General features: G+C 46.9%; 1 protein-coding gene across 5 annotated transcripts; it reads left to right on the top strand.

Moving 5' to 3' along the window:
• The first annotated feature begins 47,300 nt into the window (after positions 1–47,300).
• On the top strand, positions 47,301–285,335 carry PPM1H (protein phosphatase, Mg2+/Mn2+ dependent 1H). 5 transcript variants are annotated; one of them, XR_009048495.1, is made up of 12 exons: positions 47,301–47,533; positions 133,409–133,574; positions 153,803–154,147; positions 162,882–162,994; positions 204,748–204,832; positions 221,098–221,216; positions 245,411–245,474; positions 249,232–249,339; positions 266,680–266,831; positions 266,935–267,034; positions 268,523–268,553; positions 280,731–280,787. XR_009048495.1 is itself a non-coding variant. In XM_057703289.1 (11 exons), the coding sequence occupies exons 1-11, from the start codon at positions 47,301–47,303 to the stop codon at positions 280,827–280,829; spliced, it is 1,515 nt and encodes a 504-aa protein (XP_057559272.1). In that variant the 3' UTR covers positions 280,830–285,335. The 5 variants fall into 5 exon arrangements, 4 of the variants coding, with proteins under 4 accessions (XP_057559272.1, XP_057559274.1, XP_057559271.1 ...); XM_057703289.1 differs by lacking the exon at positions 266,935–267,034 and having other exon boundaries at positions 280,731–285,335; XM_057703291.1 differs by lacking the exons at positions 268,523–268,553; positions 280,731–280,787 and adding an exon at positions 272,279–272,388.
• The last annotated feature ends 3,023 nt before the right edge of the window (positions 285,336–288,358 follow it).

Here is a 288,358-nt window from a genome sequence, read left to right as displayed (position 1 = left end):
TTGAACCTGGTGTACCCCCCAAAAAAATAAAATAAAATTATAAAAAAAAAAAAAAATTACTAAAGTAAACATAAACCTAGTATTAAAAAAGAAACTAAAACATTATAGAAATTATGAAAAGACAGAGTTCTGTGTAAACTCAGCTCCTCCCCCCACTGCTGCTAATCACTGTTAACACCAGCAACTCACTTCAAACCATCTCAGTTATCATTAACGCACTTAAAACACAAGTCCTAAGCCTTCAGCAACACAGAGCTTCTGTGTTCAGCTAACTGCACCCACCGAAGGCTTTAACGGCAATGACAGTAAGTAGGCAGCACCCAATGCATTTAGTCAGTGCAATGAGTATTGCATCAAAGGCTATATCTCCATCCCTCAGCCTGTCCCAGGGTACCTTCAGCAGAGTCCAGGCCAGCATCAGTGCAGCTGTTCCAGGTAACTTCCAGTGGTTGCTTCAATTGCACTAAGAGGAAAGGGAAAAGATGCCAACTGAGAGGAACTAACTGGAGCAAAGAAAGAGAAAGGCAACAGCAGGCAGAACAAGATGCTCTGATGTTCTTCAGAGAAAATCAAGACAGCCATTCTCTTGTTGCTGGGAAGCTATCTCTGAAGATAATTCCAAAGGAGAAACTTCAGAGTATTTGGGTGAGGTTAAATCCATTCAGCACATATTAATTATCACCTACTATACACCAGGCATTGTGCCAGGTGCTGCGAATATAAAGGTGAGCCATCTAGACATGCTTCCTGACGCAAGATGCTCACAATATAAAAGCAAAAACATATGAATTAAACTATCACACAAACATAAGGTAAAATTAGAACGGCGATAACTGTTAAGAAGGAAAGTTATACAGCGAAATTTTGAACAGATCTCAAATAGATGACGAAATTTCTGTGTGCTGTGAGTAGGCGGGAAAGTTACTCATTCTTTTAAAGATAAAGTTCATATTCAGTCATTTACATTACTCAGTAACCCAGGGAAAAGTGGTGCCCTTGTGAGGTAGGTAGTCTGGTTAGAGAAAACATGCCAGGCGTGTGACTGACTTGACTCTATGGATCCAGGGCTAAAAGCAATGCTGGGCACCTTTGAGTCTGCCCACCCTTCAGCTACAGATTTTTGAAACTGATAGGCAGCAGTGCAGCCAGGGATCAAAGCACTGGAAACACCCAGGGCAAGTGAGGTTTGGCATCAGGCCAGCTACGAGGCAGGTACGTGTTGCGTGATATCAGAGAACAAGAAGAAGCCGCTGGTACTTAAACGACAGTTGAAGAAAGCAGTCCACTGCTATCAAAAACAAGACTAACAATTTGATTTCCAGGGCTTTGATCTGATCCAAGGAAACTTATGGAAAAGACATCGGCAAAACAGTCAGCAATAAATCAACTTGGCAAAATCCCATCAAGTGGTATTACCTCTCCCCAAAAAAGAAGTCTTTCCGACAATAACTGTAATAGTCCATTAACGACTGCTCATCTGATTTGCTACAGGAAAAAATAAGATTTACGTGTACTGATTTATAAAAGTTGATAATGATATTTAAATATACCTGTGAATGATTAATTCCTTGGGCTGTCTACACTTATTTGAATTAGCCACAGAGAACTTTAAACTTGCAGGGTTTAGGTGTTCCATGTGAATTCTAATAGGAATCTGTGGACATTTTAATTTTAAAATGCTGGCATCAAGCTACTGAACAGGACAATACCTTGCAACTTCAAAATCTTCTACAGAAAACTGCTCTTGCCTCTGTCTGAGGGTCCCAACCCAGAGCACAAACATGGACTTCAGGGATCCACCAACCTTCTAAAATTTCACATTATTGGATACTTTCTTAGGAGAGGTTCCATAGCTTTCACCAGATTCGCAAGGAAGTCATGATCCAAAATATATAGAATCATAAATGACATTTATAACGCTCAGAACTTTTCTCAGCAATGTAATCTCTCATAAGCATGGAGTTTTTTTTTTTTGTGCAGTAGGCAGAATTGTGTTTGTAAATGTACACAAACATTTTTCTCCGTGCTGGTGCATATTTACACTGGGATTTGATGAATGTATGCGTAGATGTCTGTGTGGCTGTGTGTGTGTGTATATATGCATGAAGCATGAAGAAATTTTAAAGAAACGTAGATATGAATGTCATGTAAAATGTTAAACATAGCACTCCTGTTTTTGTGACTAAGAATAGGTACTCCCAGTGATTATAAACACCTTGAGAGTAAAACTATGTTTCATTCATCAGTTATATAAACCTTTTGTCCAGCAGATAGTAGGTGCTCAGTAAAATAAATGCTGAAATAAAGTGAATTGCCCTGTAGACCCAGTCGAAAATAAATAAGAAAAAAATGGAGTTTGTTCATGATCTTTGATTATAATACCAGAAATGTATGAGAACCTGGGAGAAACTGTTATTTGTTTTGGAAGGTTTTAACATTGAGCCTTATTAAAATTTATTTATAAAGATATACTCTGGGTTTCTTTTTTTCAAATTGATTTTACTCCACCATATGAGAAACATATTGAGAGATTTAGGAAGTCAGTCATACAATTCCCATTCCACAAGCCAGCCATTGCTTTTCAATATATGAATTTTATACCAAGGGTTAACAACAAATACAGCTTGTGCACAAAGTTTGACATGGGGAGGAGGAAGAAAGAAGCCCTGAAAAGGGGAAATTCTCTGCCAAAAAAAGGTCTTTGCCCTTATTTCAGTGTTTCCAACCCTCTTCCTGATGGAGCCTTTTCTGCTTCTCCTATTCTTCTTCATCCCCTTCCTTCTCCTCCTGGGCCCCCATCCCCTGCCTCCAGATACCCATGAGCATTAGAAATGAAATGTACAAAAATTCAATCTATTTTATTAAACCCATACCCGAGTTTTAGATTTAAAGATATGTCTACAGGAAATTCCCTGGCAGTCTAGTGGTTAGGACTTGGCACTCTCACTGCCAGGGCCCAGGTTCGATCCCTGCTCAGGAAACTAAGATCCCGCAAGCCATGCAGTACGGCCAAAAATAAAACAAAATAAAAGTAAATAAATAAAGACATCCGTAATTGCATACTTGGAAGGGAACACATTTCTAGTTCATTATACTTATTTAACAGACAAGAAGACTGCCAACCATCATCCACCTGAAGGAATAAGAGCAGCATTTTAAAATAATCGAAAATTTTTACTTCCACATGATATTTGCATTTTCTATTACTATGGCTAAATTAACGAGCCAGAAAATACTGATTGATCCCATGTGACAGACAATAAGTTTACTGGAGCTCAAGAAGAAAGAGATCACCAAGGCAGGGCTCAGTGGTCAGGGAAGGGGGTTTACAGGGAGCAGGAGGGGTTGGGAAGGGTGACACTGACACTTCACAAGGGTAAGGCCGTGCCTCTCGTTCACGTATCGACCACGCATAGCGCACACATTCTGGCATGCAGTACACATCCAATCCATGTTGGTTAAATGAATAAACAGAAGGTGAAGAGAAGGAGCATGAAAAAAACCACAGTTATCATCAGAGTTAGAGAGGTGGGGAGGTGCATGGTATTTAAGAGAACAGAGCTTGGATACAGACGTCGTGGGAGGTAAACTGGGAAAGCTGGTGCCTTTCCTCTGAACGTCTCACACTATCCAAGGCTGACTTCTATTACATCTTCACACGGCACTGTGAGTGATGCTTTGCTTACCTGTCTCCCCCTCCAAAAAGTAAGCACTTTGCTTTGAGGGCAGGGACCATGATCTCCAACTACATGTCTAACATTGAGCACAGGGAATGGGCCAGAAAGATGTCAATAAACCTATAATGAGTGAATTAAAGAATCCATTTATACTGCAATAATGTTGTACCTCAATGTCAGACTAAGCAGTTTGCATTTCACCTGGAGGGCAGCGGGAAACCAGTATGTGTGTGTGGAGGTGTACCAGAACCTAAATGGTGAGGATCCAGAGGCTAACGTCATTGCCTAGGTGAGAGCTGGGGGGCTAGCGTGACAGCAGTGGGCGTGGACGGGAACAGCCTGTGAACGTGAGAACTGCTGCATACAACTCCAGAACACACCTTGATATGAACACCAGGCTCCCAAAGCCTCCAACGTTCCTGTTCTATTGATCTGTTTCCAGCTACTACCTACACTATAAAAAATCCCTATCCATTCTGAATTCAAAACACTCTTGGCCCTTACCATTTGTTGTCTAAGCCTTTTATTTTCCATAATACAATTATCTAGGGCACATTTACACCATGTTCCATCACGTATTTGAAGTCTGACAAGTACACCGCAATTTTATTTAGAGGAAAAAGGGAAGAGTTCTACTACATAACCTGATAATTTTCATTGATTCTGTCAACAAAAGCATCATCAGACGATGGGAAAACAGATTAAATCAGGTCCACAGACATAGATGTAGAATTAGAAAACAGAATGTTCTAGCATTAAATCATATAACATTTTTATATGGAAATAAAACAACGCTATTTTAAGACAGACAGATCACTAACATCTAAATTCTTTTAAAAGAGCCTCAATCGGAGTGTTTTTAAGGGCCTACAATAAAATTTTTTGTCCTGGATAATAAGTACTTTCATGACACAACAATTATCTAGTTCTAAAGCTAACCAAATCTAAAATCAAATTAGTCTCAAGGTTTAAAGAACAGAAATTACATAAAATCATCAATTTTGTTTTATACATTGTACTTCCCAAAGTTAACATGCTCTTGGTAAATCTAGTCTTATCAAGTACTGAGAATAAAAAACTTTTCTTGGGAATTTATTAGTAAGACAATATTTATTGAGCATTTATTATATGCCACAGAGTAAGTTAAACATTTTATGTAATTAATTTTATTCAATCCTCAGAACACCTTTGTGAAATAAGCATTATTATCCCTATTTTAGGGTGGAAAATGAGGCTCGACAAAATCAAGTGATTTGCCTGTAGTTACACCTTGTAAGTGATGGAAGAAGCATGGAATAGTGAGGAGGGATGTGAACCTTAGAATCCAAAAACCTGAGCTAGGATAGTGGTTCCGCTCACTAACAGCGATGCGTTCCTGGGCAATGCACTTAATTCTTGAGTCTGGGCTTCATGAAACTTGCAGGCAGTATAATGGTTAGAGCGGGAACTGTGGACCCAGACTGCCTGGGTCTGAATCCAAGTGCTGCCACTTAACAGCTATATGACCTTAGACAATCTGTTTAATTCCATACGTAGACTTCCTCACCTGTGAAGTGCAGATGGTGATATTGATAAGAACAGCCTCAGGTGAGGGTTACACGGAGTAACTGAGTTAATAAAACGCTTATAACGGTGCCCAGCATACAGTAAGTATTAGCTATTAATTATGACCAATATCTCCCAGGATTGTTACAAAATACATAAACAAGTGAAAGCATCAAGTCCATAGCAACACAGATTCATTGAACATGAATCACAGAAGTTCACATTAGTTGAAAATTCAGTGACAGTGAGATCAAGAGGTTATAATAGGCATGGTAAAAGCCATACTGCTATCAACCCTTTATAGAAATCGTCAAATGCCTGTAGATGATGCCCAAATAAGCTAGCCAGGTTTCTCAAGGCCACGTTAAGAATTCTATTTTTATTTGTGGTACTGGTTTTTTGACTCTGAAGGCAGAGGGTGGCACTTCCTGACACTGGGCAAGTTTGCACACAGTGCACAGATGCTCAAAGTTCCACATGGGTATGGTAAACTATTACAGAGCACCTGGTTCCTTCTGAGCCTTTAGGATCCAAAAGTTGTTCAATTGCCATGATATTTCTCCCACATGGGAGAATTCAGCTCAAGAATGCCCTTATAAGAGAATTAAGAATAGGATCCCAGAGGCATGCATCGTGTGCGTGGATTTGTGTGCAGCTGCTAGTCATAAAGGTTCAGAAAACAGTGGCTTAGGTCAGCTCCTGGTAAGAAGTCCAGAGGTAGCCTTCTGGGGCTGCTCCTTGCAGTGTCATCAAGTCCTCAGGAACCAACCTGCTCACCTGTGCAAAGTGTGGGAAGAAATACTATGCTTATGGCTGAGATATGTTGACGAGAGGACCTCAGACCCCAGATCAGCCACATTCAATCCTTAGACTCTGGTTTATTAGCTCAGATGAGGTCCTGAGTGTTCATGTCAAAATGGGGCTTTGAGCCCTTCCTGGATTTATCCCAGTAGGGCAGTCCCCTCTAGTCCAGACCCCGAACATTCAACAAGAACAAACAGGCACAATCAGGAGACCTGCTGCAACTGATAACTGACAACATCCTCCTGCTGGAGCTCTTCGGAGTCTGCTTAAATTAAGTAATGAAGTTTCGGTAGTTGGCAAGCGAGGAAGAAAGCCCTAGAATTTAATAGTTCAATAAGAGCTTCGATTTATTTATCACAAACTACTGTGTGCCTGGCACTTTAGTTTCTTTTATTCTAATATCTAATTTTTTTTATTTTTATTGAAATATAGTTGATTTACAATGTTGTATGGGTTTATGCTGTACAGCAAAGTGAATCAGGTAGATATAGACAGATATAGATAGATTTATATATATAATGTGTGTGTGTGTGTGTGTGTGTATATATACATACACACCCTTCCACTCTTTTTTAGATTCTTTTCCCATATAGGTCATTACAGAGTATTGAGTAGAGTTCCCTGTGATATACAGTAGGTCCTTATTCGTTATCTGTTTTATATTCTAATATCTAATGGTTACGACAACCCTGAAAGGGAAGAATTATTCGTTTTATAGATGAAAAAACTGAGACCCAGAAAAGTTAAATGATGTGTCCAAAATCACAATGCTAGAATTGTGATTCAAATCCAGTCATCAGTCGAGTTTGAACAGAATGTCTGTGAGGAAGGTCCAAATGACACAGCAGGATGGGAAGCTGTCACGCCTTGCTTTCCCAGGCGGACTCTGCTATGAGAAGGCTACGCCCACCCCTGAATTCTCATGCACATCCTAACGGAAAGGGTGGGTCCAGGGCCAGACCCAGTATCACCCCACGTATTTTGTTTGTTTTTTGTTTATTTGTTTGTGTTACCACCACAGTAAAAATGCTGTCTGTTGGCACCAAATTCATAGGCTCCCCTCAGTTCCATATATTCCTCAAATCAATCTACTTAATTCATACTCAAGTGTAGAAGAACTACTGAGGTGAGAGGAAGTCTGCTAACGACAGAAAAATTCATTAAAGCCACCAGGGTCTCCGTGTCAGAGCAGCTGGCGCACTCCCTGGGGAGCGTAAAGGGACCGTGGGCTCCCCAGAAACGGAAGGCGCAGGGCCAGGCACGGCTGTGGGAGGAACTGGGGTTTAGCCAGGAACCTGGCCTGGCAAGAGTCTTGGGCATCCCAAGCCTATTTAGGTCCAGAATAAATAATTAGGAGCAATGGGAGTGAATCAGCCTTGGGCCAACATAATAATCACTGCTGAACAATTCGACGGAAAGAAAAAGAGGCCATCAGAGGCAAGCCTTCACAACCCAACCCAACCCAACGGCAAGGAAGAAACAGTGTGACAAGCAGGGTCAGGAGCCTCTTTGTGGTAGGATCTGCTTAAAAACCCAGAGGCAGGAGCTACGGAGAAAGTATTAACCTGACGCGGCAGCCTGGATTGCTCTCTCACGGGTGAGCTGGGCCAGCTGTACCTTGGACCTGGATGCTAGGTGCTGCCTTTCAATGCATGGCTCGTGGTTTGCCTTGGTATCAAAGTAAAGCAAGTTCCTCGGCTGTAGCAGTTCTCAGAGTCCTTAACATGCTCATCTCCAAGTCTGCAGCACTTGCCAAGCTCATTTCAGGTCACGGGGGACGTCACAGGACTATTGCCCCCAAGGAACAAACTATAGGAACGTCAGCTAGAGGAGGCACCAGAGAAAAAAGCCAGACACGCGTCAGGTCTGCAGAGTCCAGGGCAGGACCACCCTACAGGGGGAATGCAGCAGCAGGGGACCTGGGGCTACTCACGCTGGTGAGGGTGACACCAGCTGAACCACTGTCTGCAGTGAGAGGCCAGAGGCAGAATTCTGAGTGATCCCTGAGCAGGGACAGAGTGGGATTATTCACTTAAAAATTCCCTCTGAGGTTAAACTCCATTGGCAGAAGATAAAGTCTGGTCTCAGGTCTTATGAATCCCACCCTCTAAAGCTGTGCTGTCCTATACAATGACCACCAGCCACTCAAGGCTACTGAGCACTTGTAATGGAGCTAGTGCAGACTGAGAAACTGGATTTTTTTTTCTTTTACTTAATTTTAATTCATTTAAATTTAAATGAAAAAAGTGAAGCAATGTAAAATATGTGTCCATTAAACACAAATTTATTGTTTTGGTAGGACGACATTTCTCTTTAATCATTGAAAAATTAGCATCTGAACTGAAACATGCTGTAAGTATAAAACACACGGAATTTCAAAGACTACTAAGAAGTGTAAAGTCTCTCATTAATTTTTATTTGACTGCATGTTGAAGTAAAAATATTTTGGATATATCTATTTAAATAAATTACTAAAATTAATCATTAATTTCCTTTTACTTTTTTCAATATGACTATTAGAAACTTTAAAGTTTCATGTGTGGCTCAGATTACATTTCTATTGGATGCTACTGCTTTAACTAACGATCAGTCCCCTAAACCAAGTCTTATTGACCCAGGTCAGTGATTATATCAGATGCCCTCCAGAGTCTTTCAACAAAGCAATCCTAACTAATCAGCAGACTTTGGCAAAAGTTAAAAAAAAAAAGTAAACCAATTAGAAAATCCATTAGTGAGCATACTTCTGAACTTAAGCCCTTTGTTGGAACTCATTTTTCCTTTGCCTTCCTCGTACTAATTAGTAGCTATCAACAAAAGGTAATGTGTTTGAACTTTACAAGAATGCGTAAAATCTGCATGCTGTGACTTTTCTAATGTAAGACAGGATCAAACAAATTTTCACCCAGAGAAAGACAGCTTAAATCAAGATCTAAAATACTCATTAAGTTAAAAAGTGATTGCCCTTCAGGCTGAATCGCTGAATAGCAGTTCAGTTATTTTGTTCATTTCTCTATTTAGACATCAGCCACATCTTAGCTGTAGTGATTACAATAACAATTCGAGAGAGAAATCAAGGAGGCTGGAGAGGCCTCTTTTGCACAAACTTTACTGTGAGCCTGACATATTAAATCCGGCAAGTATGTAACTAGTAAAGCAAGCCTGTATTCTGGGCCAGCATTTCTGGGACCTTCTGGGGTGCAGCCCATATTTGTAGCCATGTTTGCAGGACATGGCTTAGACCCTCCTTCACCTCTGCTAATTAGACAAGGAATTTGTATCAGACTAGAGCTGGGCCAATCAGAATCTCTTCCTGGAATTTAGACTTGGAATGCAGAAACTAGACTTTATTTGGTTTCTGATGAATGCCAGAGCTTAGAAGTCAGGATAAGCGGAGGCTGGGACCAACAGGTGCAGGCCACAGCATAGTAAAACAATCTACAATAAGAATGAGGAAAAGTAAAGTAAATGTGCTGAAAGAAGCAGAGCCAAGAGATCAAACATTCTGGGAAAGATGGAGTAAATAACTTTGGCTTTGAATTTTCTAGTTTCTGGTTCCAGTGCTTTACAACATATCTCTGCAATTATTACTCTACAGTTACTAGGAGTACCTTCGGATATTCAATAAATTCCTCTTTTCATTTGTTTCTAACCTAATCTAGTTTATGTGAGTTTCAGTTCTGACAAGATGATTGATCCTTGCTTTCATCAGCCAGGCACTGGGACCTATTGTGAAATTATTTAATAGGAAATTAATGAATAAAATTAATATAGGAAATTGATAAGATATAAATAAAACAATAAAAATACAGTACCCTGAAAGAAAAAACAGTGATTATCTAGAAAAGATAGTTTTCATTGAATTCAAACAAATATATTGGTAGTCATAATATACAACTTCTACCTCTATATTAAAAGTGGGAAGAGGAGAAAATAAAAACAGCAGGGAGAAAATAAAAGAGGGAGAAACAAGTCACCTCTTGACTTTTCTTTCCTTCAGCAAGGTCTACTCTTCCCCCTTTTGTTTTTGTTTAAGATCCTCCAATCAAAAGTAAGCTAGGTGAGGATCTGAGAGGTAAGAGTGTATGAATTAGCAAATAGTAAGCTTCTAATAAGAGCTCAACATAATATAAGGTTGTTGAGGGAAATCAGTAGAAAAAAAGCACTGATCCTGGTGTGCAGGGAACTGCAATCTGGTTGTCAAGATAACACCATACACCAGAGTCATTACTTGGACTTAGAAAATTGGGGTGATTTTTCTTGGCTCTGAGTCTCAGAAAAAGGGTAGGTCTTATGGTAGTCAGGTTCAATAGAGAAGGAATAAAAGTGCACTCAGGACACAATCAGATCCATGGCCAGATGGAATATCTAAATTATCATCAAGGTGGAAACATACTCACAGCCAGGACTATAATACTGAGTGTTGAGTCTAAAGAGAGAGAGACAGGAAAACAAGAAAGAAAAGTAGGGACTTCCCTGGCGGCGCAGTGGTTAAGAATCTGCCTGCCACTGCAGGGGACACAGGTTCCATCCCTGGGCCAGGAAGACCCCACATGCTGCAGAGCAACTAAGCCCGTGCACCACAACTACTGAGCCTGCGCTCTAGAGCCCATGAGCCACAACTACTGAGCCTGCGCTCTAGAGCCTGCATGCCACAACTACTGGAGCCCGCACTGGAGCCCATGCTCTGCAACAGCAGAAGCCACTGCAGTGAGAACACAGCACATCACCACGAAGAGTAGCCCCCCACTCGCTGTGTCGAAATAAATTAATTAAAAAAAAAATTTTAAAACAAACTTTAAAAAAAAAGAAAGAAAAGTAGGTATAAAGCTGAGAGGATGTAGATCATAATAAATATAAAGGAGGAGCAGACCGAGGTAAGGAGATCAGAGCAAGACCATGACAAGCAAGAGCTAGCAAGGGCGCTGTCGCGTGGGGCTGGGTAAGAGGCCCAGAGAGCGGACGGTCGCTCACAGTGAAAGTGAGTGGTTCTGACAATAGACAGTATCTGAGCGACACGAAGTCCAGGTCAACCCAGAATCCCAAAATCCTCACCAAGGCAAAATCTGCCCCAACCAACACTCTCTCTACCTTGAAAGCACAGCTGATTGCTCGCAATTTAGTCTTGTGTTGGATCCTCTAGTCCAACCCATTAATTTTAAAGACAAAGCCATTAAGGACCAGAGAAGTTATGTAACTTTATCAAAGTCATACAGCTAGTGGCAGAGTCAGGACTAAAATCCAAATTTCCTGATTCTTACTCCAACTCTGCCATGTTGAAAACGTTCATTTTCCCTCTAAGCTGCTCTATCAAAAATTCATTTTTAACTTTTAGTCACTCAGTAGGGAGTTTTCCATATCAAATTCTCCCCAGTTCTGCATACCTTAATACCCTTTCATTATCCCCAAGAATAAACCTGGGTCTTTTATCTCTCCAGGTACAGAGAGAACTAAAGAAAAAGAGAAGAAAATAACTGAGGACTGGACCGGTCAAAGAAGTTTTATCAAGACACGTGAGTTTGATCTGAATTTTGAAAAATAAGTATGATTTAAAGAAGAAGAGGGAACAAGGGAAGAAATCCAGATGCTTCAGTCACAGCCCTCAAATCACAAAAGGATGCTAAGACCTGCCCTCCCCAGCACCTCCACCCACAGAGCTGAATAAATATTTATTTGAGAGACAGAAATGCCAGTGGTTAACACGGCTTGACCACTGAAATATATTTGGAATTGTAAGAAATGGAATCCTTCCCCATAGGGGTCCTATTGAAATGCAAGAATGTTTTATACGTTTCATATTTCTTCATGTTTTAAGAGCCTCTGAAAATCTTGCTCACACCAGTGGCTCATTCTCATGTTAGCATCTTCTAGAACCACTTGTGCCCTGGTCTTTCCTTCCCTCTCTGGCTGCTCGGCCCCCCATCCTCTCAAGGGTGGCTGCAAGCATTTCCCCCCATAAGTAAACCAGCCATTCTCCTCTCTTCCTTTTTAAAAATATTTATGTTTTACCAAATTAATATGTGTATATTATTTCAATTCATAAGCAGTAACATGGGGACCATAACAATAAAAAGCAGTTCCCTGCCTCACATCTGCCCACCCAAGTCCTGCTTCACAGAACTTCAGAAGAAGCGGTACACACACACACACACACACACACACACACACACACACACACACGGGAACAGTATTCAGCCATGAGAAAGAAGGAAATCCTGCCACTGTGACGACACGAATGGCCAGGTGAAGTAAGACAGAGAGATAAACACTATGTGGCATCACTAATATGTGTGATCTAAAAAAAAGTCAAACTCATAGAAACAGAGAATAAAAAGTTGTTGCCAGGGGCTGAGGTGTGGTGGGTGGAGGAAATTAGGGAGAGGCTGGTAAAAGAGTTCAAACTTTCAGCCATAGATGAATAAAGTCGGAGGATCAAATGCAAAACAAGACTATAGTTGATAACACTGTACTGTATAACTGAAATTGTCTAAGAGAGTAGAACTTAAATGTTTTTTTGAAAACAAAAAAAACCAAAAAACCCAGAACTTCCACAAGTTCCCACATCTCCACCCCCCATGGTTTCTCCTATTACTCTGGATGAGCTCAGATGAGGCCAGGCCCCAGTCTGGGCACTAGACCCTATCCCCTTGGATCTACTCCATGACAAAAAGCCTCCCCTCTCTCTCCTGCAGCATCCGTTTGTTCCCTCTCTACTAAATGTTCCCATTAACACTTCAGCACGCCACTAACCCTTCCATCTAAAAAAATTAAAACGTATCTTGACCCCCTCTGCTCCCTCCAAGTTCCACTGCTTTTCTCTTTTTTCATCACACACACCCACAAAAACTACCTGAAACAGTGGTCAGCACTAACTGTCTCCCATCCTCTCCTCCCACCTCTCTTCAACCCAGCTGCAGCCAGCCTTCCCCCTCCCCACCCCTCACTGCTGAAACTGTTCTAATCAGGCTAATAAGGCCCATCGGATGCCCAGTCCCCCTCCTGACTTGATCTGGCAGGAGCGCGGTGCACAGTCACTCTCCTCCTGGAAATATCTTCACGTGGCTTCCAGGACATCACACTCTCCTAGTTTTTCTCCTCCCTCTGGGTTCCTTCTGAATCTCTTTTGCTGTTTCCTCTGAAATTTCACTGTTGGAATTCCTTCAGGTTCAATCCTAAAACCTTTCATTTTACCTGCAAGCACACCCTACACAATCCTATCCCCAGGCTTTAAATCCATCTACGCAGGACTTCCCTGGTGGCACAGTGGTTAAGAATCCGCCTGCCAGTGCAGGGGACACGGGTTCGATCCCTAGTCCGGGAAGATCCCACATGCCGCGGAGCAACTAAGCCTGTGTGCCACAACCACTGAGGCCGCGTGCTATAGCTACTGAAGCCCACGTGCCTAGAGCCCATGCTCTGCAACAAGAGAAGCCACTGCAATGCGAAGCCCCATGCACCACAACAAAAAGCAGCTCCTGCTATCCGCAACTAGACAAAGCCTATGCACAGCAACAGACCCGACACAGCCAAAAATAAATTTTAAAAAAATAATAATAAGCTTTAAATCCATCTACGCATTGATGACTACCAAATTTTTATCTCCAACCTAAACCTATTCCATTAAACTGCAGACTCATTTCTATCCAACTGTCTACTCGATATCTTCACAAGGATGCCTAGTAGACATCTGAAACTCAATTCACCCAAACCCAAGGTCCTGATTTCCCCTCACCTGGTCTTCCAGCATCTGCTCCCCATCTCACTTGATGGCCCTCCATTCTTCCAGTTGCTCAGACAAACCACAGAGTTGTTATTAAATTCTCTTTTTTACATCCCATATCAAAATCAGTAACTTAGATTTACCTTCGAATCGCATCCAGAACCGTCATGTCTTACCACTCTTACTGTCACCGCCTGGATTAGCTCCATAGCCTCCCACCTAGAGTATCCCTATCAATAGCCTCCCATACTTCTGCCCTTGCCCCCTTTCGGTATAGTCTTAACACACAGAGGCCCTTTTAAGGCACCAGCCAGGTCACATTCCTCTTGTGTACGCAATCCTTCAAGGGCTTCCTCTCTCACACACATTGCAAGTCTTCACTGAATCCTTTAAAGCTCTTTTGTCTGGCCCTCTGGTGCCTCTCCGCGCTCACCTGCTTCTGCTCTGATCCCCATCTTGCTAAGCCCTCTTCAAGCACGCTGGCCTTCTTGAACATCTGAACCTTGCAGGCATAATCCCACTTCAGCATCTTTGCATTCGTTGCTTCCTCTGCTTCGACTGCTCTGTGCAGATATTTTCTGTGAAGTTTTCCCTGGCTACGCTGTCTAAAATTTCAATCTCCCTTCCTGACATGTCCTATTAACCTCTTGCTGCTTTATTAATTTTTTTCCTTACTACTTATCACTGTCTAACATACTAAATACTTTACCTTGCTATAATGTTTGTTGTTGGTCTTTCTCATTAAAATGTACACGCGTGATAGCAGGGAGTCTCTGTTTTCGATTCCTGGTGTTTCTAAGGCACTCTGAACAGTGCCTGTACGTAGGAACTCAACCTTGGTTGAAGTCATATATTACTCTATTTTATAGACCGAGAAACTGCCACACACACACGGAAAAGTGACACTGCCCATGTTAACTGGTGAGGCTTGAACTGGAACTTGGGAGTCCTGACTCCCAAGGCTGAGCTCTTTCCACTCTTCCAGGAGATTTACCACCATCAGATTCAAAATTTTCTACGCAAATATCTTTCAACAACAGAAGAAATCTGTTGCAGCTAGAAAATGAGCAACATTTTCCCTTAAATTGGCTCTGTTCATACACTTAAATTATTACTTCATATTTGTACATTTACATGAAAACACACACACGAGCATGATCGCTGCAACATTCTACGTAACAGCAGAAATTAGAAAATCCCAAACATCCATCAATAGAAAACTGCTGAAATAAATTACGTTGCATTCGTGCAGTGGAATACTTCTGCAGACATGAAAAAGATTCAGGTAAGTCCAGAAGTACTATTTAGAAATCATATCTGCAAAATATATTACCTGTGTCACAATTTCTTACCCACAATTCCAAAATCCAAAACACTCTAGAAACTATAAGGTTTTTGGAACTTAACTGGTGTTGAAACCTGACCCGTCCTAAACTCACTTGACAGCAAGTATTTACCTGTCTTGACAGGAAAATATGTAAAGTCTTAATTGATCTCACTTGGTGTGGATAGAATATTCATACTTTCCAGTGCAAGACAACCGAATGTGTTTAATTAGGGGGTGCTGCCTCAGACCACACCAACTGTGTTACAGGGTCTTTGGTGTATATGCTGTAACACTACTCTAAAATCCAAAAGATTGTGAACTCCTAAACTCAACTCGCCCCAAAGGCTCCCAACAAGAAATCACAGCTTACACTAAGGGAACAAACAAGATGCAGAAGAGGGACTTCTCTGGTGGTCCAGTGGTAAAGAAGCCACCTTACAATGCGGGGGACTAAGATCCCACATGTCTCGGGGTGACTAAGCCCGCTCGCCGTAACTACTGAGCTCTCGCGCCTCAACTGGAGTCCACGTGCCGCAAGTGACAGAGCCCACACTCTCTGAAACCCACGCGACACAACTGGAGAGAAAACCCGCACACCGCAACAAAAGATCCCGCATGCCTCAGCGGAGGTCCCGAGCGCCACAACTAAGACCTGATGCAGCCACAAATAAATAAGATAAATAAATAATAAATAAATCTTTAAAAACAAGATGCAGAAGAATGTCTATGAGATTAATCAATTTGTATAATTTTTTTTTTTGGGGGGTACACCAGGTTCAATCAACTGTCAATTTGTATAATTTTAAAAAGTACATATACAGGTTTTTGCCTGGAAATTCTGAAAAGACTATGTCTTTTTATAAAGAAAGAATGTACACTGATTATCTCTAAGGAGCGGAACATAAGGCAGTGACGAACACCTATCGTCACAAGGACCGGCTCGTCTCCTGGGGCAGCAGGAGGGAAGTCCTGGGTCTCTCTGCAGGGCTGCTACCACATGATTCAGTCTCAAGCACCTTGCATCCCTGTGTGGCTCAACTAAAGATTGCAGGTTCTAGCAACAGAAGTTGATTGACCCATCTTAAGTCACATCCCCTGTGGCTGGGGGCAGGGTGGAGAGGTGTAAGGACGCCTCCTTTGCTGGGTGACACAGATGGTACCTCCTCGAAGAAGGCAGTGCTGAGACCCTTGCAGAAGGGAGGGGAATGCCCTGCTGCGCAGACAACGAACCAGATGTCAGCAGCGCACGGGCTGTGTATCTACCACGAGCTACTCGCCTTTTAGTAACCAGGTAAACTTCTTGATTCCTCTGGGCCTTGTTTTCTACCTAGGGAGAGAGAGAGAGACCTCTACCCTCTTACAGCTCTAACAGTTTGCTGAGGGACTAGACACAATGTCTTTCGAACTTAAAGGTGCATACAAACCACCTAGTTTTTGTTTTTAAACAAAACATCTTGTTAAAAATACAGATTCTGATTCAGCAGGTCTGGGGTGGCTTGCATAAGCTCTCAGGAGATGCTGAAGTTACAAAGCCCCAGAGGTGTTGCTGTGCCTTGCAGGTGATGAGATTCTAAGCCAAAGTAACCAAAATTTGAGCTTTGAATGATCTGCTTTACAGTTGCAAGACACAGCTCAAACTTCCTTTGTGGCCCAGTTTATTGCAAACATTGATAACAGAGACAGGACTTCCCTGGCGGTGCTGTGGTTAAGAATCCACCTGCCAATGCAGGGGCCACAGGTTCAATCCCTGGTCTGGGATCCCTCATCACTAAGCCCGAGAGCCACAACTGCTGAGTCCACGTGCTGCAACAACTAAAGCCCATGCACCTAGAGCCCGTGCTCCACAACAAGAGAAGCCACTGCAATGAGAAGCCCGCGTACGGCAACAAAGGGTAGCCCCCGCACGCCACAACTAGAGAAAGCCCGTGCACAGCAACAAAGACCCAATGCAGCCAAAACATAAATAAAATAAAATAAAATAATAAAATGAAAACGTAGAGAGAGAGAGCCACTAAAGGGGCTGATCCTTTGTGAAAGCAAGCAACTTTCATTTCATCACTAATCTAATCATTAATCAATAAACCAAGAGTTTCCCCATATATTAATATTCTGAAGTATAACCTAAGAGCTTTACCATCAACCATTTAGGTACTTAAGAAACAAATGATTCCAACTTTGGCTTAGAGCTTATAAAAAAAAATCACTTTTCAAGGTTTTCATAATTAATGCACACTTCAGAGAATTTTTTTGAGCTATAGACCAATCTATTGTCCAATAATACCAGGATATTAACCAACAGAATTTAGCTTGGGAGGCCTCTGGGGAAGGCCTAGGTTTTCATTAAGGGCTGTTCAGAGTCAAGTACACAGATGGGTTTCAATAAATAATTAAATATAATGGAACTGGGGGACTCTAAAGAGAGTCGAGTACAGCACTAAAGGTACGGCAATGAGTCTGTTCACCCGGCTGTGCCTGCATCAGGAAGTCAAATCCCCCTCTGATAGGTTGGGTGGCGTTTTGTCTACATTAGGTATAATTTTAGAAGTCAAGTACTCTCATGTCAGACATTTTCCAGATTACACTTTCAGGCTAGAAACCACACCAGAAACCTGAACTGTTTGCAACATTAATTACCCCCAATCAGATATCCCCTCCTCTGCCGGGTTCCTTCCATCCCGTGTCTTCTCCCTGGCATTGCGCTGGCATGGCTTGGGAACACAGCGGGCTGCAAGAGCCAAGCAAGATAATTACCTGCGAATGACTGAACAGGACGCAGTTCTGGATGTTTCCAGTTCTCACCTGCCTGAAAGACACGAAGCCGTTGACATTTCTTCTTAATCTTTAAAGGGCAACAATTTATCCCAAGTGGACAGCTGAACATCGCAGGTGCCACGGGACACTAGAAAGGGACGGCTGAACACGGCAAGGGCTTCTAAGTGATAAGAAACAGAAAGAAAGAAATGAATACATATTTAGTATGACACGCGGTAACAAGCACTGTCTGGAAACAGCCCAGAAGACAAGCTTTTCCCACTTAAGGCAGGCAAACCCTCGGTCACTGGTTACAGCAGGCGTTTCCAGAAGACGACCAAGGTACCCAGAGCAAGGCGGTGGAGTCCTCTGGAGACGTGGTGCCCCTCCAGCAGGTGCAGCGTGCAGAGGTGTTTAAGATCTACTCACAGTTTTTGAGTACACAATTTTTGTTAACTCCGGCAGCACTGCTGTGTATTAGATCCCCAAACTTATTCCTCTTCCATCTGGAAGTTTGCACCCTTCGACTAACACCTCCCCACTTCACCTACCCCCCAGCCCCGGGTGAGCACCATTCCACACTCTGTTTCCACGACTTCGGCTTTTATAGATGCCACATATAAGGACTACCATACGGAACCCGTGCCCCATACTGGTAAAGAACACATCACTCACAAATTCTTAAGCTTACTGTACAGGACAGCAGATCAGAAAGCAGGCTGGTAGACGCTTCTCTGCGTCCTAGACGACAAAATTGGCTGAAACCGGCTGGAAGCAGTATGGCTGGCTGGAGTCTGCACAGAGTAGACTTGCTTGTGTGATGGGTGACCTTCTGACGTCACAGGCCGAGTTTCCGTTGCACGGTTCGTGTTAACTCCCCCGGACTTGCATCTGGGACCCACGAAGACGTAAAAGCCCTGCTTGCGCGGGCGCATAAGAACCCATCACTCCCTCAAACTCCCCAACCAGCTGCTTTTTTCCGGTTTCTTCACCACCCCAAAACCCTGCCCCTTAATGGGAAGTGCCTAGAGAGAATTTCAAATTAAACATATAAACAAATACATGTTCTCTAGCCCATAATTTCCATCTGTAGATAGATTCTTTTCTATAAACTGGAGGAAACCTAACAGCTACATAAGGGAATGTGTACAGGGACGTTAACTGAGCTTTCTTTATAACAGCAAAATATTGACATTCACCTCACTGCCTATAACAGAAGATGGATGAAAAATCTAAGGCATATTCGTGTAGCAGGAGGCTGTTTAGTAGGTAGAATTAGAATGAAATACAGTCACATGAATATGTGTAGAGAAATCTTTAAAACAATGTGAGTGGAAGAAAAGCCTTCTGCTGCGGGGAACACCGAGCCATCCAAATCCGCACCGAGCGTTGATGAAGACGGGTGGGTGCGGCGGAGCGCTGAAAGCCTGGGCGCAGAGAGGCCTCAGCAGCCCAGGCGGCGCTTACCTCTGGGAAGGGAAGGGGGGATTTTCAGTGTGGCCGCAAGTGTAGTTACCGCCACACAGTAAACGTTTTTAATTTCAAAGATCTGAAACAAATGTGTCCAAAAACCATTTACCTTTTCGGGCTAGGACTGCTAGCTGCCACCCAATTTCTGTGCTTCCCTTTCTTTCAGTCTTTCAGATCGGTTGCAATGACAAGGGAAACTGCGCAGCTGTTGGTCCTGCTGGTGCCTTAAGTAACTGTGGTTCTTTTGTTTTTGTTTTTCGTATGGTTATGAAAACTGCAAGTCACAGTGGGGAAAACAAAGTAGGAGAAAAGGACTGTGCAGAAGTCAACAAACGCAAACATCTGAGAAAACCCCAAGTAAGAGGCACATTCCATACCATCAGGTCAGATGCTATTCATTTGCCTCTAGAGAAATTTCCAGGTCACACTGAGAGTGCCCAAAACTACTGGAACCTTAGATAAGGACCAGGAAAAGCATCACCAATATGACATACTTCATTTAGTAACCTGGATATAAAATGTATATGAAAGAGAGATAAGAATTAAAGTACTTTGAAAGACAGAAGTGTCGTTTAAATGCCGAAGAGTTATGAGGGGGGGAGGGGGTGTAGTTTTGGTAGCTTCTAGCTTAATTGTGAATAAACACAGTACTATTTTACATCTTCTTTGTTCCATGTTCATTCCAAAACACAGAGAATTTACCTTTTGGTTTCACAATAGTTAGCAATGTTATTAAGTCCATGGTACTCCTGCAAGGACAATCCTAGAGGCTGTGGGCTACAAAGGTAGAAAACTGTGCTTTGAAGTCAAAATTGTATTTAAATCTTGCTTCTGCTACTTACTGGCTGCATGAAACTGGTTGAATTATTAACGTCTCTGAGTCTTAGTTTCTCACTTATTGAAGAGGAATGCCTAATAAGCTAATTATTTCCCACACTGTTGCTATAGGATTAAATAAGGTAACTCTATATAGTACCTGGTGTATGAGGTATTATCTGTGCTTAATAAATGGTAAATACTTTGGTTATTATCAACAAGAAGGAGGTGAAAATTCTTCCTGAATGTCACAAAATATCACAATTAGTGGGAAAACAAAAGTCAGACAGATGTTTAGCTTGCGTGATGCAAAACGAGTCTAACTACACTTTTTACTAAATTGCTTAATTTTTATAGAATTTGCTGGATTTCATTTTGTTTTTAAATAGGAAAAAACTGTGTCCCTGGATATGTCAAAATCAGCCTAATTATAAACTCATCAAAAGCACCTCTCATATTTTGTTGATTCAACAGAGAAGTTTAATACACGTTAGTTGTTAACCCATTGAACTATTCTCAGTGTCAGGAAAATATCTAAATTTCATGGTCCTAGGGAAACTCCTAACTATTACTGGGTCAAAAAAAATTAGCAGTAAACATTTACTTAATCCTCAGAGGGTATGTGGACTTTTACCAGGCATTTCAGAGAGCTATTAAAGAAAGGTCACAATTTCAGGCTTCAAGGCGCTTGAAATTCTTTTAATCAGCTTTCTGAGGTATAACTGTCATACAGTAAATTACAGGTGTTTAAAGTGTACTGTTTGATCAATTTTGACACAGATGCAGACCTCTGAAACCATCTCCAGAATCAAGACAGCAAACATATGCTTCTCCACCAAGAGCTCTTCCTCCTGCCCCTTCGTAATTTCTCTGTACTCCCCCTGGTTCTGTGGCAACCATTGCTCTGTTTTCTGTCACTGTAGATTAGTTTGCATCTCCTGAAATTTTATATAAATGGAATGATACAAAATGTATTCTTTTACACCTGGCTTATTTCATCAGCAGAATTATTTTGAGATCCATTCTTGTGGTTGCAAGTATCAAGAGTTCATTTTTTATTGCTGGGTCGTAAGTAGTCCATTATCTGGATAGAGCATAATTTGCTTATTTATTCACCACTGGTGACATTTGGGTTGAATTCACTTATGGACTATTATGAGAAAGGTTGCTATGAAGATCTGTACACAAGTCTCTACACAGACATATACTCTCATTTATCTTGAGAAAGTACTAAGAGTGGATGGCTGTATCAGAAAATGTATCCTTAACCTTTAAAGAAACTGTCATCTGTTTTTCAACGTGGTTGCATCATTTTGCATTCCCAGGAACAGTACAGAAGAATTCCAGCACCTCCCTCTCTTCATCAATACTCGATATGGTCAGTTGTCTTAATTCTGATAGAAATACAGTGGTATCTCATTTTGATTTTACTTTTTATTTCAAGGGGCTTAAATTTGAATGATCAGATACAAATTTGTCATAAACACAAATGTATGAACACACAGAGACTAATTATGAGCGACCATTAAGGAGAGTGAGTCAAACTTGCTTTAGAGCAGAGGACGCCAAGGGAGGAAGACCACCTCCTGTGGAAGACTAGCATAAGTTTGTTATTTTAAAAATTCAAGAAATCTGTTTTCTAGAAGCTTGCACAGGGAGCTCCGCTCAGTGCTCTGTGATGACCTGGATGGGTGGGATGGGGGTGGGAGGGAGGTCCAAGAGGGAGAGGATGTGTGTATACACACAGCTGATTCACTTCACTGGACAGCAGAAACTCGCACAGCATCGTAAAGCAATTACACTCCAGTAAAAAAAAGTGGGGCTCATAGGCAACAGATGTGAGAAAGTTCACTTCATGCTCGAATAATCAAGGTTTCCAGAAGGATGGGGTTTGTGCTGAGCAAGATTTCAATACGTAGAAATGTTGGAACTGGAGTATTTTCAGGCAGAGGAAATGAAATTAATGTAAGTGTAATTGGAGTAATATAAATGAAAGAAGATTAAATTCATTTCTGGTATGACAAATAACAGAAAACTCCCTGCCTCTGAGACCTAGGTGAATTGCCTTGAATGCCCTTATTTCAAGACCAGTGGTACCCAAATCTCTCTCCTGCCTTCTCTGCCTCTTGGTTCTGTCTTCTTCACACTATGCCTCTGTCCTACATCATAAAAACCCTTAACCTAAAACTGAGCCTCTTTTTTAGATGCATAAAAAAACCAAATACACGTCAAGCCTTCTGGGGACAAGCTGATTTTGGAGGTGGCTGTAGACGGCGGTGGTGAAGTGTGGAGAGAGTCAGACTGTGCCCTGAATAGGCTTCTTCTAATTTGGTGGCTTTATCTTTCCTGTCCTTTGTTCATCTCTGTTCCTCTCTGCTGCTCCCCTTCTCTTCCTCCACCATGGACCAGGGGCGCCGCTTTCTCTCCACTGTGCTTGGCAGCTTCACCCTCCCCTGAGACCTGGAGGCCAGCTGACGCCCCAGCCGCCGGGGAGCTCATCTTCTGCCCTAAGCACACACCAGACATTTTCCCCAGTGTTGACAGTTTACTCTGCAGGAGGAACGTCAGTGCTGGTTCTTAAGGTCATACCATTAGCCCATTACAAGTCTGCTTGAAGCTACGAAGGGAGATATAAAGAGACACTAAGTTGCTCGGGTTGAAGAAGGAAAAGCATGGGGAGAATTTCCTGGAAGCCAGAGGTCACTAGCCGACAGATCAGAATTTGTCCTGCCTGGAGGCCTCCAAGCTAGTTGCTGTTGCCACACCTTTCTCTCCTACAACAAAGGGGGAAGATGCAGTGATCTCAAGAATGTCACTGTCAGCACAGCTCCCCCTACCACACACTCCTCTCCTCTTCATGGGAAATCATATCATTTTCACTTTTGTAAGTGGTCAGTAGTCAGTCTAAAGTGGGGTCTAAGAGGACAAATAGATTAGAAAATAGCTCTAGAATGTGAAGATTTGCCAATGGGGAAACATTTTGGCAGAAGTCCAAATTAAGTCCAACATCGTGGAGCAAATCAAGCCAGTTACGGATGCTCTGATGGTCAGGGAGATTAAGAGAGTCGAGCAACAGGCTTCGGAAGTGGGAGACTAAGAAACGAAGATGCTGGGGGACAGGAATATAATAAACCAGGGTTTAAGGCATGGAGACGTGTTAATAGAAACTGGTGTTCAAGGTCAGTAACTAAGTCACCAGGAAACACACCTGTGATCAGTTTCTTGGAGGTCTAAGGTCAGTTCACAGTCATGGCTCAAGGCCTCTAGTGGAGTATTATGGTTAAGAAGCCCAGCCTTTAGACTCAGACGACACTGGGTTCAAATCCCAGCTCTGCTACTTAGCGGCTGTATAATCTAAAGTTACTACCTCTCTCAGCTCCAGTTTCCACGTCTGTAAGCTAGAGATAATACAACCTACCTGGCTGTAAAGATTAATTGAGGCTGGTAAGTCTTAGAGTCGTCTTTGACTTCCCTCTTTCCAACACGGCCCTTCCCGACAACGCGGTTGCTCTGTGTTCGGAACAGATACCCAGGATCTGATCGACTCCCACTGCCTCGGTCGCTGCAGTTTGGTCTGAGCCCCAGTCTTTCTCACCTGCGTTGTTCTGTGGGAGCAACCACTTCCTCACTCATCAGCCCGATTCCACTCTCGTTCTCCTTTCCAGAGTGATCCTTTTAAACACAAGTCATACATGACACCCTTTGGCTCACATCCTCCAATTGCTCCCTATTTCATTCCAAGTCAAAGTCCTTATCATGGTCCAAAGGCCCTAGACGATCAGCCCTCAAGTCCAGCCACCCTGACCTCTTTGCTGTTTCTAGAACCCAACAAACACATTCATCTTTTTTTTTTTTTTTTGTAATATTTATTTATTTGTGGCTGTGTCAGGTCTCAGTCGTGGCACACAGGACCTTTCATTGCTGTGCGGGCTTCGTTGCCCCACGGCATGTGGGATCTTAGTTCCCAGACCAGGGATCGTTCCCTGCATTGGAAGGCGGATTCTTAACCACTGCACCACCAGGGAAGTCCCCCAACAAACACATTCTTGACCTTAGAGCCTCTACGTCGCGTGTTCCTTCTGCTCCACGTGTTCTTTGTCCAGGTATCCACATGGGTGACTTGCTCATAGGCTGCCAGTCTTTGCTCACATGTCACCTTCTAGTAAAGTCCATCCTGACCCATCCATGTAACATTACAACCCACCTCCCCTTATACAAAGACGCTCTTCCTTTTCCCTGCTCTGTATTTTTCATAACATTTATCACCTTCCTACGTACTATATAACCTGCTTAGTGACTATGTTTACTGTCTCTGCTCACGAGTCCTTAAGTTCCACAAGGCAAGATCTTCTGTCTGTGTTATTCACTGAGGTATCCCAAACGCCAAGGGCAGGCCTGCCTGGCACACAGGGAGCACTTGAAAAATACTTGCTGAATGAACGAATAATGACACATGAAATGCACTCGGCACATTGCCTGATACACAGTAAGCATTTATTTAATGAGAGTCTCTAAAAGGGGTGCGTTTAGCTTTGATATTGACATAGAGGCAGGGAATGGCTGCTGGCGTAAGTTCTGGAATCAGAGATAACGCTGGACTTGAAGGAAAACATTAGACAGGAGCAGCCTCTGGGCTTACAAGCACGTGGTGATGAAAGCCACACAGCCTACACGCAGACCTACTTCACGTAGCATGCTGCATTGTATTTCATTAGGTCTGCCCTTCCTTAGTATTTCTATGTCTTCTTTCTTTCTCTAAATAAAATTACTTCAACTCATGTAACCTTTCTTCAAAGACATAGCTTCCAATCTTTCATCCTTATTATGACTCTGTGAGCCCTATGAAATTAGTTCTCCCGCAGTTCTTTTGAATAAGTGCAGAGCTCATAGCTGAATACTGGAGACAGACAAAATAATCCCCCATCAGGCAGGCTATTTTGAAGCCTTCGGTTGTCACACACAGAGGAATAAGAGCACAGAGCAGCCCTCTTTGTGTAGATGACAAGGCTACTTCAGCAAGGTATCATCCTGGTTTCCATCTTTTCGAATTCATAGTCCCTTTGGCTGGAAAAGGACCAAGAAGAGAGCACACTTCTTGGAACCTACAGTGATAAGAGCATTGCATGACAAATGCTGCATCCAGAACCCTGCAAAATGTCTTTCCTAAGAGTGTCTGCTCGATAGCGATTTCACAGAGTATTAACAGACGTTCTCGGGGAAAGAGGGGGAGGGGTGGCTCTTCACAGTCGACTTAATTTAAGAAATTACATAATCAACTTTAAGCAGATTTCTTTACTGCAAGATTCCTGGAGATTTCATTTATTGATATGCAGCTGTGAACATCCAAGGGGACGGCATAGTATACAAGTCTTCCTAAATTCATTAGGTGAGGGCCCTTTTAGAAAGAGTTTCTTGAGGGGCCTGTTGCATTCATTCAACAAATATTAATGGAACACCTAGTAGGTGCACATGTTGTGAGCACCCAGGATTCAGAAGCAGACGGGACACATACAGTCCTTGTCTTCAGGGGCTTTGCAGTCTACTACAGAAGACACACAAGAAACTCTTATTTGAAAGTTGATGAATGTGGTAAAATATAGGCTGCCATAAGAACAATTAAGAGAGAATGGTATTTAGTAAATGCAGTTTGAGAAAAATCTGATTTTGTTGTTTTCATGAAGCAATTTTATCTTTATGTGGTAAACACAAATTGCTGGTTATTTACTGTGTCCGCAACACTGTGCTAAGTGATACTGGAAAACGGAAATGCATAAGACATGAAACTTGTTTTTTTGTTTGTTTGTTTGTTTGTTTGTTTAAAATTATTTATTTATTTAGCTGCACCAGGTCTTCATTGCAGCACACAGGATCTTCTTTGCGGCAGGCAGGATCTCTCGTTGCGGCACACAGGCTCTTAGTTGTGGCATGCGGGATCTAGTTCCCTGACCGGGGATCAAACCCAGGCTCCCTGCATTGGGAGTGCCGCGTCTTAACCACTGGACCACCAGGCAAGTCCCGAACCTTGTTTTAAAAGAACTTCTCTAACTGAAGTGCAGACTGATAAAAATGAAATGAAATGATGAAAGCCAGAATAAAATTACACATAAGTTTGAATGGCTCAAACACCCGTTAAAATGGTATCTTTCAAGGACTAAAGTATCATAGCTTCCGGGAAGCCCTCTCCCAACTCTGCATCCTTAAGCTAGTTTTTTTCAGGACTTTTCATACACTGCCTTATAGGATAGTGATTCGTGATCCACCAAGCTAAACAGTCAACTCTGTGGCACAGACACTGAGTCTTTTACATCCTTGCTTTCTTCACAGTACTGTTGTTTGTGGGAACCAGCAAGATACAATGGTTAAGATCAAAAGCTTTGGAGTCCTACCGACTGGTTGGATCCTGGTGTTGGTTAGAAACTTTGGGAGTTTCCAGGGTGAAATCTGAATCCGGCCTCGTCCTCCGAGGGCAAGGACAGACGTGAGTAAGAGGCACTCCAGGTTGGTAGGCAGCCCGTTTAACAAGCAAGGGAACTTAATTACTAGGTTTGTCTTGCGCAGAGCAAGACTGTATCTCCACACTCACCCACCAGAACCTTAACGTTCCTGTAGAGGCCTTAACTGGGCTCTGTCACATCCCCTGGGCTCAACAACACATTACTCTCTCAAGGCTGTGCCCTTGATGCAGCTTCCAGTGCAGGGAAGGCAGGTGGAGCCCACCTTCCCAGGACTGGGCGGGGGGAGACGGGCCTCCGTTAGCCACCATCCAGCTCGTGGGTCAACCAGCCGTCACATCCTCTCCACCACCTCCTCCAGCACCTGGCTCTGGCATTCACTGGTTCTATGACTGTGCAAATCTCCTAATTCTCTGAGCCTTGATTTTCTTGTTGTTAAAATGGAAAAAAAATACCTATATCTACCTAATTGTGTCATTGTTTGAGCAGAGATCTGTTTAGCAGAGCTGACACATATCTAGGAATTTAGTGCCTGACAGAGTAAGTAATCCATAATGGAAGATACTGTTATTTTGTCTGTTATTGCACAATGCCCTGTGATAAGTGCTTAGATAACACAGATGTCAGGAGAAAGGGAGAAGGCGGTCCGGCACTAGAGGACATGGCCCGTCACCTCACTGTCTCTCACAAAGTTCCAGCATAAATAAAGATGGAAAAGGTTGGAAAAGTTTCCCTTGGCCCGACTAACTAGCGACTATAGACTGGGGTCAAGGGGCTGCAAGATGAGATAAGTGCTGTTGAACAGACATGCAGAAGCCTGCTGAGAGCGGTAAACAGGACTTTGAAATATGGGCTGAAAAGTTCAGATTCGATCTCCAGACAATGGACAAAACTAAAGACTGATGAAGAAGAAATAGTTTTCGAGAAAGATTAACCTGCCAACTGTGATCAACAGGAATCGATGGAAAGAATAGCATCTAAGACCGGTAAATGACAGCCGTGAGAAATAATAAAGTTGCCAGATCTGACACAGAGCCTTGCACTCTTGTTTGTTAATCAGTGAAAATTCATTAAGTGGGCAAAAATAAAAGGGAGTTAGGGGAGAAATTGCAACGCACGTTCAAGGTTGGGTCATTGCCATCAACTGGGAATTGTCTAGATCATGATTCTGAAAAATGAATTCCAGGATGGCATGGGGCCTATTGTAAACCAGCAAATAATTCCTTGTGAAGCTATACTTTTCCTTAAGAAAATAACAGCTTCATGGCGTGGTTAATTTAGTCACCAGACACAGACATCATTCACCTAGGGATTTTCCGGGGCTTTTTAACAGTGACACTTGAATTAAATACATCATGAGAAAAGCAGGTAAGGAGAGAGTTACATCATTTCCAGGAGTCTCTTGGAAGATTACTGGTATTTCTCTAAAGAATTTTCAATGAGCCATTTTCTGTCTTGCATTTGTTTTACAGAAGAGAAAGTAAATACTGAAAATAGCTAGATGAGAACATAATGATATAATTGGTTATCTTAAAAGATCTGTTTTATCTTCTTGAAATAATAAAATACTCAACTTGACCTTGTTATATGTTAATGACTTTCTGAATCAAGACAGAAATTTGAAGGTGCAGTGTTTGACTTTTTTCAAGGACCGCAGTTAAAGTCATGGGAACTTAATATCCCTTTTTATTCTCCTTCTTCTCCACGTCCTAACCTGGGGAGCTTTGTTCTTGACGATCCTCATTAGAATTATGAATGCATTTTCCCATAAAAATAATGCTATAAATGAATATGCATATTTGGAATATTATTAGTTCTATATACTAGGTGTTTAATTTCTAGGCTAGACCATAGAAGCTAGTTCAACCATAATATACTTAGTATATTGCAAATTAATTTTTAACACAAAACCTGTTCATAATTTCAGGACTCTCTGAACACAAACATTGGGCCATCAACTACAATTAGGCAATTCCTGTTAGAATGACAAGCAGATTCAGGGCAGCAAAATTTATACTTGACCTTCTATATAACTCTTGCATCTCGGGTTTCAAAATTCATAGATTCTCAGGATGCTAGAGCTGTAGTTATCTTTAGAATCGCTCAAGCCATCTCCTCATTGTGCATATAAAGGAACTGAGGCCAAAGAGGGGAAATGATTCATGCTAGGTCACTCAGCTAGATTGGTAGGCAAGTTAGGGCTTAAAAACTGCTACCAAATTTTATAAACTCTGTTTTCAACTGAGATAATACCATTCATTCATTCATTCATTCATTCTTTATTCATCTATTGAAGAAGCATTTGCTGCATGTCTCCAATGTGCAGAATTTTATGCTAGCTGCTGAGAGAATTCAAAGAAGAATACAAATGGGCTTTTGCTCTTAACTAACAAAATCTAATTGCGCATAGAGACAGAACATCGGAAAGTTAAATTACTGCACAAGAGTTGCGTGAACATAAAAGTTATGTTGGCATAAATGGTTAAATGTGAACTGAGTTATTTAGACGATGTGTTGTGAATTCAGAGGATGTAGAAATCAAGGTGCATTTGAGGCGTCAGGAAAATATTCACAAAAGACAAAATTTAGACCCACCCACCCATCTGTCCATTGAATAGACACTACTGAGTACCCATTATTCGCACGCACTAAACCAAACCCCAGGAACATAAGGATGAGAGACATTGTCTTTGATCTCCAAGAGTCACAGTCTAATGGGGAAGACAAAGAAAAGAGGGCAAGAGCCAGGAGGCAGCAGGCGCACACAGCGTGACATGTACGTAGAGGCAGGACGGGGATCAGGAAGGCAAACAAGGCAGCTAGAGCACGCATGCTGCCTGGAAACACAACATGAGCGGGCAGTGGAAAACACAAGGTAATTTTTAAAACTTACATAATTGAAAACATGAACAGAGCAAATTTTAAAAATAAAGGTAGTGATGGGTAGCAACATTTTACTTAACCAATCCAGGAAGGGTTGCTGTGTTATAGAACAGAAAAAAAAATCTTTAAAATTTTGCCAGTAAAAAAATGCATTTGACGGAGACTGTATGGATCTAAATGGAAACCTCTATAGACAAAACACTCAATGAAGTGTATTCCTCACCTCCAAAATAAAGAAAGAAAGGAAGAGAAAACTAGGGCACAAAATTTAAGGAAGCATTCCCTCTCAAGGCACTGCAAGTGCACAGTCAGCACTTGCACAGACCCAAAAGGTAGAGCCTCCTTAAATTTTGCACCCTAGCCATCTTACTTGCCTCACCCAAGTTCTGGCCTAGCAGCGTTACTTAGCAGGCACGAAAAGTGGCAGAATGGTATAAATCGCAACAATACAAAACCCAGAACATCCTTAACAGGGTTTGAATAAAATCTGTCACTAATCACTATTTGATCTTGAGTACGTTTTCCCTTATCTCCGGGCCTCAGTTTCCTCTTCCGCAAGATGAAGAGCTTGACCTAGATGCGCGTTATTCAGACAAGGACCTGCATGGCGTGTGGCATCTTCAGAAACAGCCCAGGTAAGGAGGGACTGAGTGGGAAGAGTGCTGGGTCCCTCACCCTTGCGCTAACCGGAGTGGCCGTCTTTTACCGGTTTTATTTGAGGTGATTCTTACACATTCACTTTTTTTGTTTCAATTATTATTTTTTTTTAATCAGTTAGAAAAGCCAAACATCAGGTTGACCCTAGATAATCTCTAATGCCTTTGACAGCCGTCCATTTGCCTTTCTATGACAGATCTGGTTTCCGCCAATGGTCAGTGAAGAGTTATAATTATAGTTTCAATGACTGGTGGTACTGAGTAGTATCCAAGAGCATCAGTCTGTCAGCCCTGTGGTGAGCACAGGAATTTGGTTCTTCCCATGTGAAGTGCTAAATGAGTCTTGGTGAGTTGGGTGGTGAATAACAAATGAGAGAGAGCCCTAAAAACTAGATCAATTTTATGTTCATCTAGGGGTGTGGTGAAAGTTAACAACCTATGAGTCTGAAGTTGGAGCTGAAACTAAGAAGTGCTGATGCAATCAAGCTTCATGCCTTCAAATGAAGCTCTATGACTCTCATAATCCTTTTTCTCTCCCCTTCAGAAATACCTCTCAGTCAGTGATTGGTCACAAAGGATCACACATGAGGTGCTTGTTGAACAAATCCTGGACTAACTGTGATGAGCAGCTGAGTATATGATTTGCGCCATTCTAAGAAGCAAGTTAATGATCTCTAAAGATCTGTGCGCCTTCACCAGCATGCGAAATAAATCAGGAGAAGGGGTACTTCTCCTGACTAGGAGGATGGATGAGAAAAAGCACAGTAGCCGGGTCTGCGTGTATGAGGTGGCACAGTGATTTAAGCAGTTATTTAGAATGTGAGTAAAAAGCGTAGCCCTTGTGTTCCTGTGTGAAACCAGACCGCATGACCTCATGCTCTAAATGGTAAACACGAAGAAGGACTTTTAGTTTGAAGAACAGAGGGTACAAAATTCTAAACCTCAGTCCCGTACCCAAATTGGGAGAGGTGCCCCAGAAACAGGATAAAGAGAAAGGAAGATCCTAGGAGAATTTCCTTAGGGAACACCTACTTCACGTTAGCACTGGGAAGACATTATCCCAGTTAATACAGCAACTTAGGCTGGACAGTGTTCATCCAGCATGTGGATAAAGAAGCCAAGTTTCAGAGAGATTAACTAAGTTTCCTGGGTCACAAAGCTAACAATAAATGGCAGAGTTGGTCTCTAAATCCAGCCTAATTCCAAAGGGAGTGTTTTTTAGGACGATCCCAAGGATGTGAAGGAATATAAAAATATAATCATTTTCAGGGTGAGTCCAGTGTATGAGAGCAGTGGTTCCAAAATACAACAGAAGGAGAGGCAAGGGTGAGTTGGGGAAAAAGTCAGAAACTTGTAAACACCTATTCAGTCCCTTAAGAGTTCTCCAAGTGAAAGGTGAGTGGGGAGGAGGAGAAGATGAGAATGTGATCACATCTGACACACACTCAGTTTCCCACAGCTTCTAGAAAGTTGGGGCACGATTGTTTGGTTCACCACTGTACGCCCCGGCACTTAGCGCAATACCTGACTTGTTGAATCAGTAAACAAATATCTAATGCAAGTTGAGGAGACGGAGGTGGGGTTGCAGGTACCATCCCACGCCCATGCCAAATATAGGTTTTTAATGTACACATACACTCTCCACATGTGTGTGAAGAGGAAATGTATGCTTTTGTTGAATAATGGCCATATTCTTGAAGCTTGTGCCTTTATTTCAAACTCACCTTTACTCCTAGATTGAATCAATCTCAACACCTCTCCCGACAGGGTGGAAACTTCCCTCCTGTGTTTGCTTATTGCCAGTAAATTTAAATGTAAATGAAACAGGAAATTAGAGTGAGATTCTTTCTAACTTAGTTTGAGTGAGGCCACAACCTGAGTACCAAAGAGAGACCGAGACACCCCCCCACCACACACACACCATGTGCAGATTTACAAAAGAAATGGACTGAGAAATCCTCCTCGACCCTGGATCCCCTCGGTCACCGGACACCGTATGAAGAATTGAGGAGGGAGCAGGCGCGGAGCTGGTGAAGAGGCCACGGCAGAGACCTGACCTACTCTCTCACCTCAGGCGGGAAGTGTAACCGTCTCACCACGAGCTTAGAGGCGACCCCTCAGCAAACTCTGCTCTCTCAATTTGGAGACGGAGTACCAGTGCCTGATTCACAGGGGAGGAAACAACGTGGTTCTTGACAGGGCCTGAGTCCCCCCTGGGAAACCTAGACAGTGAGACAAGGCACTGACCACTTAGTGCGGGAGGCAGGAGAGGACTGCTCTGCAGGGTCACCCACATGCCTAGAGTCGTGTGAGCAGAGACGTGCATTCTCAGGACCAACGGCTTGGGTTGCCCTGGGTCTTGGTCAGTAGAGCCGTCTGGCACAGACTGAGATTTTTGCAGAAAGAAGCTGAGGTGCATCTGTTACCAAAGCAAGCTTGGGTCACCCGCGTGCAGTGAAGCCAATCCACGGACACTGGGCTGCAGTGAAGGGAAGTGCAGCATTTATTGCAGGCACCACACATGGAGTCCAGGGCAGCTGGTGCTCAAAATACCCCAACTCTCTGATGGGTTTCAGCAAAGCATTTTTTTTAACTTTTTATTTTATATTGGAGTATAGTTGATTAACAATGTTGTGCTGGTTTCCGGTGTACAGCAAAGTGAGTCAGTTATACATCTACATGCATCTATTCTTTTTCAAACTCTTTTCCCATTTAGGTTGTTACGTAATACTGAGCAGAGCATTTTAAGCATCATGTGAGAGAGGGGAGCCACAGGGTGTGTGACCGGCTGGTGCACAAGTCTCTGATTGGTTGATGCTGAGATACCAGGATGGTGTCACAAGGGTACCAGCATCCGTCCTCAGGCTCCAGTGGGTCTGGGGCTCTGTGCTCATGGTCGCCACGTAGTTACTTTCTTCCATTTGGTGGAGGTTTGAGCATCTGTAAAACAAGGCAGGAAGTAGGATCAGATACTGTTATCTAGATACTTCAGAGAGGAGCTAAAGCAAAGGGGGGGGGGGGGGTCTATCCCAGGAAGGCCTCATAGGGTCCTGCCTGGTTACAAAAGCCCTGGTTGCTCAGGGGCTGATAAAGGAATCCAACAAATTTTCATCTGCCCTTTCAAGGGACCTGCTTGAGAGAAGGACTTAGCAGAGATGTTGTCAGCATGAACTATCAGCCTCAGGTAAAGAGGACGAAGACATGGAGCCAAGCAGGCCCTGGCAGGTTGATTGCCTTTCTTCTGTCCACGTACCGCACTCACCTTTGGCCCCTGTGGGATCCGAAACTGCAACTCCCCTGGTGAGTAGAAAGACAATGGAGCAAAAGAATCATATTCCCCCTCCCCCTGCAGACCTCTGTCCTGTGACTAACCTGGACTAGACTGGAGGAGAAGGAGTCCAGAGTTTTGATAATGAATCATGGTGGGACATTCTAGTTACTGAATTAAAACTGTTTTTTACCAAAAATGACTATAGGACTTTTTATTTTCTGGAGCGACGAGAAAAGATACTCCTGCCTAAACTTCATTTAGGATGGTCAAGTATCATTTTCAGAAGATAAAAATGTGACTCTCATGTAAGCATAGAATAAGCATGTCAACATTTATTGAACTCATTGGTGAGAGCCAGAAGGATGTTTATGCTGGTTCAATGAGCATTTGAGAAACTGAATATTTGTGGGAACTGAATAAAGAGAGAATATTGGGAGACTGTGAGATTAGAAACTAAAATGGCTAAACGCCTACAAGGCTATACAACCATAACCTTTGAGTAATTTTTTTTCTATCAGAAATCATTTGGATCTCTACAAAAATCTAAAAGTTAACCAAATGTAGGTCCTAGTCAACAGTAACAAATCATGATATATTCCCCTAGAAAACGAAGTAATCCTGGGGTGGGCCTGTGAGATGACACTCCAGTATGACACGGAAGGGACATGGGCTGGGCCTGTGAGATGACACTCCAGTATGACACAGAAGGGACATGGGCTGGGCCTGTGAGATGACACTCCAGTACGACACGGAAGGGACATGGGCTGGGCCTGTGAGATGACACTCCAGTATGACACATAAGGAACATGTAGCCGTCCTCTTGCCTTGGTTCCAAGTTTTTAATAATTTTTAATAAAGGTCAGGGAACGTTAGCTCTCCTCTGTCCCTCATCAATTGCAGAGAACTGTGGGAGACAGAAACAAGGTTCATCTGGTGATGATCTGGGAGACGTGGTTGATCCGCTGCACACTATTGTCCACATATACGCTGGATGTATAGTTTCAGGCCTGAGAAGGCGGCTCACGACGCTCTCTCCTGACCGGAAGAGAAGAGATTTGGCAATCGCGCTCATCATCAGGGCACAAGACTCAGAGGGCTGGACTTGAGGAAAGAGGAAGGAAGACTTGAGACAAACGTCTGAATAATCACGGAACCACGAGACGGCAAATGCCTGGGAAAGGCTGATATCCAAACACAGTCAATCGGATGGTCTCTGGGGATAGAAGTGGTGCCATTAGGAAGAAGGCATAGAAGGTAAACCTGGCTTCTCGCACAGCTTTTGTTTCTGGCCTTCTCCAAAGCAAAGATAAGATCTGTTTCTTTTCAACTATAGCCTCCATTAGGGTTCTACATTTTTCCAAGTAACAACATTTTTTCCTTAAAAAGAAAAATAGGCACAACTGTCTACTTGATCGAAGCATGGATGCATATTTAGTTTAATCTAGTTACTGACAGGAAACTTCAGTAAGACAACCCAGTGTTCTGTAGGCATTGCTTTTTGTAACTGAAGATAGCCAAATGTTCTACGATTCAAAATTATGTTTTGTTCCTTGTTACCAATAGAATACACATACCAGTGATTCCTCTACAGAGTGTTCTTACATTACGAATGTTTGTGGTAGCCAATGCAAAAGAACACAGCGGTTGTTTAAGAGGGTGACACTATCTCCTTTGGTCAAACATAGTATTTTTTTTTTCTTCTAACAAGCAAAATAGCATATCAGAGCCAGAAGTGCCTTTGTTTTGTTTCTGTAGGAAAACTAATCTGCCACGCAGAGCTTTTGCCAGGCTGTTGCGGTTCAAGCTCTTTCTCTGAACATGGCCGTGAAGAGTTCACTGCTGCCTTTAACGGCCTGCCATCCTCCTGTAATCTAACCCTGGAGCTGGGCAGCTGACTAAGCAGTGGAGTCTTTCTTACAGACCCCCAAGCTAAAACAAAGAAAGAAGCAGATAATGTATTTCCAAAGAAAAATGCTTCTCCTATGCAAGCGGTGGGACGGCAAATGGAGTAACAGCGCACGGAAAGGAGGGGAAATCCCTGCACTCCCCCACAGGACCACAGAGGATGGCCAAAACAGCGCCAGGAAGGAGGGCACTGAGAAAACAGTATTGGAACGGCGATCCTTTCCAACACAGAGGAGGATCAGAACATAATTTTTGAAGAATGGACCGTCATCCTTTTTTTTTTCTAAAATCATGGGGAAAAAAAACAGTCTTGCTTGATAAATGAAAAATTAAAAAGAATTTGTAAAAGGAAGAGTGATGGGCCTAGCACTACATGTAGACTTTTCAGAAGAATTCCTTAAAATTATAGCTAAAAGGGTCCCTAAAAGATCCAGTTCTTATTGTTTATTTGAAAAATCAGTAATGTTGGCAAAAACTTATTTGTTTTTCTCAGAATCCCTCTGTCTTTCTGCACTGTGTATGATGAGCAGTAATGACTTGATCTTGCACTAAAAACCTTTTTTTTTTAAAAAAAAAAAGGTTAAAAACAAATGTTTTGATTCCCAATAACATATACTAAGAGATAAAAATCAGAGATCTCTGGTTACACATAACCCCAAATTACTTACATATGCCTTTGGAATGAATAAATTTATACTTCTACTTGAATCTAGTTCAAGTAGGGAATTACAATCTTTCAAAGAAACAAGTGGAGTACACTGAAGCCTCAAAAGGGAATTGCGGGCCACTTCTCCCATTGCTTCATAGACTTAACTCAGACCTGAAAGCCTGCCTTGTCTAAGCTCCTTTCTATAAAACACCTTTCATGGAGTGAGGTGAAGAAGAAAGACGGGGGTAATTAACTACTTTGTTTAAAAGGCTTCTCAAGGTAGTTGAGCCAAGGGTACAAAGAAAAGATAACGTGAGGTGCTGAATCGAAATGTGGAACTGGGACATACTAAAATGAACTCCTTCACTTTCAAATTTTTAACGTCCAGCTCTTGCTACGATGCAGAATGTGTTCAGAATGAAAAGCAAAACAAACAAACAAAAAGCCAGAAAGGTAGTGAGAACATCAACAGAGGATTTAAAAGTTTTTTTACTTTATGGGAAAAAAAAAAGAGTGATATTTTTATGCTCTGTGGAAAGCTAACTGTAAACTCTTTTTGGCAGAAAGAATGAGAAAACAGTATCCATCTTTGATTGCATAATTGAGGTTCAAGTTTTATTCTCCTTTTAAGGGGGAGAGGGTGGTTTCTTGGTATGTTTCGAGGCTAGAAACGAACTCTAAATTGCGTTTCACACAGGGACCTCTTAGTGAAAATAATAGCTACCATCTATTAAATGCCTACTACGTGCCAGGCACACTGTAGGCACTTTAAGTATGCTATTCTAGAACAGCTCAATGATACAAAGTTCCAAATTATTCTACAAAGTTCCAGTAGCTGACACTGATCAGCCTCATTGCCAAAAAAAAGCACAGCATTGCATGTCCTCGGACACACGCAGGCACTAATCGCTGATAAGCTTCTTCAGATTTGTCATCCAGCTACATTTTCGAATAACCCAAGTTAATTGTTTAAAAAACTAAGTTGAGGGACTTCCTAGGTGGTACAGTGGGTAAGAATCCACCTGCCAATGCACAGGACACGGGTTCGATCCCTGCTCCAGGAAGATCCCACAAGCCGCGGAGCAACGAAGCCCATGCACCACAACTATTGAGCCTAAGCTCTAGAGCCCGTGAGCCACAACTATTGAGCCCATGTGCCACAACTACTGAAGCCCACGTGCCTGGAGTCTGTGCTCTGCAACAAGAGAGGCCACCGCAATGAGAAGCCCGCACACCACAAGGAAGAGTAGCCCCCACTCGCCGCAACTAGAGAAAGCCCATGTGCAGCAACAGAGACCCAACACAGCCAATAAAATAAATTAATTAACTAATTAAAAAAAAAGAAAAGAAAACTAAGTTGATTTTTAACTGTCGTGTTTTACAAACTTTGGTAATTTCTGAAAATGTTTTTCTATTGTTTTCATGAACAATAGCAAAACAATGAAAAAGAAGTACGTACTAGGAAAGAAAGCACGGGTGGATAAGACAGAAACCGTTGATGGGTAGTAGTCATGAAAAACCAAGATTAATTAAAATTGATTCTGAATATTAATTTGAAAATTCAGTAACAGACATTTCTCATGTTGGCCTAAAATAGACTGCCAGTTATTTTTTCAGCCAAAAAAAAAAAAGTTTTATTCAAGATCAGCAAAGAATTGCAATTCCAGGTCTGCAACCACGGCAAGTCACCTGCAAATGTCGTGGCCACCGCCTTCTCTGCCTCCTCCACCCAACGAAAGACAGAACTCTTTTAAAGAGGGAGAAAGGAAGTTGGAAAGGCTATAGTAAACAAAGAGTCCACTGGAGGAAATGAGAGTTCTGAAGTACAGTGGCTTTTCATTGGCTGAGCTGTGACAGTCTCTCGTTGGCTGAGCTCTTGCCAGGCAAGAAGAGGAAGCCCCCGTTCCGCTGGCCTCAGCTATCATCATAGGGTGTGAGAGCTTCCCCTTCTGCCCTCCCAACTCTACTTTAATTGGGATTTTTATTTATTAATTTTTACACACTTTTTTAAAATCGCTTAATAGAAATGCCAAAGGTGTTAAGTATAGAGGCATTCAAAATACGTTTATATTCAAATTTAGGGCACAGTTTTGTTTTCCAGATGTATTAAATAAAGTGCTTTCAACATAGGGAATCATCTGACTTGTATACTGAGGATATTTATATTAAATCTGGTAACCCCTGGACACCAAAATTAGGATGTTATAGATACTGGCCTGGGTTTTTACTGAACCTTTTACCTCCATCTTCTTTTATTCTAGAAAGAACTACCAAAACCCTCTAATTTAATCTTTAAAGTGAGACACTTATTGTTGCCATTCCCTCTTTACCATAGTTGTTTATGTACTTGTTTATTTATTCAACCTGTATTTAATACCTATAATGTATGGTAAATATTATAAATTCAAAGAAAAAAAAAGAAACAGCCCCTTTTTTTCAATTATCTTACATTGCAGGAATCAGATAATTTGAACACAATGTGGTGTGCTGTAATTATCGATAGAGTTATGTAAAGGTGCTTTAGGAATACAGAGAAGGAAGCTCTCAGCTGCTGAAAGGATGTGAGGGATATAAAAAAGTGTAGGAGTTAGCCACAGGGTGTGGGGCAGGGACAGAGGAAAGGCTTGCAGAATTTCAGGCAGAAGGAAACAGCCTGTTCAGACAAGAGCATGGGGAAAAGCACATCACATTCTAAAAGTGACAAGTAATGAGCAAGGCTGTAGCACAGAGTTGTTGGGATGGAGGAAAGGTTAACCTGTGTCTAGAAAGGTAATCAGAACGAGATCATGAAGGCTCATGGTGAGGTTTTTAAGCAAATAGCCAACTGAAGAGTTTAAAAGGGAAGTAAGTAGCATCACCAGGACTTCTGTTTAGAAAGCTCCTTTTCCCTGTTGTGTGGAAGATAGCTCCACCTGAAGAGTGGAGCTCTCACTTTCTCAGCAAGAAACTGCTGAGAAGTCTGAGTATAAAATAATGAAGATCTGAGCAAGAGAAGTAGCTGTGAAACAGTCAGGGGGAGACAGGCTTGGGAGGTATTTGGTTGACCGACTAATATGGGAAGATGACAAAGGGGAAGAAACAGAGGATCCCTCCCAGAATTCGAGATTGGCTAGGTGGATACCAAGGTCATTAACTGAGACCATAGTCTTAGGAGAAGGAGAAGCAGAGTCGTGGTCATGAATTCTATCTGTGATTTATTTTGAGGTACCTGGCAGATACACAAATGGAGAATTCTGAGCCAGATTAAAACCCTACAAGGCCTCAGGCATTGAAAAATTATATCTAGTGCCCTCGTCCCAGCAATCAAACTAAAAACAGTATAACGTCATACAAAAAATATAAGGAAGGCCAATAATGTTTTGCTTTTTCTGATAATGACCACTTTGGTACTTTTAAAAAAACATTATCAAAAATGAAGATTTTTTTAAATATATATTACACATATTTATTTATATAAAAATCTACATTTATATAAATGTACTTATTTATACAAATATATTTATATATTACTTTTTTTTTTCTGCCCTTGCTTGGCAGGTGACAGAAACATGTGCGTAGGCAGACTGCGTATTGGCTGATGCAGCCTGGGAGGTGATCAGGAGGCAGTGGGCAATCCCACGTCTTTCTCTACAGCATCCCACCTGCTGAAGAATTTACAGATCTTCCCATGGCAAATATACTCAGGGTTTTGCACTAACGCAAGCCCAGGGAAATCACGCAGAAGAAAGGGGCAGTTCACATGTACCTGAAGAGAAGCAGTCTATGAGTCTCATTCATGGCTGGTTCTTGTTCTGTATCCATTTAGAGTCAAAGCACTTGGGCCACTGCTTGTTTTCTCGCTTGATATATTCCCTCACTTCCATGTCTGCCTGTCCATTAAGTAAATAGTACGTGTTTCTCATATGCCAGTGTTTCTCAAATAGTTTCTATCAGAATCTCCTGGACGACTTGTTAAACTAGATTGTTGGGTGCCACCTCCATGGGTTCTGATTCAATAGCTCTGGGATGGAGCCAGAGAATTTACTTTTCTAACAAGTTTATAGGGGATCCTGCAGTTGCTGGTCCAGGAAGTGCAATCTAATATGCCAATTTTCCACAGCCAAAGCAATTAGAAGAGAATTGAGACAATAAATTAATTCTTAAACTCATTGAAGTAGACATAAGGAAGAATTGTGCACAAGTAGGATGTGTTCACTGTGAAGGGACGACCAGGGTCATTGGGGCGGGTGGTCTTGCTTTTGAATAAAATCTGGGACTATTTGCCATGACAGTCCACTCTGTGTTGGTTTTGGAAAGCTGACCCAAAAAACATTTACAGGCAAGCATAAAAAGTCTCTCTACTTTGACTGAAAATGCAACTGATGACAAAAAGGACAAAGCAACTAATTCTGCATTTCAAGACATTCTAAATAGCAGTCACATGTACTGGCATAGAACAAGACTGATCCTTTGAGGGAATAAAAAGTAACTTAAGAGAGAGTTTATAGTTCTTTGTTAAGAAGCTGTCTTTAGTTGCTTGATTTCTGAATTATTGTGAACCACATGCCCTTCTCTGAGCAAAAACTAACTTTCCATTGAGTAAACAATCTTCACTGGCTACTTGACTGAGACCACTATTGCCTTGGAAAAATGATCCTGATAGCAGGAATTCTAAAATGGCAGTAGAATGGCGAGCTAGATCATATTTAAAAGGAGATGTTAACATGGCAAGGCTTGAAAACAAGTTGGTAATATTATAATTTTTTAAAAGATATTTCAGTATAATAGAATTAAGAATTTCATACAACTGTAGTATGACCTCGGCAGCTCCCAATTTAGAAACAACTTCTATCTAAAAACTGGAAAGTACTTTGTTTGGAATTTGGAACAGTTTCCAAATGACATTATTGTACTTATAATATTCTGAGGTTTCTAAGAAATTTTGAAATTTCCAGATCCAAAGAAACTTTACAAAATCCTTAAGATAACCAAAATACTACGTCTTTACTTGGAAAAGTTTAAAAAAAAAAACCTTTTGTAATGTAAACTTTCTATTTGATGGAATGTGAAAGTACACAATGGGACTGGGTCCTATTTCATTATTAGCTGTCTGGGCTTGGACATGTTATTCACCTTCCCCAACTTCAGTTTCCTCAACAGTAAACAGGTAGTGTTGATTAACAGCATTGGAAACAATGTTTAACTTATAGCCTTAAAGAGCATTGGAAGCAACAAACTCTCCTTCCTCCCCAGGGCAGGGAGAGGTCACTCTTGTTACCTAGATTATTCATTTGTTCACCATCCACTCCCTATCAGAAAGAATACTAGGAATTTCCATGTTTTCCATTTAATCATCAAAATAATCCTATGTGATAGGTGTTTCTATTTTCCTTTTTGTAAATAACAGTCAAAAAAAGGAAATGGTTTAAAATTTTAATATCAAAAATCAGTCCCTAAGGAAACAATACATTTAAATAAAAAAGGGTGATAACTCTGGGCCAACATTAGTTATATCGTATCTATACCTGTGTCCTCACTGATCCTTGCAGCTACCCTATGAGATTGGAATGATTATTTTTTTTCCATTTTATATGTAAGTACTTTGATAATTGGCCCATTCCAGAGTCTAATCTATAGTAAGTATAATGGGACCAGGAATTATGTGAGAGGGATTCAGGTTTATACAATTCCCGCATCAGTGACAAAGCAGTGGTTTCAGTAGGACAACGTGGGCATGGGATAGAATAGTCTACAGAAAGTGGCCAGTGCGAAAGTAAGAGAAAAATTCAGATATAATCCGTTGGTTGACGGTACCAGATATTCTGAACTTAGGTGTTTGTAATCTAGAAAACATGTGTGCTTGGTGGATGTAAAATTTTCTGAGACTCTATAACTCTGTACTCAAAAATTAGTTATAAATCCCTTGGTTCATAAGGCAATTTTTATTTATACATAAAAGATTTTGTTTACTATAGAGAAACAAATAAATCCCTCTTATTGAGTCAAAGATTTTCAGCCAGTACATGGCTACATATGAAACCGGAATCTAAACTGTTTCTGAAGCAAAAGCAAGTCAATGTTAACTATTTTAATATTATATTCTGTTGATACACATCAGGTTACCAGTTTTGTGTGAAGAAGCAGAGACCCACATGACTTGATGTTATTATTGTTATTATTACTGTTATTGTCGTTATTATTTTGGCCGTGCCGCGGGGCATGTGGACCTTAGTTCCCTGACCAGGGATCATACCTGTGCTGCCCGCGGTGGAAGTGTGCAGTCCTAACCACTGGACCACCAGGGAAGCCCCATCTGTATCCTTACCAACCTGGATGGTGACTGAAGTTAGCTAAGCCTTATCTTATCAGATATCAGAGGTTAAGGAAGTTCTGCTTACAGGTAAGACTGATCTTAAGGGATAACTTGAGAAAGATCTTTAAGAAAACAGAGGTTATAAATGTAATAGATTTATTCATTGAAACAAGTTACATTCTTCACGGAATGGATTTTTTTTTTTTTTTTAAAGAATTTATTTACCAGGATTTAGGCTTCCCTGGTGGCGCAGTGGTTACAAATCCGCTTGCCAATGCAGGGGACACAGGTTCAAGCCCTGGGCCCGGAAGATCCCACATGCTGCGGAGCAACTAAGCCCGTGAGCCACAGCTAATGAGCCTGTGCTCTAGAGCCCGTGAGCCACAACTGTTGAGCCCATGTGCCACAACTACTGAAGCTCGTGCGCCTAGAGCCAGTGCTCTGCAACGAGAATCCACGGCACTGAGAAGCCCGTGCACCACAATGAACAGTAGCCCCCACTCACTGCAACTAGAGAAAGCTCGGGTAGCATCAACGAAGGCCCGATGCAGCCAATAAATAAATAAATAAGTAAATAAATAAATAAATTAACTAATTAAAAAAATGATTAATTTACCGGGACTTCCCTGGTGGTCCAGTGGTTGGGACTCCACACTTCCACTGCAGGGGGCTCAGGTATGATTCCTGGTCAGGGAACTAAGATCCACATGTCCTGCTGCACAGCCAAAAAATGAAAACAAAAAAAGAATTAATTTACCAAGTCCTATTACTTGCTAGGCATTCGCCTACGTGCTGGAAACACAAAGATCAGTAAGCATGCTCTTGCCCTATAGGGTTTCACTGACTGAAGAGAAGACACAGATGCACTGCTAGACACGATACAAGGGTCACGAACCTACAGCTGTGCGAAGGCTCCGTCCCGGAATGGTATTCCTCACCCTTCTCCTGGCCTGACGTCCCCATGAGCGTTCACTCTCTGCTTGAAACCCAAATCTCCTTGATTATTTTTAAATTTTTGTTCCTGGGAACCTTTACCCAGTCTTCCCCTAACATTGACATCAAAACTAAGAAATCAACGTCCATACAGTGTTTTAGTAGGCTGTGCCCCTTTTGTCCCGAATCTGACCGTTCCTCAGGGGTGGGAAACCAGGGAGGACGCAGAGGACAGTAACTTGGAAACACCTGCGGAGGGCACGTGAAGGCCGAGTGACTGTAAACATGTTCTGAAAACAGAACCAATCTCAAAGGAAAACCGACTGAGATACGTCAGTCACGAAGCCCGATGGTGCCAGCTCTGGGCTGAAGCTTAGCTATCCTCCCTAGTAGTGATAATATACACAAGGCGTTCTGTGTTGGCTCTCCTGAAGTCTCATGCCTTGTGTTTTTCATGATTTTGTTTTATAATTTGGTCTCTGCTGGAATGCTTTTGATCGTTCTCAATAAATATGCCATGGGAATCAGAGCTCGGGGCTCTTGACTGACTTGGTCTTGAGTCCCCGGACCCCATGCTTTCCTATACTCTTGTGTGAATTTTCTTAATTCCGCCGTGCCACTCACATTCAGGTTCGTTCGTGTGGAGGTTACCTCCACACTCAGGCTTGCCTTAACTTGTAGAAGCTGGACACTTAAAAATTTTCTTATACAATTTTTAAAGGTTACACTCCATTTATGTATATTACAAAATATTGACTCATATATTACAAAATATCAACTTTATTCCCCATGTTTTAAAATACATCCTTGTAGCCTATCTTATACCCAACAGTTTGTACTTTCCACCTTGACGCTTTTCAAGATACCTCGTCAGGGATTTTGGAGAATATCTTTGGTTTGGGTTTGACTCCATGTGTTCTCATGATTATACTGAGGTTAAGGATTTGGGGAGGAATACCACGAAGTAATGTGTTCTTTTCATCATGTAATGTCAGCAGGTACAGGATGTTAATATATCATTGCTGGTGACGCTAACCTTGATCACTTGTTTTAGGTGATGACTGCCAGATTTTTTTCACTGTAAGTTATTGCTTTTCCTTTTGTAATTAATTAATATCTGGGGGGATTCCTTGATATTTTTACTGAAGAAATTATCCAGACCTTTTTTTTCCACCTTGAAAATAGTCTTACTGATGGCAAAGAGTCATTGAATAGTCAAAACCATAGGGTTATATCATAGGCCTAGAAATGACATTATGTTTCTACAAAGAATATCCAAGTATAAGCTCTATGTATCTATCCTGTAAATGAATGTTCTATTAAAAAGTCTTCAAACTCACATTTTCCAGGAGAAAAGAGAACACAAGAGAGACAAATGAAGGGTATCTTTTGATGACGGGAGCATATACACAGGGTATAGCAAACACATTGATTACTACACCATTTGAATTTAGGGAATAAATAACTAATTCTAAAGCTAGCAGCACAGATAGTACCAGATGTGCATCTGTAAGAGGTATGAAAGGTGCTTTTTAGGGCTCCCCTAAAAGCAATGACTACCCACCCCATTTTAATGAGAATTTACCTCCTAGCTGAAGCGCTGATCTTTGTGAATGACATAATTAAGAAGTAAATATATGAGAAACATTTCTCTGTAAAATCCTGGGATGGGTATAAAGGTGGGTGGGTATAAAGATAAGACAGTACATTTATTAGTTAGCTGTGAACACATACTAAAGAAATATTCACAGTAGAACAGGCATGGAATTCCTGTTTTGCCTGTTGTTAGCAGAACAAAGTTTGCTGTGCAGAGTTAGAGGTGTGCCAGCACTTCCCCATGACAGATCACAATGAGGCCACAGAGAAACAGTAGAATAACTTCTTACAAAAAGTTGGTTCACAAATATGGCTCATATTACCAAATTTAATTATGCTAAGTATCCTATTTGAGGAAAGATTTGGAAGCCTACAGAAAATATTAACAGTGGTGATCTCCTGGGGAAATGTTTTGGAGTCTTCTACTTTTTCCATTTATAGTTCTGTACTATTGGACTTTACTTATTTACTGACCATGATGGGGTACTACTTTTAAATTGAAAAATAAATCCTTTTTCTGGTAAATACTAAAGCCTTGCCCTAAGGCGAAACGAAGGGAAGAACACAGTAAATTCACCTCAATTAGAGGTTTGTTATTAACGTATTCATAGGATGTTGTTAAAAGATAATTGTTCTAGGACAAAAGCTTGAGAAGGGGATTCCAAGTTTATATGTCACTCAGCAGATGCCAGCTTGTGGTTGGCTGGAGGCTTAACCACTACATTGGTATTTCCCATTCGGAAGCAGTTTATAATGAACAAAGGGAAAGCTGAGAAGACTTTTGGGGGGCTTATTTGGATTTCACATCTTTTAGAATCTTGCCCCCAATTTTAAAATTAGGGAAAGGGGGCCAAGATAAAAATTACATTTCTATATGTGTATAAAAACAGATGATTGAACTTGGTGTACCCCCAAAAAAATAATTAAAAAAAATAATAAAAAAATGACATTTCTGTTTTGTGAAAAGAACTCATTGACAGGGACGGTATTTCACTGAAAAGTTGAATGTTGTTTTTTTACATAATCATTTGGCATGTAGTAAAGTAGAGAACCTATTCATGAAATAAGCCAAAGGGGAAAATGCCTGAAAAAAATCTCATCGATACTGAACAAAGGGGGATCCGTGAAGTTTACCCAGGCCTCTCCTAAGAGCCAGGATTCTAATTCCTCTTCAAAGAATGATCTTTCCATCCGAAACCTGGGCTGCTCCTCCCCTCCCCACTCACGGAGAAGGGGGCCTGCCTTCCCTCCCGAGTTCCCAGTGAGCCACTCAGCGCCTAACCCACAAGCGACACAGAATCCTGGCACACACAGGGACAGGATACAGAGGGAGGAAACACGAACAGGATACAGCTCTCTCGCAAGACAAAACAGAACAAAACAAACAAGCGAATATTGAACACATGTTACCTCCTGGCGAAGCACAGGTATCATTTTTTTCACAAGCATTTTGCTTTGTTTTAGTACAACGTCACCGCAAGACTTTATCATTGCACACATGTATTTATTTTTACTTTAGCATTTGAGTTGCTCTATTCAAATTCCTTCAGTGTTCAAGTGTCCTTAGGTAATTCTATACCCATGTTTCGAATTAAGCAAAGGCTGTGAAGCAGTGCAGGAAGCAGCGGAGCACCAGGTACAGCAGGGCGGGCTTCTGACGTCTCAGCGCCCTTCCCTCTCCCTCGCCAGGGAGCTAGTTCTGGGTTCCAAGCGGGGTCTGCTCCGCAGACAAGGATGCGTGTGGCGGTCACGGAAGGAAAAGAAAAGTCATTCTGGAAACGCCGAGGGAAACACTTTTCATGATTTCTGCGCCCCCATCGGGGGTGGCTGCCTTTTGTCTCCGGAACGCTCCGAAGTCTCCCACAGCGGGCGCCCCCCCTTCCACCCCGGGGCCGGGGCCGTCCCGCCGGGGTCGCACCTGTCCTCCCGGCCCCGCGGACACCCCCCACCCCCATCCCCCCACCCCCATCCTCCCCCCGCAACGGGGGCCGCCCGGGCCCGGCTCCCTCCCCCGGGGGGCACGGACCCACCCCCCACCGCGGGACCGGGGCCGTCCCGCCGGGGTCGCACCTGTCCTCCCGCGCCCGGGCCCCCACCCCTCCATCCCCCCACCCCCATCCCCCCCCCCGCGCCGGGGGCCGCCCGGGCCCGGCTCCGGCTCCCTCCCCCGGGCGGCACGGCCTCGCTCGGGCCTCGCTCGGCCGGCAGGGGAGGGGCGGGCCGCGGCCCCGCAGCCGCCGGGCCCCCGCGGCCGGGCTGTCACGTGACTGGACGGCGCCGGCTCCGCGCGCTCGCCGGGGGGGGGGAGGGCCCGGTTCCGCTCCCGCAGCCCAGGCGCGCGGCGGGCGGGGAGGGCACCTGCGGCCGCCCAGCCGCTCCCGCGCGCGCGGCGTCTCCCCCGGCCCGGCCGGCCCGCTCCGTGCCGCTCGGGCGCGGGCGCGCGAGGCCGTGCGCCCCGGGGGAGGCAGCGGGGCCCGGCCCCCGGCGGCGCTGGGCTCGGCGCGGCGCCCTGCGGCCCGCCCGCCCCCCGCCGCCGCCGCCGGGCGCCCGGGGACGATGCTCACGCGGGTCAAGTCCGCCGTGGCCAGCTTCATGGGCGGCATCATGGCCGGCGGCGCGGGCGCCGAGCGCGGCGGGGGCCCCGAGCTGCCGCTGCGCTTCCCCTACGGGCGCCCCGAGTTCCTGGAGCTGTCTCAGGACGAGGTGGAGTGCAGCGCCGACCACATCGCCCGCCCCATCCTCATCCTCAAGGAGACGCGGCGGCTGCCCTGGGCCACGGGCTACGCAGAGTGAGTGCCGCCGCGCCGCCCCGCCGCCTTCCCCGCGCCCTTCCCCGCGCGCCGCGGGCCTCGGCGCCGGGGCCAGGCCTCGGCGGGCGCCGCGGGGCCCGCGCGGGCCGTGTCCCTCCGCTCCCGCTGCCCCGGCGCCCGGCCCCGAGGGCGCGGCGTCTCCGGGCCGCGTCCGGGCGGTGGGTGGGTAGGTAGGTGGGCGGCCGCGCGGGACGCGGCTGGGAACCCGGGGGCTGGGACGCGTGGAGGACGCGCGTGGAGCCGCTCTGCTCGAGTCTGAACCACGGCAGGGAGACCTGGGGTCTGTGCGCCCCCCCGCCCCCCCATCTTTGTGTCTCCGCGTGCAGTGCGCGGGGGTCGAGCTTGCAGGCACGGCCGCTGCGCCGGGGGTCGCGGGGAGGGGGCTGCCCACCGGGCCCTGGAGGCGCCGGCGCGGTCGCACGGTTTCCGAGGTCTCGCTCTGACGTGAGCCAGCCCGCGAGCCCACTCGCTTCTGCTTTAGCGGGTGGCCGAGCCCTGGTCTCCCCCAGCCCGTGGGGAGGGGGACGTCTTCCGGTGTCTGGTGATGGCTTTTTGGTAATCCTCTTTGGCGGTTAAGCGAGAGTTGGAGTGATTTACTGTTTCAGGAACCGACCGAGTTAGGGAAGGGAGAGAGGAAGGAGGCTCCCCTTCCATGGACCGTGCACGACCGTCTCGTGAGTGACAGGGTCAGCTTTCTTCCCCTATTCAGCGTCCTGAAACGGGAAACTCGGAAGGTGCAGTTGACGAGACCGGAGTTCCGGGATTCAGAGGGACCCGGAGGCTGCAAAAGTGCAGGCAACACCTTGGTGCGGGCACACCTGCCCATTTTCCTTTAACCCCGGCCGCTCTGTTATCTCGCCCCCCGCCCCCCACTGCCCAGCCTCGCCCGCTGATTGGTTCATCGGGGAACCAATCCACTCTCCCGACGCCTGAGCGCTCCGATGCTGACCCTGTTCAGGTGGCCCGGATACCCCCAAGCAGGCACTTTCCGGTGCTCAGGGTTCCGGGGCGAGGGATGGCTTGGAAGACGCTCTTCCTAGAATCTCGAATTCTCTTTTCCTCTCATCATACAATTGTTTCTGCACGGGCTGAAGTAGAAAATATGTATAAATGGGGATAGATGACGAGTGTGAAAAAATAGTGCGGGAACAGAAGGGAGAGTGATGGGTGCTAAAAACAATAAAAATTAACACATAAAGCATGGCATAGAACGTTGGGGTTGGGGAGGTATAAAATATCATTATAGGGTTCAGGAGAAAGCTAAAGCAAAAACACCCGTGTGAGGGCAAGGTGGCTGCCAAAACGCCAAGTATTATTTCTCGACTGAAATTAAAAAAATAAAAAGTTTAAAAGACCATGTGGACCTTTGCAAGGCGAAAAGCAACTTGGAGGCACACTTTGTCCTACGATTCTGTAGGCGGGGGACCTCGTGCCTGTCGAAAACCTAAATGTGCCGGGCCCATTGTCACTCCACTGGGTTCCCCAGGGCAAGGGCTCCTATCTGAAGGGCAGAGATAAACAGGCAAGTGGAGATAAAGTTATGAGAGGTAGGAAGAAATGTTTTTAAAAATCATTAACTTATTGTATTGGGTGTGTTGGGTCTTCGTTGCTGCACAAGGGCTTTGTCTAGTTGCTGCGAGCAGGGGGGCTCCTCATTGCCAGGGCTGGAGCACAGGCTCTAGGCCTGTGGGCTTCAGTAGTTGCAGCACATGGGCTCAATAGTTGTGGCTCAAGGGCTGTAAAGCACAGGATCAGTAGTTGTTGCGCACGGGCTTAGCTGCTCCACTGCACTTGGGATCTACCTGGAGCAGGGATCCAACCCGTGTCCCCTGCATGGGCAGGCGGATTCTTAACCACTGCGCCACCAGGGAAGTCCCAGGAAGAAAGATGTTAAAACACAGAATCTGGAAGCTACTTGGACACAGTCAAAGGAGTACCTCAGGTAGCAGGAAGGAAAGGGGAGAAAACAACCAGTTTGAAAATGTTTGGGTTCTGACACCCACAGGGCTTGCCAAGGGCTGTAAAGGATATAAGGGAACCTGAAAGGGGGCCTGTGGGAGGGGTAGTCAGTTCCCTTAGCTCTAAGAAGCTTATCTTTCCCTAGACTAGGGCATGAGGGAGGTTCAATTTGTAGGTTACAAAGGCCTCTGTAAAATGTTTAATTCTTAAAGCTAGTTCTAAAAGTAGTACATACTTGTTAATTCAACCAAAGACCTGTATACAAATGTAACCACCCCCTCCCAACAGTTCAGCATTTGAGTGGTCCTATCTGCCTTCCTAGACTTACTTGGATGCACCTATAAATATGTCATGCCTTTTTCCTTCCTCAAATAGACCCAGACTAAGCATGCTATTCTGTAGCATTTTCACAAAACACTACCTGAGGGACTTCATTCCAAGTCAGTAATGATAGAATTACCTCCTTCTTTAAAAAATGTAGACATAGTACTAATAATAGGTAACATAGTGCTCACTGTTTAGGGCTTGCACTGTTTGCAAGTTTGTATTACATCCTTTGATTCTCACAGCAATCCTGTGAGGCAGGCGCTAACATTTCTGTTTGATAGATGAGCATACAGAGGAAGCGAATGGGTGAGCAGCTTGTCCAGAGGCATACCACCTTAGCAGAGCCTGTATTTGAACTTGAGCGGTCTGACGCCACAGCCCGTAACACCGAACACCTCCCTACAGTGTGTTAAACGGTACCCAGGATTAATCACTGACGTTGTTGTGCCACTTCCCTCTGTCAGATGGTGTCCTGTACCACTTCCTCAAACCTTGAACTATAGTTTATCTTCCTGCAAAAATATATCCTGAATGATCAAGATGGCTGAAATAGGGAAGGTGAGAGAAGGACACTAGGAACCGTAGTTATGGTCAGAGGGTGCTACCAGTAATACTGCCCAGGATCTGCTAGGAGGGGGAATTCTCTTTGTTCTAGAAGGTGCCTGTGAGAGAGAGTATTGGCTCACAGTGGGGGTGGGTGGGTGCTCGAGAGAGTCACAGCCTAACTCAGAAGTGGTTTGCTTACCTTTCCAGAAAGTGAGCTGCTTTTAAGCCTTCCTGGAGAGGAAGAATTGGCATCACTTGGTGACTGAGGAGTTAGAGGCGAGTTGAACTCTAGGGTTGTTGAACTTTTGGATGGTAGGGAAAAAAAGGAGAAACGGTCTATGTTTTGCAACTTATTGTTAATCCATTTCAAAAGAGATACTCTAGGTTATAGAACTGGAGAATTAGCTTAAGCTATCCCTGTAAGATTTGGGGATCAGAAACAGAAGACCCTCATTTATTAATTCAGTATTTATTGGCGTTGTGCTAGGTGGAACTTCCTGGCTTCTCAGAAAGCCTCCTGCTGAAGCTGAAAAGTTTAGCCATTTGGTTCAAGGCTGTGTGCTACGTTGTGAAGCATTGTGGTTACAGGTAACATCCACAGAGCTAAAATCTTTCCAAAAACATGGATTAGTAAGTTTTGTTTTTTAGTTTATCATTGAATCACTAACTTAGCCTGTTAGACCAGCTCAGAGAGCGCCCATGGGAAGCAATGTCTGGCCCAGAGACCTCGCAGGGTAGCTGATTCCTTTCTTTTCCACAAGTTTAAGTGCCACCCAAGTACTTCAAGGACCGGGAATTCAGTTCAGTTTTTAATGGGTTAGGAGCACATTTTGACTTTTCTTCCTCTTGACCTGTTTGCCCAGTCTTTCTCACAGATGGTCAGTTGGACGTAGAGATACGAGTGGATGTGGAGTTTCTGCCTGAAACTATGATGGTAGAGAATGCCAGAGAATGGGCAGTGCTCTGCTTGTGAAAGCATCATTTTCAAGTTTTATCAGTGATAAATTTCTTTGTACAGAAAGAATAAATAATAATTATAGCATTATTTTACTTAGGTTATAGCTGTAACTATGCAGTTTTTTCCTATTACCTTTCTAATAAAGATGCCCTAAACATGGGTATTTAAAGGAGCTACTTTGAGAGTTTCTGTTAAATGTACATTGTATGAGTTCTTTCTGTCTCATGAAGTTCAAGATTGTGGAAATTTTGATGAAATAACCTTATTTAAATCCAGCAAACAGCCTACAAGTATTTGGACTTATTTTGGAATCTGTATGCTCTTCCATCTCCCCAGTCATGGGCACTGAGTAGCAGTTACGAGTAAATCGCATTAGTTGGCTGTGTGGTGCTGATGACAGAGAAACCACTGTTTCTCTCGGGCCCCAAAGCTCAGAAATCCCCTGGCCTTGTTTTCCCTTCTGACCTCCTCTAGCACACCCATCCCGCTTATACCTGGTAGCAGAGCTCCTCCCTGGGAACTTCCTCTTTGACTTTCGCAACTAAAGAACCTTGAGTTCTCCACTTCTTGTTGGATAAGGAGGAAAAGATATGAATGGGGTCTGGTGTTGGGGGTCTCACGTCACAGAGCTCCCCATAGCACTTCTCTGCACAGTAGCCTAAAATATTTCATCTACCTTTTTACTAACCTGCGGAAGGTATGACTTTCCTATTTTAAAGCAGGTGGCTAAGCTCTCCTCCAGTTTTCAGATTAAAATGAAGTCATCTCCTCTGGGGTGGAGCTCCTGGGCTGTCCCTTTTCTTAGGAAAATGCATCAGCTTCCTTCCAAGACCAGTGGTGCTTCAGGCAGAGGGTTTAGTGACCGTCAGGGGTTGTGCTTATCCTGTGGTTTTTGCCCCACCACACAGTGCTTCTTTATGACGGTTATATCAGTACTGATTGATTACTTAAAACTGACTGCGTAATAGAATTGTTTTCTAAAAATGTATTATTGAAGACCGTTTAAAATATTGCGATATAATTGACATATGCTAATTTCAAATGTAAAACATAATGATTCAGTATATGGTGAAGTAATCACCACAATAAGTGTCGTTAACACCCATCATCACACACACATAAAATTTTTTTTCCTGAGATGAGAACTTTTATTCTTAGCAACTCAAATATATAATAGTGTGTGGTTAAGGGTAGTCACCATGCTATACATTACATCCCAGGACTTACTTATTTTATAACTGGACGTTTGTACCGTTTGACCACCTTCCCCCATTTCAGCACCCACCCCCACCCCCAGCCCCTGGCAACCGTCAGTCTGTTCTCTGTATCTATGAGTTTGTTTTCTCTCTTTCTCTTTTAATATTCCAGATGTAAGTGAGGTCATATGTATTTGTCTTTCTCTGAGTTATTTCACTTAGCATAATGCCCTCAGTGTCCATCCATGTTGTTGCAAAAGGCAGGATTTCCTTCTTTTTTATGGCGGAGTAATAGTCCATTGAGAAAAAGATCTCTCTCTCTCTCACATTTTCTTCATTCATTTATGTGTTGGTGGACACTTAGGTTGTTTCCTTGTCTTGGCTGCTATAAATAATGGTGTGATGAACTTGGAAATGCAGACATCTTTTTTGAGTTGTTGTTTTGTTTCAGATAAATACCTAGAAGTGGAATTGCTAGATCATATAATATTTCTTTTTTGTTTTTAAAGTTATTAAGACACTCATTTATTTATTTATTTATTTATTTTATTGGTTGCGTTGGGTCTTTGTTGAGGTGCGGGGGCTTCTCATTGCGGTGGCTTCTCTTGTTGCAGAGCACAGGCTCTGGGTGCATGGGCTATAGTAGTTGTGGCACTCGGGCTCAGTAGTTGTGGCTTGCAGGCTCTAGTTCACAGGCTCAGGAATTATGGCTCACGGGCTTAGTTGCTCTGCCGCATGTGGGATCTTCCTGGACCAGGGATTGAACCCGTGTCTCCTGCATTGGCAGGCGAATTCTTAACCACTGCGCCACCAGGGAAGCCCTGACAGTTCTATTTTTAATTTTCCAAGAGACCTCCATACTGTTTTCCATATTGGCTGCACTAATTTACCTTCCCACCAATAGTGCACAAAGGTTCCCTTTTTCCCACAACTTTATCAACACTTTCTATTTCTTATTTTCTTGATAATAGCCATTCTCAGAGGTGTGAGGTGATATGTTATTGTGGTTTTGATTTGCACTTCACTCATGATTAGTGATATTGAACATCTTGTCATGTACCTGTTGGCCACCTGTATATCTTTGGCAAAATGTCTATTCATATCCTCTGCTTATTTTAAAAATCAGATTTTTTTTTGCTGTTGAGTTGTATGAGTTCTTTATATATTTTGGATATAAACCCATTACCAGATATATAATTTGCAAATATTTTCTTACATTTGATAAATTGTCTTTTCATTTTATTAATGGCTTCCTTTGCTGTGCAGAAGCTCTTGATTTTGATGTTGTCCCACTTGTTTATTTTTACTCTTGTAGCCTTTGCTTTTGGTGTCAAATCCAAAAAAATCATCAACAAGATCAATGTCAAGGAGCTTGCTGCATATGTTTTCTTCTAGGTGTTTTATGGGTTCAGGTCTTACATTCAAGCCTTTACTACATCTTCAGTTAATGCCACATATGATATAAGGCAGTAAGCCAGTTTCTCTTCTACATGTGCTGTCCATTTTCCCCAGCACCACTCATTGAAGAGACTGACTTTTCCCCATTTTGTGTTCTTAGCTGCTTTGTCATAAATTAATTTACCGTATAGGTATAAGTTTATTTCTGGACTCTCCATTCTGTTCCATTGATTTATGTGTCTGTTTTCATGCTAATACCATACTTTTGGATTGCTATCACTTTGGTTTTAAATCAGGAAGTGTGATGCCTGTTCTCGTTTAAGATTGCTTTGGCTATATGAGGTCTTTTGTGGTTCCATACAAATGTTGTTTGTTCTATTTCTGTGAAAGATGTCATTGTAATTTTGATAGGGGTTTTATTGAACCTTTAGATTGCTTTGGGTAATATGGACATTTGAACAATATTCTTTAAACTCATGATCATAGAATACCTTTTCATTTATTTATGTCTTCAACTTAATTTATCAGTGTCTTACAGTTTTCAGTATATAGGTCTTTCACCTCCTTGGTTAAATTTACTTCTAGGTATTTTATTTTTTTTGATGCAATTGTAAATGGAATTGTTTTCTTAAAACATTTAAAAGATAAGTTAATTTAAAAATCGTCTTTATAATTTTCTTTGATTTGCCTGCTTTGAACAGAGGATTGATATTTTTCCCTTGAATTTATGAGATTCTCCCTCAGGAAACAGACAACATTCTTCTGCTTCCATTACGTCTCTCATGCAGTTAATGAAATCACTGCATTCGTGTGCTGGGTCCACAATGTAAGACAGAGTCATCCTCCTCGGGAAACCCTTAGGCATCATCTTTCCCCTTTAGCGTTATTCTTTGCAATTAAATTGAAGTGAAGTCATGGACTATTCAGGTTACAAGAGACCAAAACTGGGGGTGAGGGAAGTTGTTTGTTTTGTTTTTAAATGTCTTAATGCTTCTGGGCAATTTCAAACCTCAGTATTTGGAACCTTTAAATTACACTAGGGAAGCAAATTGTTCTTTTCAACAAGCATTATGACTAGCTGCCAAGTTCTCTGTATCCAAAGGTCCCAAGACCTTTATACATACCTGTACAAAGGTATGAGTAAGGAAAAGATTATCCTGACACCTGTTACGATGGTAGGAAAGACTTTTTTCAAGACTGTTGCAGTAGGGGTATTGTTATAAGGGAGAGATCAGACTTAACTCCAAGTACAGCAAAGGCAGCTGGAAATGTATAACCAAAGTGCGGAGTGGTAAGGCCAATGGATGGAAAATTACTAAGAGGAAAAGTCAAGGGAGGGGGATTCCTGCTGAAGGCAGGTCAAGGTAGGAGATGAGGACATGGATCAGAAATCAGTGGTGATCAGATTTGACTGCTAAGTGGGGACATAAAAAATCAAATAAGGATATTTTGAACCAGAAGTGTAGAGACATATAATCTCAGCAAAACAAAACAAAAAAAACACAACCCCCGGAAAAAAAACAGTTTTTAATTTTTTGAAAATGCTATGCTCCTAATTTTCTTATCTTTCACAGACTCAAAACCATGTATTTTACTTGCCCTGGAGGATTCCCAAGACCCTTTCCAGTTTTAAACTCTGTGAGTTCCTGGGGTTAGGCTGAGAACCAGTGTCTTCCCTTCCGGGTTGAGGTTTTTCCCAGTGGGGCCAACGGTCTCCTTTATTGTGATTACAATTTGGAATTATTTTTCCCCAGCATTTTGTTATGAAAATTTTCAAACATCCAGAAAATCTGAAACCATTATATGCTTAGTACCTGTATGCCCACTGTCTAGATTCTAAAATTCCCATTTTGCTGTATTTGCTTAATCATTTGCCTATCCATCAATCCATTCTTTTTATTTTTAAGTGTATATTTCCTTTAGTCCAATGGCTTTGATTTATGCTATTAAGTTATTTTTCACAATCAATTAGAAGTTAGATTTGAGTAGCTTTGATTTTCTCAGTTGAGAAAACCACCAAACCATGAGGTCCTCATCCATGTGAGCTGGGGAGACCCCAGGTTTAACTTCTACAACACTGGCGCCCTGCAAATGCTTACTCCGTCTGTACCCTCTCCTTAACACTCATATAACTGAGAGCTTTACATGGCATCAGATTGAAAAGTAGAAATAGATGACACATCTCTGCTGTGCTCTTATTCAATTAAATCAGTAGGAAACTGGTTTAAAACTCTTGTCACTCCTCTTTTCAGCTGGTAGCCAGTCAGGTGAATATTACCTGAGGAGCACTGTGTTTAGAAGAGACTTCAGAATGTGTTGCCTGGGACGTGCTCGTGAATAATAAAGACCCCACTGCACTGTGTTTACCTTACTTCTGAAGGAGATGTAATCCACTAGGAGACGCAGGGAAATTAAAGTACCTGTTTCATCGCTCTTTTTCCAGTGTGGAATGTGAATCTATTGTGCTTTCTTTGTTATACTGTTTCGGGCTTAGTTTTTCTCTAAATGACTGTAAAATTTAAATGCTTACCTGTACTTCCTTTCTATTCTTATTTATGAGAAAAAATAATGATACTACCAAGTTACATCTGTAGAGCTCTGTATATCCCTGCCGTGTATACTTACATATAAGCATCTGTTATCCATGTTTAATAAAAGGAAAATGAGGCCCAGAGAGAACTTAAGTGCTTTAGAATCTCACACAGTCCCATAATCCTAGTGACCATGGCTGAATCATTGAACCTGACCATTCGTTGTGTGAAATTATTCATTAACAAAAAGGCATCATATCCTCAAAAACAAAACGCCACAGAAGAGAGTGTATGTGTTTACTTGCTCAACAGAAACTAACAAATCCTAATCTCTATGTATTTTTAAATTCCATAAGGGCAAATTAGCATATCGTTTTGTATGAGAGGCTGCTTTTCAAAGCTTTTAAAATAGTTCTGTTGAGTATAATAGATTTTTAAAAAATTACTGTCTTAATATATGTGCATGTCCTATGTTTAACAGTCCAGGTATTTTCAAAATTACCATTTTTTCCTAACTTCAAATTGCTTTTCCCCGCCGTTTTAATGTTTTTGGAAACCCTGTAAGTCTTAAAACCAATCTGTACATTTTATGTAGTGATATTTTTCCTAAAGTTAGTAAACAGATCATGTGTTTTACTATTAACAGCTACTTAGACATGACGAAATAGACCGAGGAGTTTTGAATAACGGGGCTCAAGTCCTGAGTCAGGTTTTATGAGTCAGTCCTTTTTAACATCTGTTGTGGGAGTTCTGTGACCTGAGTTCTTCTCCGTGAAGTACAACCAAGCCTGAATGGGAATGATTCACATTAGTGAGCCCTGGGGGCCGCGGCGCTCAGAGGGGCCTTCACTTGCCGGGCCTCAGCCTTGCGGGCTCCTGCAGAGCTGTCTTGGGGAGCGTGTGCCTTGGGTCTTGGACTAGTCGGGTCCAGTGGAGCCTTGCTGGCCGGCTGGGCTGGGTGATGAATCCTTGCACGGCTGTGCGGCCGGCAGGGAGCTCAGTTATTTGCCAAGCCCAGAGGACTGGAGTGACCCGTGCACTCTGCTGTCCTTTCAGGGAGTTGACGGGTAGATGTGGAAGCTGTTGAAGAGGGGTGCTCCTCTATCAGATAACCTTTTTCATATACACATAGGAGGGGGAAAATCTCAAGTGATAAACTGATTTTTTAAATAAAAGTGCTGTGCATTATTGAATGATACTATATTTCACTGGTTGGCCATAGTGTACTAATAGGCGTTCTTTACCTTTTTAAAAAGCTGAACGTTGACAGGTTATGATTAGAACATACAACTGGCAAAAATAAGAGAGAGAAAATAAATGCTTAGTAGGAAGCAGATTTTAAGGTGCGCTGATTATGGGTAGCTCATGAGAGGATGTCAGGGGATGGAGGGAACCAAACCGATGTTACTCTAGAAAGAACTATTACGTGTTTTTTCATTGTTGTTGTCGTTTGTTTTGTTTTTGTTTTCATGTAGAAGAGGAATTAGCCACAGTATTTTGTTGCAAATAGGTAGCCTGTGAAGATATTATAGCCTAAAATATCTGTTTGGGAAAAACCGAGCCATGTTTCCAGCCTTTTAGGACAGCTTTTACCAGGTAAAGCAGGGTTTCGGGTTGAGCCGAAGAGCCAGGTGAGGTGGCCTGGTGGCCCCCTGCCCTGTGATGGTTAACAGTGGGGCCGTGCTGCCTGCTTGTGAGAACCAGGCGTCCAGAGTCGGACTGGTGATTCAGTGCAGCAGCAAATGGGAAGAAAAGAAGAACTGGCAACTCAGGCTGTAGCAGCTGGTGTCGGTCGGGAATTGCAGGGGCCTATCGTTGAGTGAAGGCCTGCCTCTCCTCCTTTCTGCGTGCCCTTGGTCATCAGGCCAGTGCTGACAGCGGCCACCTGGCCACGCTGGCCCTCTCCCACCTCGCGTACCATCTGAAGCCCTGCCCGCTGTCTCGCCAGCCGCAGGGGCACCGTGGGGGTCACTGGCCTTGGGTGGTGCTGTGGATTCCCTCCAGTCCTGGTTCCCAGCCTTCTTGCTATCATGGACCCTTTTATTTATTTATTTTCTTGGATAGATCCCTCGGGAAAGATTTTGTCCAGCAAGCTGTATGAAATAAGTACTGCTGCCCCTTGAAGTTTTTTTAACCAGGCACAATATTGTCTAATCAGTAGGAAGGGTGGGTGTGGTGATAATTGCATTGAATTGATAACCTTTAAGCCAAACACAAAAGATTACCCTTTGTTTCAGCTACTGTAGGAGTCCTTACTGCCCACAACCTGTTTTTCATTCGCCTCTTCCCCTTCAGTATTTAAAACAGCTTAGGTCTCCGACTGCTCCCTTCCCTGCTTCGTGAGGAGCCTGGACCACAGTGGGGCTGCTGACAGGCCTGGCTTTTGTATCACCCCTGGGTTTTCAGCTCAGATTCATGTCAAGATTATTTTGTTTGGGACTCGAATGTGTCACACCTTCCTAGAGTGCATTACTTCAAAGTCCCTGATGTCCTTTTCCTTGTTGAAAAACTATGTTTTAATAGTTTTATTTTCTTGGCTGGCAAAGTGCTGCAAGTTGCCTGAGAAGGCTGATGCTTGTCAGCTGTAAGTTTAATTAAACTCCTGCAGGAAATTTTTTTTTCTAGCAGAGTTTCAACCTTGGGCAAAAGTTTATCTTGTAACCACTTCTATGGTCCACTGACTCTGAGTGAGAAGAACTTAGAAACATCTTTAGATGTCTTCTAACCTGCCAAGGTAGAGGAAGGCATTGAGCAGTCAGGAACATAATTAGTTTTTTAAAATGACATACTTTTTTTTTCATTGTAGGCACTTTCAAATTCTCCTAAGTACTATAAAGAACATAAAAATTATCCATAAATTCCATCACTCATAATCAGCTTCAACAGATAATTTGTATCTCTAACTACATTTGTATTTGTTTACAAAATGGGAAAATTCTACATTCTGATTAGTTTTTTCACTTAGAGTGACTGGAGTGACTGTCTCGCCATGTAAATAAATATTGTACTCTGTCATTTTTTAATAGCTGCATTGTATTCCATTTATGATTTTAACATACTTCTTTTTTTTTTTTTGGTGGTAACCAATTTTTTTACTATTAAAAAATTTTACTATTTAATGAAGCTAAATCTTCATTAAACCATAATTTGAAAAGTGACATTTTTTTCTGGGAAAAATGTTCAAACTGGACTTCTCCAGTATTTTTAGTGACATTTATTAAATAGTTTGAAAAGATCAACATTCAGGGTGAACATTGTTTTGAGAAATGTCAGTTATGTACTTTATTTTAAAGTACTTTACCAAGGTAATGTTTTTGGTGAGCCAGGCTTCTTTTTTATATTTAGGATTAAATAATTTGGGTTAGAAAAATGACCCTTAAGGTCTAGTTTAAGACCCTACTCTGAAGAATTGCCCAATAATTCTGTCCTGTCTTAAGAGCCAAAGGCACTCATTGGCTGTCATGCATTTGAGAGATAATTGATGACATCTTTTGTTTTTATTTAATTGTTTGAACTTTTAATGAATAATCTCGAGGGTGTGGGTATTGTCATATACATTTTAATTCCTCTAATACTTAATATAGAGCTATATACATTAATGCTCAAATATATATACCTGAAATCGTGGGGACATAATCAATGTAGTTCTTATAATTTCAAATGAAGCAAAGTTCACCTTTGTTCTATAGGCTGATTTCAAATTATGAGTTCAACACCTGGGAATACAACAGTTATCACAATATTTACAAATTCCAGACAAATGTCTGAATGTCAGTAAGTGTCTGTTGGAGGCATTGCATGGTGTTCTCTGCATCTGGACTGCCCTGTGGGGAAACAGGGAAAAAATACATTTGCTTTCTGACTCTTAGCTGGAGGTCAGCAGTGAGAACGGAAAAAGTAGAGTTCTTGGTATATATTAATGAGCGGCTGGGAATGGAAGTCTGCCTGTGTGGATACTGAGTTCAGAAATCCACTGAGGTTTCTGAGCACCATCAGTCCATTCTCTGCCCTCTCACCTGCTCAGCTTCTTCTTTTTTTTTCCTCTCTCCTTCATTTTCTTTCCATCGTAGGTTTTTTTGGGGGGTGGGGGTTTGGTTATGTTCATAAGATGCCTGCTCATTAACCCTTTCTCAGTGCACGAGCTAAAGCATTACTGAATTAAGCACAATCTGTGATTTAGTTCACCTGTGGATTAGATTATTTGTGCTGAAGCTTGCACTTTTGGTTTGGTGTGAAAACTCAGTCATACAAGTTGATTGGTCCATTTCCCTCTCTGGCCAACCCCAACCCAATGTGTCTGTAGATCTGTACCAGTTAGAATAAAATTGTGTACTAAAATTTAATTTCATCACATTCTGCTCAATTGGTGTTGGTTCCCAGGTTGACCCTGAAGAATTTTTGTTTTTGTCAGCTATACAGGCACATCTCAGAGATACTGTGGTTTCAGTTCCAGGCCACCACAATAAAGTGAACATCGCCAGTAAAGTGAGTCATGTAAATTTTTTGGTTTTCCCAGTGCATATAAAATTTATGTTCACACTAATCTGTAGTCCAGCGAGTATACAATAGTATTATGTCTGAGAAAAATGAACATTCCTTAGGTAGAAATATACTTTATTGCTAAAAAATGCTAACAATCATCTGAGTCTTCTGTGAGCTGTAACTTTTGCAGTAGTAACATCAAAGATCACTCATCACAGATCACCATAACAAATATGACAATAATGAAAAAAAATTGAAATATTGCGAGAATTACCAAAATGTGATACAGAGACATGAAGTGAGCAAATGCTATTGGAAAAATGGTGCCGATAGGTTTGCTTGATGCAGGGTTGCCACAAACCTTCAATTTGTAAAAAAAGAAAAACATATTTGTGAAGCACAATAAAATGAGGTGCACACACGTATATGTCATATTTACTGTATTGGAAATTAAAACTGAGAAATTAAAAAAAATTTATAAATTTATTTAAAAATAAACATGGAAACATTATTAAATAAAAATACCCATGTTTTCCAGAACAAAAACCAATTTAGTAAGAAGAGTGGCATCATTATATGCTCGCAAGTCCGTTAGTGTCTGCCTTCATAGAAGACAGCTTGATTCTTATCTGCTTCTGCATTTAATTGGTTGTACTGTCACACTCATGAGTAAACTCCACACACACTCATGAAAAGGAAAATAACATCATAGTATTATGATGAAAATAATTTTGACCTCATGTACCCCTCAGAAGAGTCTTGGAGATCCCCAGGGATTCCCAGACCATACGCTGAGAACTGCCAGTGTGGAGAATAGAGAGCAAAACTTTCTGTCTTATTTTTTGAACTGTATTTTACAGATAGAAAAGCTTAGGCCAATTTAAGAAAGTTCCGGTGGAATGCAGCTCTTCCACTTCCAATATGAATGTTTGTACTGCTTCAGGAATACACTTTTCCATGCTCTTTGTGGTCTTTATTCCAGATGGTAGAGTACTTTGCTCCGAAGTGCCCATGTGTCGTTATGTTTAGACTACTTCGGACTATCACACGATTGAGAGGGGCTAGTGTTGTCCATCTTTAATAGATAATAAAAACAATAGGGGCCAGAATTTTCTAGAGTTCGGGCTAAAAGTACAAATCTTTGAGCACTTTAGGTTTATGGAAGTTCTGGGATTATTTGGTAGTGTATTGTACTGGTTTTCTGTGTATCATTTATCATAGATTTGCTGTATACTTTGCATGAGCCAAGGGGCAAAAGGTACAGAGATTCTGAGGGGCTTCCATTCTTGTTGGGAAGATAAATTCACAAAAAAGAGTGAAACCTAAGCCTGCTGGGTCGAAGGAGTAGCATGGTGCTGGGGGAGGATGGTACCTCAGAGAGGCAGCTTGAGTCATCCTGGCTGGTCCACTTTATTAGCTCTCAGTCAAGTCATCGACTGAGTCCTTCTAGCTAAGAGGTGCTGAGGGAGTAAGTAGCATAACAGAGGTTATGCAGTGATTAATTTCTTCTGACTTGTAAGGTACTTGTATATCATTTATAAAAGTTAATGCTTTTTCGTTTGCCTTGTTTTCTCATAAATAAAATCTCTGGAGGATCTGTTGGCTGATTTGCATGTTAGCAAAGGTGGTCGTGAATTCAAAATCTACTTATGTGTGATTTAATGATACAAACTTCTAAATCTAACAGCCTGGGAAACCTAGGATGGTGGGGAGGAGACTAAGCCTCTTTGCCTGGAGGATGGCCTTCCATCCACACACCCTGTGCAGCACTGAGGACTGAGCACCCAGCACAGACTGTAACGTTGTTTCTAGAGCAAACAAAATAAAAAATTCTAAACAAATGGCTTATCCTGGATGACAAGGGACTAAATTTATAGGCTTCTCCCCCTCCCTAATTCTGTGAGAGTGATGATGCAGTTACTGTTTTGATATGCAGTATTTGTCTAGAAAGACACATTTTTATCAGCGAGGCAGGTGAAATTATGGTGGTGATGATTCCAGCATAGTTGGTTCCTGTTGGTTCCACTCTGGGATGTCCTTTTTTAAGGCATGATTCAGTTAGAGCTGAACCATAATTTGTAAATTATGTAGATGTCTGCATAGAGTATATGAAAAGTTGAAACACATGTGAAATTGGTTGAAACCTACTGATCCTTCCAGAAAACAGGGAATGCAGATCACAGCCAGTGTTGGGTTTGGTCCCTCTAGTCAGCCCCAGGTGGCCTGAGGACATCTCCAGTGCTCTCAGAATTGTGCTGTCACTTGGTACAGAGCTGATGTCCTCTACTTTGGCATTGAAATTGCTGTGGAAAGCAGCTGTACTTGATGTAATTTAAATCAATATCTTGTATGTGGGCCTGCAGCCACGGTATCACCCTAGTCTCGTCAGCATCTCTGACCTGAGAGTAAAAGATGCGGCATCTTGCTTAAGATTTGGTTTTGAAAACTGTAAGTCAAATTACATTTTAAAAGCACTGGGAAGCTGGCTACTTAAAGTGTGTCGCTGTGGGACGTATTTTCACGATGTTGAGACTAGTTCTGTTAATCAGTATTGGTTCTTTGTGAGTTGAACTTGAATATGCTATATTTTTCTATAGTGGAGGATAAATATAGCAGTAGGTTCATTTCAGATGTCAAATGACCAGCTGCCAGCATCTATAGCTCTTTGAAGGTCATCAGGGTAAGTGGCTAGAGATGAGTGGTTGGGTCATTACCTGCTTCAGCTTCCTCCCTATTGTGCTTTTGGATCGTCTAAGAGGATTGATTTATTTTTGATATTTTGTTCATACCAAAATTGCTTGAGCGTTCATTTTTATAGTCGGGTTATTCCAGTTTAAATAGGAACTGTTCAAAACAGTATGCTCCACTCATTTTTCTCACAAGAAACACATACTCTTAGTAGTTTGAACTTAAATTACATGTCCTTTCCTGGGATATATTTATTTTTACCATATCTCAAACCAGGGTTTTACCTCATCTGTAAAGCTAATTTTGCAGTATTATTAGGAAAGTAAGTAATTGAGTTGTTTTGTTCCTTAACTATAATGGGTTAAGTATTTACACATTGAAGAGTGAGTTATCTCCATTTTGTACCATATGGCATTCAAGCTTTTTAGAATATGTTATGGGACACACACCAGAAACAAAGCAAAAAATGTTTAGATTGTGTTATGTTAGTAAAATAAAGTTTGATTATTTTCTTTAATAAACATAATTTTTACAATCTATGATCAGTAATGTCCACTTTTAATGTCATACTAGGTTAGCAGGAAGCATTGTCAGTTCAGTTTTCAGTCAGTTAACGTTTATTAAACCCCCACTGAATATAAAACTCTAAAGTCTGAAGAAAATGCATTCCCTGTCTTCAAGAAGTTCACAGGTTAGCAAGGGAAATAGTGTGTGTCCGACTGTATAGTACAGCGAGCTGCTGCGATAGAGGAACTGAACACATGCAGCGGGAGCTCGGGGGTTGGGGAAAATGGGAAGGGGTTCTCAGAGCTGACGCTGGTCCAGCTCTCGAGGAGTGGGTATTGGGTGGAGGAGGCATGTGAGGGAGACGACGTCGTGAGTAAAAGCATGATGGTATGAAAGTGGCTCTTTCTGGGAATTAGAACTGTCTTTTGCGACAGTTTGTTAGGTATACATTTGCCGAAGCTCCTCAGAGAAAATCTCCACCTGGAGCCTGAACCCCCTGGCACTAGACATGAGATGATCCTTTCTTCTTATGGAAAGAGTGGGTGCTGATAAAATTTTGCTCTTTATGTTTGCCAGGCACGGCCTCTGGAACCTGTTGTGAGATCTGTGCTTCCCTTCATTACAGTAAAAACCACATCTGAATGATGCTTCTGTACTCAGAAATCCTGCTGGGCTGCTCAGGGATGTCCACCTCCACGTTGTGTACTGAGGAGTGGAGGGGAGATGGGAGGTGAGACCTGGAGGGACTTGCCATGGATGGAGGTCTGTGGTGGATTCACTGGGGGCCACAGCGCTTGCTACGGGAAAGGTGGTAATGATGAAGGGCCTCCTCCTTCATCTGCGGGACACCTGGGTGTGTCCTGCAGAAGCTCTGCTACAGCGTGTGCCAGACGCCCCCGGCCTATCTGATTGAATCACCGAGGAAGCAGAGCACATTCTAGAAAACAGGACCATGGAACTTGAAGGCCCCACCTAAGGTACAGGGCTTCAGACACTGCTGGTACTGCCTGCATTTGACAAGACATTAGAGGGCCACTGAAACCCTAAGCCAGTTTTTCTTTTGCCCTGAGATTTCTGACTCATTGCAATTAAAGTAAGACCTAGTCCAGAAGTACCAGACCTTAAAAAAAAAAAACGTGCACAGAGGCCAGGGACAGGGCTGAAAAGGTAGACTGAGATGAAGAGAGTGAAGGCCTTTGTATATCATGATAAGGAATTTTATACCATAAATAGTAAGTAGCCACAGAGGATTTTTTTTTTTTTTGATAAGCAGATGTTGGGAATAACATGATGAGATATTTTGGAAAAATAACTGGTAGGCATAGGAGGTATGATGGTGAGATGAAAGAAGAGGGAACTGTTGGAGGGCTTCTAGATGTAAAACTAGCAGACTGCAGGGGCTGACTGGGAATGAGGAGGTATGCAATAGGGACATTGAGCACTTACCCTTCTCTGATTCTCTTTTTTTCAGGGCACATGGAAGGCTTAGACTTTTCTGCTCCCTTTTAAGCTAGGTGAGCCCATGTGACTAGTGCTGGCCAGTGTGTTGTGAGCTGAAGTCAAATGTCACTTCCAGGCTGAAGCGCTTAACTGTAGTTGGAAGACCTTCCAACATCATCTTCCTCTCATACAATAGTGAGAAGGCTGTTTGTTTCAGATGGGTCAGCTACAGGTTGGTGGAGCCTCAGTCCACTGAGTCCCTATAGCGGGGACATTTCCCTGTAGGGTTGTTCAGGTCTACAGTGTTCCAATATCTGTTGTGTGAAGCTACTAAGATTTGGGGGATGTTTGTTACATAGCATATCCTGACTAATGCATGGTGGTAGCTTGTCGCCTACATTTGTAGATGGAACCTGCAGTGGAAAATCAAGTTTTCCTTATTGTATTTCATTATAGGTGCCACCTGAGAAAGAATCTGCCCCCATGCTGGGTTAGAATTAGGTAGATTTCTTTGTAGGATTTCTTAGAGCTTGTAATTCATTGTGGAGAATTTTCAGACTCCAAGTTGAGGGAGAGTATGTGTTGCTTCCTAACATATCGGAGCATGAAATGCATTTACTCACCTTTTTTGGTAAGTGCACTTATTAGCATTTTGAGGAACACAATTAGGGAAATACTGAATTACACAGTTGTAATGGTCTAGGCCTGACAATAATCGCCTAAACCAAGAAGAGTCCTCAACTGGAAAGGAAGGATAGATTTGAGGGAAAAGTTCAAAGAAGGACTGACGGGAGTGTAACCAACTGGATGTTTAAAGGAAGAGTAAAGAGGTGTTATTGTTTCAGTTACCGTCTCGTTTGCGTAGTGCCTTTCCAGACCTTTTCCCTGCAGCCCTCCGTTCCGTCCCTGCGTGCCTTAGTGTTGGCAGAGGGTCTTACCTTCCCACCTTACTGGATGTTTGTTTAGCACAGACTCCTCTTTCCAGCCACCTTGGGACCTCTTCAACACCATCCTTCTTATCCCTGGCTGTTTTCGATGGGGAAATGTTCTGCTGGAAGTGTTAATACCCCCTGTCCCTGCCACGTATGCTCATATGTGCCCTGACTGCATTTCCTCCATCTGTAATCCCAGCATCTTGAGTCTTCTTGTTGCCTGCCCCTTTGCCCAGAGGTGTGCTAAGTCATTGCTCTTGGATCAGAAGGCACATCCCCTTTTCTAGTCCCCTCACCCCTTCAAGTTACTAGAAACACCGTTGCTCTCTTTTTGTATCCCCTTTATTTCCTTCCTTACAGAAACACACATGGAATGCCTATGTGTACCTAGAACTCTTCTGGGTGCCAGAGACACAAGGAGAAATTAGCCACTTCCTCCAAGGTGTCTAGTGGGAAACCCACCCCGCTGAACAGCGCAGGGCGTGGTGGGGAGACAGAGCCCAGGGCGGGGTCATGAGAGAAGGCTTTCTGCAGGAGGTGAGGCAGTAGAGGTGAGAGGCGTGGGTGCACAGAGGGGTGAGGGCAGGACTTACATCAGCAGCTGTGGGTGGTCTCCACACGCCGCGTCTCCTCCGGACCTCCTCAGGAAGACGCTGGCCTGAGGTCACCAGTGACTTTTTAGGGTCAAGGTTTTTAGGTTAAATTTGTTCCTCTTTCACATCCTCACTGGAGCAGTCATCGCTGCTGCTCTAGTCCATGAACTCTTACCTCTTAACTTCTGGAGATGCTTTCCTTCTGGTCCTTTTTCAAACTTTCTAACTCTGCTCCCTTTTCTTTTCAGAAATCTCCTTTCAGTAGTGCTGTTCCCAGGCTCTCCAGACCTCTCCCCCCTCTCTTCACCCTCTCTGTTAGCCATTTTATCCATGTGACCTTCTTCGGGATTTGGATTTATCTTTAGCCTTGCCTCTCTCCTGAACCCTTCCCGTGGTGCCCTCTGCTGTGATCATCTCTTCACTGTGCCTGCCTATATTGTATGCTTTGCATGAGTCCGAATTTAGATGTGTTTGAATTGTGAGTGCAGATTACAGGGGTTGTAAAGGACATTGCAGGTATTCCTTGCTCATGCATCGCTCACAAGCTGATGGTATTTGACAGTGCCAGGTGGAGGCAGCTGGGTGACGCTGAGACCTCACTGTGCCAGTACCTGTGAACAGCTGGGGGAAAATCTGCCTTTAGTTTCCAGAGCTGCACGGGTCTGTTGATAAAATTCTGTTGTGCAGGTTTTCTGGGAACATAGCTTGTTCTCTTCTTGTTCAATTACATTATACATTATGGTGGATCCTTTTTTTTTTTGGTGACTTGCAATATAATCTGGAATAACCTGGTTTGTCTTGTTAGTTTTATTTTTATTTTATTTTTTATTTTGGGGCATGGTGTGCAGCCTGCGGGACCTTAGTTCCCCAACCAGGGATTGAACCTGTGCCCCCTGCATTGGGAGCACAGAGTCTAAGCACTGGACCACCCGGGACGTCCCTGTCTTCTTGGTTTTATTAAAGCAAAAGAAAAATCAATTGAGTTTGCATACGGATTCAGAGTTACTTTTGGGGATGCCATAGGTAGAAAGTTAATTAACTGTTCTTGTAGGATGTTTACATGTCTGCCAAATGCTCACTAATGGTGTTCACCAGTTATTTCCAGTTCTCCTGTTGGGGACATGACTATTCACCATCTTCCCTTCCTCGCCAACCTGGGGATCCTCTAGACGGTGGAGGCTCTGTCCTCTCTGATGAGGAAGCATAGAGCCAACCTGAAATGGGCGTGTAGTGTGTGACAAAGAAACCGTTGTGTTTCATGGCATAATACAGCCCGTCCTTCCTGATGAACCTTTTCACATTGTGTCAATATTTGGCAAATTAGTCAATGGTTGCCTGAAAGTGATTCTAGATTTTCTTTTTCTTTCTTTGTTAATTTTATTTATTTCATTGAAATATAGTTGACATACGAACTCTAGATTTTCTTACTATCTCAGGCAGTAAATTGGAACCATGAAGTAGTTCTCTGATAAATGAATGAGCTGTGCAGCTTACGAAGTGGATTTCACTACTTACCTGAGTATTATTATTCACTACTTTCCTTTAATACAATCGGCATTTTGTGTCATTAAGGCTCACAGAAGTATTGTGAAATAGATTTTTCCTTTTTTATTGAAAAAGAGAAACAGGTGAGTTACTCAAAGGTTTAATAAGGTTACTCAACAAATATTGCCAGGTGCTGTGGAAAACTTTGGGATTGAATAGTAACCAAGATAAGACCTGGGCCTTCAAGAATTTAATCCAGCAGAGGAGAAAAACAGCAATTGAAGTATCAAATGATAAGTGCTGGTAAAGGGGGATGCTTAGGGTGTTGGGGGGCAGGAAGGGAGGGCCACCTGACCCTGAGTTGTGGCGCTGAGGGGGTGAATTGGTTCAGCTGATTCGTTAAGACACTTGCTCTGTGCCTGGTAATGGGTTGGGGTTGGGGATACGCCGGAGAAGGGCATGGTGCCTGTCCTCACAGAGCTTGGAGTCGAAGCTGAGACTGAAGGGTGAGTGGTCGTTAGCGGCAATCAGCCAGCGGACCCCCTGAAAGTTGAAACCTATGTGCACAGGCCTGAAAATATGTACATGCTCGGATCGCAAGACGAGCTGCAGAGGAGCCAGGGACCAGAGGCCGAGTGGCCTCTCACGCAGCGAGGACTGCAAGCACACCTGTGAAGTAATCCTGAAGAGCAAACTTACGTAATTAAGGTCAGGAAGTGAATTGTACAAGATCACATATACACTTCCTGAAAATATAATATCTTATGCAAAAAACAAAAAAAACCCCTCAAAACCAGCAGATTTTGAATGCTACATTTGATTAAGAAACTTGTTCCATTGAAAGTTCCCTTTGGGAGAATAAGGAGAATTTTTACATAGTAGGCTTTAAAAGGTGGGCAAATGAGTGTCGTTTACAGCTTGTAATATTGTTGGGGAGAAAAAGAAGAGTCAAGGACGACTGCAGCGTTTGGGGCCTGAGAAACTGGGTGTGTCCGGGAGGCCCGGCGAGGGGCCGGTGTGGTGCTGTCCTGTAAGCAGGGGGCTGCACGGGCCCTTGGCCCAAGTTCCAACCCCAGATCAGCTCCTTCCCGCTGACACTGAATGGCAGTTCCCACCTCTGCGAGCCAGGGATGAGTCCTGACTCACAGGATTAAACAAATGTGGGAGCGGAAACCTAGTCAATAGTTACTTGTAGTTATTTGTTTAATACATACTCCACTCCCACTGGAAGCTCCTTCAGGGCAAGGTCTGCTCTGTTTCGTGGACTGCTCCGTTCCCAGCGCGGAACCCATAAGGGAGGCAGAACTCCCAGTAACAACATGAGGGGGTCCTGTCGGGGAGGGAAAATAATTTTCCCTCTACCCTTCTGGGTTCTGGCTGAGGCACTGCCCCCGCTCCCTGACTCCGGCCATGTAGACATTGGCAGGAGTAAAACAGACGTTGAATCACGTGTAAACCTCCCGTGCACGTAGGAGAGACCCAGGGAAGCTGGTTCACTTCCTGAAAGGCCCCAAGCTACTCCCCCCCTCCTTTTTTTGGCTGCACCTGGCAGTGAAAAGCACGGAGTCCAAACCCCTGGACCGCCAGGGAATTCCCCTGAGCTATCGCCTTCAATACCTTCAGCTAAAGACAGAAGATGACGTGGAGAGCCCGCTCCGGGAGGTTCCTCGGAAAAGCACAGGACACAAGGGTAGGGTGGTTGTGCAGGTTTACACGGCGGCTTTTCCACTGAAAATAGTTTCTAGCGATTCACACATCCTCTTCTTTCTGGTACTGAGAGGGAGACATCCTTACAAATGGAGATTTCCCTCATACACTTAAATGTCTCTTACAAAGGGTGACTTCTGCTAGGTTTTCAGAGTCTCTCTGGTGTTTGCTGATCCTTAAAAATAACCAGCTCAAGATCATCCTTGTGCCAGAGGGGCATATTTAGGGTGGCACATGTCGTTCCCCTTCCGTTCCAAAGAAAGTTAATTGCCTAAAATCAAGGAGGCATCATTGTAAAGGTCAAAAGGTAGCTGGAGCAGCTCCGGAAGCCAGCCGGCTGGGAGCGCCTGCGTCGGGCTGCAGATCCACACCCCTCCTGGCCGCAGCGCTGGCCTGCTGGTTGTCCACGCCAGTGTCACCATCAGGTGGGCCCGCCTCGTGTCCTCCGCCAGCCGGAGACGTTTGAGCCACAGGAGCGACGTCTTGCAGCTTTATTGTACGTGGAATGTATCTGTTAAGGAACGCCTAATGTATTCGTTTTCTATGGCTGCAGTTAAAAAAACACTACTGCCAAACGCGTGGCTTAAAGCAACAGAAATTCCTTTTCCTACCGTTCTGGAACCAGAAGCCTGAAATCTAGATGTCCGCAGGGCCGTCCTCTCTCCGAAGGCTCTAGGGGAGAATCCATCCTTTGCCTCTTCTGGCTTCTTCAGGTGGCTGCTGGCATTCCTGGCGCGTGGTCACATCCCTCCAGTTTCTGTCTCCGCTGGCACAGTGCCTCCTCTTGTGTCTGCGTCAGATCTCTCGTCTTACCCTCGTAAGGACGCTGGTCATGGTTGGCCGTACTCTTTGTAGTATCTAGGAAGTCTGCAAGGTGTGGTGTTAATGTTGCCTTGGTTTCCATTAGCACTCACAGCTTTCAGTCTTGGGGCTTTTAAATTCTGAGACATTTTCTTATGCTGTACTTTTTATTGTCAGTTTTGCTCTATTGGCTCTGCTGTCTCATGTATGGTTAAGACACGTTTATGCATCCCTGCAAAATGCGATGTTATTATAACATCTGTCATTTACGGAGAGCCTCTATTCTAGGGGTGGATCGCCAGGGTGCTCTCTCATTGGTTATGTGAGTCTTTATCTTTTTAGTTTATTCATTTTTCCTATGTTCAGGAATAGTTTCTCAAGGTTATCTATCCCCTGTGGTACCGTAGGGGTGGAAGGAATTTTCTTCTGCCCTTCTAGGTTCTTCTGGCTGGTCTAAGAATGAAGTTGGCATGAGACAGATTAACAGGAGAAGTTTGAACAAAAGTTTAATCGCTTGTACACATGAGGGAGACTGAGGAAAACTGAAAAACTCACCGAAAGAGCTGAAACCTCACTCTGAACACCATCTTCCGCTAAAGACAAAAGCGGATGTTGGGGGCAGGGACTCGGGGCTTCCAAGTGGAGGAAGGCAATTTCCATGAAGATGGAGAAGCAGATGTTTGGTACATGTTTGCCGGGCCTTGCAGAGACAGCGGGACACAGAGTGGACTCTGATTTCTAGGACGCCTCCCCCCCAACACAGCTAGCCCGTGTCTGAGGAGATCTGGTGATATTCTGGGCACAGACCTGTCTGGTTAGGGGAAGTTAGGGAGAAGATCAGAGTTTCTTCCTGCCTCTTTTGGGTCTTGGTTATTTTCAGCTCAGAAATAATCTGCATGCCGGAGGTATTTTGGGGTGGCCACTTTTGCTCCCCTAGAGTACTCATTTAGTTTCTTTGTGGTATTTACGTTTCACTACTGAACAAGAAGATTTTTATTTCAGCAATTACATTAAATGTTTTGTTCTTTTCTCGTGTCATACAATGTTTTTTGCTTAAGAACAAGATTCAAAAAATTTTTTTCAAAGCGGCCTGTTTCATGAGGTTCACTTCTTTTGGGAGTGTGCGCGTAAAGGAGGATGTTTCTCACAGGGTTGCTTGTACTCATCTTTGTTCAGTAAAAGTAGAAGCAACACAGACCCATCTGGTGGCTCTTCTTCTGTGTTGTGTGTTGTGATCCAGGGTATCGCCAGCCCAGATGAGCGACACTCGCACGGAGGAGAGTCCTGTGCTTGGCTAAACGCTCGGCCACTGTCTTCTCAAAATTCTTACACATGTTGAACAGGGGACCCCACATTTTCATTTTGCAAATGGGCCCCGTGAGTGACCCAGCTGTTCGTGGCTGGATGGAACCTCTGTGTGAATTTTAAACAGGACTCTGTTCCTCCAGGAGGATGCAGCCCCTGCAGCCATGCACACCTTGGCCCCTCAGAATATCTGTGCAGTGGACATCCCACCCAACCGTACACAGCATTCTTAGTGGTTTTCCCCTCCTCGCATGTTTTCGGAATGCAGATAATAAATAACTTTTGGTTGGTAGAAATATGCTTTTCTTGCCTTTTCAGATCGGCTTTTTTTTTGGCTGCGTTGGGTCTTTGTTGCTTTCTCTAGTTGTGGTGAGCAGGAGCTACTCTTCGTTGTGTTACATGGGCTTCTCATTGTGATGGCTTCTCTTATTGTGGAGCACAGGCTCTAGGTGCACGGGCTTCAGTAGTTATGGCTTGAGGGCTCTAGAGTGCAGGCTTAGTATTTGTGGCTCGTGGGCTCAGTAGTTGTGGTGCATGGGCTTAGTTACTTCTCAGCATGTGGGATCTTCCCAGCCCAGGGATCAAACCCGTGTCCCCTGCATTGGCAGGAGGATTCTTAACCACTGCACCACCAGGGAAGTCCCTAGATAGGCTTTTAAAGATGAAATAAAAATTAGCACAACTCAATTCCTGATGACCTGTTAGGTATGCATGATGGTGGTTGTAAGCAACTCAGCGAGCAGGTTGTCCTCTACTTGTCCTCAGCACTTACTTTTCTCTTGTGGACTGTATTTTAAAATAAGTAGAATGTTAATTTCTCTTCTGCCTCAGGCTTTAAAACATGATCTTAATTAATGTTGCCCTAATAGCTTCAGAGGCTGGTTTTAAAGTCACTGCACTCTGTCCTGGCTGAATGTAGAGAGAGCATCGCAAGGACAGTCTCGAAGAGGAGGGAGTAGGTCTCTGTCAGCTGCTGGGAGCCGGGTGTTGCTAGGCAGCCTTTCTCAGACCGGAAGCTGAAGGGCAGGCTGGCAGGGAGAGCTCACTGCACGGTGTCCGGGTGTGGAAAGCTTAGGATGAGTATTCCTGCCCTTTCTTGATACAGGCATGCATCCTGACTTTCCGGGTCACACCGGGAGTTACTGAGATCCATGCTGTTATGATAACAGCCCTCTATTTGAGAAATATTCATCCGATAAACAAAGGAGAATTAGACCAGGGGCTTATTTATAGTGCTTTTATTTTAGTTTCAGAGTCAAGGCTTTTGATTTTGCAGTTCGTCTGAGAAAGAACTGTTGACAGGCAGCCCCAGTATAAAGAGTGGGGCAGAGAACCCAAAGGACTCTGGACAGTGAGAGAGCGTGCAGGCTTCGGCAGCAGGCCTGGACGCTCGGTTCCTCCGAAGACGTGCAATTTGCTCATTTCCTCGGAACTCCGGTTTCTCCATCTATAAACCTGGGGAGATGATATCTAGTTCCGAAGGTTCACGGTGATGAAATGAGATGATGAACATTTCCCCATGCGGTGGCTGGCGCACGCCGCAGCTTTCAGCCTTTCTCCCCTGGTTGAGCGTCTAGAGTGCATACCTTAGGTGGGGGCAGGGGCAGGAGAGAGCTGCAAAAGGAATACTGTCCAGCCTTTCAAAAGGAAGACAGTAAAGAGAGGAGTGGCCAGGGATGAGCAGACCCAAGGGTTAGCAGGTGATCTGTTTTGGTTTAACCCCTTCTTCAGAGGGAAACGGGTCAGTAGAATCTTTTGAAACTTTCTCAGCTCCAACTCACCCTCTTCCACGTCTAAAACTTCATTTAGCATTTAATTGCTTTAGGCCTATCAGCATTCCTGATCATTTCAGACTCATTTTATTGCAAAGCTGAAAGAGAAGGAATTTGTTGTTATGCTGTACATGTCTGATTACATTTATACAACGAATGGACGCTGCAGTCTGTTGTGGTTAATTTCCAATTATTCCCATGTCCTACTTTTGAGAGACAAACTATGGAGGAAGAACTCTTATCCACTGTGTAGCATTTCTTTCTCCTGTTTTCACCTACTGTTGCCTTACTGTTTGTTTCCCTCGGGCAGTGATGGAAGAAGGAGACTGCTGTATTTCTGAATAGTCTTTCCTGTGGAGAGAGACAGTCAACACCCTCTGGACCGTCTGTTTGGTGACCTACTTTAATGCCCAAGGGCCTTTGTTCACAGAGAGAAGCACCTTCTACTGTGTGTATTTATTGCTCAAACTAGTACATTTATATCCATAATCAAACTTTAAAAATCAGTTTCTTAAACAGTTCTTCAGTCTACTTAAACATGATTATAGACAAATTTTTTAAGCAATTTAAACTACAGTGATGATTCTTCTGAATACTCCAAACACTGTAAATAGCACACAAAGATCCAGTGATTACAAAACACATACCACACTTAAATACCCATTCTAAAATACTAATGCCATGGGTGTTCATTTATTGTTCTTAAACTTAACTTTCCAAGGTTTGAGCAACATATATTTTGATAACTTCTAGTATTAGAGCAAAGTCCATTTTGATACTTTCCTGGGGATATAATAATACAGTTGTACAATTCCCCAGTTACAGAAACCTTATTGGAGCCAAAGAAATAGTCTGACCAGCTGAGACAACAGGATCTAGTTATCAGCTGACTGATTTTTTAAAAATTTATTTATGTATTTATTTATTGGCTGTGTTGAGTCTGTTGCAGTGCGCGGGCTTCTCATTGCAGTGGCTTCTCTTGTTGGAGAGCTCAGGGTCTAGGCGTGTGGGCTTCAGTAGTTGTGACATGTGGGCTCAATAGTTGTGTCTCGTGGGCTGTAGAGCACAGGCTCAGTAGTTGCAGCACACGGGCTTCGTTTCTCCTCGGTGTGTGGGATCTTCCCGGACCAGGGCTCGAACCCGTGTCCCCTGCATTGGCAGGCGGATTCTCAACCACTGCGCCACCAGGGAAGCCCAGCTGATTGACTTTTGTTTGTCTGTATTTATCAACTCCAAGCCACCGGCCATCTGGCCAGGCCCCTTGCTGTGCCTGTCCTCTGTTTGTCACATCAGTGAGCCTGTGGACCCACACTTCCCACGCAGGTCCTAGTCTTTGCAGCATGGTGCTCACCCTAGGATGTCTTACTCTCTCAGCTTTGCTTGGCTGGTGTTTCATGGACCACTGATGTCTGCCAGGTCTCTGTGCATCACTGGACGCTTACGTGTGCTTTATTACCACCCGACTCCAATCAGCAAGGCCATCGAAGGGCATCACCCCCTAGGGTGTGAGGGATGACGTCTCCCGTCAGTGCACTTCTTAAAACACGTAGCTAATTCATCGTCTCGACACTCCTCTCAGTTTTCCTCCCCCTAGTTGTAAAGTGCAGCGATGCTTTTCTGTTCCTGGTCTACTCTACCGTTGCCAGGACTAGTGTTAGGACGTTTCCTGCGTTTACGCTTCTCTACTTAAATACAGGCACGCCTCAGAGATACTGCAGGTTCCGTTCGAGACCGCCACAAAAATATTGCAGTAAAATGAGTCACACGAACTTTTTGGTTCCCCAACGCATATAAAAGTTATGTTTACACTCTACTGTAGTCTGAGTGTGCAGTATATATATACATATGTACCTTAATTAAAAAATGATGCTGTTGGACAAAGGGCGCCCATAGTCTTGCTCAGTGTGAGGTTGCCGCAAACCTTCCGTGTGTAACAAATGCAGTATCTGTGACGCACAAAATGCCAAGTGCAGTAAGACAAGGTTTGCCTGTATTTAATAGAGGAAACAAAACACCTAGCACTCTTCTGTTATTAAAATCACCAAAACACTGAACTGATAATCTCTTCCCTTCTCTAGCGTAATAACGTCTTGTTGTATACTTTAGATGACCTTTTCTGGTTTGGGTATCATTACGAAGTCATGCCTTTCACCTTTGCGTTGCGTTACTACCTTTGATGCCCATGTTGTCCCATCTTGGCCGGGGATGTGTCCTTTCAGTACGACTCCTAAGCTCTTTGAATGTCTTCTGCCTTTCTTGCGTCACTGGTTGGGCCTTGCCCATCCTAAATTTTCCCTGTCCCAAGATACGTTGTTGTTTACCCTCTGAGAATCCTTGGTTCCTTCCTCTGGAGAATAGTTTGAAACCAAACTCTGGGTGCTCGTTTTATGTAACAGACACTTATACGATGTTAACTGTGTGCCAGGTATTGTTCCAAACTCTTTATAAATATTGTCTCATTCATCTCTTGTAACAATCTTATGAACTGGGCCCTATTTTCTCCTATTTAATAGATGAGGAAACTGAAGCCCAGAAAAGGTAAGTAACTTGTCCAGGGTCACACAACGAGTAAGTGGCCAAGCCAGCATTTGAACCCAGGAAGTTGGGCTCTGACGTCGTCTCCGCTGCTTGGGGAGTGATGTGAACGTGGCTGGCGTGGCAGAAAGTTGTTGCAGCTGTTGGGCTGGATCTAGGTTATAGCTGGAATTTTTCTTTGTAAATTTTACAGGTTTGATTGGTTTTTCCAAGAAATTACCGTTTCATATGTTAAAACACCATCGATTTTAGACACACTTTTATAAACTAGTAAGAAAACAAACAAACAAACACACACACACTGCAGACTTAACTAGGACACAGTGCTCACACTGATCATCCTGGGTGACTCCTGAATAGAACACACTGGCTTCCGTGGCTTTGATATTTCTCTACTCTGTTGCCAAGGGAGGCAGTTTCATTGCCTGCACTTTCATTGCTTCGCACGTGACAGCAATCCTTTCGTTCGTCTATCATGACAAAATGTGCAAAGCTTTGTGTGCTGGTGAGTTTCTTCCTTTCTTAGGTCGCATAAAGCAGTTGGTTGTGGCATGGCAAGAAAATAGGACACAAGAAATGTTTGCTTTACTTGGAATCAATTTTATACCCCCCAGCGCTCTTTGTGGGCCTCAGTGTGCACATGACTACTTTCTCTTTCAATACTGAGTGGAGGGTAGCCTTGAAGGCTTTTTCTTTTTTCTTTTTCTTTTTAAATTTATTTTATTTTATTATTATTTAAAAAAATTTTATTTTTTGGCTGCATTGTGTCTTCGTTGCTGCGCGCAGGCTTTCTCTAGTTGCGGTGAGTCGGGGCTACTCTTCATTGTGGTGCACGGGCTTCTCATTGCGGTGGCTCCTCTTGTTGTGGAGCACGGGCTCTAGGCCCACAGGCTTCAGTAGTGGCAGAAAGCAGGCTCCGTAGTTGTGGCTCATGGGCTCTAGAGCGCAGGCTCAGTAGTTGTGGCACACGGGCTTAGTTGCTCCGCGGCATGTGGGATCTTCCCAGCCCAGGGATAGAACCCGTGTCCCCTGCATTGGCAGGCGGATTCTTAACCACTGCACCACCAGGGAAGTCACTGAAGGCTTTTTCAATAGTATCTTAGAGCCACAGGAGAAATACCAACAGTGCACATAATTCAGTTGAAGTGGTGATAGTAAGGAAAGTTTTAACCAGTTCAAGTTTGTATTATGTTTCAGTGCCTGATTTGTCTTATGATATCAGGTTTCATCAATCACTAAGACTTTCTGTTACAGCGTGACTCTAACAGAAGTTTATTACCCAGTAATTAGGTTGGATGTGAACATGTTAAGTGCACCCCAAATTTTAGAGTCGCCCTTACATTTCTCAGTTCTCTTCTAGAAACTCATGGCTAGCTTACAAATCTGTTTCGACTAACATTCATACATTACCTAGTTCCTAAGTAATATTTTTGAGTGTTCAATTCTTTTAGGGTCTGCACCTCTCCGTTCTCCCTGCTCCCTGCAGTGACAGCTAGTCACGATGCTGGAAGTTTGGTACTTATCAAATTGGCAGATCTTAAGTGACGTTGATAGTGTTTCATTTTTTTCTGCCACTGGAAAGGTTGGGATGGGTGGATATTCTCAATCATTTTCTATCTTGCTGGATCTAAAAGCGTGGGCAGAGTTCTTATCCTCAGTGATGAACACCTGGCTCTCAGGCCTAGCTGCTACTTAACCAGAATTTTACCTACCATTATTATTTTCCCGCCCCTCCCTTCAGATGTCACAGAAGCACTGAAATATGGAGGGTGAGATTACATCAAGGATGGAGGTATTAAAATAATAATTCAGGGTATTTCTGGCCCAAGCGTGTACTTGACGTCCGTTGCTTTGTCTTGCGTCAAGCTCTGTGCTCTCCTTTTAGCATATTTGCACTGACATGCTTCCACCCCTTCACCAGCTGTTTTTAATCTTAATTTTAAAGCATTAAAGAGGCTTTCAGATCTGCGGTTGCTTGGTGGAGGCATCTCCAAAGGAATGAATCATGTTGGTTACTTTAAATGGGAAGACCTAGGGTTCTGGCGGGGTGTAAAATGCAGTGGCCGTAAAGCTTGACTCTCACCGGTATATTTAGTCTGTCCATGTGCCTTTAGAATTGACGCGCAAAGTGAAATATCCACGATGGGCAGTGTGGTCATGTTTCCCCACAACCCACCAATGTGGTAGCTCCTTAAGTACCCATGAAAGATCGGTGCTCAAACGTGTAGTCTCATTGGGTTAGTTTGCCCCCCTTAATAGGGAGGTGCTCCTCGCTCCACAGGAGATAGACCTGTTCCTGGACGGTTGTCTCCACACTGGGGCTGGCATTTCCCATTGTGAGTGGGTCTTCCGTCTAGAGTAGATCCTCACCGATTCTGTTTCCACCATCATGCTGTCATCCTGAGGGGTAACGATGTTTACTACAGTCACGAGAGCCTCAGGTTTTAAGCCCTTGCTCTGTTCTGGGCACCGGGCTAAGGATTGTACACGTGTTATCTTAACCCTCACAGTCGCTCTGTGCTGTCGGGAGTGTTCCCCTGTAGATGAAGAATGATTCTTAGAGGGTAAGTGACGCGTCCAGAGCCGCAGCCATCGAGGGGGAGTCAGGGTTCTGACCCAGGTGGACTGCCTTCAGCATGGGGGTGAGGATGCCCCGCGAGCTTTGCTCCTCTCCAGGCTGTGCCCACGAGGGCCGGGAAGGAGGCCCGAGGCCGTGCACTCAGTCTGGAAGTGTTCGAGTGTCGGGCAGTCAGACAGGGCCGCAGTGTCTCTGCTTTGTAAATATTTACAACACCTTATCCTTTTTAAAAAGCATTTTGTACGTGGTTATTCAGCACTCTGAATTGGTTTCAGAGGAACCCTCTAAAGTAAACAAACCAAGGATAAGATATTATTTCTCATTTGTTTTCCATTTTATGATCCCCTTTTATCCTAATCTTGGGAGCTTATGTCAGAATTAGTAGCTCGCAGAACGCACACCCCGCCCCGACCCCGGCTTCCATGTGGGACCAAAAGCTCCTTCCACTTGCTGGTCCAGCTTCACCTCCGGGAGGAATGACATTCAAGAGGGTCCGGGACGCCCAGAGCAGAGGCTCCGTCTCCTCAGACCGCGTTGGCAGGGGCGGGCGTCCCCGGCACCGCAGCGCGTGTGAGCGCACGTGCGGCGAGCGTGGTGGGCGGGGCCTCCGTGCCCCGTGAGGGAGGCCCGCGCTGCGCTCGTCCGTCTGCGCCACGGCCCTCGTGGCAGGTGTCAGTGTGCTGCGGCGGCTGCCCTTCGGTCAGGCAGCTTCTACAAAGATGCGTATCGTTTTGGAGCAGGCGCCACGGGCAGTCCCCGTCGGCACAGAAGCAGTTTCCCCCACACGCCTGTGTTGCCTGAGGGCACAGACTCGCTGGGCTCCTCTCTGGCTTGCTGCAGAGCGCGTCTGTGAGGGGGCCGGCTTTGCATGACGCCCGGCAGTGAGTTCCATTATTCATGATCCTCCGTCCTTTCCTCCAGTTTGAGTCATTTAACAATAGAAACATGAGAACTAATTGGGTTCAGTTGCTGATAAGTGTCGTTCCTGCACGGTACATGGAAACGCACCTCCTAAGGGCTTGGAGACTTAGGGACGTGGTGCCGGGGAAAACGAATACTCGCTGTGTGGCAGGATCTCTCCCCTGCGAGTAGAAGGCACCAAACGTGCAGGACTGGAATCTCCCCGCTGTTCTGTTCTGAGCACACTACCTGTCACAAAAACAGGACAGGTGACGTGCAAAGAGGTGACCCCGACATTTTGTAGCCTCCACGTCGTCTCTGTTTTGTGGATGTGGGATTTTTATTAGTCCTGAGTAAACCAAGGAGCATATCTTGGTTTGTGGTGGTGGGGGTGGTGGTGGTGAGGGGCAAAGTCTGAGAGTTTGCTGGAGAGGATGGGATCTGAGATGTGACTTGGAAACGATATCGCAGCACAAGGAGATAGAGATATGTGGGAGCACTGAGAAAGGGGACTCTCAAATTTTGTCCTCACGTTGGAAATAATTTGTGAGGTGATAAGCACGGCAGTTGGGCAGGAATACTTTGAAGCCAGAGTTCAGAGTTTACATCCCATCTGTGCTATTTCCCTTGGCCTCTCTTCCCTCTTTGTAAAATAAAAAACTGGTGTGAGGGTTAGATGAGATGATGTAAGGATAATGTCAGCCATGAGGAGATGCTCAGAGGACATAAGCTCCCTCCCCTCCCCGCACACCCTCCACATGTGTCTTTCCTCTCTTAACCAGATGAGGAATCAGTGTTCAGAGACATTTAAACGGCTTGCCTGAGTGACACAATTGGGACTGCACTTAGATCTTTTTAGTCCTGTTACCTCTTCCTCTTCAAGACCGTTGTGTGTACTTTACAAACATAAGGCCTACTTTACAAACGTAAGTTGCTGGGCTGGTTGGGGTGCCGGCTGTTTGAGCTTGTCTTCTTCATAGTTGCATCTAGCTGTGTTTTTTTACATGCGAGTAAAGACGGTTGATTTGTCTCAGTGAAGCCGGCCTGTCCCTTTGGTTCCCTAGGGTTAGCGGTTGGTACCCCCTCCAAAAGTTCTCCTAATACCTAAGTACTTGGATGTTTAAAAACATTACCAAAATGTGTCCTCCAAGGTACATCTGTCAGCTTCTTGTAAATGTAACCATTTCTCCATTGCTTTACATTCTACTATGTTATGTTGGGTTTTTTTGATCTTCAGTTGTCAGGGGCGCCTGTTACCTTTTTGTTTCTTTCCCCAGGCTATCTGTCAGGTAGTTAATAAACAGTAAACAAACGTGAGTACACCCAGGAGTTTTAAGGGAAAGAATGAAGTCTTTCGCAATTCCACAGTCCTATAATTTATGTTTAAAGATGTGATACACTGTATGCCCTGGTTTCTAAGTGAAGGAGCAGAGTGTTACTGTTACAGCACGTAAACTGTTGGTACCTATCCTTCCCAGCGCCATATGTTGATGCTTCGGTTGCAGTTTATCCCTAATTGTGGGGCAGCATGTCGTGAACGCTTGTCAGAAATCGTGATGTTCACAGAGCCTTCCAGTGGCTTTCTAGTTGTCTTAAAGCCAGTATTGAAGGCTGTTTCTGTTTCAATTGAAGGTTGACTTTCCTGTCTCCCGTTCAGTAAGGAGTAAAGTGATATCACAAATTTTAATGGGTATAAACTAAGAAAGCCACACAACTGGAAATGATAAATACTGAAATTAGCGTGAGCTATCCAAGCACTTGATAATGTATTTCAGGAAGCTGTTTGGAGAAATGTGGGTTGGTCATTACCAAATTCATTTTTACCTCTGCCTGCCTTTTTGAAGCCTCTTTGCAAGTCTGCCTGTTTTCTAAATTTGGAAAAATCTGTGTATTTGAGTCTTGAAAAAGATAGTCTCTTAGCAACACGGAAGGACGAAGAGGAACAAGTTAAGTAAGAAGTGTGCTGGTATTTGTCTATGTTCCCACAATTTTGAAAACCACCCTAAAAGTAGGCATTTTTAAAGCTGTTTATAACATTTGATCAATTCAAACAGTAACAGAAAGAGGAATGGTGTGTTTTCCCTCCTCTGTGCCTTTTTCCCTTTTTTCCTTTGTTTCCCCACACTGTATATTTTTGCCCACTTGGAGGACATACGTGGGCATTCTTCATTAAGAATTAATTAAAAGTGTCTGCATGGAGGGCTTTCTGCTCCATACTTAATTAACTTAGAAAACATTGCCTTGATAAGCAGATGGATAAGCTGTAAAGAGAAAACAGAGTTCCCCCTCATTTTAGACGTCTGCAATAATCCATTTAAGTAACCTTGGCAGCACTTTGCATCCATTATGAACCCATACACAGGGGAAGGCCGAAGTGAGTGCTGCCCCCACGTGAGGCGGGTTCTGTGCCGCGGCTCGGCTCCTTGGCTTGTGTAGAGCAGGGGTGGGGGCAGGAGCTGAGGTTTTACAGTGACGTTGTTCCCTGGGCTGAGCTGGGAAGTCCAGCGGGGGACCCTGGCCTCGCTGCCATGTTCCATCGCTGAAAGCAAGCCGCAGGGCCAACCCAGATGGGAGAAAGGGAAGTGAATTTAGGTCCTGCTGGAGGGAGCGGCAGATATACATCAGGCGCAGGAGGAATTTCTGGTGTCCATTTTGGAGATGATTATTTACATCAATTAAAGGAGGGTTCATTTATGCCTCAGTGACTAGGTTCCATTGATTCTGAGATGTACATTCCCTCCATCCCTACACACACTTTTTAATCTCTCTGAAATCAGGCTGTGTCTTACAGTGATGGCATCGTGTCACCACTGGCTAGACAGCACAGATACCTTTTTGTCATTACCTCTGATCACGCAGATGTGGATGTAGCAGTTGTGTTTCTGTATATTGTTGGTAATATAGAGGATGAGATTAATTGCATATGAAAGGTCTTCCAAATATTACATCATGATTCCACACTGAAATAAAAGGTTTTCCTGTACATAGAAAGTTATAGAACCAGAGAAACAGGATATAAATTTCGTATCAGTGAAGCAAATTTTTGTTAGAGAAATGACCACAGTTACTATTTTTTGCAAAAAGAAAAAAACAGAAAACAAACAAAAAGCAAGAGCTTTGGGGGTACCTGAGATAGAAGATAAGTAGCTGAAGTTGTGTTGCAGAGTTATGGCAAAATTATTGCCTTCCAGATAATGAATTACGCAACTTGAAAACAGGAGAGCTTGGTAGGCCCCTTTAAAGAGATGAAAGGAACTTCAAAGCAATAAGTAGCCGGTGTGTCCAATTCATAAGCTTTATAGGACTGTTGCTGAGGTGACTAGAACATCAGCTTATGAAACTTTCTGCCAACTTAGAGCTATAGCTGCTTATTCTCTAGTGGTTTGTGATTTGGAGAAAAATTGAGTTTAGACAGATAGCAAATGCTGATAAAAATCCTAGTGTTCTTTAAAAGGCTCTGCAGTTTTTCTGTAGTGTTAAAAGTGCTGGAGAGATCAAAGTCATGAGCGTGGGCTCTGAGAAGCAGTCATTGCTACAATGCTTTGCACAATTGCTGATGGCTGAAAGTTGCCGCTTTCATTTAATCATGAACGAAACGCATTTCCCAGGAACGAGTTCTTCCCCCAAAATGTTATTGTGTGTGCACGCTACACTGTGTGTGCGGCACTTTTAGTCGCCAGAGATGAGAGTCCTAGTTATCTGAAAAGCCTCTGTCATGACACCTGGTAAGAACAAGAGAATGTTCCAGAGACAACAGTGGGGCGTCGGGTGGGGAACGGACATCAGCAACTGAATTAAGTTATCTAGAAGAGTCAAGAAGGTGTGTTAGGAACATCTTAACTCGTTTGTTTGTTTGTTTGTTTACTTACTGTAGGTACCTGAGTGATACATGATAAATTTATCTAAAAGCTTTTTCAATCATCATAAAATAGCTCTAAGTGACAGGGCAGTATTATGTTATAGTTTACTTGGCAGCATTTTTCTCAGTGGTGTGCAAACTGAGGGTTCATCTTAAAATTGATTACATCTTAGACTCAATAAATATGTGCCAGGCACTGAGCCTAAATTGCTGCTTTCATGGAGTTTCCAGTTTAAGGGGTGATGAGAGTATTTCTACTCAAGCCCCAACACGCATTTCGAAATGCACTTGCATAGAGTATATAAGAACAAAATTATTAAGCACTTATGTCATTTTTATGGAAAAATAAGCTCCAAATTCCAAACAGCCAGATCTTAAAGGTATTAAGTGTTAGACTTATTTTCTTTCTGTTTTATATACGTATGTTGTATATTCCCAGCTAATTAATAAGTTCTGAGTGTATTGTATAGATTCTATGCATAACTATTGAAAGATTTCAAAGATCAAAGTAAGGTGTGCGAGGACATCCCTGTGGTCCAGTGGTTGAGACTCCCTGCTCCCACTGCAGGGGGCATGGGCTCAATCCCTGGTCCGGGAAGTTCTGCATGCCGCATGGTGCAACTAAAACATAAAAAATAAGGTGGTAGACCTTCAGTTGTTAATGGCTGTTTATCTTCCAGGGGCTCCTAACACTCTTCCACGTTGTTCTCGAGGCAGTGTCTGCAGGTGGTAGATGTTCCACAACCTTTTGGTTTTTTAAAAAGTGGACCTTACTTTTTAGAGCAGTTTTAGGTTCACAGCAAAGCAGAGAGGAAGGTAGAGAGATTTCCCATATACTCCCTGCTCCAACACACACAGCCTCTCCCGTTATCAGCATCCCCACCAGTGGCACATATGCTCTCATCCACGCACCTACGCTAACACGTCACCATCACCCAGAGTCCACAGTCCACGTTAGGGTTCCACTCTTGGTGCTGTGCATTCTGTGACTTTTCACAGATGTGTGATGACAGGCAGTATCATAATGGATAGTTTCACTGCCGTGGAAATCCTCTGACTCTGCTGATTCATCAGACAGGAAGCTTCCCCCAGCCCCTGGCAGCCACTGACCTTTTTACTGTCTCCATAGTTTTGCCCCTTTCAGAATTGTCATATAGTTGGAGTCATTCAATATGTAGCCTTTTCAGATTGGCTTCTTTCACTTAACTGCCTTTAAGGTTCCTCCCTGTCTTTTGAGAGCTTGATACTTCGTTTCTTTTTAGCACCAAACAACAGTACATGTTTCAGATATAGCAGTTGTATCCACTCACCTTCTGAAGGGCTTCTCCAGGTTTAGTGAAGACCAGCGAGGCTGCTGCACGCATCAGTCCGCAGGTGCCTGTGTGGCCGAGACTTTCAGCTGCGCCAGATCCCAGAGGTTGTGAGTGCTGGATCCTGTGGTGAGAGCAGGTTCAGTTTCGCAGGAAAGCACCCAGTGGTCTTCCGAAGTGATGGCACCATTTTGCATTCCCGCCGGCAGTGAATTAGAGTTCCTGTCGCTCCCCATCTTCTCCAGAATTCCGTGTTGGCAGTGCTCCGGATTTTGGCCATTCTAATAAGTGTGTGGTGCTGTATTGTTGTCTTAATCTGCATATTTCTGATGACATATGATGTGAAGTACCTTTCATATGCTTATTTGCCATCTGTATGTCTTCTTTTGGTGAGGCGATTTAAGGTCTTCAGCCTGTTTTTTAACCAGGTTGTTTGTTTTCTTATTGATTTGTGTTCTTTGTATATTTTGGGTAGCAGTCCTATATCAGATATGTATTTTGCAAATATTTCTGAACTTTTAAAACACAAGTGACATCAGACTCGTATTTCTAAAAATCAAGCATTTTTTTCTGTTGTAAAAATATCAGCATAGAAAACTATAAAGAAGAACTACTTGCCCCATATTTGGGGCACGCTGTCTCCCATAGTACCCTGCGGTGTCCTGGGGCTCAGCCCTGGTGTCCCCACTCCAGCTCTGGCACCTGTTACGCCCCTCACCGCACAGGGTTGACGGTGCACTATTGCTTAAAGATGTAAAGCCCTCCTACAGTGGCAGGAACTAGGACTGTCCAGTTTACTCCAGAATCTAGTGGACCACCTGGTACATAGTAGGCATTGAATGAAATGTAGTCTCAATACACGGATAATTGCTATAGATTATTATTTTATAGCAATATTTAATTTTATTTATTAGATTTAAACATTTTCCAATATTTGACTCGTTTTGTTTTGAGAAATGTCTATTTGTCATGTTTGCAGTTTTTAGAACAGTAGCCCTATTTATCTAGACCTGTATTTTTAAACACAGTAGCCACTAGCCACGTGTCCCTATCTAAATTTAAGAGCAAATTAATGTGTATTAAAATGTCAGTTCCTGTGTCTCACTAGCTGTATTTCAAGGGCTCAGTAGCCATGTGTGGCTGCTATCGGCTTGGCCCAAAAGTTTGTTCAGGTTTTTCCATAAGACATGACGGAAATACCCAAGTGAACTTTTGGGCCAACCCAATATATCGGACAGTGCAGGTCTAGAACTTTTCTATCATTTGAGAAATTTCTATTGGACAGAGCTGACCTAGAGGGTGAACTGCTGGGGAGAGAAACCAGAGGCAGGGAGACCGGTTAGGTGGTGTTTGCACACTGTCAGGGAAGAGATGACAGCTTGAACTAGGCAGTGACAGGGTTCAAGGAAAAGAGGGCATCGCATCAGAGCTGAAGAGAGGATCAGCTTGATCTGGGTTGAGGTGTACAGCAGAGGAAGAGGTTAGGTTGATGTCAGGGTTCAACCGGAGCAGCCTAAAGGATAGGCGGGTAGTAGGTAGACATCTGTCTTTGTGTGTGTGGAAGGGATTCATGACAAGGAATTGGCTTTGTGCTTGAGGGCAGGCTAGGCAAGCGGGCACCCCGCAGGCTCAAGCTGCAGCTTGTTGCTAACAGGTGGGGTGTGTTCTGCCTCCCTCTTTTCTTCCCCCTCTCCCTCTGCAGTCCTCCTCCCTCCATCCCGCCCTTCCCCCCACTCTCTCCCCTCCCCCGTCTGCCTCCTTCCCCCCCCTTCCTGCTCGCACTGTCTCCCCATCTCTCCATCCCCTCCCCTTCCGCCCCCTCCTTTCTTCCCTCTCCTCCTCTCCCTCCCCCCCCTTCCTCTGTCTCACCATCTCCCCACCCCCATGCCTTCTGCTGATTACGTCAGCCCACCAAGGATAACCTCCTTCAGGATCGACCGATTAGGGACGTTAGTTGTGTCTGCAGCATCTCTTCACAGCAGCAGGAAGATCCGTGCTGAAGAGTTGGGAGTGTGCCTGTGTACAGGCTGTGTCTCCCCTCAGCATCCTCCAGCCCCCCCAAGGGGCTCTTCCGCGTAGCCCGTGTTACCCAGAAACACATTAGAAAGGGAATTCTGGGGAATAACGTTTAGCCTGGCCACGTGGGCACCACAGAACCATCACAGATTACTCCCAGTTTTCTGTTAGGCAACTGTGAAAACTGAGTTAGATGAACTGAGATGAGGGTCACGAGAGGAAGACGTTGGAGGTGGAGGGGAACAGCTGGTGGGTTCGGGTGTGGTTTGCTGAGGTTTGAAGCACTGCCAGCCGTCCCGCATCCTGCTCATACGTCTGGGTCCTGGAACGAGGAGGGGTCTGCGCTGAAGACACCAATGGTGGGTCCTGAACGCAGGCATGGTCGTGAGAACCAGGTGCTGCACGAGTCACCTGGGGACAGCAGGGAGAGACCCTGGCACAGGAAATGTCCATGCCTAAGGGGCTGAGGATGGAAGTGGGGCCAACACAGGAGCTGAGCTAGCGTTGTCCCAGGGCGGGGGTGAGCATAGACTGGTGGCATGCAGAGCAGCACGCTGTGCTATCCCCAGCCTGGGTGGGGGCGCAGAGGAGGCTGTCTTCCTGGCTGACCCGCTGTCCTAGGGGGATGTGGGGGGAGTGGGATTGAGGGTGCTGACCTGTGATCACGGAGAGCTCCCGGGGAAGCCAGAGTGGGTCACTCAAGAGTACTAAGTGTGCCTTTCTCATGCTGCCTCCAGGCCAGGGCGTGCCAACCCAGATGCCTGCCGGACTCTGGCAGGGAGCAGGCGCCCTTAATCTAAACGTGGGGCCCAGGCGTCACAAAAGCAGTCATGAAAGTTAGGATCTCTGGGACGGGTGGGAATTAGCCAAGTAAAAAGCGAACCTGATACCCTGCCTCCCTCCCCAGTAACTCTGGCTAAACCTGATCTCTGCACATTTTTTTATTTTATTTTACTTCTTTAGAGCAGTGTTTCATGGCTTAGTCTGCTCTCTATGGCAGAGATGTCTGTTTTCTACTAAATTATTTCTTCTGAATGCTATCACAGGAGTATATTATGTATACAGAATTTTGTGTGTGTGTGTAAAATTGTTCCATTTTTACCATTTTTTTCTCTTTTCTCCTTTTATCAAGGAACATGCTTAAATTAGGGTAGAATTCATCTTACTCTCCAAACGTCTGTTTTTAAAGTTGGTAGATTTTGAAAATTAAAGCGCTTCAGTGATAGAAGTTTTACAGCTCTGTGGACATTTGCCTCTAGCAGAGACGGTTTAAGAATAGATCTCTCATCCAGGCTGTCCTCCCTAGCTGCTCATCATGGTCACCTGAGGCGTTCTTCACACATGCCCGTGAAGGGAACACTCTCCCGAGAGATTCCAACTTAACTGTCTGCAGAGGAGCCGGGCCAGCAGTACAGTTTTTAAGTATCATGGAATATTCTCGGGTGCAGCCAGGGTTGAACCCCTGGTTTAATCATAGCATTTCTGTCTGTTTTGGATAGAGGGCAAGAAGAGCCTCCTGAGGAGGGCAGGGAAAGAAAACAGTAGAACATTCCTCCCAAGTGGCTCATTGGAACAGTCCGTTTTCCCTCCATGCCCCCCTCCAAGAGGGCAGGACATGGGTACCGATGGACAAGATCAAGCTTATAGGAGGAAAATCGACTTGGGTCTGCAAGATTCGCCTCCAACAGAACAGAACTCATTTGCCATCACAAGTGATACGAATAAGAAAATATTCTTAGCAGATACCTTTAAAGTAATGGTTTTCAGGTTTTTGTTTTGTTTTAAACAGCAGAACCGTTACTTCACAACAAATCTTTCTTGAAATGCGGTCCTCCACCCACCAGCCACTACCTTCCCCTGAGACCCTCTTAGGAACCCTTGGGTTCCTCAAAAACAGTTCAGAAACCAAAGCATCAAGTGTTCAAGCTACTTCAGTTTTGAGTTGAAGCTAAAATAAGCAAAAAGCATCAGATTGAAACCAGCTGTTCCATAACGAGCCGTCTATTGTTTCCTCTTGAGGTTCCCCTCTGATGGAGCCCTGAGATCATCTTTCCCTGATGTGACACCTGACGGAGCTCAAGAACAGTTTTCTCCTTTCAACATAGATGATATTTCTAAGAAGGAAATAGGTACTGAAAAGTAAATGAAATGTAGTTTTTGACATTGAAATTGAATGCCTCAGACCTACTCTTTCCTTCCTCATTCTTTATTTAAAATATCTGAGCTAGCATCCCTGCAAAGACAAGACGATAGGAATCAATGTATGGTCTCGACTGGGAACTTACCATCTAATAGTGCAAACCTCTCTTAACCGTTCTCATGCGTCCTGTGTGGTTTCGCTCCGTGAGTGTGTGGGTGCGTCACCCCTCCCTCAGGGTGGCTGTACAAGGTGCAGGGGCAGACAGAGGGCTTTACGATCTCAGGTAGTCTGGGGTCCGGGACTGGACCTCAGCTGCGCTGCTAACCAGCAGCAGGACCTTGGGCAAACTCCTTAACCTCCCCGAGACTCCATTGCTTCATCTAAACATGGGAATAATCATACCTGTCTGTCTATCTAGATGGACAGATAGGTATCTCGAGTAGTTGGGAGAAATCAAGGAGGGACAGCCCATTTAAGGGTATAGCGGAGTGCTGTGCACGTGGGAAGCAGAACTGATGTGCCTCTTACGTGTGGTACTTTGAGACAAAATGCTTCCGTCCTCAGGGAGCTCATCGTCTAGGGGAGATACGTAGTTGGAACATATTTTTTCTGTGCAGTCAATGTTTATGATCGCTTGCTCTGGTCCAGGTCTGGTTGAGGGGCTGGAAATGCAGCTGTGGCACAAGACAGAACAGAGCTCTGCCAGAGAAGCCTTGGTTCTACTGGAACACGAGCAAGGGGAGAACGGAAGCAGATGGGGTGCGTTCATAGGGGGAGATAGCGTGGGAGCCTGGCTGCTCAACAGGATGAAGGGAAAGGGGCATTTCAGACTGTCAGGCGTGACCAAAGTTGGCAGAGGGAGGCTGTCAGTTCATGAAAGAAATCTAAGAACAGGTCAGACGTGCGGGATGAGGCTGAGTGGTAGCCTGGGCAGTGACAGAAGCCAAGGCTGAGAGCATTGGCCGCTTCCCTGGCGAGGGGCAACCGTTCTCTAAAAAACACTTCATGCCTCATTGCATAAAGATGTGCTAATGGTATCTCCTGGTCTGTGTTCAATAACCGGGAAGCCCGGTGTATTCACGGACACAACAGGCACAAGAATAGCCTCTAATAGCAGGCTGCTCACACAGGATGTTAAGTTCCCGGAGGAAGACACTGCCAAGATTTAAAAAGATGTGGCTAAGAATACGCCTCCAGAATGGTTATCTCAGGCTGTGCATAGACTGTATTTCTAATTAGAGCAAAATATACATAGTCTAGGTCAGGGGACACCATACGCCTGTTTCTGAGATAAGAGGCTGGAAGAAATTAACTGGGCAACAGCATGTTTGTAGAAGCAGAAGGAACTTAAACTCGAACTCAAGTTGGCATAAGGACTGACTCCAGCTTGACCTGATACTGTGCAGAAGGAAAGCCACAGCATGGGAGAGTGTGCTAAGACATGGTAGGTGGTGGTCACACCATCAGACTCAGTGCCTATGGGCAACTGGGCACGACGTAGGAACTAGTCGTTGAACTTCTGTAACAGAACGTCGGGGTTGCAAGGGACTGCTAAGGGTGTCCACATCTAGCCAGGCTTTGTATGTTATTTCTGTTCAGTGGCACGCAGCCTCCATTAAACCCTCCAATAAGGGTGAACTCAGACATTGGGGCAACCCCACTGCATCTTTTTTTTTTTAAGAACGTTTATTTTATTATTCATTTATTTTATTTTTTGCGGCATTGGGTCTTCGTTGCTGCACGTGGGCTTTCTCTAGTTGTGGTGAGTGGGGGCTGCTCTTCGTTGTGGTGCACAGGCTTCTCATTGCGGTGGCTTCTCTTATTACAGAGCACGTGCTCTAGGCTTGTGGGCTTCAGTAGTTGCGGCATGTGGGCTCAGTAGCTGTGGCGCACAGGCTGTAGTTGCTCTGCGGTTTGTGGGATCTTCCCGGCCCAGGGATCGAACCCGTGCCCCCTGCCTTGGCAGGCAGATTCTTAACCACGGCACCACCAGGGAAGTCCAACCCCACTGCATCTTGGATAGGTGATTCTGCTCTTGGGGCCAGCTACCTGTTGGAGACATTCAGGTGAGGTGTTATACATTCCTCCCATGTGACAGCTCTCCTGCCTGCTTGTATTTTCATTTTCCTGAGTTGAACACCCTCGTGGAATGCGGATTTCAGTCTTTTTGCCATCTTGATTACTTGTCTCCATACTTGAGTTTTTTTTCCTTTGTTTTTTTCACTCCTTTCATGGGTGGCTGTTTTATGGGTGGGCTGCTGTAACAAAAATACCATAAACGGGGTGGCTTACGTATCAAACATTTATTTCTCACAGTTCAGGAGACTGGGAAGTCCAAGGTCAAGGCTCCAGCATATTAAGTGTCTGGAAAGGTCCCACTTCCTGGTTCATAAATGACCATCTTTTGCTCTGTCCTCATGAGGAGGAAGGGACAAGAGAACTCTTGGGATCCCTTTTACAAGGGCGCTAATTCCATTCATGAGGGCTCCACCCCAGTGACTTAATCACATCCCACAGGCCCTACCTCCAAATCCCATCGTCTTGGGGGTTGGGATTTCCACATATGAATTGGGTGTTGGGGGGACACAGATCTTCAGCCTGTGGCCGTGGCTTAAGGCACGGAATGCATCATTCAACAAATGGCCTGATTTGCCTTGAATAGAGCAAGACCATGGATAGCCATCCATTTTGAACCAGCTGATTGCTCTTTTACAATCTTTTTATTCATCTTGGACTTTCATTCTACCTCCCTGATGTTCGTTTACTTTTTTCTGTCTAAACAAAATTGTCTTTAAAGAAGCCAAGTATAATTCCATTAACACCAAGCACCAGAAATACCCCTTTATACACCCCGTGCTATGTAAAAGTAGTCATGGTCTTTTAACGAAAGAGCCCACTCCTAGAACCCTGATTTTGTTGTCTGTGAGATTTCTGCAATCCCCAGCACATTCTGGCCTTTGGAGTTCCCCATGCCATCCTCCTGTACTCACCCTGAGTGCTTTTCCTTTAGGGTGTTTACTTTTGGTTCTGTGCCGTCCTAACTTCTAGCGTGATCTCTTAAAATCTGAGCAGCCTTCTTGGTTTCCTGTAACAACACTCACTTTTCTTCTCATTAGGATTTTTTGGAGATTGCCTGATCAGAGTTTCTGGACTTCAGGAACTCTCTTCCATTTTAGCATCTCATGCTCTAGAGTTACATCTGTGTTGTCTGAGTGCTTCCAGCCTAAGCGTTGCCTCTCACTGGATGTGTGCCCCCAAATTGTGCCTCCAAGCAAGAAACAATAAGATACCTTACAGGTTCGAATCTGTGTGTAACTAAAAGGTGGTCCCAACAATGCCTGGGTGCTGAACGGCCACCCCAGCCCTGAGGGCAGTGCCTGCAGGAACTGGGCCGCGGCAGGAGGGCCCTTGCCGTTTTGCAGCAGACAGGTGTGAGGATGGCTGGGGCTTGGCTGTGAGTTTCGTGATCCTCCCCATGCTCCTTCCTACATGTTCTTTCCCCTCCTCAGTTCTCGTGATGCAGAAATCCAAGGGTGAGTGTTCACGTGTTATACAATTCAGTGTTGGGAGTGAACATGGCAAGAGAGTTTATTTTTCATTCTTAAATTAACATAAAGCACAGAAGCTATATAACTGTATTCGTGCTGTTCTTAAGATAATGCCATCTGAACTTTCTTTGAAAGAAAAAGACATTTGAAAGCATGCCTATGTGGATAAGAATGTTTTGCAATTTGGTTTTGGACTTTCCTAAATAGGGAGTAATCTCTGACCTTAAGAAAGGGTTCTCAGCAGTCTGGAGTCAGCTGTGTCCCAGTTTCTCAGGTCCCAAGTCTTGGTAATAGCTTAGAAAGTCTGTCGTAGCAGTGTTTGGGGAGCGCCTTCTATATCTGGCTCAGAGTAACGTGGAGACAGCCCACTATATTAAAGGTAGCCGGCTGCCACAGCCAGCTGGAGAGCTTGACTGTCTCTTCACTTCAGATGCATGCCCTGTTTTTACTGTTTATTTGAGGTTAAGATGTTAAAAGTGCATGCTTGGACTTTTAGACACCTGGTTCCCTGGTTCTTTGGATTTGCCTAATCAGACTTCTCTACCTTTTCACAGTCACTCCTCTCTGTCTGTGTTGCCACTGCTCTGCACCAGCCACTGTGCTGCCACGGTCTACACGGCCACCTCCCTGTCATTCTTGTCTCCCTCCAGTTCATTGTCTAGACTGGACAGCAGCCAGAATGATCTAAAAATGCACGTCAGATCACAGCATTAAAACCCTTTAGTTGAGTGCCTCTTACATTTGGATAAAACCCTACATATTTTATAGTCTACATTGAGGCCACGATCTGCCTCTGAAATATCTTTTCAGCTCTGTCTCCTGGCCCATGGTCCCTCTTCCGAGGTGTCCTCTGCCTCAGGGCCTTTGCACCTGTCTCCCTCGGCCTGCTTCGCTCTGCAGGAACCACTCTTCTCTCTCCCTCCTCACTTGGCTGACTTCACGTCTCAGCCTGACATTCCCATCTAAGTATGGGCTCCTTGTTGTATTCGCTCAGAGCTCTTGATTCCTCTCCTCCCAAGCCATCATCACGATTTGTAATTATGTCCTTAAATCTGTGTCCTCACAAGCTGTCAGGTTCATGGGGCTAGAGACTGTGTTTGTTTTGTCTTCTACTCTATCCCCTACAACCTCTTGCACGTACCGTGCACTTACATACTTGTTGAATCCATCTGTAGGTAAGTGGGTTAGTGCTGTGCGGTCCTAGCACACGTGGTAGAATGGAAGGTGCTGTGGTACTGCGATAGAGAGGTGTGGGTTCTGGACCCCATTCTGTCCCGTCTCTGGCCTCCTCGTGGCCCAGTTGCCTCTTATTTCAGTTGGAGTAATGGTGTTGAGCCACCTGCCTTGGGGAGGTGTTGTGAAGATCAGATGAGTCGTTTTGTGGGGGAACCTTCTTGAGAACCGCATGGCAACGTAGCTTTTCATCCTTTGTCGTCGCCTTGCCAGTGATTAACAGGGGATAGAGAGAACGGAAGGACTTGGAGCTGGGCCAGTGTGAAAACCTGGGGACAGAGCAGACGCCGGGCACCGGAGGTGTGTGTGTTCGCGGGTAGTTGAGGACGATGCGGTGAGCTGCCTGGGCTCATCCAGCCAGGAGCCTGTGCTGAGGGCTCCTTTGGTAGAGCACATGTTGCGTGTAAGAAGGGTGCTAATGCTTAGTCTTACCAGTTTGCATGTCATTTCCACTTGGAGGCCATAATGAAAAGGTACTCAGCTCAGAGAGAAATGTCTTGAAATATATTCGTAACGCTGCCACTGACCAGGTCTGTGACCTTAGAAACATATTTAACCTCTGTTTCTTTGTCTCCTTACTATAAAATAGATTGGCAAGAAAAATGTTACTTGTATTTCCTAGAAGGTTGTTATCAGGAAAGACTGAATGAAATAATGTACGTAAACGTGCTTTGGAAATGCATAAGGTATCACATGCAGAAAGTAGTGTTTAAGTTCAAAACTGTGGAAGAATTCATTCAATAAGTGCCTTAAAGTACCTCCTTTGCCTATGCTTCATACGTAGATTTCTTGGTAATACATGTTCCTTGAATAATTTCCCTGGCAGTCAGGGTACTCGGGAATGCAGTAAGTACTACATGCGAATTTGTAGACCCCTTTGGGAGGAGCGTTTCCGTACATTCTGATCCATCTACAGGCAGTGTATTTTGATCAGTATTTGCTAGCAAGAGATCAGCTTTCACTATTTTTGCATGGTGACTGCTAAAATATATGCAAACGTAATTAATTTTTTTCCAGCCAGAAAAGTCGTGCATCAAATGTCTGAGAGAGAGGTTGAGCTGGGAAGTGTGCCTCTAGCCAGCACTGTTTGAGTAGACTGCCTGTGGACATTGATTGATTTTGAACTGTATCAAAAATTCAATGATGGTGTTTTAACATCAAAGATACCATCACATTCAGTCTATGTCATCTGTAAAATTCATCTTGGTTTCAGAAGAATTAAAATATTAAAATCACATCTTAGAATCCAGAGCGTGCCCCATTCTGCTGCCTCTCTGGCTGGTGTTGTATCTTAAAGACTCAGGAATTAAGGACAGGGGCATTTCTTACTTCTCTCAGAACGCTTCTGTTGATGGTACCACACCCTAACGTTGTTTTTGACATTATAGCACTTCTGTCTCTTATTATGAATTAAAATAGCTTTCTTAGGTGTATGAATTTTTAGGCTAGAGCAGAAAATCATTGAAATTGTGTTCTTCCAGTTAACGTGTTTATACTTCATCTCAGAAATTCTGATGAGATTGCAAAAACTGTGTGTAAGTTTATGGAGAAACATTTGGCAAGAAACTAAATGCTTCATTTATTTCCGTAGATCTAAGTCTAAAAGTTTAGTAACAGCTTATAGCATGATTTTGCAAATCCTGGAGATTAATATGAAATTCTCTGCCCCACAGGTCTGCCCTGTGTCATCCTTAAGTTCTTTTGTTGTTGTTAAATTGACATATAATTCACATACCATACAGTTCATCCCTTTAAAATATACAATTCATTGGTTTTCAGTATATTCATATGGTTGTGCAACCATTACAGTTGTTTATCCAGTAACTTTTCATCACCCTCAAAAGAAGCCCTATTCCAGCAGGACGATTCCTCACTCGCTCTTCCCCAGCCCCTGGCAGCCACTGATCCGTATGCTGCTTCTGTGGATGTGCCTGTTCTAGACATTTCATGTAAATGGCGTCATACAACACATGGTCTTTTGTGTCTGACTTCCTTCACTCAGCATAATGTTGTCAAGGTTCATCCATGATGTAGTGTATATCAGTTCTTCCTTTTCACGGCTGAGTGATGTTCTGTGGTATGGATATACCGCATGTTGTTATCCATTCGTCAGTTGATAGACATTTGGGTTGTTTCTATTTTGGGGCTATTGTGAATAATTCTGTTACAAACATTTGTGCACAAGTTTTTTCATGCACATGTATTCTCAGTTCTCTTGGATGCATACTTAGGAGTGGAATTGCTGGGTCTCATGGTAACTCTGTTTAACTTTTTTGGGAACCGCCAAATTGTTTTGCAAACTGACTGCACCATTTTACATTCCTGTCACCCGTTATGATGGTTCTAGTTTCTCCACATTCTTGCCAGCACTTGGGATTTTCCGTCTTTTCGATTATAGCCATCCTAGTTGGAATGAAGTGGTATTTCATTGTGGGTTTGATTTGCATTTCCTGAATGATTAAATGTTGAGCACCTTTTCATGTGCTTATTGGCTATTTGTGTACTTATTTGGAGGAGTGTCTGTTCAGATCTTTTGCCCGTATGTTCTTTAAGAACATGACACTGACATTTAGCTCCTGAGTGTTCCCCAGCCTAGGAAACACCCTGTCATGCTCTCATGTTTCCACCCCCAACCTTAACAGAATCATGCTGTCCAGTTGCCAAAGCCAGGAACCTGGAAATCTTTTCACCCATTCAGCACATCTAACCTGTTAGTATGTCCTGTAGATTCTTCCTCTGTAGTATCAAATCCACCCTTTTTCCATTCCCGTTGTCACCACCTTGCTTTAAGCTTGTTGCTGAGCAAAGGGCTAACTTCCTGATGCTCAGATAAGTTGATGATACTACGCACTGGCTTTTGAGAAAAGAAAAGGCTTCACTGTGAGGTCAGCTGGCAAGGAGACAGGAGACGGGGCTCTCAAATTGTTACTGAACTGAACCTGGGTATGCTTGTCCACCACGCAGCAGAGCCAATTTACTGACAGTGGGTTGTGGTGAAGGAAAGTACGGTGTTTACTGCAGGCGCCAAGCGAGGAGAACTGGGGCTTGTGCTCCAAAGGCCCAGACTCCCTGGGAAGGGACGGGCTTTTAAAGGCAACATCTGGGGTGAGGGCTGCAGGCTGCATGGCGTCTGATGGGTTGGTGGTGAGGTCACGGGGTGTTTCCGGAATCGCAATCATCAGCCTGCTGGTTCCAGCCAGTCTGGAGGCCTCCACCTGGCTGAGGTCTTAGTTCCTGCAGGAAACTCGATGGTATGTGTTAGATTGGTGGGCACATCCCTTGAAGAGAAATGAGGGCTCTGTTTTATAGCTTAACGATTGTTTCTTGACTCCTTTTCCTTCATTTCTGCATCCCCTCACTTCCCTAGTCAGCAACTGCTTGAGTCTGCTCTTTGAAACTCAGGGAAGGTCTAGGAAACTGAAGCCGTTTTCTACAAACAAGAAACGGGGGACATGGAGGGCCTTTTGTACCCAGGAAGGCCCCGGGGTCCTGCTCGGTTTCAGTCCCCTCAAGACAATAAAGTTGTGAACAGAGAAGTTCATCATAAACTGGACAGGGGAACTTGATTTTAGGGGGCTTGATTTCAAAATCTGCCTCCCTGATTTGGGATTCAGTCAAGCTTTTAAGAGTTAGGGAAGGAGGGTTGGCCTGCGGCAGTGCAGGCAGGGCTCTGGAGCTTGACCCTTCGTGGGGAGGTGCGGTACCAGGTCTTCCTGGACAGCGGACTTTTTCCCGGATTCAGGTTCTGGTCATATACTGGTCTTTTGGTTCATGAGTGGAGAAACTTTGGTTCCAGGTGTCATTTGAGGCCAAAATCTTCTCCTCTATGCATGTTTTGGCTGCATGACTTGAGGTTTTGTTCTTTTGTCTCTGGAAAACAACTCAGTATCTTGTTGGAAACAGGATAGGGCCAGTTTGGGGCTGGTTCTATGGTTACAGGCTCTCCTACCGTCTCTCCTGAAAAACTGAAATGACCTCTTCATTGGTCTCCCTACCTGCAACCTGCCTCTAGTCTCTCTCTCTCTCTTTTTTTTTTTTTAAGATTGATTGATCGATTGATTGATGGCTGCGTTGGGTCTTTGTTGCTGAGCACAGGCTTTCTCTAGTTGCGGAGAGCGGGGGCTACTCTTCATTGCAGTGTGCAGGCTTCTTATTATGGTGGCTTCTCTTGTTGCGGAGCACGGGCTCTAGGCGCGCGGGCTTCAGTAGTTGCTGCATGTGGGTTGTGGCTTGTGGGCTCTAGAGCGCAGGCTCAGTAGTTGTGGCGTTTGGGCTTAGTTGCTCTGTGGCATGTGGGATCCTCCCCACCCAGGGATCGAACCCATGTCCCCTGCATTGGCAGGCGGATTCTTAAGCATTGCACCACCTGGGAAGTCCCTCGTCTCTCTTCTACATTGTCTGCAGCGAATCTGCTGAAAATCCTTCCAGGGCTCCCCAAATCCTAGGTCAATGGCCAGACCCCTGAAGGTGGCCTGCAAGGCCTTGGTTCCTTTCTTTTCACGAGTCCAAGATTCTTCAGAACAGAGCTCAAGATTGGCTGCATCTCTGGATGTCCTCCTGATTCAGGGTGTCTCCAATCTTGGTGTTGTTTCCTTTTCGTCTTCCTTCACAGTACCTGCCCCTGTTTTGTCGTAGCGTTTCTCTCACAGCACGATGTAATCATCATGGCCTCTTCTTTCGTTTGTTCCACCCCCCCCCCCCCCCCCAGCTTTCTCAATGCTTTTATAGTTTCTGGTAGAAAGTAACCCCTCAAGTACATATTGACTGCATACTTGCTGGGCCCCGAGCTGGGTGTTCAGGGCATCCGTCACGGTCCTGCCTCTCCATGAAGGGTTGGGAAGGCCTCTCACTCTGAGGCAGTAAAAGGAGACTTGTGAAGACAGAGCAGAAGTCAGTCCAGAGAAGAATCAGGCCAAGAGTGGTCCAGGAATCTGCACAAATGGTGTGGAGTGTTTAAAGGCCTGAAGGTCTCGGTATGTTTGGAGAACTGAAAAAAAGACCAGAGACTAGAGGCAGAGGGACACTCTTGAAGCTGGCAGGAGAAGCAGGGGTCAGCTCATACAGGGGATTTAGGCCAGGTGAAGGGACTTTAGATTTTATCTCAAGTACACTGAGAGGTCATTGAAAGGATTTAGAGCAGGAGACTGGATTCTGTCACATTTCTGTGTTAAGTTAGAATATCCTCAGGGAGATTTTTCACGTGTTGGTTGTTTTGGAGGGTGGGCGTTTAGACTCTGCTGTGTAAACATGCAGCGGAGAGGAGTGTGGTATAGTGGTGAAGATGTGGACCCTGGAGTCGCAGCACCGACATTCACATCCTGCCTCTGTTGCTCTGTGACCTTGAGGGAGTTACTCAGCTTCTCTGTGCCTCAGATTGCACATGTATGGAATGGGACCAGACATTGACATTACATGTCCCTTTGAGTTATGAGGATTAAATGAGTTAATATGTGTAAAGCATTCAGAACAAATTTTGGCATGAATCTCCAAATAAATGTCTTACTGCCACCACTGAAAGTAAAATATTTTAAAAGCATCACTGTCAGTAACACTGCCAAAACGTTATTTGTGATGAACTACAAACAGGTAGTAAGATGTAAATACTGTGGAAACAGAGGTACAGGAGAAAGAAACACTAGGGAGATGGTTATTTTCATTTCACTATGCTTTATACCCTTATTTTCAACATCTACAGCCAAATATGATGTGGTGGTGAAGGCGTGGACAGAATTGGTGTGCTTCGAGGTGGAGCTGGGGACATGGGTCACATTGTTCTCTGTGACTGTGTGGACTTTGCAGCTGGTGTAGGTGATTAAGATACAGTGAGTGGTTAAGACTGGGGCTGACACACGTGAATTTCCTAAATGTCCCAATCTAGAAACTCCTCTGTAAAGGCATTGTGTCTGAGCTGTATGGTGTTTCAAGCTGCTAACAAAGTCAGCTACCTCATGCTCTTTGATGTTCCTTTAATTCAGAAGTCTGACGTGTTCAATAATGGTTGATTGCTTAAAAAAAAAAAAGAGACAGACTGGGGCTGGGAGACGTTCACGTCTGGCTTGATCCAGGCCTTGCTGTTTTCCCCTGTGTGACCCAGAGCAAGTTTTACAGGCTCAGGGAGCCTCGGTCCTGCACGTGAGAAGTGGGGTATCCTCAGGAGCTCAGCGGGCGCTGAGGGCGGTCCGAGAGGATGCCCGGAAAGCCCGCTCTGCGTAGGGTTTGCCCAGCGTGAAGCTCCTGCGTGTGGAAGTGGCTGCTGCTGTGATTTTGTATCTTCTCTGGAGCCATTCTTTTCCCCTTTTTCCTTCCTGTAGCTCCAGTGTCACATCTTTTCCTGCTAATATTTGCACTGTTTATGGTAATGTTTTTTTAATGGCAGTGTTTTTTAATGTTTTTTTTAATAGTGTTTAAAAGTAAAAATTAAATTGCAAGTTCATTATCTGCTGAGATTAGTCACTACAGAACAGTAAACGTTTGACAACAGTCATTAAGTTGGTGTTGAGTAGATGTCAACTGAGTTTTTAAAATTCAGCTGTGGATTTTTCATTTGGGGGGCGGGGGTGGTGGAGGTGTGGCAGTCCCCTGTCACACCCATTCATTAGCCTGGGCTCCCCCCACTGCTAGAGCGGTGGGAGGTCAGCCTGGCTGATGAGGCAGGAAGAGCCATGGTGCCAAGAGATGGGCACCAGCTTGGGACCCCTGTGTTCTGCAAGGTCAGATGTCATGTGGACCTTAGAGGGAATAAACTGTGAAGGCGTTCATTTCCAGATTCTGTTAAGGGGTATGTAAATTGAGCAGAGTGACCCATGGTCTCATATTTCTGGGCTTACAAGAAATTTGATGGACTTTGGGCTGTTCTTGGTACTAAGGTATTAGCATGACAGGTTTAGGTCAGGCCAGAGTTTAGTGGGTGATCATGCATTTGGCACTTTTGGTCGCCTAAGCTGCTCTTTTTAAAAATACTTATTATTTATTTATTTATTTATTTATGGCTGCATTGGGTCTTCGTTGCTGCACGTGGGCTTTCTGGAGTTGCGGTGAGCGGGGACTACTCTTCATTGTGGTGCACCAGCTTCTGATTGTGGTGGCTTCTCTTGTTGTGGAGCACGGGCTCTAGGCGCATGGGCTTCAGTAGTCGCGGCTTGTGGGCTCAGTAGTTGTGGCACACGGGCTTAGTTGCTCCGTGGCATATGGGATCTTCCCTGACCAGGGCTCAAACTCGCGTCCCCTGCATTGGCAGGCAGATTCTTAACCATTGCACCACTAGGGAAGTCCATAATATTTTATTTATTTATTTGGTTGCACCAGGTGTTGTGGCAGGAGGGCTCCTTAGTTGTGGCATGCAAACTCTTAGTTGTGGCATGCACGTGGGATCTAGTTCCCTGACCAGGGATCGAACCCCGGCCCCTGCATTGGGAGTGTGGAATCTTATCCTCTGCGCCACCAGGGACGTCCCTGCCTAAGCTGCTCTTGATCTTGTCTGAGTCCCACCGTCCTTTTATTCCTCGTTAGAAGTGGTGAGAAACTGAAACCTTATGGCAAAATGAAAACAGAACCAGCCCCCTGGAATGCGCCTGGAGTGTAATACGGGCACATCACACCAGCTTGTCGGAGCCCAGGGAGGAGCAGTGCGTTTCATTTTGCTTCTGACACCGCCCTTTGGACATCACAGGCAAATTCCAAGAGAATGCTCTCCCTGCTGGATAAATGCACTCTGAAGACGTTTCTGAAAGAGGAAGCTGGTTTAAAGTAATTGTATCAGCTCTGAAGACGTCACAGAATGTTTTGTTTCCCTGGAGTTATATTCAGCGCCCATGTGGGTCTGTGGGAAGAGGCAGGAAGGTAACCTCAGGAGCAAGGTAGATAAGAGGGCAAAAGAGTCAAGGGGGAAAGTTTGGGGATAAAAGTTTGAAGGGCCCTCGATCTGCTGTAAAGCAGAGTTTTCGGCGCTCGTAATGTGTAATACATGACTCGATGCTCTGCTGTGAGCACCGAGGAGGATGAAGGCCTGCGAGCTAGGACGTAGCATCACGTGAGCACAGACAGATCACACGTCTGAGCCGGATGTGATGCTCCAAGGCCAGAGCCTGTGTTAACAGGAACCCCCTCACGATCGGGGGGCAGGTCACAGGCCACCAGGTGCTCCTTACGTCCTGTGAGCACTGGAGGGTCCACTCAGCTTCTTGGCGCATTTTTCTGGGCTGTGAATGAGCAGCGGGCAAGGCTGACACTGGAGGCATTCCTTGAATAAACATGTGTGGAATGTGGACAGTCTGGCAAGCCTGGGGGGGGAGGGGGGGTGGGGTGGCGTGGAGAGCTGGGGGAGCAGAACAGGGAAGTACTAGCAAAGACTGGCCCTGCGGGGTGAGCGACTCGGACTCAGTTCTAAGGGACGGAATAGAGAAAGGAGAAGAGTGCTGTGTTCTTTATCTCTGGGCAACAAGTGACACCAATCTTAGTGGCTTAAAACAAACATGTATTATCTCTCACAGTTTCTGTGGGTCAGGAATCTGGGAGCGGCTTATCTGCGTGGTCCTGGCTGAGTCTTCCATGAGATGGTCGTGCAGATATTAGCTGATACCGAAGTTATCGGGCTTGGCTGGGGCTGGAGGATCCATTTCTAAGATGCTCACTCCCATGGCTGGCAAATTAGTGCAGGTTTTTAGCAGGGATCTTCAGTTCTTTGCCACATGGCCTCAGTACTTGGCGGGTGGCTTCCCCAGAATGTATGACCTGAAAGAAAGGGCAAGGAGTTAGCTTTGATCCCTTTTATTATAAATTCACATGCCATCATTTCCACCGTAGTCTTTAGTTGAGAAGAAAGCCATTAAGTCTTGCTCCTACTCAGGAGGGAGAGAATTAGGCACCCACTTCCCAGGGAGAGGGGTATCGAGGAATTTGTGGTCAAATTTAAAAACTGTTAGAGATGTTAAGTGCACAAGTCAGGAAATACCAACGTCAGTGCTACAGACTAGGGTGCTGGGGGGAGGAGGCCGGTCGTTTATATCCCGGTGGGATAGTGGGGCATCAGGAGGACTGGGCCAGGGAGCCTTGCTGAGATCAAGGGACGCAAGAAGAGAGCAGAGAAAAGGCTTTCCTTGGGTTTCTTGTGACTTTTCCTCTGGGCAGTTCCGTATTTCAGTGACACCCCCCCCTCCCATCTGATATGATAACTAGACAGCTTGGAAGGGAACTCGCCACAGACTTTGGCCTGTTTTAATACTTAATGAAAAAAGTTCTTGTGCTGAGTAGGACGTTTAGGAGATTTGTAAAATCAGCTGAGGCCCAGTAGTTACTGTGACTACCCTAACCCAACCCTCCTCCATGCCTTATGTGTGACACAGTTACTCCTGGTCAAGACAATTTGGGTTTTCCACTGCTTTCTAGGGAGTCTGAAAAATATGTTTTTTCATTTTTATGTCTAACTGGAGAGAGATGCCTATTAGAAGAGAGGTCTTTAACAACCAGAAAGGAAAGAAATGATAACGTTCCAGATTAAGTGACCCAGAAGGATGCAGTAGGGAATCAGATGAGGGTGAGATGCACGTGGAAAGGTTTGGGAGGAGGGAGATGAAAACAGAAGCTGAACCCTAAGGGGGTTGTAAGTGGGGAAGGGGCCGCGTGAGTAGGGGGTCTCAGGCCGGCCGCTTGCGGGCCCGTTGGCCTGGCAGAGGAGTTCCTCCGGGGGCACCACTTAGATTGGGTGACGTCCTGGTGAGGGCTGGGACCAGACCCTGGTCAGGCTCCTGAGTAAACTGAGCCGATGTCACCTTGTCAGAGGGGCGTCTTCAGAGGCCCTCCCGAGGGACAGGCAGCCTTAACCAGAGGAGAGGAACAAAAGTAACAGTGCAGCCTTGAGGTCTGGCTGATGCGCTGGCCGTTCTCGCCCTCTGCGGAGAGGCCCGCCTTTCGCCTGGATGAGGAGCGGGCGTTTTTCTGAGAGCTGATCCCCGTGTGGCCAAATACTCTGTACTGTGGGGTTTGTGACTTCCTGTCAGGAGTGTTCACATGATCATCTTAAAGCGTAGCCTTTTAAAAAATCATCTTAAAATGTCTTATTGAGGCTTTCTAGACTTAGAAGTTATTTTCAGAGGTCGTGTAGGGAAGACAGTTTACCCCAGTATGTGCCTTTTCGTGTTAGCTTAACTTCCTTGAGTTGCACATTCAAAGCCTATTTCTCAGTACAACACAAAATTATTTTACCTGTATTGCACAATTCTCAATAGGAAAAGAAGAGTGCCAAGGGCTAAAGAGAGGTTTCAACCTTCAAAATTAATTTTCCTACATGAATTTCAATAAGAAAAAAGTTTTCATATAATTCTAAGTATATTTTGTTATTGCAAAATAAAAATAAATTGGTTGACCTAAACTGACAAGAAGAATGCTACTCAGTATCACTGAACATGTTCTGAGGGACAGGTACCACCAGACAAAACCAGGTGTTTATAGCAAACCCTCGCTGTGCGCGTGAGACTGTTAGTTGGCTGGTCGGCCACTCTAGGTTTGCATTATCTTATTTCTTCAAGTGTGATGTACCTGATTTCAAACAAAACAAAACAACAAAATACTGGTCCTTGTCCTACAAATCATATACCGTGCTTCAGCAGGAATGCTGTATCCAGCTTTCCTGATGCACACTTGCCCTGTAGAAGTGCCCCCCTCTTACTGCATCTATACCAGGGTTTATGAACCTTGACACTGCTGACGTTTCGAGTGGTACAGTTGCTTGTTTAGGGAGCTGTCCTGAGCACGAGAGGATGTCTAGCAGCATCTCAGGCCTCTCTCTCCCCGTTAGATACCAGCTGTGTTCCTTTCCCTGGTCGTTACAAACCAGAACGTCTCCAGACCTTGCGCGGTGTCCCCCGGCAGACGAGTGTGGGACGTGAGCGTACGATGTTGATGTGTGTGAGTGGGACGAGGAAGCACCCTGTGTCCCACAGTTAGGGGTGCTGTTTTGTCAGTTTTTATCAGGGGCCTCAGTAGGGAGAAGAGCTTTGGGAATGTATTCAGTATTTTAGGGCCCGTGAATCCTGTTGGCTAATTAGGCAATGACCTTTGTCATCATCTATTGCCTCTTTCCTTTCTCTGTCCAGAGAAGACATATCCCTAAACCCTTTTCCAGCTTTAGAATTACAGCTGTTTCTTTCCCCAAATCTCGGTTCTCAGTTCTCCTTTTTCATTCTTTCTTTTTTTTTGTAAGTAGAATTTATTTATTTTTACTTTTATTTATTTATTTATTTTTGGCTGCATTGGGCCTTCATTGCCGTGCGTGTCTTTGTTGCGGTGCGCAGGCTTCTCATTGCCATGGCTTCTCTTGTTGTGCAGCAGGGGCTCTAGGCTCACGGGCTTCAGTAGTTGTGGCACATGGGCTCAGTAGTTGTGGCACATGGGCTCAGTAGTTGTGGCTCACAGGCTCTAGAGCACAGGCTCAATAGTCGTGGTGCGTGGGCTTAGTTGCTCCAGGGCATGTGGCATCTTCCTGGACCAGGGCTCGAACCCGTGTCCCCTGCACTGGCAGGTGGATTCTTAACCACTGTGCCACCAGGGAAGCCCCCTTCTTCCTTCATTTTGACTGCAGCTCTGGCTCAGAACAGCTGTACGGAGAGCAGCAGTAATCCTCCAGGGCCAGATTAACTTTTCCTTAACAAGCGAATCTACACATTTCCATAGTCAGGTTTATAGAGAATGACAATATCATTTACACGTTTGTTTTCTTTCAGAGAATGTTCGTGTAAGGGATACATTTCCTTAAGTACGCATGTGAAGCAGTTGTGTGTCTGTCTGAGAAACAGAATGCAGACCACAGTCGGCAATTTAGCTGTAGAATTGGAAATGCCTTCTCACTTTAAACGACTGTCTCTGAAGAGGACTGTTTGGGTTATAAAGTACATGCATGTGAGTCACAGTGGGGGGAGTTATACTTATCTTTATTTAACTAGCTCTGTAGGTGGAACCCATTTTGTATAATGTAATTTCAGTGAATTCAAAGCACTTTGAGTAATTCTTAGGGTTGTATGATACTGCGCTACCTTGCAGAACAAAATATCTTCATTAAGAAAACTACTGAATTTTCACTAAAGCATTTTGAAAAGATTGAAATGAGGTGTGTTAAATTAACAATATAGGAGAGAATGGCGGATATCTCTGACGAATGGATTTTCTCAGCACATTTTTGACTATTTCTTGAATCAGATGTTTTTACAGAAAATACTGATGTGGCTGATTTTCTTTACTACCACTAGATTTATTTCATAATGGAAGGTGACTGTCTGTACATCAAGCTTGGTAGGTTTTTCACTTTGCTTTTTATTCCAAGTTACTTTCAGTTTTGCCCTCACAGAGATGATATTTTAAAAGGTGTGAGTTATTTCATCAAAACGTCTTTGATAGAGGCCTAAAAATCATCATCATTCAGGTATTTGAAAGCCTTAAAGTCGTGGATGTAGGGCTCAGAAGTATTCACACCAGTTTTCCACTCTCAGACATTCACATTTATTTATGTAGTATCTGGTCAGAAGCCCTTATCTCTGTGCTTCTGTGCAAAAACCTGTCTCAAAGAGTGCGTCTTCCAACGAAAACCTCTGTCTTCTCATCACCGTCATCCTCTGACCACAGAGCCCCTGCCTCTCCTGGGGCAGCATGTGTGGCCAGCAGCCGTCTTACCTCCTAAGCCCTGATTTCTTGATCTGCCTGATTTCCAGTGGATTCTCTTTAAGATTTTGTTCTTTTGATCTCAGCAGCCCACTCTCTAGGCCTTTCATGATCTTTACTTTCTGAGCACCTTTCCAGGTGGGAAACTCTGGGGCAGAGTTTCTCTGTCGTTTGGTGTATCTCAGAAAGCTCTGGGGCGACAACCAGAAATGTTGGTAACCCATGGACCCCACTTGTTCGTATTTGGCCCACACAGTTTTTTCAAAATCTAGACGTTTTCCATAGTATTCTCGGCTTCTCTTAAAATGCCAGGAGACTTGGCAACACTGAGCCGTATTCCCATAATCAGCCGGAGCTGGGCTCAGGCTGCCCTCCTGTAGCAGGACACAGGCCCTGCAGTTTGCTGCAAGCACCGCCGTGCCGGGAAAGCATTTGGGTCTGTGCCCTGCTGTAGGGAAAATGAGACCTTCCTTCCAGGAAGTCTTAGCAGTGAGGGTTCACTTCCTCATCTGCCTCTTCTGCTACAACATATGGTTTCTCTTCTGGAATTAAAATAGCTACTATTCAGAGCTAAATGGAGAGCAGTAAGACCTGTATTTGAATACACAAAATGTGTAATGCCCCTGGCAGAAGGAGCAAACAACTCATAAAAAGTAATCACAAAGTCAATACAGGGAGAAACAATTTCACAAATAAAGGAGAAGCAACATATGTCAGCTGTAGCCAGCCAAGTCTGAAGAGCTGTCCTTTAAATGAAAGTTATGTTATCTAGTTACAGTTTTCATGACTTAAAACTCGTAATTTGTTAGACTGTTTCATTTTAGTGCTTCCTAATGAGAACTCGCATTCTATGAGAGATGCTACTGTCCCAGGTACTTTGCAAAAGTTCTGTCTAATCTTTATAAAAAGCTGGAAAGGAAGGTGGTTCTAGTAGCCCCAATTCATAGAAGAGAGAGATGAGGCTCATGGCTTATTTTGCATGTAAGGGGCAAGGTGGGATTTTAACCTAGTCTAGTTTAAATTGGTGCTGTTCTATGCAAACCTCACTGCCTGACTTAGTAAGTTTCCAATGTCATCTTACTCATACTGCATTTTGTTATGATTAGGTAGACCTGAGACTTAGTTTTCTTACCTGGAAAAAATAGTGTCATATCTACTTTTCCCGCTTCGCAGGATGTTGGAGGGTTAATTGAGGTGATGTATGTGGGAGGGCTGGGGAAATGATGAAACACTAGATAGTCAGAAGAGGCAGTGTGGTTCTATTTTCCCACTTCTAGATTCACACCTGCTGGTGTCCTGTCCGGGAAACTTAGCAACAATTCAGGCTGCTGTGCGTTGGAGACAGGGATGTTGGAACATAATGCTTTCGAAGCAGGGGTTATGGTTTTGTTGTAAATGTAACATTTATATTTTGAAGGAGCCTGAGGCCTGACAAACATTTCAACAGTGAGTTGTAGGAACAGCGTTAGACAGTGATTCAACACTTCATAATCAGGGTTATAGTCATGGGACCTTGAACAGCTTGGACAATTTTCTGTAGTTCAGTTTCCTCATCTGAAAGTTGAAACAGTTGATCCAAATCATTTTCAAAGCCCCAGCTCCAGTTTCCCACCATCAAGTTAATTGACATTGAACTGTGTGCCTGTTTTGTTAGTTTCTTATTTTTTATGCTGAATATTTATCAAGGTTTTTAGCCTTGTAGGGAATACTTCCGAAGGTTTCGATGGCTGGTTTCTTTCCACACCCCTGCCCCACCTCCCCAAAGGACCACCACACAGCTTTGTGCTCTTTCTGCCTCGTGTGTTTATGGAGAGTTCTGCTAGCAGATGTTTTATTCCACTTTAAATCGGTGCTTCTGACTTCGGAATGTCATTTAAGAAGTAAAAGAGAAGCCTATTGAGAAATCCTGGCCAGAAAGAAGGCCCCCAGAGCCTCCACGGAGGCGGAGGGCCTGGTGCCAAGCTTGGGTGTCAGGGGATAGCTTTGTTTCTCTTTATTCAGGTGATATACTTCCTAACTTCAGATTTTTAAAATGCAGGGTGTTGAAGGCTTTGCATCTGTGACAGTTGCATAAGACAGTGAGTGGTGGGAATTTGGAAGAGGAATGAGACCATCACTCGGCTGACTGGTGTGAGCCAGGAGCTATTCAGGGCTTAGCGGACTAGCTGCAGTTGTGAAAGGATCATTTTCTGTCACTTGCTGAGGCAGTGAACTTCCTCCAAAACGTGGCCAGTGCTGTTATTAAAGATAATACATCATGCTGTTTAAAATGCAAGTCGCTGCAGTGTTCATGTTGAAAATAGAAGTTTGAGTGTCTTGGTTTACCTCTAGAGCAGGAAGAGCGATAGAAGTTAGAACAAATGACTGACTCCGTAACTGGTTGTGAAATTGTGACCTGCCTGTGTTTGGAGATCTGACCTTGCTTTTTATACACTCTTTGCCCCACATTTTCTGGATGAATGTTGATGAGGAGCTGGAGTTGAAGATCACATGCTTTCTGGAGGCTTGTTTCCTAATTAAGTCACTTCTTTAAGAGACACCTCCAGTATCTCTTCCAGCGGTGTACTTCCCGCTATGGTAATTATCAGCTTGTTGCTACTAACGTAGCTTTTGATTTTATAGGATTTTAGCTGATTTGTGTGTGTGCGTAATTTGAGGCAAATAATGAAAAATTAATGGTACCATTTTATGTGTGAAGATTTGAGTTAAAGAAGACATGAAAGCTTTAAACTGGCCTTTAAACTACATTCTCCTCGAAATTCTATTAATGAAAAAAATTTTTTGTACCCTTCTACTGTTCATCTTCCCCGTCAGGCAGGGGGTGAGGGGCCCTGAAAGTGCCTCTGTTTTATCAAATCTCTTAAATTGCAGAGGTGTTATTGCTGGCAGTAAAAGCTCTCAGTAAGCACTGAAGTACGTATATATTCATAATTACCCTTATCCATTGAGATTAACAGTATTTCACTTTTCCTTTCGATTGAGGAATAGACACAGAGCAAAATAAGACCAGCGAAATTAGGGGCCAGCTTTTAAGCGTGGGCAGACCTGGCTGGAAACTGCAGGAGTGGCCCAGAGAGAGCGGGGCCGCGGGGCAGGGAGACTGCATGTCTGCAGGTGGGTGCCCAAATGCCAGCCCTGTGAGGGGTGCCGTGTAGTCAGCTATGAGAAACAGATGAAGAACGGCAACCAAAAAACCTTATCCGTGTCACAGCTGCATGCCAGGGCTGACACATCAGCACAAGGTAGCCCGTTGAGAAGGAAACTCCAGAAGAAGGGGCTGCTGGTCTCCACCGGTGCCTCTGATACCTGTAACATCTGCTTGTTTGTACCTGTACACCAACCTCTGAGCCACACCCTGTGCGCTGCCCAAAGGTGACTAGTACCGAGCACTTACTCATTGGGCTCTTGTCAGTTTAATAGGGTGGAAAGATCCTTGAGTATGTAATTATAACACAAGGTGGTTTCTGGTAGCCCCTGAAAGAGTCAGAAAAATCAGTGGAACGTACCAATGAGAGATTCTCTTGGGCTAATTAAGAGAAGAGCTGGGAGAGTGTTTTTAAGGGGGCCTTGAAGAAAGTGGGAAAGTATTGAAAATGTTCAGGGACTCGAAGTCAGGAGACCCCCCTGACCACACACGCACAGGAAGTCCTTGGAGGTGAGAAGGGGAGTGATGCTGAGTGGCTAAGTCTACCCACAGACCTCTTCGGTGGAGTCCGTCTTGCCTAAGAGATATGCGTGCAACACACACACACACACACAGACACACACACACACACACACACACACGAAGATCCTGAGATATACCAAATATGGACTTTGAACAGGGCAAATCAAAACGATCGACCAAAAGGGAAAACAAACAAACAAACAAAAAACGATCGGCCAAAGGAAACCTGGAAGAAATGCCCCATAAAAGTGATACAAACTGCCACGAGGGCATGACTCTTCCTCTGAGCCCGCCAGTGTGTCTGTCCACACATACTATACTCTTTTTTTCTCCTAATAAACACTTTACTTGTTTCACTAGAAAAAAAGGAAAGAAAATGTCCAGGGATTCTATCATTGTACCACTTCTGTTTATTAAATGGAACATGTTAAATTTGCTTGATTATTAAGTGGTGTTCCTCTTGCCAAAACTTTGAGCATTTTAGTATTAAAACTCACTAGTTAATCTTTTATAGCATGTATTCTCAGTGGGGTTGATAAAGCACATAAAAGTGCAAAAATAGGTTTTCGGAAGGCAAAAACATTTTAGATATTACAGTGGTTGGTGGCCCTCTGCTTTAGATAATCATTACCTCTCATGCTTACACAATAAACGGCACTGTTTAAAACATCAGTAATTTTATGATAAATAATGTGGCTTCAAATATGAAACCTGCTTTGTCTCTCATCACGCTTTAAATGATTTTAATTACCATAAAACATTTGATGTGATCCCAACTCTGCAATAAAAGTAGTGCCCTGGAGGATGCTATATAAAAGATTCTACGAAAACCATTGATAAATGTAGTTAAATCTATCCATTAAGATGTATTGTGCTTCACACTTAGGGAAGAAAATCACAGAACTATTTCTATCTGTGATATCTGTTTGTTTGTTTTTTTGGCACACGGGCTTAGTTGCTCCGTGGCATGTGGGATCTTACTGGAGCAGGGATTGAACCCGTGTCCCCTGCATTGGCAGGCGGACTCCCAACCACTGCGCCACCTAGGAAGCCCTATCTGTGATATCTGAATGTATGATATAGCTTTGTTTTGTTTTTGTTTTTGTTTTTAATTTTTAGTGAGGATATAGTTGATTTACAATGTTGTGGTTGTTTAGGTGTATAACAGGGTGAATCTGTTGTACATATATCCACTCATTTCTAGATTCTTTTCCCATGTAGTCCATTGCAGAACGTTGAGTAGAGCTCCCTGTGCTGTACAGTAGGTCCTTGTTAGTTATCTAAATTATATATAGTAGTGTGCATGTTAGATGTATGATGTGAATTTGCTATTCATTGTACTTTTTACTATAAAAACTAATTTAAAAGATTAATAATTATTTTCCTTGGGGGTGACGTCCACTTGGGGATCTGCAGCCATACTGGGACTTCTTAAAAAAACAGGTCAAATGAGAGCCGGAAAAGGACGTGTGGATGAAGGCGTGTGTTCAGTACTCCGTGTGCAGACACTCTGTTTACGCACAGTGCCCGGCTGGATGCACGCCTGCCCCGGGAAGCCTCACAGAGGGAGCTGGGCATGCATTCAGGTAAGAACAGTAAGGTGTAATCTGTGCACGGTGATAAACGTTTTATATAGAGTTCAGAGCGGGGTGCGCAGGGTACAAGGAGCAAGCACAGGTGTTCTCATTTGGAAGAGAGGGTTGAGAAGGACCTTCGATGGCAGCAACATAATAAAATGAGTTTGAACTCCAGCATGAAGGGACCTCAGTAAAACTCGACGTGCATTGGGCATTGAACCCAGACCAGAAATGACTGGATCTGTGTTGAGCCGTCATCCTAAAGTTTTCAAGAGAGTTTTCAATTTGGAGTCAAGCTTTGTGAGGCTCTTTTATGAACAGATTTTATCACTTAGAATAATTTACAGTAATAAAGTAGTTTTTTCTTAATCAACTAAGATTATTTGGGTAACAACTGTAAAAACTGGTTGTCTTTGCGCCCAGTGAACACCAGCCACCACGCCCAGTCCCTCGGTTCTTAACCAAAGCAAAACAATACAGGAAGTTATCCATTTCGTCCAAGATGCCTTGGGACCACTGATAAAAGGAGTTTGTATTGTATATTTTTAGTTTCTCAAAGTAGTAGCGTTCCTTCCTTTCTTCATTTGTTAGATATTTGTGTGCTATTTTCGTGACCACCCTTTTGCTAGGTGCTAGGGATGCTGTGGTAAATAAGGCACTCGTTGGAAGGCAGATATATTGAATAACATCCTCAGAGCTGAGGAGGAACATTAAGACCAAAAAACACAGCAGGCAGCTCCATAAACCACAGGGTAACTTATGTACAGGCAGGATTGGCGGACGATGAGCCACCAGAAAGGGTACAGGGGATTTAAAAGTGGCCAAAGCTAAAAATGGAGTCTGACTGCTAAGGGAGAAGCCTGTATACACCAATAGGATCGGGGGGGTTTTCCTACCCCTGGGAGTCTTGTTAACAAATCTGTGACAGCAAAAGTCATTCTCCCAGTTTTCATATCAGGTGAGGGCCAGGGTGTAAACACTGATGGAGAACTGCTCTGGCTTGGGTGCGTTCCTTGTGAGTAGGCGAAAGCTCGGTCACACTGCGCTGAGACTGCAGGCCTGAGATGGAGCTGATCAGCGGAATCAGTGTGGTTCAGCTACACAGCACTTCTTCCCTTTCTTTCTCCTCCCCTCCACTCCCCCATCTCTGAGGGCTTACATTTTCCTTGATGGTAGGGATTATGTGATTCCAGAAGCCTTTTCCACATTTTTAAGTTCGATTTGTAAATTGCTCTAATTATCACATAGACACATTAGATTTATGTGTAGCTCAATTTAAAAAAAGACAACATAATTCTTAGGTAATTTAATATTTAGCATAGCTGTGGAGGTGAGATAAATTATTGTGATAAAACAACCACGTGCATAGTGACCTGTAAAGCTGTAGGATCTCTCCAGCTCTTGGGATCTCCCAGGCTGCTTTGTGATATAGGTATTGCTTCACTTTCAAAATTTTCGGTGTGGTACCAGATTCAGCGTTCGATTCTGTTTGGCATCAGTTCATTTAAAAATCGTTGACAAAGACTGTCTCTTGAAAATGATCCTGGGCCATTTCTGCATCCAACCAAGATGGAGTAGCAGGGATTGGTTTTATACTACAACCTGAAACAAGCAAAACCCAAAAGACAGACCAAACACATATAAACAGTGGTTTCAGGGACACTAGGCATCAGGTAGCAAAGGTACCCTGTTCCCCGAGAGATGGGAAACGGATGCGGTGGGCCCCCCAACGGTCCCAGCTTTCAGAGAGGGCAAGCCCGTGGGAACCAAGCAAACTCCCTGAGTGGAAGAGACGCGGAGCGTCTGAGGAGACCGAGGAGGCGAGATTTCCCAGAACAGCATCCTGAAGAGGCGAAAGCTCTGCAGAGAGAGTGTTCCAGAGATCCGCAGGGAGTGCCTCTCCAGGATTCAGCAGAGCTCTGAGCCGCTCACTCGTGAAAGGAAGCTCGCTGGGACTGGAGGAGAAGCCGTGTGAAAGCGTTCGAGGAGCAGCATCCCGTGCCCACGCAGAGCCAGGAACAGAGCCTGTGGCCATCGGCCGGCCTGGAAGACGTCGTCGCCCAGGCAGCGTTGCGTAGAGCGCCCTGCCTCACGTGGCGGGGAGTAATCAGCCCGAAGTTAAACTTTCTAGTCCTGCCTAACCAACCGTAAGAGGAAGATCTGAAACTGTGTCCCAGAACAAAGCTCAGGCATATTCATAGGTATGCGGAGCTGTCAGCCGGCACGGTAAGATTCCTTGTCTGGAACGCAGTAAAAAACTGCCCGGCGTGCAAGGAAGCAGGAAGATAGGACTCAGCTCTTAACTTTGTTGGACAGTCCGTCACAGGTGCAAACCAAGCAAGTTTTCTACAGAATAGTCTATGTTTTAGTTGTTTCCTTATGAGGTTTAACCAGATTCTCTATCCCCTTTGTTTTTCGTAAACTGGAATATATGCCTAAAGGCCTGGTTAGATTGGAAAGAGTGCTTTGCAGGCAATGCTTTTCGTTGCATCACACCAGAAGGCATATAATGCCAGGTTATTACTCACAGCATACATGTTAGATCATTTGATTAAGGTGGTGATCATCACATCTTTCCCTTGTAAAGGTGTGTTTATCCCTGTAAAATTGGCATGTTGTCTCTGAGGGGATACTTCCACACCATGTGAATATTTGCTAGTAATCTTTTACCCGAGGCTTTTAGCATGCATTGACAATCTTGGCCCAAATGAATTATATTGTTGAGGATTACAAAGTGATTGTTTTTTTAGTTGTCAATTCTTTGGTGTACTTTATGGCACTTTTCTGTAGAGAGGATTTTTCTTTATTAACTGGGAATCCACTACAGTTCTTCCTAAAAATGACAGGATCATTACTTAATTTCTCTCCTTTAATTATCACTTCTCAGAATAAGTAGCAAGCATAAATAGTCACTCCCACTGGTAGCAATTTACTTTTTTAGGTTTTTGTTTTTTTTTAATGTCTTTTTTTGACTACCACTGTGGATTTGGGGAATTTTTTTTTCTCTTTGTAAAAATCTGTTTTTGACGCTCTAATTATCTCAGATTTAACCAGTTGCAGACCCTTCAAACATGCTTCTGTGTCCTTTTTTTTTAATGACAGCTTTGTCTCTTTTTTGCACTTTAAAAAAAATTTTAATTAATTAGTTTATTTATTGGCTGTGTTGGGTCTTCATCTTCACTGCTGCACATGAGCTTTCCCTAGTTGGGGCGAGCGGGGGCTACTTTTCATTGTGGTGCACAGGCTTCTCCTTACGGTGGCTTCTCTTGTTGCAGATCACGGGCTCTAGGTGCTTGGGCTTCAGTACTTGTGGCACCTTGGCTCAATAGTTGTGGCTCACGGGCTTAGTTGCTTCATGGCATGTGGTATCTTCCTGGGGTAGGGCTCGAACCTGTGTCCCCTGCATTGGCAGGCTGATTCTTAACCACTGCACCACCTAGGAAGTCCAAAAGATATATGTACTTTAAAAACTCCAAGTTCCATTCCTTTCTTCACCGCATCCCTCTTGCACATAACCCCATAGGCATCTGTTTTTATTAGTTTGTAGTTTATTCTTTCATTGCTCTTATTTATGTGTGTTCTTATTTTCTCTTATTGAAAAGACAGTATGGTGTTGCTTTTTTCCATTTACTATATCCTGGAGATCACAGCAATGATGTAGATCTTTTTTTTGAAAAGCAGCAAAAAAACCCTTCTGTTCATGAAATGATCATTAAAATCTTTGTTTATCACAGTTTTTAAAGGATAACATGAGAGTTTTAAACTGTAAATTATCAATAAAACTTTGACTACAAAAACACATACATTAAATTTTTGAAATGTCTATACAGTGTTAGAGTTTGGAGCCAATTGCAAACATGTCAGTTACTGTTCAGTTACTCTATAGATTGTTATTTACAAATTTAGGAATTTGTGGGAGCCTTAAGAGCAGTTGTTTAAACAGGTCACCTTTGGACTAGAGCTAAAGTCTATTTATGGAGAGGTATGGGTGCTATTTTAAGTTCTTTTCCTAGCTTATTCATAAAAACAAGCAGACGAATGAAAGCCTTCCCTGGAGCGAATCCATTCACTCTCAGTGCACTGTGTTCCCTTGCAGCTCCGCTTCCTCTGGGAGGGCGCAGAGGGTTTAGTACTTTGGACTTTGTAGTCCTCGTCGGTGGGCACGAACAACCTCTTAGTTGCCAGGTGTCGTGGACACTTGAGCTTCTCCTGGCACCTGACACCTGACCTGCTGAAATCCTCACCCCCTTGGCCGCGATATCCGTCGACCCTGAATTTTTCTTCTGAATCTGCAAACTGCCTCAGCTTCCTTCCTCTGCAGTGTCGGGAGTGGTGAGGTCACTTTAGAGTCCTGTGGGGATCTGAGTCTAGCTTTGTCTCTCGATAGCTGTGTGAACCTGGGTTAGTCAGCTTTCTGGATTCAGTTTTTGTAAATGGGACAGATAATATCTCTGCATCTATCTTATTGTTGGGAGGCTCAAAAGAGATAATGTACAATTAAACTATAAAGTCTTGACACGTGTTATAGTAGTCATTTTTCTTAACGGTAGAGACTATCTTGCAGTTCATAGTCTGGATTATAGACCGTGCATCATTATCTTTGGTAGGAGAATAGTTGGCCCAGATGGTCGTCGGCCTCCCAGGCTGGATTTGCTGAACAGTCAGCGTGGCCTCCGCCCCTTTGTTTCGCAGCCACTTCCGCCCCTGGAAACAAGCTTCCTGTGTCTTGCCTTTCCCTCCCCCTCGCCTCTCTTCCCGTTTCTTTTTTGTTGCCAACGTGAATGAATCCCAGGTGTGGTACTCAAACGCTCTTCCTCTGCAGCTGGTGACCCACAGAGCCCCCAGGACTCATCCTCCTCTCCTCGGTGGGGAGCTCCCACTGCCCTAGTCAAGCTCCTGCCACTCTCAGTGCCTGACCTGCACCCGGCCCACACGTTCATGCTCCTGCCGTCGTAGCTCCGTGCCTGACTGAGTTCCTCCTTTCCGTCTCTAGAAGCTTACTGAGCTTCCGACGCTGGCAGTACTGACCCCACCAGAGGCTTATAAACTAGGGGTGTCACATACTGTTCTGTAGCTTAGTGACATGGGGCTGAGGGGGCCTCATTCCCTCAGTGGAGGGAACTCTAGTCCCTGGCCAACTGGAAGGGGCCGTGTTTTATCTGGGCCGGTGCTACTCAGTGTCATAAGTAAACCAGAAATGTCACCCCTCCCCTTGGGAACGTTTCTTGGTCCTGCCTTACATCTACTGAGTCAGAATCTCTTGTTGTGGGACCCATATTTTCAGAAGTTCTCCAGGTGACTCGTAGGCACACACAAGTTTGAAAACTGTTATAAACAACAGAGATTGGAATTCTAAATGTACTTTCCCGTGGAAACAGAGTCATAAATTGTATTTGCTGTCATTCAGTATTGTGCTTCATTGTTTAGTAAAATTTCCAGGTATGCCTGTAAATGGATCTAATGGTGTTTTGGTCAAAACATATATTGAGTCAATCAGTTGTCTTATTCACAAACTTTTGCACTGTGGCCCTTTAGGAATGCATGAATAAGTTAGAAAGTATTTCGAAAATGAAGGACGTGAGAATTGTGTACTGCTTTTATTATTTACGGATTAATTCATACTTCATGTCAATGCAGAAAGGATATGTTGCAACCCACTTATAAAAATATGCAGTTTAGAAAGGTAATGAAATGAAAATTACCCTCACGGCCCTTTGTATGAAGAAAAATTCTTCCCCCCGATCTCCTCTCTTGCTCCTGGTTCCGCTGTTAAAATTCATTCTCAGCCACTTGGAGCCTGTTTCTCACTACAGCCAGGATCCTGCAGCAGTGAGATCTGTTTTGCTCTCTAGATCGAAATGCCGTAAGGAAGGTAAGCAGTTACCTCATTTGGAGTCTGTGGAATTTCCAACAATTTCTGAGACTTACGTAAGCACCTCCGCATCCCAGGGTGGTGGTTGGGAGTGGGGGTTAGTTCTCATTTGCTGAGTTTCTAACAATTGAACATCCTACTGTCTCCCGATGGTAAATGTCAGGAATGGTTCTCTACATTAGTTCAGCATTTATTCATAGAATGCAGCTCAAAAACAAAAAAAAAGTGTTCCCAATAAACTTTGGTTGGCTCAATCGATAACAAGTTAAGGATCTTCAGGGGCTAAATATGCCTGACCAGAGTCCCCCAGAATTGTATCTCAGTGTCTCGTTTTGGTTGTAACTGTCACATTTTTGCTCTTATTTTTATTTTTACTTTTATTTTTAGTTTCTCTTTTACTGCTTAGGATAGGTATCTAGAGATTCTTGAGCGTGTGATGAGAATTTTAACCCCAAGTTACTATTTCTTCCCTGATGTCAACACACATTTCCTTCTAGCTGTTTGACTACCTGCTGTATATCAGGCACTACACTAGTCTCTGATAATAAAACATCAAATAAGGTTCTATCTCTGCCTTCCTTGTACTTAATTGTCACTATAATAATAGTACAAATGAGTGTGTGAGTGTTGGGTGTTGTTAGACTTTAACTAGCAATTGACAGCCACCCAAGGGGACTTTATTATAGGATATTGGGGTTACCCCGATACTCCAGGGATACGTGAGTTTTGGGAACAGCTAGGTCTAGGCAGTCTTGGTCTAGGGACTCAAATTCCGCCGGTATTCTCTTTATTTCTAATTTGTACTGTTATATAATACTTCCTTTCTCCCTTCTCTCTCTCTCTGTCTCTCCCCTGCCCTTTTTTTCTTTCCTTTTCCGTGGAAGGCTGGCTCACCTAGATGGCCATCCCTAGACCAGTCGTGTGTGTGGCCTGGGAACAGTTCTATGAGGGGATGGAGGCGGGTAGAAAGGAAAGACAGTGTCTAGAAGAAAGTGGGTCTGGACAGATAAAACGTCTCTGCCAGGTCTTTGCCGAGCACTTTGCACCTACTCATTCTCTCAGCCTTCACAGTAGCCCAGCTTTATAGCTAGAGACACGGAGTTTTAGGAAGGCCAATTAACTTACCAAAGTCACACAACTAATAAGTGGCAGAGCTGGGAAACCAGCCCGCGTTTCTTATAACTTCCTTCACTTTAACTACTGCACTGCCTAACGGCTACATTGCAGTGCTTACGAACCGCAGTGAAGAGGTGCTCGTGAAGCTGCCTTCGGGTGATGTGGTCCTTAGACTAAGTGTTGAAGGCCGGCAGCGGGGAGGGCGTTTGTCAGACAAGACGAGGATAGGTCATTGCAGGAGGAGGAAAAGGCGTGTGTAAGGTGTGTGGCATGCAGCAGTACTGCCTTCTGTAAACCACAGGATGGCTTTTATGGCTGAGAGTAAGATGTGAGGAGAGCAGGCGGGAAAGCTGATAGTATGCGTGGGACCAGGCCACGAAGAACCTTGTGTGGCCAACTAAGGAGTTTATATTTTACCCTGAAATCTTCAGAGTCCATTTGACGGGCTTAGAACATGGGAGAGACATGGCCACGTTCATGGTTGAGAACGGTCAGTCTTGCCACGCTCTACAGGATCTATTGGAAGAGGGTTAACGGGTCAGGAGGTTTCTGCAGTGCTGCTCGAAGATGCTACGAGGGCCTGAAGCAGGCACAGGAGCTGGGGGATCTGGGTCATAGTTGTGAGATAGAATCTGTAGGCTGAGGAACTAGATGTGGGTGAGAGTGAGAAGCTAGGACAGAGACATTCTTTGGAATTCTTGGTCCATGAAGACAGGAATACCAGAAGGATGGTATTTGAGACAGAGGTAGACAGCAGAAAGAAGGAGAAAATGCGCACAGGCTTGGGCAGCTTGAATGTGTGCAAGATGCAGATGCAGGTATCGTGGAGGCATGCAGGGATGCAGGTCAGATGCCCCAGAGCTCTGCGCTGTGGACAGGGATGTGGCAGTGCTTACTGTTGAGCTCCGCAGGGGAGCCTTGGGAATAGCGGTCTCCCAGGTAGGAAGAAAAACCAAACGGGAGTCCCAGGGAGCAGCAGCCTTCGGGGCTCACGGGCTCATCCCCACGGTAAAGGGCTAGTGAGGACGGGGAGTTTGAGAGGCCTGCCCTGTGTCCCATGGTTTACTAGGCATCAGAGGATTATCTTAGAACGGCTCTAAACCATGCTCTATAAGAAATTAACTTAGGCTCAGAAAGCAGTTTAAGATTTCCCACTAACTGGAAGTGGGGGCAGGGACAGATACAGACTCAGTAGTTGGGAAAAAATGTTTTAGAAATTCCCATGCACGCAGAGATCCTCAGAATACCCTTGCAAGGTGACCAGGCAGCTGTTGGACATTTCCGGTGAAGGGAATTCCTACCTTCTGATGTACCTCGTTGCGTTGCCGGGCAGCTTTAAACTGATAGTGTGAGAATCGCCCTTCTGCTGCTGTCTGCTCCCTCTCGGGCCTCTGGACTCTCCCTCCTGCACAGCCACCCTGGCCAAGGCCGCCGGGTGCGGGCTGTCCCTGTTAACAGAACGCGTGAACGGAACAAGCGCTGAATTAAGAGTATGCGGATCACAGCCAGCTGAAGGAGGAGGCGCAAGCCGCCCACGTGGGGTGGCCCGTGGCTCCTCCAGCATCCCACTCCCATTTTGGGGACGTGAAACCCGTGGGTCGTTTTGATGGGAGACAGTTTTAATGCACCCATACAAAGGAAGTACACTCACAAGATTCGTAATTTACAGATTCCAAAGTTGAGGGGGCGCGATGAGCCTGGGGACGGGCAGCTCTCCATGCCAGGTCAGCAGCAAGGGAGCAAGCCTGTGTGGCAGTCCTTCCTGGGTGTCCCCGGGCGTCAGTTGCAGGACCCCCCACGGATTCCAAGCTCTGTGGATGCTCGAGTCCCTGATACAAAATGATGTCAGTCAGTGTTTGCAGGTTTCACACCTGCGGATAAGGAGGGTGGACTGTACTCGTAAAGCGGTTGGGGTGGAGGTACCTTTTTAAAAAATTTTTATTGGAGTATAGTTGATTTACAATGTTGTGTGAGTATCAGGTGTACAGCAAAATGGACCAGTCACACATACGCGGGTGAGTCAAAAATGACCCGCACTCCGGTTCTATGAAAACTTCTGTGGGCCGCACTGGCTTAGCGCTTTCTGTTCAAGGCTGCTGTCCCACTAACTGTGCAGGTGTGACCGTGTTCCATCAGTTCATTTTTTTTTCTGAAAGATAGAGATTTTATTTTATGTTTTATTTTTATTGTTTATTTATTTATGGCTGTGTTGGGTTTTCATTGCTGCACACCGGCTTTCTCTCGTTGCGGCGTGCAGGGGCTACTCTTCTTTGATGTGCAGGCTTCTCAGTGTGGTGGCTTCTCTTGTTGTGGAGCATGGGTTCTAGGCACGTGGGCTTCAGTAGTTGCAGTGTGTGGGCTCAGTAGTGTGGCATGTGGGCTCTAGAGCGCAGGTTCAGTAGCTGTAGTGCACGGGCTTTGTTGCTCCAAGGCATGTGGACCAGGGATTGAACCCATGTCCCCTGCATGAGCAGGCAGATTTTTAACCACTGTCCCACCAGGGAAGCCCCAACATCAGTTCATTTGTAACTGTGATTTGAGCAAAAATGGACACCCCACTTGTGATTTGCACAAAAGAAGAGCAGCGTGCAGTGACTCGTTTTTTGTGGTCTGAGGGCGTGCACGTCCACGCACTTCTGTCGACACTGCAAAACCTTAGTTTTGAGGTGTTAAAGCATCCTCCCTATAGTCCTGATCTTGCTTCATCGGACTTTCACCTGTTTGGTCCCCTGAAAGCAGCCCTACGAGAATGAAGGTTCACTTCTGATGAAGGAGTAAAGACAGTGGTGCATTCGTGGCTCGCAGCTCGCCCAAAACATTTTTTAATGAGGGAATATGAAAGCTTGTTGACAGATGGACAGAGTGTATTGAAAAGCAAGATTATGTCAAAAAATGATATATTTGTCTTTTCTAAAAGTTAATTAGAATAAATTCTACAGCCAGAGTGCGGATAATTTTTGACTCAATCTCGTGTGTGTGTGTGTGTGTGTGTGTGTGTGTGTGTGTGTGTGTGTGTGTGTGTGTGTGTGTGTGTGTGTGTGTGTGTGTGTGTGTGTGTGTGTCTCTGTCTGTCTCCCTGTCCGTCCGTCCACTCGTATATCCACTTTTCTTGGGCTTAACTCTAAGTGGTTATTTTCAGAAGTGCCCTGGGACAAGCACGGTGGGAACTACTGGTGGGCGTCGTAAACTCAAGTTCTCATCTAAATGTCCAGCCTTTGGATGTGAGCAGGGTTACCATACTGTGAAATGTCTAGGCAGCAGCTCAGAAAAGCAGAAGTCGCTTTTCCCATCACAGCAGTCACTTGGCTGTGAGGCAGAGAGCAGCAGAGAGCTTGGACAGACTCCACCCCGAGGGACCAGGCTCTGCCTCACCAGCCACTTCTCGGCGGATGTTTGGGGCTCACTCTATGTCTTGCTCTCGTGAGCATTGCTAAGTAAATGATTTTTTCTTTGGAACATAGGTTTATTTTCCTTGAAGTGAATTGATGGGAAACCCCAATAAAATATATATATTTTGACCATGCCACGAGGCTTGTAGAAACTTACTTCCCTGACCAAGGAGTGAACCCGGGCCCCCTGCAGTGGAAGCGCAGTCCTAACCACTGAGCCGCCAGGGAAGTCCCCCCAGGAAAACTATTTTAAGCTTTAAAAAACAAATAGGAAGGCTTCCCTGGTAGCACAGTGGTTGAGAATCTGCCTACCAGTGCAGGGGACACGAGTTCGATCCCTGGTCTGGGAAGATCCCACGTGCTGTGGAACAGCTGAGCCCGTGCGCCACAACTCCTGAGCCCACGTACCGCAACTACTGAAGCCCACGCACCTAGAGCCCATGCTCCCCAACAAGAGAAGCCACTGCAATGAGAAACCAGCACACCGCCAGGAAGAGTAGCCCCCGCTCTCCTCAACTAGAGAAAGCCTGTGCGCAGCAACGAAGAACCAACGCAGCCAATAAATAAATAAATTAATTAATTAAAAGAAAGAAAGAAAGAAGTAGGCTTAGAGCTCATGCATTATTTTGGTGTCCCCCGTGGATGTTATGGTGAATATAAGTTCCTTTGTTCATTCAACTAACATGCATTGAGTGCCTGCTTCCTGCTGTGTGACTCGAGATGCAGAAAACAACCAAACTCAACATCCAACATTAGGAAGCATGTCTGTCTTTAACTAGTTGAAATAATATTAGGAGCCCAATTTGTCCTTTTTATTTAAGGATGATACTGGGCATCCAGTTTTAAACAGTTGACGTTCTTATCAGCGCATTTGTCTCCTTCAAGGCCATACATAGCAAAGTCTCATGGGACTTTCTAGCTTTTTGAGAGTGGAGAGATCAGTTTTTCTAAAATGGAACCCAGATTGGCCCTTCTGGGGCCTCAAGGGTTAAACTCACATGTTGTTTTCCTTATAAATTAGGGAGGCTTGGTTTGTTAACAGACCCTTTTGTCACAGAGTCTGGGCACAAAGGTAGAAATATTGGATCAGATAAAAATCAGCTTTCAAAGGACTATTTTGTTGTTGTTCAGCCTTTAATCTGGAAACAAAACACACCTTCTCTACAAGTTAGTGAACACAAGGGTGCAGATTTTCCAAAGCAGGTTATTTTCAGTTAAATGTGTTTTTAAAAAAACGACTAAAGTAATGAGGGGAAAATTAATCATTGTTCTAACGTACATTTGCAGTAATACTTTACTTGCCTCAGGAAAAACAAATGGAGTGCTGAAACCCTGTGGCATGTCACAATTCCTGCTTGCAATACCTGTGTTCCTGTTTATAGGCTGTTGTGCAACTAATTACAGGAGCATTGCTTGTGTGAACACAATACATCGTTTCAAACCTGGTGGCTCTGAGAAAATGCCAGAACGGCTTGGCTTGTCTAGGACGTTTAACTGAAACTTTTTCCATGTGATATTGGTGGGGCCAATAAAATGAGGGTGATGACACACCTCTCTAGTGTTCAGGGTTGCAAGCATTTACTCAGTTGTTAGATGGAAAGCACTTTAAGTGGTTGTTTTCCAGCAGTCAGACGAGTACTCTCCGAGGAAAGCACTGCTCACGTCCCCGTCTTACTGATAAGAAACAGTCGCAGGGATTTACTCAAAGTCCTGCAGCTACTTTCTGGCTGACCCAGCCTTTAGACCTGGCGAAGAGTCTCTCTGCTCTTAACGGCTTTACCCAGCTTCCACCCAGATTTCCAGCAGAAACGCGCCCGTCTGCACCCCGCCTGGTGTTTCCTGCCCTGTGTGTGTTTAGGGACACAGCCAGCGCATCTGAGGAACGTGGACGAGTGGCCGTGACCTTGCCGACAAAGGACAGAGCACATTTTAAATGATGTTTTCTAAAGCAGGAACTCAGAAATTCCAAGTTAGAATTTCATCCGTCTTACCACCAAACAATCCTCTTTGTATAAAATTGTTCTTCTTGTGTTGCTTTAAGGTTAAAAAGGAAAATATCAGAGCCCTAGATGGCCCAGAACTTTCTTTATCCCAGAGCAAGGAAAAAACCAAGATTGTATCTGGGGTTTTTGAGGAAACTGCTCATTAAAAATTTATATATTTTGTTTGATGTCTGTTGAGATTACCTTACTTTTATCTTTTGGTTTCATTTCATTAGTTTCGGGCTTTTTAAAGTTCTCTTTTTTTAGGCTACCCGTTTGAAATCGACTTTCACTTTGTTTTGAAAAATACATTTCTCTAACATTGCTGATAGTACTGATATATCTGGTCAACTAAAGGAAGAAAACTGTATCTTTAGTAATGTAGTGGCCTTGAGGACATTGCCTTTTTATTTTTTTTCTTAATTGCCAACAGGCGCTAACAGCTATATGCAAGTTGTATTGTTCTGAACCTGCAAAGAAGTTATTTTTTCTGCTTTATTTAGTGCAGAATTTCCACACTCAGTCCTTTTTAGGTAGGCCGTGTTTTGATTTCCCTTGTGCCCCACAGAGGGACTGTGGTCTTGTACCGAAATTGCTCCAGCATCTGACAGGGCGCAGACTTCCTGATTTAAATGCAGAAGTTGGTCTTTGGTGATATCAGTTGTTTTGCCAAGAAGACCCGGAGAATAATTGAAAGGAAGTGCCCAATGGCAGCTTTCTGATTTTTACCTTTACTACATTAAAAGTTCATTTCTAAACAGCCAATGTGAAGAAGAAGATATTGATATTTAGGTAGGAAGATCTTTGGGACAATACCATATCTTCTTTTGATCTGTACTTTTTAAAAAATTATTTACTTTATCGTTATTTATTTATTTTTGGCTGCATTGACTCTTAGCTGCAGCACGTGGGATCTTTCCTTGTGGCTTGAGGGCTCTTTGTTGCAGCACGCAGGCTCTCTAGTTGAGGTGCGTGAGCTCAGTAGTTGTGGCGCAGGGGCGTAGTTGCCCCGCGGCATGTGGGATCTTAGTTCCCTGATCAGGGATCGAATCCGCTTCCCCTGCGTTGGAAGGCGGATTCTTCCCCTCTGGACCAGCAGGGAGGCCCCTCTGTAGTGTTTTTTGATCTGATTACACTGGCGAGAGAGCTGGAAGCTAACGATGGTCCCCAAATGTTACCAGCAGAGTACATGCAAAGCTGGTATTACAGGTAACACCAAGATGCACGTTAAATTCTACCCAAACCTGCATCTCTCTCTTTGCTTCACTTCTGTGTTATGCACAGTGACGTGAAATTGTCAGTGTTGAACTGTTTTTGGCCTACAGAAACAGTTTCAGAGCATTCAGTCTAATCAGTTCAGTTCAGGGGTCAGCACATATTTTCTGTAAAGGTACAGATAGTAAATACTACAGGCTTGGCGGGCATACAGTCTCTGTGGAAACCGCTAACTGCCATGGTCCCTGAAGGCCCACAATAGACAGTATGTAAATGAGTGAATGTGGCTGTGTTCCAGTAAAACTTTATTTATAGACATGGAAACTTTAATTTCATAAAATCTTTACATGTCACATAATATTCTTTTGATTTTTTTTTATGACTACTTAAAAATGTAATAACTATTGTCAGCTTGGGGGCCGTACAGAAACAAGCCGTAGTCTTTCTGTAACCAGTTTCATTCTCTCTTCCCCTAGAACTACCCATGCCAAGCCTCGTGTCCCTGTCTCACCTCCCGCGTCACTGGGGAACCTCATCTGTGCATCCTGCCTGCCCGCACCCTCTGCGCTCCTCTCCCCTCCACCGCCCGTGTCCAGCGGGGCTTAACTAGGATTCTCAGTTCCTTCACCCGCTCTGACGCTGTCTCTTCCTTTCTGCCCAAAGCCGCTGCTTGATTCGTGACCTCTTTGTCACCCGGACTGTGATGAGAGACCCTAGCTGGTCTCTTCCCTTTTGTCATTTATCCTCTGCAGTCCATCCTACATCAGGCCGCTACTGTTGTTCTCCTAAATGACTTGTATCATATCAGACCCTTCTTTAAACCATCTTAGATCCTTCCCATGGGTCATAGACTCTATAGGATAAAGTTCCTGTAGAATTTCATGGTCTAGTTATAATGTAGCTCCCGCACCAAGCCTGTACTTAAGTCACACCTACCCCGCTTTATAGAGTTCACTCTGTTTTCAGAGGTATTCTGATGCCTGGAAAGTCTTGCCTTGTTTTTTCTCTGACTCTTGATTCCCTCTTTTATTCCATAAGGCTGAGCTCAGGTGCCAGCTCAGCTGTGACGTTTCCATGACTCTTCTTTTGCAGAGTTGTCTCCTCCTCTGCATTTTCGGATCTCCTGTGACATACACCTTGGGCGTGGCATCGATCTGAACAAATCGGTTATTTATAGGAAGGTCTCCCTACCATATAGATGACTGTGGGTTCCCTGAGCGTGGAGGCCATGCCCTGGTCTTCTTGTTTTATCTCTCTTGGCAACACAATATTTTAAAGTAATTATTTCGATCCATATGTACTACATAGCTAATAATTTTCTTGGTTTACTCATGAAGTCGCAGAGATCTGATCACAGGGTGGCAGAATCAAATGCCTTTGAGGTCAGGCTGGTGACTTAATGGCAGACGTGGACTGAGTGAGGTCTGGGCTGAGCTAGCAAGGAAATGCCCTATCTCTCTTGTCACCCAAGAGTGTGACAGGTGCCGCCTGATGTATTCTTTTTCAAGAAAAATGGGAAAATTAAGATTTTAATACAAATATCCCAGTCTTTAAATACGGGCAACCACAAATTCACCTTCTAAAAAAATACCTTGTAGGCAAAACTTTTAAAATACCAACCTGTCTGTGGGCTGCATGTGGCCCTTGAGCCCCCAGTTAGCAGCCCCTAACTGGTCGCATCCCTTCCTTAGCCACAGACAGGACCGGAAGCCAGAAGGTGTGAGGTTGTGTGGCGGGGTCCACGTATGTGCTCTTTTCTCAGCCTGTGCTCATCCTGACTGCATGACACTCTGCCTCTCCCACCTTCCACAATGTGAAAGCCAGACACCACAGAGAATTCCATTTCCTTCCACCCTTTCTCCTCCCTGGTGACACCCGCCTGGCTGTTCACTGAATGGGCTGGGGTGCCCTCCGGTTCCCCCTCCTCCCTGGGGCCGGCTGAAACCATCTGGGAGAAGCTGTTATTCCTGATGGGCGTGCGGGTTGTTTTTGCTGATGGCTGCTATCAAAGGCTTGCGATCCTAGTCAGAGCCCTGGTTTTCCAGCACACCAAGGATGGGAGGTTAACGCCCTCAGAACTAGGAGTTTTGTCCTGATGTTCCAGCCTATCTGGGTGGTCAGTAACCGCTTCAGAGAATCACACGAAACATTGCCTGGGAGGTTACCTTGAAAAGGGAATTTTAATAATTGATGGCTGCATTTGGTCTCCCCTGAATGACTGATTTCCCACGCCTCCCTCCTGCAGCCTTTCGCGGCCTGCTTCTCAGCTGTCTGAGTCAGCAGTAGCTCAGGTCGCCTGACGGCCTTTCTAAGACACGTGCTCCTTCTTACGCAGTGTGATTACTGGGCGTTTAGCAGTATTCACACTTCATGTGAACTTTTTAGCCTAAACTGTTCAGGCTTTTATTTCCTTTAAAAACAAAGCAATAGAATCATACCCCCCCCCCCCCCCCCCAAAACAAAAAGAGAAAGAAAAAAGGATCAAACCCAACCAAATGCTCTGTTTGGTCTTCTTCCGTGGGTCTGGGACCTAAGCTTCTAAGACGCGGCACCTGGGGAGAGGCAGCACCCACGGGCAGAGCTGGGTGGGGATGTGTAGGCAGCACACCCCTGACCGCTGGGTGCCTTCCTGTGTACAGAACACAGTCGCACGCGTGGCTCAAGGTTGCAACAGCTTTGAGGAGAGGGCGCGGAGGAGCAGGTCTCCGCGCTCAAGGCCCGTGCTCTGGGAAGCGTCGTGCCATGCCGCTTGCAGTCTCTGGGTGGCTGGAGGTGGCCCTGTGTCCTCAGGGCCGGCAGAGGGACCCTGACGGAAGAAGAGGGAGGAGGAGGTGCCCCTCAAACTCACCCAGCTGGAGAAGGTCCTCTGGCCCCAACACAGGAGGCAGCTCGCTTGTGTGGGATATGTTGTTACTAACTGATAATGTTGAGTTCTCGCTGTGTGCCAGGCACTGTTAGATATTTTCATGCTAGGGCATTTAATTCTATCGAAAGTGACTACTGTCACCCCCATTTTAGAGACAGAAAGTAAACTGACTGTGCCCAAGAACAGACAGCAAGTGCGAACTCGGTCTGCCCGACCATCGTCTCCGTTGGTGCCTCTGCTGAGTACCTTGTGGGGCCGAGGCGGAGGGGTGGTAATGAATGACGACACTTATGACGTGGGGATCCTTCCAAAACAAATCAGCTGTGACTGTCCATCGTGGGTCACCTGTCCTTGTAAATCCTTTTGAAAGGGGTTCCACTGCAGGTATTCTGGGCCAGTGGCTGCTGTGACGGGCTCACTACTCGAAAGCGGTTGAGAATCCTCACTCGCCTGAGTTTAGTGATAGGACCTGTTCTGTGTGTCACACCATCAGGTCAGTGTCTTTCAGGTCAAGGTTTTGAGCAAATGAGAAGGCAGATAACTTGATAATTTAACGGTTGCCATTAAAACCAGCACTTTTCTGCTGAAAAACAGGTGGAGTTGAGTACATTTCTAAATGTACTTTTAGAGGAATTGGAGGTTTCATTTACATTTAGTAAACAAAGCATTTGCATTTGCAGAACAAGACGAAATATTTAAGTTGATAGATGTCAAGCTTTTTAAAGCCAAAATAGAGAAGAATCAATTTACTACTTTCTACTAAAGCTGTATGGAGTTGGGAATTTGAAATAATATGAAACAATGGGATAACAGTTGTGTGTTTTGAAAAGGCGGTGGCTTTAAATTAATGACTTTATCATCTGGATAATAATCAGGTATCTGACCAAATAGGCTTCCAGGGTTGTGGCTGCTGTCTTCCCTCTAGGTTGACATTTCTGATTTTTTGCTATTTCCTCAGTGTCACTCACAAGCTGTAGTCACGTGAGATGATAAAGGAAGTCCATCTGTGATTGTTCTTCACGGTTCCCCAGCTTTGATGAGTCACTGCAGGACAGCCCTCCCAACCAAGTGCTGATAAGAATAGACACACAATAGGAAACTAAAACAACCGAGAGCAGAAGCAGAAAGAGCTGGGACTTAGCAGTGTGTCCATAGCTCTGCTGTATTTAGCTGTGTGATCTTGTGTAAGCCACAGTCTTCCCAGGCCCTGGGTTTCTCAGGCGTAAAATAAAGTTTCTGGGGTCTCTTGCTGACGTTAGGTCAACTTTGGAGTTTAATAACCATCAAGATACAGGAGACATACTGCACATTCAGGGGACAGTGACTCGTGATTTATGTAATTACAGTAGCTTTGTTCCCTGTCGGAAAATAGCCATGGCAGATGAGTCAGCCCGGCATGTAGCTACTGAAGATCAACGATGCTTATTTTGCTTTTTGTTTGTTTGTTTTTTTTTTTTTAAATAAAGACCTGACTAAAGCATAAGTTTAGGTGCCACTGGTCAGGGTGATGCCAAGTTCCAGAAATAGCAGCTCAGCTCTTGTACAGAGGACTGCATGGAGGGGACGATCGTTGTGAACTTGTCTCCCTGCCAAACCTCCATCCGCCTCAGCTCTCCCTAGGGGAGATGCTCGTGGGCGAGCACGGGGTGTAACATCGCCGTCCAGCAACCCGCGCACCCCGGACATGTTGCTTGGAAGTCACTGTCAGTGACTGAAGAGAGGCAGGTGGTATTTCAGACCTCCTTCCTCTGCCTGGTTTGGTTCTCCAAACGTCCATGTGAAAGGGAGACTCCAGACAAGGGCATGTTCTCTATTAGGAGGTCCAGCTGCAAACCCCTGGACTAAACGTGGGCTCCTCTAGAGCCAGGCAGATCGGAACCATCCGTCCTTCATCCTTCCTCTGGGTGCCTTTTTCAGTAGCTAGAGAAGCAGGGAGAGACTCCCCTTTCTCACAGGCCCGGACCTGAGCTTGCCTGATCTGCCTATTCCGCGCTTCCGCACACAGTCCAGCGGGGCCTCCACAGACGGATGCAAGTCCCCGTGTACAGCAGGAAGAGGTTGGCCTGGGGTCCGAGGGAGGCCTCACTCTGAATCCCAGCTGTGCTACTTCCTGGGTGTGGAGCCTGGGATAACTTAATTAGCTTGGGCAGTAAGCCTAGTGGTATCATGGTCTTATGCAGGTAGTGTGTGTCTTCATTGTGTCCTCAAGGATTGCACTGTTTTCTTTTTTTCTTTTGTTTTATTTTTATTGAAGTGTAGTTGCTTTACAATGTTGTGTTAGTTTCTGCCGTACAGCAAAGTGAATCACTACATGTGTACATATATCCCCTCTTTTTTGGATTTCTTTCCCATTTAGGTCACCACAGAGCATTGAGTACAGTTCCCTGTGCTATACAGTAGGATCTTTGCATTGTATTCTTAAACCATGTGAAAAGGCCTCCTCCTTAGAGGAGAGAGAGTGAAGGTGGGGCCAAAAACTAGACCTTGAACTCTTCCTCCCTTCGCCTCTGAGAGCGTGTGATAAACATCAGAGGCAGATTTGACCTCACAGAGATCAGCAGGGATTCCCACCTCCTTACACAGGACTCCCCCACTGCCCCCTGCGAGGACAGTGATTTTCAAGCTCTGTAAGGAGCAATCTACTTAAAAAAAAAATCTTACACAAAACTATCATGTGTAAAATAAGTAAAAGACTTGTTTGTAAGAATATGCTTAAGTTGAAATTTATAATAAACTCAGTAAGAGCGATGAAGCAGTTTTAATGAACAGAAATTTGAAATAGAGGATATAATAGATGACTTTTATGATCTTTTTCCTATTGCATATAGATAAGTAACTGCAAATATACTTTTTGCAAACAGATCTCCTTCCAATCAAGTGATATTGGTCAAAGAGAAAAGATAGAAGGCTTATTATGCCAAAGCTGCACAAAATATATAAACTAGCATGTATTTGTTCACATGTAACCGATGGGAATAAACTTTTAAATTATTGCATTTTTTCCCAAAATGCTTATACATTTAAAAAATAAATTTAAATGTTAAAACATCTGAAACACCTCCATAGAGTCCCAAGGTCTGGTGGAAGACTGTTCAAAACCCACTCCCTGAAGTCCTACAGCACTCAGATCTCAATTTGCTCTGCTTCCTGTTTGATAGTAGCATGTATATGTTGGCTTACAATTTTCAAAAGCCATTTGATTTCAAAAATGGTGACATTTGAATAAGGTCTTCAGTCTGGTTACAGTGCTGGCTCAGTGTCAGTTGCTTGTTTTGAGATTGTACTCAAGTGATGTAAAATGTTGCTTTTGGGGGAAGTTGGGTGAAGGCTCTGTACTATTTTTGCAGTTTACTCTGAATTTGTAATTATTTCAGAATTTAAAACTTTTTTATTTACTTTATTATTTATTTATTTATGGCTGCTTTGGGTCTTCGATGCTGCACACGGGCTTTCTCTGGTTGTGGCGAGCAGGGCCTGCTCTTCATTGTGGTGCGCAGGCTCCTCATTGCGGTGGCTTCTCTTGTTGTGGAGCACGGGCTCTGGGTGCACGGGCTTCAGTAGTTGCGGCACATGGGCTCAGTAGTTGTGGCACACAGGCTTAGTTGCTCCGTGGCATGTGGGATCCTCCTGGACAAGGGCTCGAACCCTTGTCCCCTGCATTGGCAGGCAGATTCTTAACCACTCTGCCACCTGGGAAGTCCTAAAACTGTTTTCAAAAAGTCATTTGAAAATGATCATCCTCTAAATTAATTGTTAGGAGGGTGTACAACAAGACTAATGGGGTGGTGTATACACCACACGTTTAAAGTGGATTTCCATCTATCTTACCTTATTAAAAAAAGAAAGAACGAAAGAAAAAAGTGTCTGTGTTTCCTTGCCACTGAGTCTGTAACCTCCATACTCACTCTGTCACCTAGTGTGACATTGTTAAAGTTTAGGAAAGAAAACGCAGCCAATGGCCAATCAAGGAGCGCTCTCTTTTGGGAAAACTATTTTAGCTGCTGCTTAATTACTTAATAAGAAGATGGTGCTGAAGCCCAGGAGCTCAGTCTGCAGTCACCCGATACAGAAAAAGGTCTGTGAATGATGCAGCGTGTTTTTCTGAAGCATTCCTGTGTTCAAAACATTAGTAATTAGGCGAAAGCAGTATCAACATGCCATGAGATCATAGGGCCAGAACTACCAGTCAGCGTGCCCTATAGTCTGTTGTGACGATGCAGTGTGATGATGCAGGGGAAAGATACAGGAGTGAAGATAATTTCAAAAGAATAACCCTTTGATCCCGTCTCCTCTCTGTGTGTAAAGGAAAAGTGGTCATGGCGGTCCTGAAACGCAGTTCTCTGTCCCCGTGGATTTTACAACGCCCTGTGAGTTACTGGCTTGTTCTTTGATGAGACTGACGGTGGTCTTGTTCTGTATCCCTCGGAGAAATGCAGCAGCATTCCCCTAGCCAGCCGTCTGCCTTCAGTGTAATTGGCAAAAGAGTGATTATCTTGAGTGTTCTGACTAGAGATGGATGGGTGGGGTTGGTCATGGCTATCAGACACCTGCCAAGGTGAGCTGCCCTCGGAACGGTGCTTTAGCAAATGTTTTAATGTGTGCCAGCAGAATTCCATTAAAAAAATCCGTTTGCTCCACCAAGCCTGTAAGGTCCCGTGCCTAAAGTAGGGCACTCGTGTTGTGCCGGCTCGGAGCCTCCCGGGCTGGCCCGAGCACCGGGCTCCCGGCTCTCCGTGCACCGCTCTGTCTCACCGGCTCTTCTGGCCTCTCCTGCAGGGTTATCAACGCCGGGAAGAGCACACACAACGAGGACCAGGCCAGCTGTGAGGTGCTCACCGTGAGGAAGAAAGCAGGGGCCATTGCCTCAACCCCAAGCAGAAACTCGGCCAAGAGACGGTCCTCACTTCCCAACGGGGAGGGACTGCAGCTCAAGGAGAACTCGGTGAGACCTTCCTTCATCCCCTCTCGGGTGAGAGGAGCACGCGCACTCTGGCCCCGCCGTGGGATGTTTGGGGTGGCAGAGAGGAAAGCCGCGTCCCCAGAGTTAGTGGAGTGGCGGGTCTGTGCTCAGGGTGTCACACCGTCACGGCGAAGGTGACGCCTGGAGTTAGGAAGAGCTGGTGTTGCATTCCCTGGCAGTCCAGTGGTTAGGACTCCGCGCTTCCACTGCTGGGCCCGGGTTCGACCCCTGGTTGGGGAGCTAGCATCCCGCAGGCCGCTCGGCGCAGCCAAAGCAAACAAACAAACAAGCAAGCAAATGGAAGAGCTGGTGTTTAGGTTGTAAACCTTTAAAGTAAAGAAAACACCCATATCATATGAGCTTTGTTGCAAGAATTAGTATATATGTGTTTTTTGTTTGTTTGGTTGGTTGGTTTTTTTTTTCCAGTATATGTGTTTGGTGGTTTTAAAGAAGCCACTTCAGGGTTTTTGTGAAGGAGACAGTCCCTGGAAGCCTCTCGGGAGGAGTGGGAGTACCTCCAGCCGCGCTCACAGCCCTGCCACGACTCCGCCCCTGCGCGCCCCTGCCTGTCCCCCAGAGCAGCCCAGTCACAGCCTGTGCTTGACGCCCTTCCAGATGAATACTTGTTTCGTTGGCCCAAAGCCCTAGCATCTATGGGGCGGCCCTGCAGACTGAATGCCCTGTTGACAAACCGCAAAGCGTTTCTCCTCTTTCCAGTTTCTGGAGAACAAAGCGGACATCCTCGGAAAGTTCTGAAGAAGCTCTCAGAAGAGTGTAAAGAATAATTAGCACTCCATCCATCAGCAGATTATTTAGTCCTATAGCAAAGAGATGTTAAAATGGGATGACCCAAATGTCACTGTTGATTCTAATGATCTTGAGAAAATTTTTGTATGTAAATTTTTGTAGGATTGTAAATGATCTAGGAATCTCTTCTTAGACAAAGTGGTAGTGTCTTATTGCATTTAGGCTTAGGGAATAAGAGTACTGATTTATTTTGTTAGTATTAGTTCAGTTTAGGGTTCAAAAACACAGTGACCTGTAGAGATTCATTACTTGTACTTGTTTTCAAGGCTGAAGGAAGCATTGATTAGGCCTCTCCCAAAAAGCGAGAGTCCGGGACCCAGATGGGAAGGACAGAATAACAGTGCACAGGCTGTGGAATAGACGTTCCAGAACAGTCCACCACTTAAAGCGGTTCAGTTTGGGAATAGGTATTTATTCTTTGAGCCTCACCCTTTCTAGTCTCTAAAAAGGAATAATAATAATAGTAACCACCAGATGTGGTGGGAGTTGACAGTATGAAGTGCAACAGTCCGTGCAGCGTCCTGAGCCGGTGTCATCGTTCACAAATCCTTGATCCAGTGTTAGCGATTATTATCCTTAAGTCAGTTGCACGTCTGTAATTCTCTGTGGATAATGCCCACAGAGTTTTCATTCGTTTCTAAATTGGAGATCACACAATTTTTTTCATACCTTCTTGATGGAATTATTTTGAGTATTGAGTTATGGGAAAGGGCTCCGAAAATGTGAGGCATTAATGGTAATTGGGTATGGGTGCCAGTGACTTAATGTTGCTCTTTCCCCGGCAGGTCTCCTCTGCCACTGGGATATAAAAGTGATTTCTGTAAAAATAAGTCACTGGTGACATTTGGCTGAAGGCCAGTTGGTGATGGCATTTTCCCTTGTTGCTGAATTCCTCCTAGAAGTGGAGCCAGGAGTAAATTTTTAACTTTCTTTCCTTAAGAACAGTGAAACCAGCACATAAGCACTTTAGGATGGAGCCGGGAGCCTCCTTTGTGGCGGTTCTGAACCTCCGTGGGGCCCGTGCTCCTCAAGGTGGCAGCGAGGACACGCCGTGCAGGGGGCACCTGGCAGCCTGCATTCCCGCTTCAGCCCAGTAGCTTCAGTCCCAGCTGCCTTACGTGTTAGGCTGCTTACTAGAGCTTAAGGCAAGAGCTGGGCTGCCTTTTTTTTTAATTGTGGGAAAATATACATAAAATAAAATCTACCATTTTAAGCACTTTCAGGTGTATAGTTCAGTGGCATCAAATACATTCACATTGTTGGGCGACCATCAGTATCGTCCCCCTCCTGAACGTCTTCATCTTCCCAAACTGAAGCTCTGTACCCATGAAACACTAACGTAAACACTAACTAACTCCCCCTTCCTTCCTCCCCCCCACCCCATCCCTGGCAACTACTGTTCTATTTCCTGTCACAGTGAATTTAGCTACATTAGGTACCTCCTATAAGTGGAATCATATAATACTTGTTTTTTTGTAGTTGGCATATTTCACTTATCTTAATGTCTCCAAAGATTATCCATGTTGTAGAATGTCATAAAATATTCCTTTTTAAGGCTTAAGAATATTCTGTTGTATGTATACATAGCCTTTTGTTTATCCATTTGTCCACCCACACTTGCTTTTATCTTTGGCTATTGTGAATATTGCCACTGTGAATGTGGGTGTTTAGATACCTGTTTGAGTGCCTGCTTTCAACTCTTCAGTATTCACCCAGAGCGGAATTTCTGGGTGATACGGTAATTCTGTACGATGTTTTGAGGAATCACCGTGCCGTTTTCCATAGCAGCTGCACCATTTTACATTCCCACCAGCAGTGCACAAGGGTTCCAGTTTCTCCACGTTTTCCGCCAACACTTGTTAATTTCTGTTTTTCTAAAATAACAGCCAACCCTAATGAGCGCGAAGTGGTACCACATCGTTGGTATGTATTTCCCAGGATTGGCGATGTTGAGCATCTTTTCATGTGCTTCTTATTGGCCACATGTATCTTCTTTAAAGAATCTTCCTTAAAGAAACATCTGTTCAGGCCCTTTGCCCATTTTGAAATTACCTTGTCTGTTTTCTTGTTGTTGTTTGTGCTGCTTTCTAAAAGCTTGAAAAGCATAATCTAGTGTACCGGGTGACTCACTGAGCTTGGGCTGTGTTCCAGGAACCAGATGCCGGGGGTTCAGATGGAATGAAACGGACCACAGTCCCTGCCTACAGGGAGCTTGCGTTCTTTGAGGGAGACAAACAATTACAGTGTACAGTCTGGTAGATAAACACTCCAGAGGAAAACAAAGTAGGGGAGCAGGGATACTAGGAAGTGTGAGATGCAGGGGCGGTTAAAGGAGGTGTCAGGTGTCATTGAGACAAAGATCTGAAAGGGCAGCTATTGGGAGGAAGAGCAGCCTGACATCACAGACAACTGCAAGGACCCTGAGGCAGGAACAGGCCTGCGTTCTCGAGAATCAGCCTGGAGGCCCTTGCGACTGGAGCAGACGTCGTAAAACCTGGGTTGCAGGTGACCTTGTCAGAAAGGTGACAGGGGAGTGAGGCAGTCTGGCAGGACCTCAAGGCGTTACCAGGACCTGGGCTGCCGTGCTGAATGAACAAGGTGCTAGCAGAGGTCACTGGGTATACTGCTTAAAAGAGGCCAGGGACTTTTCCCATCTAAAGACATCCCTTAAGTCAAGTAAGGTGGCCCTGAGGAAAGGACAGTGACCATACAGGGCCCAAGGCAAGCAAGCACCTGCAGGAGACGAGTGAGGTGGGTCTTCCCTCCTCCCCTGTGGTTCTCTGCCTTTACTCAGCAGGTGTGTGCTGAGCTCTGCGTCCGCACGCTGGGCCTTGGGACTGAGGAGAAGGACTCGGTACAGTTCTGTCCTCCCCGGGGCTGGGGAGGGACGGCACGTCCATAAGCAGCAGCACCACCGTGCCGTGAGTTTCAGGAGAAAGAGAAAAAGCGCAGGTCGTGTGGACGCCTAACCCGACCGGCCTCGGGTGGCTTGTGGAACGATGGAAGAAAGGGGCTGTGTCAGGTCAGGGAAGGCGCCGCTGGAAAGGGAATGGGACTTAACCAAGCAAAGAAGAGAGGGGAGCTCCTGACAGAGGGGAACACGCGCACGCGGAGACAGGCTGGGGTGAGCGCACGGGGGCATGGCGTCCGCTTTGGGAGCACGTGTAGTCACTTGGAGGCCGACGAGACAGGAGCGGCGCGCAGGTTTCACACGCGAGAGCCATTCCGTGCCCTGATAAGCTGGAAATTTAACCAGCGACTGTAGGCAAGAGCGGAAGGGACCCGTGACTGTGGGAAGCTGACGTGGGAGGACCCGCGAGCACACCTGGAGGCTGGGACGCCTGGGAGTCTGGCTCGTGCACAAATCTGGGTGAGAAACGCTGAAAGCGCGAAGGAAGGCAGTGATTAGAGTAAGGGGCAGGCTCGGAAGAGCCGGGGTGACAGGTGCTGCTGAGGTGGCCAGGTGACCAGCTGCGTGGGACGGGGAGAGTGGGGGAGGCCAGGTTTCAGCCGCGGGTGCTGGCCCTTGCACGTGGACCCCTGGGGCGGGCACGGGTTCAAGGGGAGGGTGGGCAGAAGTGGCGGCTTGAGTTTTGAGGATGCTGCCTTTCCAGGGCGGGGCGTGTTCTGTAGGAAGTTAGAGATGAGGCCCTGGCGCTCGGAGCAAGTCTAGGGAGGCGTATACTCAGGGGTTAAAGCCCAGAGAAACGCCAAGAAGGGAGGGGAGTTGCCAGGAGCGGAAGTACCTATGCCATGCGCCAGAGAGGCCAAGAAAGAAAACGGTGAAAAATGGGCAAATAGATTATAAGCAAGAAATGCAGCAACAGGATAAATAACGGCATCATTATTTCATTTGCAAGGAGAGAGTTGACAGGCACTGGAAGGCAGTGAAAGGAAGATTCATGGGCTCCCTCCAGAATACGCGTGATGAATTTCTCCCAGCTTTCTCGACCTCTTCATCCCCAGTAAACTTCGTACAGTCAAAAGAAATATTTCCACAAGACTTCTTTAATGTATAATATCACCTTCATCTTACTTGGAGGTCAAAGAAAGCCTAAAATTTCCTGTCAGATCACATTAGGTTCACTGTGAAAAGAGAAATTATCATAGGAAGTTTTTATATGTTAGAAACATCCAAGAAACACAAAAAGGTCGGGGGGCGGGGGACTTCCCTGGTGGTCCAGTGATTAAGACTCCGCACTTGCACTGCAGGGGGCGCAGGTTCTATTGATCCCTCGTTGGGAACTAAGATCCCGCGTGCCATGCAGCATGCCCCCCCGCCCCCAAAAAGAAGCATCAGTAATGTGCAGAGGAGTTCAGTTCAGCAGAAGCATACTTTATATTGATAACACAGGGTAGTTGGGTAGCAGTGAGATGATTATTTCTCACTGCAGGTAATTACTGACTTATAAAAATTTTAAGACTAATTTGTTTCAGCTTTATTTTATATTGGAGTATAGTTGATTAACAATATTGTGTTAGTTTCAGGTGTACAGCAAAGTGATTCATTGATACATATACATGTATCGATTCTTTTTCAGATTCTTTCCCCATTTAGGTTGCTACCTAAGATTGAGCAGAGTTCCCTGTGCTATACAGTTGGTCCTTGTTGGTTACTTATTTTAAATACAGCAGTGCGTGCATGTCAACTTTAAGCCATCCTTCATGCCAGTTTATAAAGGATTATTTTATCCTGTTAGTGCAAGTAATCTTTTAGCCAAAGGAGTCAAATTAATCCTCCTGTTTTAAAACAGACTAAAAAATGTTGGTGGATAAAATAATATACACTCTGTTTTGCCTCTTGTAGCTTCCACAAGGCATTTGCTGAAGGACTGTTGTTTCCTGTGTTTGGCTGAACTCTTGACAGCAGCGCTTTACGTATAAGAAAGAAAATACGAGTTAATTTCAGGTTCTATCTACATATAAAGGAAGATGCAGGAGCAGAAGAAGCCATGTTCCAAAGCAGTCACGAAACTTAAAAGGAACACAGAGAAAGGGTTTCAGGGTGTTCTGCAGTGTAGTTTTTTAGCCTGAAGAAATGCAAGGGGATATGGTGAATTACTTATTGTATTCTCTCTGAAAACATACTCAGTGATGGATCCAGTTTTTTTTCTTTTTAATTTAGAGATTAGTGATATACTTAGTGAAATAAAGAAATAAACATTTCTCTGTTGAGGATAGAGAAGAGAAGTTTTGAGATCTCTGGATGTGAAGTGGATATGAAGCAGGGAAGATGTCTTCTGTGACAAGTTAGGGGTGGACGTTTCCTGTGCCTGCGTCACACTGGGTCGTGGGTGTGTGAAGAACCTTTAGCCCACAGTCCGGCAGGTAGGAAACCGATACTCCGTGGCATCGTGCAGGCCTCTCAACACTCCTGTGCCTCTGATGATTTGTCTGGGGATGCAGGGTGTGTAGCTAGGAAAGAAGAGACTCGAGAATGCCAGCATTTCTGAAAGGCACTGTCACAGGATCGTGCCTCAGGGAGGATTCTGTAAGCTTGCTGAGGGCAGCGCCCTCTCCCCCAGCGTCCTCCTGCCTGCCTCCCACGGAAGCCTTTTTAGTTCACCTGATCCTGGTTTGTGGGAACTAATCACCATTACTAGGCCTTCTTTCCTTTGATTGGAAAGGTGTTGAGAAGTCTTTATTTATTCTACGGATTGCCGCCCGCAAGTGAAAACAGCTTTTCCGAGAGCTTTTGTTTTTCAGTTACTGAGTACCTAGCCATTCTAGCAATGAGACAGAAAGAGGACCATACCACGTGACTTCTCTAAGGCGGGAGAAAGAGTTCATCCTTAAGGGCACCTTATAACCTTAGTATTAAGATGAGAAACTCCTGTCCTTGTGTAAGACGTGTGGGTGGGAGGTAGGGCATTGTGGCAATAACCAGGGCACTGATCCCCCACGTCTGACTCCCTATTTTGTAGCAGATTGTTTTTGGCTTAAGAGGAGACTTGTGGACACATACATTCTAAGTCTTATTCCCTTCAGAGCCCCCTTATGTTGTTTACTTTAGTCAAAACACATCAAAGTATGTGGTTTCAGTGTCTGTTAGTTCAGTGTCTAATTACAATAACCGGAGGCGGCTGTGTCTGCATCGTGGCCAAGGTCATCAGCAGGGAAGAGGAAAGATGATTATCTTTCTCAGCAGAGGACAGGACAGCACTGTGGGAATTCCAGGCGAACAGGATCAAACTGGGGTAGGGAGAGGTAAAAAGGAAATGAGAAGGGGCCATTTCAACTCTCTGGAGTGAAGATTTGCTGTTCTTTTCATCTGTTTTCTGTAAGAAGGACTCGGTCACCCCCCAAAACATTAAATGAAGGTTGCCCGTGGTTCCACAGTGGCAGCCCTTGTGGGGCACTTGGCCACATTGGCTGTCTGCCTCCTGCAACGACGTCAGCTGTAAACAACCACAGGGGCAGCCTTTTGTTTCTCTCATTGTTTCTTACTCTAAATTTTCCCTCTCAGTTAAGGTCTTTGTTCTGAGCGTGTCAAGAAAAACATAACCTTTCCATTTATCTACTTAGATTTTTTGAAGCAGGGGTGCAATGGTTTCTCTCAAAACTCTTATCTCTTGGTTCCAGGGATTAAGCGCTCTTGCCAGTGATTAAGAAGAATGACTTTACAACTAGGAATGTCAGGCTGATGTCAGTTAGAGTGACTTTACAGTTCCTTGCTCGGTGCTATTGACTAGGAAAACCTGAAGACGGGGTTTGACCGAGACGTTCATAGTAGCCGAGGGTGCAGCTCAGACTTGGTTTCCACAATAGACTTTCCCGCTGTGGTGAATCTTAAGGCTAAAGGAAAATAAATGGTGCTGAGATGGAAATTTCTGCTTGTTTCACGTGTCATCTGATCTCCCCGGAGCTTTAGGTGGGATGAACATTGGCAAGAGCAATGAGCTCTCGAGCTTTTCTTTCCTTCTTGTTTTAAAACCCAGTACTTGGCATTCCTGTGCCACATGCCACACTGGTCTCAGTGCTTGGCCGTATTAATTCCCTTCCCCTCGTAAGGCGTACCTAAGCATGTAGTGCATCATCTTCATTTTAATGATGAGAAGACAGGCACAGAGCTGGGACGTGTGGAGCGCGGGTTCAGCCCAGGGAGTCTGGCCGCCGAATCTGTGTACGCTGGTAGCATGCTGCCTCTTTATCCATTAGCAGCTGGGAAATGCGGCAGGAAAATCTCTTTGGAAAAGTCTGGAATGAAGGAACAATAACTCCCAGTGTCGATGTGTATAATTTCAATGTGACTTGATGCTAAAATTTTTCTCATTTCCATTATGATTTCTCTTTTGAGTTAGGAGTTATTTAGCAGACTCCGCTGTCGGCTCAGAAACTGGATAGCATCTCTTACTGCCTCAGGTGAAGAGCAGGACGGAAATGAAATTGCTCATCACCTTGTTGTCCTTATAGTCCATTTTTTTCGTGGTAAATTAGAGAAGACCATTGTTTGCCTGAAACCATGGCAAGTGGGAAGAGCCTTCTGACTGAACTGTAGTGAGAGTCTGCGTTGGAATCCCAGCTCTGCCACTCACTAGATGTTACCTTGTGAAAGTTAGATGACCTCTCGATACCTCAGTTTCCTCATCTGCAAATTGGGGGTGAGAGTCCCTGCCTCATAAGATGATTAGAATTGAGTTAAAAATATGAAAAGTGCTTAGAATAGTGTCTGGCATGTTGTAAGTGCTCAATTAATATTATCTCTTGTTATTCTAACAATGGAGTCTGTAGCTGCATTTCAGTATTATTTTGCATTGCTTATGTTTTTACTGTAAACTAATTTAGGGAGAAGCTTTTGATGTATAAAATAATAGTTTGAGATCATTCCCAAGCTAATTTTTGACTCTAGAATAAACCATAACACAACTTAGCCAAAACTGTCAACTTAGCCAAAACTGTCAGAAACTTTATACTTTCTGTCTCTCAGAAATTAATATTAAGTGTTTTAACATATAGAGCTAAATTGCCATTTAAAAACAGAAACCAAACATACTTAACTTATCCTACATCTAACTGTCTGATAAAGTGGAAGAACCGAACCAAAGAGATCTGCGTTTCGTATGGTCAGATCCTGAAAAGGAAGCCCTGCACTTTTATGTGCATGAGAATAAGAGATTTTTCTCAGTAGGGAAATAGCGGGATAATTTAGTCAGAAAGAGAAGTGTGTTAAGAACAGACTCCCTGTGCTGTATGGGCACGACTCCAGGTGGACAGCAGGAGAACGCGGGCCCCAGGAAGGACTTGTCGTGAAGCTTCTCCTCATCTCAGCTGCATCACTGGCTGTTGCATTCTTCTTCCTCTTCCTGTGTTGGTGTGAGAGCCCATGAACTGGTGATTGAAAGCTCTGTGGATGAGATGCCTGAAAACAGATAGTCTTCGTTCTGCATCCTCATCCTCGCTGTGATGCCTTGAAGCCTGGCCCGAAACTGGGTAGAAATCAAGCCCTATGATAGCTTAACGTGGGGATCAGAGGAGGGTGTCAGCTCTGTTTCCCCAGTGGAAGATAAGTAATCCCTCTTCTTGGGCAAGAAAGGAAGGAGGCAAGGGCATCCCCATGCTCATACTGAGCCTTTTGTAAAATCGACCAAGGGATTTAACTCAAAGTGGGATTTCCATATTTGTGTTATTCCTTTCATGCTGTCCTCAGGTTATCTGAGTACCTGATGGGTTGGGGCAGGGAGGGGACGTTGAGGATGAAATTAGCAGCAAACCTGTGTCTTCAGGGAAGGCAGCCAGGAGGATGACACCACTTTTTCCTGTAGGACAGCTATTTCTTGAGTAGCCATCTCCACGCCATCAGTTAAAGACAGTTTTTTTGAGTATGTTCCCCCAATATATGTGTTCATTTATTGATATATAAGCATACTACTGAATGTCCATCTAGTATCTACCTAATAATTATAAAAATATATTAAGTATTTAAAGTATCATTTGAAGGCAATAAAGATGAAAAGGCAGTATTTTAAAATAATAACAGCTAACAGTTACACAGTGTTTGTTATAGGCCAGACGTTGTGTTTTTCCCATAGTAACCCACTTACTGTCTTGCTGAGAGCAGAGACATCTTCTTTTCATTAGCTAATATCTCAAGGCACAATTCATCGTTAGCAATAGAGAGTATAGTTCCATATTTCAGCTATCTCCTTGAGCCCTTCAGAGGCTTTTGGCTAGAAGGGTTATTATTGTCAGAGGTGACCAGTCATCGTTGCTTGGAGGGAGGAGTGCCAGCTGTGACATGTTCTTCTTTGCTCTTGTTTTCTATCAGCAGTTTCTTTGCAGGAATTCTTAAAAACCTGTGGTCTGCTTGTTGAGGGATAATTTAGTTAAACACTTCATAGCAGAATGTGCAGGACCCCCCCGTTGGGGGCACATGCCCAGCAGCGGGGGGCGGGAATTCAGAGCTGACACGGCGCCCAGGCCCGTGTCCTGGAGACTCAGCCACTGCGCGAGACGCCCCAGCCAGGCGTCAGATGAAAGGACAGGAGAGAGCCTGGAAGTCTCAGGTTCCTCTTCCGGCTGACGGAGCTCTCCCGTGGACGGTGCTGGCCTGGGCGGCTGCGGCGAGGCAGGCTGGGGAGGTGTTAGCGCTCGTGCAGCGGGTGTGAGGGGCAGCGCCCGGTTTCTCTGAGCTGGTGCCAGTGTCCGACCTCATGCTTTGGTGTTCCTTGTGTTTCCTGACTTATGTGTTAGCACTTCTGTCTGGCTTCACAGGAAACACTCGAGGTTTTCTTTGGAATCTCCCCCTCTCTGTCAGCGTGCTGTGAGGGGGCGGCCTTGTCACCCCCCGGGGGGCTGATGAAGCCTGTGGCCCCCCTGCGTCGAGGGGAGCGTGACGTTTGACACCCTCGCTTACCTGTGCTGGAGTCACACCTGAAGCTGCATGGACACAAGCTGCGTGTCCCCCAGCTTAGCTTGCTGTTTGGTGGACGTGCTTCTGTTTGGAGCAATCTTGTACTTGTTAAAAGGCCCGAGGAACCATTCCTAGTTAAAATTCAGTAAGTTCTGTCATTATATATGAAATATATATAATCATGAAAATGTAAAAAGAAAATAAGCAGTATTGATTAAGAAGCAGTCTAGAACTTTAGAGAAAGGAGGATATAACATTGGGCCTACTTTAGTGAAATCCTGAGAAAGAAACTGTGAACTTTAAACTCTCACTTTGTTACCTTCTGGAATGTTCCTTAGTCTTGTCGCAAATGTATTCCTGAAAAGGGGGGAGGAATGGGTGTGTGTGTGTGTCTGTGTGTCTGTGTTATAAATTACATAGAAGGCTGTCTTTTTTTGGGGGGGAAGATAAATGAAATAATTTAGAATGTAACTGGAAAACTGCTTCTAAGTTACTCTTTAGTGAAACATGAGTGACCTCTGCCAACTTTGTGTGGCAAGTCAGGAGTAGCCTGATGTTTTTCTTCAAATGGAGTGAACTTTTAACTCAAGTTTGGAGCAAAAGCACAGTAAATGCTTGTTAAAATAGAATATTAGTGATTTTGAAATTCATCATGTCAGGGGCATGTTACTCTAAACTTGAAGCATTTGGTTTTCCAGGTGCAGAACTCTGTATTATGAGCTCATGGCCCAGTGACATTTTCTGATGCCACCAGAGAGGAACACAGGGCCACTGCCAAGAAGTTAGAGCAGTCAGCCAATGGCCTGGGACATGTATGCCATCACTAATAAGCAACAAACAAAGCAAAATAGTGCCACGGTGCTAAAGGCTACAGAATCACAGAAGCCAGGGAGATTAATGACACAACGTTGTGTGTATTGGGAAAGCAGGAAGATTCTGTGACTTGGAATGGGTTCAGTCCTGGTGTGACTACGTACCAGTAGAGTTACTTGACCGTCTGTGCCCCGTTTAAACCGTTGGTAAAATGGGACAGTGATGCCCGTTTTATGGTGGTGGTGTGGGGATTCAGCACAGAGGGTACTCAACAGATACCCTTTGAACTTAGCCTGTCCGCGGGGGAAGTGACGGGAGTTGCGCAGAGAAGGGCGGCTCGCGTCCCACTGGCAGGGGCGCGCGGGAGGCGCCGCCGTGTGTGGCGTGGTCCCCTGGGTTCGGGAGCCCTTACCGCTCCCATCCCGCTCACCGTCCCCCAGGCCGCTTAGCAGTGAGCACAGGGAAGTGCTTTACTCGTAGCTCTGTTGTTTCTCTTACATGCTGGGCAAATGCTGTACATTGTATTTGTTATTTTAAGAAATTACTACAGAGTATAGTCAACCTCTCTGGCTTTGGGTTTACCGTCTTATGAGTTTGAACGTGTGTGTGGGCTCCTGTAATCACCACCACCAGTCAGGATACAGCAGTTCCATCACTACACATCGCTCCCTCCTGTTACCCCTTTATATGCTATACCTCCCGCAACCCCTGTTTTTCTGCATATTTAATGCGTATTATCCACTCCTGTGACACGAGGCACCTCTCTTTTCTAACACACTTGTGATTATATGTTCATATTCTATATTGTTACTTCAGGAGCCTGGGAGGGACTTCCCTGGTGGTCCAGTGGTAAAGAATCCATCTTCCAAAGCAGAGGACACAGGTTCGATCCCTGGTCAGGGAACTAAGATCCCATGTGCCGTGGGGCAGCTAAGCTCACGTGCCACAGCTACAGAGCCCATGTGCTCTAGAGCCAGCACGCCACACCCAGAGAGAAAAACCCACACGCCACAGCTTGAGAGAAGCCCCGAATACTGCAGCAAAGAGCCTGCCCGCATGCCTCAACAAGAGATCCTAATGCAGCCAGAAAAAAAAGAGCCTGGGAACTGATATTCTTATTCCCTGCTACATGCCCAGTGAATCCTTACTGCCCATGTCCTAGTTTCTGGTTTTTTTGTTTGTTTCTTTTGTTTGTTTGTTTTGCCATGCCTCATGGCACGTGGGATCTTAGTTCCCTGACCAGGGATTGAACCCTCACCCTCTGCAGTGAAGTGCAGAGTCCTAACCATTGGACCACCAGGGAATTCCCTTCTTGTTCTTTAAATAAGGAAACAGTTGAGAGATGTTGAGAAACTTGCCCAAGATCACACGGTAGTAAATTCTGGAATGCAGGCTTGATCTTAAAACCTGTGCTCTTTCTGTACTAAGACATATCATGACGGATAGGATTTGTTTGCTTGTGTTAACTCATTTGAAAGGGCGGATATTTAAAATATCCAACTTTTAAAATAGCTATGATGTGTTGGTGTGTTGACATCAGTGACAAAGTTACCTTGGACTGTTAGATAATGTAAAACCTGAAACTCAGTTCATTTACCGTATAAACTCAAAATCTTGTTCTCTGAGCTGATACCCAGCTAAGGAGGTGGTGTTCCTTCTAACCATGCGAGGTGGGATGCTGCCTTTGGCTGTGGCAGGCGGTGCGTGGGGCAGGCTGGGCAGAGGAGGCTGAGTGCAGTTGTGCCCTTCACGTCCCTCCTTCGGTGCCTTTGCTTGAGCCAAGCAAGTGGAGGACGCAGCTCTCCCCGTGCACGTACCTTACCCTTCAGCCCCTGGCTCAAAGGAAACAGCAAGAGTAGATGATACCTCCCAGCAGGGCACAACAGCTGAAGAAAGTCTGTGGTTTTTTAATAGCTCAGCCCTCCAGGAAGAGGAATCTGGTAGCTTTGGTTTGTTTTATTTTGTTTTTTAATTTTCCTTTTTCTTGAAAAGGATCAAAGTCTTAGCTTAAAGAGAATTTGGTGTGTGTTTCCAACTGGTCCCGTAGGGCCATTAGGCCCAGCAAATCACGTACAGCCAGAGAAGGCGGTATCCCATCCCTTTGGATTTCACGGAGCACCTGGGAGATTCCCAGGGCCCTGGATCTAGGCTGCTTGTTTGCAGGGCACACCTAGCCTCAGAGAGCTGAGAGATTGTTAAGTGAGATAAGTTAGCTCTGATCCTGGAGTAGATTAGGTTTATTCTGTTGGTTTTACCATTATGAAGTATCTTACATAGACTTCTTATTTCTCAAACTGCTACATTGCTTTGAGAAAAATAAAGACAGATGAAAAAATCCATGTTCTCCCTTCCTTTCTTGGTATATTTAGTAGTTATTGAGCTTTTAGTAGTTACTGAGTGGCAACGCCATAATGGATGAGTTACACGTAGTCTCTGAGTAGGCTGTTACAGACATGCCAGGCAATGCCACACCAGTGGGGTAAACACTGTCGTAGGGGATGTGCAGTGGCTGAGGTGGTCCAGGCAGGCTTGGTGGGGAGGTGGTGCTTCCCCTGAAAACTGAAGGTTAAAAATAGTTCTCCAAGCAGAGGGCAAAAGATGAGGGCAGAGGAAAAACATGACCTTTATAGTCTTAGAGGTGACCGGGAGTTAGAAGAGAGGGGGCGAGAGCACTCAGGACCACTGACAAGGAGCGAGAGGGGAGTAACAGCTAAGATCACGCAGGGCCCGTATGCAGTGTGAGCGTCCAGAGGACTGAAAGGGATTTTAAGGGCGGTAAAGAGTCATTGAAGGTTCTGTGCAGTGATGGAATACAGGTATATTTGCAATGAAATTGAAGACGTGCGATACTTTAAAAGCATTGTGTATAACTTGGGATTTTTCAGTCCTCTCTTGTAGATTCACAGCTCCACCCCCCAGCTGCCTCATTCCAGGCTCAGACCCCTGATGTCAGTGTAGTCCCTTGATGCTGGTGTGACATCGAAGGGCTGTGCATTCCTCCAGGTTCTCAGCTCTGACTTCGTGCCTCAGCCCAGGCACTCTTACCTGATAGCAGCTGATGGCACCGTTTCGAGTAAAGAAAAGGGTGAGGGAGGAGCAGATCCTCGCATCCGTTTCAGAATAAATGTGTGACACGTCCTGTTTGATCAAGCCACTTTCAAAAGTACATTTTAATTCTCTCTTAAGGTCTTGGTCCCATTTTAAATACCATATAGCCCACTCCAGCCTCATATTGAAATGTCTCGTGACATCTCCTCTCCTGGCCCAGTGATACCACCCTGACCTAGGTCCTCTTTGCCTCAAGACAGACCTCTGCGAGCCCGTTAAATGCTGGTGCATCCTTCCCACAGTGCAACCGCAGAGTGCGCCGGGATGAGTGCTCCCTCAGGCGGGCTCTCAGCACTTCCAGGGGCGGAGGCCTCTCATCACTCCTCATGCCCCAAGGCAGCAAGTTGGGGCTCCTGGTCTGCCTTGCCAGACCCCAGAACCTCACCCTGACCTGAACCTTGCCCTCAAGGTTGGCATTAATCAGGCCACTGTCCACATGGGACTGCATATAAACATACATATATATTCCTCTTTTCACCCGCATTGCCTATTAGTTGCTACCTTTTTCCAGAATATTCTTTCTTTCAGTCCACCATTGCCCAAGCAGGTAGACAGACAGTCACAGACAATATGATGAATGCTGCAGTAGGGGTGGCTTCAGGGGGCAGTGGGGGCTTCCAGGAGGAGGTGACAAAGGTGAGTACCAAAAGGTGAGTACCAAAAGACAGGTGAGGGGGAGGTAGAGAGGCAGGGGCAGTCGTGGTCTGTGATGAGCTGCAAGCACTGTAGTTTTGCGTGAGTGGGATTTGGAGTAAGAGTTGGAACGTGGAGAGAGAATCAGAGACTAGATCAGAGACTGCAAATGGAGGTCTCAGTGTGGAGTCAGCCCACAGGGCAGGTTGTTAGGCTGGTAAAAGACATTGATCAGATTTTGTGTTTTTGAAGAACTCAGGTTGCAGAGTGGAGAAGTGGATTCGAGAGCCAAGCGTCCACTGGGGCGAGCTTTCCCTCCAGGGCCAGGTGGAGCGTGGGCTGGGGGTGCTCAGCCTCACACGGGGGTTTAGAGGGTGGACTCTGGGCCCAGCTGCATCACTTAATAGATGGTGACCCGGATGGTTTATCCTCTCTGTCCTCCATTTTCCTTCTGAAAAATGGGGATAATAACCACATTTTATAGGGTGCCCATTCATAGGACTGCGGTAAGGATTAAATGGGCAAATATTTGTAGAGCATGTGGAATATCACCTGTTAAATGATGGGAAGGGTACTTGAGACCAGTAGCTGGCTGTGTCTGTGCCTTTGTGGCCTTTCAGACGCTAACAGCTGAGCCGGCATTGGAGCACGTGGTGGGAGCCCGCTTTGTGGCTGTTTCCCCACGGAGTGTTTCACTCACTTGAAGTGCCTGCCAGAGGAGGACACTGAAGATTTTGACATCTCTTGATGGGCTTGGTTTTATCGAGTTCAGAGGCTTTCAAAATTTTATTTTAAACAGTTGAATTCTTTTATCCAAACTCTTTTGCATAACCCTGATGTTTATAACTGATAAAAGTGTGCTGCTCTGGTTGGAATAATAGTCATAGGGACTCATCACTTCAACAGCCACTAAGCTTCCTCCTCCCTAAGGTATCTCCTCAGAAGCAAGGAACACAGGTTGGACACCCGTGGTCTGTTGCGTTCAGGGAGATGTCAGGGACTCATCCAGGGTCGTCCAGGGAACCTGTGGCAGATTCGGGAGGAGAACGCAGGTCTCCTGACGACGTCGCAGCCTCCTTTCCAGCCTCCAGGGGTTCTCGGCGGTGGCTGCCGGTTAGCGTCCCCTGGGGAAGCGTTTAGAAAAGACGGGTGGGGGCTCCACCTTCAGAGACCCTGCTTCGCGGGCCTGGGCTCGGCCCCTGCGTCGGCCTGTGCTGCATGTATTCAGCCTGCACGTCCTTTGTGGAAGGAAACGTTCCTTGTGGAGACATGATGTCTTACAAGTCTTAGCTGTGAAGATTAGTAACTGCATTTTAAAAGTTCTCTCTACTAGACTTTATGGCCCCGCTGTGAGAGGCATTCTCTCGAGGAGAACGGGGAGCCCTTCCGAGACCCGCGTCAGAAAGCCCTCAGCCAGGCTTCCTCGCGGCTGTGTAAAAATCCCCGATTCTTAGCTGGTGCAGAATGCGCTGCCTTGTGGAAGGAGAGGGTTGGACGACTCCTCAGAAAAATCAGAGTTGCTTTTTTTTACATGTGGTAGCCTTCCATGGCGGCGTCACGCTCTTCCACGGGGTTGGATCTTCTTGCGTTCACATCCTGACTGGACACTGGGTGTGGCAGAGCCCGGACGCGCACGCGCCGGCTCCCCCCTCGCCGCCCCCGCGGCAGCCGCCCCAGAGGCGTGTGCGGGCGGCTGACTCGAGCGGGAGCGCCGTGCGCGGGTTCCCCTCAGGCGGCCTCGGGCCCTCGGGGGAGTGAGGTGTGGGGAGCAAGGGCGCCTCCCTTGGCCGCCTTTCCCTGGCTGTGCGGGTGAGACGGCGGCGTGCGCTTCCCTGTGCGCGGGCTGGCGGGCTGGCGGGGCTGACGGGCTCACGGGGCTGACGGGCTGACGGGGCTGACGGGCTGGCAGCCCTCGCAGGGCGGTGGGCACTCACGTGACGGGCGGGAGGACAGCGCGGTCCCTGCGGGCGGGCGCTGCCTCGCGCTCCCAGGAGAGGGAGGGGCCCCTTGCAGACGCCTGTGAGAGTCCAGACGGGGGCAGGGACTCCCCGAATGCCATCCACAGAGGCCCTAAATGAAGACCCTTTCCGGAGGGTTCCGGCTTACTCCCAGTGGATACCCACGGCTGCCCGCTTCGGGTTCTTTTTTGTGCTTGTGCCTCGCTTGCGTGGGCTCCTCTTTCCTGCCTCCTGTGCCGCAAGTCCCAGGGTCCTGCGGACGCGCCGCCCTTGCTTCTCCGTGTGCCCAGCTCTCGTTCGAGGATCTCCCGAGCGTGGCTCACGGAAGGGCCGCGACGCCCATGGGACGTTGTGTGCGGGGCCCCTGCAGCATCCTCAGCCGGGCCTCCCGGGGCCCGGGCTCCTGACGTGCCGCCCCACACCTGGGCTGCAGCGTGCCGCCTTTCTGGCGAGAGGGTTATGCTACCTCCAGGGGTCACGTCTGTGACCCAGGCGGGAAGAAAGCGGAGGAGAAAGGGCAAAAGACCAGGCCCACTGAGTTGTCCTTGTTGTCAGGAAAACGGTACGTTTCCTGGAAGTTCCACCCCAGACACTTCTTGCAGCACGTTGGCCAGAGCGAGGCCATGTGACCACGCAGAGCTGCCGGGGAGTCTGGGAGGTATTTTCAGGGGATGTGTTGCTGTCCCAAACAGGGTCAGTAGCGAGGAAGAGGACAGACCCTCGATGAGCGTCTACCAGAATCAGCCCCATCACCTGAGCCTCCTGACACTTTGCTCTCCTGGGCCACCCTATCACCTCTCAGTTCACCCAAATTCTACTTGTCCCATCTTCAAGGTCCACCTCTCCCCCACGTCCCCAGCCCACACTGGTCTGTCCTTCTTAAACACTGAACTTAGAGTGTTAGCAGAGGCATCAGTCTTCTAGGGAAGTCCATCCCTTCCCTCCCCCCGCGTTATGGTGAAGAACCAAAGCCCAGAAAATGGCTTACCTAAGATGATAGTGTAACGGTAAAGATAGCAGACACACACACACACACACACACACACACACACACATACACACCCACTTGCTCCAGATGTCTTACTCTGTATGACAGACTCTAGGTCCATCCACCTCACTACAAATAACTCAATTTCATTCCTTTTTATTAAAGCCAAGATCTTTCATGTGTCCTGGAAGGACTGAGTGGTCCAACTACTAGCTCCTTCTCTAGTCTCATCTCATCTCCTTCCTGCCTCCCTCCCCTGTTCAGCCACATGGCCATGGTCCTGTCTGCTCTTGCTCATCACACACCTTCTAGCACAGAGCCTTTGCATTCTCTCCTTTCCCCTCCTTATCCTGTGAGCTTCCAGTGGCCCTCAGGCTGGTCCTCATATCCTCAGGAGGCCTCCTCCAGTATGCCCCTCTCCAGGCTGGCCTCACAACACCAAGAACCTCTCCTTGTCACCCTCACCAGAATTATGATCTTGCATTTATTTGTGTGATTATTTGATCAGTGTCTATCTCCCCCACTGGATTCGGAAGATCAGACCTTGTCTTTATCTCTTTCATCTAGTCTTTCATCCCCACTGCCTGCTTTTGTGCCTGTCACAGAAAGTGCTCAGTAAATATTTGTTGACCAAAAAAAAAAAAAAAAAGGACTTTTATCTCTAAGCATGTAGCACAGAATTGAGCAAAAGCAAAGTTTTAAAGGGCACAGATAGAGTAATGGCATATATCACCCTAACTGTATAGTATCTTCCAGCATCCTTCTCAGATGGACCCAAATTGCTGGTTACCAGGGACTAGAGGTGGGGACACAGGAGACATGTTGAGTAAAGGTACAGACTTGCAAGAAGTAGTAAATAAGTCCTAGAGATCTAATGCACAGAACAGTGAACGTAGACAACAATATTGTATTATAATAATCAAACTTGCTAGGAGATTAGATCTTAATTCTAACCACAAAAAACCCCCACAGCTATAGAGATGCTAACTATTGCTATGATGGCAACTATATCACAATATATAAATGTATCAAATAAACATGTTATATACCTTAAATGTATACAATGTTATAGATCAAATATATTTCAATTAAAAAATAAGATCAAAAGAACGTTATATAATGGCTTCAACTAAAAAAAAAAATCAACATTTATTGTTGCAGGCTAGGTAAGCCTAATTGTGAATAGTGGATGTTATATGGACCTTACCTATTTCATCTCAGTGTTTAATATCTTACTCCTCCGGATACTTCATAATTGAGCTCCTTTTTTCCATCCTGTAGCTAAGATCGTAGGCATATATGATTCAAACATGGTTTTTAAAAGGGTTCATCTTGAAATAGTCTCAAAATCAGCCAGCAGGTACCAGGTGCATGGCAGATGAGGGAACATGGGCTGCAGGTAGCTTTAGGGTAGGAAGAGGACGCCAAGGTGCCGAGTGACCGCTGGAAAATTGCGGGGAGTAGGAAACATGAAGAGGAGATTTGGATTGGCTGCATCTTGTGAAGGTTGGACTAGACCGGGGCTTCAAGGCAAAAACATGTTCTAAAAATTCAGGGTGTGGAGGTAAGCAGACTGGGCATTTATCTGAGAGTGTAAACGCCCTGTGGGGGGAAGTGGGTCTGCTTCTTTCCCCTTGAAGAACCTGTAAGAAGAGCCTCACTTCCTGCAATGACTCCAGCTCAGACCTGCTCAGGGGTTGCAGCAGAAGGGAGCTAAGGAGTTAGCTGTTAAAACTGTGAAGACCTACCGGTTTGTATGGAGTTTTACCTCGCACTTCTACACATCGAGTTAGAGTAGGTTTCACCCCAGCCACTCCGGTGAAGACTTGGGCTCCTGCCCTGGGTAGACAGGCAGGGACCACTTTATCCCCAGGGTGGTGGTGACAGCAGTGATGAATCTGGGGACCCTGCCCTGAGTGTTTTGCCCAGTGTTGACCCCCCTTGTTTGCAGACAGACAACCAGGTGGATGCACAGAGCCTCGGTGGTGACGCCCTGACCCTGGGGCAGTGGCCACTGCGGTCCTCAGCCCTCCTTGTCGCTCTCTCCCCGCAGGAATCGGAAGGCGTCTCCTGCCACTACTGGTCGCTGTTTGACGGCCACGCGGGGTCCGGGGCCGCCGTGGTGGCGTCCCGCCTGCTGCAGCACCACGTCACGGAGCAGCTGCAGGACATCGTGGAGATCCTGCGGAACTCGGCCGTGCTGCCGCCCACCTGCCTGGGCGAGGAGCCCGACCCCACGCCCGCCAACAGCCGGACTCTGACCCGCGCGGCCTCGCTCCGCGGAGGGGTGGGCGCCCCCGGCTCGCCCAGCACCCCGCCCACGCGCTTCTTCACCGAGAAGAAGATCCCGCACGAGTGCCTCGTCGTCGGAGCTCTGGAAAGTGCGTTCAAGGAGATGGTAGGCATCGCCGGAGACGCCGGGGGCCGGGGCGGTCACTCCAGCCGCATCCGTGTTTCTTAGAAAGTCCCCTGGAAGGGCGTGGCTCTGACCTGTCCCCTCCCTCTTCTCGCTTTTGCAGCAGGGCTTCCATTCTCAAAAGAAGTGGGCAGCAAGAGGGTTCCAGCGTCCAGTGCTGGCAAAGATGCAGAAGAAGCTGGAAGAGGGATGGTGCGTGCGGTGATAGGCTTATTACGGGGATGTGCTATTGCTTCCCTTTCTGCCAGCTTTTAGGAATGCCAGCTGGTGCGATTGCACGTCATTGAAACTGTGAGCCAGGTTGCCATCTGTTGTACACATGTGTATGAATTCCAGGTGTTTGGGGAAATGCAGCTTTGAGTGACGTGCTCGGAAGCACCCTTCCTGTCCAGATCTAATCTGAGAACAGCTTAAAGCAAGTAGGGACCAATATCCAAGCAGTATTTGTTTTACTTGAGAATGTGGATTTGTCTGTACGTTTGAATTTGAATATGCCTGTCAAGGGACTCAGCCTTCCTCCTGAGGCATAGTCAGCTGCCCTCCCAGAGCCCACTGCTGTCCCTCTGCCCGCTGAGAACGCACATGAGAGGTCTCTTCTGCACCGGTCCCTTCCTCTCTGAGCTCCCTCTATACTGAGGCAGTTATTTGGCTTCCAAAGGTTTTCCCTTCCAAGCAGCATCCTGCGTGCAGATACAGTAAGAGGTACATAAAGCTGTTATAAGGACTAGAGTGAAGTGACTGGGCAGGAGTGTCCTTAAGAGCTGGAGATTAAAAAGTGATGACAAGCTCTTCAGTAAAGCAGGAGCAGGTGGAAGCATCTCTGCAGAACTGGACGTGCACACCGTGCCCATTCCAGGATCTCACACTGTCAGGTCAAGTCTTAGGAGGAAACTAAGTAGTATTAAAATGAATGTATGAACTATTCTGATCTGTTTACAAGGCAAAAATGGTTCATATATTCCTGCCTCTAATTTGCACTCTCTCCTCCCTTTAACTCATTTCTTTTTTGGTCTGAGCGTTTATCTCCTTGTCACAGAGAGACTTACTCTTTGAGCAGCAGGTAGTTTAAAATGCACCACCATCTCAGGAGCACCTGGTAGCCTTCAATCCCAAGAAAAACACCAGCAGGCTGGCAAAGATTATTTAGGAAAAAAGGAATCAAGGTAGTAAAATTGACTCCTACTCGGGCTTGGTATAAAATCTCCCTTTATCGTGGAAGCTCTATATCTGTTTCTAAACACGAATGCTCAGGAAGCTACATATTTAATTGAGGTAAAAATTTGACAGTGGACCATGCCCCTAATGGGAGAAAAAGTCAGCTTACATGATAGAAGTGAAAAAACAGAAGAAATTCGGGTCTTTTTATTTGCTCCGGTAATTGCTAGTGCAGTGGGGTATCTTTTACTTCCAGCTGCTGTATTCTCAGCTTTATCCACTAGAGGCCAGTGTCACATTGAGTCAGGCCTCCACGCCCATCTCAGGCTGTTTCTGCCATGAATGGCTCAGGGCTCCTGGCAGCTACTGTGCTTGAGAGGCTCATTCAGAAAAATACATAGTAAAGAGCCTCATTCTTGTTTTTTTAAAGTTTTAAAAACTTTTCACTAGCTAATTCATTACCAGAAATTTTTCTTGGACACTTAGTTGCCAGCGAAAAGATCATTCTACTTTCCTCTGTAATTCATTCAATCCATAAATATTTGTTGAGAACTAATGATAAGCCAGGACTAATTGGGAAAAGAGCATTGAAGAAATTAGGCAAAGATGGGTATTAAACAGAGAAAATATAAACGAGAAGGGCCTCAAGAGGAGAAATGCAGGGTGAGTAGGAATCTGATAGAGAGATGAAGGAAGGGTCCCCTGGAGACGTGATGCTGGGGGAAGAGGAGTCTAGCAGACAGAGTGTGGGGGCTGGGAGAGCGTCTGGGCAGAGGATAGTGTGTGAAGAACCACATCAGGGAGAGACCCCAGATGGGCCAGAGTCAGCAAGCTGATGCCCACTGAGGTCAGATAACAGACTTCAGGGGCAGGAGTGCTGTAAGGTGACTCGGGGAGGCCCTCTCTAACCAGCCTGTGGGGGACTTGCTGTGCTGTAGTGTGAAGTTCGGGCTTTAAGCCATATCTGTTCTTTTCTAATCCATGCCACCCTATAGCTCCCCCTTCACACGTAGGTTTTTCCCAGATTGTCTCTCTAGCCCCCGACGTGGTTGCTGCCTGGGCCTGGGCCATGTGCCTGGCCTTGTTAAGTGGGAATACGCATCATTCCTTGGCTCTCTCAGTTCTTGGCTGGGGAGCCCTACCCCCCCGCTTGGCTGGGGACTTGAGCTAGCCGCTGCCTGTTGGCCCAGAATAGTTATTAATACTGTCCCCTTTTACTCTCAAAAGTGCCCCTGTCTGAACGATGTCTTGTGTTTACCCTAATTATAGAGAGATGCTCTAGTTTTTTCTTTGCTTCATTAAGGACTTCAGGAAAAATCTACTCCAGCATCACAGAAATGTGCCTGGTTAACCATTAAATAGCTTGGGTTGAGCTTCAGAACTCACAACACAGAAGTTATACAGTGTACTCCCGATTTAATGGCCCGGAAGGCCATTGCCAACTCATAAAAAGTACTTTTTCTTTCCTCCCTTTTTTGCATTAGGTTTTTGAGTCAGTGTGTGAAGGTAAACTTTGGTTTTTTGAAATGCTCAACACGCAGCTGATTTCCTTACTTTGTTGGCCTGACCCTAGTGGTTCCTCCTCAGGCCTTTCTGAGAGGGGCAGGTTTGGAATCTCCCAGCCATTCCTAATTATTTTCTTTACAGAAGCCAGCTGCTTTCTCACTTTCCTGCTTCTAGGCCTCCTTTGGCTGTTGCGGGTTTTATGCCATCTGATCCTCTCCGGTAGAACTCGATGTTGGATGAGATTCAGTCGTTCCAGCTTTGTGACTCTCTTGCTTTCTCCTGCACCTTCAATGCACTAAAAATACCCCCTGCCCGGCACTGAAGCCTCACATCTGCCGCGCTGATGACATCTCTGCAGGCACCCCTCCTGAGGCTCAGAATGTAACTTATAATATCTCTAAAGGCAAAGCTTGCCTTTCATTTGCAGTTTTACCTTATTTATGACAGTTCGACAAAGTGGAATCAGAGGTCTTTCCTTCTCTCTCCCCACCTCCCACCAATTCCCTTCTCAATTACTAGTACTTATTGAGCTTGTATTTTATAACCAGCATTCTTCTAGACACCATGAGGGTCTAGAAGTGAAAGATTTGATTTTATATCTGGGGGTATTTATAGTCACATTGATAGATAGTATCTCATTTGTTTTAATGTTCTGAGTGACATGAAGTGAAATGCTGATGCCTATCTGAAACAGAAAATTGGGTAAAAAGATTCAGAAACACCAGGTCAGAATACATAGTACCTATTTCTAGGAAAAAGTAGGTACTTGTCGAAAAATATAGACTAACAGAAGTGGGGGGAAGATGCTGTGGATGAGAGGAGATGATGAGTTTCAGGAAATACTGTGAGCCTCTCTGAAGGCACTGTTTTCGCTCTTCTCTTTGATCCTGGGGTTCCCTGCGCAGTGCGTGGCTGGTGAGAAGGTGACCTCTAACCATGGGCCTCTGACCCTTGCTGGCAGAGGCAGGTTTGCCCTGTGGTCCCCTGTTGTATCTCACCTTGGATCTCCCCTCAGAGTGAGAAGGCTGTGTAGCCAACTCCTCCTGTGTCCACCGTGGAAAATGAACCAAAAGGACCAGAATCTCAGGAACTTTTTGACTGACTGCATTTCTGCTTCCCAACCACACTTTGTAACAACGCCTACTTCTGCAGCTAAGTTTTGTCACCTATTATGTTGAGGTGGCTGCTTGGCCCAGGATGACAGATATGAAGAAGATAAATGTCTTCTAAGTCCTGATATCAGTCTCCTTCCTGCTTCCACACCCTCCAAAAACAGGGGAGTCAGCATTTCAGACACATGTAAGGAGTCTTCCATTGTTGGTATAGTTGCAGGAGACCTTTGCCCTCCTAGGAATTGGAAGCAGATCAGCATGATAACCTTTTTACCTACAGGAACTGAGTTCTGGACACTGGTGGGATGATCTCAAAGTTCCGTCCCGTTTCCTTCTCAGTGTGGTTACAGATGCCTCGCCACAGCGAAGAATGGTGTTTGGAGGTTTGATTGTTATGAAGGAATAAAAATGGCAATATTTTAACTTTTAAATCTAGCATACGTCTTCCTGTCACTGAGTAAATGATTGGGAATACCACTCCATTTGGCTTTGTTGGTAAAAACCACATGGTGACATGATGGTTAAAAAAGGAGGTTGAATGCAAAGTTTATTTATAGTTTATAAATTTTAGTGGTCTTGAAAATTAGAATATTCATGGTAAGTGGACCTGTTCGTCTGTCTGTATTTAAGCTAGAGGTGTCTTGTTGTTCTTGTTTTTGTTTTTGCTTTTGTCTGTCTTTAGTAGAACAGGAAGTTCCTCCAGGAAGGAATGAGCATGTGATTCCACTCACAGCCAGCAGGCGGCAACATTGGGCAGCGCTGCTTTTTCCTTCCCGCCGCCGGGCAGACAGGGTGGCTTGTTCTCAGGATAAAACGAAATCAGGCCCAGATACCAAAGCCTTGCAGAATCTTATTATTTGTGACCGGCACTATTAGCTGTGTGCTCAGAACCATGTTTTAACCCAGGTGGGGGAGCTGCCAGGACCTATTGAGACTACCCGGCGCTTGCTCCCTTCTGGTGTTTGATGTTGCTTTCCTTTTGCATCCTGAAATTGGCAGAAAACAAAGAATGATCCTGGAGCTGCAGCATCTCTAGGACTTTCAAACCAAATTACAGTGGTCCCAAGCAGCGTATTTTCTGTCTCGCAGCTCCTTCCTGCTGAAATGGTCTCCTTTCACATACGTTCTTTTCCCCTTCATCGCTCTCATTCTTCCTTGCAACAAAAAGAAGCAACATATAATCCCAAGTCTTAAAATTTGGATCCATCCTTTGATTTAGAGATAAACCTTGCTTAAATGTAATATTTAGAGAGACAGAACACAGGATAAATCAGTTCTGCTAAGTAGAAAGTAGCTTTGAGAGGGACTCCTCATTGAGCAGATAAATCAATTATCTGTTAATTGAATCTTCTGAATCACTTATGTTGATCCTTTTAGATGATACTTGAGAAGGAACGATAGTATGTGCATGTGTTTTGCTGTTAATTTATTCTAGGCTTATGTCTTGAGGTTCATGACAGCTGAAATGGGGAAGATATTCCACATCAGTCTCTGTTTAGCACAAAGCAGTGGGCAGTTTTTCCATGATTTCCTTGATCTTTTGAAAAAAATACCCAAACTTCTTGAGGGACACTCTTTTTTTTTTTTTTCATACTGTGTGAGAAGCTTAAGCTAACTAGAAAAGTTGAGAGTTTGAAGAAATTGGATAGTTCATTCAACAGTGAGTATATCTTTATTGACTTCATTTATCGTGTTTGCTCTGGTAGTAAAAGAACCACCCAGATGGTCCTTTAATGTTCCTTTCAGTACTAAGATTTTGTGAAACATCTTTTAAAGAGGAGTAGGTGGTGTAGGAAAAAATAAATGTGCTATTTTGTCTTCTAGGGAGGGGAGGGGGAAACAATTATTCTTAGAATATGTTCTAGTTACACCCAGTTTTAGAAGAAATAAAAGAGCGTATTTCCATGTCAGCGAATCCTTCAGGGAGGGTGAAGTCTGTGGAAACACACCTTTCAAATCCTTGTCACTGTGATCCCAGAGAGCACACACGTAATTAAAGAGTGTACACACGCATATGTACGTTACCACACAGAGGGAGGAGGTGATGAAAACATGAGCATATTAGCAAAGTTTCTTGTATATAAAAGCTAGAGTTTGGTCCACTTGTTTATGTGGAAGTATTGCCAAATTTAGCGTTCCTCGTGCCGGAGGAACTACAGAGGGAAGGTAGTTGAAATATAGGAAAAGATGAAAGAAATGATGAAATCAATTAAAAAAAAATATTGACTCACACTATTAATGTAATAGCAAGGGATTCACTGGGCAAGCTAACTGAAATGTTTCCCCCTAAATTGGAGGCAAATGTGAACTCTGCTGCAGCAGAAAATCTTAGTGTCAAACATTCCATCTTGATTTTTTTTTAAAGGATGAAATAATTTTATGATCAGATTTTCTTGTGATGTAAACCATGATAAGTAAGGCACTTATGATGCAGAAGACACTTGTTTGTCTGAGTCTCAGAGGAATTCTTTGCCGTGGACAGCTCTTTCACATGGACTCTGTGAACCTCTTGGATTGCATCAGTGATTTAAATCTGTCAAGCGTCCTTCACACTCCAGTCCATAGAGAGCCTGCAAGCAGTTGGGCGCTTAAAGGACTTTTAATCACAATTGTCTTTCATTCATACTTTAGATTTTCAAACAAATATTGATTCTGGATCTGAAAGAATAGCTCCTGTAGCTAGAGCAGTTCTTTCCAGTGTATCAAAAACAGTAGTATTGGGTGTGGACTTTATATACCAGTTTCTATATTAATTTGATGGATTATGTATCTGTCATAATATCAACTTTATATTATTTATTTAAATGCAAGAAAAAATTGAATAAACCTACCCACAAAATCCTTTGTGAATAGGGTTGTTGATCCAGCTCTGATGTGTTGTTTGGAGGTTCAGCTTTGACGTCCTGATGTTTTCTTTCTCCTCCTTCACTTTCTTGTGCTGGGCTTTCCCTGCTGATATCCTCCTTGTCACCCACCAGCCTCCTGCCATCCCTGCTTGGGTTCTGTTAACCATTGTTCTTGTCAACTTACTGCATTTAATCAGAAGCACAGGTTCCTGCTTAATTATTATCTCAGCATTTATGCCCATTGTAAGCTTTTCATTTATGAATTGGGGAACACACGCCTCATGTTAAGGCAGAGGGAAAACGGTGGAGAAATTTGGAAACCCAGGTGTTTTATAATGTAATCAATTTCTTTATTTGCCCATTGGATAGACATTTATTAAACTACCTTTTACTTGGCCCGATGTGGGTGTTGAGGATCTAGCAATGAGCGAGTAAGGTCTCTCCTCTCAATCAGGGGGTCCAGGCTGTGGGAAGGATCTAGATGGTCTGCTAAGCCCCTCACCCACGCCATCTGATATAATCCTTTAAGCTAATTTATACGGAGTTTGTAAATAAATTTTAAAAACCCAATATGGTCTTTGAAGGCGGTCCCCACGCTTGGCCCATCTGCAGCTCTTGATGTTGTCATTCGCTCAAGCTCTTATTGGAACTTTTCATCACTTGCTTCTAAACCACCACATCCCACGTTCCCTCCTTCCGACCCCTCCCCGTGGGTGCCTCAGCCTGTTCTCGCCCTTACCCTTTGTGCACTGCATTCCCAGTATGTTAATTTCTCCCAGGTCTTGTCTTCGTACTTTATGTCTCCTTACATTTTGACCAATACTCTGTTTTCAAAGCTCAGGCTCTTCTCCTGTTTCCAGTTTCTCATTGGTGATGTATCTAACTTTGTGTTATCACCTCTGGCCTTTGGAGCAGAGCAATTGCTGATAAATGCTGGATTACTGAATTATCTCTCCCTTTCTATCAGGAGGCTGGCTGAAGCAGCTGAGTTCTAATTCTGTGGGTTTGCAAGACTCACAAAGGGGCCCTGGCCCTTGGTCGGCCAACAGCACCCTCAGAACCAGCCAGGGCACCATGTCCTCCTCTTTTGTACCCGCCCTTCTCGTCCCTTCCTTGGCCCCCACAGTGGATGACGGTGGAAACATGTGGCATTATTTCAGCCAGCATTCAGTTTGTTTTCCTAACTCAGCTCATGTTTTTCTGAGGTCACGGGACCCTGGCTTCTGTCACGGACACAGAATTGCACAAAGACATCTGTCTTGAGGATGTTGCCTTTCTGTCAGTAGGAATGTGGTTCTATTTTTAATTTTCCTGGGGAGACCTCATTAGGTGGCAGGGAATAAATACTAGGCTTTAGAGGAGGAAACCCGATTGGAATCCAAACTCCAGCCGGGTAAGTTGGGCAGGTTCCCCACTTGTCTGCATCTGAACAGTGGGGTTGATAACACGGTTGTGAGAACGAGTTGCGATTCTTTGTGTAAGTGCTTCTTGGACGTGCTCGTTGAAGCCTGGCTGACACTGTGCACGTGTCCCTCCTGTGAATTAGTGGCCTTGGGAAGCGGAAGTCAGATCAGAGTTCAGAAGCTTCTGTCTGTGATCCGTCAGACGGGGGCAGGACTCCTGCCCAAGTTGAATTGAGGACACCGTCCTTCAAGTCACCCCTCTCGTCTAGCTGTAAAGGAAATTATTTATTGGAGACTGGGATTAAAAACATTGATCAGGTCCAAGCTCTCGGCTTTATTAGTGTCTCTGATCTGTTTTCCACCGCAGCTCAGGCCATCCATACAAAGACTAAATTTTCCATAAGCCATGATACTTATTAAATACAGCTGGTTTGATTCTTCTCATTTTTGTCTGATTGTATCTGTTTGCCTTCCCTTGCTTCCTGTCTCTGGTCCGCAGATGGTCTGGCAGGCGACAGCTTTGTGCTAGTGTCCTCTCCAGACATGCCCATCAGGTGATAGAAAAGCCAGTACGAAAGATTTTCTTGTCCCTTCTCTGAAGTGCATTCAGACTCTTAGGGCCATGTCAAGAGAGCGAGGCTAAGAAAGTCTTTGTTCCTGTCCAGTCCAGCACTGACTTTGTTTTCTTCTCCAGGACCTGCAGATCGAACGAGAGCGGAATACATACAACATATCTGGTGGCTGCACAGCCCTCATTGTTGTTTGCCTCCTGGGGAAGCTGTACGTGGCAAATGCTGGCGACAGCAGGTAAGCAAAGTAGCCCTCCGATGCTTCCTAAAGGTTACTGCCTTCCTTTAGCTTTTTCTCCTTTTTAAAAAGTTAAATGATTAGAAATAAAATAATTCATCCTGGGATTAGATATCGAGAGTGGTACGCCGTCTACATCTGGATAAGAATGCGTTTAAGGTAAGATGGATGGCTGGTGGGACGCTGCTGCAGAGCACAGGGAGATCAGCTCCGTGCTTGGTGACGACCTAGAGGGTTGGGTAGGGAGGATGGGAGGGAGGCTCAAGAGGGAGGGGATATGGGGATACATGTGTAAATACAGCTGATTCACTTTGTTGTACAGCAGAAGCTAGCACAACACTGTGAAGCAATTATACTCCAATAAAGGTGTGAAAAAAAGTAAATAAACAAAAAAGAATGCTTTTAACAAGACTCATCAGGCTGGTGTTAAAAGGTACAGGTCGTCTTCTCCTTACTTGTCTGTAGTAGCAGTTCACGTACATATACTTGTGATTAACCTAAACCAGTAGTATCCAAATGTTTTTTGACTTCAGAACCTGATTTTCGATGTAAGATTAGCAAGGGCATAATATGTGGGAGTGACGAGGAGGGAGGACAGGGGTTGGCATGAAGTGGGTGTTTGGAGGGGACCCAGGAGGACTCCCTGTCTAGTTCCACTTCTGCTCAGTGCCTTTGCCCTGTCCCCTCCCGGAAGCCCAGGAGTTCCTCCTTCATATGCATGTGCCCCTGCGGGCTGCAGTTCCCTCTCTTCGGGGCTCAACTGAGAGGAATTTGGGCCAAGAGATGATGGGTAACCCTTACTCTATCCAGGATTACCAGGAATAAGATAAGACAGACTTCTTTTAAATCACTGATGTGTGTTCACTTTAGGGACAGCCGTATTGGTTATTTCGTCTATATTAAATTATAGACTTTGTGAAAAATGTCCTAATATGTAGTACACTCTTCTCTGCCTCAGGACTTTTTTGCTAAAGGCTGACTCTTTACTCTGAAAGCAATCAAAGTCCTGGACTCTAAGCGTGGTGTCCTCAGAGGATGAGTGATTTCCCTACACGGGCTGCAGTCTAAGGATGCTCTCATTCCTCTGGCTCCTTCCTCCAGCTCACATGCCTCTTCTCAGCTTCGCTGCCTGGTCTGGCCCTCCTTGAGGTCAGACCCCGCCCGTCCCCTTCCCTGTCTCCATCGGGTTGCAGGGAAGACCACCTCCCTCAGGCAATCAACGAATTCCAGTTGCAAGGCAGGAGAGCCTGAGGAAGTTTCCAGTCACCCTAGTTAAGCATCCTCTCCCAGTCTTCCCACTAAAGATTCCAGAGACCAGAGGAGAGTGACCTGCCAAGGCAGCAGTATTTGGGGTTTGAAGATTGATGTTTTTGGAAGGTCTGTTTATTTTTATGTGGATTTCTGTTGTGCTCTATGAGATATCTCAGTTTCAATACAAAATTTTTCCACGTACGTGTAAGTGAGTATAAGATGCCCTGTTAATCACACGGCTTCTATTCCCTAGTGGTCCTGGTGGGAGACAGACTCCAACTCACGTGGATCAACTGGATGAAGGAGTGAAAGGGGACTGGCTAGGGGCATCGAGACCCAGGAGGGCGTTTACTTGCTTAGGCCTGCAGGTCCAGGGAGGAAATGCTACAGCAGAGTCCAAGAGAGGGGGCCACTGATGAGGGCTCCGGCAGGGACCACAGAAGAGAAGGGGAGGAAGTACTCTGACTTCTCCTTCTTCCATCCCCCTTTCTCCTGCCAGGGCCTCCCATTGGATGAGCCCGGCTGGAATGCGGGTTGGAGAGCTTGGTCAGCCAGGGAGGGCACAGACACGTCTCCAGGGTGAGGGCAAGCGGAAGATCACCAGCACGTCTGCTGCTCCTCTTTGCCCTCCCCAGGGCTGAAGCATCTTAAATATAGAAATCCTCATCTCTTGGGCCTCGTAAGACATACATTGAGGAGCTGGCCTCTGAGCCCTTGTTCAGTTCCAGAGCTTGAGCTTGCTGGTGACAGATGAGCAGATCAGGAGATGATTCCTTTCTGTTCTGGGTAGGACTGAATCAATGATTCAGCTTTTGCATTGATATTCACCCTTAGTCTTGATGCCTGGTTCTGTTTACTTCTAAATGAGTTTGCTTTCCTGGCTCTTCCAGAGACGGAGGTGGTGACTGAGTGCTGTGTTGCCACCCCTCATCCCAGGCAAGCATCTTTCACCAGGGGACCCCAGACGCAGAAAGTAACCCAGCTTCCACGCCCGGAATATCTTTAGGTTGGATTACGCTTCTCAGAGAAGCAGCTCCTCCGCAACACCCTGTCCTCGTTTTTGGACATAGTTCCCTTCAAAGCTCTGAGCTTCTTGGCGGAACCACCTCCCCAGCGAGCCAGGGCTTCAGCCTTGCTTCGCAGAAGCCCAGCGCCTGTCCAGGACCAGCCAGTGCCCCGTCTCCACCTTCTGGACTTCTGCCACCCCACCCCCACCCCATTAAGTGCCGGTTTCTAGACCAGATCTTGATTTCCTCATCTATAAAAATAGTGATATTGGACTAAATATTAACTTCTAAAGATTCTGGCGTCCTAAAGATTGTCACTATGAGCAGTGACGCTTTTGGGAAGTAAAGCGGTGCTCTGCAGGTTGATCTTTTGGTTATTCTGTCTTCCTTAGAGTCAGTTTTTGAAATTTTAAACAACTGATGCTCCTATGTTTCTAGTATCCATAAAAGTATGATGTTTTACATGTTGTTCCCAATAATTTGAAAAGCTTAAGAGGTACTTTTATTCTTATTAATGCTGTAAAGTAACCCCACCCAATACACAAATTATCTTATGAGAAGATAGCATCTCTAAAACCTAGTCAGCTTAATCACATCTGTGCTAGCGGTGTGAGTTGGGGACTATATGCACTGTCCAAAAAATAACTTACAGGACACTTGTGAGTGCATTTTCTGCTCCTGGGTAAGCAACAGGTACGTGATAGCATCTTATGCAGGATCATGGCGTAGTTTATACACTAATAACATACGTTTTTGAGTTTACAAATATATTCAGTTATTCCCAAGAAACAGCAACTAGGTGAATTTTTATCAGACCTACGTAAATGTAGCTCCATTATGACTTACGGGCAGGTAGTCATGAGTCCAAGGGCTCGATTTAAAAAAAGATCAGGCCGACAGCGAATTCTGACAGCAGAGCCCTGATTAATTGCTAATTTTTCTCCTTCACTGCCGGATATTGGCTGCCCCTCTGTTTACTTTAAATCTTGGCAGTTTTGAGAGGGAAGCACGTCTCTCTCATAGGCTCACTACCCCGTAATTACTTACACTCAGGAAAAGAGAAGCTTTGCTCTGGTCTGATTTGGAAACTGCTGGTGTTTGGGAACTGGTCTCTAAGCTGCTTTGTGAGCTGTGAGTCATCTGATACCATCAGGCGCATGTGCGCTTGGGGGCTGTGCTCAGGAGAAGCTGCCTGATGCTGGGTGTGGCTGCCTGGTTTCTGAGTCCATGACCACCCTTGGTGTGGGCTGGTCCACAGGGATGCCAGGTGGTACAGCTTAGGACAGCCTTGCCCTTCTCTCCGCAGCCAGGGTAACCAGCCGCGGAGGCTCGTGGGGTAACTGCTTGGTGCACGCCAGTTGCTTTGTTTTTCCCAGTCAGAAGCAGCCAGCTCAACACCTAGGGGATCATAAGGGACTAGGAAAGAAGCAGATGGTGGGTGGATTTTTCACTTCAAGCAAAAATGAACTGGTGGCATGCACATGTCATGCAAAACAGTATGCAAACTATCACCCGTTGTGTGAGTCATCCGCTCCTTAGGGCTCCAGGTGATTCTTCAGTTTATGAAGGTGCTTTGACTGCGTTTTGGAAGTTAGTTTCATTTTCTTTCTAGAGCGCTAAAGCACTGAGGGGGCAAATCCGTTACCACTTATTTCCAACAGTATCTAAAGGTTTGGCAGCTGAGACCAGGGTGAACTCATTCAGAGTAAAGAAGAGCATTTAAGATGTGTTAAGTTTATGATTCCACTCTGGCCAGATTTAAATAACAGCAGCAATAAGACAGGTAATAAGTGCTAGGCACAAGTTAAATACTCCAACAGAGAATCATATTTGGTTCTCAGCAATGAACAGTAGTGAACAGTAGGACTGTTAACATCAGATAAATATCCTGAAGCACATTGAGATGAAGGGATTTACACAAGATCCCACAGGTGCTAAGGAGCAGGGCTGCCGTCACGCCCACGACTGGAAGTCACAGCCCCAAGTTCTCAGTCAGTGTGCGCTTCCCTGGGATGTCCCGTCCATGCTGAGACTCACGTGGTATTTTTGTTTTTCACATTTTAACATCTCTAAAATCAACAGTTTCTAACTAACATTTTTTTTCTTTCCTATTTGCACGTAAAATTATGACATACCTTATGATCAGTGGCATCTTTAATTTCACCTAAAACGATTTATGGGGTGTAGTTGACTGGATGGTTGCATTTAGAAGCTATTTTAAATGCATTGCGGTAGAGATGCACGTGAGCTTAGGGTGGTCCGGTGTATTCATTAATGTTATAAGGAGTGCCCCCTCCTCAAGCTGAGGGCTGCCATTCCCTTCCAAAGGTCCCAGCGCTCTCTGAGAACAGGTTAAATTTTGCGTTTTCATTTTGAGGGTAATCAAAGTAACATTAGCATTTTCTGTATCTCCTGGTTGCTTGTCTCGTGAACGACAACCGCCGTGAGTTTGGATCCCCGATTTGTCGTGCTCACGACTTCTCTGTCGGCCAAAGGGATTGCAGGCTTTTTCAAGATGAGTCACGGGCTCCGAGCAATACTGGGTCATCTTCTTCAGGGTCCTCCTCAGAAGAGGCTGCGAAGGTGGAGTATGTCCGTGAAGCAGCTTTGTACAACAAGCGGTCCACAAATTGTCCTTAAAACAAAGCCAGTGGCCCAGCCAGGATGGTTTTCTTTCATTTCTCTTTCTCCTGTTTTTCGTTTTCCATAATTACCCTCATGTATGTTAAAGCTTTCCGTATGCATTCAGAAGTGAATTCCTGTAGCAAGTCTGAATTTTCTTGAGGATAGCAGCTAGGTATTACACAAGACTTACACTTCTGGTTCAAAACCAATACACACCTCAGACGTCTCCCCTTTACCAGCGGTAAGATAATGAAACTGCGTAACTGCCTTCCACCCAAGGGAGAGCAAAGAGCTCTTCATCCCTTTCTATGTTCATGGGTACCAGTGGCCGCTACAGAAGCTTCCTGAAGCTGCTTGTAGCTAACAAGTGGTTCATCCGTCTGCACCTGGAGGGAGCTGTTTCTTTGACAGTGGTCTTCCTCTGAGTTCAAAACAGATTTGGTCTTCATCCGTCAACTGTATTAAGTTCACCGCAGCTCTCACTTTCTTTGACAAATGTCTGAAAAATAGAATGGAGGGAAGCCACAGTTTACCCCCATTCTCTGCTGTGCAAGTTGAGACGTCCACCTTGCCCACCTTGTAGCACATGCTTATGTAATCCCTAAGCTGGACCCTAACCTAAGGAAGGGATTCGCCGAGAGAACGTCGCCATCGGGTGATTGCAGATACAAGCAGAGACGTGGAGGCCACGTGACGGGTCACAGCAGTCTGCTGGTCCCGTCAAGCCGCCTGCTGTCAACGTAGAGGGCACCAGAGAGGCCCTTCTCTCTCTGGATTTCCTCCTTGTCTCCTCCCCTTGGATTTTTTTCTGTCTTCTCCCCGACACCCTTTGCCCTAAATCAGTGGTTCTCAACGTGTCGTTCCCAAACCAGGGGCAGTAGTAACTGTCAACTTGTTAGAAAAGTAAACTCTAGGGCTCTACCCCTGACCTACTAAATCAGAAACCCAGCGGGTGGGGCCCGGCACCGTGCTACAGCCGCCCTCCAGATGGTTCTGCTGTGCGGAAGAGCTGCTGCTTTAAAGTCAACCGCTGGGCATCTGAGGGAGCCCGGAGGGAGCCCGGAGGGAGCCAGTATGTCCGCGGGGTATAAAAATCGTGGCTGCTCCTGGCCTGAGGCTAAAGCATGAAGCTTGGAACACTACCCAGCATCCAGCAGCCTCCCCTGCAGCCACAGGCCACGCGCGGGGGAGCTTCTCTGTCCACGTTCCCGCTAATGCTCTCCGGCGTGGCTGCTTGAGGTGGAGGGCCCCCCCCCCCCCCCCCCCCCCCGCGCCTCTGTCCGCTGTCTGCGGCTTCCTTCTTGTGCCAGCCTGCTATTCTGGAGTGTAGGTTCTTTGCTTCGAAAAGTGGGAGTTGGGGTGAGGATTTCTTGTGTGATCTAGCTCCTCACCTCACTTCCTGCTGGCTGCTGGGAGGTTCTGAAGCTCCCATCCCACCCTGCACCAGGCTGGGCTTCTGTATCTGAAATGGGTCTCCTGTCGTTGGGCCCCTGGGAGAGCATAGTTCTGGCTGTTGTTCCTCACCCCAGCCAAGTGTGCTCTAAACAGCTGCCCTTTGCTGCGAGCCCCCTGAGGAGCTGGGCTGGGAAGTCTCCTGGACTTGGTAGAAATGGAGTCTTGGCCCTTACAAACGTTGGCATGAGATGATTGTGGTCGGTTTAGGGACCTTATCTACCCCTGGCTGCGAAGATAGGAAACAGTGGGTCATTGACAGGAAGGAACTTTCTGGTTGAGAACCCTGAGGCTTTATCTCTGGGTCACTTCAGCCTACACCAGAATGTTCAACACCTAACCATCTAATTTGCTGATGATGTGAAACCAAGTAAGATGAACTAGCAAAATTCAAAAAGACCTTTAGTGCCTGGGAAGGTGGGCTAAACCTAACTGGGTGAAGTTTAACTGCTGTCAAGGTAAAGTGTGACACCTGCTTGGGCGCGGGGGAGGCAGTGGCTAACAGAATCGGGGAAGGAAGCTTATCAATGGTTTTATCCATGGTAAAAAAAAAAAAAGTACACTTAAAAAATGTATTTAAATGGACAGTAAATTCAGTCTAGTTGTTGGTGTGATGTAGACACTAGAACCTAATGTAATCACAGGCTGCGGCGCTTGAAGTGTAAGGCAAGTAATAGCTAATGGTTTTGGGGGGCTGCTTTGTCCTAAGCACTGTTTCTAGTCTCTAGGGTTTTATGTGAATAACTTAATGTGTCGTCACACCAGCCCCTTGGGGGAAGTACTGTTATTAGTCTCATTTTACACATGAAGCTTCTCTCTAGGGGACACCAGTCAGCTGGGGCAGGAGCAGGGCAGGAACCCTCCAAAGAGAGACCCAGGTGGTGAAAGGCTTTGGAACCACGTTTAAAGGGATGAGAAAAACTCAGACAAAGTAACACAACATCGTAAACCAACTACCATAAAATTAAAAACAAAACAAAACTCAAAACGAACTGGTTGTTTCAGCCACGTGAATAGATAGCGCATGTTGCTGTAAAAGAGATCTTTAGGTGTTTGCCTGATGTGGGGGAGAGTGGTAAGGCTTGCCCTCCTGAGCCTGGGACAGAGGTGACAGCCCCAAGAGGACAGGGTGGTGGTTAAGAGCAGGGCCTCAGGATGCCTGGGCCGAATCTTGGCTCTGCTGCTTCTAGATATGCTCTGACCTTGGGCCAGTCTCGTGTTTTCCACGCCTCTGTCTTATCATCTGTAAGTGGAGAGGATGAGAGTGTCCACTTCCAAGGCGAGGGTCAGATGAGCAGATGAGTGGGAAGCTCTTAGCACAGGGCCGGGGCCGCCGTGACCGCTCGTTAGTAGTGGACCGCTGGTGCTCGGTGCGCGCTCAGGGAGAGCTGTCCAGAGATGCAGTGAGCTGCCCCAGAAAACAGTAGCTCCTCTCTCAGGAAAGTGTTTGTGCACCACTGTATAGCAAGGATATGGGACTGAATAATCTGATTTTTCACGGTCCCCATCAAGCACTAGGCTTCTATGACTTTAGGAGAATCTGAAAAATACTGTGACTGTCTCCGTTTTTCCCTCCTTCCGTAAGAGTTTTAGCTCACACTTTGTGAGGAAAGGTACACATGTTTCCTGCTTCATAATGGTTTATCAGATCGGCTCAGTGTGGAAATACTAGGCCCCCAAATTCATGCAGGGACCTGGGATGAAGGAGGTGTCATCTCTACACTTGGCTTCCAAGGTCCCTGGGAGTCTCTCCCCAACGGGAGCGTGGAGGGACCACTCAAGGAAGTGTTTGTGGCCCAGGCCTAGAGGAGGCGCACATCACATCTGCATGCTTTTCATTGGCTCGCGTTCAGGTCCAGGGCCATCCTGAGAAACAAGACTCCTGGGAAACGTAGTCGTCTATACATTATGTCTTCAGGCCCAAGGGCATTTATTTTGATCAGCCTGTGGGCAGTTTCGGCCACCACTGGGCGCTGAGAAGGGAATTCACGTTCGGTTCAGTAAGTGATGCTGCCATTATTCGTGGCTGTTCCATTTTTCCCAGGGACCTGATGAAGCTACAGCTTGGAGGTCAGTATCTTTAAAGCCCCCAAAGCAGTGACCTCTTCTGTTACTTTAATTTTATCACCGTCCGTTTTAGAGGAGACGTAGTAAGTTCAGCTTAAATTGTCAGACAGTGAAGAATAGCATTCTCACTGCTGTGATTCACTTTCCTCTTGGAAAAGAACACATTTGAGTAATGAAAAAGCCTGCAAGTCAACAGCCTACCAAATATTTGTCTTTAGAAAATCCATCATAGAAAGCAATACTCATTTCATGCTAAAGAAGAAAGGTTACGTTAACCAGGTAGGATATGACTGTACTGAGATCTTAACTCCTTCTGTTCCTTCAAGATGATTTTTAAATTGTCACAATTATGTTGTCGAGGTTTCTAAGTGACATGCGAATTCAGTTAACTAGTTTAGCCTCTTTCTACTCAAACTGCAGTGCCTCGGTGTGTGTTTTATTTGAGCCCATTTTCCTCTCTTTGATGTCATCCTCAATAGAGTCGAAATAATGACTATAGATGGATCATTTATAAATATGTCTCAATCCATCTTAAGTTTATGTTAAACTTGTACAGTTCCCTGTGCGTGTACTATACAGTCAGAGCCCCAAAGGAAAGATAGGTATAAACTAACTAAAACGCCGCGGGAGGGGCAGGATTCAGCGAATACCTGGATGCCCGCACGTGCTGGGCATGTGAAGTAGTCGACAGGCAGGCCGAGTCCCCGTCTGCAGGGAGCTTCCCTTCGGTGGGGCCTGGAGGGCAGGGCATCAGGCCTCCACTTTCGGCTTAGTGTGACGGGTAAGAGGAGGTACGCGGACGAGCCCTCGGCGTTGATGAGGGGAGGCTGCCTGGGTTGAGGGGGAGCCCAGCGCGCGTGCGGCTGTGCTGACGTGGAGAGCGGCAGTGACGTGACTGCACCGCAGCACCAGGGTCGCCTCACGGGCCGGCAGCCGGTGCCGGAGGTCCGCGGGGGCGGCCCTGCTCTGTCACTCCACGGGCTCACCGACGGGGCTGTCACGGCGCCCGAACGCTGGGCTGGCCACGGGGTTGTTGGTAGCGTGGGCGATCTTGGCGGGACTGTCCTCGTTCTTGTGAACTGCGAGCCTCCCTGAACTGCCGTCCGCAGGAAGGTGGCGGTCTCTGCTGCGTCGTGACAGGGTGTTGCTCTGCACTGCGCCGTCCCTGCTGGGCTGCCGCCTGTGGTCATCCGGTCACTAACTGGCTCTGGCGAGTTCACTGGACAAGATGGGCATTTAACTTGAACTTTGCCCTCGCTTGTGTGAGCAAGTAGACAGACTCCCCGGGATCGAAGGGGGCTTCGCTGTTAGCGGCAAGAAAGCAGGAAGGGAGGTGCCAGCCCCGGACACGAGCTGACGGGGAGCGCGCCAGACCTCGCCCCTCGAGACAGCCGCTCAGCCTTCCTGGTGGGCAAGGGGCTGGTCCCCGCTCTCCAGGGCCCCGCGGAGCTCGGAGGCGCTGTGCACGAGGCGCGTGGACCGGGCACGGCAGGCAGTCATCCCTCGTGCACCAGACCCAGGTCGTCCCTGCCTCATCGTGGGCATGGTCATGCGCGGAAACAGAAGCCCTGCCCTCACGGGACAGATAGACGCGTTGGCAGAACAGATCATAATTAAGGTGAAAAGTGAGATATTGGGTACACTCGATGGTGGTGATGGCTGGAGAGAAAAAAGAGGACAAGGGAAAGGCTCAGGAGTTACAAGTGGGTTTGTAGTTTCAGATGGGAAACCAACGAGAGCATTGCTGAGGAAAAGGTGTTTGAGTAGAGGTCTGGAGGAGGTAAGGCAGGAGCTGCGCAGGTGTCTGGGGGACGCGTGCTGGCAGACGACACAGCAAAGGCCTCTGAGCCAGGAATGTGTCTTTAACAGCTGAGGACCAGAAAGAAATGGACAGAGTAAAGAGGTGGGGAGGGCTGAGGCAGAGAGGTGTGGGCAGGACCCAGGCACGGTTACTAGCAGCTGGTGCTGCTGTCATGGGGGCCCTGGCCACGAGGAGGACTTTGCACAAGCTCCTCCCCTTTTCCAGTAGCTCCTCCCTCTCGTTTGCCCCTTCGGATAACTGAGCCATCTCCCGGCTCTAGTTTTAAAGCCTTCGTTCCATCTTGCACACGAACCCTGAGTAATTCTGTAGGTTCATCAACCGTTGGATCTATACAAGGCCCCAAAGACCACCTCTAGGGTGGTTTACACACCTGTTTTTAAAAGCAATGGAACCATTATTTCTCTGTTTTCTGGTAGAACCTTATACCCATTCCCAATATACAAAAGCTGATAAAGGGGGAGCCCTCCTGACTGACATCTGGAGCCAGGCTGAGCACTCACGCCGGCTCCGCTTTCCCAAGGTGGTGCCCAGGGCTGCTCTGCGGGACATAAAAGCCACCTGAACGTGGTCTGATGGTGTTGACCTGGACCAGAGATGCCAAACTGGCTTGCACGTCAGAATCACCTGGGGGATTTTTTCCCCCTTTTTATTTGCTTTTCTTTGAACATTTTACTATGAAAATTTAAAAACATACAGGAAAGTTGAGACTCACAGTGCTGTCCTGTATACCTACCATCTAAATTCTGCGATTGCCATAATAACACTTTAATCACTTATCTGTGCATCTTCCTGTCTCTCTGTCCATCCAATGCAGACACTGTGCACCCACCTGGGAGATTGTTTTTTTTTTAATGAAGATTGTCAGTCCTCTGTTTTCAGGCTTACTGAAGCAGAATCATTGACGGCGGGACTGGGAGTCTTTATTTTAAGAGCGCTCCAGGTGATTCTGGTGTCACCACTCTGGGAACCACTGGTCTAGACGAAATCTTCTCTTTTGCGGGTAAGGAAAATGAGGCCCAGAGAAGTTGCCTTTCTCTAGTCCCCACAGGTGGCCGGTGTCAGGGACAGAAGTAGGACCTAGGTTTTGTAGGGCCCACCTCTCCCCTTCCAAGATCCTGTCTGGTCTCTGCTCAGCACCATCAGCCCTTTCTAAAGTAGCACTCCTGCCCTGCTACGCCTCTCTGTCATCAGCTTGCTGAGCCACCAGCGATCTTACGGAGCTGTGGAGGGTACTTCACCTTCCTGCTGGTTGAAATTCTCAAGTGTTACTGAGATGAAAGCGCGTAAGTGTCGCATGTGGCCCTGGGTTGCCTCCATGAGGCGGTAGGAGGAAGAGCCCGGGGCTGGGAGCCCAGAGGCAGGAAGAGAAGCTCCAGCCCCGTCCCAGGCTGTGAAATGGTTGAAAATTCACAAGACTTTCTGAGCCTCAGTTCCCTGCTTTGAAAACAAGCAGTTAAAAAGATCTCGTTAACTGATCTTAGAGATGTCTTCCAGGTCTGAAATCTGTGACCATTACGTTAACATCCAGAGCCTGACCTGGCCAGTCCGCTCCCTGCACCCCTGAGGCCCTGATCTGTTTTCCTCCCATCTCGTTGGCTTCGATGCCAGAAGGCAGATGGGGCGCCTCAAAGAGCCTTTCCAGGTGCCGCCTCTGCCAGCCCCGATGGGGCCCCTGAGAACCATCCTGCAGGGGTTCCTCCAGATTCCGGGCTCCGGCAGCTCCAGGGCTGCCCAGTGCTGACCTCTGCGTCCTCAGAGGCCCTGATTCCTGAGTCCGGCGCCGTGTCTGCCCCCCCGAATGTTAACACTGAGCATTTTTCAAAGCTTAACTTGCCTTATTCTGAATGAGCAGCTCACAGGCTAGTGGCAGCCTGTGTGCCTGGGCGGTGGGGACCACTTGCCCTTCGTGTGGCATCGTGGCCTCCAAACCAGCGGCAGGTGCTCTTGTGTCCCATTGTGTTAAGTCCTGCCAAGCCAGGGGGCCACCCACTCCTGCTGTTACCACTGCCACTGTGGTTACCACTGTTGCTGGGATAACGACCACCTCCACCACCGCTGTTACTTTTCCCACCATCACTGCTACCACCAGTATCACTGCTGGTGCTGTGACTCGACTGCCACTGCTGCTAGTACTGTGCCACCGCTACTAGTGTACTACCGCCATTAGCACTACCATTACTACTTCTACCGCCAACACTAGTACCACCGCTACCACGACTACTGGAGGTTCCGCACCTCTCCCCCTCACTGCTGCCGCCCCGCCTCTCACGGCAGAGCCGGCCCAGCTGACTGGGTTTCACGTTTCCGCCCCCTACGCTCCCCTCACCCTCTGCTCTCTCTCCCGTCCGGGTCCCCTTTGACTCACCCCTCTGGTCCCCCACCCCAAGGGGAGCACTTTTCCAGAATCCCTCCTTAAGGGGCCCAGGGCATCTCGAGTAGCAGCTGGCACCCCTTCCTCCCGAGGCAGCGGGAGGCTTTCTTCTCGAGTCACAGCTTGGTGTGATCTGGGTTCGGGCTCTGATTCAGGCCAGCTTCCTGCCTCAGACGGGTAGCACTGTTGTTTGACTCTGTCATCATTTGTGTGAATCACCCACAGATTGATGTGGGTTATGAAGAAAATGATGATGAGGAATGAAACGTGAGATATAAATCCAAAAGAAGACTTTCAGAGAGGGGCTAAGCAGACCGTCCCTCAAGGGCACGTGCAGGTCCCTGGGTGGAGGACGACGCAGGACACAGAATGGCCTGGTGATGAGGTGTGCAGGCTTGGGACCCACGCGGGCCTGAGTTGGGAGTCCAGCTGCACAGCTTACAACCCAGGGCAAAGTCCAGGATCCCCTCCACGACGAAGGCTGCGCATCTGTGTGATTAATTGATAACAGCCCCTTTCGTGGAACTGTCATATTAAATGAGAGTGCACAAAAGGCATTCCTCCTATGTGCCTGGTACGTCGTAAGTGCGCCCTTCTCGTTAGCTGTTGCCTGTGTTAAAACGGGAGAATCAGAAATGCAAGCTATGGGTTAAGAGTGCAAGGTTCGGAGCCAGGCAGCCCGAGTTTGAAATCAAGCTGCATCACTTACTGTGTGATCCTGAGCAAGTCACGTAACCGTTCTGTGTGTTACCTTATCTGTAAAACAGGGATCCTAACAGTCCCCATCGCGCAGAGTCCTGTGAGGATTAAATGAATTAATTTAATTCGAAAAGTATTTGCAGGCCCACTGTTTTCCAGGCACTCTTCCAGGAACTAGACACTTAGTTAATGATGGGACAAAAAGCTCTGTCCTCGTGGAGCTTGCATTTTGGGTGGGGGGTTAGGGGGAGACAGGTCATCAGTAAAACGAAGAAGGAAGACATGTAAGGACGGTAAAAGCATTAAACAGCGCATGCCGATCGATTGCTTCTGAAGTTTAGGCAGGTGTCTGTCTGCCATGTGGAAAGCATGTAATAAATGTTAGTTACTAATATTGATTTTCAATACATTCTTATTGCTGTTAACTACTCATGCTATAATAGTGTTGGCCACTTTCATACATCTTAGTTTATAATTTAAAAATGTTGCAAGGTAAAATACGTTTTGCATGGCAGTATAGACGATGAATATGAAAGGGCTAACTTTTGATTTAAAAGTGTGTGTTATGGACTTTTTGGATGGCGTTCCTGAACCGCTTTAGGACTCCGGTGTGGAGTAAAACGCAGCCAGTACTGCCACCAAGTATTTGCTCTGGACTCTAGAACTCTGTTCTTCACAGATCGGATCTGAAACAATTCAAGCCAGCATACTCTATAAGCCCGGGTGTGGGGTAGGGTTGGGGGGCGTCTGTCGAGTTTATAATTTTGCTTTAGGTAGTTTGGGGCCACACTAAGGCAGCCTGTAATATTCTTTCCAGCTCTCAAGTCTTGTGATTTTTTTTTTTTTTTTTTACCCTAGTGTTTTTGGCAAGCAACGTTTATCTCTGAGTAACACAGAAAAGTCCTTTTTTTCAGCAAAGGCCTTAAAAAGCCTCCAGGCTCTTAGGCATTTGACAAACACACTTTTTTTTTTCTTGCAAGACTCAGCTGTGAAGCCAGGGTCGTGCTTCCCAGGGAGCTCAGCGGCACAGAAGCCCTCACGTGCCCTCCGTCGAGCTGCTGCTGAGCCTGCCCGACCCTCTGCCTCGGGCCGAGCTTGGCGTCCAGCTCTTGGACCCTTAGCTTTTCTCCTCCAAGCAAGAAAGAGGCTTGTGAGGTTGCAGAGGGGGAACTCATTCCCTACCATGGGCCATGCGGCCTGCCTGCAAAAACTGGGTTCATGTGATTAATTTTCACACTAATTCATCTCTCTACTGGCTCCCCACTTCCCAACCCCCCCCCCCCGATTTTGGCTCTTTTCTGTGTCAAAGGTTATATATTGTTCTTTTCTTCCCCTCTCTGTCTCATCCTTTATGCATCTGAGCTGGCAGGTCCACAGTCATAATTGCCAGCAGTATTTCAAGGACATGTGGTCCCTCTTCCAGACGGGCTGCTGTGGCTCTCGGTGTTAACAGGTGATCTAAAAAGTGGCGAGGCTGTGTTATGTACTTTTCAAGCTCTTCATTTAGGTAAAATCTTATAACAAGAGCCCAGTGAATAAAACAGGTGAGAGCATCCATGGTAGAGCAGGCTGTGTAGCAGTTAACAGCACAGACCCGGAGACGTCCTCGCCGGGTTCTGGTCCTAGCTCCGCCACTTACTGTGGTGCTGTGTGACCTTGGACAAAGTTCCTAACCTCTCTGTGCCTCTGCTCCCTGAACTGTGAAGTGAGGATAGCAGAAGACCTCATCTCTGATGAGGCGGGTAGGACGATGATACGTGTGTAGGATGCTAGGCACAGTTCCTGGCGTCCGGTGCGCGTTGAGTGAGTGTGTGCTTTTATCACAACGACGATAACTGTTACTGTTAACATGCCCGCCACCCCCGTCAGCAGTCCCTCCGGTTTCCACGGACTCGTTACAAACCATCGTACTGTGCTGTGCTTTCAGCACCATTGCTTTCATGTCGTGCTTTTTACCTGTAGACGGCATTCAATAAATGTCAAATAAAATGGACCAACAAACCAACAATGCTGTGTTCTAGAAGGGATAGTGAATTATTCAGCTTACGAGCAGGCTCTCAAGCAGGCTGAATTTCTTCAGGCCCCGAGACTGGCTGTGCTCGTGATGGGGCAGCGGTGCCCCTCGCCCTCCGCCGGGGGCTGAGTGCCGCCTCACGGGACGCTGCGTCTGGCCTCCCATACGTGCCACGGCCGTCGTCATCTGCCGCTTGAAAGGCTGCAGGGGGGTTCCACCGGGGACACCCGCACACGTGCATGTTAGCCTCCCCTGAGCTCGGGGTCCACAGCCTGCTTATCTCCAAATAGTGCAGGTCTGGAGGCCAGACCCCTGGGAGGTCACAGAGCCGCACCAGGAGGCGCTGAGCACAGCCCCCCTGCAGGGCCGCTGTGCTTTATTCTGCCAAAGCGTGATGACTCTTGGTGACACTGCCAGCAGGCAGCCTTCTGGTTGACTCCGCATTTCTATAAGAACTCTCAGGCTTGCTGCGCTGGGGAGGTCCAGCGGTGCCCGGCAGAGAAGTAGCTCTGGTGGGCTTCCCAGCACAGTAGAGCACGGGTACCCGAACCTGTAGGAGGAGCTGTGCCACATGGGCGGGTCCCAGGTGAGCCTCCAGAGACATCAGGCCACAGGCTTGCAAAGCCGGACGTACCCCAGCTCTCTCTTCTCGCAGGACCTTACACCTGGCTGTGTTTTGCTTCAGGGATACACGGATTTCTTCTACCATTGTTCTCGGACCCGTCTCCTCCAAGCCGACTCTGCCCGTCCTCTCTCCCCTCCCTGTCTCCGTGGGCCCCCTCCCTCTGGCTGCTTCCCATCTGCTTGCAGACGTGCTCCGGCTCCCTCCCCTTCCCTGCTCTGTCCCCCTGCAGCCCGTTCCCTTCCCAGATGGGCGCTCCCCGGCTCCACCTCTCCGCTCAGGACAGCCCCGACTCTGCCCCCCCCCCCCCCCCCCCCCCCCCCCCCCCGCTTTCCTGGGATAGTCCCCCCACCCTGCAGCTGGCTAGCTCCTCCCCAGACCCTTTGCTTCTTGCCCCGGGGCACAGGGGACTGACGGCGCACCCAGCCTTCTGTGCGCGTTGGTGCGGCCACGTGACTAAGCTTCAGCCGGGGGCTGTGAGCAGAGGCAACGTGCTGCTTCCCAGGCGGGACCCATGAGAACCCCTTACACACTGTAACGGCCTAATTGTGTCCCTCCCCCAAAGGCATGTCCAAACCCTAACCCTCGTATCTGGGAACGTGACCTTATTCGGAAATGGGGTCTTTGCAGATGTAATAATAAAGATGGAAGTTAAGGTGACGTCGTACTGGGTTAGCGTGGGCCTTAAATCCAAGGACGGGTGTCGTTATAAGAAGGCCATATGACGATGGAGACCGAGATTGGGGTCAAGCTGACAAGCTAAAGCACACTGAGGAATGCTAGGAAGAGGCCGGGAAAGATTCTCCCTAGCGCCTTCAGGGAAAGCATGGCCCTGCTGACACCCTGATTTCAGACCTGTAGCCTCCCGAGCCTCAAGCGAGTAGATTTCTGTTGCTTTAGGCCATCAGATTTGATGCAGTTTATGCCAGCCCTAGGAACTGTTGTGCACAGCCGTCCTCTCGTCCCGGTTCTGCCGACTGGTTGCTGACGCGCGAGGTGACCTCGGAGGTGAGCCGGGGCAGCGGGACACCTGGCAGCCTAGCTCCCTGTGACCCCCCACCCCCCCCCAGGCTGCTGAGGGGACTTTACGTCTCACAGGTGAAATGAGCACGTATTGCGCTGAGCCACTGAGACTGGGTTTACCTGTTACAGCAGCTGGTATTTCCTCAGCTAAAACACCCGCTTACCGAAGGGGCTGCCGTAAATACACACGCAGCCTCTCCCTCCTGGAAACGGTCTCTCTGATGACTTCCAGGACTGCACCCGCTCGTTTCCTCTCTCCCTCCTTCACTGCTGGGTCCTCGTCACAGCTGCCCCTAAAGAGCATCCCACGCCCAGGGTTTCCTGGGCAGCCAGCTTCTCCACACCCCACCCCTCAGTCCTCTCCTGCACCTGCGTCTCCCACTTACAGCCTAATGTTGCGCAGACACAGAAGCCCAAACCAGACCTCTCTCCCCCGTCTCGGGCCCTGTGGCCACCTGCCTCTAGTCATCTCACCACGCTCCCCTCTCTGCACAGTGTCAGGCGGCTTCTGGGGAGGCCATGGCAGGGTCGGCCTTCTGACTGTCCTCAGACTTTTCATTCCTCTTCCCCCTACATCCCCAAGCCTAACCCATTTTCTGAGCCTCTGGCTTGGTACATAGGGTAACCCCGGACTTGCTGCCTCTCTGTGTTTTGCAAGATTCTGTTGAGAGAAACAGTACACAGGAAGGATTTCCGGTCCTAACATCCCTCTAGAAATTACCAAGTCTGTCCCTGGATGACGGCTGACCCTCACAGGTGTGGCCGCCCTGAATGGTTTTCTGAACTGCTTTCGGGTGCCGTGAGCTTAGAGAAGGTTAGGAGGAACAGCTCTGGGGAACTGGATTTGCTGCAGGGGTCCTGCTGAGGGACGTGTCCACTTCATCACACAGTGTTCTCTTTCCGAAGTACCACAAAGGACTTTTCTCTGAGGCGCGTTTTAGGGAAGGACCTGGGGTTAAGGGGGAGGGGGGCTTCTTTCCTCTTTGGACCCTGAGGTGAGTAGACTGATTGTGGTGGTTTCATTGCTGCCTGTCAGGAAGCATTTGTGGCTGCTTTTTGGACAGTTAAGAGCCTTACAGCACATGGTTTTGGTATTAACTTAATTCCTAGCTTCCTGTGATCTTCCCTAGTTTTATTTTGCACGTATATTTATTTTTTTATTTTATCTTGTGTGTCTTTCTGTAATCTCCGTTTAAATCCTTTCTGGAACAAGGCATAGTCTGAGTAAATAAGATGTCCTGTAAACCTGTTCACACTTAAAAAGTGTCCAAAACTAAAGGAATTTTCTTTTCCCAAATGGTCCCCTTTTTGTGTGTTCCCAGTTTGCTGGTGCCACTGGGCAGCCCATTACTTACCCTAGAAACCTCGGGTAGCCTGCTGGTGCCTGGTCTTTCTCACCCCGTCTCCCCTCCCACGTCTGCTACCACTTCCTGTCTGTAGCCAACAGCATCCTTTATAGGCTCCACACAGGAGCCCCACGAGGTCTCCTTACACGGACCACTGCTTCACCGGTGCCCAGTCAGCCAGTCCCCAAGACCGTGAAGACGCCAGTGGCCACCACACATCCCTGCTGCAGGCCCGTCAGTGACTTCTCATCTTCAGAATCCAGTCCAGCTTCCTTGGGCTTCTGTGTGCGCCTCTCTGCACCTCATCTCCTGTCATGTCTTCGCCCCGCACCCCAGGCCCTGGCGATACCAGCGCACGCAGTGACCCCTCCCTGAACTACACTGTCCTCTGCCCCTTGTTTACGGCTGCTGCTGCTCCCCTCCTTGTCTGGTGAGCGGCCCCCCGGGACGTCTTCTAGAAGACTCAACTCAGACATCACCTCTTCCCCGAGGTCTCTCCCGTCTCCCCCCGCCTTCCCAGGCAGCAGCCTGTCCATGGTGCCCTGTGTGTGCGGGGACACAGGGTCCCCCCTTCTCTGTGCTCACGTCTCTTTCCACCCTGCAGCATAATTGGACACCTCTCCTTCTCTCCCCTAATAGGCCGAAGCTCATTTGTGGCAGGAATCAAGTCTTATCTTTGAATCCCCTCAGAGCTCTTCCAGAAGCAGGCTCAGCTCTGCTTAGGCTGTTCCAAAAACTTGCTTATAACTAGTATTGTTGTTTGCAAAGACCACGACACTGCTGATACCACTGTGGGCTTTCTCGTGTTCTTTAAGGGAGCCTAGGCAAGTAGACGCACTTGGTCCGGGGTGACACTAAACGGGGGGCCCTGCAGCACGAAGGAGGCGGCTAGTTGTGGGGCAGCAGCCCCACCCCGGTCCCAGTGACCCTGGCCTCCCCTCACCGTCCCCAGCTCCCGTTCTGTCTGATCTGTGTCCCGTGGCTCTGGCTCTGGGTGACGCCAGGAGTACACCTCTTCTGTGTTGCTCCGATGCCTCGCCTTCAGGCAGGACCGGCCCTTCTCTCACGGAAGCTTCGGAGACAGACGTCTGCTTCCCTCTTCCAGCTCTGTCCTGCACGGTCCACTTGCCACACGCGAGAATGACCTTTGTAAAAGATAAGGCCTCTGCTCTGAGCCCTGCGGGGCTTATTGTTGATCTCGTTTGAACTCTTCTGACAGGCCGCCGCGTCCTCTGATGGCCTGGCCCAGCTCTCCAGCCCTCCGGGCCTGTCTCGTCTTCCTCACTGGGCTTCATCCGGCCCCCACACACGCCAGGCATCCCCGCCGTGGCCTTGGAACACACACTTGCTTTTCCTGCACTGCTCCCCCGTCCCCCCGCCAGGCCTTCGGGCCTCCCTGCCTGACACGCCGACCTTCCTGCTCAGATCACGGCTCCTCCCAGGGCGGTAAGCTCCGTGCAGCAGAGACTGTTCCCTCGGGTCTCCTGCCAGGTCCCCGGGCCCCACACAGAGCAGGCACTCGGGGAACATTTGCCCAAAACGGGACGGAAGAAATGTCCTGGGAGATGGAACTTGATCGGTACATGCACGGTGTGACCGAGGCTCCCATTGTGCTCAAGGGTGCGTGGTTTTGATCCGGGACCATTTTTTATGATTAAACATGTGCAGCCGCTTCGGAGGCTGAGGCTCCGTAGGTGCAGAGGGTCGGCGTTCACCGGAGCTCGGACCGGATGGTGGAGACGCGTTTGCCGCAGGCTGGCGGACGACTCTGCCTGGCGTCGCCAGCCCCGATCTCTCTGGAATCGAGGGCGTACCTGCATTTCCAGCGCACGCTTCCCCCTCTCGGCAATGTGGGACACAGGCCGGGGGACTTGGCTGTCCCTACGCTCCAGAGTAGGTGATCTCTCCAGGTGCACACTCTGTCTTTCCTTCTGGGTCACTCCCATTTGTTCTCATTTCACTATTTTTGTCCCCGGTAATCGTCTGGGGAACAATTCACCACAGCTCGCCGTTTTTTTGTATTATCGGATTTTTCAAAGGAGAGACGTGAGAAGGGTGGTCGCCCCTGGCGTGGAGTAAGAACTCAGAGCAGCCGGACCTGGACAGGGACCTCGGGTGGGCAGCTGAGTGCATCGGCAGGGTCCCTCGCTGCTCGGAAGCAGCCAGGCAGCCAGGGTTTCGGGAGAAGTGACAGTCCTCCACGGGCAGGAGGGAGCGCGGCTTGTTCAAGGGGAACCCTGAGGCGCACGTCGAGACACGGCTGTCAGTCTGGCCGGACCACTGCTCCCGGGATCTTGGGTTCTTCATCCCTAAGGTGAAATGACTGTGCTCGTGGGGTTTCTAAGCTCAGAAAGCTCTCTGTGGAGAAACGCCACGTACGGCACCTCCGCACCGTGCACCTCTGGTACGTGGTTAAGTGTCGGCAGTAAGTTTTGGAGTCACATTAGTGATTCTGGCTTTCTGCTCGTCCCCCGAGAGAGGGGGAGCTGAGGAGGCGCTGAGCTGGAGACGCACGAGAGCTTGTAGCACTTTCTGCTGTCACCCCACCTGCCCCGTTGAGCAGTGAGCAGTCAGACTCACAGCCAGACGGCAGTTCTCCACGCGAGAGGCGGGCGACCTGAAGGCAGGGTCCCTGCGGAGTGCTCCCTCTGCCTGGGTCCAGGGCTCAGCCCTTGGTGCAGGCGCACCCGTGTCTCTCCGTGGCGCACCATGCAGGAGACGTGTGTCTTGGTCTAGCAGAGTCAGACTGGCTTGTGCTTAGAACCTGATCTGCAGCCTGAGACTCGGTGCTTACCCCTCGGAGTGACTCGAGGTCACTGAGCTGTTCTACCATCTTTTGTCGGAAAAGTGACCTTTTTTTTAGTCATTCTGGGACGTGGTCTCTCCACCCACAGCCTTTCATGGAGAAGAGAAATCCACTCAGTGGCCAGGTAGTTGCTGACTGTGAAGTCTCTCTTGGGTTAAATGCCCCTTTCTTTTCTCCATGGTTTAAAGGTATAAATAGAAGTATGGGGAGAAAGATAAGAAGTTTGAAGCTTTGGCAAAGCTTGTGTCCTACTGCCGACATGGAACAAAGAGTGATTTGGTCAGGAAGCTGAGTGCTTTAGGTTAAGGCCCCAATGAATTCTCCCACATTCATTTTCCAGCGGTCGCGCCTTGTAGATCATCTTTAAATTCCTCAGGCCTCAAAAACTGGCAAGAGCTGTTTTAACTACACATAAACACAGGAGTCATATAAACACAGAAAGCCCACCCGCGCAGGGACCTCCCTCTGGCGAGGACGCAGCAGGCGCGGGTGAGTCAGGCTCAGTTTTCGTCTGTGAGGTTCATGCGCGCGTTGGTGCCACCAGACCTCAAGGCAGAAGTAGATGCCCTTCAGAGACTTTGCAACTTCCAAGAATTACCCGTGTGGAAGCCAAATGGAAACGCTGATTCTCATGAAGGAGATCTCGCAGCTCCCGTGAGGGGCTCTGAGCGGTCCCAGCCGACCACGGGAAAGCGTTAACTCTCTCACCTGAGATTGGAAGAACGTGATCGTGATTGGGGTGCAGGACTGGAGGATTCTGGGGCAGTTTTGAGCACTTAGCGTCAGGCACTGCAGTTTAGCCTTTTGAGCAGCAAACTCGTGTTTCAAATGATAACAAACGTCTACGCTAATCCTCTCTCTAATTGCTTCTGAGCCTCACCCCTAAACTGCCCGGGCTGAGGCTGTGGAGGTGTGCGTGTGGAGAGCTTCCATCTGCCTTTCTCCTCTGAGGAGGGGTTGTGCCAGTGGGAACAGGACGATTGTGCCCTCGGAGCTCTTGTTCTGTGGCCGGTGTGCCTTGATGACTGATGCTAAATGTTGGAGGTGTGAAATTGAATAGGTCCATAGAAATCGGAATTTATTGCATTGTGTTGTCCCGAGTGTTGTGTGAAGTGGTGTTATGGTAGGAAGTGCCTCTCTGGCAGGGTTATTTATTATAAGAACAAGCTTACAGCTTGAACCTTGTCCCCAGAAGAACGTCGGAAAATAGTGTGTCTATAGTGGATTTACTGGGGTTGTTTTCCTTCCGGTGAATTGACCTCTTCATTAATTTGTTTTCTCCGCTCCTGTGAGATATATAAGAGTGAACGGGTTTATTTTTATTTTGTAGTTTGAGGAACAAGGTAAACTCTAAGTAAGGGAATGGCACCCCTAGACTTTCATGGAAGCTGAGTTTCTGCTTTTGGCGCTGCTAATCCACGCGAAAGCGGGATGCGGCGTATCTGTGAAGGTCCCCCCGCTCACTGGGCTGGTGGTGTGCTCTTCCTGGCTCTTGAGGACTGTCTGTTCTCAGTTCATTCAGATTCATAAGCAGACCTCAGCAGAGTGTGAGGCAGAGTGGAGATAACAGGCCGTACGGCCAAGACCCCTACGCAGGCAGCGGTGATGGCTCAGTTGCCAACGTACGTAAAAACCAGACAGTGGCCGTCACTCCCCTTGGAGCACAGGTCACTCTTCTGGGCCTCGCCTTCGGGGTGGCTTTTGCTGGTCACCCACCTCCCCCCAGCCTCATTTTCCTGCTGGCCAGTGATGGCGTTGAGTGTTCCCTGGGAGCTCTGGAAGGAGGAGACTTCTCTTCTCTGAGCCCTTGGAGATGTTCTTTGGCTTTGGGCGGATCTTGGCTGACATCACAGCCACCTCTCAGTCAGCCTAACCAGGTCCCACTGGTTTGTGGTAAGAAATCCTGGTCCCCCCCTTGCAGCTGCGATTCCTGGCAGAGATGGTCACGTGGGCTCCTGGCTCTGTTGTCAGTTTCTCCCTCCCTCCTGTCGTTCCCCCTCCTGCTTTTCCCCTACATTTCTCAGTAGGTACTCTTCACCTTTTCACAACCAGATGCCCAGGGTCGCCAGCTCAGCGGCATCTTAGGACTCCCCCCTAGACCTCCTTTTTGTTTATGACATCCTCTCGTGCAGGAATTTATTTTGTATGTTTATACGCACATGTTTACTTTATGAAACGTTTGTCAAAACAAAACAAAAAACAAACAGCAAACATGTTACTGTTACATGAGCAGTAGATGTTACTGGTGTACAGTTTTAAAAAATACAAATAAAGAAGGTGAAGAAAAAAAGGCACATCCCTATCACGCAGACACGCGCACTCACTCTCCCACTTGATGGTCCTTCAGATACTCAGAGGCACCTGCTGTGACCCCCCCACAGATCTCCTCTTCTTCAGAGTGAGCATCCCTGGTTTCCTTCACGTGGTCTCCGGAGAGCTGGTTGGAGCCCCTGAGCCCCAGCCCCAGCCCTCTGCTGGTGGAATTTCCTTGTTCACACATGGTACCACCCGGCACGGAACTGACCCATGCCCTGTGGAGGGATGCTCGCCCCGTTGTCAGGACAGCATCGCTGAGCCCACCCTCATTTTCCCACCAGTCATGCCACACAGCCCAACCACACTGACCAGCTGATAGACTGAAACTCTTTAATTCTGAAACTCTAATTCTGCAGCTGTTTCAACCACTTTTAATTTGCCTCTCTTTACTTAAACTGTTCCTACCCTTCATGGTCAACCGAAAGATCATGAATGATTTTGTTGGTTTCTAAAGTCCAAATAGATACTCTGCCTGTGGCATGTCTTTTACCTGGACAAAGAAGGGATGGAGGGAGAGGAAGGGACGTGCTTCCTCTCGGTGGACTCGGGCAGACCACCAGTGACCACTGCTTTCCTTTATTACCCCTCAGGAGAGTCTTTAATGACCTACTCGAGAATCTTCCTCCAGATTGATAGCAGGTCCTTCCTTGTTAGTTTACAGAATCCATTGTTTCCTTTTGTTGAAAAGTGAACCTGAGTTTTCTGTCTCTAATCTTTGGTCACATCTTTCCTTCACTGCTGTTCCTCCCAGAACCAGGACAGCCTCATCTTCACGTACGTTTAGGGCCCTGAGACGTAGTCTCTTGAAGCCAGAACACTTGATCCATTTTTTGCAGCAGGGTTCTCTTCGGTAACATTTTCATCTCTCTTGGGCCTTAGTTGTTGTCGTTGTTTTTTAACTCGTGGTGAGTTTTTTCTTCCGCCTGACAAGTAAAATAGAAATAAATTAGCACTTCTTTTTCTTTGTCATCCATCAACTTTACACCTCTGGTCTCCAGCAGCCAATTAGTCTCTTCCTCAATCACCTCAATTTTTCAAATATAACAAAGGAAGTTCACTTATGTTGTCTCCACCATGTTCCATAGCTCTAAATCTATCCTGGGTTTCAAGTTTGTGAACGCTTTTGATTGGTGGGTGTTACTGTCCGTCGTTGGCCAATTTCCCATCAGAAGTAATGGGATCTTATGCACTGTTGGTGGGAATGTAAGTTGGTACAGCCACTATGGAAAACAATTTGGAGGTTCCTTAAAAAACTACAAATAGAACTGCCATATGATCCAGTAATCCCACTTCTGGGCATATACCCAAAGAAAACCATAATCCCAAAAGAAACTTGTACCATAATGTTTATTGCAGCACTATTTACAATAGCCAGGACATGGAAGCAACTGAAATGCCCATCAGCAAATGAATGGATAAGGAAGATGTGGCATATATATACAATGGAGTATTACTCAGCTATAAAAAGGGATGAGATGGAGCTATATGTTATGAGGTAGATAGACCTAGAGTCTGTCATAAAGAGTGAAGTAAGTCAGAAAGAGAAAGACAAATATTGTATGCTAACTCACATATACGGAATCTAAAAATGGTACTGATGAACTCAGTAACAAGAGCAAGGACACAGATGCAGAGAATGGACTGGAGAACTCGAGGTTTGGGAGGGGGCGGGGGTGAAGGGGAAGCTGAGACGAAGCGAGAGAGTAGCACAGACATATATATACTACCAACTGTAAAATAGATAGTCAGTGGGAAGTTGTTGTATAACAAAGGGAGTCCAACTCGAGGATGGAAGATGCCTTAGAGGACTGGGATGGGGAGGGTGGGGGGGACTTGAGGGAGGGTGAGGGGGAGAGTTGAGGGAGGGGGGGAATATGGGGATATGTGTATAAAAACAGATGACTGAACTTGATGTACCCCCCAAAAAATAATAAATTAAAAAATATATATATAAAAAAAAAAAAGTAATGGGATCTTAAATTAACCCCATACTAACTAATGGTCTGAGTGTTTGCAAAGTGGGAAAAATATAAGGTCTAAAATACATTTCTTCACCTGTACATTTCAGAGAGATGCCTGTTTATGAAATAAGATCTACTAGGTAAGCTAGAAAGGTGCAATGATATTCTGCAGAGATGAATTAAAACTCAACTCAATTTCTGAAAGGTCCCAGGGGAGGAATTAGAAGCCACATAGCCGAGACCTGAAAACTCAAATTCACAAATCCTATCCTGGACCCTGTCTACCAACCTGAAAAAATTGAACAGGGAAACATATGGACAAAGGATGAGGCAGAGGAACACATTTTGGCCTTAAATCCCCGAGCAGCCCCTTCTGGAGCCAGGCTGGGACGTGTTGGGGTCTTCTTTTAAGCTGGAATCGGGACCAGAACAGTCTTTCTGCCTCTTTCTCCCAATCCTGGCGATGAGGGAAAGTCATTCCAGAGAAGCAGCAAATACGAAGATAAAACGTGAACCAGAACAAGAACGCTCCCAAGCTTCCAGTTGGAACTAGTGGATGTCAGGCTGGCAGGGTTAGCTTTCACACCTGGCAAATTATTTAAGAGAGGGGCTAGAAAGGAGGAAACCAAGGATGGGGAGAAGGACGGGGAGAGATGGGGGAAAGCTTAGTTTCCTTCCAGGCAGCCCCTGCCCTGATCTCAGCCCCCTTTACCTCTGCAGCTTTGTGAATGAAGTGCCTCTCGAACAGAAGATGGAATCAGAGAGACAGGCATGGCGTGGCCTTTTCCCTGGAGAGAGCAGCCCTGATTTTTCACCTGACAAGGTTTTCAGTAGTAGGGAGTGGGGCTCCCACGAGCGAATCCCACTGGCTGCAGCTCGGTCAAGGGCACCCATCCCTGAATTTGACCCACACTTGGTAGAAAAGTGAAGAGATGTTTCTCCCCTAGTCCGATTTGCGAATTATTGCGCGGTTGCCTCGTCTTAGAGAACAGCAACACGTATTAGTATATTAAAGGCTCCGAGAAGTCCTGTGACAAAAAAAAGTGTTTCCCAAACTCTTCTGAGCACGTGTTTCCTGTTATCACTCAGAAGAGCGTGCCGTGGAAAACACTGTAGAAGGCAGCTTCAATTCATCGATTTCCTCTGTAAAGGGAGTTCAACAGGTGAATGAGGGAATGGACCCATTTTCGGTGTTCTCACTTTATATGTATCCCACGTTCTATATACATTCCCTGGAATACTTGTTTCAATTGCATGATTTTAACTACCACATAAACATAACTGTTCCCAGCTCTTTTTCTAGCACCGACCACATTCCTGAGCACCATCCCCACACTTCCAGCTGTGCACTCACTAGCCCTCCTCCCTGGACGTCAGGAACGTGCTCCCAGTTCAGCACGCCCAAGTCAGAATGCAGGGCCTTCTCCTTCAGATGGGCTTCTCTTCTCTTCTCTCTTGTTGCTATAGCACCATCACCCTCCATTCTCCAACTTGGGCGTTTCAGCAGATTCCAGGACCTTTTCATCTCCTTTACTTGGGAGAATATATTTTTAAATTATATACTTTTAATAAATACACATATAATTTTTGAATTTTAATATATCATACCCCTGAGAGTTTTCTATCTGTTTCCACAGACATAGTCCAGACTCTCACTTTTCATTTGGACAGTTGCAATAGCCTCTGGTAAATTATGGGCTCAGCGGAGTTTTTGCAGGGAAAGGGGATTTGGTATGGGAACCTTTAATATATCTGTCAAAATGAAATCTTAAATTACAGATATGCTTGGAAAAATGTGAAGGCGGTTATGGCATTATTAATGAACAGGGTGGGGTTTTAAAGCTAGTGATCAGGGGAGGCAGGAGTGCTTCGTTTACTCCCCTGTCAATCTCCCTTCTTCTCCGTGGGGTTCTGGGGGTATCGGAACACGTGACTGGAGATGATGGGAAGTCAGCATGCCATTTCATCATTAAAGCCCAAGTGCGGGCACTAGATACTACAGTTCTTTGTTTGTTTGTTTTGTTTTGCTTTGTTTTCCTTCTTACAGTTCCTTACTTAGGGTCACAATTGTGGCACAGTTATTGTACAAAATAAAGTTCCAAGTAATGACTGTTCTACTTTGACTTGTAGATGTGTACTTTTCCTTTAATGATTCAATCAGCTATGGTTAATAAGCCATGCTTAAAGTCCTTTTACACATAAACTCATTTAATCTGAAGAAAGAGGTATTTTCCCTTTTTCAAATGAGGAAAATTGAGTGTCAGAGTGGTTAGCTGCTCTTCCCAGCATAGCTAGTGTGTAACTTGAGCTAGACTTTGGACTCTGAGCCCTAATCCCTTCCTCTACACCTCGACTGGCTTCCAAAACCCAACGAATGGTTGTGTCCGGTGGGTGAGAGGTGGGCCTCCCAAGCCTTTGTTATGTGAGCGGCTGATGTGAGGTAACCGTCAGCAGGTAGAGCCAAGGGGCCCTGCAGGTGAGGCACCCAACGTGCTGTCTCCCCGCGGGCCACGGGTAGACCACCTGCCCCACAGGCGAAGTCACACGGCTTCTCTGAGCAGGGGCGCATGGCAGCGAGCGTGCCCTGTCTACTCCTGCAGTACACAGTTCCACAGTGCACAGTCCAGAGTGCCTTGTTGACGGGTCCGGCTTTGCCTTCACACCACAGATGTAGTTCCTGATTTATAGCATCATAAAGAAACAACAATAAAGGATGCTTCAAGATTCTTGGCAGCTGAATATAGACAAAGCTCCCTCTTGTCCTTTTGAAGAATTCCGGGGATGGAGACCCATGGGCTTCAGTCAGTGTCTAATGTGAAGATCAGGAAATTCTTCCAACCATAGAATCTTACTGATTTGATTAAATAGAATTTCCTCTCGTTTGTGTTACTCTGAGCTTGAGGAAACTGGTCATCCACCATTCCTTCAATAAAACGATTTCAAATTGCTTGAAGGAGATTGTGATCAAATTACTCCTCATTTTTTCCTTCAGGCTGAAATGCCGTAATTGCTTTAACCTCCTTCAGAGCATCTATTTTCCACCCCTTACATTGTTTTTATTTATTTTCTTGGGACTCAGTTCCATTGCTCCATGGTGTTGCCCTTTTAAAATAGAGAGGTTGGAATCGGACACAACTGTGTCCAGTTGTGAGTAATATGGAGCATTGGTAAAGAGATTGCTTCCCAGGCTCTGCATGTCCTACCTGCCTTGGCACACAGACACTGCGCTGTTGTCATCAGTTGTTTAAAAGAAAGGGAGGGAGGGAGGAAGGAAACACCCTACTCCAAAGAAGACATTAGCAGAGAAAAAGAAAAATGCCGTTGGTGGCCTCACCCAGTCTGGCTGCTTGCTCTGGGGCTTCAGAAGTGTTCGTGTACGTTTGTTCTGGGGAACGTTCAGTGCTGCATTATAGGTATTGATCCTGCACTTGAGAAGAACAGAATGTACACCCTCTAACACAATCGGAAAAGGAACCGCTAGGTGTTCAATAGGTGCACTGAGATGAAAGCATACAGGCAAAACTCTGCCAACCAAGTGCTTTTGAAACTGTTCAAAATTAGAAACCACCGTGGGCTTTTCAGAAATAAATTAGTTTGAACTCTGTGGTCCTTTAAGAGTAAGTTTTAAAACCCGCCAATTGGGAATGCAAACGATTGCCGCCACTTTCAAAAACTGATTGGCAGTTCCTCAAAATGTTACACACAGAGTGACCGCGTGACCCAGCAACTCCACTCCTAGGCATGTAGCCGAGAGAACTGAGAACATGTGTTCACACACAAACCTGTGCATGAGTGTTCATGACGCCGTTATTCGTAATAGCCCCAGAGTGGAAACTCCCCAAGTGTCCATCCACGGATGTGCTGGTGAACAAAATGGGAAAATGGGGAGCATCCATGCAGCAGGGTATTCGTTCAGCCACAAAGAGGAATGGAGTCCTGGTGCCGGCTGAAACACGGTGAACCTTGAAAACGTTATTTTAAGTGAAAGAAACCAGGCCCAAGAAGCCGTGTATTTTATGATCCCACTGATGTGAAATATCCAAAGTAGGCAAAGCTCTAGAGACAGAAACTAGCTTCGCGGTTGCCAAGGGTTAGTGGGGAGGTGGGGGTGATGGGGAGCGACTGCTCATGTGTGTGGGGGCCGTTCTCCTGAGGTGGTGAAGGGGACCTGGAGTTAGCTGGCGGTGGCGGCGGCACAGCCTGGGGAACATACTAAACACAACTGAACTGTACACTTTACAAGGGTGTTTTATGGAATGTGGAAGATATATTTTTTAAAAGAATAAACAATTCCACCACGAATGTATATGGACCCCTTCTCATTTTGTTAGAAATAAGCACCTCAAAAAGGTTTCTTCCTGACTGCAAGGCTTTTAACTGGTGTGGAAAACGTTGTGCTGGTGCACTTGGTTTCATGAATGTTGCTGCTGTAGCAAGATGTTTGTAGAAAGTGGTTGAATTATGACATTGAGAAATCATTCTGGGTGGTGTGAATACAGACTGGGCTGCTTGCGAGGAAAACAGGAACATCTGACTCAGTTAATTACTCTGCTAGCGGTCGTCCCGGTCGTTTATTTTCACTGCTCCTGAAAGATCTGAATTTTTTTTCCTGACCGTTTTTTGGTGAATATGTTTGCTGAGACACGTGTGTATTTGAGGTCCTGTTAAACGAATCGTCATGTCTGCAGACGTTTTCTTTAGTATCCATTCTGGAAATAGAATGACTGAAAACACACCAAAACCAATTCCAGGCTCCTGGGATTATTTTTTCCCCTTCAGTTACTTTTTGACACCTCTAACTAGTGTCGACAGCCTGGCTGTCCTCTGAGGGTGGTAACCCCAGCTTCTCCCGTCAGCTGCCCTGCTTTCTTTTCCGTCGACACATTTCTGATACTTCTGAGGGAGACACACGCTTCTGCTGCGTCCAGAGAGGATTCACAAGGTCTGATGCTTTTGGACAAAATGGGGCCTCCTCCCTGTACTTCGGAATTGATATGCGCTGTCAAGACGGGTTTTCCGAGTAGTTTCTCTTTGTCACCTTGTACCAGATTTTCTCCTCCATTGTGGAAATGTGCAGTTTAATGTTGCGTTTCAAATCACTTTCAGCTGAAAAAGTGTGTAATGGAATCGGCATCCCATGAATACTCTTAACAGGGTCGGAGATGCCTTTTGTTTGCAGCTCTGCGTTCCAAGGGGACTGGTGACAACATTGAAATTACATTGGAGGACTCACTCAATAATGGGCTCCTTGTCCTTTATGATTGAAAAGAAGCACTAAGGGTGACTTCTGCCATCCTGGCACTTCTGTGTTGGTTTGTATTTATCTGAATCTAAATTCTGAGGATTACCACCTCCTGAGAAGGAAAGTAGTAGCTGTAGCAGTTTGTCCGTATTTCTGCACTCTGCAGATATCAGGCTTATTTTCAGAATCACTTAAATTTAGACCTGGGAGGTGCCTGAGAAGTGACCTGGTCCTTACCCCTCCTTTTTCTTGGCAAGGACACCAAGCCCAGAGCTAGCGATTAACCTAAGGTGGGGCCGGCACCTACAAATTTGGTTCCCAGGCCATGGCCATTGCCACCACTGAACCACCTCACGACCACTGATGGGGCACAGATGGGTATCGCTCAGGGTCGTGGGCTTTCTGTGCAGGGAGAGGGCCTGACATCAGCTGTCGCCCCACGGAAGTGCTTTGTCTTTCCCGTTGTACCCTCCCATGTAAACTGGCAGAACTTACAGCAGCCCAGAAAGTTTCCTCCTGCCTGTTGCACACTCACACACACTTTCCTGCACACATGGGTGGGCTCCGTGCTGCAGAGTGGCTGGCCGCTTAGCTATTCGAGATGGGAATGAAGTTCTGTGCTGCCTGGGCTCTTTCAAACACGAGCCTCAGAGCACTTTGCCTCGCTTGCCACCAGTTCCTGTGCGGCAGAGAGAAGAAACCGAGGCGTATTGCAAAGTGAAGCAGCTGGTTTGGATTCTGCCTTTAGGAGTGAACCTGAGCCCTGACTTTTACTTAACCTTTTCCTCCGTGGAGACTGGACTGCTGGGCACCATTCACTGCTTCTCAAGTTATGCAGCCTGGTGATTTCGGATTTCTTTTCCATTTCAGCTCTACAGAGAGATTCTACCTTTGTTGTTAAGCTTGGAGATTTTCAAATATATATGAAAATATATATTATATTTATAAATGGAGATTTATATACATAAATATATATTGTATATAATCTATAAATGTAAATCTGTATGTGTGAGTGATATATATGTGTGTGTGTGTGTGTGTGTGTGTACATGTATGTATGTATTTATTTTTTTCCCATTCTTTGTGCCACTTGGACAGAACCCTGTATGGAGGCTGAAGACCCGTGTGCTCACTAGTTATCCTTACACCATGTTTACGTGGCACCTATTTGCAAAATCATTTGATTGTGAATTTTAGGATTCTGTTTGGTCTTAAGGCCAAAGTTTTTACTTGAGGAGGCAGGAGGGCTGACAGGTGGTCTGCTCTGAAGTGCACTGGACAAAGCATGGGCTGCTAGGCTTCCGGAGGCTCACGGAAAGGAAGTGCCGGCTGGAGTTCTCCTGCATTTGCCCTCCATCATTCTCCAGACTTCCTCTTCCTCTTCAGACATCCATGTGTTGCTCCTTTGCTTGAATCTGAAGCGTTCTTGATGGTCATAGCCGATGACGTGAGAGCTGTGCAGTGCACCAAGGCAGCAACCGCTCATTCCGTGAAGGCCAGAGAGGAGGGCGTGTGAACGAGCCTCTGCTGTTCAAAGCTGGTAGCATCCTGGGTGAGGGGGAGCTTTCCGAAACACTCCAAGAGGGGAGTTCCTTGTTCTGCACAGTGAGACTGCTCCAGAGTGTGGCTGTGGACATGAGCTACAGCACGTTGCCCACAGCACTCACCAGTGTGTGTTGAGTTCTGCTTGCCCTGGAAAGAGGGAGATGCCTTCTAGGCAGCAGAAAGTGTAGCTGGCTGTTTGCTCCGTCCTGCTCCACTCACTCCCAGCAGTCATCTGCACGGGGAGGTGCCTCTCCCGTCCCACGGCACGTCCGGGTTCCTGGGTGGCTTCCTTGATTGAGCTCTGGAGGCTGGTGCCGGTAGGCAGCCCACAGGCAACGGGCGCGGTCATTGAGTTGGGGGCAGCGGGGGGTGACGTTTGGTTTGTTTTCGCTTTATCAACGTGTCCCTGCTTTAACACGCTGAAATTTTCCCCGTGGCCTCTGAAGGAGTTTTACACGGGTGCGTGCTGTCAGTGCCTAAGAGGCAGTTTCACGTTCTTAGGTAGGCAGAGAAATGTGTGTATCAGACTAGTGCAGAATGCCCAGGCCGTGGGGGGGAGGATTACGTCTGCACAGAGTCTTCTGTACGCCTGGAATAAATGGAGTCTAACCGTGCGGAGGAGGATTACGTCTGCACAGAGTCTTCTGTACGCCTGGAATAAATGGAGTCTAACCGTGCGGAGGAGGGGCCGATGAGCCCTTTCCCCGTTCGTGCCTCGTTCAGAAAGTCTTTCTGTTGTTTTCATTTGTGAGCATGATTGGCAGTTCTGTGGGTCTCCTCTTACAACAAAAGTGATGGAGGAAGGTACAGACATGTTTGGCCTTAACCGGTTCTTTTTTTTTTTTTAATTAATTAATTAACTTATTTATTTATGGCTGTGTTGGGTCTTCGTTGCTGCACGGCTTTCTCTAGTTACGGGATTGGGCGCTGCTCTTCATTGCAGTGCGCGGGCTTCTCATTGCTGTGGCTTCTCTCGTTTCGGAGCATGGGCTCTAGGCGCATGGGCTTCAGTAGTTGCGGCACACAGGCTCAGTAGTTGTGGCGCATGGGCTTTGTTGCTTCTTGGCAGGCGGGATCTTCCTGGACCAGGGCTCAAACCCGTGTCCCCTGAATTGGCAGGGGGATTCTTTAACCACTGTGCCCCCAGGGAAGGCCCCAGTTCTCATTTTTATAACAAAATTCTGCCGCTGGCTTCTCAGTTCGTGGCTCCCGATGCAGCTGCAGGAGAGTTTTGCAGTCACCTCTGAGCTCTGAGAGATGGTTGGGTCCCAGGAAGAATTCTGTGGACACTTAATGCTTGGGTTACACAGGGTTCATGAAGATGGGTAGTGGTACACAGATGAATCAGCATTTAGTAGGATTCCGGGTCTTTTGTGAAGATATGGCCAAATCTGGGCAAATAAATTCCTCTTCAAAATTTACAAAAAAAAAATTACATGATTCCTGTGAATCAAATTACACAACGACATGTGAAGGAAAATTAACTTTCTCTCCCACTTCCGTACCTTTCTCCCTCTCATTCAAACGCCAGTTATGTTATCAGACAGCCAGTGCCCAGGTGGCTGGTGAGAACAGTGACAGCCTTATTCACTCACTGTGATACTGCAGCCAAGAGGCAGCGAGAGAGCAAAGTGTTGCGTCTTCCCCGCACACGGGCACTGGGCCGGGGTCAGGTGATGACACGCCGCAGGGCCGGAGGCATCTTGGTGCCTTCGGACCAGGGGGTGGGGTGGCAGGTAGGTGGTGGAGGAGGTGAGGGACTAGCCGTGGAAAAGTACTGAGTCAGAGTGGAGAAACGTCTTAGCCAAGACTGCTGGCGGGGGTGCCTGTGCTGGGAAGGCAGAAAAGTGTGTAAATGTGACCCGTGGCGGGGGCGGTGGGGAGAGGAGCCCTGGCCCGCGGAGACTGCAGAGCCCTGCCGGGGCTCCGGGGGTGGGAGGGCAGCTTCGCCGCAGGCCTGGCCCGCCGAGCCTTTGCAGAGCCTGAAGGGGCACACCCAGGGTTTTGGCCTGGAATCAGACACCTCATGTACATAGGGTATCTACAGACAGGTTTTGTTTTTATAAAAATGGGACTATTCCACATATTTCTCTGCAAAGTCCTTTCTTACTTAACAGTATAGCATGGATACCTCCAGGTCACAAAACAGACTTAACTTTCTTTGTTTTTGAGTGACTGCATAAAGTCTCTTAGATTATACACCAATCCATTCAACAGTTCCCCTTTTGATAGACATTCAGACTGTTTCCAGTCGTTGCCATAACGAGTAATGTCAAATATGACATTGTGCTGAACTGTTGATTTCTTTAGGATATGTTCTGTATACAGTGCGGTATACTGTACACACCCTACAGCATACAGCAGGATGGCTGAACCATTTTTTATGTAGTTGCAATTTTAAGAGATTTAAGACGTATAACAATTCACGTTCCCTTTAATTATGAGAATGACATTTTCCCTCACCCTGTGAGAACTGTTGTACACTGTTAATTTTTTCAATAAATGTTTGCCAACCTGAGGAGCAGAAAAGTTATATCACTTTTCCTTTAATTTGCCTTTTCCAAGACGAGCGAGGTGGCGTTTCCTTTCATGTGTTTGTTAAGTATTTGCATTTTCCCTCCTGTGGGTTGCCTGATCACATCCTTTGTTCTTTTTCTTTTTCTTTTGCTTGTTTGCAGATGCCTTTGGAAAGTCACTCCTGCTCTGAGGTGGGATTTAGCGGGAGTCACTGTGACCTCCTTAAGAGAAATTGTGAAATTGAGAGACTATCTGAAATGAGCACCCTATTTGACCCTTTATTTTTCTCTTGACCAGGTTACATGTTGACCAGTTTGGGAAACAAAAAGTAAATCTTTTCAACTCCAAATTGTGACATTGGAGGATATAAGTAGCGGAATTTCCTGGGACCTGTTCTCTGAACTCGGGTTTCTCGTCAGTTAGGAATAAACCGCGCTTATCCTCTGCTGCGGCTGATGTGGGCGGGGCTGGGGGAGGGGCTGAAAACTCTGTGTCTTTGGCTTGCCTCCTCTTTTCCCGTCTGTGCGGTTGACTCCCAAGAACACCTTACACCTTACCATTCACCGTGTTACAAGTACTGCCCCGTCTGTTCGACTAGATAAGAAATTAGAGCATGTATGTTTTAGGAAGTCTCCGTAGGCGAAAGGCTAACTCTGCAGGATATGCTTAGGGCCCACCCCCGCTGCGTGATGTGCGAGGCCAGCGGGAAGCGGCTGAATCACCCAGCGCCTGGTGCCGTCCTCACCTGGTCTCTGGCCAAGCACCGAGGTGAACAGAGTGTCATCCTGACCACGGTCATATCCACAGGTCTGGACCTGAGGCCCCAGGAGAAAGGTCAGGCGTGTGTTTAAGTCTCCTTGACACTTGCTGCTCTAGCTTTCTCCCCCCGTTTAGTAAAAACGTTTCATAAAATAATAAAGTAGAAGATATGAACTCTGTGAGGATCCTATGATGGAAGAATGGAGCTTTAAAGGCATTTATCTGCTTTATTGGTTGTTTAGGACAGGATTTGTCAGCCTTCTGCACTCTGTCCCCTTTTAAACCCCTTCCTCTCACTGCCCTACTCCAGATTGAAGACCAGCTCTCTGACAAATTGATCCCAAGATCAGAGGGATGAAAGAGAGAAAGATCAAAAGGAAGCCAGGAATCACGTAGGAAGAGGCCTGTGATGCCGGGACTGGAGCGTTTGGCTGCCAGACATGTGGTCATTCTTTAATCCATGGACGTCTCATAAAGGAAGAACTTGGTAGTTCACACAGAAGTGAAGAATGTTCTGTACATAGACGGATTTAGATGTAATGATCTATTTACGAAGGTAATTAGGTAGGGTGACCCCAGCAGGGAGTATTGGAGTTGAGTGATGCTACCTCATTGTGTGTGAATTTGCAGTAAAAAAACAGAGTAAACACACTGGTGGCTGCATTCTCCCTGCCCTGCCCACGAAGGACAGAGGCCCTGCCTAGTTTTCCCTTAACTTTTGAGTCACTTTTCAATGGTGATTCAGCCAGAACAACATCCCTTTAGGTCCGTTGTCTTTCTGTGAAACCAATGAAAAGGCATATGGGTTTCTGAGGGCTTAGACTGTAGACAGTTAGACAGTTACAGATCGTGGTATTAAGAAGTCTTCTTTGGGGCCTTTGGTTCTGGACACATCTGTTCCTCTGCCCAAGCCCAGCTCACTCTTCATCTGCTTAGCTGTTTATCCCTCAGCAGAGTTACTGCGTGTTTGTCGCGGGCCAGGCACTCAGTGCTTTGCTGGAGATTCAGAGACCAGGGCTTAGGCTCTGCCCAGAAGACATCCTCGGGTAGTTAGAGACGACCGCAGAGGTCAGCTGCCACAGCGAGACAGGTGAGGGCTGTGGTCCACCAGGCACACAGCCCCATGGGGTCCCAGAGAAGGGGCATCGAAGGGAGAGCAGGCAGGAGGGCGCTCTCCTGGGCTGACTCTCAGAGAGCAGTAGATTGGCCAGAAGCAGGGAGAGGGAGAGGGGAAGGAAGAGCAGTGTGAGGCTGAAACCAGATGTGTAGGCAGAACCCAGATGACGAAGGAAAGTGGAGATGCGGGGAAGGCACTGAGGGGCTGGCAGTGGGGGATCTGACGTGATGAGGGTCACGCTTTAAAAGCATCTTGGTGACCCTGGGAACCAAGGGTCAGAGGAGGGCAGAACTGAGAGCTCCCGAGTCTTAAGGCAGACCAGCTCTGATGGGGCCTGAACCAAGGCACGAACAGAGGAAACCCAGCAAAGGGACAGATTCTCATGCTGTTGAGGGGATAAAGTCTACGGGATCGCTGCCTGTTTGGGTGTGTAGGTGAGAAGCGTGAGAAGGTAAGATGGCTTCTGGAATGCACCCCCCCCCCCAGTGGAAAGGGATGCTATTCCCCGAGACAGGGACTGCTGGAAGGACAGATTTGGGGGTGTGGTGGGGGCAGGATCGTTAAGTCCGAAACATGCCGAGTCTGAGAGGCCAGTGAGTATGCCAGTGGGTATTTGTTGATGGTTGGCTGTTCCAGGCTGGAGCAGAGACGTGTGGGCTGGAAAGGACGTTCGGAATCATCGGCGTGTGTCGTCATTGAAACCGTTGATTCACGCAGTAAATGTGAAGGGCACACGGTCAGGGCCAGCTTCATGGGGGTGTGACCTGTGCGGTCACACGGGGCCCCACGCTCAGAAGGGCCCCCACGTTTGGCTTAATGTCTGCTTACAGTCTTAACATTCTCATTAATTTTTGAACAAGGGGGCCTGCATGTTTTGGCCTGGGACCCTGGAAATTCTGTAGCCAGCACTGCTTGTAACTTCCTGGCTCGGCGCACAGTGGGGTGGCCACAGCGTGAGCAGGATGGACGCGGCTCTCGACTTGCAGGCCAGCTCGGAAGGCAGGCGGTTAAGTAATGAACGTGTTCTGTGTTAGAAGGAGCACCAGGCTAACAGAGTCTGTAGGAGCGGCCTCCAAACCAAATCTTGGGGGTTGCAGGGTCGGGACGTGAGTGACCAGGCAGAAGGGTGGAGAGACAGAATGGCAGCCCACAACCCCAAAGGAGGCAGAGGGGAGTCTGAGAGGCGTGTCCTGGGAGGTCAGAATGGAAACCAGGAGGAGGGGTGTCCCAGAAGCCGGGGTCGGGAGGGAAGCCGGGAATGAGGTCACGCCCAGGGGTACAGCCACGGAGAGGCCGCGTGGGGACTGGTGAGAGCAGTCAGGTGGGGGGGGGGGGCAGGGAGTACCCTCCTGCATTTGAGGGATCCGGGGGAGGTGAGGACCCTGAGTGCGGGTTATATGTGTAAAGCTTGGTTTCAGAGGAAAGAAAAAAGACCCTGATGGTGGGTTTCAGATCATGAGAGTAATGTTTGTTCGGTTTTGGTTTTGTTAGATTTTAAACATACAGTGTTTTGAGCGTTTTTTGTTTGTTTTTTTAAATTTTTATTGGAGTATAGTTGCTTTACAATGGGTTCATTTCAGGTGTACAGCAAAGTGAATCAGTTATATGTGTCCATATATCCACTCTTTTTTTAGATTCTTTTCCCATATGGGCCATCGCAGGGTATTGAGTAGAGTTCTGGGTGCTGTACAGCAGGTCCTTGTCAGTTACGTATTTTGTGTGAGTAGTGTGTAATGTCAGTCCCAGTCTCCCAATTTATCCCTCCCCCACCTTATCCCCTGTAACCATAACCTTGTTTTCTACATCTGGGACTCTACTTCTGTTTTGTAAATAAGTTCATTTGTACCTTTTTTTTTAGGTTCACATATAAGCGATCTCATGTGATATTTGTGTCTCTGTGTCTGACTTACTTCGCTCTGCATGACCGTCTCTGGGTCCATCCTTGTCTACAAACGGCACAACTTCATTCCTTCTTATGGCTGAGTAGCATTCCACTGTATACGTGGACCACACCTTCTTTATGCGTGCATCTGTGGATGAACATTTAGGTTGCTTCCGTGTCCTGGCTGTTGTAAACAGTGCTGCACTGAACATCAGGGTGCATGTGTCTTTTCGATTTATGGTTTTCTGCGGGTATATCCCTAGGAGTGGGATTGCTGATCATATGGTAGTTCTATTTCTAGTTTTTTAAGGAACCTCCATCCTGTTCTCCATAGTGGCTGTACCAATTTACATTCCCACCAACAGTGCAGGAGGGTTCCCTTTACTCCACACCCTCTCTAGCGTTTATTGTTTGTAGATTTTTTTCTTTTTTTTTCTTCACGTCTTTATTGGAGTATAATTGCTTTACACTGTTGTGCCAGTTTCCGCTGTACAACAGAGTGAATCGGCTTTATTTATACATATATCCCCAATCCCCTCCCTCTTGAGCCTCCCTCCCACCCTCCCTATCCCAGCCCTCTAAGGCATCACCCATCATAGAGTTGATCTCCCTGTGTTATGCAGCTGCTTCCCACTAGCTAGCTATTTGACACCTGGTAGTGTATATATGTCAAGGCTACTCTCTCACTTTGTCCCCACTTCCCCTCCCCCCGGTGTCCTCAAGCCCATTCTCTTGTTTGTAGGTTTTTTGCTGATGGCCATTCTGACCGGTGTGAGGGGATACCTCATTGTGGCTTTGACTTGCATTTCTCTGATAACGAGTGATGTTGAGCATCTTTTCACGTGTTATGCTTGAGCATGGTTTTGAACTGTGGGCAGAGAGCCAGTACAGAGAGAGGGCGGGACTACAGAGGCAACACGTGATGTGGGGAGGACCCTGGGGTTGGACGTGGTGGACGGACTCACCTGGTCAGGAGGAGAAGGGGAACAGGCAGCTGAGGGAGCAGGTGTGTTTCCAGGCGAAGGCGCCTCTCGGCTGTGGCGTGCACCCCATTTCCGTGTGTAGCTGAACAGCTGATGCCCGCTGGTTCTGCTCTCTCCCTCCCTGAGAGTCAGGGCAAAGCTTCTCCTGAGTTCTCTCATCTGTTCTTATATTCGGTTAACACTCATGGGGCTCTCGCCAGGTGACAGCCAAGATACCAAGCATTTGGAATCTAAGATGAGCAAAGCAGGCCAGGCCCCTGACCTCCTGGCACTGAGGCCCTGGCGGAGGCTCTCCCATGGCCTGGCTGGACGTCTGTTGGCTCCTGCCTACAGATCCACACCCCATCCTCTGCCTTCCCATCCTTCCTCCTCTTACTCATGATCTTTTGCTTCCCTCCCAGTATCTGCCTTTCCTAGTCTGAGCCTGGAAGCTGGATTTCAGGGGCCATCTAGGAAAAAGGAAGCAAAAGAGTTAAGACTAGCTTTTAGCAAAATTTTGAAACAGGAGGTTGCTGTGGGAGTTTACTGCATAATGCGTTTTGCTCCAGTCCCCCCACGTTCTCTGGGTCCTTCTTGCTGCTTTAAGATTAGGCCCTAACCTTGACCTTCCTGACCCCTCCTTTCAAGTTCTCCAAGTTTCTTCATCCTCTTCTCAGAACCCCTGCTCTCTTATTACAGTTATTCTCAGCTGATAAGCAGGACAAAGACATTCCAGTTAACTCGCACTGATCTGTGAATGCTGGATATCACCTTCCTTGGGGTTGGAGGAGGTGGCTGCGTTTTACAGGTGACTCTGGGTTTATAGGAAGGAGTCTTTGTCCTGTTTTCAGCGGCATAATAAAAGACGTGATGCACATATTACAGCAAGAGGCACCCTCTTCTCAGGGCCAGCCCCCGAAACGTTTCCATTTTCTTACAGCTTGCAGCCTTTTCCTTCGAGACCCATACATTCTCTAATGCCCCAAGGTTTTTGTTCTCACCTCCTCCCTTGTCTGCCCTGCTCCACTAGTTTCTGTGACAGCAGCAACTGGGCACAGGTGTTGGGGGGCTGGGGGAGGGGTTGAGCCGCTGTAGCCGTTGATAGGGACTGTTTGCACGTCGGGGACCGCCTGCCTCTGCCGTGGGCGGGAGGGTGCCCGGGGCGTCTCTGCACGAAGACTGCAGCCCCCTCGCGTCCGTCAGGCATCCCCGCAGGGCTGAGTGCACCCGTGGTGCCCCCATGCTTATGGGACTTCAGAGAGAAGGTGTGGGGTCCCCAGGCCTCTGGCGCCCTGATGCCAGGGAGCTCTGTGGTTCGCGTCGAGCGCGGTGCCCCTAGCCACTTGGACTTGCAGCCGTGGCAGCCTTCCGCCCCAGCGGATCGATCGCCGGGAAGAGCCACCGCGGAACGAGGCCTGCGCACAGGAGGCGCCGTGGGGAGCAGGCGTGGGGAGGCGGCTGCACAGGTGTGCGTCCTGCAGCCTCTCCTTCAGACGTCCGCTCTGGGGAGCTCTGTTCCCTCAGAAGTGCTGGAGACGGCGGCGGCTCTGGGGCACACTTTGGAAGCGTGTGTGGGTTTCCTGAGCTTTGAGATGAGAGTGGTTTTCCTGGGCCCAGGGTATCACCCTAGAAACCCAGGAGTCCAGGTCCGGTGTTCCCGGGTCTTGACGTGCCTGGGGACCCCCCGGGAGTCTCACGGCAGTGAGGTGCTGACGCAGGGCGCCCGCGGGGGAGCCTGAGAGTCTGCATTTCTGACAGGCTCCCGGGTGAGGCCGTGCTGCCGGCCCGCAGACTCTCTGAGTAGTGAGAATCGGGAACTGCGCTGGCTACTGCTTTCAACACTACCCCACTTGCGGCTGCTTCACTTAAAGCTAAATTAATTAAAATAAAATAAAATAAAATAAAATACTCAGTTTCTCAGCTTACACTAAGCATGGTGCAAATGCTCGATACCCACGTGCGGCTGGTTGCTGCCTCGCGGCCCTGCGCACAGGAAAACACGCGTCTGAAGGATCACAGGAAGCTCTGCTGCAGAGAGAGCACTCGCCTAGCGTGAGCCGCTGGGCGTCATTCAGCAGCCATCCTTGTGTTCACTGAGCGTCTGTTATGTGCCGAGCGGTATGCTTGGTGCTGGGCATTAAACTAGCAGAAGAAGTAAATGTGAGCCAGCGAGAATGTCGAGCTTTTAAAGATACTCAGAGTGTGGTGAGGGATCCGGAGTTGGTAACAGTGCAGGTTGGGGAGGACGCATCCTCTGAGAGTTGCTTGTGTGTTCTAAGCTGTGGCGTTATCGCAGAATCGAGGTGCTTATGAGATCGGCTGCTGACGTGCATTTTCACCATTTCAGGGCCATCATCATCAGAAACGGAGAAATCATCCCCATGTCTTCGGAATTCACCCCCGAGACTGAGCGCCAGCGACTGCAGTACCTGGTAAGTCACGTGGGTCTGGCCGGGTGCCGTGGTGTCAGGGCCGGCGTCGCAGCTGTTTCGGCGGAGCACGTTTCTGTTGACGTGGGAGTAGGACCACAGCAGTAAAACGACAGGTGGCACGAACACCCCCCCGACACACCTCCTGCATCACACCTCCTGGCTCCGTGTGTGACGACACACTCCACCTCCGTGAATTTATTATTGTGGCTGGTTTTCTCCCACCTGTGACCGATCAAAGACACGGCGTGCTCTGTTTCCTTCAGTGGCTTCATCCGAGACGTGGTGTTAAAGAATGCCCGTACCTTTTCCCCAGGCCTGCCGCTCACTTTAACTCAGACAGAGGGTTCAGATGAGTCTGACTCTCGAGTGAGGAGGGTGGCAGCCCCGGACCCTGACGACACACCACGACTTCCTGCTCCAGTGTGACGTCTCAGGGGCGCTTTGGGAGAAACGCAGGCCTCAGGAAATCTGTGTCTACCCTAACAATAAATTGTCTGTGGACAGCCCCCTCTTTGGAGTGAAATTATGAAGAGGGCTCTAGGAGGGCTGTTTTTGGTTTTTCAGATCTTGAGAATTTTTGCTTCATCGAAGATGTGAGTTTCTGGAAAAGAGTAAATTCCCTGCCCTCAAATTCCAGGGGTTGGGCATTAGGCTTAGAATCTCAGTTCCGAAAGCATGGTCATTATCCAGGGCTGCTTTGCAGTGGGCATCTCTGGGCGCTAGCTGTGAATAGTCGTTCTGCGGATGAAATGGTTTCCTGCCAACTGGCTTTCGTGTTAGACGGCAAGGCTAAGGCAGTGACCCTCTGCTCTTCGGAAAGAAGTGAGCCAGCCTGCTCCAGAAGGACTCCTCTCGTGTCTCTGAGTTCCGGCACGTGGGAACAGTCGGGATTAGGTGACTTTGGTTGATTTAGCAAGAAGCTGTGCACTTCCCTGAATTCCCTTGACTGTGTTGTGTTGGTTTTACTCGATAGCTAAGCTGTGCGGCTTTGGGTGGTCACCTGGTCCACAAGACAACAGGAATGCAAAGCCAAGGTGAAAACGTTTCTTCACTCTTTTACTGACTGATTTTCAAACTATCTGTTTCTGTTTTAAGCGGATAAACTTGAAGCCCCTCCCGGGGCCCAGACGTTAGAGCCGTTTACTTTGTGTGGCCGTCTAGGCAGGGGGACGGGCCCAGCAGCAACCGGCAGGACCTCCTCCTGGTCCCATCCTTGCTTACCCGCTGGGTAGCTTTGTTGCAAGTCTCTTAACCGTTCCAGACCTTGGTCTGTCACTTGTGAGGTGGAGAGCTGACCAGAGGGCCACCAAGGACCTCGGAGCTGCGAGCGTCCTTCCGCGTAGAGTTCATAGCAGCCACCTCCCTGCCGCCTGCCTGGCGCCCTCCCGTCCACCTTCCACAAAGCCCCTCACGTGACCTTCACACAGATCTTGTCACCCTTTTCCCTAAAAACCTTTGGCCCCCACAGCGTACAGAAGGCAGACCCAGAGCGGGGCTTCCCGCCCACCTCTGCAGCATCCTCTCTCCATCGCCCCCGCCAGCATGCCGGGGCGTGGCCACGGAGAAGCGTCTTCCGTTTCCAGGACACACCGTGATCTCTCCGACCTCCGTGCCCTGCCTGGATAGCCCTTCCCCTCCTCTCTGCCAGGAAAACTTCTCATTCTTTGAGGCCCCAAAAGAAATGTTGCTTCCTCCAGGACGTGTCCCCTCCCCCTCACAGGGGGCCAGTCCCCGGTGCTCGCACAGCGCCGTGTGGAAGCCCGCGGCGTGGCTGTCAGCGTGGGGCATCGTATTGCTTGTTCCGAGCTCCGTGTCCCCTTCCAGACTGAGTCCTGGAGGGCAGGCCGCTGCCCTCAGGCCCCTCCCGTTGCACAGAGCTGAGGCTGAGTCCGGGCGTGTTGGCCACAGGGGCCAGTGTGCATCCTGACGTTGGGAACCTCGCCGCACAGCGCCCCTCCCCACTTTCCCCGAAGTCTGTCGCGGCGGCACCAGGCCTTCGCCTCCGTCCTCAGCTCCACCTGTCCTCGTCACCGCGGCGCCCCTTCGTAGAAGCCGTTTCCTGTGTTCCTGCTAAAGGTGATGAGTAGTAGCAGATTCACTTCTTCATTCTGAAATACCTTCACGTTCTCACGTGACAAGAATAGTACTGAGAGCTCAACACATGAACGTTTAAGGAGGGCGGGGAGTGCTGACATCGCTCAGGTTTGGATTCCGGTATCAGTGGTCCGTGTGGACCCTTGAGCAGCTGGAATGAGATGTGTGCGGCTTCAGAGCTCAGCCTTGTCACGTGACCGTCTGTGATTTCTACAAGGCCCTCGCTGACCCCCAGCTCCACCGTCGGCCGCGGGCACAGGAAACCCCGGAAGGCAGGTGTCAGGATGAAGTGGAATAGTGCACGTGGACGTTTTCGTGGCACATAGGACTCACCTGGTTATTGCTGGATGAGTCACAGTCTTGCCACTCAAATTCTACTGGCCTGCAGACCACAGTGATATTGTCCCTTTGTTTTTATTTAAGAACCACTCTTATGGTCCTAAAGTTAATGTGTATTTTGGTGTCACTCTTGCACAATCAGTGGACACTGTTAGCCCACAGAACTGGGTCTAATATCTGAATTTCTAAAAGGTGAGAACACTGTCCCCATTCTTTTTCATCCTTTTTCATCATTCATATGTTCCTAAACCATATAAGCTTCTCTATATGGAAATTACACCTAAAACTTTTCTCCTTAGACAACAGGAGTGTAAATGACCAAAACATAAAATATCCTTGTTGTCCAACTTCCTATTCTATCAGGAATCTAGGAATGTATGCTTTGAAGTGAACAAATCCAGTAATAATATATACATGATCTGTGATGTGAATCTTTGTGGTGAAGTATCTGAGAGAATTAGGGGATTGGTAGCATAAAATAACCTTGTGGTGAAATCTTTATGGAACATGTTTCAGAGAATTGGGAGGTTTATAGCATAAATTCTTAAAAATAGTATCAGTTATAAGAGGAAAACACAGTGTGATATGGGCTTCTCTCAGCCCAGCCCAGGCAAGAGCTGTGTGACCTCAAGTCTCTCACAGAATGTCTGTGAATCTCCTTTTCTCCTGAGTGAAGTGTATAGGAATACTTCCCTTGAAATATTCATTATGTGTTCTGTGGTCATAATGAAAAGTAATCTCATGATAATATAAAATATAATATGTACCTTATAATTTCAGGTGCATCTAATCCTCCCAGTTCATTTCTGGCGAACATCAGTTCCTTTGAACTAATTATGAAACAGTTCTGTGCAGAGAGACAGAGCTGTTGTATCCTTTGTGTGATCTAAATGAATTAGTGCATTGCCAGAAAGTCAGCAATGTATTCCTTATCCTTAGGTCAAATCAGATTTCATTTTCATGTCTGAAGAAGCATTTATGATAGAATCACGAGAACGTCTAGGCCCCCAGAGACTTGGTTTCAGCCCATGACTGCAGCCCCAGAGCTGTTTGACTTGTGGAAATGGCTAATGATTTTCCTGGAGCGGGGAGGGTTCAGAGCCCCGCGTGTATGAATCGCTCTGACCCACGGCGAGCAGGCACGTTCTTGGTTTGTACAGTGAGACGTTCGGAGATTCCAGGACTGGAGGCAGATTCCAAAATGATGGCTGTGGCAGGCACATTAATTTTGTTTGGTCTCGCGTCCTGACCTCAGGGGGCCCTTCGTACAGCTCTCCGGGTGATGTGAACTTTGCTCCGTAGATTCCTGGGCTGGGTGACTAATCAAGCAGGCTTGAGGGTCTGACGTGTTCACGTGGAGAGTGGCAGGTGTGCGATGGAGGGGTCAGGGGCCGTGCACTTCTGCCCCAGCAGTCGGGGAGAGCTGATGATCCTACAGTCACGAATAAGCCTTGCTCTTTTCTCGCTGAGCATTTTTTTTTTTAATGTTTTCCAGGGTGTTTGAATAAAATATTTAAGGGGGTCCACCAAGCTGGAGAGAATGTTTTGATGGAGTCAAGGCCCAGATAGGAGGGAAAGCGGTCTGGTTTGTGGGAGTTTCTCGGCAGAGTTCACTGCTCTGATGCTGCAGTCTCCGGGAAATCACCCCCACTTTTGCTTCAGGCGACAGCTAGAAATGGATCTTTCTCGAGGGGGACCTCCATAGCCCTGAGGGGTGAGAGTGATGGCTTTCCCCTCCATTCTGCGCAGACATATTTGTAAACTCTGATGTGATCACGTTAAGATGTGCTGGTACCACCAAACCTTCACATAGTGTCCTAGTAGGTGCTCCACGTCTGCAGCTGTTTATCGTCAAGGGCGACGCACAGAAGAGATGCAAGTGGGTTTCAAATGCACGTTTGATACACACAAGTGCAGCATTAACTGAGGTGATTTCTTGCAGTGTCCTTGGAACTGCCTCCAGCCTTCTGCACCGAGTCTGGCTTGGTTTGTCTGCTGTTCCCTAGTGCTGAGCTTGGAAAGGCTTCAGGGGGGACAGCATCGTGCCTCTCGGCTCTCTGGGATGTTTCGTGCTCAAGAGTTTTCTTCCCAAGAAGTGTAAGGCTGCACCTGCTTTTAAGACAAGAGGCTATAATTGAGAAGGTCAGGTGCGCTAGTGAGTAAAAATGGCGGGCCTGCCACCCCGACATGGACCTCAAGCTGGAGAGCAGGTTGCTAAGCCCGGGCGCCTGGCTGCAGTCACAGGGAGACAGCGTCACCACCACTCTGCGTTACCTGATAGCCGAGTCGGGGGCAAATCCGCTCCAGCCCCACCGCTCTCCCCATTTAACCCCCCTTTGCAAAACTGCATATGAGTTTCAAAATCTTGAATTTAAAAAACGGCAGGCTAAAGTGGTTGAAACTTCATATTTACTATAGGCTCCCTTGATCACACTGGTGTCGTGAAGAAGCCAGGAGAAACTGAGAGCGTGAAATGGGCGCGGCCCAGGGTTTCAGAGGCAGAACTTATACTTGGCTGCCTTGGAGCACTGCCTGACTTCAGAGAGGACTCTGAAGACATGGCCCCTTGTCACTGAACCTCACCACTTCCAGAGTCTTACTTCGAAAATGAATGCAAATGGATGTCTCGTTTATTCCAGGTTGGGAGAGGTCAGAGAGGTCAGAAGTATTCTCACCCTGCTATGCAGACCTAAGAAAGTGAATTCCACACAGCGGAAGAAAATCGCCATGGGAACGAATCCCTACATTTTCTTATTTAAAAAGAAAAATCAGTCTCTCTGCACAGTTGCTACACATGCATAATCTCTAGACTTTTAAGAACATTCTGCGCAAAACATTGGGCGCATAGAGCTGCAGCCGTCTGCCCATAGCCTCCCTTAGGAATTGATCTTAGTGTCAGGAGGCGACATAATCTCATACGTCCTTTAAACATGTTACAGTTAAGTGTGCACTGAGAGAGGCAGACAGGATCCACTGACGTTTATTAGGGCAAAAGCGTGGCTGTGTATCAACGTTTCCTGTGCTTTGGTTGCTTTATCTGTGGCACAGGGTCATTGCAGGGCCCTCACAGGATTGGCACGAGGGTTAATGAGCGAGTATTTGTAGCGCTTACAACGGGGCCTGGAGCAGAGACGAAGTAAAGTGTCTTAGTCTTCAAATGTGACTGTATACGGAGACCTTTCCGTGGCCGTCCTGTCCTCGGGACTGCTGTGGCCTTTGAGAAAATTTCTCAGTTCCGTTTCTTATGCAGAGAGACTGGAGAGAGGCAGGCATATCCTTTTTGCTGACCTGAGTTTTTCCCTCTACAAATGAATGCCTTCCCCAGGTTTTTACTTGGGAAGAAAAAGCATTAGGCATATGAATATGGAAACCTTATATGCTTTATGTAAATGAACACGCTTCTGCCCTTCTTCTATACATTAAACTGTTGCAGAATTGACAAATCTAGGCAATTTTGTTTAATATCTCTATTTGTATTCCAGTTTCCATGTGGCTCCTTTATCATAAGATCTCAGTTTTACAATTTTAAAGTTGTTTTGGGGGCCTGCTACTTCTCCCTGGCTGATGAGTGCGATCCCATGTCGAAATTTAAATGTGAACCTTCCTTGACATCCACATAAACCAGACAGAATTTTATTTAATATCCAGTTCTGTAATAGCTTACATATACAAGCTTGGTTTTTGCTACTTTGAGATTTTAAGGATAAATTAAGACAAGGAATTTTTTATGAAAGACTCCAACCCATACATATTTAGGTCTCAGTCATTTCATGTTTTTCCCTCTTTTTTTTTTTTAAACCCAAACCAGAATATTCTCCTCCTGCACTGTACATCAGGCAGCCAGCCTGGGCTTTGGAAGAGCACCTCCTTTGACTGTTCGTATGACCGTTAGTGATCACCAGGGGCTTGGCTGACGTTATTAATTTCATTTCATTTGTGACCTTAGACTTTCTATCAGGATAAATCATCTTGAAATGTAAGGCTTCTGATCCTCCTCTCATATAATCTGACAGTTTTTCTCCCCCCAAGGGCAAGAAAGAGGAGAGATTATTCAGTTTTTTAAAGGATATATGTTGAACGCTGAAAATCCTTGTTTTGATAACTTGCTTTCACATACCGAGAGATCTGAACATTTAAAAAATTAATTCATATACAATTTTTCTAGGTAGAGGACTTTACATTCCTCTCCTGGAATGTGCTTTCTCATTTCATACATGAGTATTTTTACTCTCCATGTTCTACTAATGGGAGTGGAAATTGGAACTACTTTGAAAAAAGATTTGGCCTGGCAGTTCCACTCCTAGGTATGTACCTAACAAAGTGTGTACCACTGTTTACACCAAAAGACGAAATGTGCATAGCAGCACTGTTTGTAAGAGTGCGAGCTGGAAACTCTCCAAGTGCCCATGGAGAGTAGAATGGATAAATAAACCGTGACACAGTCATGGGATGCAATGAACAAGCTGTAACTACACGTAACAACAAGGACAAATCTTGCAGCCTTCACATCCTGCCGGCAGGATTCCATAGGAAGTGCAGAAACAGGCAAGCGCAACCAGAAGGTGTGGAGATAGTGCTTCCCTTGGGGGTGGCAGCAGGGACTGAATGGGGTCCTGACCCCAGGATGCTGGTGATGTGTAGTTTCTTAATCTGGCTACTGCTTACACTTTGTGTTGAATTTGTGAAAATTCATCCACCTGCATACGTACGTACGATCTGAGCACTGTACCATCGATAGTTCTTTGAGAAGGTTTTTTTTTTTAAGTACTTTGAATTCATTTAAGTGTGTGTTACCCTTTGTAGGAGGGGCCCTCCTGCAGGAACTCAGGGCCAGCAGCAGGACAGGCGCAGGAAGCCACGCTCCTGCCACCCGTCTGCCCCACACTGTTCTCTCCTAAGAGCAGCTCCAAAGCCCGTGCCTCTTCCTGCTTCAGTGCCTGCTCTTGCTGCACTTGCCCCAGAGCCCTTCCCTGACTAGCTCGTACCACCCTTTTCACCTAGAGGAAAACATAGGCAGAACGCTCTTTGGCATCAATTGCAGTGATATTTTTTTGGATCTGTCTCCTAGAGTAATGGAAACAAAAGCAAAAATAAACAAATAGGACCTAATTAAACTTAAAAGCTTTTTCACAGCAAAGGAAACCATAAACAAAATGAAAAGATGGGGACTTCCTAGGTGGTGCAGTGCGTAAGAATCCGCCTGCCAATGCAGGGGACACGGGTTCGAGCCCTGGTCTGGGAAGATCCCACATGCAGAGGAGCAACAAAGCCTGTGCACCACAACTATTGAGCCTGCACTCTAGAGCCTGTGAGCCACAACTATTGAGCCCATGTGCCACAACTACTGAAGCCCTTGAGCCTAGAGCCCGTGCTCTGCAACAAGAGAGGCCACCGCCATGAGAAGCCTGCGCACCACAATGAAGAGTAGCCCCCGCTCGCCGCAACTAGAGAAAGCCTGTGTGCAGCAATGAAGACCCAATACAGCCAATAAAATAAATTTATAAAAAAAAAAAAAGAAAAGAAAAGAAAAGATGACCTACAGAATGGGAGAAAATATTTGCAAATGATGTGACTGAGAAGGGCTTAATTTTTGAAATAAGCAAACAGCTTATACAGCTCAGTATCAAAAAAACAAACAACCCAATCAAAAAATGGGCAAAAGACCTAAGTAGACATTTTTCCAAAGAAGGCGTACACATAGCCAACAAGCACATGAAAAGATGCTCAACATCGCTAATCATCACGGAAAAGCAAATCAAAACTACAGTGAGGTATCACCTTACTCCAGTCAGAATGGCCATCATTAAAAAGTCTGCAAACAGTAAATGCTGGAGAGGGTGTGGAGAGAAGGGAACCCTTCTACACTGTTGGTGGGAAGGTAAATTGGTGCAGCCACTATGGAAAACAGTATGGAGGTTCCTTAAAAAACTAAAAATAGAGTTAACATATGATCCAGCAATCCCACTCCTGGGCGTATATTTGGAAGAGATGAAAACTCTAATTCAAAAAGGTACATGTACCCCAGTGTTCACAGCAGCACTATTTCAGTAGCCAGGACATGGAGGCAACCTAAGTGTCCATTGACAGGTGAATGGTACATATATGCAGTGGAATATTACTCAGCCATAAAAAAGAATGAAATAATGTCATTTGCAGCAACATGGATGGACCTAGAGATTATTATTAAGTGAAGTAAGTCAGGCAGAGAAAGACAAATATCACTTATATGTGGAATCTAGAAAAATGACACAAGTAAACATTTACAAAACAGAAGTAGATTCACAGACATAGAAAACATACTTATGATTACCAAAGGGGAAGTGGGGGGAGGATAAATCAGGAATTTGAGATTAACATACACACACTACTGTATATCAAACAGATAAACAACAAGGTTCTACTATATAACACAGGGAACTACATTCAATATCTTTTAATAACCGATGATGGAAAAGAATATGAAAAAAAAATATATATATATATATAAAATAGACTCACTTTGCTCTACACCTGAAGCATTGTAAATCAACTATGCTTCAATAAAAAAGTTAAAATTAAAAAAAATTTTAATGAAAAAAGATCCTTTTCAGATTAGCTCTGACGCCACCAAGCGACCCCACGTCCTGCTTCTCACCCCTGAATATAGCTCCCTTTCCACCCATAAGCTTTCCTCATCCTCCCCTGCTCATGCGTGAGCGCTAAGCAGAGGGGTCTCTTTTTTATTCTTTGAATCCCTAACCCTGGTAGCTATACCTGCAGGCGCTCACGCATTAGTTGTATGAATGGCATTGGCTGGATACCCCAAAACCTGGGATCGTCCCCTTATTGGCTGGCACTACTCGCTGGCAAGGGGACCACAAAGCAGCAGAAGGAAAATTTATTAAAAGAAGGAAGCGTTTTGTGTTCCCCAGCAGGCAACTTTGAGTAACCTTGGGAACCCACCATCTCAGTGTCCACAGGAAGCCTGGTCCTCGGCCCCCTCCCAAACCCAGTACGCACGTATCCCTCCCTGGGATCTGGGTTCCTGCTTCTACTTCCTGTTTTCTCGTGCCTTGCCAAAATGCTCAGAGCCCCGCCCCCCCAGCCCAAGATGGTGGGGCTCAGGTCCACGTACTCTGGAGCGAGACAGACCTGGGTTCAGAGGTGCAGTCCACTCTACTGAGAGGCTTCCCAGAAGGTCCCAGAAAGCCTCCTTTCCTCAGGCTTGTCCCCTCCTATTCTGGCTCAGTCCCTCTGCCACTCAGAGACTTTCACTGGGATGGGCGGTTGTGTTTCATCACAGTGCGGTGCTCACCTCCATCCCCTTCCCTGGAAGCTGGTTTCTGCCCAGGACTAGAGGGGAGAGCGGCCAGAAGAAGATGCTCGATCCTCCTGCCCCACCTCTGGTGTCTTGGCACTTCTTGGCATAGCAGGTCACTCCAGCATCCTTTCCCTAGAAAAGATGCCTCTTCTTGTTCCTGGTCAGATGTAACCATGTCTGGAAATGTATTCTTATTAGCCGCCCAGACACTTAAGTGTCAAGGATATGTCCTACCCTCTTTTTTTAGCAAACTTGCACTCCCCAGAGTCCTTAAAAGACTCTTGGCCACCTGCCTTTGGTTTTGTCAGGGCAGCAGTTACCAAGCCTTTTGCCCCAGGTGCCATTCATGGTACACACCTGAACTCCAGGTGTACCTCCACCCCTCTCCCTTCAGTTGGGAGCATTCAGTTATACTTCCTTGAAGGAAAGCCTCAAAATTTATGATAAAAATGGAGGTACAAAAAGATGTTCAGGTTTTTTTTTTTTTTCACAAGGGGCAGGCCAGCCCACTTTAAATTGGATTTTAGCATAAAATACGTTTCTAGGTTTCTAGTTGGTGTGCTTATTCAGTAGAGAAGAGACATGGTATAATTTAAATGTTCTTAGGATTGTGAAATATCATGGGGTTTTTGATGGCATGTCTATACCCACATGCTGTGGTTTTCAGGAAGATACCTGTGAAATTATAAAAAGTTAACTAATTCCAAAATATGTAATGTGTGTCCGAGATTGTTTTTATGTGCCATGGACCTAAGTTTTATTTTTTTTCTAAAGATTGAAAGCTACATTGTATTATTTTGTAAAGTTTCAATAATCACTAAAAGGTGATTGTGTAAAGCAGGTCAGGATGTTCTGTATTCATTCTTCCAGCAAATACTTATTTAGATAGAGCCTTTACTGTGGTCAGTGCTACGCTGGGCAGTAAAGCGTAGCTGAGGTTTTAAAAATAATGAGCATGTTCAAGTGCAGCTAGTATTACTTGCGTCATCATGCAGATGTTTCCAACATACATATTTCCAAACAGCATCATCAGAGAGGAAAAGCTAAAATATGTCCAGCATAGCAGATAAATAAGGAGTGTGTAGGAGAGTGTCCAGAATTTTCATTTTGCAGGTTGACATGGGACCTTAACTTGTACTTGCACCCATCTTGAATGTTGATCCCATTAAGGTCCACATTTTTAATAGGCCAGCATCCCTAGGAGACGGGCCTTGGGAAGGGGCACTTGTCATGTACACGTGGTTAGGAGCTGCCCAGGTATGAGCAGTGGAGTAAAATAGGGCAGAATTGTCTGTGAATCCTTTAAGTTTAGAGTAAGGAAATCACTGGATTTTATTGCTGAAAGAAATCTAACAAATTCCAGCTCCCGTGTTTTGCAGACTCTAAACTTTGTGTATGTGGCTTACATTGTTTTGTAAGCAAAATCACTTTCGAGGCTCAAGGTTCCAGAATGCTGACTTGCGTGATGCTTCCAGCAGGCCAAGCCCGCCCTCGTGAAGTAACGCTAGCCAGTCCATGTTACTTGAGTGCTGGGCAGGTCCTAAGAAGGTTTTGCATCCCCACGTTGCTGGGCCCCTCTGCTTCTGAGAGCAGAGCAGCTCTGTGCTGGCCTGTTGGGACGCCGTCAGCTTCAGCATCCCCTGAGCCGGAGCCAGACCTCTGCCCGAGGTGGTCCTTTCCAGTGATTTTAGCGTTCCCTCGAACTGTTGGAGTAAGAAGGGGCAGTTAAGCTCCTTTCAACCATTTAGGTTCGCAGAAAATAACAAATTTTAGAGTATTTTTAAAACGAAAGTAATCCATGTTCAGTGGTAGAAATATTCACGAATATAGACAAGCTCAAAAGAAAACCGTCAGGTAACACGGTGTAATATTTTGATGACTGAGTGTATGTGTGTATGTAAACATGTACATATACATAAGATACACACATACATGTAACACCATGTTGTGGACTGAGTGTTTGTGTCCCTCACCTCACATTCGTGTGTTGAAGCCCTAACCCCCAGGATACTGAGTTTGGAGACAGGGCCTTTACGTATAAAGCTTAATAATAGCCTTTTAAGGTTAAATGAGGTCATAAGAGCGGGCCCTGATTTGATAGGATTCGTTTCCTGATAGAAGAGACACCAGAAAGCTCGATTTCTCTCTCCACGAGAGCACAGGGGAGAGGCTTGTGGGCGCGACCAGAATGCGGCCGTCTGCAAGCCAGGAAGAGCCCTCACCAGGCAGCGAACCTGCTGGCACCTCCATCTTAGACATCCCAGACTCCAGGCTGTGAGAAGTAATTTTTTGTTGTTTTAAATCCCTCAGTCTGTGGTATTTTGATATAACAGCCTGAGCTAAGCCTATCTATGCAAGCTTTCGTGAGTATTACATAAAAAGATACACTGACGAGTGTGTGTTTGCCTCAGAAAACCAACAGGTGTGTCCTATTATATTCTAGCATCTCATTTTTCATTCATCAGCCACCCGTTTGTTCTGTTTGTAGTTAGTTCTTGGGATTTGTTTGTCTGTTTGATTTTTAACATCAGTAACGTGGTGAGGTCCGACAGATACAGCAAGCGTGAGTCTTGGAAAGGCTGGTAAGAAGCAAGCCCGTGATGAGGGCGCAGATGGTGATTTTAAAGCATTGTGAAAATATGTCCCGGGGGATGTGTCCTAGGTACACATGGAATACACATGCGTTCTGTGTGGACACGGTTGTCATGGGAAGTGGGTCACGTAACATGTGGAATGTGCTGCGGCAAGTAGCCAGAGGAAGAAAAATAACCAGAGAGAGAGAAATTCAAGGGTGTGACGCCCGTATCAGTGGGGGATGGCTGTCACAATGACTCCTCAGAGCTAAGGCACCTTTTTTCTCCTACCTCCTGACACCCCTGAAGCTGGGATATTTTAGAGTTGATTGTTGCTGTCAGCCCGGTGGCACGTGGGGCACGGATGTCATCTCCTAGCATAGGCAGACATCAGAAGAGTAGCACCAGACTTCAGGACGGGCGTCCAGCAGCTTAGAGCAAAACCCTGCAGACGGAAGTGAAGCACCGTCTCGGTCTCTTTGGATGCCGCCAGTTACACAGAGGGACCTGGGGAGGGGTGACCAGACGTACTTGGCCTCATTCCCAGAGTGGAGTCAGAGCAGGCAGGCTCTGGAGGGTTCCACAGCTGGCTTCGGAACGTCGTACCCCTGCCTGCACGGCTTGGAGTCCTTCCGTGGATTGTTTCAGAAATGCTGCATCACGGCTGCGCCCTGAAACAGCCCACTCGCGTGGAAAATCACGACCGTGGGACGATTCAGAGTTGGGAAGCAACAAGTGCCATTGGATGCTAAGTGTGAAAACGTTTTGGAACAACCTTAACCGACACGCTTCACTTATATATTCCTTCCTAAATATGCACCATAGTGATGGATAATAGAATTTTTTCTACATCTAAAGGAGCTCTTTGAAAAATAACAAATTAAAAATTTGAATGGTAAGAAGCATCGTGCATAGTTTAATTGGCAGCTTTTCCCCCTTTCTGTAGAGGTAACAAAATAATGATGTGACTAATAGAGTGTGTCTTAGAATTGATGAAATACGGTAGTCTGTTGTGGTAAGGGGAGAAGCATGAGGTTTGTTGAGACCATGAAAAGTTCTGCATGTGAGGGAGTGGCGAATACCACAGGTGACGCAGGGTTCAGGCCCCTTTGAGCCTGCTCGTCCCCAGAGGGCGAGGCTCGGTGGCCTCTGCAGACAGCAGGCTGCTGGGGAGTTCCTGCAGGCTTCTCCTGATGCCGCTGCCCAGGCAAGTATATTCCAGCAGAAAGCGGACAAGACGTACTTGGGAATGGCCTGTGGATCCTGACCTGTGTGTCAGGTAGTGTGTGTTGTGTCGTGCGCCTGTATGTGTACATGTGTATACTTGTTTACGTGTACGTGCATGTCCGATAGAGATCTGTGTCGATATGACACGTCACGTAAGCTCACACACATGCACACTCACACATATTGTTTGATAACTTGTTTTTCACAAATAGAGCAGCTCTTTCTGTGTCATTACATATGCTCTATAGCACCTTTGTGTGTGATCTCACACAATTCTTCGGTATGAATTTATGCTAGTTTAACCACTCGCATTATTAAATGATTTTTTTTCTCGCTCCTTGAGGAACATCTTTGTGGCTAAATCAAGTGCAGATCTGTGATTTCTTGTTAACTGGACCATCACGGGTGCCTGTTTGTGGTTCTGACTTGCATGGTCCAGGAGCAGCAGGGTCCCAGGCCTGCTGCTGCCCGTTTACTGTTTTTTGTAAATGTGTGTGCAGGTTAAAGGGCCAACATAGGAGGTAGGATGGGGGTTTTGGGGTTGATATTAAGCTCAAGCTCTAGAACCACCCATTCCTGGCAGATAACCCTGGGCTAGGTATCTTAACCTCTCTGGACCTTAGTTTCCTCCTTTGTAAGTTGAGTGTATGCCATATGCTTTGCAGGACGGTCAAGGCGACGACAGAAGGTGTATCAAGTGCCTGACATGTGGTAACCCCTAAATCAGTGCTGCTCCAGCTTGGAGGGTGGGGATAGGCAGAAACACTGCGCCGCTGCAGCCCCCAGTTCCGAGAGATGGTGGAGGGTCGTAACAGACCCTGACGTTCGCTGACGGTTAATGCCTGTAGTCCCGAGTGTTCTTGGGGGGACCAGAGGAAGGGAGAGGAGTACAATGGTGTCTGCTCTGTAAGTGCAGTTGGCGTCGCAGGCGTGTGACTTGCGCAGTTGCTCAGGGTCCTGCACTGGGTTTAATGCTTTGCTGTCACCATCTTGAAATTGTAAATTTTTATCAGAGGCGCCATGTTTTCCTTTTGCACTGGGCCCCACAGATTAGGTAGCTAGTCCTGCCCAAAAGGTTGTCGGGGGTGTGAAGTGAGAGCTCATGAAATACTTAATGTAGTACTCAGGATGCAATAGATCTCAGTGATTATTAGAGGGATAAATTGTTTTCTTTTTATGAGCAGAGACAACCATGGTCAGTGCACTGTAGGTGTCATTTCATTTCATTATTAAAACAGTACAAGATAAATCTGCAATTAATCTCATTGTGCAGGTAAAGAAACTGAGGCCCAAGCAGCTGAATCACCCACTAAAGTCACACAGCTTAGAAACGCAGAGCTCGGATTCAAACCCAAATTCGTCTCACCGAAAGGCCACCCCATTGACCTGCGCTTTGAGTGTTAGTTTCCTCCCTTCTCCCCTCCCTCCCTCCCAGGGAACCTCTGTAAAAGCCAGTGTTTAAGTGTTCTTGATTTCCATGGGCAGCCCAAGCCTCACCCCCAGCAGAGGTTTCAGGGCCCCTCAGAGATGACCCACAGTTCCCCTCTGACCTGGAACCTGTGGGTTACAGCAGACAGGGCAGCCCCCCCCCACCCTCAGTCCTGTGCCATCCCGCCCCCAGGCCTGCTCAGCATCACTGGCTCCGAGTTCTGTTAGCGGGTCCAGTCTGACGAACCACTCATGCACTCAGCTTCTGATGGCTTCTAGCATGCAGCTAAGACCTCCAGGCCACCATGGAAACAGTGGGGGATCTGCTGGTGTCAGCTCCTGGGAAAGCGGCTGTGGGAGAGGCCTATTTCCAGCAGACCGAGGACGTGGCCATCTGTCCTGTGGCAGGGAGCCCTGGCTTTCCTGCGGTGCCAGGCCGTGATTTACTCTGCCCACTCTTCTCCCCGCCAGAAAGAGAGAGAGAGAGAAGGTCCATTCCAGGACAGTGTTGATAAGCAGGTGTGCGGCTCGGTACGGGGCCGCTCCGGGGCAGGTCTGCTTACGGTGTGCGGCCGGTGAGCGGGGAAGTCCTTACTGGAGCGTTTCATCTCTCAGATAACTGGATTTGAATTTTGAGTGTGACAGTGAGAGTGTTTGTTGTTTCAAAGCAATTCCCTAAGTGGCTGCTTGCTCAAGACTTTTGTAGTGTGAACAGAGACTGGGGGAGGGGAAGAAGCCATCTGCTCTGGAACAGTCTTCCAATTACATGATCAAATTGCCGCAGAGCGAAATGGAGGGAGTCCAACAGAAAGTTCCTGTCTGGTGCATCTAGCGCCAGCCCGCTCTCTCAGGCCGTTGTGTTGACATGGAGACCCACATACAGCTTTGAGAGGCAAGACCTGGTAACCAGGAGTGTGAGCGGAAGGAGAGCAGAGAAAGCCAAGGAGGGGAGAGTCCGGGGGAGCTTTCCTGCCCCCACAGCGGGCCGTTCAGCCGGTGAAGCCATCCGGAACTTGAAATAAAAAGTGAACCTTTTCCTTACTTTAGAGACACGTCTTTAATTACAATTAATTTTATCATCGCAAATGAAAAAGTCACATCCCTTTATAAATTATTTGTGGTTTTTATTTGTTGATATTCTATTTGTATTTAGATTCTTAAATCTATGTATCTCCCTTAGAATTTGAGAACAGTGTTCTTGTTTCTGAAATGTGGCCTGTCTCAATGTGCAAAACATCCTCGGGTCTTATTTTTTCCTCTAAATATGTGTGGGTTTGTTTTTTTTCTTTTCTTTTTGCTATTAGGCATTCATGCAGCCTCATTTGCTGGGAAATGAGTTCACACATTTGGAGTTTCCAAGGAGAGTACAGAGAAAGGAACTTGGAAAGAAGATGCTCTACAGGGATTTTAATATGACAGGCTGGTAAGAATATGCCCCCCTCTGCCTCGGCGCTGCCACAGCGTGTGTGACACAAGTGCCACCACCATAAAGAGCCATTTCCACAGTTTGGATCGGGAGGTGCAGCCAGAAGCCTGGGCTTGTGGGGAAGGGGAAGGGGCTATGCCTGTTTCTGCTGCTTTTGCCTGGGTGCCAGTTCTCAGATCTGGGTGTTGGTTTGCTTCTTTGCTCTCTGAGGCCCTCCTTGGGGACACTAGACCCACGAAGCTGATGCATCCTCACTTCACACAGAGCAAGCATTTGGGGGCTTTTAGAACACATTAAACTTGGTTTTTAAGGTCAGGGTTATTAAAGAGGCAGCAGGGCTCTGTTTGGCCAGGCCGGCTTGGGTTTGAATCATAGCTCTGACCTTTCTGTAATAGGCAGAGTCGGATAAACTACTTAACCCCTACGAGTGCAATTTCCCATGAATGAAGTGAAAAGAATATTCTTTGAAGGGTGGTCGTAAGGACCACAGGTAATGAGCTGTCCTCGTGATTTCATCACATTCATACTGAAATAAGAACTCTTGGCGAGGGGCATCTTCTTCCCCAGATGCACCTGTAAGGCACCACGACCATTCCTGTGGGTCAGTAGCTAACACTGAGAAAGACCTCATCTTTTTCTTCCATGTGAAAAACAGGTATGTTGATAAAGGACTTTAAACCTCATAGGGTTGGTGTAAGAATGAAATGAGAGGGCAGTGCCTGGCACAGAGAAGTGTAGGTGAAGATTTGCTCTCGGCCCTGAGACCCTGTCAGGGAGCCTCCTGCCAGGCTGGAGGACGGCAGAGTGAGACAGTGGCCTCTTTCCTTGCCGTGTCCCCAACACAGGCGGCAAAGTAGATTCCATTATCTTTTTCTTTGACCGAAGTAGCTCTAACAGATGGTCACAGCCCAAATTCCCATGGTGATGAGTTTTAGGCGGGGAATCTACTCCTAGGGTACCTACTGTCTTAAAGGAGCAGTCAAGCCACCCAGGGAAGGTCGGAGGCCGATCTAAGTCACGTCCGGTTGTCCTTTGCCATCCAAAGAGAAGATCCTCACCCGTATCTACTCTTCTTCTAGAACAAGGTCACCAGATTATTCCCTGAGAGCCAACCCCCCCCGCACCCGTTTCTGTAAATAATTTTTTAAAGTACAGCCACGTTCGTTTGTGTATGTTCCATCCGTCACTGCCTTCATACGACAACAGGGCAATCGAGTGGTTGCGGCAGAGCCTGAAGTATTTACCCCTGCTCTAAAACGTGATCGGATTTACTGGAAAGGGTTCACGGTATTTGCAGCTCTAAGCCCTGGAATTTTGTTGCCTCAGACTAGATTTTCTTGCAAGTTCATTTTTATTCAATCAGCAAAATCAGCACTCCTTACAGAAAAGTTTAAGGTGAGGGATCGTGTAGTTCAGAAAACTGTGGCGGAGTTTGGTCTGGTTTTTGTAGAATTTGGAAACATGGAAGGAAAGACATCCCAGGGTAGGAACCCACGTGTCGTAAACACATAAACAAAAAGAGCGCATCTGAGAGTCAGCGAGGAAAATGGCCAAAGTGGGGCGACGGTGGGGGGGGAGGGGGCGTGGCTGTGGGAAATCAGGATGAGTTGGAACGGAGGGGACATGATTGAGATTATGGGAAGCCAGGCAGAGGCATTGGGATTTACCGTGGGAGGCTGCAGGTTACACTTGTATGTTTCTGAGGAGAATGAAATAATGAAAGCAATGTTTTAGGAAGGTTGTTGAAAGAGAAGTCTGAAGGAGACTGACCAGGAGAGAAAGCAGATTCAGGTACCCGGAGAAAAACTATCATAGAAATAGGGCCACATAGAGGGATGGAAGTGGGAAACACAGGAGGCAAGGAAAGGAAGGAGAAACTAGATGACTTAGACCAAGGGATTAAATGTAAGGGGTAAGTCATCAACTACTCGAATTGTACTAGTCTGTAGGCCCCCGTGGGGCAGCCCAGAGCCTCATGCCGTGCCTGACGTGTAGTCGACAGGCCGTGATGATTTATTGGGTGAAAGGATGAAAGTGCGAGTGACAGAAGTTGGTGGGGGCAGGCCGATGTGTGGCTGGTCGATGGGAAGAGCAGGGATGAGGATGCTGCCCGCGAGCCTCGCTGAGCTTGTGGCGGGGCTGTTTGTATGTTCTTTCTGTGCCAGGAAGGCAAATTAGATCTCAGCAGTCAAAACAAACCTGGTAAACAAGTGGCTAAAGATTACCCCTTTTTATAGTTTTTTTACATGTAGATAAGCTCAGGGATTAGATCACATCTAACTTTATATGCACACCGTTTCTCTCTCTTGCTCCCTATCTCACCTACGGGTGTGTGCACACATTAGCAGGGTCTTAAGCAAGTAAATGGTCCATAAGTGGGCTGTATTTAATTGTTCAATACTCCACAGAAGGTGCCGAATAACTGAGAGAGCAAGACTGAGAATGGCTTCAGTCAGACGAGATTTGCTCATTTGTTTCAGCAAAGTTCCCTACGTGGCTTTTGGCTCACAGCTTTGGCTATGCGCAGAGATTGATGTACGTTTTTGTATATTTCCTATCTGTTGTTACTTATGATTTGCAAATGGTGCGTAAGGAAAAGCAGAGCTTGTTACGTCTTTGTTGGAAGACGTTGGGAAGCTTAAAACCAGTTTAGACCATTGCCTATGTGAACTCCACCCCACCTCCAACTTGGATGAGTTCTTTTAAAAAATATTTTTAACCTCTCATGGAAAACCTCAACTCTAGCAGTCATTTTTTAGGACTTAAGAAAGAAATATGGGCTCCCAGTTTCCTACCTTTCTGAGTTGTTTATAGAAAGAGAAGGGCTGGCAGATTAATTCAGTGGAAAGAGAGGTGAGGACCTGCAGCCCCCTTTCCCACGAAAGCCACAAATTGCTACCGCAGTGTTGGGATGGGTGAAAAGGTGGACTGGTGAGCACTGGGAGTGTGTCATGTGCTCAGGGAGACAGATGAGTCCTTTCCTGGTCCTCCTGCATGTTTCTTGGCTTCAGAATTAGTCTTGGCCTGTGAACTTGTCTCTGAAACCTTGCTGATAAATAAGCGTTCACCTGTTGCCAAGCTGTTGAACCCTTGTAGCAAAGACCTAGTCCTGGAAATTTTTATCTGCCTGCTTGTCCCCCACCAATCGCGGGGCTGGCTGACAGTGAGTGGGAGAGCTAAGCGCCAGGCACCGCGATGAGAGCTTTACATGATTCCTCATGTTGAGCAGTCCTGTGAACTAGGTACATTTCACAGATGAGGAAACTGAGGCCCAGGGGCCAAGTGGCTCAAGGTCTCACAGCAAGTAAGAGGAGAAGCCAGGCTGTGACCCCCGCAGGCGACCTCACTTCAGTGTATACACTATTCACTGCAGTGCCGAACTACCAAATGCCTGTTGATTCTTTCTCCTTGTTTCCATTTTGCAGCTGAGCAAATGGAGGCTCAGAGGGATTAAGTGGTTCACTTAACTTCCGCTAATGCTAAAACGTCAGAGTAACCCAAACTTCTGACTCTTAGTCTGGGGCTCTTTCTGATACCATGCATCAGCTTTTCTTCAGGGTAAGATTAGATTTAATCATTCAGTTTTGAGCTGTGATGGAAATTTAAGCAGGGCACCTCCATCTACCAGGATCAGTGTCTCCTTGACAGTCCTTTAGAGGACAAGAGGATGAAATAAAGCATTTCAGAAGCTGCTGAGGTGGTAACTCTTCTAATTCCCAATCTGACCCAATGGACCATTGGCCAAATTAAACTGTGAGGCTTCACACTCGTCACTGAAAGTGTGTGTGTGGATCGGGGTTGGTGATAGTGGGAAAGGTCTCCAAAGAACCAAACCTCCTTTGCTTAGGAAGATTGACTGTTCTCATTAGAGGAGCCTCCTGCCAGTTTTCTGTGGTGTGTCTGCAGCCGGGAGGAAGTGTGGGAGAGGATGTCAGCTCTGGGAAGCCTCGTCTCATAATTAAGGATGAGTCTGTTGCCTGCTGACGGGGATCCTTTCTCTCCCACCCTCGTGCTTCTTGGAGACTGTGGAGCAGCTTGGCAGGCCCAGATTGTGTAGAGGACAGAAGGTTATTGTCACCAGGACCTCCCTAATGAAATCCGTCTCTTCCCTGGCTCTCCCACCTCCCTTCCCCCTCTGCTCAGATAGTTTGCACAGGGATTTGATTTCCAAAGGCGTTTTCTAACCTCACTCCCAGGGCTGAGTCGGTCCCTGACGTGTCCCAGCTCTCACCTTCTGTGCCTGGTGTCACTGGTCCTGGCGCCAGAACCCCCGGCCTTGGACCCCGTGCGGGCCGGCGCCCCTCCTCCCTGGCCCTTTGTGTGGCGCTGCTCTTGCACGGTGCACGCGAGCTGGCGCTGTGAGCGGGTGGACGGACCCACAGCCCCCTGAGGCGTGTCAGGCCGTAATTTGCTGGCCGGCGTCTGTGTGACTGCGTTGAAACGACAGTCGCTCACAGCTGGCTTTGTGGCACCATCCCTGCTCCTGTGACCGCTGGCGATTTTGCTTTCTCATGTAGGACCTGTGTTCTCGTGCTCTGTGGCCAGCCCCACGGGGTGAGGAGCAAGCAGAGGGCCCAGGAGGACATGGGGGGGGGGAATGGGGGGCTGTAGCTTCACCGCTGGCGGCGAGCCAGATCCCCCAGCAGCTGTTCCTGGGCGGATGGGATTTGTCGAGAGCGAGGGCCAGAGAGGACGCGGAGCCCATCGTGTGAATGCAAGATTGCTTCCAGATGGTCCTGGTTAAGAGTGGAGTGCACCAGCGTTCTTTCTTTAGGCAAAGCCTTTCTACCATTTATGACGGTCTTGTTTCAGGGGCAGGCTGCTCCGGTGACTTGAGGTGGCGTGGCCTCCTCAGGAGAGAGTGCTGCCTTGTGCACGGGTCCTCGCTTTGCCAAGGCTCTGGGGCCTGGGGCGGATCCTGGGCCGGGTCTCTCCTTGATTAGATCCTTCCTTTGCCCCTCCCTGCCTTCTGGGGGATCGGCTCCGTTCTGCTTTTCAGAGCTCCTGGAAGAGACAGATTCCGTTAGGCACATTTCAGTGATGGTAACCTTTCATTTTTCTCTCTCACAGCCTTAACTCTTTCCGACTCTAAGTGATGACACACCAGGGTAATCGTTCCCTCCTCTGTGTCCTTTGAGACTGAGAGCAAAGCAGAAGCTTTTCCGCTGGGAACAGAATGGGCTCCACCGCTGTTTTCTCCTCTCAGCACTCACTGCTATTACAAAGGCGAAGGAGAGCTTTTCTCTTCTGCGTCCTCTCCAGCAGAGTGGCCACGAGCCACCTGTGGCTACTTAGATTTAAATTAGTTAAAATTAAAAGTAAAAATTCATCTCCCAGCTCACACCAGCCGCATCTCAGTTGCTCAGTAGCCACGTGTTGCTGGTGGCTACTGAGGTGGGCATTGCAGGTGACATTTCCATCTAGGTAATGGAAGGGCCCGGGCCTCAGGGGGTGGAGGACGGCGCCAGGAGCTGTTGGTAACCGAACACCCCGACAGCAAAGAGAAAAGAAAAGAAAAGAAAAGAAAAGAAAAGAAAAGAAAAGGATGGCTGAGCCCGGGTGGGGAGAGCAGCATGTTTGGCCACATTCCGTGGCTCCTGGCCCCTGAGTTCAGAAGTGGGGGATGGGCTTCCCTCTGCGTTTCAGATCTTCAGGGGCACGGGTCATTGTGTTTAGGGATGACGGGCTGCGGCGGTCGCTGATTGGCAGGCCTGCTGGCCGGCCTGAGGGCAGACCCGTTCCACCTGCCCTGGTCAGTAGCACACCTCCCTCCTGCAGCCGCTCCCCGCCGCCTCCTGGGCTGTGCCAGCTGCGGGCGCTTCCATCCGTCTGGTTTTCCCTTTCACTTCTTGGCGCGTGTTTCCTGTCCTTTCTGTTTGGGGTGACCTTTACTCTCAGTCTGCAGCCTGGAGTCCAGCTCGGGGCTGCGCGCCACAAGCCCCACGGCACTGGGCTTCTCACCGACCGTCCAGACCTCTTCTGGAGAGACGCCCACCAGAGGCAGCCCCAGCGTGGCCTGGCGTGGCGGGGCTGAGTTTGCCCAGTACTGTGGGTGCGGCCTCTGTCCTTCTCTTTGGTGCTCTTTTCAACGCCCCCTGACAGCGCGTGCGGACAGGCCGACCGGGCGGGGTGAGCAGGTGAGGACCGCCGCGCGATGCGGCACGAGGCCAGCCGCAGAGCTGTACCCGCATTTCCCGTAAAGTGATGTACTGAGTCAAGTCCAGGAGCCCCGTTACAGAAACCCCGGGCTCCCCCCCCCCAGGACCGCTGAGAGGGCGGCTCCACAGACCCTCCTCATCAGCTTTTCCACGGTCCCCGGGCAGTTTTAAAGGGACAGCGTCCCTCCTTTGGGCTGAATTTATACGTTGGCCCTGCCTGTGGCTCTAATTAGTGCAACAGTATTCGTCTTACAAGGAAAGCCTACCTTTTCTAGGAGCTTGACTTTTGAGTTTTGAAGAGTAATTGGACAGTTCAGACCTCTTCCTCTTGTTGATTTTAATCACCTTTAACCCAGTCTGTGGAAAGCTGCCGGCATATATCCCTGACTTACGTTGTTGAGGCATGAAAGGATTTTCCAGTCCCTCTTTGGTGCAGATCCTGACCTTACCGTTGGGCCGTAGGCCTCACCGAGGAGGCTTTTTTATACTCACCAGAGAAATAGCACATGTTAATTTTATAATTACTTCACGAGAAAGCAGGCCATTCCTGCGTTAAACCTGGGATTAATTTCCTCCCAGCAACTTGTATTTTCATAATTTAATGACTATGGGCCACCTTGGCTGCAGTCTGGTTGCTGAAAGCAATCTGGAAATGTGACTTTGTGGAGAGAGGAGGGGCTTGGATGGCATTTCAGAGAATGTTAACCCCAAAGCTTGGTAGACTGTGGTAGGTGGGGATTGGCCGGGACAGGAATTCGGTGCCTGAAAAGTCCGCGTGTTCCCAGCTCCAGCGGGACCCGGGCTGAAGGCAGATGGGTCGGCCTCGCGTCGGGAGGGGCCGCTCCCGGAGCTGTGATGATGAATGGTTGTGCGCGAGGTGCACGTTCTGCATCTTTTCAAGATGTGCAGCTCTGGCTGCAGGAACAGCAGGGAGGAGAGCCGGCCCTGCTGTGTGGTACATCTTGCGACAGGGATAAATGGGTCCCTGCTCCACACCCCCCCCCCCACCCCCCGGCCACCGCTCTGCCCGTGAGGCCAGGGGAGGCCGAGACAGACAGGCGTTGTCAGGCCCTAGGGAGGAGAAGAAAGAAAGAGGCCCAACCAGCTTGCTCCCTGTGGGTCATCCACGCGCCCTTTACGTACTCACACGGCTCTCTCTGCTCTAATGGTAAGTGTGAGTGTGTTGTTCCGAAAGTGGCCAGGCTGCTTCCAAGCTTTTCTTTCCCCTCCAGATCCTGTGAACAGTCACACATGTGGGTACCCCTTCACACACCCCCAGGCAGCGGGTCTCTCGTGCTTCTCCCCAGTGATCGTTGCCTGGGGTGTGCAGCGCCTGGGTGGGGGCACCTTAGCTCCCGGTCACCTGGGGAAGTTTAGGATGTAGCGCGTGTCTCCAGGTCCCCGTGAAGATAGCCGGTGTCCTCGTCGCCGAGGGACCCCAGGGCGCACGTGTTCTCATGTTTGACAGACCTGTGTTGCACGCCTGCGGCACGCTAGGCTGAGCCACAGTTAGGAACGAGGGACGTGAGCCAGGCTGCCTGGCCGGGGCAGCCCCCGGGGTGGCCGGGACGAGTCACGGCACCGCCGCCTGCCTCCCGTTTCCCCTCGTGAACCTGGAGCGAGTGGCAGCGCGTAACAAGCGGGTGGCAGGCGTTGGTGCGGGGCGCGCGCTGGGAGTGTCCGCGCGTGTCATCACCAGACGTGGCGGGGGCCGGGAGGCCCGCGAGGCCCGACCCTTGCCTCAGGAGGTGAACGGCTGATAACACGCGTGAGAGGCTTGTTTCCCGATTGTAACCAGAGGTAAAACCCCGAAAGAGAAAGGAAGGTGGTTTGGGGAAGGAGGAGACTGAAGTAGGGTCAGGGAGTGCTGGCACCCCCGCCGGCGGGTCTGTCCCGCGGCTGCCGTGCAGCTTCCTATCTGTGAGGCGGCCCGCCCCCGCGCCCGCCCCGCACACTTGGAAGCCCCTCCGTCACCGGGGGCTGCTGCGTAGGGTGTTCTTTATTTCATTTGTCTGTGGGGGGTTTTGCTTGTTTTGGGTTTTTTTGTTTGTTTTTTTATAAATTTATTTATTTATTTTATTGGCTGTGTTGGGTCTTTTTTGCTGTGCGCGGGCTTTCTTTTTAGTTGCGGTGAGTGGGGGCTGCTCTTCGTTTGGGTGCGCGGGCTCCTCATTGCTGTGGCTTCTCTTGTTGTGGAGCACGGGCTCTAGGTGCGTGGGCTTCAGCAGTTGCAGCACATGGGCTCAATAGTTGTGGCTCATGGGCTCTAAAGTGCAGGCTCAGTAGTTGTGGCGCACGGGCTTAGTTGCTCCATGTCATGTGGGATCTTCCTGGAGCAGGGATGGAACCCGTGTCCCCTGCATTGGCAGGCGGATTCTTCACCACTGCACCACCTAGGAAGCCCTGTTTTGGGTTTTTTAATCCATCCACAGACTTTGCATCTGCTTCTGTGCGGGACCTTTTGAGGCACTGCTGCAGCCCTTCTGAGCCACAGCCCAGGAGCTGGTTTCCCAGCCCCTCAGTGGCCAAAGCTCGTCCTCACGTAAGGGAGATCTTATCAGATAAGACTGTGCTCGAGTCGTAGAGATGGCCAGCTGGCCCAGGGACCGGCCTTCCAGAAATTGATCAAACAGCACAATTTTCCTTACAAATCTATCCTTAAAATCTCAGGAGTGAGGGAGGTGGGTCTGTTGGAACTTGTGCAGGAGTCACCAAAGCGAGACAGGATACAGGGCTTAGCGAAAGGGGGTGTGAAGGAAAGGGCCTGTGGCTGTGGAAGAGGGAGCAGTGCTTTTGAGGAGGGGAGACTCGGATTGGGGAAAACGCAGCGGAGAAGGTTGTTTGAACCAAAGGTCTGAGATAGGAGAGGAGTTTCAAGAGGGTTGAGGGCCGGAGGGAAGAACATCCTGAGTAGAGCACACAGCACGAGAGGAAGCCCAGAGGCATGAAAATAAGTTGTGTGCTCTGGGAAGGTGGAAGTGGCAGGCAATATTCAGCATATTTTGACGGTCAGCACAGAGGAATCGGCTCCACCTGGGTCCTGGAAGCACCCCGTGCTGTGCCGGGCATTAGTTCTGCATTTAGCACGTCACCGGCCTTCCAGGGGCGAGTCCAGAGCCGCGGGTGGGGGCAGCCGGGGACTTAGGACAGCCATTATTTGCCAGCTAGTACAGGAGTTTGTCAGCGTTGTCAGTCTCCGTACACACTTATGGGTACGTGTCAGCTAGATGAGGTTCCTGATGGAGGCCTAGCGTAAGTTAGGGGAACTTTGAATGCCGTGCTAAGGGTGGCAATAACTCACATGACTGCTTTCCCACGCTTGAGCGCACACCTCTGTGAAGTATGAAAATGACACACAGCAGGGCAGAAGTGCAGAGCCAACAGTATTCTTAGAAGAATATATGGTCCAATCCTCAGCCTATTTATAAGACCCCGTTTTTGAGGAAATTCCAGAGACGTGAGTGCTATAACACTCCAGCAGATTTCCAGGTACTTTACAAACCTGCCAAGGAAACATCTTCCTATGTCCATCCTACACTCCTCAAGTTGTAAAGTTCACTCTTGACAGAGACAGATACCGTTTTTCTTTTCCCTGCCACCCCTTCTCTGCCCACCAGGTTTCACAGTAGGAAATCAGTGTTGCTGGTTTCAAGCTACCAATCCCATAACGCCGCCAGCCCACCGTGGCTGGAGGGCCTCTCCGTCAGAGCCCGCTGGGGTGCTGGCCTGAACCCCTGGGTTCTGGCTTACCCCAGGAGTCCACACAGGAGAGCTGGAGGACCACCACGCCACACCCTGAAAGATCTCACCGTACCTTCAGACAGGTCAACCCAAGACTTACTCAGAGCGAGGGTATGGTCTTAATGTCTGTCCCTGGCTGAAGAGCTAAACACACATCCTTCTGTAAGAACTAGAAATGCTGGTGACACATCCACTTTTTCTCCTTCACCTGTTACTCTGGCCGAGGCAGCGAGACCCTGCCAGTTCTGGGTTCAGCTTCCACTAGGGTTCCGTCAGCCTCGTCAGTCTCGCCGGGCAGAGCAGACGCTGTGAGTCATGGGCAGTGGGCTGCAGCGGCGGTCCCCGACCATTTTGGCACCAAGGACTGGTTTCAAGGAAGACAGTCTTCCTACAGACTGGGGCGGGATTTGGGATGATTTAAGCACATTACATTTATTGTGCACTTTATTTCTATTATTATTACATCAGCTCCACCTCAGATCATCAGGCAATAGATCCTGGGGGTTTTGGACAGAGACTGGGCTTCATCTCTATGGGTGATTAGTTTTAACCATTAATTACTTATTCAGTGAACTGGGTGTTGTGTTGGGCTTTGGAGAAACAAAGATTAAAACAGTCCCTACCCCCATGGTGCTTATAGTCAAGTGTAGGACAAACCGATACCCAAACCAGCAGAGGAATGTTTACCCACCGTGAAACTTTTTCACTTGGGGTGAATATTAAAAACATTCCAGAATCCCTCAGATCCTGGAATCTGTTTTGCTTTGTTTTTTTAAACCTCCCTCCCCGGTGAGTCTTGTATACCCTTGAACATTGACCTTGGACAGCACTAGACATTCCTCCCATGGATACGAGCAGCAGCTTGCAGAAATGATTGATTGCAGCACAGGGCTGACTGGGCTCTTGAGCAGGTTTGCAACTCCAGACCCCTGTTTATCCTCCTGCTGGTGCATGGGAACCTCTTTGTCCACCTGCAGGGACCAAACACTGTTTCAGGAGGGGGCTGTGGATGGGACCTGTGGGGGATGATGAGGGGTGATGAAGCCCTCAGGTGCCAACAGTGGTCAGCGTTGAGTCGAGCCTTTCTCTCTCCTTACTGATACCTGTGCCCATGACCTGGGTCGTCCTGGCCCCGGGCACGGCGTGAATACACGGGCTCGGTCAGGAGACCATGCTCCTGGGACATCTAACTTGCTGGTTTCTTGTTCCTATTCATCCTGAGTAAATGGTACTCCCTCCCCAAATTTGCCTAGTCCTTCTGAGTGGCCTTGGATAACTCTGTGAAAAACTGGGCATCTGTGTGTGAAGATGTAAGGTCTCTCAGCTTATAATCAGCAGAACGCCTTGAGGGCCAGACCTCAGGTTAAACCTCCTTCTGCAGTGACCTTGAGCAGCGTCCACCTTGTCCAGGGGAGAAGCACCTGAGAGTGGTACGTTTAAACGTCCGTGCGACTTACTTCTGTAAAAAGCTGGCGAGGGGGAGACCCTACTCTGGGGGCGAGATAAGTCATGGAGCGTTCCTGCTGCACACCATACCATTTCGTGGTGTTTATACAGACTCACCGCTCTTCAAGGGCGGGCAGAGAACCGCGGCTGAGAGCACAAGGCACTTTGCAGCAGACCTGGCAGCGAGCGTGCCCTCTGTTGTTTCCTTGCGCTGTGACCTCCATTCTCTTGCACGTGCTGTGGGGGTCGTGTTAATACCTGTCTTACAAGGCCATTCCGAGGGTCATCCAAGTTTTCAAAATACGAGTGCTTAGAACGTGCCTGGAGAGCACAGGAGACGCTGGGTGCATTAGAATCTGGAAGTGTTCGGGGTGGGGTGACCGTTGCAGTCCGCCACCGCAGGCCGTGGAGCCAGCCTGATGCCGGAGCGGAGAGTGCTGTGCTCGCCCCGCCACCACCTTCGCTGCCGGTAACGCGGGCAGCCGTCGCCCCCGGCCTGTGCTTCTTACCCTGGGGCTCGAGTGATGTGGGGGTGAGCAGAGGATTCCGGAAGAGGATGGTGATCCGCAGGTGAGCATCGAGTTCACCTGAAGACTTGGGGGTGGGGGTGGGGAAGGATATTTGTGTGCTTTGAAATAAATGTGGATTGTGTGTAGGCTTATGTAAAATTCTCATCGCTTTTGAAGATAGAACAGAAGACGTGAAAAAGCATCGGTGTTTCCTTTGAGATATTTGAGCTCTGCCTAGTGTGATGTTACGAGTTCAAGGGCCCTTGAAATATTGCAAGAGTGTAGCACAGGTTAGAGTCCTCGTAAGTGCCTCTCCCAGGGGATCCTGTAGGACTTGGTGCTCTGGTTGCAAACAGCTGCATGAGTAGGGAGAGAAGCTTTGTGAGGCAGGGTCGCGAGACCCACGCGGAGAGACCGGCCTCTGCAGTAAAACCCTCTTTGTAGCAAACAATTTGCTGTTTTCTCCTCACCATTCGTGGATATGGGGTCCATTTTGGTTCTTTCCTGATTTGTGTATATTGACTTGGTCTCATACAACATAAAGGCAGATGTCAATGAAATTCATGTTTGTTTTGGAATGAGTGGTCCCTGAGGAAGCAGAAATCGTTCCCTATTTGTGTTCTCATAAAACAAGGATCTCTGATTCATGCCTGTGGGAGATCTGAATGTTACTGATTCGCATATGAAGCTCTCCTAGCCAAGCGCTACACACACCAAGTGGATAGAGAATCAGAAATAACTTCCAAACCTGAAATTTCCTTAAAAGTCATCCAGAATGTTTTGTCCTGTTATTGGTTCTGTTTCGTATGTGTGCATGATTGATTATATTTTCAAAAGACGGATTAAAAACACTTTTTTTCCATGTGAATCCTTTTCTGCTGCTAACTCTGGGCCCATGAGTCAAGAAGTGATCCTTGCTCTGTTTAACTCCACACGCCCGGCACCCGTGCGAGTGCCTGGCACCTAGTAAGGGCTCAGAAATATTCACGAATGAATCGGGTAGAGCCTGCCGCTCTCCTCTGGTCAAAGCCTGAGCTCCTGAGTTGGAGCTGCGAGGAGCAGCTATCCAAATTCCTTCACCCACATTTTCAACTGCTAGTGGGGACCCATTTGGGGGTTGTGAAATCCATTTGGTGTCTAGAGAGGAGTATAAAATTAAGTAGCATAGGAAGAAAAGAAAAGATCAAAGTGGATATCGCATGGTGAAGGTAAATGTTGATGTATGAGGTGTGTTTGGGTGTACACTAGGTTAACAAGATAGATGCGTGTCTTTGTGAGTCAGAGCGTGAAACCTCTGCTCTAACCCAGTGGGTGCTCCCGGGAGCACAGACCAGCGACCTGAAGGCCGGCTCTGTTGCCTCTTGCCGTCCCCCGTAGGCCTGGTGGTAGCAAGAGGAGTGTTTAGACCACAAGAGAGGCGTGGTCATCACTCGCAGAACTCCGGGCAGCATCTGGTCCAGGCTTGCTGACGGGAGGAACGGGAGAGGGGGGCGTTCTCCCAGGACTTGTGGGTCAGCCCTGCTAATGGGTCCTGGGGCCGGGCCGGGGGGGGAACAGGGGGTGGGGGTTTTAACTGCAATGGCTGGAACAGAGTTTGCCCCCAGTTGCAGAAAAGGTTTTCCTGCGGAGAGGGCCGGAAGGGTTCCCTTTCTGCTGGTTTCTCTCAGCACAGCCAGCCACGCACAGGCTAAGCTGCACCGCACCTGCCAGTTCTCTTCGATTATATCCCCAGGTGGTAATCACACTCCTGCAGTTCACACGTGCTGTCTGTGCCTGAACCCAGACCGCTGCACTCTGTTAGCACCAGCGCGTCAAGGTGCATGTAGCTTAGGGCCTTGCAGGCTTCAACTCACCTAGACGACAGTCCAGGGACCAGAAGGAGAACATGAAGTAGCGCCTCCCCTCATGGGGGACTCTCCCAGGAATCACGTAATAAAGGTTCCCACTGACACCAGCTCCTAGCGTGTGACTCCAGGGACCCAGTGCATCGAAATGTGACTCCATCCCTCAAAACTCAGATGGACAAGGGAGGAGAGCCTGCTTGTCCAGTGGCGAGCCTGGGGCAGAGAGGTTGGCTCTGCCCAGAAACGCTGGAGAGGATGCTCCTCGCCCCCAGCCCGCCTGCTGGGGAGGGGACGTCTCTCAGCCTCTTGCTGCTGACCCGCGGGCCCCAAGCAGGGCCTCTCCGCTTTGCTCGGCGACTCTGACTCGAGCCTGACCTCATCAAGTGTGGCTCACATGCACCCTCCCTGACAGTGGACGGACATTTTTCCAGCAAATTAAGATTTCATCCACAGACAAATTTTAAAAATTTAGGGGGAATTTCTTAACTGTGAATCTTTGAAACCGGGAGAAAGGGCCTCTTAAAAGAAGACATTAGAAAAATAAGAGTCAGACCTGACAGAACACCAAAATCTTGTGTTGCCTTGAAGGAAATGCAAGCACGGATACTCACGCGGCGAGGAGGGCACGTGGGCCGCCTGCGGCAGGGCCGCCTCTGGGAGCAGGGAGCAGCCTTCGCTGACTGAGCTCTGCGGTTAGGCCTTGGGCTTGATTTCTTTGGAAGTACAGATGGCTGGCAGGAGAAAGGAAGCATGAGGTGATTGCCAATCCCGCCTTGCTTTTTCCAGGAAGGTCTGGGGAGGACGGGCGTGGAGAGAGGCGAGTCGGGGGAGAGCCTCTGCGGATTCCGTGAATTGCTTTTCTGGGGTCATGCCAAGCTCTTAAAAGCCACGAGTAGCATTTGGGCTCCAGGCATGCATCTGTTCCCGACCAGCCAGGCCTGGGTGATGTTTCCTCCCAGGCCTCCTGGGATTCAAGCCTCTATTGAGATGTGGCTGTTGGAAGGCAGAAACGGAGACCAGAGCCTGAGACGCTCTGTCTGCCTCCCTTCATCCAAACCTGCTCAGCCCCTCTGAGAGGTGCCTCTGTCTGCCTAGGACTTAGTTTCCGTCTGGGCAAAGTGAGACTTCCTGGGGCTTTTACCTCCCTCCTGGAAGGGCGCTGAGCTTCTAGCTAAGGGGGGAGATTCTCCATTTATGACTCTTTCAGACCAACCCAAAAGTACCCCCTTTAGATTATTAGCTCTAAGATACCCTTCTGAGTCTCTGAGTTTTCACTTTACAGTGGAACCATAGAGCTTTCTGGATAAAGTTGCACAAGTGCTGTCCTTCATGCGTTGGTATCATTTGAACAGTGGAAAAAGTAGGAATTGGGGTGTTTTGGGGGCTCAGCAGGAAGCAGTTCTCCTGGGGGGATATGCGCCTTCCTGCCTGCGGGGACCGGTTATCTGTGCTCTGCACCCGCAGTGATGAGGGAGGTTCCGAAGACTGTAACAGCCACAGCCTAAGAGTTAAACAGCACCCAGCACCTTATTCTTCTCCACAAAGGACTTTCCCAGACATATTTGCATTTAATCCTTGCAAACTGCTGTGAAGAAAGGCAGCTGAAGAAGCGAATGCAATGAGGTTGTGGGACTTTCCCAACTTCACGCAGCTAGTCCCCGTGAGGACTCAGCTGTGACTTCAGAACCTCGGACTCTACGCCCACAGTGGGCTCTGCTAGGCGGGGAGAATCCCGGAAGAAAGATTCCCGGGGGGCGGGGGCGGGCGTCCAAGGCCATGTCGAGAGGTCAGCCAGTGGAAGAATGTGACTCACTGCTGTGTGTCACTGGAGCCGCACAAGCGGGCGGTCGAGACGTGGCAGTCCCTGAAGGAAGGGGTCCACCACAACCCTCAGAAGGGGTCACATTCTTCTTAGATGACTTTGAAGTCCCACTAAGGAAATTCAGACATAGGGAGGCAAGTGGTATTTCTGTCCCTCTTTCTCGTTCAAAGTCATGACTTAGGAGTGAGGCTAGATCGTGGGAAGTGATCCGTGTGGATGATGCCAAAGCGTGAACTTCGGGTCCCCGGCCCATGGGTTACGAAGTCGGAGTTGGGGCTCTGGCTGGGAATGGAGGAATCCAGCAAAGATGAGAAAGAACTTTCTGAAGTGGGGGATTCGCCTTCACAAGCAGACTTTAGCCTGAGCTAGTATGGAAGAAGAAAATCGTCTAGGTAACACCGTGTTCCCTGGAGGACCACGGCCGCACAAGCTGCCCTTCTGGGGGGGATGCCTAGGAACTATCAGGAGAAGGTGACAAGCAAGAGGATAAAAAATAGCGCCTTTATGACTTTATCTACTAACACATATTGGTGATGAAAGGGAACCTAAAATTTTTTATTTTTTTTATTTTTGGCCGCGTTGGGTCTTTGTTGCTGCACGCGGGCTTTTCTCTGGTTGTGGTGAGCGGGGGCTGCTCTTCCTTGTGGTGCGTGGGCTTCTCAGTGCAGTGGCTTCTCTCGTTGCAGAGCATAGGATCTAGCCATGGAGGCTTCAGTAGTTGTGGCACACGGGCTTCGTTGCTCCGCAGCACGTGGGATCTTCCTGGACCGGGGATTGAACCTGTGTCCCCTGTACTGGCAGGTGGATTCTTAACCACTGTGTCACCAGGAAAGTCCTGGGAACCTAACATTTTAATAAAATGGGGTAAACAGAAAACCAGGGTATCGCTGATAGAACTCAGCCCTAAATCTCAGCAGCAGAAAAGCTTGCTGTCCAGGAAGAATAAATGGGGAAGCGTGTGCTGCAGAGGAGGTGGCAGCCTTTACACACGTAGTCATCCATTTAGCTAGCGTCTGCTTCACATCCACCGTGTGCGTACAGGGTTGTCCACATGAAGACATAACAGTGAGTAAAACAAAATCCCTGGCTTCACCAAGCTGATGTTCTGGAGGGGAGACAGAATAAGTAAATTAATACAAGCGGGCGTTTCAGGTTGTGCTGTGTCAGTGCCATGATGGGCTGCAGCAAGAGCAGGGAGCACCACACCTCCAGGCGAGCGGCTGGAGAAGGTACTCTCAGGGATGCCCAGGAGCCAGCTCCGTGAGGATCTGGAGGAGGAATGGCCCAGGAAGAGGGAAACAGAAAGAAAGCTAGTGTTGCGAGCACGTGGCAGAGGACAAAAGATGTCAGAGTGGGGTCAAAGATCAGACCGTGGAGCACCTCTTCTCTGGGTTGTATTTTAAGATGATAGAAAGCCACTGGAGGATTTTAAGCTGAGGAGTGATGACTGTGGATGAAAAAAGAAATGGCTGTGGAAGATGTGCGTGCAGGCCCTCGGCCAGTCTGAAAATACGAGCAAAGGTTTTTCTGATAAAAATTACAAAATACAGAGACGAGATATGTTCACGCAGGAGGAGTCCTATAATTGCTGTTCATCAGAAGGTGAAACGACATCAGTGTGGCTGCCCAGGGGTCTCATGAGTTCAGATGTTCAGAGAATGTGTCTAAGGTGTATACTCCAAGGAGCAGCATGCAGCCAGGCAGGACCAGAGCAGGAAGGGGATGTACACGTGAGTGAGAGTGGGCTGAGATTAGAAAGCAGCCATGAGAACAAGACTCTTTGCTTTTGTTTTGTGAGTACATAAAGAACAAGAAAATACGAACGGGCAGAATAAAGCCACTGCCTGGGGTAAGCAGTATTCATTGATTTGCTCACTTAATTGAACATTTGTTGGGTACCCATGATACACTGGGCAGTCTTTTAGGTACCAGCGATACCACAGGTAGCAAAACAGAAATCTCCGACCCCATAGAACTCAAGTGGGGGAGGGGGTGTGCACAGGGGAGCAGTAGAGAAAATAAAATAAAGAAGTCAAATACTTAAAATGTCAGGTGGCAGAAGAGGCAAGGAGAAAAAGAAAGCAGAGAAGGGGGATAGGAAGCGTGGGGGTGAGGAGTGATTTTTAAAGAAGGTCATTTCATGACTTGGCTTTTATTTCGCGTGTGATGCGAAAGCCATCGGGGGGTTTGAGTAGGGTAGTGACGTTATCTGACATTTACAATAATTACTCTGGTTGCTCTGAGAGTAGAGGTAAAGGACAAAACGCAGCAGCGTTCGACAGCTTCACGGCCGTCACGGTAGCCACGGCAGCATCCTCTCTCGCCTGGACTATCACAGGGAGGCCCGAGGAGGCAGCCGCAGTGCTGTAGGCCAGAGGAGCTGGTGTGGCGTGAATCAACAAAATCCGCAACTCCTGTTGTGTTTCCCTCTCACTAGAGGATCAAGAAGGTGAGGAATTCTAGGCTGTTGGCAAGAAAAGTATTTTAAACATTTGCCATAAGTGGAGGCTGGATCCAGAAACAAGTGTAGCCAAAAGGTAGTTAGAAGGGCAGGATGAGTGGGTGGGTGGGTGGGTGGGTGGGTGGGGGCGGGCCTGGCCTGAGAACCACAGCAGGGGAGTGAGAGGGGAGGTGACTTGGAGTGCAGCTCTCAGAGGAGAGGATGCTCTTGATGCAGCCCACGTGACCAGGTGCTGATGGGGAGAGGTGAAGAGGGTCATCGGGAAGTAGGTGGGAGTTGTAAGGTCAGGACTGCAGAAGCACCATCACCACGTGTAAAGCTGCTGAGAAGAACACGCAGGGGAGAGAATGGGAAAGCAATCTGTAAACCTAAACGGAAGTCCTCAAGGAAGGTGGGAGAATGTCCTGAAAGGCGAGGGAGGGGTGTGTGAGCAGATGGAGGGGCAGCAAGAGAGCCTCAGTGTGAAAGGGCCAGGCTGATGGGGCAGCAGTCAGTGCCTCTCTCTTACTTGGGAGTAGGAGCAGTTTGAAAGATCAGCGTCCGCTGGAGGTGGTATAACCTGAGAAACGACTTGGGTTCACTAAGAAGTCAAGCCCATTAGCCATTTCCAACCTTTTGATAGGGTTTCTAGGCTGGTTGATCGTGGTAATAGCGTACCTGGATGTATTCTGGCTTTGTAAGAATGTTGATGGTTTCTTTTCTTAGTCTTTGGACAAGACGGAGAAACACTGTGTGGCCAGTAGTTCAGCTGCTTCGTAGATGGCCCAGGAGCTGCTCCCAAAGAGTCTCAGTGCAGGAAGACAGTGTCTCTCTAGATCAGTGTTTTCAGCCCTTTTTAATCCTAAATCACCTCCCCCCCCCCCCCCCCCCGTCCCACCACCCACTAATTTAAATGTGAATATCTCATTGCCTCCATACGTTTCCACCAGACAAGAACACGATTTTTCAAATTGTACTTACTTTCATCCACTTGCCTGCAAAAAATGTCATACCCTTTGTCTGGTTAGCTTGACCTGGAGGCAGGTCTCTGATGGCTTGGTCCTGCTTAGCATTTTTTTTTTCAATGACCCGGATGAAGACGACAGAGCTGGTTGTCAAACTTAACGTGACAGAGCACAGGAGAGCTGATTTTTTTGGATGAAAGGGTATGGATTCAGACGTCGCTTGGCGGGTTGGAACAGTGGACCGAAAGTAGCAAGATAGAATTGATAAGAGCAATGGAGTTTTCCACTCAGAGGAGAATACTCGTCGTGTGAGTGTAAAGTAGAGGAAGGCAGTGAGTCAAGAAACCTTCTCAGGCCTTTTTTCTTGCGGACTGGCTGGGGTTTTGCTTGATTGGGCTTTGTGTTTGTTTGTTTTCACTCATTGTTTCAATACATGACCCTAAACCACACAGACACGCGGACCTGCGCATAACGCCAATATAAGCTGCAGTAATTTAAAAAAGAGCAAGGCCTAAATCAGAGAGGTAATATTTCATTCTCTCGTGGACCACATCTTCAGTGTTTTCAGTTCTGAGTGCTGTTCTTCGAGGACTGTGACAAACTAGAAGGCTCCCAGAGGGCCCTCTTACAGTCTTTGTTGCTCAGTTAATAAATATTGGTTGAATGGACGTGACTCGGGTGTTAGAGATGGTGCCTCAGGTCCTGTGAAGGACAGTTGATGATACTAGGAAAGAGGAAACGTTGAGATAGCACTCTTCAAATATTTGCAGGGCTCTGAAATAGAAGAGACTAGATTTCTTTCATGTTTTTCCAGAAGACAGACCAACACAGCAATGGGTGACCAGGTCAATTTAAGAAAGAATTTCCCAGGGCTGTTCTCCAGTGGCACTGCAGAGCTGGTCCTGTAAAGCTCCTCAGACAAAGACCATCTACAGCAGCCTCTTTGATGACAGAGGCCAGGACCAGCCTGAGGGGTGCTGCGGGAGTGATTCCTACGTTTGGGGTAGAGCCGACACAGTGGCCTTCTGATCTCTTCCAGAGCTGAGCTGCCCCTTCCAGTGGGTTCAGATCAGTGGTGCCTTGTCTTTTCAGCTTTGCAGAATCAATGCTGCAAGGGAAACTATTACACATACGTTTAAAAATGTTTAATGAAAACTTCTGAGGATACTGCCTGGAGTTAGGGAAAGCCCTTTAATTTATTAAGCTCTTTTTAAGCCTTGCTTTTTTTTTTTTTTTCCTCCTCTCATCCTTGTGTGGGTTGGCCTCATAAATACACAGAAAGGAACTGACCCCAAATGAGAGTATAAACTATCCTGAGCCTTTCAGTTTTGCTTTCTTGTAACAAGTACTCATTTGAATTTGATCTCTGGTCAGTTATATTATTGTAAAACTAGTGAGGACTCTGTTTGGGGAGGTCTTTGCGGGGAGGGTGGTGGTGTCATCGTTGTTTTCTGGCCGCGTCTCGAGGCTTGCATGATCTCAGTTTCCCGACCAGGGATTGAACCTGGGCCCCGGGAGTGAGAGCGCCAAGGCCTCACCCCTGGACTGCCAGGGAATTCTCTGTTTGGGGAATTTTGTGAAAACTGTCATCGGGATTTCAGGAAGGACAGGATGCGACGTGGAGGAATAGACTTTATCTCTTCATCTCAGGCCCCAAGCACGTCTCGTCCTCGCGCCTCCGGCCGAGAGGAACGGAGGCCCGGGGCCCTCAGGGCACGGGTTCACGCCCTCCGCCTGCAAGGAGCGCAGCCGAGCCGGAGGGGCCTGCTGAACGACAGGGGGGACCAGGAGGCCCGCCGGCCGTGGGGGCGCCGCCGGGGGGGATGCGCTGCGGACGCGGCCGCGGGGCCGCCGTTCGCTCACCCAGGAACCCCCTTCCGCTCCTGCCGAAGCGGCGCGCCGTGCCCGCCTTCCGCCCGCCGAGGGGAGGGCGGCGGCGCCCCCGCCGGAGACTCCTGGGCTAGAGGAGGAGGCCGCAGGCTGACACCCGCCTTCCCCCGGTGTGTCTTCCGGACCGTCTGCGCGTCGCCTCAGGGCCGGCGGCCGGGCCGCTCCCGGGAGGAGCTCTGAGGGGCTCCCGTTGCGCGCCGGGCGGGCGTTGGGTGAGTCGCGGCCCCGCTTACGTACACCGCCTGGGGCCCCGTGCCGGTTTAGCTTTTTTTTTATAAATTTACTTATTTATTTAATTGGCCGTGTTGGGTCTTTTTTGCTGTGCGCGGGCTTTCTTTTAGTTGCGGTGAATGCGGGCAGCTCTTCGTTGTGGTGCGCGGGCTCCTCATTGCCCTGGCTTCTCTTGTTGCGGAGCTCGGGCTCTAGGCGCGTGGGCTTCAGCAGTTGCAGCACATGGACTCAATAGTTGTGGCTCACAGGCTCTAGAGCGCAGGCTCCGCAGTTGTGGCGCCCGGGCTTAGTTGCTCCGCAGCAGGTGGGATCTTCCTGGAGCAGGGATGGAACCCGTGTCCCCTGCACGGGCAGGCGGCTTCTTAACCACTGCGCCACCAGGGAAGCCCCGCAGTGTAGCTCTTGAGTGTTTTGTTCTTTATTAGTTAAGACTCCGCGGTGCGAGGTCCACTTGCCGTCGTGTGATGAGCCCTGCTGGAGACCCTGAGAGCCCGAGGCGGGGGGTGGTGCTGTGCTTTCTCTCTTTGTGTGTGGCTGTTCACCTGGGGTGGGGCTCATATGCGACTGGAGACCAGCAATGGCGGGAACAAGATAAAGCTTCCTTTTCCAGAGTTGTCTTTTCTAGTCTCGATTTTTCTGTGGCGCTCAAAGATGAAGAAACAGAGGCTAAAGTGTAATCTTAGAACTTGTGGTGCTCTTGTTCCTGTGGGTGACAACTCCGAGGCGAGTGTCTGCCTTTCAGAGCTGTGGTGACGCAGACGTCCCTCTCCTGAAATTCTCTGCCCTGAGAGAACTTGGTTCCCTGGGCTTGTGGTGGAGTCAGAGGACAGCTTTCTCGCTGCCTCTTCAAGGTTGTTGAGAGTGTTCTTAGCCTGTCTCCACTGAGCTCTCAGTCCCTCCCAGCCCTTGATTCTGGAGCGGCTGCCTTCCGCCTCCCGCGTGCTTCCGGGCCTCCGGGCCCCAGCCCTCCCTGGGAGCCGTCCCCACTGCGTCCTCCTCTCTGTCTGAACCCGTCTTCTTCCTCTCCACGCTGACTCCCTTCGGTCCCCAAGCTCTGCACGCGCCCACGTCACAGCCTTTCTCAAGCCATTACCCCCTTTCCCTCGAGCCATATAGTCTGTCATCTTTAAGGTCAAGGTGAAGGGGCTCATCGCTCAACTGATTCTGAATGTTAGCTAATGACTTTGGTCTACAGTAGTGGTTCTCAACCACGTCCATCTTGGCTGCACACTGCAGTCACCCGGGGAGCTTTTAAAACATGCCTGGTACCTGGGTCCCGTCCCCAGAGGTTCAGATTTGATTGCTCTGGGACGTGACCTGAGCATCGGGATGTTTAAAGCCCCAGGTGACCCCATCTGCAGCCAAGATGGACAGCCGCTGGGCCACACACTCATTCAGCCCCCAGGCTGAGTGTGCTCTGATAATAGCTCTCTTTGTTCCCCGAGTGACGTGTATACCACAGTGTCTTAAATAGTTCATGTGAGTGTAGAAAGTTCAAAGTCGCTATTTCCACTTTCTGTTAATTTGGTAGATTTGGGCGAAGGAAATCATACGGTTCCTTTTTTGAGAACTGAGTTCATGGCATACGTCTGGGCTCACAGCAGCGGCAGTGGCTAGCCTCCATCAGGCCCTCAGCGTGGGCCAGGCCCTGTGCTGAGTACTGCCTGAGCCTGTCGCAGTCCTCAGCCCGTTTTCATCCTCACGACAAGCCCGCCAGGGAGCCCGCTTTTCAGCCTCTCTGATTAATGATGAAACTGAGGCCCAGAGACGCTTAGCCACTCGCCCAGGGCTGCACAGAAGGCAGCAGAACTCAAGCCCAGGCACGTCCAGTGCCACAACATCCCTGTTCCTCCACCCCCTGGGAAAGAACCTAACCAAATAACTGCCTGGAAAATAGGAATGTGCCTGCGTTAGCTGTGGGGTTGAGCCCTTTTTCATCTGGGCTGCATTCTTTTGTATACCAAGCACCTCCATAAATTTGATGTCAGGTTCACGCCCAAGCTGCCTAGATATACCCAGGGCCAGGAGGCATGTCACAAATTAATTTTTTTCATGCACTCAGGAGACATTAGTTGAGAAAAGCATCCTGCTTCTAGCCTCTAACCTAGCAGAACCTACCCCATCTTTTACTTAGTCTTCCTGATACTTCTCTGAGGAAGTGAATAGGCAGTGCTATCCCCATTTTGCAGAAAGGGGAACTGGTGTGCCAAGTATTAATTATCTACTAAATGCTAGTGATAGCTACCACTTACTGAGTACCTACTAAGTCCCAGGCTCTGTGCTAACCTCTTTACCTCCTGTGTGGTTATCCTCATTTTACAGATGAGGAAACGGAGACCCAAAAAGGGGGAGCTGCTCGCCTGGGGTGATACAGCTAGCAACTGGGTACCATGTTTGCTTGTTTGTTTTTTGACTGCCTTATGAGCAGAGCTGCTAGACCTGGCCTCTGCCTGCTCTCTCGCCGTAGCCTGGCCAGCCTCTGCTGTGTGTGCGGTGGCATCTGGACAGCCACGTCTGGAATAAACCATTGACGCGTAAACTGGATTTTCTTTCTGTGTGTCGAATGGCCGTTTAATAGCTATCGTGAAACAAAGGAGTTTCTGCCAACCTTGAATGTCATACTGAGGTCAAGCAGGCTCTAAATAGTCTTGCTCCCGCCATCTCGGTGCGAGGCTGCCTTGGCGTAAACAACCCCCGAAGGTGAGGACTGGCCCTCGGAGCAGATTCAACCCCCCGCCTGTCTCTGAGCGCTGCTGCTTCTCACGGTGTCAGATTGATGACGAGAGCCCCGCCGCTGTGCTCCGTTTCTGTGTGGACACTGAATGCTTAGGACAGAAACCTCTCCCCCTTCTCGCTCGTTGTGCACATGCCAGCTCGCTTTCTCTCTCTTTAAGCTTGTAAAGACTTGCTATCTTCTGGTTTGTTAACATATGTGAACACACACACACACACACACATACACACACACACACACACACACACACACGGTTCTGTAGGGAGAATGACCCCTCATACAGGAAGAGATGGCAGTGTGGGGAGCGGATGCAGTCTCAGGGAGAATAACATTCCTGGCTGCCTGTGTCAGGGCAGCAGGTCCCTAATGGAGTGCAAACCATTTTTTTAAATGTTGTTTATCCCCCTACAGGGCATACAAAACCATCGAGGATGATGACTTGAAGTTTCCCCTTATATATGGAGAAGGCAAGAAGGTAGGCACGTGCCCTCCCCGGACTGTCTCTGCGGAGCCCGTGGACATCTGTGTGTTCCACTCAGCAGCTCGTGATTTTATAACCCGGACAGCTTGAAAGAATATCACCGCCACCATCCTGCAGGCCTCCTGCCTGGAGGGTCCAAGGAGTGGCAGGGTTGGGGGCCAGGGGTGGTGAGCACCAGGGACTGAAGTCAATCTTGTGAAAATGGCATCCCCCCTCAGTCCATGTGAATAACTTTTCAGTGTTGAAACACGACCACTTTCACATACATCATCTCGTGTGTCTGACCACAAGCTGCGAGGCAGGCGGAGCTGGCTGCCTTGTATCCATTTGGTAGATGAGGCAGCTGGGACTCCGAGGTTAAAACCGCTCCGGCAGAGTCACGTGGCTGGCGAGGGGTGGTACCAGATGTGGAGCCAGGGCCCTCCACTTCCTTCTAGCACCCTGACGTTCCACCATGGAAGGTCAGGCTTCCCCACGTGCCCCATGGAAAGGGGATCCAGAGTTTCACCCTGATTAAACTATGGGATCACATGGACCAGATCCCAGTCTGAGACAGCAAAGACCACGTGTCACCCGCTCCCAGAGCCCCAATCAGAATCAAACGCTGTTGAACCGAAGGAAGGCTGTCCATCTTAAAGTGGTCTCTGAGCAGAGACTGGAGTGGGTTGCAGTCCTGGAGCGGAGATGATAAGGAAGCTTTGAAGCTATTTCCCAGGAAGAACAAACACCTTCTGATTCATTGCATTCTTCCTCTGAACACGAATGCATTTCAGCTAGGCGCTGAGAGTTCCAATTAGAAGTGACAAATGTGGTCACATTAAGAAGAATCTTCAACTGAGATTTTTTTCAGCATTTGACAGCTTTTATCAGGAAGAAGTGACTCATAAGAAAACCAAAGGATGCCTTCATGGGCAGAACTTGGAACTTGAGAGTGTGAGTGTGTGTGTGTGTGTGTGTGTGTGTGTGTGAGAGAGAGAGAGAGAGAGAGAGAGAGAGAGAAAGGGCACACAGGATCAGGTTTTGGGCCCAGTGTAGCCCAGCAGTGATTTCACTGGAAGGAGGCATTTCATGGAGGGAAATGAAACGCAAATATTTCATCAATAAATGCATCATTTTTCAAACTAACTTGCCCCTTTCCTGGAGACAGACACCTTCTACCTCCCCACCCCTGCCTGAGAATTGCGACAGGGAAGGGCTGTGTTCCTGGTAGGGTTTCGTGTGTCTGTCTGCACAGTGCGCACGGTCGACCGGCGTCAGTCAGCCCAGTGGTCTACACCTGCAGCTGCACCTTCTTCGTGGTGCTGAGACTCTCAGTGTTACCCTGCTGCCACCCAGTGAGTTCCAGTAAGCTCAGGACCACATCCTGCTGCCTTTGTATCCTTAGTACCTGTCAGCCTGGTACTCGACACATGGCAGGCTGTCAGTAAATACACAAGTGTTTAATAGGCTGTTCACTTATGTTCAGTATACTCTCCTTGGTACAACAGAAAAATGGCGAAATATGTTCTTTGAAGATTATCAGCAGTAAGATGTAAAGGAGCAAGGATTTTCCCAGTTCAGCAAAAAGTTCAATCCACCAGGACATCGTGTTCCTCCAGCATTTCAGTTAATGAGGGCTTGACCGTTCTGTGGTGGGTAGCTGGCAAGTTCAGGCATCGTACCTGTTGACCTGTTTAAAAGCCGCTGTGGCTGCAGTCTGCTCCAGGCGTGCCCCGTACCAGAGTAGCATGGCCCCTCTGTCCCAGGAGTCCATGATCTCTTGAGAAAGCTTTACAGCTGCAACACATCAGCTCTGTCTAGACCCTTTATACCGGGGTTTTCTCTTTCTTCTCTGAACACACCTCCCCAGAAGTTTCAGAATACTTTCACTGCTGTTACTTTTCATTTGATTTCTGCCAATTCTAGGAAGGACTTGTGTGGGACTTGTAAACAAGTTCAGTAACTAGCAGAAATATCATATTTCTTTAGACTAAAATGCCCACCTGCGCTTTGTCCAGCCAGAGAAGGTGTCACAGCAGGGAGGAGAGCAGGACTGCAAGGGACTCAGACTTTCCACATGTAGAGCTGAAAGCGTCTCAGCTGGAAGGGAGCTGGGCCAGCCTCCCAGCACCAGACGAGAGGTCCCCAGGTTCACATCCCATGTCTGCATTCCACCCCCTTTGTCTGATTCTTGCCTTTTTTTTTTTTTTTTTGAAGTGGACCATTTTTAAAGTCTTTACTGAATTTGTTACAATATTGCTTCTGTTTTGTGTTTGGGTTTTTTGGCGCAAGGCATGTGGGATCTTAGCTCCCCGACCAGGATCAAACCCACACCCCCTGCATTGGAAGGCAAAGGCTTAACCACTGGACTGCCAGGGAAGTCCCTGATTCTTGCCTTTAAAAAAATGTGTTATGGTTTCATGTCCACTTGAATGTAAACCCACCCACCTCCTGATGTGAAACAAAGTCCACAGCCTTTGAGTGGAAAGTAGGCTGAAGATCGTGGTAAGGTGTTAGATTGTCACGTCTTGGCGTTTGTAAGTTACTCTTATCAGCCAAGCGTTCGAGGGAGGATACAGGACAGGTCTTTGAACCATGACATCGCCCTGGATGGAGTATTGATGACCGAAGTGTTGGAGCCGTGGGCTCCAGTCCACCCGGCATGGCTTTCACTCCGTCCCTCTGTGTTTACCTGTCTTGGTGTTGGACATCCTTCTGAACAAAAATATAGTGCCCCCTCCTCCAGGGAACCCTCTTAGTAGAATTTTTACCTCATCTGAACTCACATAACCCACTGTTTATGTGTCTTTCAATACTCACCCATATTCTGTATGTTGTTAACTAGACATGTACCTCTTGATCTCCCTTACCAAGTTCCTTTATAGCAGGGGTAAGACTTCAGATATTTGTCCTCCTCAGTATGGTGTCTGCATATAGTAGGTGCTCAGTAAATGTCTGGGTGAATCAAATCTGTGCCCACCCCTGCCAGGAGATCCTTAGGTTCACGGTGTATGCATTAGTATAATAGAGTCGCTTTCTTAAAGCATTTGGACAACCATGTAGAGAAAGCTGCAGATGGTGTGGTCTCAGCCATAAGGTCTCTGTGTAGTTACAGCAAAGTGACATTTTGTTCCTTTCCACCCAGAGGGAATTTGTGAAGATGTTAGCAGGACAGGTTTTAGAGTTGTTAATGGTTTGTTTTCTCTAGCCATAAAGTATAATATGTGAGCTTCGGGAGGGCCCGATCTGCCTCTGATGTTTTTACATCTTTTATCACAGAACTAGAGACATAGAGCTGGTGTTCAGTAAATACTTGAAAAATGGATGTATAGCAGATGGGTGAAAGCACGGGTGGGTGGGTGGTGGGTGAATGAATGGGTGGATGGGATGTGATGAGGGGAGGAGTGGATGGATGGGTCCTCTGGGATTTGGTTTGAATTGATTTCAGTGGCTGTAGACATCACAGGTGTATTGTATTTCATTTACTGGACACCCTTCCCTCCAGTATCTACAAAAAAATCAGGAAAGAGATGGCAGCAACCTGTTAAAATTAAGATAATTGGTAGGAAAGCCACTTCTCAAGTCTGTAAGTGACCTTGGTGGGCTCCTCCTTGGAAGCAGCTACCCACAGAAGGTACCAACAAGGGGCATGGAGGGGCAGGAAGAACTGGAAAGCTACTGCTACTCCCTTAGCCCAGGGCGGCTAGACGGTGGTGGGAACCCTTTCTCTGTATGTGCAAGTGACTCTGACGCCCTCTGCTTATACGCCTAGGCCCGCGTGATGGCAACTATCGGAGTGACCCGCGGCCTTGGGGACCACGACCTGAAGGTGCATGACTCCAGCATCTACATAAAGCCTTTCCTGTCGTCCGCTCCGGAGGTACCGCGGGGGGTTTGCTTCTGTTTAGTACAAGCACATGTTTTCTGCATTATTCCTCCCATGGCTCACACCCCACATCTGGACAGTAGCCAGCTTGCGTCCCGTGGACTTCTGCAGTGTCTCTCGTGTCTGGTTCTCTCCCCCGCTGCATCCCGGTCCCTCCCTCTTCATCTCCCGCCCAGACGGCGGCACAGCCGCTCGTGGAGCTCCTTGTCGCCTCCGTCTAGCCCACATCCTGCCGTCAGGCCAGTTTTCCTAAACGACTGCTCTGACACCTGTTTGCTCAGAAACCTTCAACAGCACCCCGAGGCTCAGAGAATAAAGCCCAGACCCCGTCACCTGGCATTCAAGGCTTGTTATAATTTGGTCTAACTTCGCTGCCCTACACCAGCCGGAATGAACTTATTACTTTTGTACGTGAACTTCAGTGTCCTATATCTGCTCAGACTGTCCTTTCTGCCTAGACTGCTCCTCCTCCCCATCTCCAAACATCCAGGTTCTTTTTTTCTTTAGGGTGGAACTTAAATGCTCCTCCTGCTTTCCCCTCCCCCGACCGGAAGTGATGTCTCCTCCTACGCTAGATACACCTAGAGCTGCGGGCTCCTACCGTGCTTTCACTTCCTGCCTCGTAGCATGGTAGTCGGGTATATGCTTTATCCCCTCTTAGAGTTTAATTCCCCAGAAAGCTGGTATCACTCAGTGGATGTTTAGAGAAGTTAATTGGAAAACGAGTTGTCATATATTTGGTTTAAGACATCATTCTTATAATACAGGAAACAATGTCAAGTTCTATTTCAGGGCATATCATTTAGAAAAGATTTCGCTTCTAAGTTATTGAAAACGCTGAGTAAAAATAGTTGGGTACATTTTTCTCACATAACACGGAGGCTGAAATTGGTGGCTGTCCATGTTGGGGCAGCACCTCCAGTGTGCCGGGGGTGGGGAGGCAGCTCTGCTTCTTTTTTTCCTTCGTGGTTGCAAGATGGTGACAGCAGCCCCCAGTGTAATGTTTTCATGCAGGGCAGGAAGGAGGGGGCAGCTGCCTGTCCCAGTAGACATCCATTTGCATCTCATTGGCCAAAACTGTGTCGCCTGACCTCCCCTAGCTGCAAAGGAGGTTGGGAGAGAGAGAAGTGTTTGCAATTTCTACAGTAGAGGAGGTCCAGGGAGGGATGAGTCGGGAACCAGCAGTGTTTGCTACTGTGTAATGTCTGTTAAAACAGTGCGCCGCGCACTGGAAGTGCCTAGAGCGCTTAGACGTAGCTCCATCTGCGTGCTCTTCCCCAGGCTGGGTGCTGTGTTTCTAGTGAAGGCTCTTTTTGTTGGAGGAAACAGAAACCTACTCATGCAGACTCCAAAAAAAGTGTTTATTGTAATAATGTCAGAGGAGATATGTATGGGGTCCACAAGAAGAACCCTTGAAGATCCAGGTCTTGTGGGCAGGAAGGTGGTTCTGGAATCAGGGCAGCCCTGAGACCAGCCATGCTCCACGTGTCTCTGCTACGGACAGCCTAGGTTCTCATCCCCCCAGTTGCACCTCACCAGAGAGGACTCTCATCGGCCCAGCTCACCTGTCTGCTGGGTCACAGGTGACTTCCCAGCCTGTAGCCTGTGTCCACCCCACAGCCACCAGTGAACACCGTCAGCCCCCGCCCCTCCCCGGCAGGGCTGTGAGCAGGGCTAGTTCCTTCAGAGTCCTTATTGCTGAGGCTGACATCTAGAATACACCTAGCCACAGGAGGTTTAGAGACCACCGAGAGGGAAATCTCTAGTATACAGCAGGCAGGGAAGACACACAGATGTCCTGATATCACCCTGATTTCAAGTGAGGTCAGCGTGGTGTAAATAATAGTTACCACTTGCAAACGTCTCTCTTTTGGCCTTTACAGCAGTTCTGCGTGATGAGGGCCACTGCAACGTAAAGCGTCCAGGGTTCCCTGACACAGGACCCCTGAATTACTGCTAAAACTCCTCCCGGCCAGAGGAGACCAATTAATACTAGACTCATGGGCACCTACAGTTTCCCCCGTGAAAGAGGCATTTATCAGCTATATTAAATGGTACTGTCACCTTTCTATTTTCCAAAAAACACAGATGAAGTGGGACTCTGTTGGGGTGGGGGTGGGGTTCCTCAGGAAACACTAATTAACCATTTTGCTCCTTAAAGGAGAGTGAAAAGCTTCTCATCTTCCCCACCCCCCTGCACACGCGCGCGCGCGCACACACACACACACACATTTTCTACATAAACTGAGGAGTTTGGTTTGGTTTTCAGAAGAATGATCTCTGTGCAGTTAGGTTATGGATCTTCAATTTCTGTGCTTCTGTGGATCCCAAGAAGAGACTGTCGGTTTCAAACCTGGGCCAGCGTGGGAGAGTCCGCGAGGACTGATGAGAAGTCCCAGCTGATTAATCAGAAGCTTCATGTCGCCAGTCGGGAAGTCTTGGCCACACAACATACCTTTTGTTTGTTTTCCACACAGCGTCTCATTTAATCTTCACAGGAACTCTGTGAGGTCTGCATGGTTACTATACCCATTTTACAAGTCAGGAAGTTGAGATCCAGGGAAGTAAGTTAATTCCCCTATGGTGTACAGTTATTAACGAACAAGATGATCCTTGTACTCAAGTTTTTGCAATTCGATCAGGCTCTGTAGGGGAGAGAAGCTGAATTCAAGGAAATTCTTTTGGACAGTGTCGAAGGGACCCACTGAGTACTGTTTCAAGGGGCTCTGAAGAGAGTACCTCTGTCTTGGGACCTTAGTGGCCAGAGTTTCTCAGAGAAACACAGCCGGCCTCAGGCTGCAGTTGTAGAAAATGATGGTGTGGTAGAAAAAGTAGTTGGGAAGGGCAGGCATGGCCTTTCATGTGTGCCAGTGTAGGCCAGACGGAATTGTGCAGCATGAGGTTGTGCTCCTATAATTTGGCCTGATGTGTGTGTCGTGTAGATCTCAGGATTCCTTTGCACGAGATTAAAGTTGTTGTACATTTTAAATGCTTCCAGATGGAGGGGCCTTAGGCAGAGCCAGGAAAGGCGGAGGAAGGGTGGATGGAAGAGGGGGAGTAGCTTGAATCAGCCCTGGTGGAGGAGTGCAGAAGAAAAAAGGTGGCTACAGGGGACCTCCCCAGCCCCAGTCTTGCGGCAGAAACTCCCTTCCCTGGGTGGCAGTGATAAAGTCAGGCCCTAGAGAGACAGCTAAGGGGGCTTCTGTTGGGAGCCCACAAAGCCGGGTAAACTTATTTAAACCACCTAAGGAAGAATAACGGACTCCCTTCCTGCCTTCATTCCCCCACCCCCACCCCAAGCCTACCCTGGCTTTCTAACCGTGACTTCCTAAGAACATTGCCCTGCTAGGCTGCATCTTTGCCAAGCGTGGATCTTTATTTCACATTTGGGTTCTAAATTTCAAACTCAGCTCAGTCTGGTCGTTTTAACAGTCGCGAGGAAGCGGGGTGGGGTAGGGGGGTGGCTGGAATGTGATTCAGTTCTAAGAAAAAAGGCTCAGAAGTCTTCTTGGAAGTCAGCATTGTTCCCATTCATCATCGCAGCTCCTAATTCGATTTGATGACTTAAATAAAAATAAATCAAAACCATGTGGGTCAAATTTACGTAAGAAATGTGCAGGGGTTTAAAAATTAGAGAAGGGTTTCTAGCCAAACACATTTTCGGTTTTGCTGAACACAAGGCGCTGGAAAAATCTTGAGTTTGCCAAACCCAAGTGCAGCCGCCAGGTTTGCTGAGCCTCCTTTCTATCTTCTGAGGTCGAAGGTAGGGATTTCTGGCCAAGAACTGAATTCCACAAGAGGCCCCCCAGCCGAGCTCAGGCCTGTCTGCCGTGTGTAGGCAGCAGGAAGCGTTTGACCCTCCCCCGGCCCACAACATCTTTTGTCCCTAAAGGAAACAGCCCCCACCAGATCTCCCGTCCGGTGCTCACTGAAGCTCATCGCTGCTCAGCTTCCGTATCTCACCCTAAAGAGCTCAGGTGGAGAAGGAAAGGACCTGTGAATTCAGAGGCAGTCTGCACCTTCTTTTCCAGCAATTCTCCACCCAGGTCCAGCGCCTACCTCGTGACCTGTTCCTCAGACAGCAAGACCCGGGCCTACAGCCTAAACCTCCAGATGTTCTCCACGCTGCTCCTCTTTCTGGCCCGTGACAGGCCCTCCCTAGAGCTAGGGTTCCTCTTAATGTCTTTCTTGCTTTCTGGCCTCCACTCCAAGACTGTGCTGTTGACTTTAGGCCCCTTTTGGGCTCTTGGAAGAACAAGGTCTTTTTCTGTCCGGGCGCCAGTTTGCAAAGCCAACCCCATCAGCTCAGCAGTCCCCCACCTCCTGTCTCCGCCAAACTGAACCTCAAGGAGCCTGATTTTTCTCTCGGCTTCATTTTTCCTCTTCTTGGTGTCCAAGAGTCCTGTCAGCTGTTTTCTGTGACTCCGGCTCACTCATTTAGCTCATTCTTGGTTCTCTTCATTTAGATTTTGTTTTTTTCTTTCATCTGAAGCAGCCTTCTCTAAAAGAAGGACGACTTTAGGCTCCAGTATCTGAATTCCAGCCCTAGCTCTGGCATCACCTGTGACTTCTATGAGTTCTTTTAGCCTGTGGGGCGTGGGGAGGGGAACGCCTAGACTGACAAGGTGCTGGGAAAAACAAATGAGAACATCTGTGGAACTGCCTGGCACGAGGTCTGGTATACGGTCAACGATGGTCCTTACCCACTGGCTTCTGGAAGGCTTTGCCCTTGCAGGGGATTCCCAGTATTCGCTTTCGTAAGAAGAGAAGAATGACCATTTTGTTTGAGACTCCCCTGCTGGCTCCCATGAAAACATGAACAGTATCTAAGGTCTCGCGTTGACATCTGAACGGTTACAGGCTTCTGACTCTCCGAAGCTTTCATGCCCCAAGCCAAAACCCCACTTTGGGAACAAGCGTGTTTTATTGTACTGTGTACTTTCTGCAGTCTGACCAGTTCATAAAAAACAATATTGGTGCATGATGACATGAAGAGATGGCCTGACTGTGCAAGTGAAGCAAACTATGACTGTGTTTACAAAAAGTATGATCGTAAGTAGGTAAAAAGTCATGTGCGGATGTATACACATGTGCGCATATATAAAAGTATAAGTCTCGAAGGAAATTTTCTAGGTGTTATTGTAATTATCCTCGGGTGGTAGAGGAGGGATGTAACAATTCCCTAGACCCCTCAAAAACACCTTAGGAGGCAGCGTGATATTGTGGTTAGAAACTCAGACTGGTATTTAGGAGTAAAATTATCGTGATGACTGTTTTTTACCTTAAAATACTTGAACAACAAAAAGGAAGCATATATGGAAAAATGAGTTACTGAGTTTAGGTAAAAGTTGTTTTTATTATACCAGTAGCTCTGTTTTTTTGTATTTTAAAAATTTTACTAATAAAAAAGATTAAAAATTTTTTTAAAATTAAAAAAAAAAAAGAAACTCAGACTGGTCATCCGTCTCGGGCTCAAGCTCTATCTCTTTACTTACTAACTGGGTGACCTCCAGAAAGTTACTTTACCTAAATCTCAGTAAAAAGAGGACAATAGGGTTGTTATACCCAGGAACCCAAGGAACAAATTAAATGACATAGGAAAAGTACTGAGAACAGAATCTGGTGTCATAAACATTAGCTCGTAGCTCCCATTCTGTCAAGACCACAATCTCACTGGCTGTTTGCATGGAGATCGTGAGTCTGGTGGTGCTTACTGACGAGCACCCTGGGGAACCTGTCCTCAAGGAATTAGAACGTTTGGCCACTTGGAAGGTAAGACTAGCCAGAGGAGAATCAGCCGTCAACCCTGTGCGTCCTGCTTCCTGAGAGACTAGGGGAATTCAGAGAAGGGAGAGAGAACCATCTAATCTAAAGAAGAAGGACAAGATAAGCGAGACCAGAAAAAGAAGGAAGCAGGAACGAGTCTGATGTGAAGTACAGTTTGCCTTACAGCATCCGTGAGCCTGGAGGATGGGCGTGAAGGGCCCTTAGCTGTGTAACCCGGCTGGTTAACGTGGAGGGCCTAGAGCTGGACCCAGGGCAGAGGGTCAGGCCTTCAGCACGGGGAGCAGGATGCTACGTAAACGTGGAGGTGGAAGCCTTAGCCTGAAACAGCACGTTGGGTGGGAGTGCAGGGGTGAGGAGGCGCAGACGGGTTGGCCGCCAAAGAACCAAAACCACATGGCAGTGAGGCTCTGACTGGGGCAGGGACCAGGAAAACAGCTCATTGGAGAGGCATTTCACAAAACAACGTAACCAGAACTGAGGGCACACTTGATTTAGAGGATGAAGCAGGGTGACATTTTTAAAAAATTAAAAATAAACTTCGCTTTTCAGCCTATGAGAAAGGAAGAAAGTTGCTTGTTGGGGTCTGAGGAGGAAAAATAATCTTACGCTTCTTCCCTCTGAGTTTTCTGAACCAATATAAAAAATAGACATAGGAGTCTGGGATGAAAATAACTTTATAGCGAGGATAAAGTTAGACTGGAAAGCGTGGTTTGGATCTAAGACCAAAATGGGCTTTTGACTCCTCACCTCCAGCCCTGAAATTAAACGACCAGCCCGGCTCTCATCTCCCCCCGCAGAGGGAGGCTCTCCTGGCGCGTACTTGCTGGAGGACAGGAGCAGAGGGAGCAGGTGCTGCTCGTGGACCCGTCGGGACCAAGGAGAAAACTCCAGAGGGCTCGCTGCCCCTCCCCCCTCCCCACCAGTCCTGCAGGGAGAGGAGGCCATCGCAGTACAACGCCTTTGTGCCTTTGTTGACTACAAAACACACCATGCTAAACTTTGAGGCTTAACAGAAGAATTTATTATCTTTCATACTTCTTTGCACTCAATGGGCTCAGCTGGGTGCTTCTCCCTTGGGGTCTCTCACGTGGTCCCCGTTGGATGTCCGTTGGGGCTGGAGTCATCTGAAGGCTAGGTGGGCTGGAAGTCCGAAAAACGGCTTTCTCACAGTGGTCGCCAGTTGACGTTGGCTCTCAGCTGAGAGTTGAGCGAGGCAGCCACACACAGTCTCTCCGTGTGGTTTTGGCTTCTCGTGGCATGTTGCATCCGGATTCTGAGAGCAAACATCCCAAGCAGAAGCTACAAAGCTTTTTAAGACCTAGCCTCAGAAGTCCCAGAACATCACCTCTGCCACGTTCTGGTGATCAAGGAAATCACAAAGGCAGGTCCATATTTGAGGAGAGGAGAACTAGAATCCACCCTTGATGGAAGGAGCACTGTGCTTGTACAGAGAGGGAAGGAACTGATGGTCATTTTGGAGGCCTTCTACCATCGCATTCCTACAGAAGTGTCTTCCCTGCTATGAAATCTTGAGGATTAGAGTAATCACCATTTATCTTTCCAGTGCAAACTAATATAAGTTGATGCATTAGTTGTTTACCTAGTTAATTTAGAAATGAAATCTAGTTTGCAGTGTAGAGGCAGATTTACAAAAGATGCTAATTGTTTTGTTTTTTTTTTAATATTTATTTGGCTGTGTCGGGTCTTAGTTGTGGCACGCGGGATCTTTTAGTTGCAGCATGTGAACTCTTGGTTGCGGCATGTGAGATCTAGTTCCCCAATCAGGGAGCGAACCCCGACCCCCTGCAGTGGGAGTCAGGAGTCTTAGCCACTGGACCACCAGGACGTCCCCAAAGGTGCTCATTAATTAAACATAAGTACCAGAGCCCTTCACTCAAACCATCCCTCATTGAGTGCTGGTTGTTACTGGGAAACGTAGACTCTTCTGTGTAGAGAGGAGAGGCCAGATTACAATCAGGAGTCGTTCCTTGTAATCATTTCTCTAAAGAAAGGACCCTCATCTCCCGTGGTTCCAGTAATCTGTTGCAATTTCTTTTCTCATTCCTAACAAACATTCACATTAGTATCTAAGTTTGTATTCATAATTACTTCCATATGTTTCTTAAAGAGAGGTCCCCAGGAAAACAAAGAGTATATCATTCTCACTTACATGTGGAATCTAAAAAAGAAAACAAAATACAGCAACAAAAAAACCAAAACCCAACTCACAGAAAAAGAGATCAGACCTGTAGCTCCCAGAGGTGAGGGTGGGGGAATTGGAGGAAGGTGCTCGACAGCTGTAGACTTGCAGATGTAAGTAGCTGCTAGGAAAGTAACGCACAGCGTGACGCCTGCAGTTACCACTTCTGTACCACATACGGGAGAGAGGAAACCCTGAGAGTTCTCATCATACGGAGAAAAACATTTTCCCCTTTATTCTTTTCTTTTTATTGCATCTATAGAAGAAGATAGATGTTCGCTGGATCTACCAAGATAATCATCTCTCAATATATAAATCAAACCATCGTGCCACGTGCCTTAAATTTATACAGTGATGTATGTCAACTATTTCTCAATAAAGCGGGGGGAGAAAGTTCCCCAAATTGTATAAACTTCAGGCCTTACAAACCCTGGTTCCCCCTGTACAAAGGGAAAATGATGAGTGTCGTCTAAGGATACTTCGATAGTTTACAGCAGTTGTATTTGGCACTTTTCTTTCTTTTCTTTTCTTTTGTTTTTGATTACCAGTCTTATTGAGATATAATTGACATATGAGGTTGTGTAAGTGTAAGATGTGTTATATACAGTTGACCCTTGAACAACAGAAGTTTGAACTGCACGGTCCACTTATGTACGGATTTTTTCCAGTAGTAAATACTACAGTACCACACAGTCCGAGTTTGGTTGAACTGCAGATGTGGACGAACTGTACGCACAGAAGGCTGAGTATATAAGTTATGTGCAGATTTTCAGCTGCGCAGGGGGTCAGCACCCCTAGTCCCCTCGTTGTTTGAGAATCAGCTGTATTGCAAAATGATTCTCATAGTAGTGTTAGCCAGCACGGCTATGACATCACATAACTACCATTCCTTTTCTGTGCTGACGACATTTAAGACTTACTCTTACCAACTTTGAAGTACATAATACAGTATTACAAACAGGTTATGTATATACATTGTATATAGTGTATATATGTATATAATATATATATTATTTAAAATACAGTGTATACAGATTATTTAACTATAATCACCATGCTATACTTTGGACCCCCAGAACTCATTCATCTTTTTTTTTTAATTAATTAATTAATTTTATTTTTTATTTATTGGCTGCATTGGGTCTTCATTGCTGCACACGGGCTTTCTCTAGTTGCAGAGAGTGGGGGCTACTCTTCATTGCAGTGTGTGGGCTTCTTATTACGGTGGCTTCTCTTGTTGCGGAGCACGGGCTCTAGGCTCGCGGACTTCAGTAGTTGCAGCACGTGGGCTCAATAGTTGTGGCTCACGGGCTCTAGAGCGCAGGCTCAGAAGTTGTGGCGCACGGGCTTAGTTGCTCTGCGGCATGTGGGATCTTCCCAGCCCAGGGCTCGAAGCTGTGTCCCCTGCATTGGCAGCCGGATGCTTGACCACTGCACCACCAGGGAAGCCCGAACTTACTCATCTTATAACTGGAAGTTTGTGCCCTTTGACCATCATCTCTCCATTTCTCTCCGCCCCCCTCCCCCGGCAACCACCACTGTATTCTCTGTTCTATGAGTTCAGCTTTATGGGCAGTTTTCTGAATCTCCTCTCTAGTCCCACATCTGCAGCATCTCATACGTCTGCCTCCTCAGTTAGGTTGATGCCCCCGTAAGGGCTCTATGCTCCCCTCCCATCACCACCACCACTTTGAAAGTGTCTGGGGGAGAGAGAATCACACGTTAAGACTGTACGGAACTGCTTTCTCTTGATTCCGGTACCATCTGACCTTACATACAGGAGAGACTTCGTGCCCTTGCCTGTCCATCTGCATCTCTGACTCGCCGGTCTGACTGTAAAGATCACTTGTGATGCACCGTGTGTCATCCATTTGGATGGTTCCTGTTAGGAAGTGTCTTGAGATGTGCTAACCACCTATCTGAACAAAACCAGAGTTTGAAATTTGCTTGGAGATACACCAGACAATCTAGCTTGGCAACTCATGAAATTTGTGGTCACGCAGGGAGAGCCAACCTGAATATTGTGTCAAACATTTCCTCTCATTGGAGATTATTCCCCTCTGATCCTCTCCTGAAAAATAACAATTTCACTTGAATGTTTTGGTTAAACACGGAGTATCTTTTTGTGCATTAATTTATTGTATTAATGCACATAAGAAGTGTTTGAGGAGTTTGATAAAGAATGCAAATCCCTGGAATCCACTTCCTGAAAATCTGAATCACGAGGTCTAGGGTGGGTCCTAGGAATTTTCACGATTTTAGACAATTCTGAAGACCACTCTCTGCATCGCACTGTCATAAGCTGCTCTCCGCTGTGCTTCAGGAACTGCAGTGAGTGCGCGATCCGTCCACGCTCCGGTCCTGGACTGCACGACTCGCTCTTCCTGCCAGCGGCTCTCGGCGGGTGGGTCAGGGCTGCTGCCCCCCTCATCGCCTGCTTGACCGCGGCTCCGCCGAGCCCTGGGCTGCTTGCGAGCAGGGAGCTTGACTCTGCCGCACAGCAGCTGTCCCAGAGCTTCCCAGGGCTGGTTGGGTCTCCTCTTCGAAGGCAAGGTACACGGTAACTTGCGCTCCTGCTCCCTTGAGATCCCTGAAATGCTACCTCTGTGAAGCGCGTCCTGTGAAGTAGCCACGTACCATGGTTATGTCCAGTCCCAGTGGCCAGAAGTAGCAGCTGCAAGAATAAAGAACACTACTGTAGTTGTTTAATTATTTACACACTGGGAGGCCAGACAGCTTACCCTCTATTAATAATTATTCTGGGGAAAAAGCACAAACCAAAACTACCTCAGGCAGACAGGGATGTGTGGTCAGGCTGTGTCCACCCCCCCCCCCCACCTCCTGCGTGGATCTGACCCAACCCAGTCCATCTACGCGGCACCCACGTAATTTCACTCACAGGCTGGGATTTTTTCTGACCCTGACCTCTGCAAATGGACATTTTAATGAACAGAAATGTGTTACTCAGATGACCAACAAGCTAGATTCAAGTCCATTTGCTCACTGATCCCTTCCGTGAGCCTTTGGTTCAGTGGTGAATAGCCGTTGGAGTCCCAGAGAAAGAAGCAGACGATGGGTGTGCTCTCGCCATTAAGGCAATTCCTTCCTCTGGCTTACCTCCCTGAACTGTAAACTCCTGCCCTCAGGTGGAGAAAATGAAAGCCTTACACTGTCGCAGGCAGGCACTTTGTACAACTTCAGACTCTCTCTATACTACCTAATATTTTATCTGGTTTAGAAACTTTTTCCTCTGTTAGATGGTATCCACCCTCAAAAGTCAAATGTTTATTTTGTCTGTAGACTCAAAGAAGAAAAAAGAAAAGCAAACCTCAAGAATATCCTTGGTGCATTTCACATAGAGGATTATACCCACAGCTAAAACAACCAGCTCCTTTTGGGGTGGCGGGAGCAGCCACCATATTTGTCACACACAAATGTTTCTTGACGCATTTGCAGTTAGATGCTCTGAGGTCATGTGGTCAGTCCCGGCCAGGTCTAACTCATCCTGTGATGCAAGAGTCGGGGAATGGTAGAGCCATGAGCATCCCCAGTGGCCACTCTGTCCTAACCCTTCATTTCACAGAGGGAGACGCTGAAGATCTGAAAGGCCTCATCCCTCACCACTCCCCGGTGGAAATCCAGCACTGCAGCCAAACCGCATGACGTAACGCCGCCCTGACACCCCAGCCCTCTCTCTCACCCCCAGGTGTTGGCCCCAGCAGTTCCCGCTCCGTGTGATTCACATGATGCCCAGATTCCTCCTCCCTGACACTCCCCATCTGATGAATCAGTGCTTCTTCATTTCATCTTCCTCTGCGATGCAGAGAGTGGTCAAGAGACTTTAAAATGTGAATGAACGAAGTGATTTTGCGGCAACTGTTGAGGAGCAGAGGTGGGTCTCGAACCCGAGTCTTCTGCCACCAAACCCAGTGTATGTTTTATGGCATCATCTAGGGTAGGTAGAATCACTGCAGAGCATTTGGGTGCAGTCTTGGTGGCCTGCAGAAGGGCAGTATTGAAATCATCTACTTGGGTGATTGCACTGTGACAGAATGTGCTAGAGTTTTATTTTCTTCTGGTACAGGTGCCATATTCAGAGTTTTGCAGGTTGAGTCTTTGGGTTGGTTGGCCACAGAGGGTGGAGAGGAAAAGAATTCGTACTCTTCTTGTTTTCCACTACCTATTGGCAGCCTTTACTTTGGGAACTACCTGGATTTTCTGCCAAAACATGACTAAGAGTCTCAGTCACTGTCATTTTAAGTGAGACTTTTGGAATTGAACCCCAGGTCCCTCGAGCCCACTCTTAACCCATCTCTTTCCACCAGCTAGCTGCTTTCAGATGCATCGTCCTGAGCTCAGAGCCAGTTCCCTTCCACACCATCTCATTTGCTCTTGGTGACAGCTTTGTGACAAAGGTAGAACAGGTGTTATATCTTTCTTGTCTTTTTTTTTTTCAACAGTTTTTTTAAACGATGATTTCGGGGGTGAGAAAATTGAGAGCTGAAGAAATAAATGACTTGTCTCAAGTCCCAGGGCTGGTTAGAAGCAGAGACCTGAAGTGTGCGCTTCTAATAACCGAGGCAGGGAGGCTCTGCTCCTGCAGACAGCCGGGCCTGGGCTGCCGGAGCGCCTCGTCCTACCTCGAGTCCTTGAAAGGGAAAAAGGGGTTGGAGAATTTGCTGAGCTGTGGAAGATATGGAAGCTGTGAGGACATCCTAGAGGAGCAGGCGAGATTTGGCAAAGGGGAAGAATTGATGGATCTTTTTAAAAGCAGCTTTGAGAAGCAGCATCAGCTTACATAGCATGAGCTCTCTAAACGGGCCACCGAAACGTCATCAGAAATAGAGCAAGGAGGCGAACAAAGATCAGACAAGAGCTGCAACAGCAGCCGGCTGAGCGCCGAGTGGAGGCGCCGTATTGAAGAGTCGTTTGTCCCCAGCTCCCCGGTAAAGCAGGGGCCCAGTGACGACAGAAAGGGGGTCTCTACGTGCGCTGGGGGTGGCGGGGAGCCTGTGAGAGCCGTCAGCACGTGGCTCATTCAGGGGTGACCCTTGAATGCCGTGACCCTTGGTGCCCTCGGGCTTCCTCCTGAACCCCTCCGCGCAAGGCTGAGTGTTTCTTGTCTGTTGGCAGCTCCCCTGAGGACAGGGAAGGAAAGGAAAGGGTCCACGACTTCCTTTAAACATCAGCGCGTTACATTTCGGTGACTGCCTGGGAGCATCGGCGTTTACAAGCTAAGACTGTTGAGGCTCCACTAGGTTAGGGCCTCTTCTGAACGGATCTCATAGTTGAATTCTTTTTCTTCCTACCTTCTTCCCATTTATTCTTTGTCTCGGCAAGTATGTTGTGAAGATCTAGTGGGATTTACTCTAGAAAGATATGGCGAGGCCCACAGATGACGTGCAGAATGGGATCTCTGGCCTCTTGAAGTTGAATCTGGGGGGAAGAGAGGGTGACCGGCTCCCAGGGTGTTCACTGTAAGCAGGACGAGGGTGAGTGTCCAGCAAGGGGTGGCTGATGGTGTGGTTAGCAAGTGCTGGGCTCCGTGCTCTGTTCCGGGGGCAGAAACAAACAGGATGACTTAGACCGCGCCCCGGGGCGGCTTGTGGCCTGAGACCCTGTTTTCAAGGTGAGGTTCCCCCACCACTTGAAATTACGCTTGTTTACATAGGCTGACGCCTGAGCTCAGATCTACACAATCAGAATCTTTAAAGGTGGGCCCTTGAAGCTTAATTAGCACCCACCCCAAGTGATCCTTAAACACATTAAAGTTTGAGAATCACTCCTCATGGGGGAGAGACGGACAGGTGAACCCAACTGGTGCAAATAGGTAAATACTGTGTCCAGGAACGTGGAAGGGGCTGTGCCTGCAGAGGACCAGGGAAGGGAGAGGGAAACCCTCGGGCCTCCTGCAGGCTTGCTCTGTGTCCCCCTCGGCCTCTCTCCTTCACCACCCATCTAAACCTGTGTCCACACACTCTTAATCCAGAGGAGAGGCAGGTCCCCGAAAGGAAGGAAAGGGAGGCACAGGATGGGACCTGTGGAAAGTCGCCTCACTTGTTCAGATCTCTGTTCACAGGGTGTCTTCCCAGAGATGCCCGCCTTAACCGCATCTTCTAAAAGGGCTCCTTGTCACTCTCCTTACCCTACCTGACTTTTCCTCAAGCACCTGTCATCTGACGTTGTAACTTAGGTGTGTGTCTACCGCATCTGGTTTAGAGGACTGTGTCACTTTTGTTCACTTTTGTCTTGGCACATAGTAAGCTCTCAGTAAGTGCTTCGTAAAGGGTCCAGGAGGGCACGCCTCATCTCCCCGCTGCTCAAACTCTGTCGCTCGGAGAAACAGCAGGTCTCGGGATGCCCGTGGCCTCCCTCTCCCTTCCTGGGCAGATGGGCATGTGGGAAGAGCCCCTAGGCCGCTGCCCGTGCTCTCCAGACCCCTGTCCCGCAGGGGCCTTTGCAGATCACACGTCTCCCCTCCCAGAGACTGTCTTCCTCATGGCTGAGCCCTGGGGAGCCTCAGAGCACGTTACTTTCAACGTGAAGCTTCCCGGAACATTCAGAAGCTGTTTGAGGAAGTGAACAGGGAGCTCTGGGGAGGCGAGTGGTCTGGTTGAGGGGGGCCGGGAGGGAAGGTCCGGTCTCCGGAGCCCTCTGGAACCCTTTGAAGCCCTCACCACGGGGGAGGATGAGCCTGCAGCGGGATGGCTTGCACTGCCGTCCGGCTTTTCCAAGAGCATTTTCAGAAAATGTTCTGCATCCCAGGTTAATGTATAAGACATGAGTTGTAAGTGGAAAGTTGGCAAAGTCCTTTGGAAATTGGCTAAAGGGCAGGAAACAAAGGGTAGCAGTAAAACAACAACAACAACAACAACAAAACACCTAAAAGGATGTTAATTGGGGAGTGCCTCAGGGAATACGGTTGCAACTGGCTTTTTATTATTTACATAAACATTGCTTGGAGAATGGTACTGAAAGAGATTTTCATGTTGGCTAAGGAAACTGCATTAGAGAGTTGTGTGTGGACACGTGAATGGTGGAATTAGGGAAGGCTTCCATTTATGGAAGGAATTGAAGAGGAACATTTTAGAACATGTTTCTCCACACCCATTGTGTTGGCCAGACTTCCGTTGGAGTAGGACAGCTCCAGCTTAAACAACTCAAACCTCCACACTTTGGGGGCCAGCAGGGCAGGTCCTGAAATAAAACGGATGTTATCTTCCAGCCCTAGAGACCTCTCTTTTAAAAGGAGCTGGAAGGCAGGTGGCATCTCCTGTTTCGCTACCAGCATTACGAGGCTTCAAGCGCCTGACAGCCACATCTCCCTACCTCCCTTCGTAAGAAACATTTTCTATCCTCTGGAGCTCAGAGTATCACAGAAATTTACCGTAGCTATACCCCAATACGCAGCTCTCAGTCTCTCCTAAGCCAAGTTATTGCTGCTGGAAGTAACAACACAGTGAGACAGGACTGGACATTGGGAGCCCAGGGGTGGCATTTGGTATCCTCGCTGTAGCCTCCCTGAGGGGATAGTCCACACAGGCATCCCAGAGGCCCCGGAGCCCTCGGTTTCCTTGTTGCAAACCAGTAGGACTCCTCCGTGCCTTAGACTTCAAAGTGCGGTCCAGGGACCCGCGGCACCACATCACGTGGGAACACGTTAGACATGCAGGCTCTCAGGCCCCACCCCAGAACGGAACTGGAATCTCCGTGTTGGGAGGACCCTGGGCTGATTCCGGCGCACGTTAACATTGCAGACGCATTGCTCTGAGACGCCCAGGAACCAGGATGGTAAAGCAGAGGGGATCTGGTTGCTGCTACAGAGTGAAAATCGAACCACGTTGAGTTCAGTGGCCTGAGGACAAAATTCTGGCATTTGGGACATTCCAGTCCACTGTATAACGCAAGATTCCCCTCTCCTGTTTTCTTTAATTTGGTCTCATAAGGCACAGTGCCTTCTCTAGAATGTAAACGTACCCTGAAGTGCCTGTGCCTTTTGAGAGGAAGATGTTCAAAGCCAGTCTGGTCTCCCCCAGTGCTCTTCCCCGGGCGCGGCCCTCGCGCTGCGCTGGTAGCTAATTGGCGCCGTCTTGTTCACCGGCCTCAGAGGCTATTTTTCATTTGAGCTCATTTTCCAAAACCTCTGCGGGCAGGTGTGGGGCATTTTCTTGTTCCCTGCTGCCGGGTGTAGGCTGTTCGTCCACAGGACCAGCCTTGTGGCGGGCAGGGTGTCCCTGGCCGGGGCAGACCTTCCTGTAACACAGGAGGCTTGGCTGTGAAAGATGTGGGTGTGAACATTCCAGCAGGCCTCTTAGAACTGCATTCTCTCTAGATCCAAGACAACCTGACAGTGACTGTGTGTGGTGGGGCAGGGCGACAGCAGCCCGCCCTGCCCGCCCCGCCCCGCCAATAGGGTAATGAGTTGGGGTTGAGGGAGCTGGAAGGTTGATGAAACTGACCTGCGCTTGTCCCCAGTTCGTCAGGTGGTATCGGCGGGGGCTGGTCTGTCAGATCGGTAGGGAATAGCAGTGAAATCCCAGTGCTTCTCCCCGAGTCCTGCCCAAGTAGGGTGATTTTTATTATTCTTCTTTTTGCTAAAGTCCCTCTGTTCTCCAAGCGTTGAGAGGGTGTTGAAATGGCCAGGTCATTCCAGGTCGTGGAGGTGAGGACCCAGGAGATTCAGACCTGCCCTGTGTCCTTTGTAACACAGGCTCGGTGGGGCGCCTCGCAGCTGCATGCGGCAGCAGGGCGCCGTCCGGCCGTGAGACAGGTCCAGCCCCAGGGGCCTCCGAGCAGGCCAGCCGGCAGGTGTCAGCTGCGTGCATGCAGCAACGAGTGTCTCCTTAGTCCCAAACCAGCACATGCAGAGCGGCCACTGCGGATGCTCGGCCGGCCTACCTCCCCCGACTGAGAGCTCAGCAGCAGGGACGTCTGCTGCTTATCTTTGTGCTTGGAGCACCTGGCGCAGGGCAGACCCTTCGTAAATGCGTGTGGGTGGATGTGAAGAGGAGGGAGGGCCGCCAGCTTCCGGCTGCCGCGGTGGCTGTTGCGAGTCATGGTTCCAGCCACATCTCCGCCACTTCATTTTCAGTTCATTTCTTCCTGGTCAACTGTTAAGGTCTTGGGCTCGTTCGCCGTTGTGTTTGGGGCCCCATGTGTCTATACGGCACGTCTCCAGAGGAGGCTGCCCCGGGCCACCATGCTTGCCGCGTGAGCACGTGCCTTCCCATCCGCACCTGATGCCCCCTGGGCCGGGCAGGAAAAGGGAAGAGAAAGCAGAAGCCGGTCTGCGAGGGGGAGTGATGTGCTCCCGACGTCTTAAGCAGGGGTGTTCCTGTTCTTTTCAGGTCAGAGTCTACGATCTCTCCAGATATGAGCACGGAGCAGATGATGTGCTGATCTTGGCCACTGATGGACTCTGGGACGTTTTATCCAATGAAGAAGTGGCAGAAGCGGTCACTCGGTTTCTCCCTGACTGCGACCCAGGGGACCCTCACAGGTTTGTGCGTTTCTGTGACCGGGGGGCTGCTCCTCGAGCGGCCTTCCACGCGGTGACTGTCGTAAGCAGTCATCGTGCGGCTTCCGTCGCTCATCTGATCTAGGTGGGTGAGTCATCAAACTGCAGAAGGGACGACACTTCTTCCTAGAGGTACTTTCACAGCCAAATGAAAATCCTCCTGAAGCTGAGCCTACATGCAAGGGGTAAAGAATTTGTTTTGTGAGATATTTCAGCAGAATATCTTTCTCACATTCTTATTTCATATCCTCCAAAGTGGGGATGATCCAGTCTGTGATCCTCCGGGTAAAAATGACAGCAGATGCTCCCAGCATTGATTTCCATCTGCTGGAAATGTTCAAGAAACACTGGGAAGGGAGAGAAGGATTAAAGCGGGGATTCCTTATAGCATGATGGCAGTGGAAATATCCTAAACAACCCTACGTGACTCAGAAATTCACAGAAATCCCCTCTGGAGAAAGGCACCTTTCACTTAGAACACCAGGAAATAAGTCACCATGAGTAAAAGCCAGCAGAAACAATAGACAGCAGCGTTGGACCTGTAAATATTATTGGATTTAACAGCCAAAAATTATAAATAAATATTTTAACATGTTTCAGAAGTGTTTTTAAAAGCATTGAAATCATGAATAAGGACAAGAGACTGTAACGTGACTGCACAGGTTTTTAAAATAAGGAAATGGAACCTCGGGAGATGAAACATATAAAAGTAGGGACTATAAATTCAGTGGGTTAAACAGATTGGAGACAGTTGAAGAGCACACTCATGAATCAAAAAGCTGACCTGTGGCTCCGAGAGACAGAGAGAGGGGAAAGTATGAAACGAGATTGAGACAAGGAAGATAACCTAAGATGCTGTAAGCAGAATTGCGAGAGGAAACACTATAGAAAATGGGAAGAAAAAAAAAAAGTTCCAATCCAGAATTGTTGAATGATATTAAACCTAAGATCCAGAAAGCCCAACACATCTCACGCAGGAGAAATAAAGAGAAAATTTTAAGTAGGTATTTTATAATGAAACTGAAGAACCTAAAAAAGATATGAAAGCAGCCAGAAAAAAAGACAAAGCAGATACATAAGGATAGCATTGACACTTCTAACTCATGTTTCAAAAACAATAGAAGCCAAAACAGTGGAGTTCTGTCTTCAGCTGGCTAAGAAAAAAGTTCTCAGTTTTTGGAATTTTTATTTGTAGTAAAAATATCAATAAAGAGGATGAAGTTAAAAGCATTTGGAGGCAGAACGGATTCTTAACCACTGAGCCGCCAGGGAAGCCCGCTGTGTTTCTTTTCTATGCATTTGTTTGTATGTCAGCTATGAGAGGCAGTGGCGTCTAGGGGTTACAGGGATCTAGTCCGATTGCCTGAGGTTAAATCCTGGTTCTGCCCTTTCTAGACTTTACGACCTTTGTGACCTTGAGGAGTTTTCTTAACGTCTCTGTGCCTCAGATCCCTCATATGTAAAATGGGGGTTCCAGTAGCCCTGACCTCATGCTCATACATAAAGTGAAGAGCCTGGTATATAGGAAGCACTGCTGAGTATCTGTTGTTGTTATCTATGTTTGTTGCTTTTTTTATATGTTTCATATATTTCACAACCAAAAAAAAATTCCTTCAGGAAAAAATTAAAGCTATACGTTCTTTTCCTAGAATTGTTTGTATAATTTTTTTCAGGTGCAAAGGAATTGATGGTACTGCAAATAAGGTTCGTTTATTTTAATTTGAATACATTTTTTTTTTTGCTGCTGAGCTTTTAGTTTTAATCTGCATTTTATATCCTGCTTGTTAGCAACATTCTCCTGTTGATTTTCTCTACTGTAATTATTTTTATAAAGCTTTGCAAAGCCATCTGACAGGTATGCATGAAAAGGCACCCAACACTGTTTTTAATCTCTCCAAGCTGGCTTGGTTTTCCTTACCAGCCCCTGTCTCTCCATGGCAACAAATCTGCCCTCCAGCGAGTGGTAACCGGTGGACAGTGCTGTCGCTGGCAAGTGCACACCAGGTCAGAGCAGCTTCCTGGGTCCGTGAGATCTGTGACCCACAGTGGCAGGGCTTACAGGGAGCTCCATGGGACAGAAGGGCAGGAAAGAGAAGGGGTTTGAATTTGCCTTTCAGGGAAGATGGCAAACCAATGCCTCAGAAAGAATCCTGTGTCAGATGGATCAACGAGTGAAAGGAAAAGTTATAAAATGGGCACAGTTTTACTGCTACGAGATGAAATATCTGGCTGGAGATCAGAAAAATTCTGGTTGGTTTTTGAAATCTTGAAACAGTGAGACCTTATGGGGGAACGTATCTTCTTTGCCAAATAATTCCCATTCAGATTCATTTTTTGGGAAATATTAAGGACCTATTTTATGAGCCATGGCCTGCTAGACACTGGGGAAGAATTTGTGAAGACAACAGACCAGGTGCCTGCCCTCTTGGAGTTTAAAATCTAGAGGTTACAAAAGCATAAGGAAGCTACAATATGAGTGACTAAAGAGATAGCACACAGGATGGGCAGGAGAGCTTCCCCCTAGAAGGGACGTCTAAACTTAAGCGTGAGGAGTGAGTGAGTGCATCAGGCAGTGCAAGGTGGGGTGACGTCGGGGAGGCCGTACCTGGTGCTTTCAGGGAACCCAACAGTCAGTAAGGCTGCCTGGGCTTCGTGTGGGGTCGTGTCCACGGATGGGGTGTGAGAGGTGAGCGGGGCAGGTCGTGTGGGACCTCCAGCATTCCCCAGGTGTGTGAATATGAAGATCAGTTGGAGGGGAGAGAGTCTGTGATAACGATGTGGGATCTGCGTGACCCATTCATTCCAATCCACAGTTAGAAAGCGTTGCGGACAATCTGATGGTGGAAATATGAGATGCGGTGTTTCTCTACCCTCTGTGCTCCCTGGTAATGTTATCCATGTGGGGAAATCAGATAAACTTAATTTATTTCAAACTCAGGACGTAGGCATTATGTAAAATGATGTTGTCTTTTTTTTTTTTTTTAAGCTCTTTATTGGAATGATGTTGCCTTTCAGGTGTGTGACGTATTTGCATGTATCTGTGTGATTTGGAAGGAGGGTACGTACCACACTCATACCCAGGCTTAGTGTGTCTCTTCGGGAGGCCCGTGGAGAGCTCCATCCCAAAAGCCACGGCCGCGGGTTTCCTGACAGTGCCCTCCCAACCGGGAGCTGTTCTGATCTTGTCGTGCAAAATAAAACTAGGAGCAGAAGTCGTCCTGATACATTTTAGCCTAAGTCATCATTTCTTTGGTGAAGAAAGGCCCGCTCTCATGCCCTTCCCATGGCTCTGTGAGTTCTTCCTCAGCCAGAAGGATCCGTTTCTCCCCACACGTAGCCAGGGACTGCAGGTTTGCCGGTTTCGTCACGTGAGTGGGGGACGCGGGGGTTCCTGGGTCCAGACCGGAGAGGGCTGACCGGGCTGGCCAGTCATGTGGTAGAAAATGAGAAAGGAAAACTGCACTCCCTAGGGCGGGCTGCCTGAGAGAGAGGAAGGGCCACAAAGCAGCAGGAACCGCAGAGTGTCTCTTCATGTGCTGCTTTGGACGGCCTGTTTTACCTTGAGCTTTGCTGTGTTTGCCCAGTTTGTCTAGACATTCAGCAGGACAAGAGGAGGAGGGCATCAGCCCTGTGACAGGAGGGACTTTTGGGCTTTGCCATCTGATTGTTTGGCTTTTGTTTATGTTGCCTGTAGGTTTTTTCTGTTTCTTCTCCCCTTCGTGGCAGCCGTTCTTGACAAACGGCCAGCATTGTCTTCCTCTGGTGACATCCTTCCCAATAAAAATTTAAAACAGCATCTCCCCTCCAGGACGCATGGTGAGGGAAGAGGTGATTAAGAGAAAGGTGTGTTTGTGAAGTTCTGACCCTCACGCCATCCTCTCTGGCAGAGGTGGGGCAAAAACGAGCTGAATGACCGTCCTGACCCCAGTGGATCTTATTAAGTCCTTTTGCTGTTTGAACTGTCTCAACAGAGGAACTAGAAAATTGAAAGGAGGCTTTGTGGACAGGCCAGAATTTGAGCGCAGTTGCTCTTTTTCCTGGATTATGCCCTGAAGGGCAGCGGAGCTGGGGCCGTGAAATGCACCGTTGATAGGAAATGTACCAAGTTCACATTCTCAAGGGGGGTGGTTGGGATTCATGGAGGCTGGGCTGCACAGCATGTCACTCTCTGTACTGATTCCAGTGAGATGCTCTTAGGAGACCTAAACATCCTGCAGAATTTGGAAGCAGTGCTCAGAGAAAGGCCTGGAAGGGGTTTTCTGAGGCAAAATATCTCGGATTGACTCTCCCGTCTGTAAGGTTGGAAATTTAGTGGTGGGTCTCCTGGAAAGAATATTCAAAATGGAGGCAAGTATGTAAACGTGTTAGGAAGATGCTTAATAATTTGTTAAAAAGGAATAAATTGTTAATATTACTAAAGGAGAAAGGTGGGCAAAGCTGAGTGGACCTCGGGCCGAAGAACAGCTAACCACACATAAAACGTGGCAGGGATTCACATTCCAGATGCCCAGGCAAGCCTTAGCAAGGCTTTTTTTTTGCCCAGTCCTTCATTTCCCAAAAGCTCATCTTGGTAACTGGGACCTGATGACCCTCAGTGCCCCTGCCATGACACTTGAGGGGCTTATTAAGGGGTATTAAACCTGTAAGCATCAACATACTATAAACCCCTTAGAGCATCTCCCTAATGAGAGAGCCCTCTTGATGGTCACACTTCAGGTGTTCTTCACATCCATGCTCTCTTCAGCTCCGACAACTGTGTGCCTTGGAAGAGTTTAATCAGTGGAAAGTTCATAGAGAAACGCCCCCCAACACTGACAGCAGGATTCTAATGCGGGTATTAAGTACTAGTTTGTATTACCTTGATAATATGAAACTCATTTTGGCAAAAGACAAAGGTTCTTTTTGTGAAATCTTTCTGTGAGTTAGCTGAACTAACTTCTGCCTGTGCCATATATATTTTTTTGGATTGATTGATTGGTTGTGTTGGGTCTTCATTGCTGCGCACAGGCTTTCTCTAGTTGCAGTGAGCAGGGGCTATTCTTCGTTGCAGTTCACAGGCTTCTCATTGTGGTGGCTTCTCTTTTTGTGGAGCATGAGCTCTAGGCTTGAGGGCTTCAGTAGTTGTGGCATATGGGCTCAGTAGTTGTGGCACACGGGCTTAGTTGCTCTACGGCATGTGGGATCTTCCTGGACCAGGGCTTGAAGCCGTGTCCCCTGCATTGGCAGGTGGATTCTTAACCACTGCACCAGCAGGGAAGTCCCACCATATGGTTTTGAAAAACTATGCCTCAAATGTGAAAAGGAAGAGTTTCCCCCATCCACAGCCCCACCATCACAGCAATTACAGGTTTTAAGAACAAACTGATCTCATGTTGAAGAGTAGATAAAATCTTCATTTTTGTTTCTTTTGCAATGTGGCGCGTATTCAGATCTGCGGGAGTGCGGATGTCAGCCCACCGTCCTGCCCTCGACAGCCTCTGAACTGCCCACGGCCAGACCCGTCTTTCTCTCCTCGGTGCTGTTGGTGTGGCTGTTCGAGCAGAGCTGTGTGGCCACCTGGCGGGAACATCAGGGCCTTCTGCAGGGCTTGCTGGGGATGATGGAGAAGCAATTGGCCTGTCAGGCCCCCACCTGTCGAAGTGTTGCTGTTTGGGATTTGAACCAAAATGTACTTGCACCCCAGGGAGCAGGTGGTTTCTCAAGGAGCCGGGGCGGAGAGGTGGCCGAGGCCTGGTGGGCGTTCCCACCCTCTCCCGTGGGAGCCGTGGGCTCTCCCCAGTCTGCGGCCTTGTACCTGCGGACACACAAACCCCCGGGGGACGCGACGACAGCGCTGCAGGCAGCGGCTGTCACTGTTCTCGCGTCTCAGGGTACTCTGCTCGCGTGAAGTCCCCGCACTCCAGGCAGGGGACAGAAGCTGGTGGGAGCACCTTCCATGGCTTCAGAGCCAGACAAGGGACGCGGGTCAGCACCCAGCAGGGAGCCCAAGGCGGGCCGCCTCCCAGGACAGGCTGCCTGGTTCCCAGCACGAGAAAGCGCTCCCTCCAGGTTCCCCCCCACCCCCGCACCTACCCAGTCACCACAGGTCCCGGACAGTGTTCCCAGCTCGGGGGAGCTTTTCCACCTCTCCCTCTCAGAGGCCTGCTCAGATGCAGGGAGGACTCCCCTCCGCTGCCAGCACACGCTGTTACTGCAGGGCCTCTGCAGATGGAGGCTGCCTTTTATATGCAAATATTGGGAACCCATTAATTCCCTAGTTCCTGCGCCTCCCCTCCCTCTTGTAAGACCCTGTCTGTACCACCCAAACGGCAAATAAAAGTTCCCGCCCAACTAGAACTGTTGGCTTTAAGGCAGGGTTACAGCCTGAGGCCTGAAATGGACTTATTTGTGACGCTCCAGTGCCGTTTCAGATGTGGTCTTGTGGGAACAGACTGTACAAAAGGTGCGTGACTGCTGGCAGAACTCTTCGGGAGGAGAGAGGCATTTTGTGTCTGATGAGGAAAATGCTTTAGGAAGGATCTCGTTTATTCCGGCAGGAGCTTTGAGGCCTGCGCTGTCCTTAGTCCAGATTCACAAGTTAAAAAAGAGGGGCTCCCAGAGGCGATGGAGTTTCTCCAGAGCCCCCAGCGTGGGCGGTGGTAGGGCCCGTGGCAGCCCAGCCCACACAGGGAGCCCTCCGCACGCCCCACAGAAGAGATGAGAGGACTAAGAGGGGCCCAGAGATGGCAAGGACCGCCGAGACGACGGAGGATTCACCACCTGGCCTCCTTCCACCCTGACCTGAGCGTCAGTGGCCGTGGAAAGAGCCTCTGGCCTTCCTGTGGTCCTTCAGCCCCTCTTCCTTCTCTGCTCGTCTTCCCTCCCCTGCGCACCCCCCTGCCCCCTCCTGCCGGGCCCGAGGAGGCCTCTGCGCCGGGCCCTGTGCAGCTGCCAGGTCAGACCCCTCCCGGCAGCCATCCCTCCCCGCAGAGCTCGGCCGAGCAGGACGGGACGCGTCAGCCAGAGAAGAAAAATGCTCTCAGAGTATAAAACTGGCCTCCCCGGGAGACTCCTCGTTGGGAAGGGGTGAGTGCTCCCCCGAGGGGTCTGAGCCAGCCTGCGGAGGAGGCGGCCGCCCCACAGCCCCTCCCAGGGCCCCGGGGCTCCCGGCCGCCGGCTGTGGTGGGGTCCGCCGCCCTCGGGCCGGCGTCGGCTGCCCCGCGGTCTTCTCTGCCACGGTCCTGTGCTCCCTGTGCTTCCCCCCTGTGTTGTGGCTCACGGCTCCTCCCGCGGCTCCCTCACCCCTCACTCTAGGGTGTGTGTGCCCTTGTGTTCAGCCTCGGCACCAAACTCAGTGGAGCCCTCGTGAAGCAGCCTCGCTCACTGTCACCAGACCAGGCACTCTTGTCATGTAGAAACTGGAGGAGAAATGGGGGAGAAGCAGGCCTTTCCCTCCAGAGAAAATGCTGCTCCTTTCCCTCGGGCACCAGTCTTGATGTAAAGTAACCTTAAAGGTGGTTTCACGCCTGGGCAAGGTGCCCGCCTGACTGAGGGTGCCGTTGAGCTCTAAAGGGGCCACCAGCCTGGCTGAGGTTGGAGCTGGGGCAGAAAACCTTCTCCGAAGAACTCGGTGCCTGGGGTTGTGTTGAGTTGATCGGCTTATGGGGAAAGGTCCCTGTAAGTGGCCTCATTTTACCTAAACACTGTTTCTGGCTTTCAGTACTAGGTCTCCTGTAGCATGAAGGAAACATCAGGAAACTGGTCCTAGAGTTCAGCTGCACTGCTCAGTTACTGCAAGCAGCATCTAGTCAGTGCCTCTCCGTTGTCTGCACAGACCACTCTTCCAGAGGGGGATGTCACATTCACTAGGGAAGGCTGGCAGAGAGAAGTCAGGTGGAGGAATCTGTGCTCCTGGCAACAGCCCTGGAAGAAGCGGCCCCACTCCGTTGGGGCCGGCCTTCCCTGCAGCACACAGGTGATGGCAGAAACCTGATGACCCTGAGGTCCTGTGAGGAGGGGCTGGGTAGGCCCACCACCCAGGGAAAATGGCAGGTTAAACCTTACACCACTCCTGGGCGTGGGTCCTAAGCCAAGAAATTCACCTGAAGCATGTTCTAGAGCTGGAAGAACCCATAGTGTTCCCCAGTAAGGCAAATTTTAAAATCTTTGTAGATAACCCAGGGCACACAGTAAACAACCCTACTGGAGAGAGGCTTCTATCTTACCTGCAAACCTACCCCGAGAGGGGATAACTAGATACAACAGAGCCTTCCCTCACAGCCTCCCCCCCAAAGAAAACCTAATAGAACAGGTTAAGAGAGACTTTAAACGTGTACAGATAGAACCATAAGGTAAGAAGAGGTGGATTTGGAGAGGAACCAAACAGAAATTTGCAATGGTGAAAATATGTCATTGAAATAAAATAACTCACTGAATGAACTGAATAGTAAACTGCTGAAGTATGAATTAGTGACTTGAAAGATAGTACCAAGAGATTAGGGAAAAAAAAACAAACAGGAAAGAGGTTGAAATCTGGAAGGTAAAATGAGAAGGATCTAATAGGAGAAAATGTAAAATTATGGAGAAAATATAAAAAATAGCAGGGAGGCAATATTCCAAAAATTCATGGTTGAGAATTTTCCAGAATCAGAAATATCTTCTCAGTTTGAAGGAGTAAAACTAATTTCCAACCATGATAAACAAAAAGAACTCCCCGTCGTTCTGTCTCATTGGAACTTCATACCATCAACAACAAAATATCAACAATAACAATTTAATAAGCTACCAAGGAGAAAAGACATTTATTTAAAAAATGAAACAAGAAAGACTTCACAACAAAAGTCAGAAAGGATGCAATATTATCGCCAAAGTGCTGAGGGAAAATAATAGTCAATCTAGGATTCTGTACCCAATAAAGCTATGATCCAAGGTCAAAGGCAAAAATAAGGATTTTTGTGGCCCCAAAGCTTGGTGAATGTATCCCTCACCGACCACTGTGAAAATGATTACTAAAAATGTACTTCAACAGAAGGAAGCCCAAGTCCAGAAGGAAGGAATAGACTTCAGAAAGCAAAGAAGTTAGTATGTTGATTTGTTTATGTAAGTATAGATTATAAATTATAATGATGACAAATAAGAGTTTAAAAACAAGGCAAAATTAAAACACTAGGCAATAACATGACAGATGAAAGAAGGCATTCTAAGATCTTTTTATTTTCTAGAAGTACACAAATGTTGATTAACATATATTAAAAATCTAAGCGTAGCTCCTAAAACAACAGAAATAATCACTTTTAAACCAGTAGGGAGAGGAAAAAGGTATTCAAGAAAGCAATCAACCTGACAGAAAGCAAGAACAAAGGAAAGAAAAATAGAAAATACTAAGTAAATTATATGTACGTATGTGTATGTGTGTGTGAATAATGGCAAAAGTAAATCCAGAATATCATTTTTTTACAATAAACAGGTTTAACGCGCATCTTAGTAACTATAAAGGTGAGATTTTATTTTTTAAATTTATTTATTTATTTTTGGCTGCGTTGGGTCTTCGTTGCTGTGCACGGGCTTTCTCTAGGTTGCATTGAGCGGGGGGCTACTCTTTGTTGTGATGTGTGGGCTTCTCAGTGCAGTGGCTTCTCGTTGCAGAGCACGGGCTCTAGGGTGTGCGGGCATCAGTAGTTGTGGCACGCAAGCTCAGTAGTTGTGGCTCGTGGGCTCTAGAGCACAGGCTCAGTAGTTGTGGCTATTAAGAATTAGCTATCTACCAATAATGAAATGCACTTAAAATAACAAAAACTTTAGAAGTCCTACAGTGCCTTGTGGGTTTTATCATTGGCGCATATCAGGGTGAGAAGTTAGCCTTGAAAACGACTGTGATTTCTTGCCTAAGAAACCTGGGGCAGCATTAATTAAGGATGACAGATGAGAAAGTCCCACCTTGGCAGTGAAACTAAGTTAACATGTACTGACCCTTCCTAAATCTCAACTGGGGCCTACCAAGAAAAGCAAGAACTGTGCCACGTGTCACGGAAGTCCAGACACAGGAGAACCTGGAGCCTGTGGCGGTGTGGGAGGCCCCCCACCCCCATAAAAAAAGGAGAACTCAAGAAGAAAAGACAGGAGATGCCAGGGGTGAAGGAGAGGGTCACAAGGACAACATCTGTGCTGGAGAAAGGCCACACGGAATGAATATAGAGCAGAAGTACAGGCGAGCAGATGAGTCGGGTATTGGGCCTGATGGTGAGATATTAAGGAAGAAAAAGGGAAGGAAGAAATTGAGAAAGCAAAAACGGATTTCTCTGTCAGGAGTCCACCTAAGGGAAGACAGAATAGATGACAGAGGAATGCAGGCTCAAGGGAAGTTATCTTGGCATAGGCAATAGCCAGTTTTGAGAGTAAAACCTTAATTTTCTAGAGCCCTTAGGTTTCCCGGGTAACCGTCTTTTCTAGGTGACCTAATGCTGCTTTTTAAAATACCGAAGCTAATTTTGACTATTTTTTTCAATACCTGAAGTCTCCAGCAATAGCAGTATCAGGCTGGTTTCTTGTCTTTAACTATGGATATCTTTTGTGACTTAAATAAAACGAGGTAGGCATTGTTTTCATTTTAACTTTTTTTTTTTTACTGAAGTATACTTGATTGTGTTAGTTTCAGGTGCACAGCAAAGTGGTTGTTTTAAATATAAATTTTTTTTGGAATCTTTTCCATTACTATTATGAGGTAGTGAATATGGTTCCCTGTGCTACACAGTACATCCTTGTTTATCTGCCTTACATGCAATGGTGTGTATCTGTTAATCCCATACTCCTAGTTTATCCCCTCCCGCTTTCCGTTTTGGTAACCCTACCTTTGTTTTCTATGTGTGTGAGTCTGTTTCTGTTTTGTAAATAGATTCATTTGTATCAATTTTTTTTTAGATTCCACATATAAGCGATATAATATTTTTCTTTCTCTGTCTGACCACTTAGTATGGTATTCCCTAGGCTCATCTGTGTTGCTGCAGATGGCAACATTTCATTTATTTTTATGGCTGAGTACAGTCTACTGTCTGTGTGTGTGTGCGCCACATCTTTACCCATTCATCCGTGGATGGGCTCTTGGGTTGTTTCCACGTCCTGGCTGTTGTAAACACTGCTGCTATGAACACTGGGATACATGTATCTTTCAAACTAGAGTTTTCATCTTTTCTAGATATATGCTCAGGAGGGGGGTTGCTGGATCATATGGTAGCTCTATTTTTAGTTTTTTGAAGGAACCTCCATACTGTCTACACCAATTTACATTCCCACCAACAGCATAGGAGGGTTCCCTTTTCTCCACAGCCTCTCCAGCATTTATTGTTTGTAGACTTTTTGATGATGGCCATTTTGACCAGAGTGAGGTGATTCTCATTGCAGTTTTGATTTGCATTTGTCTAATAATTAGTGATGTTGAGCATCTTTTCATGTGCCTCTTGGCCATCCGTATGTCTTCTTTGGAGAAATGCCTATTTAGGTCTTCTGCCCATTTTTTGATTGGACTTTTTTTGTGCTTTTTTGATATTGAGCTGTGTGAGTTGTCTGTATATTTTGGACATTAAGCCCTTGATTTAACCTTGTTCTGATCTCAGTTGTTGCCCCATGACTGCAGGACCTGCTGAGGGCTTGTACGGCTATTTGCCTCTAGACTTGCCACAGAGACTGGTCCTGACTTCTTTCATCTGTTTCTTTTAACATCGTGGAGTAACTTCTTTTTGCTGCCAGCCATCTTTGCTTATAACTTGCCATCAATTTCTGCGTCTAGTTTGTTCACAAGATGAGTTAAGGTGTGTTCAGCCCTGACAGATGAATCTATAAGCTAGTATCTTGCCTGAGCCAGCTTTCTGAATTTGAAAGGCTAAGGTCAGACCTTGGTCAGTCACCAGGATAAAAAACATCACCTGATGTTGCTGGTAGCCTTTCCCTGTGAGGTTTGTCTCAGACATACAGTCCAATGTAAAACCAAGAGTAACCTGGGTGAGCATCTGAGAGCTCTTCCGAATACCGTACATGAGTGGCTGTACGTGGATACGGGGAGCCAGGGGCCTCCTTGGAGTCCTTGCTGTTTATTTCCTGATCTCAGCAGGAAGAGAACCCTCAGAAGGGCTTACTGTGGGCATCGTCCCTCAAGTGTAAATTGAGATACTTCTACTTCAAAACTGATAATTCTCCCAATAAGGATAGAAAAAGAGGGCGTCTCTCTTACCCACCTACCACCCATCCTCTAGGAGGAAAGTCGTTTATTTTGTATTACCTAAAACAGCCTCTCTCTGCCACCTGTAGTGTGTGCTACACTTCTCTCTTCTACCTGGGCTTAGTGGACTTGAGTTTCAAAGACTCTGCAGCCTGAAATCTTAATAATCCTGAGATCATTTGCTACAGAGCTTGTTCTTAAGTGATGTAACGATGGGGTAGATGCAGGAGAGTGGCTTAATCCGTAAGGGGTTTGAACAGAAGAAACGCGAGAGGCTTCTGGTGCTCTGACTTCCACGACTGACAGTTCTGAGGCGAGGCGGACCTTCCGCGCAGGGAGGGGCCGCCGGTAGCATCCGGGTGGTCCGCTCTTCAAGGTCCCCAGGTTGGCTTCCAAGAGGCCTTCCTTAGCGGGTGACGTTTATTATCTTGGTGATTTACCAGAGTCTGGCTTTTAGCGTCTCAGGTTCAGAAACTGGTTTAATCAACACACAGAACAGACTCATCAGCGGAGCTGGGCTCACCGTTACCAGGCGTCCATGATGGATCTGCACGCTGCAGAGATGCCAGTTGACATTTATATGGAGAAACAGGACTGTCGTTCTTGAAGTACAAAAGACAGGCTCACTCTTTCTCTGTCGGCAGCCCTACGCAGGGAGGCGGGTCGTAATTAGGAGGTTATCCGGTGAACATGAAATCAGTGTAAAGGTAAACTGTGTTCAAAGGCATAGGCTGAGACAGTCATCCATCCTCGCTAAATGCGGTTCTACCAGTGGGACTAAATTTCTTTGAAATCTGTTGGATAAGACTCTCTCTGCCTCAATCAGTATTTGGACAGATACCTGCCAATGTTTCTCTCTTTGTTTTAGGCCTCCAGGCTAACCCAGGACACACCCACCCAAACCACCTTCCACATTAGTCTTTCTCTAGATTTTATACTTCCCATCCATTTATAGCATAGTCATTACTCTTCTTTGAGTTTCTAGTCTAAATCTCAGCGAGCAGTCTCATTTTCAGATTCTCAGGGATCCCTCGCTGTTCTTACAGGGGTGAAGAGAAGAGCGTGGCCTTGATGAGAGCTGGACGGACCAGCTCACCCACCCCAAGGTCTCAGTCACGTTCCAGTAAAACCGTTGCATATTTTCGCTATGTTCCTTTGCAACCTGTGCTATCATTAACATTTTTCTTTAAATCAACTCACTTTTTAAAAACAAATTTATTTAAAAAGGAGATTTACCCCTACCATAAGTGGGAAGTGACCATCCTTTGTCCTAAAGCAGCATGGCTCTAAAAATAAACATATTGGAAACAAAAGCTCTTATTTTTCCCATGTACTTTTTTAGCTACACAGTGTTTGCTATAGAAAGCACGGAGCAGATACGTGTTAAAGATACACCAGCAGTAAACTGGGACTCTGTCACTGACATCAAAATTCTCAGAAGAGAGCTGAGCCGCAGGACAGCCTAGGAGGTTATTTGAGGTGTGTAGCCCCTTGTCCAGCTACCACCTAGCCAGGAATCTCACCTCAGGCAGCCCACACTTGAGGAAAGGATGGCCTCAGCTTTTTGCGACTTAGGGACGTTTTAAAAACTGTTCACGCAGTCGTAGTGATGCCTCCTTCCCAGCCTCATCCGACCGCCAGTCCCGCCGGATGCCACACTGACAGTCTCATTCCTGCTTCTCCCTGCACAGGTACACACTGGCGGCCCAGGACCTGGTGATGCGTGCCCGTGGGGTCCTGAAGGACAGAGGATGGAGGATATCCAACGACCGACTGGGCTCAGGAGATGACATTTCTGTATACGTCATTCCTTTAATACATGGAAACAAACTGTCATGAAAACAGCCCAGGGTTTTGGAAGGACAGAGGGGAAGAAAGCGAGGATGCCTCTGGGCAGGGTGGGGCTGGGAAGTACCCCAGCAGGGTTCCAGGTGACGCCACCTCTTCCCAGCCCAAGTGGGCAGCTTGCTGCTGAAAGGCCTCTGGCTGAGCTGCACGAGGACCCTCGGGTTTCAGTTTCCTCTTTAGTAACAGGTCTGGATACGCAACAAGAGCAAAACATAAAGGCTGCTACTGAATGCTGTGTTTCTGCTGGTTCCTTTCATAGGCCTCCTGGGTGGCCACTGGCCATCTGGGGGCACATGCATCGTGTTTATTTTATCCAGAGTAGCTGGGGCAGCCACGTCCGGGTGTCGCGGGCAGAAGACTCCGCAGCCTGCCAAGCTGCCCCCTTCTCTACGGGTTAGAAGTGCTGCGTTGGAGAGCTGGGGACCAAGCCTCAGAAGATGCGCGTGCCCGTCTTCCAGTGAGCCTGAGACTGACTTCAGGGAACACTCTGCGTGTGTGTGCGTCTCTTTCTCTGTTCGTTTTTTGGTGAAAGTGCGGTGCAGCAGGGATTTTTTTTCTTTTTTGATATTCCTTGAATCTTAATTGCTTCCCTTCCATAGAACAGACCTGGGGCTTTCCAGGCCCCTGCCGCGAAATCTGTGTGTCAGAGTCCAGCCCAGACCGTCCCCCTGTCCTGCAGCCCACACCAGCCAGGCAGCCATCTGGAGCGGCACCCTGGCTGAGCTCCGCCTTTGTTATGTAACAGTGCGTCCCTGGGTTGCATTTTCCCACCAAACCTGTGTGTTTTTCATGAAAATACGGGTGTTTCTTTGGACCAGTCGTTCCTCTGTCGTCTTCAAGGGTCCCCGTGGTGCGGCTCGGGGCTTCTCTGAGCCTGGGTTTTCGCTTCTGGGATGGCTGGCCCTCCCCCCGTCGCTGTGCTGCAGGGACACACACAGAGCAGTGCTGAATGCAGCCGTGTAGACGGTCCTTGGATCCATCAGTTCACCGCACCCGACCTGAGGATCCGTCCCAGCCCCCTCCAGACAGTGCGCGAAGGATGGAGTCCTGTTGCGGCGCGGCGGTGCGCCTCCCCGTCCTGTCTGGGCAGGGCCCGCTCACAGCGGCCGCCAGATGAAGGTGCGTCAGGTTGACTGGCCATCCGCAGGCCGTGCACCCTGCTCCTTCTCCACAGTCACCCCCACCCCCACCCCCCGGTCCCGAGACCCCCGGTCCCGCTGTCGCTCCACCTCTGGGGGTGCCTCACAGCAGCAGCAAAGGAGGGGTCAGATGCCGGGAGGACCCGAGAAATCGATCTTTAGAGATGACTTCTGTCCCTTAGGGAGCCCGCTTCTCGGCACGGGGGGCACCTGGTAGAGCAGTGTCCGATCCCCGAGTCTTCCTCCTGTGGCAGCATCAGCACCTTGACAACACTTTGTAATAAAACATGCTTCCGCCCATGAAAGAGAAAGGTCCTTGGTGGGACTCCCCCAGAAGGCTGGAGAGCCAGTTCCACTTCTTGAGTTTGGTCAATCCTTCCCCAGAGGGAAGGACAGGAAGCTTTGCTCTGGGATAGTTAATCACCTGCGTTTGCATTCCTGGAAGGGAAATATTTCCTTAGGAATGGCCTGGGGCCTTCCTACCTAGGAACGTATCCATCCCACGGTGCAGAAACGAGGGCTTATCTGGCGGGTGAAGTACGGTGGGAATTCACCCACCAAGTGTTTGCCGAAATGTCGCCTGGGAAGACCCGGTCTGACTGCTCCCTGGTCAGGAGTCACCTTCATCTGACGGCTTCCCTCCTCCCTCCGTGACTCTTAGCCACCGCAGCGTCTCTGTGGGGAGAACGCTGCACAAACCACGTGCTGCTCTGGCGGGACAGGATGCTCTGGGGCAGTGCGCCGGCCTCCTCCGGCAGCCGGCCTGCTTTGCGTTGCTGCACTGACTCAAAACCACGTACAGGTTCGGAAACTTGAGAACGTGTTCCACAGAGGACTCTGAGCCTCCTTCTTTGGGAAGCTGTCCTCACAAGTATTCGCCTCTTCCCCGTGTGCCCGTTGCTTCCTGGACTTCCCTCTGAGCCCTTCCTTGAGCTCTTCTCATTCTGTTCAAGGCGCCAGCGTCAGCGTTTGGGTGTGCATATCATATAGATGTCGTGTCAACCTTCCACTCAATTCTCCAGTCCATTTCCTGCCAGAGTACGTCTCAGCAAAAACTCTAGAACCCCCTTATCCAATTTATCCTAAAGTCTTGAGCACTTAGTCCTACTGGATTTAGTTAGAAATGTACCTAGGAATTCTTTTCATAAGCCCCCTTGGGTGGGAAGATCTTGGTAGCAGGCCGGAGCCATTTGTCTGTTTGGGGGATTGGTGGGAAACCACAAATGAGACGCATAGAGCAAATGTGGGAAAAAATGAGTTGTTCGTGCCCGTGGCAGGTCTGCCCAGCGCCAGCGTTGCTCTGCGGATTGAGCTTACTTGGTTTGAGCCTTATTTGTCACCCAGGCCCTGCGTCATCCCGTCCCAGAGCTCTGTGTCTGCACAACGCTTGGCCCTCGAAGCATTCCTGGAAGGGTCAAGAGGCAGCACACTCAGAGTTCTGCAGAGCATGTTTACACGTGGTTCTGTTATCTTGCGTATCTGACTTACAGTCAAGTCTGTTTGCCCAGGTAGCCTCAGCGGAAGTCTTACTTCATAAAAAGCTTTCAGTTTCCTAGTCAAGACGTTATGGTTTTCTGGGGGGGTGTGTGGCCACGTCCTTTAATGAAAGGCTCTCTCGGTTCTAAATCTGTTTGTTGGGCTGGCCCCTGCTCTTCAGAATATTTGGTGACACTCTTTATCTTACAGAGAGCAAACTCACACTCCCTCCACACGGCGTCATTCTCAGGCAACAGCCAAACCTGTGTTCTCTCGAAACCTGAGATCAGAGTGGTGCCAGCAGCCAGGCGACGGGCGGCCGTGCTCTCCTGTGGTCATGCGTGCCTGACTGCTGTTCTTAGGGAGGGAACAGAGACGTGGAAGCCGGGTACTCAGCTGTCTAACAGGACAAAGCCCCCACAGTGGGAATTTGTTGTTTTCCACAGTTTACAGCTTAGGGGAATTGGGGGGTATTTAACTTTTTAATCCCTACCAGTTTACTTCCATGGGGTTGCATGAAGTCAGCTGTGCTCACTCTTCTTTCACTCTTCTAAGTATTCATTTACTTCCTGGAAAGAATCGCCGCTGTCAGTAGATCCTGGTGGGCAAGGGTCTTCAGTTTACCGAGAGCACTAGTGCGGAAACATTTGGAAAAAAATCTCCCACATCTTTACGACTCTGGTCTAACGTCCTTCCTCATCTGCCAGTCAACTTTATTTACAAGGCCACGCGTGGTCAGTGGTTTTCTTTCCACCACAGTCTGAGGATCTTACCTTTCCTTGAGTGACCCAGCAGCTCCCCTGTTTTCAGACCGAACGTGTTATGCTTTAATGAGATTCTGTTTTCAGTGCGTTCGTGCTCCTGGGACACAGGGAGAAAGCAGTGGGTGTCACTCTATGCAAAAACCCACCAGGCTGACGCTCAAAGGTAGGAGATCTAATAAAATAGTAAAACGGTATCTGGCCACTGGACAGAATTTTACATTAGGAATTTGGATTTTTGAGGACTTGCAGTTACAGAGACATGTCACAGCCTGCACACCACGGCCCCCAGGGTGCGCTAGTTGCATGTGGGTGGTGTGGCTCCCATGCACACACTGGGAGTTTTCAAAGGACACGACGTGAGCAGCCCCACTGCCTCTCCCGTGAGCGCCGTGGTGGCTCTGTGTGGCTCGAGTGCAGTCCAGGGTGCGATCTGTGTAAATAGCTTTCATTTTGCCTCTGTCCTTAGATGTTTTGTTTATGTAGCGACCAGGTAGACAGTGACCAAATGAGGATGTAAACGTGTTGTTTTCCGCTGTGATGTACTTGAAGGAGAATCTCGTGTCCGCCACTCTTCCCATCCTCCATGGTATTTTGTGTTTGGGGAGCCCTGAGGTTCCTCTTTCCCTCCTACTTTGCCTCCATTTTCTTTGTTTCTTCTGGAAACCCCAGGGGGCCCTCAGTGGAGGTCATTTGTGGGGAGTGTACCATGGTCCGGGTTTCCAAGAAAATATTCTACATGCAGTGAATGAGAGGAATCTACCTGAAAGTGGTATCAGAACCATGTACCTTTATGCTTTGTGATTGTGCAACCTTGACTTTTGTAGCCCGAAAATGAAAACTGTTTAGTAAAGGGGATCTATTTTGTGTGTTTTGAAACTGAGGTGCAATGTTCCCTGGAAAAAGCTAAAGAAATGTATATGCTGAATGCCATTTTAAAATAAAATATTATATATATGTATATAGGACACCTTTAGCAAAACTTTTTGTGTCATTTCTTTTAATTCACTAAGAAGTTTCTTCATATCAGGTAATGGAATGAGATGGGAACGGATGCCAACAGTGTAAATCTTCGTAGGAGTCGGCAGTGAGGGCTGTACCTTTCACCGGCGCCTCTAGAATTACTATGGATATTACTCCCAAGAACTACTCCCAACAGGTAATTCTCTTTCTTTTTAACTGAGGTATAACTGACATACAACACTGTATTAGTCTCAGGTGTATGACATAATGGTTTGCTGCGTGCACACTGTGAAACCATCCCCATGTTAAGGCTAATGAACCTCCATCACCATACATCATTACAAACTTGTTTTCCTTGTGATGAGAATTTTGTTTAATTTATTTTTTGGCTGCATTGGGTCTTCATGGCTGCGCGCAGGCTTTCTCTAGTTGTGGTGAGCGGGGGCTGCTGTATTGTGGAGGGTGGGTTTCTCATTGCGGTGTCTTCTCTTGTTGTGGAGCGTGGGCTCTAGGCTCGAGGGCTTCAGTAGTTGCAGCGAGCGGGCTGAGTAGTTGTGGCACACGGGCTTAGTTACTCTGCAGCACATGGGATCTTCCCAGACCAGGGCTCGAACCCATGTCCCCTGCACTGGCAGGCGGGTTCTTATACTGTGCCAGCAGGGAAATCTGTGATGAGAACTTTTAAGATTTACTCTCTTATCAACTTTCAAACATGCAATACAGCATTATTAGCAAATAATATGCAATTACAGTATATTCACCCTGCTGTACACTACATCCCCAGGACTTATTTATTTTATAACTAGACGTCTGTACGCGTTTCACCAACTCCCCACCCTGTGCCTCTAGCAACCACCAGTCTGTTTCCTGTATCCATGAATTAGCTTCTTTTTTATTATTAATTATTTCTTCAGATTCCACATATAACTGGGATCATACAACATTTGTCTTTCTCTTATTTCATAAGACTTGGCATAATGCTTCAGGGTCCCTCTGTGTTGTCACAAATGGAAAGATTTCATTCTTTTTTATGGCTGAATAATATTCCATTATATTTATCTATACCTATCTATATATCTATCTATCAAAATACATACACACAACAGTTTCTTTATCCATTCAGCCTTTGATGGACATTTAGGTTGTTTGCATATCTTGGCTATTGTAAATAATGCTGCAGTGAACATGAGGGTGCATATAACTTTTTAAATTAGTGTTTTCATTTTCCTTGGAGAAATACCCAAAAGTGGAATTATTAGATCATATGGTAGTTCTCTTTAATTTTTTGAGGAATCTCCATTCTGCTTTCCATAGTGGCTGCACCAATTAACAACCTTTTTCTCCACATCCTTGCCAACACATTATTTCTCGTCTTTTTGATAACAGCCCTTCTGAGAAGTATGAGGTGATATCTCGGGGATCTGATTGGCATTTCCCAATGATTAGTGATGCTGAGCCTCTTTTCATGTGCCTGTTGGTCATCTGTGTGTCTTCTTTGGAAAAATGTCTATTCAGATTCTCTGCCCATTTTTAACTGATTTTTTTGAGTTGTATAAGTTCTTTATATATTTTGGATATTAACAGTTTCTCAGATAAATGTCTATGATTTGCAGATATTTTCTCCCATCAGTAGGTTGCTTTTTCATTTTGTTGATGGTTTTCTTTGCTGTGCAGAAGCTTTTTAGTTTGATGTAGTCCCTCTTTATTTTTACCTTGAGTGCCAAACCCAAAAAATGTTTTCCGAGACCAATGTCAAGGAGCTTACCAGCTATGTTTTCTTCTAGGAGTCTTATGGTTTCAGGTCTTACATTCAAGTCTTTAATTGTTTGTGGTTTAAGTAGTGGCCCAGTAGTGGCTCATTCTTTCACATGTGGTTGTCCAGTTTTCACAGCACCATTTATTGAAGAGAGTGTCCTTTCCCCTATGTATATTTTTGGCTCCTCTGTTACAAATTAATTGACCATATATGCATGAGTTTATTTCTGAGCTCTGTTCTGTTCCACTAATCTTTGTGTCTGTTTTCATGCCAGCACCATACTGTTCTGATTACTGTAGCTTTGTGATAGAGTCTGAAGTCAGGGAACCTGACGCTTACAGCTTTGTTCCTCTTTCTCAGGGTTGCTTTGGCTCTGTGGGGTTTTTGTGGTCCATGAAATTTAGGATCGTTTGTTCTATTTCTGTGAAAAATGCCACTGGACTTTTGATAGGGGTTGCATCGAATCTGTAGATTACTTTAGGCAATATGGACATTTTAACAACATTAATTCTTCCAGTCCATCAGCAGTATAGATTTCCACTTATTTGTGTCTTCACTTTCTTTCATCAATGTCTTATAGTTCTCAGTCTACAGGTCTTTCACCTGCTTGGTTAAATTTATCCCTAGGAATTTTATTCTTTTTGACGCAATTGTAAATGGAATTGTTCCCTTAATTTCTCTGAGAGTTTGTTGTTAGTGTATAGAAATGCAACAGATTTCAGTATGCTGATTTTGTACCTTGTAACTTTGAATTATTTATTAGTTCTAATAGCTTTTTAGGAAGTCTTTAGGTTTTTTGTTTTGTTTTTTAACGTATACAGTCATGTCATTTGCAAATAGTGACAGTTTTATTTCTCTCGTTCCAATCTGGATGCCTAATTGCCCTGGCTGTGACTCCAATACTATGTTCAGTAAAAGTGGCAGGAGCGAGCATCCTCATCTTGTGCCTGACATTAGAGGAAACGTTTTCAGCTTGTCACCACTGAGTATGATGTTAGTTATGGGCTTGTTACATATGGGCTCTATTATGTTCGGGTAGATTCCCTCTATACCCACTTTGTTGAGTTTTTACCATAAATGAATGTTGGAATTTTGTCAAATGCTTTTCCTGCGTCTATTGAGATGATCATATAATTTTTATCTTTCCTTTTGTTGTGGTGGTATATCACATTGTTTTGCAGATACTGAACTACCCTTGCAGCCTTGGAATAAATCCCACTTGATCATGATGTATGATCCTTTTAATGTATTGTTGGATTTGGTTTACTAATATTTTGTTGAGGATTTTTGAATCTATGTTTATCAGGGATACTGGCCTATAATTTTCTTTCTTTGTGATGTCCTAATCTGGTTCTGGTATGAGGGTGATACTGGCC

Source organism: Hippopotamus amphibius, chromosome 12, assembly GCF_030028045.1.
Source record: "Hippopotamus amphibius kiboko isolate mHipAmp2 chromosome 12, mHipAmp2.hap2, whole genome shotgun sequence".
NCBI lineage: Eukaryota > Metazoa > Chordata > Mammalia > Artiodactyla > Hippopotamidae > Hippopotamus > Hippopotamus amphibius.
The sequence above is the reverse complement of the archived record's forward strand: the minus strand, read 5'-3'. Positions and strand labels throughout refer to the sequence as shown.

What these genes read in the sequence shown, in the direction of transcription:
- PPM1H (XM_057703288.1), top strand. Translation starts at nt 47,301, where the DNA reads ATGCTCACGCGGGTCAAGTCCGCCGTGGCCAGCTTCATGGGCGGCATC. An exon ending in GATTTTAATATGACAGGCTG is followed by an intron (nt 221,217 to 245,410) that starts GTAAGAATATGC and finishes ATCCCCCTACAG; the next exon opens with GGCATACAAAACCATCGAGG. An exon ending in GACCCAGGGGACCCTCACAG is followed by an intron (nt 266,832 to 280,730) that starts GTTTGTGCGTTT and finishes CTCCCTGCACAG; the next exon opens with GTACACACTGGCGGCCCAGG.